Source organism: Hypomesus transpacificus, chromosome 5 (assembly GCF_021917145.1).
Source record: "Hypomesus transpacificus isolate Combined female chromosome 5, fHypTra1, whole genome shotgun sequence".
NCBI lineage: Eukaryota > Metazoa > Chordata > Actinopteri > Osmeriformes > Osmeridae > Hypomesus > Hypomesus transpacificus.
Window position 1 is genome coordinate 1329485 of NC_061064.1, and position 226534 is coordinate 1556018.

Below are 226534 nucleotides of genomic sequence, written 5' to 3' on the forward strand. Positions count from 1 at the left end.
TCTGTGTGTGTCTGTGTGTGTGTGTAGGTGTGTGTGTGTGTGTGTGTGTGTGTGTGCGCCTGCTCACAGACTGCCAGTGCTTGTCAGATGTCTCGACTCACCCGTATGTCATTAAAGGATTACTAGACTCACAATACCTAATTCTTTCATTTGTCTCAGGTCACAACCTGCCAACACTGCCTCTATTGTTTTCTTTTTGTCCGCATGCAAATATCAAGGATCCACGTAAACACCTCAAAACAAAACACACATCAAGCTGAAAACTGAACTGTCAGTCAGAGTTCAGGAGCTAATCAGCTTTATGGCCCCCTGAGATTCACCCCCTTTCTTCTGGAAGACAAAGCAAGCGAGCCGGCGGATGATGGAGAGATAGGATGATGGAGAGATAGGATGATGGGGGTTTAATGGTAAATATGAGCAGAATATAAGTCAGCAGATAAAACAAGTCACTCAAAGTCATTTCCTCTCCATTTCACACACAGAGATCCAGTTCCATCTGGAGCTGTCCGTCAGGCTGACTGGCAGCTAGGCCCTCTTCACTGATAACGCTGGAAAGCCTGAGCGTTCAATAAGTTATATCCTGTTTTCTATGATAATTACACACACACCATGTGACTTTACTATTTTTGGAAAGTACCTCACATTGTGATGTGATGAATTCGAAAGAAAATATATAAACGACATATATAAACTGATTCCTGTACATTGTGGTTCCTATAGGCTCGCGTAAAGCTGGACTTGGTGTGACCAGAGACTAAAAATGTGAGAGAAGGAAAGAGAGAAAGCGAGAGAGAGACAGAGAGTAAGCACTGGGAGGAACAGCAGTGACTGCAAAGTGAGATAAACAGCCTGAACCCTGTAGCTATGCGGCAGCTTCCCTGCTTCCAGAGGGTTCTCTGAGACCGTGCCCATACATCAGTCGTTCCACGGTCGCTGTACTGATACCTCAGTAATGGGCCAGCCCCTCATTGGCTGAGAAGCCTCCTCATTGATCACGATTGGAGGGCGGGATGACGGCAGGGGCAGGACTAGTGGGCGGTCCTCGTCGTCATCTACAGGTGACACGTTTCCTCCGACAGGTGGGTTTGGCTCGCTGTGTCACTTACGATATTAATGGGCCTGTTTGGCACCTCCTTCGCCTGGCTCCGTCTCTTCATCTGGCGCGCCAGACGCCAGTCTGCATTCATTGCACACAAGTCCACGCTTGGAGCCACACAGCTGATGGCTGCAGTGTTTGCAGCAGCCGACTCAAACACGTGACCATACACGTCCCTCTCCATTCAAACAGCACGTGGACACTGGCATTTGTGCATTTGATGTTGGGTTAACCAATGATATCGTTTTAAAGTGGCAGGAAGTCTCCCGGTCATTGCTACATGTTGGATGCATTCTAGGAACTGCTCAGGGTACAGTTTACTAATCACAATAGACACCAATCCTAGACTCCATTTATTTTCCTTCACTGTAAAGCCGGTGAAAGGCTTCTGTTTCCCCGATCACTTGAGCTTTAAAAGTCTTTGAGATTGAGATTGTCTGTTGAGCCATGCTCTCATTGTTCATGGTCTCTCAGGATTCACAGCACACATAGGCTAGATGTATGTCTCTGTATTTTACTCTTTCAGATCTATCATTTTCATTGCAGTGTTTATAAGCTATCTCCACACCAAAGGCCCCTCTTGCAGCCAGGATTGCTTTCCAGTCGATTGTGCCTGGACAATCACTGGTTCTATTATCATGAAGGCATTTCTTCATTTCTTCAGGTACAACAGGGTGAGACAGCAGCAGGAGATCTTTATTTATTTTCCAGGAAAAAAAAAAAAAGGTTAATAAGAAGAGACATTGCCAAGGTCATTGCTTTCAAATTACAGTTAGCCTGATCTCAAATATCTCTTTTGTCAGCTGCAAGGGCAGGATAAATAGAGGCAGAGAGAATACCGGGCTTTCGTGAGGCCAAACACCACAAAAGATCCTTTCATTGAACCCTGCAGTCTTCTGTCACTGCGTGCTTCCTGAATGGAGCTTGGCTGCTGAGCCTTCACTAAACAGCATCTTCATTCTGCTGGAAGAACTCAGAGAGCCGACCTGTTATCATGACCAGGACCAAGTCACAAAGGCCTCTATGTAAACCATGCTTGTGTCCAATGCATTTGTAAGTGACCTGTATGTCCGGTCGTTTTGATTTGAGTTTCTTTATCGTACAGCGGCACGCTACTGATGTATTACCTGAGCAAGATCACACAGGGCAGGACCACAGGCTGTTTACAGTGGAAAGAAGTACCGCTGAGAGAGACAGAGACACAGAGAGAGACAGAGAGGGGGAGAGAGAGAGGGGGGGGGGAGAGAGAGAGAGACAGAGAGAGAGAGGGGGGAAGAAAAAGGGAAAGAGGAATGGGGGGAGAGTGAAAGAGAAAGACAGATCGCAGCAGTAAAACCACACTTCCTGTATTTGTGTTGTCCGTGTTCAGAGAGATCCATCAGCAGAGTGAACCCAGCCCTCTCTCCCTCCACAACGCAATCACCCGAGGCTCTGTCAGCCACAAGGACACTCGCTGAGACAAAGCCTCCGTCCATCCATCCTGCCTCCATGCCAAGGGTAATCTTGTTCCCTGTTTGTCATATCGGAGACCACAATGAGAGGCGTCATCACTCTCTCCTGGGCCGACAAAGGCAGACAGTGATGGTGGACCGCAAGGGCCCGTCTGGGAATACAGATATGCTCATCTGCCCATCACCCAGTCCGGTTAAAGGGCTGGGCGGACAGGAACACAGTCCTGTTATCACTTTAATCCAGAGAGAAGAGAATGACCGTGTTTATCAGCGATGCCTGACACCATCACGATCTCTGAAACAGCCCACTGGTTCCCCTGGACGGAACTTTCTGACCCTCTCTGCAACACTACATCATCTTTAACGTCCTAGCTCTTCAGCTCCAACCTGACCTCACACAAGGTGCCATGTTTACTCTGATACGTACTGCCCTCTGCTGGTTGATCACAGAACGTCAGAACAGTTTGCAACGTTTAAGGTCACTTTGAAACTTTAGCGCCTCGTAAGTTCGGTCCTCACACCAAATGAATAAACTGCAAATTATCAGTAGCAAAGAGCGGCCGTTCGAGGCGAACTATCTGTGACGTAAGATACATATTTATGAACCTGCTCAGCAGGCTCTAAGGCAAAGTTATATCCACCAAAAATGATCTCCCGACGCCATCTAGAGGGTGGTTTGCCCAAGTAAAAGTAAGTTACTGTACATAGTGGGAGTGAAAGCTGGCCTCACACGCGGGGGAGAGGCGTCTTTCTATGACAACACAGAAGTATAACACATAGATTGCCAAAGTAGCAGAAAGTCGCTAGATTTGTGAAAAATCGCTAGATAAAATTTTGGGGTTGCTAGGGAATGTAAAAAATCAAAATCGCCTCATGGAGGAGTAGGATTATGTGAGAGTCTTAACATGAGAGGCCATCTTGGATGATTTGGGTTTTGACAATTGAAAAGAATAGTGTGGGGTCTGAGAAGGGTATGGTGTGCGGGCCTACAGGAGCCACTGTAGCATAGAATGTCTAATAATATATCCTTAAACAGGCTCTGACTGTAGTGCTCTGCGCAAAACCGGAAGTTGAAAGATGGCGCGGTCCGTTTCGCGCCATCGTACACTTTCCATAGAAATGAACGGGGATGCCATCTTTAAGGAGTCTACGGTAAAGGCAGGAGTGCTGCTACAAATGTAGGTGAAACGTTTGAAATGCCACCATCTAGTGTCCGAAAGCTGACACTGCAATTACATATCTATAGCTAGTTAAAATAAAAACGTACAAACACAAGACAAGCAAGACCAGCCAGGATTTTTAAAGAAAATTGAACATTTTAATGGAAACTGAAATCGTGAACACAAGTTTTTTTAATTAAATGTATTACATTGGTTTTGAATTTGGAGGGTTATCATGCTTAAAAAAAAAACAAAAAAAAACATTTAGGTATTTGTAATGAGATGCATTGGTTAAATTCAGAAAAAAAAGAAAAAAAATCATGCTGCTGCCTTGGAAAATTCTGAGGGTGTCAACTGACCAGGAGCAGACTAGTAACGGCAGGCACAACAGCCACGAGAAACGAAGATGTGCTTCATCTGTGATTCTCAAACACACCTCTCAGCTTTAGCACATAACCTCTCAGACACAAGCAAGACTCACATTTCCCTTGTCCCTATCACAGAGAGAGGTGTGAGTTCACAGATCACTTTTCGATGCCATAAACCGTAAAGGCTACCCCCCCATACACACAATATGCTTTTTACAACAAACATGGGCAACAAGAAATAAGAGAAAAGTCCAAATGGAACACAAACATACAGTCCAGCTTTTCCCCGTTACAGTTGAAAACTGCGTGAAGAAGCAGCACTTTCGGTATTTGTTATGTCTATTATATATTGTTTTTCTTTTAGTATTTGTCTACACTCATACCATCATACACCCATAGTGACATTCAGCTGCTACAGTTGAGACAACACTCACAGGAACACACGCCTGGCTTAACCCCATTAGGTACTCCCTCTGGTTGGCTCTCTCTCCCCCCCCCCCCCCCCCCCCCCCCCCCCCCCCCCCCCCCCCCCCCCCCTCCTAGGGGAGCGACAGTCACCGTACCCCAACATCTAGTGTACCTTTTGGCGAATGTGTAATAAGAGTTATTATACTGGACTTCAACACGCTCGCCCAACTTTAACACCAAAAAACCAAGAGCCTCGCCAACACAAAACCAGGGTCCGACTGGCGCACGCACGCACGCACGCACGCACGCACACACACACCACAACTGTTGGAGGAAATGCTTCAAAAACTCATTCACAAGAACTTAAGGAGGGTGTTGGGGGGGGGGGGGGGGGGGGGGGGGGGGGGGGGGTAACTAAGGGGTACTATTGCCATTGGCCACAAGATATAAACATTGAGGCTCTAAAATGAAAGTTATAATTCAGCCACAATAATAACTAAGTAGTCTAACAGGTTTTTCAAACGGTATGACATCTTAATTCTCCCTATAATTTTCTTTTGAAGCAAAGTAGTTTCGTTCTAATTGTGCATCTATGAATAAATTAAGTGACAATTCAAAAATAAACTCAGCTTCCCCCCCCCTTTTCTTTTTTTTTCTTTCTTTTTTTTTTTTTTTTAAACAAAGACATAAAAGTTAATACATTAATGCGTTAGAACAAATCAAACAAATAAATTGAAAGATGTGCTACTTTACACCTTGGACAAATAGCTGAGTATCCCAGCTAACAGTTTTCATTAACATGAAGACAACTTGAAGAATGATTGCAGGTAAATGATTTTCAAGCCATGACATTTGCATTAATAACTCCTAAATACAATAAGTCTTTCAGTTTCTTCCATTCCAGTGAAAGGAAGCAAAATTATAGCAGTCAGGAAATTTGAAGAGCAACTGTCTTAGAAATGTTTAAAAAAAGGAGCGAAGAGACACATGGCACAGATACAATTTGGAAGCAATTTAAAAAATTAACATTATCAAAAATCACTGGTATAAGTATACTTTTCTCACAGGCACCTGAACATGAATCATAAGAGGGGAACCTTGCATATTATTTGAAGAACACATTTTAGCGTGCATACTCCCAAACATCCTGGCCACAAGGCTCCACTCATCTCGAACCCTTGGTGGCCTTCAGCAACATCCTTAAAGGGTTGGGGGGGGGGGGGGCAGGGGTAAAAGAGGTGAAAATACAGCCAGAATCCTCATGTTAATGCTTTTCTGTACCCACATGAAGTAAGCTAACACACTCACTCACATAATAAGTACTCCACTATCAAGAACCTGCTTTTGGTTTACAGATTGCAAGACTAAAGTAATAGGCAAAGCTATTATATTTAGATGCATATTCAAAAATACCCATTTTGATTTGCTAAGTGCTTTAAAATATGGGGGCCGAAGTGGGCCACATTTGTGATACTCCATGTGCAGAACAAGAATCTGCTCAAATGCAATTGTTTATAACAGAAGAGAACACTTCTTATAAAATCAATACACACAACTCTGTCAGGACTGTCCATAACACACACCAACACTTAACCGCTGACAGGTCACCTGTTGTACAGTAAGAGGCAAAAACATGGATCCACTCAGGAGCAGAGGATCCACTCAGGAGCAGAGGATCCACTCAGAAACAGAGGAGACAAAAGGGTTTGGGCTTACTGATTCCCCCCCATGGGGGTTTATGAATGTTGAACATTTCAAGGGAACTTGGTCAAGTTCTTTCATGAACTGCGCATGGACAGAGACCATTTAAGAGACAGAGACATAACCTCTGGTTATATAATCATAACCTCTGGTTGTATAAACTATGTCCAAACTGTTGAACTACGCAAAGCAGACCCAGTAGTAACATTTCCCACACAGCGGATAAGACAAATAAAAACACGCATACACTACTGCATGTGTGACTTCCACTGGCTTACTCTGCAGCCGTAAGACATTTGACAGTTTGAGCTAAACCACTTGGACACACACAGCGTACGATGAATGTAAACCAAGCCTTTTGAATCCCACAGGTCTACCCTCTGCAGGTGATCTCAGAGAAACCTGTGTGTAGCACGTAGCCAGTGTGTGTGTGTGTGTGTGTGTGTAGCAGTGGTGTGTGAGACTTCTTTGACGTTCCTCATCACTCTGCACGCTGTGATGTGAAAACACAAGAGGACACAACAAGGAAGTGCAGATGAACTCCTGCCATTGCATATTAACAGGCCTGACTCTTAGCTACTGTAAACCGAGGAGAAGCGTTTCAACCCATGACTGACAGGTCATCTGAACCGAACAAGGACCACATTTTTCATTTAAGGGTTGACACCAGAGCACAACAGAATACTTAACTAAGGGAATCTGTGTGGACAAACAGCTTCAGAGCTTCGTCGCTCCAAAGCTTAGCGTTAAGGCCAGCTGCTTGCATGATGCGCCCCTCAGCAAGCTTAACATTTTGGTTTTTAGTCACAGCTCATTCGAGTATTCCTAAGTCTCATTCTGGGTGTGAGCTGGTCAAACGTTGGGCATCCCACTAGACCGGCGGAAAACAACATGGCTTCACCGACACTACCTGACTGACATTTTATATTTCTGTATTTATCTTTGTTTTTCTGAAAAATATCAACAGCCTATAGCCATTCTCGAAAGGAGTATTTCATGTCCTCACATATCGGTTTGTAATTAAAAGATAAAAACAATTAGTTTACATAAAGTGCTATTAATCCACACATCTAAATCACTGAATACCATGGAAGAGGAACTTGTGAGTCAGACTTCCTCCCATGGCTAAAACCACCCCAGTGAAACATGGTGGTTCCACACCCACAGGTCTCCGTCCACAACACAACGTGCAGCTCGAGGTCAGCCAGCACCAGCTCAGGTAGTGTGGAAACTCATCTTACAAGTGTGGAGAAAAGCATGTCAGCAAAACTCAAAACCATCACCTTAATCTCCTAAACGTTCATGACCGCCCAAAAGAGAGAACTAGGGACATTTTTACACACTGCCCAAGATTGGAAGTAGAAGTTACCTGCGAGTAACTGGTATCACAACTGTTGTCATGGTCAGGGTCATCGGACAGTATTGCTTTTTGTCTGTAATCTTTGCTTCGCGTTATAACAGTACTGTCAATTATCATCAACAACTCGTTTATCTACACCAGTAAAAGACGTGCAACAAAATCGTAATACCTACAAAAAGATTAAAGACCAACGTAGAGATGGCATGAAATATTAACATAACAGGTACATTAGAAAAATGAAAAATAAGTCTCCGTGCTAAGATAACAAGCAACAAAAAGTGGTGTATGCAAATGTAGCCAAAATAATAGCATAGGACTCAGGCCTCTCTACAGACTAAACACAGCAAATCCTCCCCCTGAAAGAGAACACGTAGCCCTTGCTCCATAACAAGTCATTTTATGGTTCTTCCAGAACTAGTCTCATGAAAGTTCTTTGAAACTAATCTCAAGTTGAAGAGGAAATCAACCACTATAGTAAAATAACTGATGCCACCAAATATGTGGATTGATTAAATCATAAGGGCTTAAGAAAAAGAAAGAAAAAGATACATAGGTTAATTTCCCCAAATAAGGACTAGTTCTACCAATGTCCTGGTGTCAGGTTGCTCCGCACACATATCACCAGATGCCGACCTGGCTGAGTGTTAGTGCCCTGACCCTCCCAGCCCTGACCCTCCCAGCCCTGACCCTCCCAGCCCTGACCCTCCCAGCCCTGACGCTCTCCCAGGCCTGATGCTTGTCTGCACGTGGGAGCATCACACGGTGGTTCACATCTCATCGTACAGGACAAACAAAAATAGTGTCAAAACAAAAACACACCCCAGAGTCAATATTCTGGACGCACGCTAAAGAAATGAAGACCAATGCTTTCAGTTGTCGTTCAACCCTAAACCTTGTCAAGCTTCCTGCCTGGTAGCACCAGCTCACACTCCAGGCGTTCTTCACCGATTCACTTCTCTCACAATGGATTCACAATTGTACATATTGATGTGTATGCATAAACTAGGATATACCCAGGATGTACGTTTGAACGCATAGAGAAATAAAATGATTGAGGCATCCTACAGTGAGACAAGAGTCACCACAGTTCGACAGGTTCAAGGCTGGAGGGGGGCTCTGTTCCTTTCACGCCCAGAGAAGGAACACACACCAAGGTCTGTCACAGCTGAAAGTGTCAAGAGTCTGTTCAAGTTGGAGGCAACAGCCCTCTCACAGCAAGGGTACTGGTCCTTTCGTAGTTCCAAACTCCGGCACACAATTTTCTTCCCAATACCTTGATTTATTTCACAATGTCTTCAACCTCCCTCCTCGTCTTCAATTTGTTTTTCGATCAGATGACCCCCCATCAACCCCCAAAAATGTGAGTCCATTATCCCACAGAAAGTCTGTCACACACGTACACACACACACACACACTCGACCATCGTTCTCAGTTCTCTCTCACTCTGTTTTGTTTTTGAAAGCAATCCCAACTGCCGTGCTTGTGACCGTAGCACTGAGCCAGTCGCTGGCTTCGTGTCCACATTCTCCCTCACTGGTCTGGTGCACGCTGGGGCTCATCGTAAAGCACGACTCGATTTGGATCTGGGGATGGAAAAAGAAAAACACAGGGTTGATAAGTCAGTGAGTTGATACTTTTTGTTGTTTGGTTTGTTAGCATAACATACAACAACATAAATACATATAAAATAAGTAAATGGGTCAGAGTCCCATACCTTGTTTTTGCAAACTTAAGATGTATCCCATTTCTGTAGGACAAAGACACAAACATGGATTATGATAACTGACATGTCAAACTGTTTTACATCCAAGACCAGACCAATAAAAGTAGGTTGAAAGAGAGCTAGAAGGAAATATGAACATTTCAGAGATTCATCAAATTTCACTTATAATCAAACAAAGACAACTAGACACTCATTTCAATTTCAAGCGAGTAGATTACAAATTACCTTTAGTGTGATAATTAACAGCAGCTTTAAGATCAAACGACCCCCAGCTACACCTTCGATCCAGGCTCCTGAGCCGGGCCTGCACCTTGGAAAGCCCCGACTCCAGGGTGGTCAACGACGACTGGACCGTCTCAGCAGTCGGTTTACAGGAAGCAGCCTGCGATGCAGCCAGACTCTTAGCCTCGCCCTTTGACTTGTCGAGGCCAGCATGATGAAGGCCGGCTCCTTCTTCCCTCGCCCCTGAAGCAGGGCAGGAAACAGTGGACACACCACCGGGGGTACTAGTCCGTCTGTCCAGGTCTACAGTAACGCTGGCAGGCTCGGGGCTAGGGGAGCTTGCGTCAGGACATGGCTGGTCTGCAGCGACAGTACACTCCCCTTGAAAAGTGACCGGCAGGGCCTTCCCCTCCCCACGCTGCTGGCCGCCTCCTCCCTCAGCTCCCATGTTGGGCTCGTTGATGAAAGAGAGACCCCACTGATTGTGGAAGATTTCTCCCAGGCCCTTCTGATGTGTCTGAGACGCTGGGTTGTCCACTTGACGTGCACTGGGGAGCACAGGTTGCATATTTAAAGGGTTTAAGGGAATGAAAAGAGTACACTTCCTCGTTTCAAAAGCTGCTGCGGGATTGATTGAGGAGCTACAGTTACTGTCCGAAGAAGATGCTACGTTCTCGCCGCAGGGGAGAGAGTGGGCTGGTGGGATACTACTAGCAGCAGAAGCAAAGAAGGTACCACCAGACGGGACGCCGTTTCCATCTCCAGAAATGGGTCCGTTAGTAAAGCTAGCTGAGGTGATGGTTTTCATAGCAGACATGGGGACCTGTGACAGTCTGATAGGTGCCTGAGGAGCCAGCGACTCTCCTCCAGCTTGCGCTGGCTTGTTTAGGTTTTCCTTCACTTTACTTGCATAACTGATCTTGGGCACGATTTTAGCACTGCTATTGTCCACAGGAAACACTGGAGGAGGCTTAAACAAAGTCCAAGAATCCTCTTTAGTTGAGGAAGAGAGCTTGGCTTTGGTCCGGTCCTCAAACCTTTTACCAGAAGCGCCTGCTGTCTTACTGTCAGAGTCTTTCCTCTGCAGGTCTCCCCTCGCGTCCTCAGGAACCGCTGTCCGTCTGGGTAGTGTGTGGACGTCTGCTTTATGGGCTGACTTGGTGCCGTAGGGTCTGGGGCCGGCCCCGGGGTCGCACGCCTCAGGGTCGCACGCCTCAGGGCTGGACGCCTCAGATTCGGCCGAGGCGCAGCCGTGCTGCATGTCTCTGTTCCCGTCTCTCGTCACATTCTCACAGGTCTTGATGCCGTTCCTTCCACCCCTGCGTCTCTTAGGAGTGGTGTATCCACCTTCAGACCCGCTGCCGTCGTGGTCAGGGGCGGGGTCGCCGGAGAAACCGTTGGTGATATAAACAGAGTTCACCTCCCCGTTCTGTAGCGAAGCCGAGTCGTTCTTTTCCGATTCCTGACCCTCACAGTGGTGGACGTCCAAGGCCCGGGCCTTGTCATCACTAGTCATCGTCTTAGTCTGGACCAAGCCGCTCGCGGGTGGAGCAGAGGAGTAAACCTTTTGTGTCGACTTCTGTCTCGCGTTGGCATTTGTCAAATGTCTGTTACCATTGTTTGTGGTGGCGTGTGCGGTACCAGCTGTGTGATCTGCAGACTGGATCCTTTCCCCCCCAACATCACTGGGGTTTAATTTGCCATTTCCTAAGAATACAAAATATTACAAACAAATTAGTTGAAATGACCCAACCCTCATCTGTTAGTCTGTACATTTCTCAGTAGTATAGACTCATTGTCCAGGTCAGGAAAAGTCCACCATGTTAGAGTTGTCAAAGTACAAACTATATTACATTGATTGAAAAGTTTAGTTGATTAAGTAATGTAATTAAGATGATCAATTCTAAATTAATGTTAGCCAACAAGTCCCAATGGGAATTAAGTCATTATTGTTAAGCTACATTTGGTAACTGGTAAGGTGGTTGCCGTTTTAAGTCGTTTATTGTAATAAACTAATTTATACTAATAAACTTGTTCAGATGTGCAAAACAAAAAATATCCTTCGTGACATGGGGGCATGCATTTACAAAGTGTTCTTAGCAAACGTTGAATTGCTAGCTGACTCCTTGTTTCGTAAGCTTCATGCACATTCATGTTAACTATTTGTGTAAGATCGAAATGTTTGCGTGGCTTCAAGGTTGGTGGCCAGCCAAGATAGGACTAGGAGATGCAACAGGCCTACTGTGCCTAACCTCAGCTAGCGAGGAAGCTACTGGTTGCAGGCAGCTAGCGCTGGCTAGTTCATATTCGCTAGTCGGTCTACCGTTTATCACAAATAAAACTCGCATAATAATGAATATTTAATGAAAACATGTAGCTGAGGATAAAGAATAGGCCGTTAAATAGATGCATTCCGACTTGAATCTTATAGACACAGTGCACACTGTCAGCTAGCCAGCTAAATAACTGGGATTGGTAGTGAGCTAGCTAGCTAGCATTCATGTTGTAACATGGCCGACAGGAAAAGGCAGCAGAACATTCCAGTGGAGCCGGCTTGTTAGCCAGCCGAACACGAATCCGTTTTAAAAGTAGTTCAATGCATCTTTACATTCTTAGGACAGCCATATATAAACACGTGTAACAATTGTAAGCATATATATGGACAAATTAATTTGTTGATGGAATTGTTAACGGGGTAAAATGGCAAAAACTGGGTGGCGAATACTCGGTGCACAAGGTCAATCCCCCATCTGTCAAATCACCAGTGACAGCTGTCACGCTATGTTCACCCCAACCACAACTAGCAGCATCATGTCAGGTTTACTTTTGTCTAACCACTTAAAAAAACTACGTGGTGTTATTTTACGCTAACAGCCATTACACTTTAACGTTTGTTACAACGATGACAGCTAGCTGGCAGGTCATTTCGACTGGCTTAGTCATTGACGCTAGCCACTAGCTAAGTGTTAGCTAGCTAGCCACAGCTAGCTGATCAGCCTGCTGACTGGCTGGCTAACTTTTCCGGATGGCCCAACCTGTTTTCTTCGTCTGCGTTTCCTGATCCTGGAAGTGGATCTGCTCATTTTTTATAGACGTTTTCAATTGAATGGGACTTCTTTCTTCTCCATGGGGGTGATATCGTCTCTCTTGTGCCCGGACTTTGGGCTGTTCCTCCATTGAAGTGTAATAGAATATCCGACTGCTTCCACCAGCAGTGTCTGCAGAGTAGAAGACTGCCGATGGGAAACTAGAGTCGGCTGTAGAATCACCCAATCAACGACAGTGTAAAACGGAAGCTATTTGAGGCCCATGAATACGTCAGCAGAATGTCTAAAAAGTATCAAAGCTACTATTTTGGGTGGACCCCACCCCTCTCTCGAAATCCAATGAGTTGGGACGTGTTTGGTTGTTCTCAGAAAACAGGCATGTTATAGAGTAGACAACCGAATTCTGTAATCTGGGCGCAGTGTCGTGTTTCCACCAGTGTGAGTCAGAATGGTCTGGACTCTAAGAAGCTTGTTGAATAGTTTAAGTCCAAAGTCTATTAAAGTCATCCTTTTGGTCGCACCCTGCTGAAAGGTGATTTGATGATTTGGTACAGATCTCTACGCGTTAGTTGGATAAAAGCGAATGGTTGTTTTGCTCTGAAGTCACTAGATGGTGCCCTAGTTATGAGTCTTCAATCCCCCTACTTGGTGTGTAGTCACATTCGCAGCGCCTCACATCTAAATAAAGCCGCCAACATGCACATCTCAGACGGGGGTGGGTCTCGCATTGCTAAAATAGAAATAAGAGTAAGCAAACAACTTTAGTCTAAAAACATACATCTGGATTTATTTGCATAATTTGCAACACACATTATCGGTTGTGACTCAGTAAATATATTGCACGTAACCTACAATACACCTACCCATAGAAGTGATAATAGCTGATGATACAAGTTTAGACATATTAGCATAGAAATTCGAATCACCCACTCCTATTTCATCTCCTCTCCTCAGAATCAGCTTTATTCACCAAGTGAGTTTACACACCCAAGGAATTTACTGTGGCAGGAAGATGCATATGATAAACCTATAAGAATATAAAATATAAAAATTAGAAAATGTACTAGTCGAAATAATCCTCTTCTCTTCTCCCATATATAGATATAGATATAAAGGAACAATTTTCTTGAGACCATGTTCTCGGTCTGTCTCGTCCTCTCTAAACAGACGACATTGGGGGAGAAGATGCGTGACTTTGCCATAACACTGAAGAACAAGTTCAGGTCAAAGCAGTACTTCAGCCAGCACCCTCAGAGGGGCCACCTGGCTGTGCAGGTTGTCCTGGGAGCAGGACGCGTGGACAGGCAGGCCCACACACCCTGGTGCTCCCACACAGCTCAGCAAGCCACCTCCTCTTTCTCCACCTCTTCCTGTCTCCTCCTATCCATCCTACAGCTCTTCCTGTTTCCTCCTCTTCCCTCCTACACCTCTTTCTGTCTCCTCCTCTTCCCTCCTTCTCTTTTGACCAAGGCCAAGACCACAGAGGGCCGGGCTGGAGGCCTGTCTGGAGATCCTGGAGGAGCACAACAGACCCAGCTGGGCCGCCTCAGGGAGCTGGTACTGCAGGGGGAGGCAGGGCAGAGGGAGGCAGGGGGAGGCAAGGCAGAGGGAGGCAGGGCAGAGGGAGGCAGGGGGAGGCAGGGGCTGGGGAAAAAGGGGTGTGGGTTGGGGCAGAAGCAGGGTAGGGGTGATTGGAGGCTTGGTTGGTGAGGTCTTACTCATGGTACATCTTTGTTGTTCCTGAAGGCAATTAGTGAGACTAGTGTGTTGTGGAGAGTGTGATGCAGATGAACATGTCTTTATTGAGAGCAAACACATCTCCAGTTTGAAAGAACATCTTCAAGATTTGTACATCTTCTCTTCTTTACAATATCTGTAAAATGTTTTCCCACAGCCTGAAGACGGTTCAGAGGACATCAAGTTGCTCGGAGCCTCCTCGGCTGACAAGACAGCAGAGCACAGCCATGTCTGACGCAGAACACACAGGTAACACTGCACAGGTAACACGTGCAGAAATGGTGTTTCTCTGATGTTCCTCCCACTGTTAACAGAAGCCTTGCAGGGGCGGAGACACAGACACACAGCCTATCACCTGCAGTGGGTCAGAGAGCAGTTGAGGAACGGTGAAGTGAGTACTGGGTTCACAGCCGTTCTAGAACTTTCTCTTTCAAGAATGTTCAGCGCCAGAGCTTCCCTGGGTGGGACAGATATGCAATTTTCTAACGTTTGTATAATGTCTGCATGTATAATGAAACGTATACATGTATTGCATGTATAATGAAACCTGGTTCCTGCTTCCAGCTCATCTTTTGTTGTTGGGTGTTCCTCATCTCTGCTTCTCCCAGATGCAGGTCCTCTGCTTGGACACGAGGTGGTGCTGTTGTTTCAGAAGGCAGAGCTGATATCAGCGCACATTAGAAGAAGTCCCGTCCTCCACACAGGGATCTGGACAGCTCGTAGTCGATCGGTCCCTCAGTCGATCGAGGACTGATCGCTGTTCACCGGATGGCACTAATCCCTGAGATTATTCCTTGCACGTCGCCTTGGATGCAGTTGTACCAATTTGCACCGACTGTACATTTTGAAATCCTGCAAATATAAATGCATTCTCACTCAGGTATACAGCACCTGTCACGTGCGAACGATGATATTCTTTACTATTGTTTAAAACTTTGTGGCAGGAATACCTTGCATTCAGTTATGCACTTGTTATATTTTACTTTGAATGAAAAGCAGTGCAGATAACACCAATAGTGTTATTGTCGTGAACGTTCAGTCAGAACCCTTATCAAACACACAGATCCATCCATATTTAGGATGAATTATGAAATAGGCCTACTTATTAGAGAGAAGCCTGGAGGTAACTTTATGACAAACCGACTAGTTGTTACAGTAAGTACAACTGAAGGAAAACAAACGTGATAATGGTAATGCAATATTAACAGTTTCTAATGGAACAGCAGATTTCACACACCCCTGACTCCTAGAGAATTGGAGAAGTGCTCACAGATGGAACATGAACGTACATTACAGTTCAGTATGTGTTCACTCACTGACTCCTAAATTAACAATCAAACAAGGCGCAAGCTCACAAACATCAATCTTTAACTTTATTGTCAGTCCCAACAACAATTTAGATAACATGAACAAGTTAGTTCTCCTATATGTAACCGTCCACTGTGATAAGCGGATAATTCCAGCATCATTTTGTCACCTTTTTTCCTTTGACCTGAAGTATAAATAGTCTCTTCCCATCAACACAGTTCTCTAACATGTTGGGTATTATCTGGTGTTTTGCCTTTTTGAATCTAGTGGCCACCTAGTCAATGAGTGCTACCAGTCCACAGGAGAAAAAGGTTGTGAAAGAGCCTACTTTAAAGATTTAGCATGCATTCCTGACTCAACTCCTGGCCTTGTGCCCTAACAGTTGTGACAGTAAAATGAGCTACAGCACAGAAATGACAGTGTAAATCTGCAGTTTCACTGAAGTGTAAATCAATAAATAACATTAATTGATTTATAGCTTCCATGGGCACATGTGATTTGACCAAGAGTTCTACAGAGTTCACCGTCGTCAGTTTAGCTGTGTCTTCTGGTGGTTGTCCGTAAATGCTAAATGTTTGTTCTTGAAAACTAGTCAAATGTCTTCGTGTCGCAGAACCTTGTACGTGAGCCAGTAGAAGACGTTGAAGATCAGGAACGTGAGAGGGAACACCGCCCTGGAGATGGTGTCGATCCGCTTGGCCCGGTCCACAAAGCGCCGGCGGATCTGGTAGAAGGAGAAGCCGGGAGGGAAGTCAGCGAAGACAGGCGCCGCGTCCATCTCCGCTCCGTCCGACGACATCCCATAACCAGGGAAGTAGAAGTTTTGGTTCTGTTGGGCCAGCTCCTCCTCCTGCAGGTAAACACGACTCCTACCGTCATTCAGACGCAACCTTAAGCTTAAGTGTAGGAGACGGTTTTCAAGGTGTACAGACTAATGATGAATGCTCAGGTCTACTAGTAAACAAACACATGCAAACCTGTTGAGAGGACATGTTTACACACTATGTTCACATTAAACACACTCCATGACATCTGACACGAGGAATTCTCCAGCTAGCGTTAAAGAGGCTGTTTTACCCTGGCGCACACGCTGCACGGCATGGGCGTGTTCCCCTGGGGAGCGCTGTTGCCTGGGTGGTGGTTCCCCTTGCTTTTGTTGTCACAGCCACCCTGTGTGGTCAACAGCCAAGACACAAACAAACAAGTTCAGCCGGCAAATACAGACATGCTGTGATTTAAATAGCCTTGAATTATGTTGTTGTAGTTTCTTTTCTATCTCTCGAGATTAAATGAATTATTTAGTAAGAAGCATCGGAATTATACCCAGTGAGTGAGTACTCAAAATACAGCGAGATCTGGGACTAAAGGTAAATTACAGAACGTTCTTGAAGCATTATTCCATTGCAAATTCACATAGATTTGCATTTAAGGCACTCTCCCCTTCAGTGCAAACACCCTTCTGAAGATAGCCTATATCTTCATGAACGTTTTCAGGTCTTTTTCTTCCTCAGTTATATTCTTATTTTTTTCCTTTTCTATTTTTTTTCCTTTCAGTGAAGCAGAAAGCGAAGTTTCTAACCGGAGGAGGAGGGAGGAGACGGGTTGAATTTAGAACAGGTCAGTGCTCCTTGCATCCCGAGGCATGGATGCGACAAGCAGCTGAACTCTTTATCTCCTGCACAACTGGGCATGTGTAGCGGTAGGTGCCAGCAGGCCCTGGGGGTGTGGCCTCGCGGGGGGTGTGGCCTCGCGGGGGCTCGTACTCACTGATCCCTGCCGCTGTTGTTCTTTCAGCTTTCTCTTCAGTCTGAAGAACTCTTTGTGTTGCCGTGAGACAAAATTAACAGCTGCGTACTCGAGCAGCGCGGCGAAGACGAACAGGAGACAGACGGCCATCCAGATGTCTATGGCCTTCACATACGACACCTGCACATAAACACACACAGGCTCACCATTGAAACGGTTGTTTCAGTGGAACAGAAACATTACGTCGGTTAATTCCCATGTCTGATCGGTTCTGAAAATCAACTTTGGGGTGCACAATTACGTCATTATTTTCTTAAGAGGGGGGTGGACACACACACAACAAAAGTTGTGCTGTAACACATTGCCTATGTTAAACTTGATGTCTCTGACCTTGGGAAGCGAAGCCCTTGACCCAGAGCTCTGGGTCGTCATGGTGAGCACAGTGGTGATCCCCAGCCCCACCCTGGCGGGTGCGGCGTCCATGTTGATCCAGAAAGAGACCCAGGATAGGATGACTGTGAGCAGCGAAGGGATGTACATCTGGATCAGGTAATATCCCATCTGCCGCTCCAGGTGGAACTTGACCTCGATGCAGGTGAATTTACCTGACAGTGGGAGACAGATTCATCAATCTTCCGTGCACTCGTTCGGTGGTGAGCTGTTAGCCGGCAGAATAACACTTGATGTCATGCTACCTGTGTTGTAGTACTTGGTGCAGTAACCCATATCCTTGTCCTCTTTCAGTACAAACTGAGGTAGCATCAGGTCGTCAGCCACTTGTACAGCACCCACGTCCAGCCACTGGAATATCAGGTCATTCATTGTGTAGCCAACTGTGAACGACAGGGAGAGGGGTTGGAGAGGGAGCGCAGAGAGAGATGTTTCTGTCACATCGACAACAGAAGGCTGGACCGTGGGCCAGATTAGATTTGTGAAACCGACGACAGCGGCAGCAAGCTGAGGCAGAGGACAGGCAACAGAATTAGACTCACAGCTCTCCAGCTGCATGGTGCAGAGCTGACTGTCCATAGGGAAGTTCTTCAGATCCATGGGGCAGGACAGGATCAGCGTGAGCCTGGGAACATGGGCAGACAGTGAGACGGGGAATCTGTGGAGATGGATGACACACTCCCGCTAGATTTCTTCTGTGTGACCGCGTTCCCGCCTTCGTGTCGTGGTGTTCCCCCGCACCTCGTCAGGTTAGGGTGAGTGGAGTTGGCAGAGCCGTCTGTGTGTTTCAGATCTGAGGCCGAGGGTGGACGGCAAAAGCCGAGGCTGGAGGTTTGGACCCCAATTACCAAGAGCACAAGGCACTGTAGGTCATCACCATCCATATGACCCTAATCTTCATCATCATCATCACTACCATCACCAACGTCAACATCATCATAACCTTATACCATCACCACCGTCAACATCATCATAACCTTATACCATCACCACCGTCAACATCATCATAACCTAATACCATCAATATAACTCTAATCCTCATCACCATCATTACCGTAATCCTAATCATCATCTCCATCACCACCATCATCATCTCCATCACCACTATAGCTACTCTGGAGGGCCGGACCACCCTGTCAGCCTACATCAGACGAGCGATGCAGGACACAGGAGCACTGGGTGTTCCCTGGCTGTTCCCTGGCTGTTCCCTGGGTGTTCCCTGGCTGTTCCCTGGCTGTTCCCTGGCTGTTCCCTGGGTGTTCCCTGGCTGTTCCCTGGCTGTTCCCTGGCTGTTCCCTGGGTGTTCCCTGGCTGTTCCCTTGCTGTTCCCTGGGTGTTCCCTGGCTGTTCCCTGGGTGTTCCCTGGCTGTTCCCCGGGGTGTTCCCTGGGTGTTCCCTGGCTGTTCCCAGGGTGTTCCCTGGCTGTTCCCCGGGGTGTTCCCTGGGTGTTCCCTGGCTGTTCCCTGGGTGTTCCCTGGCTGTTCCCTGGCTGTTCCCTGGGTGTTCCCTGGCTGTTCCCCGGGGTGTTCCCTGGCTGTTCCCTGGGTGTTCCCTGGCTGTTCCCTGGCTGTTCCCTGGCTGTTCCCTGGGTGTTCCCTGGCTGTTCCCTGGGTGTTCCCTGGCTGTTCCCTTGCTGTTCCCTGGGTGTTCCCTGGCTGTTCCCCGGGGTGTTCCCTGGCTGTTCCCCGGGGTGTTCCCTGGCTGTTCCCTGGGTGTTCCCTGGCTGTTCCCCAGCACCTGACCATCCTTCCCAGTCACCTGATACTGTAGAGGACGTTTCCGTTATGGAAGATGCGCAGCAGTTTGTTGTCCGTGGTGACCTCGTGGAAGTTGGCTCCCTTCTCGTTAGCGAAGAACAGGTCAGGCTTCCAGATGGAGTCCAGCATGGAGGGGTCCAGGTCCAGGGAGTCGTCGGGGTACTCCTTGTAGGCCAGGCGGGGGTCGTTCCACTGCTGCCGGAGAAACACGTTCAGGCGATAGTCCTGCAGGGATCCACAGGGAATGTTTAGGGATGTTCAGAGGAAACTGGATTCAAGGTCCAGATGTGTGGGGATGATGATGGTGGGGATGAAGGTGATGCTGAAGATAATGGTGATGATGATGATGGTGGTGATGGTGATGATGAAGGTGATGATGCTGAAGATAATGGTGATGATGATGATGGTGGTGATGGTGATGATGAAGGTGATGATGCTGAAGATAATGGTGATGATGATGATGGTGGTGATGGTGATGATGAAGGTGATGATGATGAAGGTGATGATGATGGCGGTGATGATGATGATGAATGTGGTGATGATGAAGGTGATGATGGTGATGAAGGTGATGGTGATGATGAAGGTGAGGATGATTCCTTACCATGGTGGTTTCAGTGATGGATCCAAAGCTGTTAATGAAGATGTTGCAGGTGACATTCACAGGAGGTCCTGAAAAAAATACATAATTCATCAAGTGAAAAGACCATGACATAGGGACTGTCTTGTTTGTGCTGAAGAATCGCTCGCTCTCTTATTCAGACATGGCAAGCTGCCCAGGACTGGATTCAGTTGTCCTTATACAGACAGATGAAAATGGTTCTGTCATTTTCATTACATTCCTGTTATTATAGTGCTCCAACCAACACTCTAAATATTTCAGCGCCTCATTTTCTAAAAGGGTATGATTTATTGATTCTACTTAAGTCACATAAGGGTATTTATAGATGATCAGATGGGATTTACCCAGTTTGCCTTGATACATTGCGGGGATGTAGAGCAAGTATGAAATATAAATGAAACTTGACCCCCGAGAAATAAGGAAGAACCATGTCAGAAGGAATCTTCTGGAATCTGCTGCCGCGCAAGCTGGTTTAAATAGGTCTCTGGGTTAACATGAAAGCCGAATGATGCTTCTCTAACTCAAAACGAACACATGGGGGAATTTCTGTGTGAAGCAAAAAACAATCACAGGCAATAAGTATCACGCTGCCAAGTCCAACATCCTTTGATTAATGCTAAATGTCTCAGCTGAGATTTGCTCTGCAGAGGCACCTGTTCCAAGGGGGTGAGGGTTCTGACCCAAATCCAACCCTTTATCGTACCTTTGAAGTTGGGTCTGATGCGGGCGTCGTACCCTGACGTCCGACCCATGAGTTTGTCCAGGAAGTCCGAGGGGGACGGAGGCCTCACTGCTCTGCTCGGAAGCTTCGTCTCTTTACAGAACCCCAACCTGGCAGAGGAGGAGGCTGTTAGTCTGCTGGTACCACAGGACATGCAGTTAGTCTGCCGGTACCACAGGACATGCAGTTAGTCTGCTGGTACCACAGGACATGCAGTTAGTCTGCCGGTACCACAGGACAGGCAGTTAGTCTGCCGGTACCACAGGACATGCAGTTAGTCTGCTGGTACCACAGGACATGCAGTTAGTCTGCCGGTACCACAGGACATGCAGTTAGTCAGCCGGTACCACAGGACATGCAGTCAGTCTGCTGGTACCACAGGACATGCAGTTAGTCTGCTGGTACCACAGGACATGCAGTTAGTCTGCCGGTACCACAGGACATGCAGTTAGTCTGCTGGTACCACAGGACATGCAGTTAGTCTGCCGGTACCACAGGACATGCAGTTAGTCAGCTGGTACCACAGGACATGCAGTCAGTCTGCTGGTACCACAGGACATGCAGTTAGTCTGCTGGTACCACAGGACATGCAGTTAGTCTGCCGGTACCGCAGGACATGCAGTTAGTCAGCTGGTACCACAGGACATGCAGTCAGTCTGCTGGTACCACAGGACATGCAGTTAGTCTGCTGGTACCACAGGACATGCAGCGTGTGCAGGTGACAGCAATACTGTCAGTGCATACTCAATGGTTTTAACTAGAGGTTTGGAGGTTTGGGTTGTGAACTTATGAGAAGACATCATGACTGGATGATGTGTTGGATAACTGCTTGTTACTACGTGTATTAGTAGTATCATCCATAGTTATGTGGGCACAGTTCTAAATTCTGTTTGTGAAATATCTAATCCGTGGGAGTAAAAAGTCTGTTGTCTTTCTTCTGAATGCTCAAGATCTCTCCAGCCCAGATCCAGCTCTGACCACGGCTCTCAAACTACATTTACATTTAGTCATTTAGTAAACGCTCTTATCCAGAGCGACTTACAGTAAGTACTGGGAAATTCCCACTGAGGCAAGTAGGGTGAAGTGCCTTGCCCAAGGACACAACATAATATGGCACAGCCAGGAATCGAACTGGCAACCTTCTGATTACTAGCCCGATTCCTTAACCGCTCAGCCACCTGACTCCCCCTCAACTAACGTCATAATCGTTTCGAAACGTTGAGCTAAATTGAGATTTGTTGTATGATTTAAATATTTAATGCGATGTAAAAGACGGAAAACATTTAGACCAATAACTACATCAGAGTGATATCTCAGAAAGCCACACTAACCAAAACACTGACCATTTATTCCTAAATAAATTATATTTAAATAACTTTGGCATGGAAAATACAGATTAATTATATTTTTTTCTTGCAATGGGAATTAATTAAATGATAACTTATGGAGACATAGAAATACATGAGATATATCACAAACTATCTTGCCTCAGTAAAAACTCTTAGTTCTCAGTTGTTATAAGTTATAAGTGAGGAGAAAATTTAATTATTTTTTTTACCTTCCCCCCTTCACTAAAATTCAATGTCAGTTAAACAATAATAAGTACAGCAATATATATGCATCTTGTCGTCGTATCGCCTCTTACCTGCCTTGGAGGAAGCAGAAAGACGGGACCCAGACCGCCCACAGCACATGCGAGAGCATTCTCCACAGACAAACTCTTTACAAAAACTAGATGAACAATGTTGTTTAAAAGTCAGTGAGTGGCCAGTGACCCTGGACAGATGAGCATGGCGCTGGTGCCGTAACCTGGCAGTCCTGTGAACCTCGCTCTCCGCAGGTGGATGCTCCAGGACACAGCCTCTCTATAATTCAGTCGCGAGGGAAGTTTGGCTGTTTCAGTGTTTGTGAAGAGGGCTACAAGATGTGTCTCTCATGGCCACATGCTTCAGGAATTCCAGCAGGAATATTTAAAGAGACAGCTACCATTTTTAGACCTTGTTTTTTCTCAAGGCTCAAGCTCTCATGCTTATGACAGCTTTTGATTTTGATGAGCGGTTTAGATTCATAGCCAAAGCTGTGGTTGGCAGTGAAATACATTATTTTAATTTTATATAAAAGTAGAAAAATAGCCAAGTAAATTTAAATTATTAGCTAAATTATACACTTTACTTTCTTAATTATATTACAATATATAACTAGATTAAAACAAAGGTTACATTTGAAAAGTAGTCCATCAAAAAAAAAGTATTGTGAATCATGGTCATTTGATTTAAAATTGAAAAGAAACCAGTCACACACACTTAAGTCTTAGGCCAAGGACAGAGAGAAGATAAGGTGAAAGATATTTTGAACTTGCTGAAACAGAGACTGAATATGTTTAATCTTGCATTATCAATGTTTAATTCAGTACATTAAATTGACCCTCCCCTACTCTTTGCACTAATTGCATCAGGCTTGTTGAACAAGGCTAATATCTATGGAGCAACTTTCAGTAAAGTAATCCATTTATGCATATATGAAGAAAGCATTTCATGGCGTTTTCCTTCTACAGTAAATCGTCATGCGGACCACATTGTGAACCGTTACTGTACCGGGAACTCTGAAGACAAACGTGAGACCACTCCTTACTCCCATGTGGGGTCTTTCTGAAAGGGAAAGTGTGTCCACGGACCAGAATATTGTAAAAACCTCTGCATGTGAAAGTGTTTCCAGAAAGGATAAGTAGGCCAGCCTTAATTTTAATGTGGGAGTTCTCTTCAGAAACAAACTCGAGTCCTACTTGCTGAGTGCTTGTGATGGCGGCAGCAAGCACAGGTCAGGCGCCCTTTCTCCACGAAGCCACCTCCATCTCCTCTCAGAACCACCGACCCAGATGAAACCTAACGTTTCCCCGCAAGACACACTGGCCTCTCACCCCACCCTCCCACGCCAGGATGAGGCTGGAGATGTGAAGTCACATGAAGGGAGGAACCAGATATTTAATTCAACCAAACAGTGTCTCTTCCACTCCAGTAAACTCTAGCAGAAATACTAACCATCTCATCAGGATAGGGGAGTCACTGCAGAGATGACAGGCCTGCAGGGTGCTTCAGATCACAACACATCCAGCTACCAGGAACATCATACGCCTGAGTCATTCAATCCATCATTCAAATGATTTCACTTTAAAAATATCTTTATTGCGGCCGTTTCCATGATGAGCCGCTTTGATCACACTGAGGGTAAACACCCATCTCCGAGGACACTGTCCCACGAGCAAAACTATTTAGAGGAGGGGCAGTCTGCTGAATCACAGGACGCGACATGAAGGTTTTGGAGGCAGGGCAGCATTCTTGTGAGACGGATTGAATATCTATATCATGAATAGAAAACAAAACGAAAAACAGCTATACCTGAAACAAATGAACAAATTACGCAAAGAACCCCCCCCCCCAAGCGGTGAAATGTACAAATAGCAGATGTCCATAAAGATTCTTCTTTTTCTGAATGCATCTTTGCAGATGTGTGTGCGGGAGCCAGGCGATGACTGAGACAGTTCAAAGCCTTCATGAGCAGAGACGGCGTCCTCTCATTGGCTCAGTGGCTGTCTCCACTGAGCGCGCTCAGTCATCGTGAATGTTGAAGAGCTTGGCCACCTCGTTCAGATCCGTGTGCTCCTCGCCATCCTTGATTATCTGAGGAGACAAAACAGGCTTTCAGAAGACGACAAACAACTTGAAATACTAATAAAAAAAATAAAAGAAAAAACTAAAGCACACAGAACTCATCTGAGATGTTCTCTTTCCCTTAGCAACATCGACATCCCTCCCTCCCCCCTCCCTCTGGCATTCTCCCTCACCTTCCTGGCGATGGGCATCCTGTTGAAGACGTTCCACAGGATGATGCCGACCACCACCTTGTCCCGCAAGTAGAAGATCACCCCCTTCCCATAGTCGTCCTTCTGCTGCAGGGGGGCGGGGGGCGGGGTGGAGGACGCCACAGGGCTGCTGGCCACCGCCTCCGTCTCACTCTCAGACCTGATCCCAGTTCCTACACAACCACACACACAACCACACACACGTCCACACACACGTCCACACAATGTTCCTCCCAAAACAGACATGGTTCCTCCGTACCTCATGTGAGGGCCTCTAAGAGCAGGGCTAAGTAACACAGGGCTAGTGAGGGCCTCTGAGAGCAGGGCTAAGTAACACAGGGCTAGTGAGGGCCTCTGAGAGCAGGGCTAAGTAACACAAGGCTAGTGAGGGCCTCTGAGAGCAGGGCTAAGTAACACAGGGCTAGTGAGGGCCTCTGAGAGCAGGGCTAAGTAACACAGGGCTAGTGAGGGCCTCTGAGAGCAGGGCTAAGTAACACAGGGCTAGTGAGGGCCTCTGAGAGCAGGGCTAAGTAACACAGGGCTAGTGAGGGCCTCTGAGAGCAGGGCTAAGTAACACAGGGCTAGCCAATACAAGACAACATTCCCCAAGTTCCTACCTGACATCTCGGCGGCAGCCCTGGGCGTGTCCTTGGCGGTAGCCTTGGCAAACACGCCCACGGTGGGCAAGCTGCTGTCCACGATGCCGATGGCCTCGTAGCCCACGTCCGGCCCCAGGTCGCTCCTGCAGGACATCACACTCTTACAGCTGGGTACCGGTGGGCGCTGCGCTAAAGCCTACTGTGCCTAGTGCACACACGTGTTTCACGTAGCACCAGGATCCAGGAGGAAGGTAGTACAGTCTGTGTGTCCTGGTTTAGCTGTGTGTGAAATGACATAGAGCCCTCTACCTAGGGACCCCGAGAGAGCAGCTCCTACCAGAACATGGACTGGTGCCAATAAGGCTTGTTAGCGCCGGTCATGTTCTCCCCGGCCAGCCGGCCGCTGACCACCGCGTGGTCGTGGTGCTCCACCCGCCTGCGGCCCAGCCTGATGTCGTAGAAGCACGCCGCGTCGCCCGCCTGGAGACACACAGCACAGCATTGCAGCTCCACCGGCCACAACAGCACACATAGGGGACCCTGAGGTGTCTACCCTCCTACCCCTACCAGGAGGGCCAGCTGTTGCATTGCTCCTAAGATGTGGAACTCTTGTTTCCATTAGGAAATGCTCTGCTGTCCTGTCCTGTCCTGTCCTGTACTTACCACCCAGATGTTGGACCTGGCCTGCAGCTCTGCGTTGACCCTGTAGCCCCCGAAGTCTGAGTCGACTTCCAGTCCTGCTGACTTGGCCAGCTCCGTGCTGGGCTCCAGCCCCACAGCCGCCACCAGGTGGTCCGTCTTCACCTACACGCCCCGCCCACGCGCCACACACGCCCCGCCCCGCAGACACCCCCGCACACGCCCCGCACACGCGCCCCGCACACACGCCCCGCACACGCGCCACACACGCCCCGCCCCGCAGACACCCCCGCACACGCCCCGCAGACACGCCCCGCACACACGCCCCGCCCCGCAGACACGCCCCGCACACACGCCACACACACATGCACAGAGAGGTCATTATAGTGGGAATAACAGGCTTGTTTGAGTTGTGTTTTTCAGGGTTTGCGACGTACCACACGGCCATCTTTCAGTTTGATTTGGACCTTCCCATCATCAAAGCTCACTTTCTTCACCAGCGCCTCCGTGATCACTCTCACCCCCTCTGAGGAACAGAACCCAGTGCCAGTCAAGCAGCCTCCAGACACGCCGTCAAACAGTCCCCCCCCCCCCCCAGCAGGAGAACAGCAGCACGTGTTTACCACTCTTGACTTTCTCCGTGGTCCAGTTGCTCAGGTATTCTGGCAGCACCTTGCCCATGTTGCCCTTCTCAGGATACATCTGGACCACCTCCAGACCGTCTTCACTGGCTGTGGGATACATCAACAACATGAGAGACACGCCAACACGCTCTGGTTAGAACACGGGCAGCCAGCACGGGCTGCGGTCAGAGGCTCATTTGCTGCTTGCTACCTCTGGAGCAATGACTTGAAATTGTGCACCGTTACTGCGAAAATACACCACAAAAGTATTTCGCCTTAGGTCTTACATCTCCTGCCCAGGGCACAGGCCAGCTCACTTCCCAGGAACCCTCCTCCAATGATGGTTATGGATTTGATCTCTCTGGAAACCTTCTCCAGAGCCTTAAAGTCATCCACCTAGACATGGGCAAAAGTCCAGAACTGCTCAGTGGGGGAAAGACCACTTTGTGATTTATTACAAGATTTTCTAGTGTAACTTTCTTGTATTGTTGTCTCTACTGTTAAGAATGGTGAATTGGGAACATGTGAACTGCGCCAGTTTTCCCTAGTCTAAGACGGAACATTGTGGTTCATGCCAGCGTTCACAAACAACAGCTCCCCCTGCTGGTAGAAAGGAGAAATAAACCCCCAAGTTGAACGATTACCTTTCTGAAAAGTGTGGTCCTCTTATTCACTTCCTCTCCAGCTCTCTCTATTACCTGCAGGTTCCTGGGCACACCACCTGGAGGACAGACCACCAGCGGCTCATTCACAACCCACCTGGGCTTATTACTAATTACACCTGAAACTTCAGCCTTGCCATTGTAACTTAAGCCGCTGGCTAGCAGGTGTGTTCATGTCTTACCTGTTGCAATCAGACACTTGTCGTAGGAGATCTCCGAGTTATCACTGAGTCTCACTTTGTTTCCTCTCACATCCATGTGCACCACCTAGGAGAGAGAGAGAACGAGAGAGAGAACAAAATAGAATCTTTTTAACTTTGAAAATAAACTGTCTGTGGAGATGTACAGAAAGGGCTAGTTTGACAGGAGATGTGATGACATGTTGTGATGAGACTTTGACAGGAGATGTGATGACATGTTGTGATGAGAGTAAGCGACCTTCTTCCCCGTCATCACGGCCACCCCTCCATTCTCCGCCTTGTCCAGCTCTTCAGGGCTGACGTAGAATGAGGGCGGCTGGAAGTAAATACTGACCACACACACACACAATCAGGTTGTTGTTCTTCAAGGCAGTCCTTCTCAGAACACAGCAGACATTCACTCTCTGAACAACCTCTGAACACCACACATAAACCCCTGTGACCTGGGAGTTACAGGGTGACCATGTGTGGTCTTCAGCCCTGGTCCTCAGGGCCCACTGTCCTGCATGTCCCAGATGCTTCCCTGCTCAGACACACCTGCTTCCAATCAGGCTTCAGCAGAGCTTCTCAACAGCCCATTCACCTGAATCAGGTGTGTTGAAAGAGTGAAACATCTACAACGTAAAGGACAGTGGGCCCTGAGGACCAGGGTTGAAGACCACTGGTGTAAACTACCGGGCTCCGTTCAAACGAGGAGGGATCCCAGCAGCCCTGCGTGAACCCACCTCCTCTCCTTCCCGTTCCACTGTTTGAAGCGCAGGGTGTCGGTCACCCCCGGGTCGTCAGAGAACCACAGCTCCTTGGACAGCGGGGGCCTCATGTATGGGAGATCCCCCTCTTCAGTTACTATCAACACCTGGACACACACACACATACGGTACAAGTCATTAGGACCTTCGAATGTTAACGATAAAGGGAACAATCGATTCCTTTTACAAGGTATTCATCTAATTGAGCTGGAGCCTGGTTCTTGACAGGGGCCCTGGCAGGAGAGCTCACTGACCCTGGCTCCTGGGTCCCTGGCACGGATCGACCTGGCGGCTGCGAAGGAGGCAGTGCCCCCTCCAATCAGGAGGTAGGGGGCGTGAGGGGGGACCGGGAGGGGGGCGGGTGCAGGGGGCTCAGAGACAGGGGTGGCGCTGGGTTCTTCTGCTGGAGCTGGGGGAGCAGAGAAGAGAGATCACCACACAACCTCCTCCTGGGATACGGACAGAGGCAGCCACAGACAGACCGCCTCACAGGACAGACAGACGGACGGACTGAACCATGTGTCTGGGATTATCGGTAGCCGTATGGATGAAATGTTTCAGCACGTATGAAGCCAGTAACCTTAAGAGGGATAAAAGGAAAGTGAAATGGGGTCAAAATGGTAAATAGGTTCATGTGAGAGCTTTTAGCATTACCAAGAAACACAACACACAGAGCGATAACCTTAAACTTGGGAGGAGAAATTAAGACAAAACCATGACGGGCGTCAGCGAAACGAAGGAGAGATGTGTTGGAAGTAATGTTATCGTGTTCTGTCTGCCCATTCCCACTCCAGCCGATCTGGAATCAGGTCTTACCACTCTCTGTCTCAGCTGCAGACTGAGGTTCAGAGCTCTCTGCAGGGGGGCTGTCAGCTGCAGACTGAGGTTCAGAGCTCTCTGCAGGGGGGCTGTCAGCTGCAGACTGAGGTTCAGAGCTCTCTGCAGGGGGGCTGTCAGCTGCAGACTGAGGTTCAGAGCTCTCTGCAGGGGGGCTGTCAGCTGCAGACTGAGGTTCAGAGCTCTCTGCAGGGGGGCTGTCAGCTGCAGACTGAGGTTCTGTCAGCACAACCGGAGCATTAGGCAGGGTAGAGAAAACTCAACGTGCTTGACGAAAAACGCAACGTGCTTAACGAAAACAAAGACCATCTTCATGCACCTGTCCGAGCGCTTACCGCTGTCCACTACAGGAGACTGTTCTGTGGGCTCCGAGGAGGGCGGTTCTGCGGCCGTGTCTGGTTCTGGTTCTGGAGCACAACAGCAGAACTGAGAAACAGCTGGTTCCCTAACTGCTGAATTACACGTGAACTCTTCATCAGAGTAGTCTTACCACTCTGCACTGGGACAACCAGCGGCTCAGACTGCCTTAGCGCCCTCTGTCTTAGCGCCCTCTGTCTTGGCGCCCTCTGTCTTGGCGCCCTCTGTCTTGGCGCCCTCTGTCTTAACACCCTCTGTCTTGGCGCCCTCTGTCTTGGCGCCCTCTGTCTTGGCGCCCTCTGTCTTGGCGCCCTCTGTCTTGGCGCCCTCTGTCTTGGCGCCCTCTGTCTTGGCGCCCTCTGTCTTAACGCCCTCTGTCTTAGCGCCCTCTGTCTTAGCGCCCTCTGTCTTAGCGCCCTCTGTCTTAGCGCCCTCTGTCTTAGCGCCCTCTGTCTTGGCGCCCTCTGTCTTGGCGCCCTCTGTCTTGGCGCCCTGTCTTGGCGCCCTCTGTCTTAACGCCCTCTGTCTTAGCGCCCTCTGTCTTAGCGCCCTCTGTCTTAGCGCCCTCTGTCTTGGCGCCCTCTGTCTTAGCGCTCTCTGTCTTAGCGCTCTCTGTCTTAGCGCTCTCTGTCTTAGCGCTCTGTCTTACCGCCCTCTGTCTTGGCGCCCTCTGTCTTGGCGCCCTCTGTGTTAGCGCTCTCTGTCTTAGCGCTCTGTCTTAGCGCTCTGTCTTAGCGCTCTGTCTTAGCGCCCTCTGTCTTAGCGCCCTCTGTCTTAGCGCTCTGTCTTAGCGCTCTGTCTTAGCGCTCTGTCTTAGCGTGCTCTGTCTTAGCGCTCTGTCTTAGCGCTCTGTCTTAGCGCTCTCTGTCTTAGCGCTCTCTGTCTTAGCGCTCTGTCTTAGCGCGCTCTTGTCGGGTTTCAATCATCTTCAGCTGCAGGGATGTGCAGCCAGGAGGTGGTGCTGCAGACAAAACGTGCATCCTGCTAAACAGAAGACGTTTTCTTCTCCATCAGTGCGTCACGCTCACCTTCAGGGGAAACTGCAGGAGTTTCTACAGCAGCAGCTTCAACATCAGGAGGGGTGTCTGTCCCAAAACGGTTCAAGAAAAAGGGAGAAAAGCTCAACGCTCCAGAAAAGCGTGTTTGAGGAACGAGTGACAACCTGCCGTCCTCTCGTAGCGAACAGCTACATCACGGCACAACAGAATCCACCAAGTCACAAGGTGAGTTTGGAGAAGCATGCATTTTAAAAAGTACATTGTTGAAAATATGTTTGTTCAATGGAAAGAATGGTGATAGTTGAGAACTAAGAAGGAAAACGTGTTGTCGAAGATGGAGAGAGAGGCAGACGTGCAACTAAAAGACCACAGACAGAAGTCCACAAACTCCACAGACATCGCCACCACCATCCTGTGTTTTAAAGGTTTCTTTGAGTCCTGTTCAATCTCTTTTCCGTAATCCTTCAGCATTCATTCCCAACCGACTATTTGGACATTTGCAGGCCAGGTTATGGTGGGGTGAGAACCGTAAGAGGAGTTTCAGAGATGCTTGAGAGCAAAGTAGACCTAGGAACCTCTCATCAGTTCATGCAAGTTTGACAGGAAACAAACTTGCAGAAAAGGGATATGTGAAAGTGTCCTCGAGGATGAGGATGCATGCCAGGGGGAAGAGCAGAGGGTGGAAGACTCAACCACCAGAAGGAGCATGACACATGCAGAGCTCAGGACAACATGTTAATAAATGCTATATTTAAATATTATTAGATGTTAACTTGTGCCACGGACGCTATTCCCAGCAAATGCAGTGAGGACAGAAACAGCTACAGCACTGTGCAAGAGTATTGGACGCAAATGAAGAATTGACTAAAGTAAAGCTAAATTGCTTTAAGATAATGAAATGAACTAAAAAATACATATTACAGAAAATATTCATGTTGGAAATCTTTGGGGTGCCTAAAACTTTTGCACAGTACTGAAATTCAGCCTGCATACTGACACATCGTGAGGGTTAGAATGGATTAGGAATATATGGCTGCCAGGAATCTATCCATACACATATACATCTATTGTCTATGTGCATGTCTGTACAGCTTATATATGTATCTATCGTTAGAACCTGAGGCCTGTTCCGTGGTTTCACTGGGGGGGTGTTCCTCTGGGGCGGGGGAAGGGAGGGTCTCCTCCTCGACGGGGAGGGGGGACTCGCTCTCAGGGTGTTCCTCAGGGGCAGGGGGGGACTCGCTCGCACCGGCTGGAGGTTCAGAGCCCAACACGAGGGGCTCTTGTCAGTGGAAGATCACACGCACATCATGTGTTAGCTTAGCACACACAGGCATACTGGGGAGCACAAATAGGTCCCTTCGGACAGGACAGCCAGACTTAGCAAAAGCCAAGGCAGGGAGACTAGAGTATGAAGCTAATTAAAGGCCACGATGGAGCAGTGCAAGCCAAATGTTTGTAAGTGTGGATGTATCTACCTGTCAAGCTGTACTCAGGAATCTCATGTACAGATGTGTATGTGTAGGTTAACTGAGTCATTCTACAGCATCATTGCAACACTAGTGAACCCTGCAATGAATGCGGTTAGGTTCACTTCGAGATTGTGGAACCATTGGCGTTTTAGTCTATACGTTAATATCTGAACATTCTTTTAGTGTATTGTGTAACTCTAACTGTTGTAGTCAATTCTTATTGTATGTGTTTTATATTGTATTTGTTTGTCTTTTGCCATGTTTTGTATTGTGCTATGTTTTTTGTGTGTCCGGAATAAAGAAATAATAATAATAATAATAAGGCGTTAATAAAGCAAAACCACACTAAATATTGACTTCTTGAGATTCACTTAGTAGTACATGTTATGATCACTAAATGGGTCTTTATTAATACATGGTTAACAGAGATTGCACTAGCAACTCTTTGAAGCAGGTGTCCCTGCATCGACCTCAGGAGATATTTGGGGGGTTTGGTGAACTTGTACGTCTCCACTAACCACTGGTGTAATCTGTCCTCATGGGAGGCCTTTTAGAGCTGCAACATCTCAGGATTCATCCAACGTCATAAAAAAGATTATCAACTGTGGTTTAAGATAGCTATATATTGAATTATTTGACATTGTTAAAAAGAGGACCGGTATTAATTTTTTATAAATCAATAAAAACTCACCTTCAGTAGTGTCAGCAGCTGGTTCCGCTGTAAGACATCAAATTTAAACAAGGATCATCCTCAAAAACATTCTTGTCTGACAGTACAATCTCCAACATGACAGGTTGGGAAAAGTGCAACAGATCAGGCTCTTCTGTCACATAAGTGCAGATAAGAACGGATTACCTGGTGACTCCGTTGACAGGTATGTTTCTGGCTGATCTGGGGCAGACTTATTTGGTCTGGAAGCTATTTCTTCAAGTCGATCATTATATCTATCTTTGTCTCCTTTGATGGTACGGTATGCCTGTGAAAACATGTTCATGACTTTGCATTAAACTTTTGACAGCTTGGTTTATGGTATTTTGTCAGGGTAAATGTAGCATTGAATTAAAACATAATTATTACGATAAACATAAAACAAAACCGCCGACTTCCCTTGACAATCCAGATGTGTCTATTAAATTTGGCTCTTAGAGCTCGTCTGCACCGTCAACAACAAAACATACTCAAACCAACAACTACGCCATTATTACTCAAACCTACAACTACAGCAAATACGCCATTATTGACATATATTTCTTGTCGGGGTACTTACATATATTCCTCCCCCGAGGCAGGCTGCTCCTACCAGGAGGAAATAGATTTTGTTTTCGTTGCCACCTGCTGGAGCTTCTGATGACATGCGTGCCAGAGGAAGCAACACCGGACTTCTCTCGTTGTTCAACACTAATTCAAAACATTATTTTAGGTTAGAATGGAGCATTAATTACGAAGCAAGTGTATGATGATGTATTTAACGTGCAAAATTTGTGAGCACATTCTGAATACGAAATAAACTAATCTGTCCGTTGACCTAACATTGCCTTAAAATCAGTCATAACGCAACCGCTGGCCAAGTTATGCATGTTACAGTTGTCAAAATGCATTCAAAGCTAGCTAGCCCCCAGTTCAATCACAGATTTACCTTTAGCGTTAGTTAGCAAGTTGGCATTTATTTAATTTTAATACATCGTAATACCATACTGACAACTAATTTCAGACTATACAGTGAGCCCGCGACGCTTAACCAGCACCACGTAGCTAACTTTGCCTTTGGTGGTGGTCAGTGTGCACACATGACGAGAAACGACCTTGGGCTTGAAGGAAAGCCTGCAATATGACAGCGCCACGTTTATCTTACTATCTGAAAGTGAAAAGTGTGTCAATCTTGCAGTTAACTGAAATTTTTGCTTATTCATTCATTGCTCAAGCTGATAAAGCCGGTGTTTTATAATGGCCATGTGGATTGGTGGGTATAGAGTCCCTAGATATCTAGCTCCAACAAGCTAGCTAATAATTATCTAAACTACGTTATTTATTTAGCTAGCTATTTAGCAAGTCGCCATAGACCAGCAAGCCAGCCCATGTCCAACTTTGTCATGTCTTAAAATCAAATATCCCATTGACATTCTCTGTTAAATTGTTTCCTATATCCAGAGCAGTGACATTAGCTAGAGCTAGCTAGGGTATCAGTGTTTCGTTAGCCAGGACTCGGAACAAGCTGTCGAGTGCAGACAGTACTTGCCTGCTCTCCTTGTGTTTTGCCGGCACAAAGTGGAGGAGGCTCTGGTGAGCGGGGCCAGCTTTCTCCACATCGTTCTACACTTCAGCATTATACTAGTGGACTGGGGCTCTTTTTGGTAGAAACTTCGCTACCTAGCCAGCTACAACACTGCCTGCTCACTAGCTTTTCTATGACCACAGAAGAGCGCCACGATAGCTGCCAGGCTAACTACCAGGCCAGAGACAGCAGGTCAAGTCAGCGACAACGGATTCAAGGACCCTCGGATTGGGTTACGAGGTGAGCACGTAGGAGGGGCTTCCGTTTTTGTGTCACCTCATTGGTTCACAAGAGCAGTCATCGCGCTGGTGTTAGCCGCTAGCCTAAAACGAGCATACTCTGTCAACCACAAGTTCCCGCCCTTCTCACAATGTAATTGGTGATTCCGTTTACACATGCGTATTAGCTCAACTCCTATTGGCTATTTTGCAAAATTGATTATTCGTTCTTCTGGGGGCAAATTTCCTGCAGAGATTGCTCTTTATTGCCTAGTAGTCGATGTCCTAGTCAAGTAAAAACATGGCCCAGTTTCCCAGACATGGATCAGCCTAGTCTTAAACTAAAAAACATTTTTTCAACAGATCTCTATTGAATTGTTATCTTACTTTAAGACTAGGCATAATCCATGTCTGGGAAACTGGACTTGATGAATACAGTTTGGATTGTGGAATAAACCTATTTCTTCTGAAAAAATGCATTGAACCCATTAAATGACTTTTAGATTTTATTCAAAGTTCAGAAAGACTGACAATTAAAAAAAAAAAAAGAACGTTCACTATTTCTATATAAAAGTACATTGTTTTGAGGGATAGAAAAGTAAAGCCTGTACAGAAGCAATTTCCATTAGAAAATGCAACAACAACAAAAATCTAAAGAAACTCACAAAAATAAAAAATGAGCAATGACAATGATATTCCCTACATTAAAACAAAAAAGTCTCCAAAAATCCTGACAATTTCCATAGTTAATAAAAAGACACCTTTAATGCATGACCTTTAAAATGCAGCCAGGTACATGAAAACTGTATGATAAAGCGGACCCTTAGAACCTGCGTCGCTTGTTAAGACCAAAATCAGCCGGGCCTGGTGGGCCCCTTGGGAAGCCAGGCTGGACCCCCCCAGGCATGTTGCTGTTCCCCGGCCCCCCCGGCCCCTGGCCCTGAGAGAGGGAGAGAGAGAGAGAGAGAGAGAAGGCACATCTCATCATTACTTTGCTTGGTCAGTCACAGTCTCTCTAAGCTCAATGCTGCTGACTAAACAGGATGTTAATAGTTGAATGAAAACTGGTTGTGGTAATATGTGGTAATGTGAGAACTAAGAACAATGCTCAGTAGTGCATGCCGCAAGGTGACCTTTTAAAAGCCAGGGTAGGTAAGTTCTGCGAACCAGCAATTCTGGCTGAATTCATTGATTGCTATCAGGATGTGAAGTTAACTTCAGCAAATATGACCACCAAAAAAGTGCATCTCAACATTACCAACTCTGCCTTTAATATGCTGCAATATATATTGCAACATCTATCTATATCTATATATTATTCAAAAACACATTTTATTTGACAATACCATCAGTGGGGCGTTCTCGGCCGGCAGGTTAGGAGCTCCTGCAGGAACGGGGTTCCCGCCCAGTGAGTTTCTGTTTGGCATTCCCTGTCCTGCATCAGAAGACAGTGTGTCAGACCAGGGACATCCAAACTACACCACAACCCAAACAGCCCCACATGAAACACTGAGCCCTTACCAGTCATGTGCATCCTCATCTCCTGCTCCCTCTAGGTTCAACAGAAAACACAAGACATGAGACAGTGTTCCAGACGAAGATTCAGGACATAGGTATAAAAGCTGCAAATTTGTCCCCCTCAAACTTTACTAAGAAACTTGTATTTGTAATGTCAGTATATAGCCACACCCTCAGTTAATAGGAAAAGCTGTCCCACCCACACATGGGAAGAAAAAAAACGATCCCCCTGTCGGGAAGAACCTAGAACGTAGGGAATGGTATTCCCTCTGACTCACGTTTTCTGGAAAGTTCCCCTTGAAGCCCTCTTGCCTGCGCCGGACTTCCTCTCCATGGAGCCTCATGTCCTCCTCCCTCCGGCGCCGCTCCTCCTCCTGACGGATCTCCATCTGCTTCCTCTTCTGCAGCTCCTGGTTGTGCTGCTCCTCCATCCTCCTCAGCTCCTCCTGGCGCCTCAGCAGGTCTGACGGACGGCGGGAAAAACATACGTTAGGGTTTTTTAATTAACTAACAGTTTAAACAAAGATTTTTTGCGAAATTTCACTTTTATAATACCGCACAAAAGAAGACATAGATATAATAAATTAATATATAACGCATTTAATAAATTAATATATCAGGCATTTGTGGAAAAAAACTTGGGTACGTAAGACTTATTATGCCAACACCAAAACATATTTCATAGGCCAGAGTCTGGCCTGGTGTGGCCCCATACGCACCCTGCCTCATCAGCATGACCTGGTGTGGCCCCATACGCACCCTGCCTCATCAGTATGACCTGGTGTGGCCCCATACGCACCCTGCCTCGTCAGCATGACCTGGTGTGGCCCCATACGCACCCTGCCTCATCAGTATGACCTGGTGTGGCCCCATACGCACCCTGCCTCATCAGTATGACCTGGTGTGGCCCCATACACACCCTGCCTCATCAGCATGACCTGGTGTGGCCCCATACGCACCCTGCCTCATCAGCATGACCTGGTGTTCATGCCTGGCGGCTTCCATTTCTGCCTCCAGCTTCTCCTGGGCCTCCTTGATGTTGCGGTCCACCTGCTCATACTGCTGCTTCTCCATCTCCATCAGGGCCTTCCAGCGCATGGCGTACTCAAACTCAAATGACCCCGGCTGGGCAAAACGCGGAGGTTGCTCTCTCTCCCTGGGAGTAAAGATTGAACTCAAGGTTAACACTGGGTTGCTTTCAAGATAAAACACACATCATAATTCACGTTTTTTATTTATAAAAATATGTGTTTATATATATAGATATATATCACAGCTGAGAAACATGGGTTGACAAATAGTGGTGACGTACTTGTGAAACTGCTGGTTTTTGCTCACAAGCTTCTCTGGCAAGCCCTCATCCTCATCAAACTGATCCATTGGCTCCACTGTCACCGGTCTAGGAAATCTGCCAGGGGAACGTTTTACTGTTAAAATCGACTTACTTCAGACAGTCAATTCAGCTGAAGGAACGTCATTAAATGCTACCATTCTAAACCCCATCCCAATACTCACGCAGTCAGGAGAAATGCCCCATCGGCACAGCGGTCCAGAGCCTTCCTTGCACCTGGCTTCCCAGTAAATTCCACAATCCCTTTTCCTGTGGGTCTTCCTCTATCGTCTACTATTACTATGGCCCTCTCCACCTGGCCGAAGACGGAGAACGCTTCTTCCAGGAGCTCGTTGGATACAAACTGTGGCAGGTTTTTCACAGTGAGAGCCGCTCCGTGCGTCGCAAATCTCACTCGCAGCTGCCTACCTCTGAATTGGGTGTCATCAAGCTCGGCTTTGGCGATATCTGCCACCGTTTTGGTCTCCTGTTGGTAAGAAGATTGTCATTAACCTATGTATAAAATGTCTGAAAATGAAACCAAGACTTTAGCCTACCGTTGAGCAGTTAAATATTATTGTGCTATAAAATGGATGTTAGGCCATAAAACAAAATTGATATTGATGATCTTAGACATGATTACTCACCAGTCTAATAAACCCGAAGCCCCTGTCTTTATTGATGAAAATTTCAGAGGCCTTTCCGTACTTGGAAAACAACTTCTCCACCTCTTGTTCCGTAACCCCAGTCGGTAAATTCCCAACGAACAAACGACTGCGCTGAGTATAAGCCTTCTCCCCAGGTTTCCTGAAGTTCTGTAGATCTATAGTCAAACCAGCATCTAGGAAGAAGCAAAATGAAATCACATACGTAGTTCCAAGGCTTAAAGCTGTGGTACTAGTAGTGTCTTAATATCCGTACAAACTTACTATGACTTCGCTCCTCGTTGGATAGCTCTGCATGCTGTCCATTGCTGTTAGAAGGTCCGGGTTTTTTCTGGTCTATAGGGCCAGACTGATCACCGCGCGGACCCCTGTTCCCTTGCATCTAGCAGGATTGAAAAGAAAAATCGTAATTGGCATTTGAAAGCAAATGCATTCATAGTACTTTCAACCAACAGGGCCTTATGCTTTTGAAATTTATGTAGCTCCTTATCTTACTGAAATTACATTAGATGTATCTTATGAAAATAAATACGTATAATATATATTCTTAAACTATTTTCGGACGTTTTGCAGAAAAACGTTTTTGATTAGGTGAGTTAGCTACAGTACCTAGCTTCGTCGGTACACATGCAATGATCCATGGCCTAAAACTGTAGATAGTGCTAGCAAGCTAGTTTATCTAGATGACCATCATCAGTCTTCTCATACAACACCAACAACAAAATTAAAGACAACTTACGTTAACTATTTAGGGTTGGGGACCAAGTAACGTTACTCGATATCTGACGAGAAGCAAATTTAGCCTAGCTAGCTAATAAACCTACTTTGTTCTCAATTTTCCGTCTTAGCTAGTGTGACTACTGCTAATGTTGGCTAGGCTAGCTACTTGTGCATCACCACATCTTACGTAATACATTCAATAACGCGCCTTCGATTTTTCAGATTGACTACCTAGCTTGAAAGGTTTAAAATACAAACGTACCTTTGCAAAATCAAATTTGTTCAACAAGCTAGCAAGATCACCGAGGTTCTAAAACCGTCGCAGGTCCTTACAAAGGACTAGCAGTAGCAAGTAATTTCAGTCCGTACCACACACCCCCAGTCCACCAAGTGGTGTGTTCGTTTTTGCAAAAGTACTCGATGTGTCACCGGCGGTGGTTGGCGAGGGATAATATTGCTCCCTAATAATATGTAGGCTACATTACCTCGGACCAGAATTACCTCGGACCAGAATATGATTGACCCTAAAACCAGTTTCTTGACACATACGCTGATTACATTTATTTTGAAAAAGCAGTTACATCGAGATCACTGACGTAAAAACATGTCGAAGGAATGTCCAGCTGGAAATTTAACACGTCATATCTTTATTTGATGAATGTAAGTAGACTATGCATGAAAAGCAGAATCATTTAAATGCACTTCTCAATATGGCTTTTATTCTAAACTTATGTTGTAGCCTAAGATACATTAGTTAACCTGCAACCAAACTAAAATATGTGCATGTTGATATGTCGATGCGAAACTGCTTCACATGCGTTCTCGATATACAATCTGGTTCGCCAACCGCGAAGACCGGGCGCCAAAAACGAAGTACAGTCAGCGATTTCAAAACCTAGCCAATAGCAGGAGGAGAAATACGAATGCGTTTTAAACCTTATCAGAGCCTGTTTTACTTTGTTTTCGTTCACCACACTAGAGGGTGGTCGAGTCGTATTTTTTGATGAAGCCAGTCTTGAAAATGCTAGAACATAACCAATCTAGGTCTAATGTCTTGGATTTAGCCCCCACCAGACCACATACGTAATAGCTCGTGGTGGTCATAGTGTACATGCAAAAATAAACATTTTGTAGTCAAATGCTTAAAATGTGTTTATTGTTTTCTCAAGTAAAAACAGACCACCACCCCATGAAAGATGCGAACATATCTCAAAACTCATAGCTACAGTTGGTACATAGGAGTTACGAGCACTGAAGTTATCAGGATTTTACTCGCTTTGCCCCCTCCACATAGTCTTCCTTCGTCAGCCGGTAGCCCCAGTGTTGTAATGTCTGTCTGACCACTGGAGAGACTGCTAAATTGTCAAAGCCACAGCCCGACCGGACTATTTTAGTGATGAGATTATTCTTCCATCTGCCTCTCAGTCCCGTACATTTAGCCCATCGTCCCACCTGCCGCTCATCATCCTGGGTACGTCTGCCCTGGTAGAACCTGTCACAAATCAGCATCAAAACTGGATTTTGATCGTGTTTCAGTCACCACATTATGGATATCATAGCTGCACGTTTCTTAAACAATTATTTGGCATCCTGCCTTTGGGCACCCTTACCCTTGATATTATTTTACATAGATTATTTGAAATAAAATAAGTCTTGGATGTTATTCCTGAGCTGTTGCTTTCACACCTGCAGTACCACTGAAACCATCCATAGGGATCCTGGGTAACGATCCAGCCACTGCTCTCCCACATCTCCAGACTGCCGCCGCACTTCACTTTGTACGTGTTTACATCTTCCCTGTATGCAGAGGAGGCCACCTGTACAAGACAAACAATTACACTTCAATACAAAACATTTTAGGACATAAATACATTTAAGTACCTTCTTAATTCCAAAGCAATGTATAATTAAATTGGCATGGACACCAGTAACCAGTTGTTCAATATGTATCTGCAGGAAGTTTGATTCACAGAGAAAATGTCATTATATTTATTAGTAAAATTTTTTTTTGGAGAAATCACCTGTTTGGGAATGTCTAAACTTTTCAGCCAGTCTTCAGGGAGCTCTTTCCAAACATCTTGGTAGTTTTGCTCTTAAAAACATTGGAAAACCAGACATTAGTTTGTAGTTCAATTAAAATCTCACTCATCTAAGTTTACAATGAAGTAAAGGACTCACTTGTGACGCTGGAGTGTATTGGTCTAAAGTATGTTCCTCCAAAGCTTCCAGCTTGGAGCACTTCCTTTGGAGTCATATTAGGCCGGAACATTGGGAACCCTAAAAGGATTTACAGGTAATATGAGTATACAGAATAGGTATTAAATAAATATGTCAGTACATCAAGCAATATGACATTACATAGGTTATAAATATAGGCATAGGCTAGACTTCTAAGACCTTATGTTTTTCGTTCACCCCCACCAACTATACCTGTGAACACAAGTTCTCCTTTCCCATTTCTTTCGACCTCTGGGCCACCATCCTGAGTTTTTTTCTTGCTCGACTCTATGGAGCTCTGTGAAACTGAGGTGTCCAAACGTTTTCGTTTCTTCTGAAGTGAGTCATCCTTAACTTTCTTGTCTGTAGGTAGTTTTGTCACAAATATGTAAGCTCGTAGCGTGAACTTCACATTTTCTGAAATATTCAAGAGCAACTCTCTGTTGTTTTTGTATCCTACCTTTGACAATAGTTTTCTTTGCACATTCAGTTGAGAGTACATTGCTTGACGTGGGAATCTTGTCATGGTTCGTTTTACCTGCATTTAAACAAGAATGCAGTTTCAGAGTTACCCATTTTCGGAACACTACAAACCATTTGAAAACAACAATTAAAAATGTCCGGTTATTTCACTTGCCATCATCCTTTGTTTTGAACTTCTTCCCTGCAACACTTTCATCAACAGAAGAGGGTGCCTTTCTTTTAGCTCGTTCAGTGATCTTTTTGTTTTTCCCTTTCTCCATTTTCCGTTAGAATCCAAAAGATGAATTTAAATACTTTAAGCAAACAGCCAAAGCGGCCTTTGAAATCTTTCAGTCGAATCCAAACGATTACAATAAGTGCGTATGGTTTATGCAGTAAATCTGTAGTTAACTAGCGTTAGGCAAAGAAACCATTGGAGAAATATATTGGTTTTGTAACAGCAAAATGCCACTTCCTGTGTGTAAAATAGTAACCAATCAGATCTCTGATCGCCGCACAGACAAGCACACAACATCAGCCAATGAAAAATAACTTTCTCACCACAGTAGAACCAACGCCTCATTAGTTTTGTTGACCCTGTTGTCGACCTTAACGTCACAAAATTATTTAAACCTACCCGCTAACAAATGTTTAACACAAACATTTACATATCTATAATTATAATCTACATTTGTATGCCATTTAATGCTTGTGGTATTACATCTTATTGTGGACAATACAGCCAAAAAATCCAACTTATTTACATTATTATCTTGTCGAATGTAGGAAATCTTTTGAACATCTTTGTTTTCTTTAACCCAGTCTGTCAGTGGCGGGTATGGCTAGCAGTGCGTCCACTACCCCCTGGATCTTCTGGACAAAATCCACAATAGTTGGCCAGTTGGATATATGCATTGCCAGCTGCTTTCTATCATAGTGGATCTAAGACTAATTGCCTCTTATTTTCATGCTACTAGAGAAAAGATGGCTTGCTATAACCCTAACCCTATAAAACAATTTGATTTCATGTCAATTACCTTCTCGGTGATTTTACAGGCAAACACTCATTAGTCTAATGTCATACATGACTATTATCTACATTTAAGAGGCCATTAATTCACCTTGATCAGCAATCAAGACCGTATATTTAACTTGGCTATTTTTATTTCGTTGTTTGTGTCCTTTCCTTTTAAATATCTCCGCCACTATCACGTGGTACAAACCCGGAAACGTCCGTTTATTTACAACGCCACATAGCATGACCTAACCATCGTCATCTGTCAGTAAGATATATTTATTAGCCATTCAAACACTTTCTCGAAATTAAAATGGAAAACTACGACAAACAGTCATTGAACGCAATGCCTGGTCCTGTTCCTGATTTCAGGGGGTAAGTAGCTGCAGTGTTGGCTGGCTAGCTAGCTAGATTAGATATAGCTACCTACTGTGCAGTGTTGGCAGTCTAGGAGAAAGACCCTGACTTAATTGCAATAGTCAAAACAAGTCTCGATAGCCAAACCGCTGTTTTCAAAGTAAATAATGCTGGATGTGGTCCAATATGGATGGTCACGCATGTCTTTCCGATTTGTTTTCTTCCAGAAATGATGGGTCGTTGGTGTCAGTACTGAGGACGTTGCTGATCTTTACTATTATGATGATTACCTTGCCAATAGGTTTATACTTTGCCACAAAAGCTTATTTGTTTGAAGGTAAAATCTATTATTTCAAAGTGTTTCCTAACCCTTTGATCGTTTGAATCAGGAAAATAAAATAACATGCATACTATATACCATTAAAAGAAGCTCCTAACTAATGATCCACTAATAGATTTATGAAAAATTAAGAACTGTATGATGTGACTATGATTTTGTCTGATTTCCAGCCTCCATGGGATATTCCAGCAATGACAGCTATTTCTATGCTGCCATAGTGGCAGTTGTGGCCGTCCATGTGATCTTGGGTCTCTTTGTGTACGTCGCCTGGAATGAAGGCTCCCGCCAAACCAGAGAGGGCAAGCAAGACTAGACGAGTCAAATATTTGTGTAACTGTGGTTCAGCAGAAGAGCACAGAAGACACAGGGCCTCTCAGAGGCCTGGAGCCCACAGACCACAAATGCATTGACCTGGTTGAAATGAAATGGTTGATATTTGCAGGGTTGTCTGTTGAGTCATGGAGATGTCAGTGTCTGAAGTGGCAGTAACTGGCCAGAGAGAAGAGCAACTGCAGAATCTGCTTGTCCAGTTATGGAAATTGGGGACAGAAATTGTTAATAAATCAGTCCCTATTGCAGCCATTATTTGTTTTGTTGGTTAATCAGATACAGCCCCTTGCTTATGTAGTCATCAGGTCAGTAGATGAGAGGCACAACAAACATTGTATAATGTATGCTAATGGTCACTTTATATATCATAACATGATCTTATTTTTTCCATGGTCATGATCCAGTCTTTAGTAAATTACAGCATTGTCTCTTGTAAAAATATTTTCCTACAAACCTCATAGCCACACACATTTCAGCTCTTTTGTTACTTGATTTGATATATTCTGAATTAAAACATGTTCCCAACAGGTTTATTCCCATTTTTTCTTATGTAGAAGCTCGTATGTAAAATGTTTGTCCTCCAAATGTGAAGTGTCAGTATCTCAACCCCTGAAAATACAAAAACATTTTCCAAGTCAGGCCCCCCAAAAAACAAGTAATGTATTCTAGTGCCAGTATTACTACCAAACTTCATTAACTGTGAAGAAAGGCCCTACTGTATTTTCCATCCATCTTATATCACAACCATGTAAGGATCATCACTGTGCTGAGGAGGATGCCAGAAATGGCACATAAAGAAAATATGAAGCAGATGCGTTCACAGCAGGAAAGTGGCAGCCATGTGTCTGAGGTCAGGACTTCAGGATTGTATAACTGTCCCAGTGGATTGACAGAAATATGGGAATATTTTTACACCGGCAAGATGGTCTGTTACATTAGCACTACTTGTGGGTTGAATATAATTATTACCCTTGAATATAAGTTTAGACATTTATGTGTTAACTAGCTGATAGTTGACACTCATCGGACTTAGCATTTATAGAGTTTCAACTGCACCTTGTTTGCTCATGCAGAAAATCATGCAGGTTGTTTCAAACATGTCTTTTAGGGCATGGTCATGTGTGTGTGTGTTATCCCTTAACTAACTCGGATGATATAGATTGTTCGGTGTGTTTTTCACAAGGTTAATTTCCATTAGCCCGTATTTATCCCTGAATCACTGATTATATGTTCTGTACGATAATGACTTAAGAAGGAAGTGCATCAAAGTTTTTATTTTTTCATACATTTTTTAAGATCTTTATCGAACATAATTAACACATCATACATGTATTATGGCATTTGCAATGTCAAATCAACAAGTATCATCGCAAGGCCCATGGTGGCTTCTGCTTGGTGTTAATATCCATCTTATCTTGAAACCTAGTGTATTTCCATTGTGTACAGAGAACAATCTTAATTGACAGTTTGACAATGCTTCAACCACAAAAAAAGAAAAAAACAAAATTGTTCATCAAAATCTTTTATTTTACAAATCACCCACAGGCTTTCCATTTGTTTACAAATCCCAGATCTAATAAAACAACGAATCATAAGAGTTAGTCAATGAGTAATCTGCATGGTATGATTGTGCTGACAAGCCTTTAATTATTACATCCAAGCATGTCGGTGAGGATTAAATAATATTAAGGATAGCGTTTCTGTCTTCCAAAATATAAATATTTCCCCAGTCGCCATGGACACATATGCACTCATATCCTGTGGGCATATTTATTGTGCAATAGTAACACAGGATGAATCACCAAGTACCCACCCATTTGTAGCCTTTATTTTTTCTCCCGTTTTTTATTTTCACTTTATTTACCGATAAACCCATGAATTTGGCAATTACAATCAATCGCCAATCATCAGTTTTCCTGTTTATTAGCCTTCTGAAATTTTCACAATGCTCGCAGTGTCACTCATCAGAAGGGAAGTCCGCCCGCTGTGTTCTCCCAGATAGCCAAGTCATGTTAATTAGAAGTAGCCTATTGAACCAAACATACATCTATGCAATCTTACATCCACATTCAAACATTTAGATGTTAAGGCAGCAATAGCTTTTCACCGACACTTTTTTAACCATATATGTTTACCTGATTTTCTAAAATGACATGCCACATTTCGACTTGGCCACTTAAGTTTACAATTCAATTTGTCATGTAGACATTTGGTTGAGAATTACCATATTATTGTGACATAGGCTAGCCCTACAGTAACTACCTATATTATGCCCCAATCTGCCAACTGCACGAACCTATTTTTACTTATTATAAATTATGAATTATAAAACGGCAAGTGTAGCCTTAAGGAGGTTATGTCAATGAAGTTAGTTATTCCGGTTACCACTCTGCTTTACTTTGGTCACTCCCTTTAACTCCTTTTATGGTATGACGCAGACTGACGCTGTTCACTGTGAGCGTGTGGGTTGGAAAATGATCATCATAGCAGAAAGAACTTCGTAGTTATTCATTGCAGACTGAAACGGAGCCAGTTGCATAACGCTTTTATGCGTGTCTAAGAACAGGACAGGACTCGGAAAAACTCTTATTTGCTGACTACTCTTAAGGTCCACTGATTCACGAATCTTTGACTAAGGTACGTCCATGCATTGTTGCTTTAACTTTAAGTTGTAGCCTACATTGACCCGGTTAGGCTAGATGACATAAGTAGCCTACCAACTGTTGGAATATTCTGACACAAAGCTTACTTGTCTACTGGACATAGAATATGCGTAAGATACAACAAGGTGGAACTTGTTGCGTGGTGACTTGTGATAACAATTCGCGATTTATTTTCCGCGATTATCTTATTTTGGTTCTGGTCGGAACACCTGAATGAAAGCTTGTTGTGCAGCTACGTTACGCATCTTGCAGATGCGTTTTATGACAGAAATCATAAATAGCACACAGTCTCAAGGCTACAAGGAAAGTAAGCTGGTTGGTTATCCATGATTGAACCGTTAATGTTTTTTGAGGGACGAATCTTGTGAAATGGCACCTTCGCCAATTTGTCTGAAATAAATAAATAATCAAAGTAGTGTAGTGGACATACATGTATTGTTACGTAATATAGTGATTCAAGACGAATAATGAGCCGGTATGTGACGTCAGGGCATGGAATATACTGTTCGGACTGTACCATGAAGAATTTTGGCGTGAGCTTCTGACGTAGGCTACATCCTTGCATATTGCATCATAGAAAAGTATGTATTGTTGAGGTAAAGGTTTTCACTAGGCCTATGTGAGTTTGTCAAATTTGGCCTCCACTTCCGCTCCTTAAATTGGAAGTAACTCAGGGAATAGCCTACAATTGACTAATCTATCCGTCCACTCACCTGAAAACATATAGGCCTATCTGTCAGTCCCAGGTTAAGGCATAGTGACAGTGTATCTTGTCTCGTGCAGCACATTTTTATTCATGCACAGTTTCTGTTTTGTGTTGGAAATATTTTTTAAATAATGTTTTGCTTTATGGCTCATGGACATATTAATTTGTAGCCTCTTTGTGTGGAGCAAAGTGTCTAGTTCCACGAGTTCAGACGTCTAATTCTGAGTGAAGGGTGAAGGGATGATCAAGTGAGATAAGTACTAGGTCAAGTGCCAAGATCTCTGTAGAAATTAGGTCTTATGTTTAAACACTGACTGCCCTCTACTGGGAATATTATTTTTTGCTCTTTAAGTCACATTCAGAATCTGTCACTACACTCACGAATACCTGCACAGTTTCATTCTCTCATCAAGTCTAGTATAAACAATCTATTTTTTTGTGATTCAAAAGGAAATTAGGTCCTTGCCCCACTTCAGAGTGGAAAGGGTTTTTGCTTCTCTTTGCCTGAAAAGATGCTGTGTTAACGTTAGGTAACTGATGACACGCAGCCTAGTCTCTGATGTCGAGCCTGCTGGAGGGAAAGTAGGTCAGTAGGCCATGTCCTGCATGCGGAACGCTAGTCAGAATAACACTGGAGCTGCTTAGTGTGACTGGTCATGCACAAATGGTGCAGGTCTGCGCGAGTCAAAGGCATTTCAAACGTGCGCTGTCCCTTTAAAACAGAATGAGCCTCTCCGCAAAGCTATGATGAATTTTCAATCCTTGTTGATTCAATTCAGCCACATAAGAAACGGCAGGTTTATTTGGCATATAAAATGAGCTGTGTCACCCTTTTCATACCTGAAGCATCATCTTTAATAATCCTTTATGCCTTCTCAGTGGAATCAACCTAGTGGGATAAAAATATAGGCAGATATCTGATTTGTTTACTTCTAATGTATTTGTTTAGCATTTATATATGCAATTATTCTAACAGTAGCATACTTCTGGGATGTGAAATTGTTCGAGTCTTGAACATGAACCCATAGGATTTTGACACCCAGGTGGACTTTTCTATCAATTAAGGCATTCTGGGAAATCTGTAAGAATTTAGTGTGCGTGTGAATACAAAGAAGTCTTCTGCCTCTCTCTTCCTAGGATCTCTCGCTCTCTCTCTCTCTCTCTCTCTCTCTCTCTCTCTCTCTCTCTCTCTCTCTCTCTCTCTCTCTCTCTCTCTCTCTCTCTCTCTCTCGCCTGCTTTCAAGGTGCTCTTTTTATCTCTTTCCCTGAAATTCAAATGTTACTTCTAAAAGTGTTGACAATTTACTCATTAAGTGATCTCTTAAACCAGCCAGGGCCTGCTTGAACCCTCCCTTTGGTTTATACTACATAATAGATTTATTTAAAAGCACTTATTACTGAGACCACTTGAAAATAATGTAGAAATTAAATTACTCTGGCAGTGCACAAAAGTTATATTTATATATATATAATATATATATATATTATATATATAGAAGAGATTCCTCTATTCAGCTCCATCCCTCTGTTCAGATGTGCAACGTCATATGTGTGTCAGCTGTGCTTAGCTTGCCTCATCACTGACACCATGCAGCATGGCTAATGTCCTGCCTTGGGCATGGCCAGCGCCAACATCATTCACAAAACTGCTTTCTGTGGCACTGATTCCTGGGCGTTTATTTTCAAGATGTGTTCATGGCTTTTGTGTTTTGGAGACAGGTTATCAAGAGGAAGCTAATCTCATGATGTGAGGTTTAACCTAACTTGGGTTAGGGTTAGATTGCGGTGCTTGAATTAAACATGAAAAACAAGGTCCATTTCTCCATTCATTGATTCTAATTCCCTTATGCAACACTGATTTCACCACCAGTCAATCTTGAGTGGAATGTCAATCAGTTTTACATTGTTGGTGTGATGGATTATGTCACGGTTCCTGACCTTCATGACCTACAGACCTAAAATGGTGCTGTTGTTACCTAGGAGACAACAGAGCATCTGATCTAATACACGAGAGACACTGGAGAAATCTAACCAAAAGCCAGAGCCAGAATTTCAGAACATGATTGGCTGATACGTCAGACAGCTTGTAGTTTAGCTAGAAGTTTTTCGTCATAAAAAAAGAGACTTTACAGTATCTGGAACTACATTCCTTGTGCTTGGCAAGTGGTTCCTCTGCCCATTGGAACCATGTTGCACATGACTCTTTAGAGTATGTCTGGTATTCATGTCACCCGCTTTAACCTTCTAACTGTGACAGACCAAATGTTCAGCTCCGGTTATATAACTGCCGGTACAGACGTCATTGGCCTCTGCTGATGTCGCTCATCTCCTGCTCCACAGCAAACACTCTTTGTATTCAGTAGCTACGGGCGCAGACCTACTAGAGCATGATTAAGACACTTAATTGCTTTTTCCTTTTATGTTTCTTCCTGTGTTTACTGGGATTCATGTTACGTGAACTGGCACGCAACTTCAGAGTCAAAATGTCAAATACCATCATGCGTCCGGTACAGTGAGTAGTGATGTCTGTGGGACATTCTTGAAACACATTACCACTGTGTACTCCAGTTTTTCCACCTCGCTGAGAGACAAGTGTTTAACCTGAGAGACTTGAAGAGTGGTTTCGTTTATGGCTTTTTATTCACTAGGTAGATCATCCCTCCCACACAAATGAGTACTGTTAGCAGAGAGGTGAAAATACACCAGACAGGGCTTGCTCCGTACCCCAGGCAGGGCTTGCTCCGTACTCCAGACAGGGCTTGCTCCGTACTCCAGACAGGGCTTGCTCCGTACCCCAGACAGGGCTTGCTCCGTACCCCAGACAGGGCTTGCTCCGTACACCAGACAGGGCTTGCTCCGTACCCCAGACAGGGCTTGCTCCGTACCCCAGACAGGGCTTGCTCCGTACCCCAGACAGGGCTTGTTCCGTACCCCAGACAGGGCTTGCTCCGTACCCCAGACAGGGCTTGCTCCATACCCTAGACAGGGCTTGCTCCATACCCCATGCAGGGTTTCCCTCAATGCATGAGCTATTCCCGCTCTCTGTCTTTATGAACCTGGCTTTCGTTTGGCTGCCAGTTCATACTGGCGGTTGACGCGTTATCAGCACCTCCCAAGGCAAAAGGTCACAGTCAAGGATTGGGTGTGGTCACTCTAGTTGTTTCCTATGAAGGAAGACTATCTGGGCTGGCCCTGCCCTTGTGTGTGAATGACCTAGATGTTGGACTCAGGGTGTCATCTGTGTGTTAGTGAGGCAGTCACTGGATTTGTGTTGTGAAACGGCTTTCTGAAGCTGCCTCCAAAGTCAGAACGTCCGTCTGCCAAAGAAATAGATTGAGTAGTAGAAAGGGATATTTTTTTACGAAAGCATATTTAATTTGACCACTTCTTGAGTTCAATTGTTTCTACAAACATTGTCATGGACAGTCATTGTGAACAAAATTACTTAATAATATTTAATTAACATGTGCCTTCAGAACCCAAGACACTAAAGTAGTTCATGCCCATGCCCATGTGTTACCACCAGCTAACCTCGGCTGGAGTTAGTCATGCCGATTTGCTCGTGTCCCTTGACCTCCTCTACATGTTTGTATGAGTTTTTCCATTTGAACAGTATCTCCAGCACACACTCACACTGAGTCCCGCCTCTGTGTACACATGTCAAGAGGGAGACACAGGGATATGAGTTTCAAGCAGTCAACACTTTCGTGGCTTTTCCCAGATGACACAGAGGGCAGGAGATGGTTTTAATCTTGAACAATGAGAGCAAAATGAGGTTGTAATTGAGGGGGAATGAGACATAGGATCATATTTTCCAGAGCGGTGTGCTTCACTTGAGGGCAGAGTAGACTTACGCTTCAGTGCAGGCTTAAATACTTATGTTATGATCATGATCATGTTTTTTCAGCCCAATATGTTCCTTCAGGGTAACATAACAGAATCGTGAGCGTTCTTCAGCCAATAATTCAATTAAAGATGGAGTCTTCTCTGATCCTGTGCACAGAGAGCGCTGAATGGGCCTTTCCACTCCTGCCCTAGAATCCTGACCCATATAGCTGCTCACACACTGCTTTAGGTAACTGTCATCATGCAGGAAGCAAGGATTTGGTCTTTTACTCTGGTGCACACACCATGATGGTTCATGAAGTCATCTGTGCTTTTCATGTTTTTTGTTGTTTTTCTACACTTCTGTAGTCCATTATTAAACTCTTAAGATTTAGATTCACAAAGAAAAACGTACCCATGAAATATCCTCCTTGTTAAAGTAATGGTCCAAGTCAAGGAGCTATTTCATGATTTGTCAAGGGAAATCCCAGACATATTATCTTACTGTAGTATGTACTTAGGACTTTCATTTAACTGAATTATTCAATAAGTTACCAGTCACCTCCACATTATTTTGTCAATGCCTTCATATAGCAAACTCCATCAGTCAAGGTATTCAAAGTCTATTACATGTTGAAATACATTATTTACACTGTTTATGCCTCTGGTACAGTAGTTTTGGACCCATGTGTAATTGATCATTTATCAAAGTCAGACACTCGCTTCATGGCAGGTGGATTTCTAACACAGCCTCTATGATTAGATGATTAACCTGGTGTGTATTACCACAGTCATTGGCAAAGTAATTTGATGGGAGTTTGTGTTAAAGCTCTCTGATTGATAAATTCATAGGAACTGTGTATTAATCACGTCTGTATAAATCTGAACAAATCATGAATCAGTAATACTAATGAATAAAATACATTTTCTACAGACTAATGAAATAACTTTTTTAGATCCTCAAAAGATGAAAAACTTCATGATTCAGTTTGCATGTTGCTTGCTTACAGAAAGGTCCATTGATTTGACATGAATAATTTCTTATATAATCTATTTGTTGAAGCTATTCTGTCTGCATGTGACACCAACTCAACAGCATCAGATATTAGCACCTGGAATGTTTGTGAGTGCATGACAATGTCAGCCTACTCCCTGTCATGGCATGAAATGAATTCAGAGAGAGCCTGCAGTCAAATAATGATCATTTGATATGGACTTGTCAGCTGCTCCCAACTCACATGATGTCTCCTGTGCGTGTTGTGGAAGGTGTCACTTCTCAGAAGCTGATGCTTGTGCCCCCATTGTTGCTGTGATTTGGGAATGCTTTTTACACATGCTATCTTTATAGCATCAGCGCAGGTATGTTCACATGTTGAAGCAGACTGGTGATGGTTGGAAGATGGGATGTTGATTTAAACTGTTACATCTGAAAATTTTTTTTCTTTACGGATATCTCCATCAAGATGTTTTAGGTGATGGGTTGGTCAGGTGAATAAGTCTGAAATAAGTCTGGCATGCTGTATGTTGCAATTGCCAATGATAGCCAATTTTGATATTTGTTTCCAAAAAGAGAAGTCATTCTGAAAAGAGATCATACTTCTGGACATAATATTTTAATATTTGTTTGGATGTACCTTTCTCATACACAGATTTAGCAGTTTAGAATCCGAACTGTAATCTGAAAAGTACACAAAAGCAAATTCTTGTCACGGCTCCTAACATTCCTCAGCAGATTACCTTGTGAATTATTCCAGAATTGACACTGTTTACTTTCCACTCACTGTTCGATGAGGTGAGAAGTAGAACTGTCTTGGGTGATGGAAAACAGAAGACCATTATGAATCTCTACCACATAACGTTTCCATGGGAACACAGAGCGAACAGCATCACCCACAGTCTGATTAATGACAGTCAGTTGCTTCAGAGGCGGACGGTGATGACATCACAGACATCAGCATCACAGATGCCAGCGAGAGGCAGTATGCCGCAGCATGTTCTTAGTATTAACGTTTTCTATTCTATTTATTTATTTATTTAGGCTTCTAATTTCTCTGTATTCTAGAACCAAGATATCCCTGTTGGGAGGGGGGCATTAAACAAGACACAGTCCATCCATTTGTTATGTCAAGTAGACCATTTATGAACTCTCACTGTCATCCCATTATCCAGTTGCCTGACCTACATAACAGAAAGGAACTAATCTGTACGTAGGCGGATGGTGAATAATACAGTGAAATGTGGGAGATCTTTATGAATCATATATATGGCTCAGACCTCCTGGCATGAGTACAGTTCTGTTTGCATGATGCAGCATCCTTCTCGTAGAATAGTTCAGTTTGTCATTACCGTCTTAATATTCTCATGTTTGATCAGCTTTCTAGCTAAAGCAGTATTTTCCATCAGTGACACCGTATTTAGTACAGATCTCCATGTTTAGTTTTCTATGCCCACCAGTGAGATGGGTTTTGATTTAAGGTCAGATTTAATTAAACGCTTCCATCATGCATATTGTAGGAGCACTTAGGTAACATAATTATGAACAAAACATTGCTTATTAACAACTCACATGCCTTAGAGAAGGGTGACACTTAACGTACAACCTGCATGACTAGGGGAACAATATTCAACACTTAGATTATCTGAGTGGTTCCAGAAAAGGTTTTTCCAAATCATCCCAATATCGTCATGCTTTAAGGTGCTTAATGACTGCAATGCTGAGAACAGACCCATTGGTCCTGTAGTCCTCGACTGAAAAGTTTTTGTAGTTTTGTTTATTCTTAACCACAAGTACTAAACACATTCATAAAGGAGCAGTAAAGTACTAAACACATTCATAAAGGAGCAGTAAAGTACTAAACACATTCATAAAGGAGCAGTAAAGTACTAAACACATTCATAAAGGAGCAGTAAAGTACTAAACACATTCATAAAGGAGCAGTAAAGTACTAAACACATTCATAAAGGAGCAGTAAAGTACTAAACACATTCATAAAGGAGCAGTAAAGTCTAAACACATTCATAAAGGAGCAGTAAAGTACTAAACACATTCATAAAGGAGCAGTAAAGTACTAAACACATTCATAAAGGAGCAGTAAAGTACTAAACACATTCATAAAGGAGCAGTAAAGTACTAAACACATTCATAAAGGAGCAGTAAAGTCTAAACACATTCATAAAGGAGCAGTAAAGTACTAAACACATTCATAAAGGAGCAGTAAAGTACTAAACACATTCATAAAGGAGCAGTAAAGTACTAAACACATTCATAAAGGAGCAGTAAAGTCTAAACACATTCATAAAGGAGCAGTAAAGTACTAAACACATTCATAAAGGAGCAGTAAAGTACTAAACACATTCATAAAGGAGCAGTAAAGTACTAAACACATTCATAAAGGAGCAGTAAAGTACTAAACACATTCATAAAGGAGCAGGAAAGTACTAAACACATTCATAAAGGAGCAGTAAAGTCTAAACACATTCATAAAGGAGCAGTAAAGTACTAAACACATTCATAAAGGAGCAGTAAAGTACTAAACACATTCATAAAGGAGCAGTAAAGTCTAAACACATTCATAAAGGAGCAGTAAAGTACTAAACACATTCATAAAGGAGCAGTAAAGTCTAAACACATTCATAAAGGAGCAGTAAAGTACTAAACACATTCATAAAGGAGCAGTAAAGTACTAAACACATTCATAAAGGAGCAGTAAAGTCTAAACACATTCATAAAGGAGCAGTAAAGTCTAAACACATTCATAAAGGAGCAGTAAAGTCTAAACACATTCATAAAGGAGCAGTAAAGTACTAAACACATTCATAAAGGAGCAGTAAAGTACTAAACACATTCATAAAGGAGCAGTAAAGTACTAAACACATTCATAAAGGAGCAGTAAAGTACTAAACACATTCATAAAGGAGCAGTAAAGTCTAAACACATTCATAAAGGAGCAGTAAAGTCTAAACACATTCATAAAGGAGCAGTAAAGTCTAAACACATTCATAAAGGAGCAGTAAAGTACTAAACACATTCATAAAGGAGCAGTAAAGTCTAAACACATTCATAAAGGAGCAGTAAAGTCTAAACACATTCATAAAGGAGCAGTAAAGTACTAAACACATTCATAAAGGAGCAGTAAAGTACTAAACACATTCATAAAGGAGCAGTAAAGTACTAAACACATTCATAAAGGAGCAGTAAAGTACTAAACACATTCATAAAGGAGCAGTAAAGTCTAAACACATTCATAAAGGAGCAGTAAAGTCTAAACACATTCATAAAGGAGCAGTAAAGTCTAAACACATTCATAAAGGAGCAGTAAAGTACTAAACACATTCATAAAGGAGCAGTAAAGTGAATTAACAAACATTTTGTATAATGTTTCATCGGTTGAAATGATGGCTGTACTTCTAATGTTGTTGTGGGAGCAATTACTTTTGTAAAGCACAAGGCCTATAGGTAAATAATTGATTCTGTTTCCTGAAATTGAAGTCAACTTTTAATTCCCATTAGAGGAAGTTTCTGTCCATAAATGGGATATTTATTAACTCACAAGGTTTAAAGTTGAAACGTGCACAAGGCATGTGTCAGCAATTTAGACTCTCATGTAAACAGAGTAATAATATTTTATTGCCTTGGATATCCACCACACTGAAATCTTTTCCTTGTAGCAGTTGAAAGTTGTGTTGTGGACTAGCTGACATCGGAGTGTGGTGACAAATGCAACTTGTAAGTTAAAGACATAGCATACACTTACTGTGAAGATCCATTTTCACAGACATGACATTTGCCTTTTGCTCTTTTTAATTAATTTCAACTAATCAAGTACATGTCGAAGATGTGTCAATGAAATACTGTATGATATAATGTGGATGACAAGGTTGTTTGCGTTAGTGTTCTCAAGGAACTAAAGTGTGCTGCTCAGTGAAAATATGTAACAAAGCATAAACATGAGGTTGAGATCGGTGACTAAAAAACTAAGAAGAATAGTCAGATAAGAGTACGTGTGTTTTCATACAGGTTTATGATTCACTGTGTTCAACTGAGCACAGATTCACTGTGTTCAACTGAGCACATATTCTTGGCTTTCTGTCATTGGCGTGGACAGCCTAGCATAATGGTAGAGCTAGGGGTTTTGGGTCTCCAGTCAAAATGCCATTGAGGGGTCCTCTACGGTGGCCCGGAAGTGCAAATTACACCCCCTAATATGAGTACATCCCCCAAATGAAAATACTCCCCCCCCAATACGAGTCAACTCCCCCCAAATCGGATGAATTCTTCTATAGCCAAACACATGTTCTGGTGCACGTAAATCTGCCAGGCTATTGCATTTTGTACTTCTGTCGATCAATTTCTTATTTATTGTTAGTTAGCCTACTGCATCCAATCAGCGCTAAAGTGTAGTACCTACCCTTTCCGTTCAGAGTTAATGTAATGTGTTTTTGAGTTAATGTAATGTCGTTTTCCATTTGGGGGAGCGCGTTTTTGTATTGGGGGGAGGTGAACAAATCATCCGATTTGGGGGGAGTTGACTCGTATTGGGGGGGAGCGCGTTTTTGTATTGGGGGGAGGTGAACAAGTCATCCGATTTGGGGGGAGTTGACTCTATTGGGGGGAGCAGGTTTTTGTATTGGGGGGAGGTGAACAAGTCATCCGTTTTGGGGGGAGTTGACTCGTATTGGGGGGGAGTATTTTCATTTGGGGGATGTACTCATATTAGGGGGTGTGGTTTGCACTTCAGGGCCACCGTAGTCCTCCTAGCTGTTAACCCCAAACAACAAATCCTGTAGGTTCCTTGTAAGCAGGTGGGGTCCCCTGCTGGACATGTGGCCCATAGCAAACTTGTGACACAGCTAAATCTGAGTCTGTCTAGCCCAGGGGTGTCAAACTCATTTCGCATCGTGGGCCACATACGGCCTAGGGAGATGTCAAGTGGGCCGGACCATTAAAATTATACCATACTCTGCTATAAATAACCAAAATATCATGTCTTTCTTCTGTGTTATCTAGTTTAATTGATACAAAGACCATATCGTATAAAGTCCGTCCAACCGCTTTAACAAGTAATGATCTCTTCGGTGGTGTAGTTGGTTAAAGCGTTGTACGATTACATATTGTTAATGCGAATCTGGGATCCCAAGTTCGCGCCCCAGTCCAGTGAATCTCGTACGATATTCTTTAACTTTTACTGTGAGAAAATGACATAATTCTAAAGGCCTACGGATGTATCACAACATTTTAATGTGTGAGCACTAATATCAGATCAAAATGAACACATGTAGCCTTAATTAAATATTGAATAACGTAGGGTAGTCTACCGTCGGAGACAACCACTACGCCTCATTCAGCCAGTTTAAACGGCTGCTAGATGACGCTGTTCATTTTCAAAGCGCCGATAGTTCGGCTCTTTGGGCCGGCACAATCCGGAAGAAACCATCAAAGCTTCACAAGGCATCGTTCGCCCATCCCTAGTAGAGACCAAGGTATTAATTGATACCGTCTGCTGTTTTCAGTCTGTCTCAGTGATGCGGCTTGTCTTCTACTCTGATGGAAAGAGTGCGCCCCCAAGTATTCGAATGGCGGTATACTGCAAGAGTGAATTAAAAATATTAATTCCATGTCTTTTATGCATTTTTTCCACTTTCAAATTATCCTGCGGGCCTGATCGAACCTCCTTGGGGGCCGGTTCCGGCCCGCGGGCCGTATGTTTGACACCCCTGGTCTAGCCTGTGTGACAGGATTCAAACCTAAGTCTGTACAAACTATCCCCTGAATCTTAAGTCCGACTTTAGTTGTTTGGAGACTTAACTCTAGCCCCGGGTGACTTAAGAATGTTCTCATACACAACCTCTCACCTACTGCATACGCACTCTGTAGGCTACAGTCCCTGCTAAATAGATGGGTCAGTCTTAACTCAAGTTATCATCAGGGTCAACAATGGAAGTAAGGTCAATAAATAATGAAAGAGGATTGCTAATTGCCTGACACCTTGAATGTTGTCAATCTGGTGTGGTAAAACACCTATAAAAAATGCATTTGGTTAAGGATTTTTAATGATACGCCTACAGTGTTTGTGTTTTCTACTCCAAAATGTTATAACGATCAAACAAACTGCGACTGATCAATGCGCCTTGCTTTGGGTGAACCATCCGCTACAAACCGGAGTTTAGATATCTCAATATGACTTAAATTGTGCCGTACGCCTGTAGTATCGTCTTCGCGTTATCTTTTTTTCTGACTGAGTATACTTCAGTGGTGTTGCACAGCCGGTTGCTAATGATGTCGTTTGCCAAGTATTGAGCTACCGACTGACCTACTTTCCCCTGTTCTCAGCGACTCAGTGCTGTTTATAAGAGACTGCCAACGGAGTATGTTGAGTGTGACAGAAGGACTGAGGAAAAAGCCAACAAGCACAACTCATGGAATTGTTTAGTGATAGTCTTTTATAATAAGTATTTCGGGCTATTTCGAATTTGTATTTATAATAGACCCTCGCACAGCTAGGTTATCTCTTCGTAATTATTTGCGGTGAGCTGGCTAACCTACTTGGCTCTGAGCGAATTACATCGGCAATGTTGTAAAACGAGTAGGCAACCTTTCAAAGTAAAGTATGTATCTGTAAGTCAAAGAAAGTCCAGTCTTCAAGGTATGTAATGTACTCTGTCGATTTATTACATTTAAACGTGATGTTATAGTTATTTCAATTGCATGCGTGTTGAAATGTCATACTCGGAATTGTCGCAATTTAGGTGTCAAAACATGACATTTTCCTTTTAAAAGCGTTCGGTTTTCGCAACCAAACTAGAGAAGCGCTCGTTTCTATTAGCATATTCCGGATATAGGTTAATAATTGCCTTAAAGGCCAAACGTAAGCTCACTGTGAGCAAAGCAACCATGGTGTGAAATATTTCTCGTAATGTTGATCATTAGCCTACAAGGTTTTCACTTGACATAAATTGAGCATTATAACCAAATAAACTGGAGATATCTAGTTCCAATTAACGCTACTCCTGTGTGTGCAATATTGAATATTGTAATCAATTATCTGACTGTCACAAACGGTGCACCCTGAATGCCGAGGTTTTTGGTCCTGGCATGGTTGTGAATCATAGTGCGAATACATGTCCAGTTTATCTGACTTGACTGTATTTGATGTTTTATCCTCAACGATCTAGCATACAATTGGTTTGTTTTCTAGTATGGTTGGATATGGAATTGTGAAACTGTGAAAGGCAAACTGACGAGTTACTTCTTGATGTAGCCTACAGGAGAAAAGATTTGCCATCTCACTGAATCATGGTTCGGGAAGGTTGTTGAGTGTGTAAATATCCCTCCACAATGTGATGCCCCAAGGAATCGTTGAAGGTGTAGCTGGGGTTAGAGGTCACTTCCTATTCACTGCAGTTTGACACTGAGGACCAACGACTCGCTGTTCCGTTTCCATTGCAGTAAGACAGGTTTCATTACCTATCTTACACTCCAAATGTGAGGTGCTATTATGGGTTATTCCTGCTATCACACGCCCCCATGATAGAGCTGGTTTGTTTAATCATCCGCAATCCGCATTAATATAGCCCTCATTCACCCATGTCTTGTGCTTCAGCGCCTCAGAAAACCCTGGGAGGAGCAGCTGCTGGGGTAAGGATTGAATTTTGATGTAGAAAATGTTCTAGTTATGATCATAAAAAAAAGAATATTGTTATTTCTACCTGCAACCAAAACAGTTATGTTTCCACAAGGTTCCTGCAGGTTAGGACAGTTTAGTTTCTCAAAGAGAGTAGTTCACGTTGCACTCAAATGATTGCACAGAGCCACCTGTGTGTAATTTTAGTTATTTTATCCTCGTTCTGTATCCAGGGTCAACCAGAGAAAGAAGTTGGGCAGATCATTCAATACAGTGCATAAAATACAAACAAATCGTTGATTTGGTCCAATGAAATTTGTGCACATTATCAATCTCAAGGGGAAGATATTTACATTGACTTTATTGACAGTAGTCTATTCAACACTGCTGAATATCCATCTTTTTTGTCCCAGTGTACAGCTCCTTACTGTCCATCCCAGTAGCACATATGACTTTCATTTAGAGGAAGAAGACTGAAATGTAATATCTCAACATGTTCCATCAAAGGCCACGTGTGTGTTTCTGTATATTAGTCATGTGGAATAAACCCTGTGTTCCAGCCCTGTGGAAATGGGCACAGGTTTGCCGTTCTCAGACGCACAGAAAAACTAGGAACAATAAACAACCACCTACTGTCCCAGCAACGTAAACATTACACTCTTCAAAACATGTCCATCCTTTGAAGCATGAGTATTTAATTTAACTGGATCCTAAAGATTTAAGTGTGTATGTGGTGCAAGAAAAAGGGGATGGTTGTCTCAATATCTGGGTAGAATGACGTCATCAGCTATGACAAAGAACTGGCAGGCTGTAACTTTGCTGTAGATTCAATTTGTTTTGATTTAGAGTTTGTGTTAAATACTATTTGAAACTCACCGTACACAATCTTGCGATGTGGATATGGAATATGGATGTTCATCCATTATGGATGTTCATCCATATTCCCCTCTGGAGTGCAGGACATGGATTCACATGATCTCATCTGCTGCAAGACCCCGTTGGGGTTTTTGTTAGTTAAGACACCTAAGGAGGAGGATCTGATGTTGGTGAAGGCTGTTCCTCTCCCCAGAGTTGATGCCCTGTGTTCAGATGCTGCCTTTGTGTTTGGGTCCTGTGGGAAGGAGCTGAATGAGGTGGCTCTCTCACTGCCTGTTATTACTGGTTATCAGACGAGGTGTCAGCCTCTCACAGTTTTCTAGGTCAGATCACCTCCTTATGCTGGAACCAGGTGGTAACTGAAGATGTTAAACACACTTTCCTTACTGTCATTACGAGTGATATGCCAGACTACAAGATTACAAAGCAGTAACATGCTGTTTAGTCAGACTGCCATACGCTCATCATTGCTAATGATGTTTCTGTATTCATATTTATGATAGGATGTACTCTGTAGAAAAATACAAGCGTTCTTTGAATTCCTGTCTGCCCGACAACAGAGACGGTAGATCTGTTATCATTATATAAAATATGTTGGTGTGAATCATGAGTATGATAGGTTAGTGGAACTGTTCACCCCCCCCCCCCCACACACACACACACACATACACACCAACCAACCACACTTCTTCTAACATCTGTCAGATCATTATAATCTCACGCCCAGTGTGCAGTGTATGGTGTACTGTGTTTGAGATACAGATTGCCTACAGGAATCTATGCTATACCTTAAATATCTTACTCTTCTTTTTTCACAGATCTGGGTGTTTTTGCGTGCGACTCCAGGCTAGAGCAGGGGATCAGTCGTTTATTCAGAGGTGTTTCAGTGCAACCGACGCGGATGGGCTACGCCAGATGCCAGAGAGGGCCTGGATGGGAGAGGGAGTGAGAATGGACAACCTGTTAGACTTTGGAGGCCTCTGTCCGTCCAGCCGGAGAGAATGGGAGTGAGTGTCCACTCTCGTGAATTAACTGTTTTTTATTTATTTATTATAACTGTGTAATTGTGTTTTGTGAACCACTGTAGTACCACTGCACCTGTAAGGAAACACTGTCAATGATGATATGGGTGGGGTGTGTGTTAGTGTGGTGTGTTTACTGTAGTGTGTTAGTGTGGTGTGTTAGTGTGGTGTGTTAGTGTGGTGTGTTTACTGTAGTGTGTTAGTGTAGTGTGTTTACTATGCTGTGTTTAGTGTAGTGTGTTAGTGTGGTGTGTTAGTGTGGTGGTGACGCTGGTAGTCAGTAGAGCAACATTCCAACCTGTCTCCCTCCTTCTGACCTGCAGCACGAGCAGCTGTGTGGACGAGCTGATGGATGAAGATGAGAAAGACAGGGCAAAGAGGTATTTCAGTGTGTGTGTGTGTGTGTGTGAGAGGGAGGGGGGGTCGGAGAGAGAGAGAGAGAGAGAGATGGGGAGAGGGAACAGAGGATGGGTCAGGGGAGTGGAAAGTAGGGAGTAGCTTACATTGCTTATAACACTGAGGTATGAGCTAAGTCGTCAACATGATAGGAATCATAGCCAGAAGTTCCATGAACCTCCAAGGGCAAGTAGCCTATGATTGGAGGAAGGGAGAGGGGGAGAGGGAAGATAGGGTATAGAGACAGAGATTGTTCCCCTTGTTCAGCATGAGTATAGAGTATTTGGTATGGCACTCTTATTGGACATAAAAGCTTTTACACTGTCGGCCATGACACTGTTGCCATGCCAATGTCAAGCCTTCCCCAAGTTGTCAGTGTCCAGAAATCTCTTTTCACCTGGCCACATCTAGCACAATGACAAGTGTTTAGTAAAGCTATTCTTTGCCAGACAGCTTACAGAAATGTCTCGGGAACGCGTGAAGAGCCTGTTCATCTAGGTCAAGACACTTTGGACTCGTCAGTAATGATGTACATAAGTCAACGAAAGTAGACTTTTGAATCCCAAATGACCTCATGTTTTCACAGGAAAGTCGAGTGCACATTTATGAGGCTTGTGTGGGGTAAATGATCTAGCACTACAGAACTGAATTTACAGGGGGGAAAAAAGGTTACAAGATGTATCGTAACGTGTGCAATTGCCCATAGGTTTATAAATGTGATCTGATTACTGATCTGTTGACAACATGCTTACTAGTGACAATGCTGGGGTGTCAATGATCATCCATATTTTTAAATATGCCCCCTGTATTGTGTGAACATTCATTAACATTTGTGTTATTGACTGTCCTACCACCTTAAGCAACATGCAGGATGTCGTAGTGTGGGAGGAATTAACACATCCAGATAACGATGAGACTGTCGGCTGCGTTGCTTGACAGGCTAGCTGTTAGCGGTCTGTCTATAGTCACACTGGCTAGCTGTTAGCGGTCTGTCCATGGTCACGCTGGCTAGCTGTTAGCGGTCTGTCCATAGTCACGCTGTCTAGCTGTTAGCGGTCTGTCCATGGTCACGCTGGTTGGTAGTCGTGGGTTGAGAGGAGAGGATTGGCCGGGCTTTGAGACCAGTCATGTTGACCTGTCTTCTTCGTTGGCTCCTCTATTTTAAGGGCTTCACGTAACAAATCAGAGAAGAAGAGAAGAGACCAATTCAATGTGCTCATCAAGGAGTTGTGTACCATGCTCCAGGGCCAGGGTCACCCTCGCAAGATGGACAAGTCCACCATCCTGCAGAGAACCATCGATTTCCTGCAGAAACAAAAAGGTAGGAGGTTATTGTGACTGGACGGTTGTGGATTATTACAGAGAAAACCCCTCAACTGACCTGTTGTGTGCACAGTGTGTGTGTGTGTGCATGGTGTGTGTGTTTGTGCATGGTGTGTGTGTGTGTGCACGGTGTGTGTGTGTGTGCACAGTGTGTGTGCGTGTGCACAGTGTGTGTGTGTGTGCATGGTGTGTGTCTGAGCGTAGGGTGTAAGGATTGTGAAAAGAGAGAGTGCTCACTGTCCTAGTAAAAGCCCCAAGAAAGCGTGGGATGCAGGGGCAGAACCTGAGAGGGTAGATGGTGAGCTGGTAGCTGCGCTCGCCGGACAGAGAGATAAACGAGAGGAGTAGTTTACCACTGGAGCGGACTCAAGAGCCTCAGCACTGTCAGAATCAAGGGCACAGCTGTCAGTGTTTACCAGATGGCAGTCAGACTGAAACATTCCTGATCTTTCATGTTCCATCAACTCTCTTCCTCCTCCGTTCCCTCCGTGGCTGCAGTGAGAGAGGCTGGTCTGAGGTGTTGCTCGCCCACCTTTGGCAGCCTCCTGGAGGCGTGGCCTAAGCTGATTCTCTTTCTGTCCTCTCTTCCAGAAATCACGGCCCAGACAGAGATGTGTGAGATCAGGCAGGACTGGAAGCCTTCCTTCCTCAGTAATGAGGAGTTCACCCAGTTGATGCTCGAGGTAAAAACCCTGGGGGGTCAGATGGCTGAGCGGTTAGGGAATCAGGCTATTAATCAGAAGATTGCCTGTTTGATTCCCGGCCGTGCAAATGTAAAAACCCTGGCACCCCGTTGACCCTGGATTTCCCAAGTAAGGTGGGGGGATTTGAACCAAGGAGTTCTTGTTCCACAGGCAAACGCTCTAACCGCTGATATATACCCATGACCAATATGGAATTATGTAAGACGGTTTCTCAGTGTTGACTAAGTCAAGCTACAGAACTTTCTAGCTGAAACCAATTAATTTATTATATTAATTATACCTGAGTGACAACAAGTGTTTGGTTCTAGGCTCTCGATGGGTTCCTCATCGCGCTGACGACAGATGGCAACATCATCTACGTGTCTGACAGCGTGTCCTCGCTCATCGGACATTTACCGGTAAGTGACGGAGCTGATCCAGCACTTGTGATCAAGCGTTTTTTTTCTTTGTAAAAATAGACATTTTATTAGGTGTGCTTGCCTTTGGTAACACAACCTATTTTTCTCTCTCATATATATTTATTATTATTTATTTTCCCATCTCTAAGGCTCCGTAAATATTTGCACTGCAAAGACAACGTCGGTGTCAAAATGTTCGTCTTGGTCACGATTGTGTTGCTTGTATTGGGATTTATGTTCTGTTTCACGGTTTAGGAGAATACGTTTTTGTTTCAAAAAGTGCCTTGAATACTAGGTAGTTTGCTAGCCACTTCACTGCTAGCCTAATGTCACAACAACAGCACACGTTAGCAACGACCCGTAGGAACGACAGCAATATCAGCGAGCCCTCAGCATTAGTACCATATCTAAAAGTCTAGGAAAGACTCTGCTACACAAGTGGGTTCCCCTTCGTTCTTTTGGTGAGCAGTCTCACGAGCCCGGCATCATGGAGCCGACCAGCTAAACAGTTATCTGGCACTAGTGTTGCTACCTGCATATACCTACAGCTGGCAGCTGTGCTCCGTTTTGCTCCTAGATTCAGACCTAGCCCCGGTAAATTGTAGAGCTAACTAACTACTACAGTTCTGTTGTGTGGGAATTGCAGGAGCTAACCAGTCGAAGGGTGTTCAAAAATACAGGAGCACACACCACAATATCCCCAGAAATTGTGGTGTGTTCCCCAGAAATTGTACCCTCTCTAGTTGAATTTGCCACGGTTATGTAATTGATATAATGAATTATGTTTATAGTGTCCTGTGATTGTCATTATTTCCTCATACTGAAGGCTACACTGTTGAGATATAATAAGTAGGCTACTGTTGCTTGGAAACATGAGCAAACTATGACAGTATCTCCTAGGTTCAACAGCTGTTTTGTAAAACATGATGAATTAATGACTGACTGTCTCCATGTTCTTGTATCAGTCAGATATGGTGGACCAGAATATCTTGAACTTCCTTCCCGAGCGCGAGCACGGGGAGGTTTATAAGCTGCTGTCGTCTCACATGCTGATGACGGGTCCCCTGGCTGCAGACTTCCTAGACGGTGAGTCTCTGTTTGTCTGCGTCTTCGCTGGGTCGGGGTGTACGTCTAGGGTGTGATCGCCATTCTTATCGACACAAGACTGTTTAATGTATCAATAGGTTACAGGGTACTGAGGCTGAGGAAACGCAACCGTAAAATCCAAATATTTAGCACTTTACTTTGTGATTGTGTCAACACCAAGAATAATGAATTCTATTGTGTGTACTGCGATGGTGACGATGCGTTTTCTGTTGTACTTGATAACACGGCTCCGAGCAATTCTAAGGTGACCTTTCCTGTTTCTTCTGAAGTTTGACGTTTGTCTTCTTTTGTGAATTATACATCAAACAGACCAATGACCCAGTTGCATCCTGTATTCTGACATGCAAGCCAGCATTTGATTCCAGCATTTGATTCCAGCATTGAGCATGAACACAAGTGTGCAGGGGTAAATACTGAAAAGGCTGTGGTTGAACTGAGTCCTCTGGTCTGTATGCATCAGAACACCCTGGTCTGTATGCATCAGAACACCCTGGTCTGTATGCATCAGAACACTCTGGTCTGTATGCATCAGAACACCCTGGTCTGTATGCATCAGAACACCCTGGTGTATCGCTGACGTTATTCTGAGAGTTGACATTTAACCTTCCACAATCTGTTCTCCTGTCGTCCAGAGCTGACCTTAAATATAGAGCAGGCTGCTGGGTCTGGCATGGTACTTTATTGGATTTCTGGATGGTTTGGTCCTATGATTAGACCTTCACAGCTAATAATAGCAGCTACCCTGCTAGCATGGTTCAGAGTTTTAAGCACTGTTATGGTTGCTTGGGTAATCCAGAGGCAGCACTGTGCAGTATCTAGGACTCGAGACACTGACCTTAATCCCATCATACAATCGTGTTCTGAGAAAGAGAGCGCAGTTGCAACTGTATCAGTCTATGTATAGATCTCCTAATACAATGCAAACTGCTGCCAGAGAGATGGGCCTGGGGAACATCACCATCACTCACAAAGACATGTCCTCCATCTAGCTTTCATCTCCTTTCTTTTATGTGAAAAGGCTCTAACCAAACTCACGGAGGTAATTTTCTCCTATCGTTCTGCTAATGCGTCCCCTGCTTCCATGTTTGATGGGTAGTTATACCTTCTAACATGCACTGCTGTGTGATGGATCGTCAAGTAATGTATCACAGTCAGAGGAGACCAGGAGTACATCTGAGGACTTGACTGGAAGTTAACCTTTTGGAAAATCCTCTTCTGACCGCTTTGGATATTACTGTTTTGGCTTGCTAGAGAACAGACTTTTTTCTATTTCCCTTAAATGAAAAAACTCTTATTATCTGTTACGATATCACTGTGTCTAATCTTTCTAAATGGCAGTCGGCTATCCAGACTCCTACTTTCATCCTATTGAAGACACACGGACACACGTTTGTTTCATACAAAATGACTCATCACTCATTTCAGTAAGAACACTAACTGCAGATCCTTTCGTTCTCTTTAGCAAAGGTTACATGACAATAAAAAACAAAGGTAATGGTTCCATACCCTGAAACAGGCCTCTGTTCTCACACATCTCCAGCCATCCACAGTGTTTTAAGACCCCTATGTGGAGCACAGCGATCCCAACGTCAGTGCGCAGTTTGTGAGAGTGTGTGGCTGGCACGGTGACACAGTCCCCCTGGTCCTCCCTCTGGTCGCAGGCTGGTGCCAAGTAGAGTCTCATCTGCAGAACTAGCACTGCAGATCCACCCTGGGATCATCCTGACCATCCGTTGGTTCCCTTGCCAGTCGCGCCGTTTTCCAACAGTGGACTGCAGGCCAAGCTGTGTCTGCAGAGGTTGTCTGTAGTGAAGGGAGGACTTGTAACAGACATATAATTACCGCCATCATTCTTTTTCCTTTAGATTTAGTGTTGCTGTCAGATTCTGATCCAAAAGACATTCACAAATTATGTCAGACGTGTCTGAAAGTGTGGTTATGTGATTCAGCCAGACGATCTCAGCATGCTGCGTTTCAGAACGTGTGTAATACGAGCCATGCAACGTTTTCTTAGGTGTGTTTCATCTGGCAGGAGTTCTTTTTAACAAATGTGTGTTGGGGGTGGGTAAGGCTAAGAGTTGAGTACGCGTCAGCTGACACCCGTGTGGTGTGTTGCTAGGTGAGAGCCATGTGGAGTTCTGCTGTCATCTCGCCCGAGGAAACATCGACCCCAAAGAACCCTCTACATATGAGTATGTGAAATTTGTCGGAGATTTCAAGTTTCACAACAATGGTAAGTGTTGTGTTGTCGTCATGTATGGTGTCTCACTTGTTGTGTTAAAGCTAATGTTGCCCAATAGATTTTACTGGTGAAGTTATTTTCTATTTGTCTTTGTTCACAATCGAACCAACCACTGTGCGATACCTGTTAGGATTGTTGTTGATAATACATTTTCAGAAAAACTTGCATTATCTGTTACAAAAACATACATAAGAGAGATACAGCCAAACAAGTTGTTCATTTCCATAACTGCTTATCCGATTTGTGAATGGCTATTTAAATGTCAGGTTAATTGCTTGAGACACGAATGAGGAAATACCTCCCTTCTCCTCTGTCTGTCAGATATTTCCATAGTTTTCAGCGCCAGGGACTTCCAGTCATTTGAATAAGACCATAATGTCACAGGCTGGTCAGAGAGTTCAGCTGAAAGTGTTATTTCAGGTTCTGTGATACTACTGTCAACCCCATCCCTGAGTTAAAACAGAACAAAATTAAGTTACACAACTCCTGTTTCCCCATCTTCTAACCCTAGAGGAAAGAACTGAGACTCAACAGTGTTAGTACGACACCTGGTCCCTTTGTAATGCCGTGTTCATGGCCGTGTTCCTGATTGTGGGAGCATTGACTGGGTTGAATGAGGGGATGTGGGGGAGGTTATTGAGAGTGATTGTTGTGTCTTCCTCAGTGCCTACATCCTCTTGTAATGGGTTTGAACTGGCGTTACCACGAACCCTGCAGTCATCTCTTGAGGAGCAGGCCTGCCTTGTTGCCACCGTACGATTAGTCACTCCGCAGTTTTTAAAGGTATGGCAATCTTTACTGACTTTTGTGCATGTAAACATAATAATTTCTTAAATATTTTACATGTAAATGTTCTTTTTTTTAAATGAAAGAACCATTTTATTTTATGTTTAAATATATATTTTATTCGTGTTTCTGCAAGAACACATTCCTCTGGACACTTAACGATTTTCTTTTTTGTTTTGTTTGAAACAGGACTTATGTAATGTGGAGGATCCCTGTGATGAATTCACATCCAGACACAGTCTGGAGTGGAAGTTCTTATTTTTAGATCACAGGTACAACAACTGAAAAATAACATGACAAGTTAATACAGAACTGTTGTTCTATCAGCTGTTAGATCGAGCACAGCTTCTCCTAAGTGGAATGTCAAACCATAGAAGACAAAAGGCAATTGTGTAACTGCGAATAGACTGAAGACAAAAGGCAATTGTGTAACTGCGAATAGACTGAAATATAGATAAATTGGCAAGGAGCTCAGAACAGCAAAGGAAACAGTGCGTCCCGACCTTGCAGAGCTATAATTGGACTCTAACAACTCCTCGCCAAACTGGCCTGTGGTTGGTCTCAAGCATGGCTCCCTCCATAATGTGACCTGCATGCCGTTCTGAATACAGCTTATGGGGGCCCAGGCTAAGTGGATTTAGCACACCATTGCTGGATTAAATGCATCGAGCCAAATGCATGTCATAATCATAGTTGTAATTATACCACAAGCAGCCCTTTCATGGCAGTGTTTAGAAATTTAGAAAGGATGAATAACTTGTTTTAATTGCGGAGCCGTAGCCAAAGTTGTTAGGCGAATGTTTAAGTTAACTATTTTGTTTTGTCTGAATGGAAATGGTATGACCCTTTATTCAGCTGTCAGCTAGAACAATAGAGTTTATTACATCTTGTAAAAAGTGTGTCATCTATTGACTGTGTTTGTTTCAGCAGTGTGTTTTATTGTACCTTCTGATTTTGTTTTTACAGAGCGTCACCAATCATAGGCTACTTGCCCTTTGAGGTGCTTGGAACTTCTGGCTATGATTACTATCATGTGGATGACTTGGAGCTCATAGCTCAGTGTCATAAGCAATGTAAGCTACTCCCTACTTTCCACTCCCCTGACCCATCCTCTGTTCCCTCTCCCTCTCTCTTTCTGCCCCACCCTCACCCTCTCTCTCTCTTGCCCTCGCTTGCTCTTTGTTTCTCCCCCCCTCTCCCCCTCCCTACCACAGGATCCAAGCAGCCATTTCAGAAAAATAGGTCATCCCACTGTAGTTACATTTCTATTTCCACTTCACCAGGGTGCTTAAAACGTCTCGAGCTCTGAGGCTGGCCCTCGCTTCTTGTTTTTGGTCGCTGAAAACATCTCGTACCACGTTTAGAAACTAGGCCAGCGTTATGTTGTTCATAGTTCTTGAAACCTTTCCCTCCCTCTGTTTGTCCTGTTAGTGATGCAGTTTGGAAAGGGCAAATCCTGCTACTATCGTTTCCTGACCAAGGGCCAGCAGTGGATCTGGCTGCAGACTCACTACTACATCACCTACCACCAGTGGAACTCCAAGCCTGAGTTCATCGTGTGCACACACACGGTGGTGAGGTAAGCCCTCTCACTCCAGCCCCTGGGCTCCTCAGTGCCCCTGAGGGTCCGCCTGAAAGCATCCATCCATCGACTCGTGTTATTTAAAACATGTATTTTGTTGCCCGATGACCCTGTAGTTACGCTGAGGTGCGAGCGGAGAGGAGAAGGGAGTTTGGGCTGGAAGAGACATCACCTCCTGAGATCGCTGCCTCTGTTAAGGTAAGAGGATGAGACCCGCCCCTAGGAGGAGGAGGAGACCTGCTCCTAGGAGGAGGAGGAGGAGACCTGCTCCTGGGGGGAGGAGGAGGAGGAGACCTGCTCCTGGGGGGAGGAGGAGGAGGAGACCTGCTCCTGGGGGGAGGAGGAGGAGGAGGAGACCTGCTCCTGGGGGGAGGGGGGGGAGACCTGCTCCTGGGGGGAGGGGGGGGAGACCTGCTCCTAGGAGGAGGAGGAGGAGGAGACCTGCTCCTGGGGGGAGGAGGAGGAGGAGACCTGCTCCTGGGGGGAGGGGGAGGAGCAGGAGACCTGCTCCTGGGGGGAGGAGGAGAAGGAGGAGACCTGCTCCTAGGAGGAGGAGGAGGAGGAGACCTGCTCCTGGGGGGAGGAGGAGAAGGAGGAGACCTGCTCCTAGGAGGAGGAGGAGGAGGAGACCTGCTCCTGGGGGGAGGAGGAGAAGGAGGAGACCTGCTCCTAGGAGGAGGAGGAGACCTGCTCCTGGGGGGAGGAGGAGGAGGAGACCTGCTCCTGGGGGGAGGAGGAGGAGGAGACCTGCTCCTAGGAGGAGGAGGAGACCTGCTCCTGGGGGGAGGAGGAGGAGGAGGAGACCTGCTCCTGGGGGGAGGAGGAGGAGGAGACCTGCTCCTGGGGGGAGGAGGAGGAGACCTGCTCCTAGGAGGAGGAGGAGACTTGCTCCTGGGGGGAGGGGGGGGGAGGAGGCACGGGGAAAAGGAGGCAATACAAGTAAAACAATTATGTATCTAATTATATTTTGAGGCAGTATTATTAACATGTCTGTACTGAGGCAGTGTACTGAGGCAGTGTACTGAGGCAGTGTACTGAGGCAGTGTACCGAGGCAGTGTACTGAGGCAGTGTACTGAGGCAGTGTACTGAAGCAGTACACTGAGGCAGTGTACTGAGGCAGTGTACTGAGGCAGTGTACCGAGGCAGTGTACCGAGGCAGTGTACCGAGGCAGTGTACCGAAGCAGTACACTGAGGCAGGGTACTGAGGCAGTGTACTGAGGCAGTGTACTGAGGCAGTGTACCGAGGCAGTGTGCCGAGGCAGTGTACCGAGGCAGTGTACCGAAGAAGTGTACCGAGGCAGTGTACTGAGGCAGTGTGGTGTCATCCCAGGGTCAGGAGGTGTATCTGGACGTGTGCCCCACCCTGGAGCCTCCGAGGGACAGGACCAGTGGAGCATGCTCAGTGTCGTCCCACAGTTCCAGGAAGTCCTCCCACACTGCCCTATCAGACTCTGCCTGTGAGTCCCATCAACACCCCCTCATCGCCCTCCTCCACACCTAGCCCACCGCACCCACCTGCCCCCACAACACCCAGATCAACTCAACACTGAACTCGTAGAATGTAAAGATTGTAAATATTGTTGTCCTTCTTGTGTTCAGCCAACTCCTCGGTCAGGTACTCTGAGGCCTGCACACCATCCAGGCAGTCTGCGTCCGTCGGCACAGAGAAGACCTCCACTAGAAGACTCCAACCTAGCAGTACCAAGGTCAGTACACACTTTAACGATCCGTCTCCAGAAATCCCAAAACACACGGAACACCCTTAGCTTGACTGGGATGTCCCCCCTCCCCCCCTCGCTAAACTCCCCGATTTGTGTTCTGTTGTTCCTCTCCTTGTAGACGTTGGTTCAGAGACAAAACTCTTTTGATGTTCCCCAGCTGAGCTTCCCTCTGTCTCCCGCCTGCAGTCAGCACTCCGCAATGGTGGGTGTCTCCTGGTCCTCCCCTGGCTGCTTGTCCCCCTCTGCCCTCGTAGGCATGGGGTTAGGTCTCCCAGCTCCTCTTGTGATCTGTGTCGTTACCTTCCAGGTTTAGTTGTTGTTTACAAGAGCCCTCTACTCCCATCTGAAATTAGATCCACTCTTTTGTTGATGCAAATACTTCGTCATTTAACTGGTTCTAATTGGACTGCAAAAACGAAGGGGAGCATTAAATATTTCTTCGCGGAAAACAGAAATCTTCTTAGAATCATTAATAATAAAATCTGTTGTGCAAGCATTTTTTGCATGAGTGCCGATCTGGCTACAATCACGATGTCAGCTGTGGTCCATCAAACGTTGTATTTTTCTCACAGCTTAAGTGCCTCTCTCAGTTGTTGAATAATAACTGAAGTATAGTCCTCTAGTGTCTGCCCTGCTCAGTAGACGCTGTGAAGCAGACCTGGTTCTGTGAAGCAGACCTGGTTCTGTATAGCAGACCTGGTTCTGTGAAACAGACCTGGTTCTGTGAAGCAGACCTGTTTCTATGAAGCAGCTGTCTGTTGCTCGTTGCCTGTACCAGGTGTTGTCGCTTTGCTCACTTTCCTCCCTGATCTTGCCCGCGTTCAAACTCGAGACCTCTGACTTGCCAACGCGACATAAACATCTCTTTAACCAGCTACGCTTTTCGATGGAGTGGGTGGGTGGTATTTATTCAGAGGAGTGATTTTAACCAGGTCAACTGGGTTCCACTTGCAGCAGCAGCAGCAGCAGCCGCAGCCCCTCTGCCAGCTGCAGCCGCAGCCCCAGCCAGGGGTGATGCACCAGCTGAAGGAGCCCCAGCCAGGGGTGATGCACCAGCTGAAGGAGCCCCAGCTAGGGGTGATGCACCAGCTGAAGGAGCAGCTGGAGGAGAGGACTCGCGTGCTGCAGGCCGACATCAAGACCCAGCAACAGGAGCTTCACGACATCAAGGAGAAGCTGCAGCTGGCCAACCTGCAGGTAACCCCCTGGGCCCCCCCAGGAGAGACACTCACAGGATCAACTGGAAGTTTGATGACGTAGATATGTTTGTTTGCTCTCTCCACTCACTGCGTCTCTTGGTGTGATTGTGTCTAGATGTTCTTACAGCAGCCCGTCGACACTGACTTTAGCCAGGTCCAGCAGCCTCAGCAGCAAGGCCCAGGAAGGCCAACCCAGCAGCCCCAGAGTCAGACACAGAGTCAGACACAGAGTCAGACACAGAACCAGAGCAAGTCTGGGGTCATCCGACAGGCCTCAGGTCACTCCAAACAGCCCATCTGTGGAGGCCACAGTTCCTCACCGCAATCCCTGCTGAGAGAGCACAGCTCTCCATCCCCTCAGGTACCTCTCCTCCTCCTCCCCTCTCCTCCTCCTTCCCCCCTCTCCTCCTCCTCCCCTCTCCTCCTCCCCCCCTCTCCTCCTCCTCCTCCCCTCTCCTCCTCCTTCCCCCCTCTCCTCCTCCTCCTCCCCCCCTCTCCTCCTCCTTCCCCCCTCTCCTCCTCCTCCCCTCTCCTCCTCCTTCCCCCCTCTCCTCCCCATCACCAAACAGTCTTAGAGTTCATTTCTGAGGAACAGTAGCTCTAACATGCTGGTCTGTATGGAGCTTGACCGTTTGATGTGTGTGACTGTAGGTGCAGCAGAGGCAGGTGTCCAGGGGCCAGGTCCAGACGGTCAGCCTGCCGGTCCAGACTCACACCAGCCTGACCCTGCCCTTCTACAGCAACCCCATGATGTTCTCCCAGACCAACGCACGGACGCTGCAGGACACTAACCAAAGACACTCAGACAACGAGTTCAGCCAAGACGGACAGATACGGTGAGGAGCACCAGGAAACGCCTCTCATCTTAGGGACACGGTGGGGGGTGATGGTGTAGGGGTGGGGGGTGGATGGGGTACATTCTGTCTCCGTCTGAAGAGAATGAGGAAGTAGTCCACTAGGTATTTTGATTAGAATGCAAGTTTGGTCAAATTTCATGGGCGGTGAAAAAGGGTCAACCAGGAAAAGAGTCCGAGCGACTTTGGTGTCTCTTGCTAGGATGAACACCTGACTTTACTGAAATCCAATCTGGAATTTAGAATCGGACAAACATTTCAAAGGTGGAGGAAACATTACGCTGTGGACTCCATGGCCTGTGCTCTCTGTCGATAGACCAAGACAACCCCATCTCACATACCTGTTGTTGTGTCTCTGGCAGGATGCTGCTGAACCAGCAGATGCAGACCCTGCTTCCTGACAGCACTGTAAACTCACAAGCGTCCCACTGCACTTCAGGCATCCAACAAACCAAGTGAGTGTTATTCACAATCGCACACAAACTTTTCATGTTTCTTCTTATTGCTAAAATATCTCCTTGTCTCACCCAGATACACCTTGGAACAGCAGATGATGACCCCCTCGTTCCCCATGCAGCAGGTCAACTGCAATGCTGTCCTGGTTCCCTCTCCTGTCTTCACCTCCCCCATCATGATCCCCCACAACGGCTTCATCACCCACCAGGCCCAGCCTGCCTACCATGCCCAGGCCCAAGGCTCCCAACACTCCCTGCAGCTGCAACAACCACAGCAGTTCTTTCAGGTACCCTCAACACCCTCCCCTAGGCACCCTCCCTAAGACAACGTTCTTGGTCAAAAACAGACCGTTCCTAGACTCCAACCACCGAAATACTGATCGAACAATGCACTTCTGATCCTTGGTTTTGCTGCTGTACTTTTTACGTATCCTGTGTCAATTTGTTTGAAAGCATCTGCTAAGTGAAGGGAGTGTAAACGTAAAGGAATCCCTCACCCTCTTCTGTCATCCTGGTCCTAGATGCAGCCTCAAGGACTCTTACACAGCGGGGGCCCCCAGACTTTCTTCCACACCACCAACGTCCAGCAGCAAAGCACTGTGGGATACATCCAACAACAACAGCAGCAACAGCAACCACAACAACAACCGCGTCACCATTCCCAAAACCAGACTGGCAGCCTTTCAGACTTCCGGAACATGCTGACCCGGTAGCCCTCCAGTCCCACAGAGAGAGAGAGCAGTGTAATCAGTGTCATGTTGCTGGTACAGATTCAGTAACACTAATAAAGGTATTAAAAGAGACGGAGCGGCATATATGAGGCCCACAGATTCTGCCATGTTCTTTGCTGTGAGCCAAATTGGCTTTGTCTCCACAGCAAAACTAAAAACAAAAAAATCTTTGAAGAGAAAGATAATATGCCTCTGGTGACCTTACTTTTTATAAGGAGCCATCTTTACAGACAAAGCTGTTTTTTTACGAGGACACGCCACACACTAAGGCTGCTTGGACTAGGGGCCTCTGGGAAATTGAGTTTTCTAAGACACCAGGCCTCAATGTACTGGGCCACAATCACTGCTGCACCACGGACACCATCACACGAATCAACAAGAAAACAGTGCTTTTCACAGGATGCGTTTACATGCAGACATATTTCAGCAGACGAGGTCAGTGCTGTTCACGTCTGCATCGTGTTCTCCACCAGCTGTCTGGTGTTCTCCACCAGCTGCCTGGTGTTCTCCACCAGCTGTCTGGTGTTCTCCACCAGCTGTCTAGTGTTCTGCACCAGCTGCCTGGTGTTCTCCACCAGCTGTCTGGTGTTCTCCACCAGCTGTCTGGTGTTCTCCACCAGCTGCCTGGTGTTCTCCACTAGCTGCCTGGTGTTCTGCACCAGCTGCCTGGTGTTCTCCACCAGCTGCCTGGTGTTCTCCACCAGCTGTCTGGTGTTCTCCACCAGCTGTCTGGTGTTCTCCACCAGCTGTCTGGTGTTCTTCTTCTCTAGACAAACATGCAGGGTGACTTGACTGCTTTGAAGCTGGAATTTCTATTAACTTTTAATTTCACAAAATCCGTAAGCATGATCATGAATCCCATTGTTATACATAGGAATGCTTTTATTCGACACTAGCTCTATCAACCTTTAAACCAAAAATATTCCCTACTGATAGTCATTTCAATAAAGAGCTTCTGTTTAAGTCCATTGTAATCTAGAGCACTTGACGTCAACACAACCAACTTCATTAAATACAGTCGAATATTTCTCAGGTCATTTCTGGAAAACAAAAATATTTCACTCAGTATGACATTAACAACTTTTTATTTTATTTTTTACCATAACCAGTTTTATTAATACAGTATATTTGCTGACCAGCAGAATGATTTATATTGGTAATGAACGGACTGAATGAATTGGTGTGTATGAACAAACTATCATAAGTGAACAAAACTATAGTCTCATGGAAATGACAATCAAACTGTCAACTTGTACTCAGTGTAAATTCCCCTGATGCCCCTGACACAGTAGCACTGCCTGACTACCCTGCCATCTTACCCTGCCTGACTACCCTGCCATCTTACCCTGCCTGACTACCCTGCCATCTTACCCTGCCTGACTACCCTGCCATCTTACCCTGCCTGACTACCCTGCCATCTTACCCTGCCTGACTACCCTGCCATCTTACCCTGCCATCTTACCCTGCCTGACTACCCTGCCATCTTACCCTGCCTGACTACCCTGCCATCTTACCCTGCCTGACTACCCTGCCATCTTACCCTGCCTGACTACCCTGCCTGACTACCCTGCCATCTTACCCTGCCTGACTACCCTGCCATCTTACCCTGCCTGACTACCCTGCCATCTTACCCTGCCTGACTACCCTGCCATCTTACCCCACAATCATTTGCGGAGCTTCAGAGACTTTCAATTTTAAATGAGAAGTTGCTACTGTGAAAACTATGTTATCCTACAAAACCCTTTTACACAGCTTTGCCCAATAACCAAAATTAATTTATGTTTAAACATGTTTCAAATCCAACAAAAATCCAGACTTTTTGTAATGTAGTGGCTGCTAAAGGGATTTGGGGATTATCTGAAATTGAAGACGGTCTATGGAGGAAGATGTTTTTGTTTGATGTCATGCAGTGTTGTGGTCAGATGCTGTTCCGACTCAGTCACTCTAAGAATGGTGCTGTTATACTGGTTCAAAAGATGCTCTAATTCAGTTATGGACTCTCAGTATGTGCCCTTCACCCCTTTAACTATGTGCAATGTCAATTTTGAAAATGAGAATGTTAATTTATACTGTTTTAATTGTCTATATAAAACCTATATATACTGTGTACACAGTATATACATAAACGGTATTTATATACAAGATATAGAGAAATAGCTGTATAAGCCAATGTACCATGTGAATTAAATGGAATTATTTTTGTATGAATCTATCTTTAACATTCCTTCAACCATGAATATCAACAGTATCTTTCCTTGGGTTCATCTTGTAACAGTTAAAGACTTTATTAACGTGACTAATCTCCACTAAAGACTCAGGCTGGTCTGATGCGTTGGTATTCTGACATTTGGAAAAAGGGGTCAGTTCTGTCTTGTGCTGGGCTCATGCTTGGTCAACTCAGTGTAACATATTTCAAAAGAATCTTAGATGCTAAATCTTTGAACAACACACGTGTTTGTTTTTGATTCTTATTGCAGTAAAAACACAACAATGACCTCTTTCAAGATCCCTCGTACAATTTCATTCTCATCATTGTATGTTTTTCAAAATATTTTTTGATGTCAGCAAAATGGCAGTTCAGTTTGGCCCTCCATTACAATGTGTCATTTACAAAAATGATTCTTTGTCCATGTCTCAATGCGCACAATGGATACATATGGTTAACTGCCTTGTGAAGCTGGTTGAAGGAACATGTTTTTGTCTTTGAATAACAGAAACTTCAAATTCTCCGTTTGTTCTGTGCTCTCTGAGGTGGTCCTGTTTGATATAAAACATTACTTACGACAAACAAGAAATCGACTTAATTGTTCTTGAGGAGCAGATGTTGTTCTTTTTCTTTTTAAAGTTTGAATTGCTGAGTCACTTTGTGTAGCTGTGTTTTGCTCCAGTTTATACAAATGTTTATTTGTAAACTGTGTTTTGGTTGTACTTGCTACACTAGCTCAAACGGTACTGTTTCTCTGTTGAAATTGTCAAAAGGAGCTGATGTTTTAAAGTTTTAAACAGTTTTAAACAGTTTTATTTTGTTGTTCTCATGGATTTCCCATCCTTTGCTTTTCTTTCTGAAGATATCCTCGACTTAAACATTTACGATCTTTAAAGTTGACTGTGCATCCCGGGTGAAAGAGGGCCAGTCAGTGCATTCTGGATGTCAGATCCAACAGAACTACCTGGGGCACGAATTTATAAAAATCTGATACACAACAGCCATTTCTGCTATTGCATTAAAGATAATGCATACTGTATTATAGAATGTACAAAGACATTTAGATAATATAGTTGTTTATTTTATATGTAAAATAGATTGAATATATTGTAACATACATATATATATATATATATATATATATATGCTACATGATTTAAAAAGTTAAACAAACAGAAGTATTTTGTAACAGATTATTGAAGTGTCTTATTGGGGAGGTGAAGCTTTATCTGAGTTCTGCCAGTTGGTGTTGCACAGTCAGTTATATAGTACGGCTTGTTTTCTTTCTGTATATACCATCAAAATAAGCTTTAACATATTGTTGATATTGTTTAAAAAAGAAATTAATAAAAAAGTTTACATTCTGAAACAGCTTGGATATTAATTATATGATAGTGATATTTAATTATTTATAAATCAATATGGATAATGTGATATTTTAAAATAAATATTTCCAAAAATGATACATGGACGTTGACTTTTTTTCATGCTGCGTATCCCTATATTGAAATGTTGCAATACATTCTATTTTCTGCTTTATTTTTTATGGTACCAAGATAATGTGTTAATTAACAGATACTGTTCAGTCCAAATGTTTGTCTACAATATTTTGATCTGTTATCAATAACAGAGTTACTCTTTCAGTTCATGGGATACGAACCTGCTTCTTTAATCTGGTTCACTGATTTCTTTACAAAATAAAAACGAGATTAGGACGCTTGTATGATTTTACGGCCCTTGCAGAGCAGCTGGGCCATAGAGTATGGAAGCAAATCAGTGACAATGTTTTAAATTTTAAAAGGCATTTCATACTTAATACTTAATATTTGAATTTAAACACCACTGAATTTGTTGGTTTTGAATTCCACATTCGAGGCGAATAATATTTTGTTCAAATATTTTGCATTTGAATTTCACCATTTGAATTTGAGCAGCCTGAGTTCTATTTGAAATTCTGAAACTTTAATTTTTTCAGGTTTTTTTTTTCAGGTTATCAGGTTTTTTTTTTACATTGAAAAAAACAATATTTCTAAAGAGGTTAATTCAAAACCAACAAATTCGGTGGTATTTTATCATAATATTAAGTCTTCAATGCCTTTTCAAATTTTCAAAATACAGTACATAGACGTGTATTGAAGATGGTTGACGAGATTCTCTTGGCAGATGGGATCTAAAAACCTTTGCGATGTGACTTCCTGTCAGGAAGTTCCGGAGTTCAAATCCCGACCGCGTAAAAAAGAAAAGCTAGTTTGTGGACTAGTTAGCGAGCTGTCTAGTTTTGTTACGTGACTGGCTACTGAGAACAGCCATTTATATTTAAATTTATGTATTTGATTCCTAATACTCCAATCACAAACGCTACGCTTATCGTTTCTCACTCTGTGAGACAAGCTATGTAGCTACTACTTGCTAACAATGTTAGCTAGCTAGCCATAGTAGAAATACGATAGCCGAATGCCAGCTGTGCTTTCCGAGAACTTTAAAGTGAACAGATATTTTTGGGATTGGGGTCCAGTTGGCTTGCTCAATAAGTTAGTTCCCGGGTAATATGTAAAATAAGTTAGCTAAATGATAGACCTTCTAGTTATATAGGCTAGCAGTAGCAGCCAACATTTGGACTTTTAAAATGAGCGTTTGCAGTCATACTATTACTAACGCTAAGATCAACCATGGCATGTAGTGGGGTTTTAGAGTCACTAACTGAAGACCCTCGGGTGTCTCTCTTACATTCGACGTTGGAACCGTTTTTTGCTGGTAAAACGCTGACACTAAAATGTCATGCCCCTGTGGCTGTCATAGCACTCCAGAGACATTTGTCTGCGCAGCAAAATACTGGATCTCAGCAGGCACCTGATAGTTACAACTTTGACATAATTGTAACAGACGGGGTCTGCCAGACGAAATGCCTCCTTGATCAAGGGTTAAATCATTTGGTCCACAAAAACGTCCTTCGGAGTGGAATCGATATCCATATAAACCACTGCTCTTTTATTCACAACGAGAGGAGACTGGGTCAAAGTTTTGTTTGCATCAACAGGATCGAATGTGGTTCACCGTTACGGGAGTCTAATATTTTACTTAAGATAAACGACCTTGATTCTATCCCTATGCTGTCTAAGAACGGCTTGGGTGACATTTCACTTCAGAACGATGCACCCCTTCAAATTGGTCGCAAGCATTACCTGGCCCTGTGGAACAACGAGGATCCCGAGGGCGCGGTGTGGCTCCCAAATATCAATCCGCCAGATGTAGTCCTGGATGGTGAGAGGAGTTTCCTGCTTATGAGTACGGAGATCCATAAATCCATATCACGTGACAGTTATAATGTATATCTACGGTTCCTCGACAGTTTCCAATATTCTGTTCCTCCGGGATCTGGAGTCGTCACTTGGAAACGCGCCGCGACCCATCCCCATCATAGCGAGGGTCATTCACAAGGCCAGGCTACGGTATTATGGAAAATATGGACTCAAGATTGACTATCCATTCCAGGTGAAAATGTTCATGTCATCGACAGAACCAATGCTGTATTTTGCTGTAGTAGAAAGTGTAGCCTTGCGCTTTATCTTGTCTCTAACACTGACCCTAATGATGATTGTTTGCAGGCATACTTTGAGGTTGCTGACCAGAGTGGAACGATGTCTGTTGTCCTCTGGAATGAGCTGTGTCTTGAGTGGTACCAGAGATTGCACGTAGGAACTGTGCTCTACCTCCAGAACTACACCCTCAAGCCAGGCTATCCCAACAGGTCACGTCCCCACATCAACAGCACAATGAAGTCCTTCCACTCCGTAGGTGGGAACAGTATCAGTAACTCTACTTTGATAATCATGGATTTCTGTCGTAATGTGAGTACTTGAAAGTTTTTTTGCATGTCGATGTGTTACAGAAATCTGTCTGAATGCTCGTAATCCAACTGCCAGTGTAACTGTTGTCCCACCCAAAAGTGTGTCCTTCCAGTGGGGTCTGCCAGAGGTGGTCTATAGCTTCACTCCCAGGTAGGCTACGATGTTTGAAGGGATGTTCCCTGGTAAAAGCTGTATTGTAGTCATCTCACAGTCCTCTGCCTATGTTTCTTACCTAAACCAAGTGCTAATTTACAAGGCAAAAATCAGCAACACATCAGGTCAAATGGTAGTTTTCTCTTTTGGCAGTAAGATGAATAGTTTGTCTGTATTCACGGGGAGCTAAACACAGTTGGAGGGATTAATCTTGTTATAAAATTTCATTTCTGCAGCTTCAAGCTGCACGGAAACAGTTTCTTCTTTATTCTCTACATCTCTTAGATCCGAGTTGGATAATTTGTCTGACAATTCTGCCTGTGATGTCATTGGCCTGGTAACTTTCGTTGGTCGAGCAGAGAGAGTGAAGCATTCTGGGACCACTGGTGAGAAGGCTGAGTGTCTCTGTGCACCTGGCATTCATCAGCACTGATGAGCACTGTCATTGGAATGTCACTTGTCTGTAGTCGAGGTATTATTATTATTATTATTTGACCTCTAAGAGACATTAAACTGCTTGTCCATGTTTTAGGCCCGGAGAAATACTGGACTTACCGCTGGGTACATGCAGTCGATGGAACGTCAAACCTCCCGTTCATTTTGGAGATATTTGCTTCTTCGCAACCAGAAATGTTCAATGGAATATGTCCAAGTAAACCCACTTTCCTTTATTCAACACCTGTTGTGATATGAAGTTGACTGAACATCATGGGCTGGTAGTGTTATTGTATGCTTGGACACTGCCTCAAATCTTCCTCCTCTCATCCTGCCCTGCCTCATCCTGCCCTGCCTCTCGCAGTGACGTACTTGGTTTGTACTCAGATGAGAATGTGCCGTGTGGAAGACTGTCTTCCCTACCTCACCAGCAGCTGTGAGACTCAGATCTTCATCACAGGTGGGTGCACATGTCTTGTTCTCTACATACCAGAAACTCAAACCTGTTCTTTGCCAATAAACTTGTGCAACGGGAAGTAAACTGTCATGTTGTTTTGTGTTTTTTTTGCGGGGGGTCCTTAGGGTTTCACAGAGGCCAGCCTTACGTGGGTGACCCCTGTGTCCGGAGCTTCATCCAGTGGACCAAGACACAGAGGGACAGCGTCATTCTGAGAAGAACTGCTGTGGGCGGACATTACTGCTACCCTCCCGCCCCCCGCATCTTCACTCAGTCTGTCACAGACGGCTCTGGTGAGGATGGTCTCGAGCAGTATGTCTTTAATGCATACAGTGTTCAATAAGTGTTCACTTATTTAAAAGTGGGGTTTGTGAAAATCTGTTTGTGTTTCTCAGCTGAAGTACCTCTGGTAGCTGCTGATGAGCTGAAGAGAGAGTTGGAGTCACTTCAGTATCGGGAGCACAAAAGACTGGCAATTCAAGGCCGGATCATGGCTGTGCAGTACCGTAACCTGCCAGTGGAGGCACAGACGGACCAGGGACAGGTGAGCATTCAGCCCACACAACATCAAAAGTGTACCTTTTAAGATATGGATGTCATAATGTCTCACGCTCTCCACTGCAGACAGTCCAGTGTGTTGGTGTGTGCGAGGCAGCTGAAGCTGAGCCAGAAACACAGATGAACAGGGAAACACTGCCCTCTTGTGGCAAGAACTGGAACATCGGGCAGAAAAGAAAACTACCCAGGAGGCAAGTCCTCCAGTCAGTCTGATCCAATATTTTTTTCTGCATATTTGATATCTTGATGTTATTTTACCTGTCTTAGAGATGGGAGGAGATTCTACACCACTCGTTCACGGACGAAAGCAGGAAGGTAAAACTGAGTTTGACTGAAAGTTTTAACCATCATTTTCTCGTAAGGATTGGGAATAGTTTTCCCCTCTGCTTTAACATTTTGGAATCAAATTTAGCCAAACCTACTAATGATGATCTTGAACGTGACTAGTTAGCCAGTAGCTCAGATAGCTTGTGATGAGCTCTATGCTGTAAATATGTTCATAGTGAGACTGGACATGGTTCTGCAGTGGATGAGCCAATGGATCATGAGGGAAGGGAGGAGGAGGAGGAAGAGGAAGAGGTTCTGGCAGAGGGTGGCACCGACCCCACCAGTCATCTGGTCTCAACTGGTAACCATGGCAACCTTCCAGTAATAATAAACATCGACACACACCAACATTACAAGCGTCTCAAAGTCCCCGGTCTCTCTCCAGAGGGGGGCGTGCCCTCATGGGAGAGCCCTTCCTGGCCAGCACTGAAGAGAGACGTGGCCGTGCACCTGCACCCTGCTGGACTGGACGCTGAAAACTTCAGTCACAAGTTCAGAGTTCACGACCAGCAGCTCCTCCTGCAGCTGGTCAACCTCCACCCTGCCCGATGGAGACGGGAGCAGACCCCAGAGACACGGGCCCCGCTGAGTCACCATGGGTACTACCATCTCACCATACTAGGTAAGGATGGTTTCATTGTTATCATCAGCATCTCCTCTCGCTGACGGGTCAATCAGGAGCTTGTGACCCTCCCTGTAAGCGTGTTTCTGTGGTGTTGTGCAGGTATAAACCAGCAGGTTGCCATGGACGCAGCCTTCCTCCCTGTGATGTCTTCGGAGGATCCCAGGGCTGTGGGTTTACCTCAGGATCCCCATGACAACAGCTTGTTGTCCTGTCTGAGCGCGGGCTTCCTCTGCCCGCTGGGTGACCCCCAAAGCCTGAGCGAGACCACCACGCATGACCCAGGTAGCCACGACGACAGGGATGCAGGGTAGCCATAACGACAGGGATGCAGTGGAGTCACACCCCTGGGGAAGCAGTTGCCAGGCACTGTTATTCAGCTGAGGCGCAAGAGCCAGATGATGGGTCGTCATGGGGATGGGAGGGTGGGGGCCTCTGGAATGGGGTTTGGGGTTTCGATCGGTTGTCTCGCCAAAGTTTTCTCCAGAGTTGGGACTCGAGAGTCTACTAGAGATGCACTTAATTGAACTAACAAATTACATGAAATACTTGTTGTCTTTGTGTTCTTACAGAGGAGATTTTATCAACTGCAGATGAGCTACAGGAGACCCCTGTGGTGTGCATCCTGGACCTCTGCCATCTAGGAGGAGACAGGATGGAAGTGGTCATCAACAAGGTGTACAGGACCAAAGATGTGGCTCTGATCTAGGAAGTGGTGTTCAGATGACAAATGATCACCTGTGTGTGTATGATCACCTGTGTGTATATGCAAAATACCGTTTTTTAGTATTTAAGGCTCATTTTACAACTAATAAAAGTTGTATTTTTAAGGAATATTCCTAAATTAAATGGTAGGAGATTGTCTTTTTTTCTATTGGTTCACTAGGATGGAAACTACCTAAACTCTTGCTCTCTTACTACTTCAAGTGATTACATGATTACATTATTACTTGTGATACAAACAAACTGTGAGGGGGGAAACAAAAGGTGGGTGTTCTAGTAGTAAAATAGCATTTACATAACCAATATCTGCTTTCACAGCCTTTTATAACTCTTCCTCAAACATCCTGAAAATAATACCTGACTGAGGATGACAGAGCCCAATCCTATTACAGTACCTGCATGCACATGACTTTTCAAGCTTACTCATGCAAACGTGTGGTAAATACATCTACAGGCCAATGAGCAAGGTTCACAGAGATAACAGTGGTGTGATGCGTGCTTGGATACGGTTACAGGGAGGTGGTGTCGGTTTCCCCCCTGAGGCACATCCCTCTTAACCAGGAAGACAAGGATTGTCTGAGCCACAGCAACCACACGGAGCGCTTCAGAAACAAGGACAAAATGAATCCCCTCCGAAGCTTCCTCCCAGCTCTCCTCTGTCTTGCGGCTGCTCAACATGCAGCGGCGATCATGTTGTTTTGGACTACCACGATCACGATCGTCTACTGGGACTCGAGTGCAAATCGAACCGTCCTGCAGAGTTGTTCAGACTGTGGGCTGTATGGGCTCCAGTCGCCCGTCACCTCGGTGAAGGGGAAGCTGACGGTGCCTGAGTCCCACCCCCAGGCCTGTGACCCCCACACCAGCTTTAACCGCACGTCCAGGTCCTGGATAGCCCTGATCGAGAGGGGGAACTGCACCTTCTCAGAGAAGATCAGGGCAGCTTCTGCTCAGGGGGCTTCGGGGGTGGTGATTTACAACCTCCCCGGCACAGGCGATGAGGTGACTCCTATGGTCCACCACGGTAAATTGTGGCTTTATTCTTTAGATTATCATCTTTGTTTTCTCTCTCTCTTGGAGGGGACATGCTGGAAAATCTGTATGGAAATCTTATTTTGTTCATATTTCCATGTAATGTAAAGTGGTCATGTGATATTGACTGACAAAACAATACAACACTTTGTTCATAGAGCATCATAAAAGAAGTCATTTAGCGCTACCAATATCTCTCCCTGTGTTACAAAATTCGATAACATTTGACATTATGTTGTTTTGGACTGATATATAACTACCCAGGCAACAGCTGGCCTAATGGATGCATTCAGTCCTGTTTGCTGGGAATAAAAGTTGCGTCGGTATCTTTTATAAAAAAGTAGGCGGAATGAGATTGCCCCCAAACTTTCCAGTCAATGTGTTCATACACGTTTCTGTTACTGTGATCCACCCATATCGTCCCTGGCCCGATTCATTCTTAGTATAAGTTTGTACACGTCTTCCCTTTGATATTAAATGAAACCTTGACGTGTGAAGAAACGGGATGATCATCATTCAAATTAATCGAGTATTTTGGACGTTGTGTTTCACATTCAGACGGCATTCATTTGGATTATGTAAAGCAGTAGGCAGACCTGTGTTTTATGTTTTTAGTATCAAGCAGATTGTGCTATTAATGATGTACGTCTCCTTTAAGAAGTAGGTGGGCGTGTACTATACAATTTGACCCCATTGAAAAGAGGACTGTGTCGCTGAACTGGTTCACCTGTCAACACTAAGCAGCACTTCAGCTCAACGTGAATTGAACAAAAGGCATCAACTATCGTTTTCCTGATTTGTTTTGATCCCTTAATACGTCGAGAAGCGATAGCAAACTGTGGTAACCCGGATTATGGAACGGTTAGCAAAACGGTATTTTTTTTCATGGCTGTTTGTGGCTTCAAGTATCCAGGTATCGAGTTTACATTTTGCGCAGGCGACTTACATATGCACAGCTTACCTTAATGTCTCTTCTGTTGATGTTGAAAGCAACGAAACTGTTTGGCGGTATGAAGAAAGCGGACTTTATGGACTAGATTCTCCCAAAATGACAGTGACGGGGGAAGTCTATGTACCTCGTCCGATGTACGGCTGCCAGTCTGATGATGCATTTTATGATGTACCAAATGAGTCAAAGGGATGGATCGCGTTAATTCAGCGAGGTCATGGATGCAGTTTTTCCGAGAAGATCAATGTCGCGGTCAGCGAGGGGGCAATTGCTGTCGTGATTTTTAACGATCTTGGTACAGATAGAGTAATCCAAATGTCGCACCCAGGTATGTAGTTTATTGCTCTCGGAAAGTCACTGTTGCAGCAGTCCAGGACATTTGTCTAGGTCGTTGAGGAAATGCAGCGTAGGTTACTTTGACCCTCTACCACAGTGAGGGAGACATTGTCTCAAATTATGTTACGACTGAAAGTGTAGCCCCTCCATATGTCCTCTGCCAAAACTGCCGGAACGTTGTCACTGTTAATAATACATGTTCTCTAGTTAGTTTTAAATCATTTTGAGATCTCATTAAGGCCTATTGCTTTCCCTGACCGTTTCAGTTGGTTTTTAAGACACAAATCCAACAAAAGTTAGTTGATTAGATTACCAACTGACAATATTGTAATGTCTTTATTAAACAAAATGGTAATGATTGTTTAAACACGATCAAACCAATGACCTGAAAATTACAACAAATAAACAGTTTCTTCTCTTGAATTTTATTGAATACATGCATTTTGCATGGCACATTAGCTTTTCACATCTATATAATTATCTTCTTTAGAAAACTGTATCAAACATTACTTTGTGTATTTGTCCTCACCAATGGCTGTATTCCTTAACAACAATAACATTTCATTTCTGTCCTTCTTCACAGGGACTGGAGACACTGTCTCCATCATGATCGGCCACATCAGAGGCCTGGAGATCGTGAACCTGGTCCAGAAGGGTTTCCCCGTCAACATGACGATCGAGGTGGGCAAGCAGCACGGACCCTGGATGAGTCACTACTCTGTGTTCTTCGTGTCCATCTCCTTCTTCGTGGTGACCGCTGCCACGGTGGGGTACTTCATCTTCTACTCAGCACGTCGCCTCAACAGCCTCCGTCAGCAGAACAACAAACAGGTAAAACCGCACCACGCTAAATAATTAGGAACAGGAATTATTCGGTTTCTTTTTTTCTTTTTGTGAAGGAACTGTATTTGGGTATAATACAGTCCTGTATGTCTTTTACTTTAGGTGGGGGTGGGGTGTGATGTCAGGAAGTTAAGGGAGGGGAAAAGGGTCAAATGACAACTGTTTACTCTTAAGACGATACTTGTCAAACCAGTCTAACTCCTTCTGTACCAAATGTTTAGTTTGGCCCATTGAGAGTGGCTGACAAAGACTTGACCTTGATTGGAGTTTGGGATTCTTCAAAGTTACATTATCGATAAAACCTGATACAGAACTCTGTTGCCAAGTAGCTTTGGCAAAATCGGAACTCCAGTGACGATTGTTCTTTTGAACAAAAGTTAGAGAATGCTGTGCCGTATCTCTTTGTCTGTGGAACAGCAGGTCTGGCTTGATCTGCCACCCAACACCACAGACTGACACTTCTATTCCCCTCAGACTACAGCATTAAACCTGTGTTTACGTGTCCAGATTCATGTGTTATAGTTGGTTTGAATGGAGTCATTTGAAACCTTCTCACTAGTTCATATGGTGTGTTATTGCATAGCAGGCTGGATGATACTAACCATACAGAAACAACCTCTCTCTGCCTGTGTACTTCACATTAAATTACTTGGTCACATAATTTGTTGGGGGAAGTTATAATTTATTCAGGTAGCAGGTGTTTTTAATCAAATACCAATTGTGCCTATGGAAAGTACAGCAGGAAATCAGGGATCAGAACTGCATAGTTTGAACAGTATTTCGATGGTCAGTGAGGGTTCTATGTTTACCATGCATGGTGTGCAGTACCAATGTTTTCTATTATTAATCTGTCCATTAAAGACACAATGTGTTACAGTACAGTACTGGCATGTTGGTCTAGTTGGCGTGAGTAATGATGCGAGTTCTTTAAATGGCGGACAGACACCCTGACAGTGGAAGTGTTTCTGTCACTGGGACAGTGTTTCTGTCACTGGGACAGTGTTTCTGTGTTTCTGTCACTGGGACAGTGTTTCTGTCACTGGGACAGTGTTTCAGTGTTTCTGTCACTGGGACAGTGTTTCTCTCACTGGGACAGTGTTTCTGTGTTTCTGTCACTGGGACAGTGTTTCTGTCACTGGGACAGTGTTTCTGTGTTTCTGTCACTGGGACAGTTTCTGTCACTGGGACAGGGTTTCTGTGTTTCTGTCACTGGGACAGTGTTTCTGTCACTGGGACAGAGTTTTCCATTGTATGCATTCCAAAGGTGTTTGTCCCCTGAACTGTTAAGTCAACTTGATGTGTTTATTCTAGAAGTTTCTGAATAGGATTTGAAGGTTGGTAAACACTGTCAAGCAGACACACACTTCACCATAAAGGGTTGGGCTAAACGGTAAAAGAATGTTAGTTATGTAGTATTATCATTTTCAAAGATTAAAGCAAGCCTCTTTGTGAAACCTTTGAATCTTTTGCTGTGGTACCAGAATTTCCTCTTCAGCTGATTGTATCTCTGGTATGTTACGCAAGACTAATCCACTGTCACATGGAGAGATCCACAGTTTCAAGCTCAGTCGTTTTCAACTTGCTGTCATTTGTGGCTGTGTGAGAGGTAACCTTGATGAGTGTGTTCTCTGTAAACATGTGTACAGAATACTCTTCTCTTAACTTCAGACCTCTTCACGGTATCTTTTGGTGTGGGGGCACACACAACAGCTCACTGCACAAGCACACACACAACAGCTCACTGCACAAGCAGACACACAACAGCTCACTGCACAAGCAGACACACAACAGCTCACTGCACAAGCACACACAACAGCTCACTGCACAATCAGACACACAACAGCTTCCAGCCAGGCAGACTCTCTGAGTGGGCAGCTGGACAGTGCGAGCAGCACTAAGTGCGCCCGCAGTGGGTTGACATTGCGCTCAGGGTTACAGGGGCTCCATTGTTTAGCCTGTAATCTTATGCAAAACTCCACAGCTCTGCTCCTCCTGTCAGATAGCATGATGACAGTATTCTGCTGCCAGTAAGAATCTCCCACCGTATCGAAACAGACCTACACATGTGGATCTGAATCTGAACCCTTTCAGGACATAGGGAAAGCCCTTGTTCAAGCCAGCAAGTCGATTAAACGTTGGTTTATCTTTCTAGTATATACGTGTGTTGTGTTAGACTGTGTGTGTCCTGTTCTCGGAAAACATTATCCTTCTTTCATTTATTCATTTTCATATCATTATTTTCTGAGAATCACCAAAGTAAATGTTATCTACCTCCGAGGCCTCATTGTGTGCATCCTTAACACGTTATGTACCTTGTCTTCCTGTGTGCCTTTGTGCATATTATTTAGCACTGTTGCCATGGGGAGAGTTGAACTAGGAAGTCCAGGCCATCACCTTACCCAAACACAATGGTTATATTCCAAATTGTAGCTTCTGTGTGGAATCTCCAAGGAGAATGTTCCATACCAAAGGCCCCAATGTAAATCTTCTGTTTTGACATAATGTAAGCTGATGCAATGTTTCCAGTGTATACCCTCCGAGGGCAGGCTTAATGACAAACAGTAGGGTGTCGTTAATGAAGGCTGTCCCGGATCGCAAGTGTCCATGTGGGGAATACTAGTCTCCAACATGACATCAGTGCATGAGCTTTTCCTGCTCCCTGTGATGTAAAGACATGAGGTCATTGAAGGTGTTTTCTTTTACGAAAGATCTTCATCCGTGCTTTCTGGTGTTAAGGGTGTTCTGCCCTGAACCCTGGTGTGCTGGGGTGGAAAAGCAGGTCGCTCGGTCCTGTCTGATCTTCTTCTCTCTCCTCTCTTCCTCTCCTCTCCTCTCTTCCTCTCCTCTCCTCTCTCTCTCCTCCCAACAGAAACATCTCAAGACTGAAGCAAAAAAAGCCATTGGTCAGCTTCAGGTGCGGACCCTAAAACAGGGAGATGAGGTAAATAAAAATTAGCCTAACCTTTCACTTGTCTGACTAGACGAGAGTCCACCTTGCTTGGTCTCTGTTTTGTTTTCAGGCACATCCTGTATGGATTTAGCTCAGATAATTCAGTTGACTTTTGGGTTGGAGTATTTTCTAAATCTAATTTCCAAAATCTGGCCAGATACCCTTAAACTGCATAGGGAATACATTCAAAGAGGGTTTTGGTACTGGATGGCCCTTTTTGAATCAATTTGAAAGATAACAAGATAAGGGAGTCAGATGGTTACGCGGTTAGGGAATAAGACTAGTAATCTGAAGGTTGCCAAATCGATTCCCGGCTGTGCCAAATGACGTTGTGTCCTTGGGCAAGGCACTTCACCCTACTTGCCTCGGGGGAATTGCCCTGTACTTACTGTAAGTCGCTCTGGATAAGAGCGTCTGCTAAATGTAAATAACATTTTTAGGGGCTTCATGGTGGCTCACCAGTTAAGGACGCGTAGGAAACTTCACAAATATTCTTGTGATCCTGTTGTTTTGCATGCGAAAATGCATGACTGCCTAGCGATGATTGCCACAAGAATACATTGTCAGTTGGCTTCATGTGTTTCTCCTGCAGGAGACCGGCCCAGATGCTGACACCTGTGCTGTGTGCATCGACGCTTACAAACCCGGAGATGTGCTTTCCATTCTCACATGCAAGTAAGCAGTGTTCACACCAGTACAACAACTTGTTTCCCTTTTTACCCTCAGTTAAACTTCCTCATATCGACCTGACGCTGATCTTGTTTGGGTTTCTGTCTCCTGCCAGTCACTTGTTTCATAAGAGCTGTATCGAGCCCTGGCTGCTGGAACACAGGACGTGTCCCATGTGTAAATGTGACATCCTGAAGACTCTGGGGGTGGCGGTAGGCGCTCACAGCACTTGCAGTATATTGCACAGCACCCATATCCACACAATTGTTGATATGTTTGGATAGATGACCTGGACGTGTGTACAGGTGAGTGAAGCAGTGACTCACCTGTGTGTGTGCTTGTCATTAGCACCCTGATGACGAGGAGTCCAGCCGGCAGACGTCCGTCCCTCCAGACTTCCAGTCCTTCCCCAGCGCCCCTGAAGATGCCCAGAGCGAGACGGCGTCTTCAGGGTACGCCTCCGTCCAGGGGGGTGAGGAACAGGGCAGCCCGCCTCAGGGAACCCCTATATTTGAAGGTAAGACTCGTGTCTCGTAGCTTGGCCTGGTCTGTTTTTACTTATTGCGGAGATCGAACCGTGAGGCTTTTCTTTATGGCCCCTGCCTGCCGTAGAGGTTGTTGGGAGTGCCTAAGCATATTCCTTCAGTATGTGCAGAGATAGATGGCTGAGCGGTTAGGGAATCGGGCTAGTAATCTGAAGGTTGCAAGTTCGATTCCCGGCCGTGCCGAAGGACGTTGTGCACTTCACCCTACTTGCTTCGGGGGAATGTCCCTGTTCTTGCTCTCAGTCACTCAGGATAAGAGAGTCTGCTGAATGTAATAATGCAGGTCTAAAGATTATTTCCTTTACATGAACTTGATAATATGAACTGAAGCCATAGCTGCACCACGTAGCACCACATCAGTTTTGTCAGTCCAGTTCAAAATCTTACAATTTGATATTCCCATTACTACTTTGTCTTATTCTGGTTGTCTTGGTTAATACTCTTTCTGTAAATGTAAGGTCGGACAGTAGGACATCTGCCTCAAAGCTAAATCATATTTTGTCTGGCTCTTTATTTTTCATTTTTGAAGTTAAGGACCAGCCTGATCCTGTTTCGGTCCACATTGAGATCCAGCCCCAGTACGACAACCTGGCATTTGAGGGCGACCTCCAAAACCAACAGGCGCCCAGGATATGAACAGCATGCTTAGCACTGCACTGGACCCTGGCTAATGGGACTCGCGCCACAGTCGATTACATTCAAAGATGTTGTTCCTGGTGGTTGTGAAACAAGCAGAACCTGTAAAGTGAGTTTGAGGTTGTTTTAGGAAAAGAGAATGTAGCCTATGCATATCATTGGAATCGATGCAATAATAATGTCTGAACTGGTACTATCTCACATGTTTTAATGATCATTTTACATGTCGATTTCATTTTTGTGTTTGTTTACTGCGTACAAAAAGTCATTAGATCACCTAATGTTTTTGATGTCTGTGCATTACTAGAACAGGACTGATCTCTTTTTAAGAGACTTAATGCAGTAATATATCAGCAGAAATGATGCCTTCTATGATCGTATTTGCGATCTTTCAATCAATATGAGATTTGATGATATTGTATAAGTACATTTGGTAGAAGTGTGCGCTGCATGGCAAGCTGAGCACATGCTGCTTGCTCAGTTTAATCTCAGTATATATCATTATTATGGTTTCTACTTCTCTTATCACATAGGGTGTCAGTGACTGTGGACAGTCACTTTGTTCTCTCTTTTCTCAGTTGTAAGGCACAACAAAAATATTGTAAATGTTCTTGTTGTCTTCAAATTCTATGTCACTTTCATGCCATGTCTACAGTGGTTTTTTCCTTCTATGGACTAAGAGATGCAAGTTAGAAGTTGGACTTTCACTTAGGGAAGACTCAGATTTTGAAAGTATGCAAGTTAACATATCCTTTTGCCTCTACATCTTGTAACATTTTCTGGTATTTTTGGTTGCCTCGTGAAAATGATTTAACAGAATAGTTTGTTTAGGACACATCGTGCATGCACTTTAAGATGAATACTATTTTAAAACGTTTTTTTTAAATATAGCGCGCAGCCTTTCCAATGTAAAAGATTTATAAAATATTTTGATTAAATGGGGGACAAAAGGTATTCTTTATTTTCTCTTTTGACAGTAATGTAAGGGAATTGATGTATGAAAGAAGTTGAAATGTAAATAAATTTGTTTTATCAAACAATTGTTTTGTCATGCATGCTTATTTACAGAGTTCAGAGTGGATTTTCAGACGTTTTGGGTTTTCTACACTTAGCGTATCTTATTTAATGGGATAATGAATTGCGCCAGTGCAAACTAAGGATTAAATCACTGGAGCAAGGATACACCATACGTTTAGTGTATGATCAGGGTCAAATAATGTTATCATTTATTTATATTAATTTGTTAAAGAAGTTGGGTGTAACTTAAAATGTATTGTAGCTGTGGAGTGACTAGGCTATGTATTAATTATTTACACTGATATAACATCTGTCTGTTAAAGATCAGTCACATTTTTTGTAATCGGAACCTATTTCCTGGCCTCAACGTCCTGTCTGTTCTAATATTTTCTTTGATACATACAGCACATCGATTGTAAAGCACTATGGTACATCAAGTGCGCATACTGAAGGATACCCGTTCTCTTCGTAACGTTTCCAAGGTAGAAAAACTACAATCCCACAAGCCCTTGCGACATTGTCTTTGGCAACATTTAACTTGTCGACGTGGGCAAGGGTGCTTGCCTCGCTTCATGCAAACAAATGTTGATGGGTGTAGTGCACGATGGAATGAGCATCGTGTCATGTTTTGGATTTAATAGATACATGTACACATATATGACTTGAAATATGTGGCTTAAACCTGAAGAGGTACTGCTGAAAAATGCATTCAAGCTATGGGTGACGGAAAAGAGCAATGATTATTTCGTTTTACAGAGGAGACGAGGATATGGAGAAGGTGGGGGCGGGTTGACAGGTAGGCTATGTGAACAATACTTTGCTTCCAAGTCTAAACTATAACCGTAGTTCGTATAAAACCAAAATAATACACCCATTTTTACATCTTATGTTTGTGTGTCGGTTCTTTCCGGGATTCTGTGTCAAAAAATATGAGCATGGGTGGGGTGTAGACAGCTGTGTTGGTCAAAACAGCTGACCCAATGACAACATTACATTGCAACAGGTATACAGTTTAACAGCTTAACAGCTGCTGTATGCCTGCACCAGTGTTGTTACCATCTCTGTGCTTGTTACTTTTAACCAGTGGCGTGGGCTGTCTGCTACAATTCCCCCTAACGGCATGGTATTAAATTGCTTGCTGCCTTGGTTTGCATCATAACACACGGCTGCGCATTCTTTCTGTTATTCCGTTAAATTATAGTGCTACTGCGGCTTGTGATTATATTATTTAGCTTGCGGGTAAAGAGATGAGTTCACAAGTGTGACAACGCAGTAGGCTATGATCTCAACATTGTCAGTGGTCGGTTTTTCTACGATACCAATCAAACATTTTACCTCGACACACAAGATTCACTGTAAACACTGGTGCCAGATGTCGCCTCTTGGAAACACGTTTCGAAAAAATGACAAGAACACCAATAGAGGCGATCCATTTACATTTTTTGAAGTTGCATTATTAATCAGTTGGCCTGGAGATTCAACAGTGTAATCCGTTGTATTAATACCCTCATCGGATGACTCAAAGTCGGTAAAGTCTAATGGTCCCACTGATTCATCTAAATATAAACAAAAGAGAACTCAGTGAAACGGAACTTCCAAGCAGTGGCTTAATTGATGTTAATGAAAGGGTGCCTAGATGAGGTGGAACACAATGGCTGTCTCGTCTGAGTGGTCTAATGATGGTGGAAGTCCAACGCGTTTAGCGACCCTGTTAAATGTGGCCCCTTTAAACCCTCTTCAACTCAAGGACCTTTATATTCTGAAGTATCTCTTTAAACACTAGTCAGAGTTCAGGGTATTTGATCATTACCTGCGTGATTACTTTTTCCAGAATCCCAGATTGTTTTCAGTCTATTGGACTATTTACTACGACACCTTCTTAAGTAGTCACTGTTATGTTCGGTCAGCAACGCCTGTAGTGATGCAATCTCTGAAAGCAGTATGGCCCTCAAACCTTGTTAATTATTAATGAAGGGCAATTCACTGATAGGTAATGTTACACAGCTAGTTTTAGCCAGGGGCAAGTTACTTGTGCATGTCCGTATTAAGGACATTTGACTGTATCTAAGAGCCTTTTTCTAATTAAAGAACACACTGAAATCTGCTTCTTTGTGGTGTGTGTATGTGCAGATACATGGCATGTTTCTACTTGTGAATTAATCAGTGGCAAAAATCTGCTATAAAGGTTTTTTTGGGGGGCAATTACATGACATTTTCTCAAGAGCAATTCCTGAGGGGGACACCAAAATTACTGCTGTAACACATAACCTACATTGTAATATGTTAAATGTATATTATTAATATTATTTAAATGTCCTTATGTTCACAGTGATTTATTGGGGGGGACAAATCCTATTTTCCCCAGGATCGGGGGGGTCGTGTCCCCTATCCCCCCCGGGATTTCCACCTATGGAATTAATACATCCAGTTATATAATTTGTTTATATAAATTGCACGATATCTTAATTGTTTTAACAGTCAGGCTGTTGGGCAAAATGTTTTACAACTGTGTGGATGTGTGTGCAGGCCTTCTGGTAGGAACCTTGGACACAGTGTTGGACTCCACGTCCAAGGTTGCCCCCTTCCGCATCTTGCACCAGACACCAGACTCACAAGTCTACTGGTCTGTAGCATGTGGCAAGTACATTCCTTCCCCACTTAAAATCCTATTTGGACAAAGACTGTTTTGGTTGGCAGTGAAAGTGCTTTCAGCACAGTTCCCATTTAGTCTGGTGGTTTTCCATTGTTTGTGACTGTCTTTTGTCTGGCTTAGGTGCCACCAAAGAGGAGATCAGTCGCCACTGGGAGTGGCTGCAGCAGAACATCATGAGGACCCTGTCTGTGTTCGACTCCAGCGATGACATCACTAGCTTTGTCCAAGGAAAAATAAGAGTACGAAATCAAAGCCAAATCACACCGGCGGGGTTATATACAGTCCCCAGTATCACTGTCCATCTCTCAGACTGTGAGAGGCACAGAGAGTGAATGGTTTCGTCAGCTTGAATGATTCATTAAGCTCTCGGTGAAAACTGTGGCTGTTCACATGACTCATTCTGAATACTTGCTTTATGATGATATGGAAAAGTATAACACGCAACCAACATCATCTGAAGTGATTCACTCAGAGGAACAAATTAAATATAAAATAATATACAGTACTTAAACTCTGAATCCAGAATACAGTATGTTTGGATAACTCAACCTGTACAAAATATACATGATCGCTCTCCCTTGCTCTCTCCTGCTCTCCCTTGCTCTCTCCTGCTCTCCCTTGCTCTCTCCTGCTCTCCCTTGCTCTCTCCTGCTCTCCCTTGCTCTCTCCTGCTCTCCCTTGCTCTCTCCTGCTCTCCCTTGCTCTCTCCTGCTCTCCCTTGCTCTCTCCTGCTCTCCCTTGCTCTCTCCTGCTCTCCCTTGCTCTCTCCTGCTCTCCTTCCTCAGGGCCTGATTGCGGAGGAGGGGAAAGTGTCTCATGTGCAGGAGGATGACCCGGAGAAGTTCCGCGAGGCGCTGCTGAGGTTTGAGAAGTGGTTTGAGCTGCCTCAGAAGGAGAAGCTGGTGACCTACTACTCCTGCAGCTACTGGAAGGGCCGAGTGCCCTGCCAGGGCTGGCTGTACCTCAGCACCAACTTCCTGAGTTTCTACTCCTACCTCCTGGGAGCAGAGGGTGAGCAGAACGCAGCCAGCGCCCCGGCCAGCCACCCTCACGGCTCGAGATATGTTTTCTGTATTTTTGTCTAAGGGTTCAGGTTGGTTGTTTGTGTGCTCTGTGGGAGACCCCGGAGCCCTTTGTCATTGCTTGCCAAAAACGGGCGACGCAAATCAATTTGAATTTGATTACGTACCATAGTTGTAAACCTGACCTTCCTTTCCATGTTAGATACGTAACATAAACAATCATCTCCACAGTGAAGCTGGTGATCTCCTGGGACGAGGTGTGGAGGCTGGAGAAGACGTCCAACGTGATCCTCACGGAGAGCATCCATGTGCTGGCCCACGGAGACCATCACTACTTCTCCATGTTCATGCACCTCAGCGAGACCTTCCTCATCATGGAGCAGCTGGCTGACTACTCCATCAAACGCCTGTTTGATAAGGAGACCTTTCAGGGAGAGCCTGCCCTGTGTGACCCTTTGCAAATCACCAAGAGGTACCACCTGTCTGTCTTGTGTTTGCTCTCTGTCACGTGACTCGTCAGTCGTTGTTATTGGAAACGCAGCATCAGGCTACTGACTGTGGAGCTACGGAGGCTATTACAGTATTTAGGTTATTTCCTGTGTGCTCTAAAACTGTCTTTGCTCAGTTGCACTGCTCCTTTCCAGAGGCCTGGAAACTCATGCCAGGAACGAGCAGTTCAGGGCGTTCTTCCGGCTACCCAGGGAGGAGAACCTGCTGGAGGTGTATGAGAGTTTCCTGTGGGTGCCCTTCAGCCACTTCAATACTCTTGGCAAGATCTGTTTGTCTGAGGGCTACCTGTGCTTTGCCAGCCAAGATGGCAGCCAGTGCCATGTTATTGTCCCCATCCGAGAGGCAAGGAAGACACAAAGATTCTCCCAACAACAAATATTTGCTGTTTGATCCTGTCCCCGGCTGATAGCTGGTGTTTGTTTTAAAAACGGTCGATCCTGGCAGGTGATTGGTGTGGAGAACCCAGACAGGAGCAGCAGAGCGTTGACGGTGTGTGTGCGAGGCAAGAAGGCTCTTCGCTTCTCAGAGGTCCGGGACTACGAACGGCTCGCCAGCGCGATCCGCAGGAGGTGTGGGATGACAGGCAGCCCTCTGCACTCCACCCCACCTGAGGTGAGCTTCTGTTTAAAGCACCACACACAGCACCACACACACACACAGCACCACACACACACACAGCACCACACACACACACAGCACCACACACACACACACACACACACACCCCTCCCCACACACGCCCATCCCCTCACTCACACACACCAGATCCCAGCTCAGAGGCACTGCACCACTATACAGGACAGTGCACTCGTATGTTCTGGGCTTAAAACAGCCGATTGTCTGCACCTCTCTGTCACTGACCATCTCTGTCACCAACTGTCTCTGTCAGCCACGAGCCCTCACTGATCTGCTCCTCCCAAGGTTTCTTCCACTTTTCTCTCTGAGTTTTCCTGGGAGTTTATCCTTGTTTTCTTTGAAGGTTGGTTAAAGTGCAGTTCTACGGGCGTGCGTGAAGCCCTTGCTTGTAAAAAGGAATTTGATTTGGAAAACATAAAACCACTGTCCTCCCCTTGCAGGTCACACGAGGGGAATGTCAGTCACTGATCAACCACTTTGAGGACAACCCAGAGGACGTGACTCTGATGGTGGGGCAGAAGGACACCAGCAAAGCCGTGAGCACCGAAGCTCTCATGACCGTGTTCCACCCACAAGACACCGAGAACCTCGACCCCAAAATGGTAGGCATCCCTCTCCTCGCTTCAGGCCCCTCTGGGTCAGGATGAGGAAACGAAGCGCTTCAGAGACGAGAGGAAACTACAGCGCTGACACACAGGAAGCTGTCATAGCTCTATGACCAGGGTCTTTTTCTTTTCCTGCTCGACAGCTGAAGGAGAAGATGAAGGAGCAGTCGTGGAACATCCACTTCTCAGAGTACGGCCGCGGCACCAGCATGTTCTGCACCAAGAAGACCCGCGACCTGATAGTTCGTGGAGTTCCTGAGTCCTTAAGAGGAGAACTGTGGATGCTGTTTTCAGGTTCTCATCTATATATGTGTCTCAACATTTCTTTTTAGCAGAACTTATGAGTTTTAATTAACCTCATTATCTATTTGTAACTTATATTGATGTTCTTACCTTGTTTTTACAATCTTAACTGTAGCACTTTGAGATTTGTTTTAAAGGTGAAGTGCGTTACAAATAAAATCTATTATTATTATTATTAACTAGGGCTGGAAATCGGGTGTTGTAAATAAGCATTAACCGACTGTTATTTAGAGATTGTCCAGTGCTTTGGGTTAGAACATGGGGATGTGGTGTTCCGTGTTTTGACCATGCGGGGGTTGGGTCTTGGCAGGTGCAGTGAACGACATGGCCACTCACCCTGGCTACTACACCCAGCTGGTGGAGCAGTCGCTGGGAACGAGCACCCTGGCCACCGACGAGATAGAGCGGGACCTCCACCGCTCGCTTCCGGAGCACCCTGCCTTCCAGAGCGAGACGGGGATCTCCGCCCTGCGACGCGTCCTCACCGCCTACGCTTACAGGAACCCCAAGATCGGCTACTGCCAGGTAGGAGGCTAACCCTAATCAGGTAGGAGGCTAACCCTAACCAGGTAGGAGGTTGACGGACGTCCTGTTACCGGCCCTGAATGGCTTCACCCGTTAACGGGATCTAAGCCCGCCTCTGCCCTCCCTCTCTCCTGTTAAGGCCATGAACATCCTGACGTCGGTCCTCCTCCTTTACGCCAAAGAGGAGGAGGCCTTCTGGCTGCTGGTGGCCGTGTGTGAGAGGATGCTGCCTGACTACTTCAACCGCAGGATAATTGGTAAGAAATTCTGCTGCTTTACCCTTCACTTAGAACGTTTGAAGATTTCCTTCTAAAGGATCAAGCACAGTTCGCCATTTTAGGTGAACCCAGGTGAACTTTTGGTCAACTGACCTTTTGGCCACAAAGGAAAATGGATTGCGTTCGAAATCCGACATTTAGATCTGATTAGCTCAGTTTAAGCTTATTGACAACAGTCAAAGGTCAAATTAGACGTGCAGTTTTAAACATAACTAGAAGGTAATGGTTATACTAACTGGACAGTTAAGGTTAAGTGAGCCAGATCAAGGCTCAAGATGAAATGGCTCCTTCCTCCTCTAGTTCACTGTGATGTAAGTGGCATGGGGCATCTCACTATGTAACACAGTCTATGTTGCTGTTACCGGGGTGATAGAGCATGTTACCAGGGTGATAGAGCATGTTACCGGGGGAGATAGACCATGTTACCGGGAGTGATAGACCATGTTACCGGGGGTGATAGACCATGTTACCGGGGTGATAGACCATGTTACCGGGGGTGATAGACCATGTTAACGGGGTGATAGACCATGTTACCGGGGGTGATAGAGCATGTAACCGGGGGTGACTGAGACATGCGTCCCCAGGAGCTCTGGTGGACCAGGCGGTGTTTGAGGAGCTCATCAGGGAGCAGCAGTCTCAGCTGACGGAGCACATGACAGACCTCAGCTTCTTCTCCTCCGTGTCCCTGTCCTGGTTCCTCACTCTGTTCATCAGCGTCCTGCCCATCGAGAGCGCCGTCAACGTGGTGGACTGCTTCTTCTACGACGGCATCAAAGCCATCCTGCAGCTGGGTCTGGCTGTCCTCAACTGCAACATGGAGGCTCTTATTAGCTGCCATGACGACGCAGAGGCAGTCACCATCCTCAACAAGTCAGTGCTGTCAGTCGGAACTCGGGTCAACGGAACTAAACCAAAACGCAGAACAACGTTCAGTGTATGTTGGGAGAAAAGGGGGGTGAATATCACGAGACTGAAACACGTGTTCCTCTGTAGGTTTTTCGACAGCGTGACAAACAAGGACAGCCCCTTGCCCCCCACCGTGCAACAGGCGTCGCTCGGCAACAACGACAAGTCCTCCCACTCCAGGATGGACATCAGTGACCTCATCAAAGACGCCTATGAGGTATGGCAGGTTGCTAATGGATACTAGCGTCACCTCCTAGCACTGTGAGTGACAGGAACCCAGGCTGAATCTAACAGATCTTTTTTGTCCTGATCTAAAGTGCTCCTTTTCTTTCAGAAATTCGGAGACATTCGATCAGAGGAAGTGGAGAGCATGCGTAAACGAAACAAACTCTATGTCATCCAAACCTTGGAAGATACGACAAAGCAAAACGTTGTGAGTGGGGGATCGAGTTAAGAGATTTGTCATCGCTTTTTAAATGTAAGATTGCGCTGTTTAGGATGAATTGACACGGTTTTTGTTCCAGCTTCGGGTCGTGTCTCAGGAGGTGAAGCTCAGTGCTCCTCAGCTGGATGATCTGTATGCACTGTTCAAGGTAGGTCCAGTTGTCAGTGTCGGCTTTATAATTAATCATCAATCATCTCCAGCTTGAAATAGCTTTCCTCTGCAGAGTACTTGATGTGTTTTAAATAGCTCAGAGGATAATCTCTCAGCGGTCACAATTCTTCTCGTCGTTCCAGAGGCAACATTTCCTCAGTTGCTACTGGACGATGAACAGCCCAGCCCTGCTCCACCACGACCCCAGCCTGGCCTACCTGGAGCAGTACCAGCTTGGCCTCCAGCAGTTCCGCCTGCTCTTCTCCCTCCTGGAGCCCTGGTCCCTCAGCAGTAGCACAGACACGCTGGCCCTCTGGGCCTTCCGCCTCATAGACGAGAACCAGGACGGCCTTGTCAACTTTAAGGAGTTCTGCTTGGCCCTGGGTGAGATCTGCGCTCTCGCATTCGCACTACTCTGTTGACACCCATCTTACCTGGTCAGTGTTCTACTCTGATATGGGCACACTGGCGTAGACCTTGTGTTAACCTCCCTCCCATCCTCCCTCCCATCCTCCCTCCCATCCTCCCTCCCATCCTCCCTCCCACCCTCCCTCCCTCCTTCATAGACATCCTGTACAGTGGCTCTTTCACCAATAAACTGAAGTTCCTGTTTAAGCTTCATCTGCCTCCAGGTAAAGACAGACCCTTTCTCACTGACCAAGTTGTATGATGTACATCGTCTTTGACCATGTTGTACCGTTTGTCAGTCATAATTCTTCTGTTGATGTACTTTCTTGAGAGAAAATCTTATTCCTTTTCACTCCATGAAAACTTTGCCCCTTACTAAGCTTTGCTACTTAAGCTTTGTGTTTCCATCTCTTTCGATTTGTTTTCTTTTTACTAATTTCCTCAAGCCTTTGTTTACTGCGCTATAAGACCTGCTTGTATGTACTTACACAGCATATCTTCCAGCTTTCACAGGCAGTCCTTTCCACTCAAAGGGTCAACAGTTTCCTCACTTTGTTCCAGTGACTGAAGACATCTCTCATCTCAGTAGACTGACTGGTCAGCTTGCTCTTTCCTCTCTCGACACCTTCACTTCCTGTTGTACCTCACTTCCTGCTCCTCTCTTTAAACAAGGCCTTATCATTGTTTTCTCTTCTGTGTGCAATACTCTCACCTGCACCTTAGTATGCTAACCTTTGGCACTTATAAACTGTTTGGTGTTAGTTATGTTGTATTTCCTCTTTTATAAGTGTTACACTTGCTCATATTGCAGTGTCAGATCTTCCAGAGGATGGTGTAATACGAAAGAGCCCAGAAAGAGGTGAAGTCGTTTTCTTTTTGGTGTCTTTTGACTGCCATGTTCACTCGAGGTAATCCAGTTAGCAAGTTGCTGGTTAATGTTTTCATTTCCACAGGCAGAGGAAAGGTAGATCTACAAGCCTACCTGAAGCAATGGCAAGATGAGATCCTTAAGAAAGAGGAGAGCATTAAGGATCTTCCCAGAATCAACCAGGTAACAAGCACTGTCCAGGTCATAGTTTCCTTTGTGGTTAATGAATTGGTCTATTAAATAAGTACCTTTTTTCCTAATTCTATTGCCACAAACATTTATCAGTGTATCATAATAATTCTACATGATCAACGTCTGGCTTTGTTTCCTTCCTTGGTGGGTATTGGCACTAGGCTCAGTTCATCCAGTTCTCCAAGACCATGTACAGTCTGTTCCACGGCGACCCAGAGGAGGAGCCTCTGTACCGGGCAGTGGCCAGAGTGACCAGCCTGCTGCTGAGGATGGAGGAGGCGGGACGCCGGCTGCAGGAGACCAGCAGCCCTCGGGAAACTCCCAGCCCTCTGGAGACCCCTAGCCTCCCTCCAGCTCCTGCGGAGGGGGAGAGCTCCCCTCCTGTGGAGAGCTCCCAGCCCCCCAGCCCCCCTCAGGCCTCCCCTCCCGTGGATAGCTCCCAGCCCCCCAGCCCCCCTGGCTCCCTGGTGGATACGGCTGCCAGCCCTCAGGAGATGGAGTGGTCCTTTTCCTTCGAGCAGGTGCTTGCGTCCCTCCTTAACGAGCCTGTTGTCGTGCGCTTCTTTGAAAAGCCTGTGGACATTCAAGCTCGCCTGGACAATGCCAAGACCGCCCAGGTGAAGGCCAAAGCAAACAAGTAGAACGACACGTTACGGGTCGAGACGACTTTTCAAAGCCATCAAGTCATCGTGACTCTGCCTCACTGCTGTCCTCTTTTTGTGTCATTGCTTGGTCTGGTAGCACAGACAGGGTGAGTCAACACCATGGACATAAAGTACACTTTGCAGAGAAAGCAGTGACGTCCTATGAAGTCAGTCTGTTCTGTAGTGTTGTACTGTACGTCCTATCTTAGACTCGTAATTTGCACACCAGCGAAACTCATCTGGCATTTTGCTTTTACTGTATGTAACAGTGATTTTTCCTCATGCAGCCTTAAGTCATATTATTTTTTCAGAAACACCAGCTTTTCAAAGTGATGTTGGCAGGAATGATGTGGAATGACAAAGCGCTCCAGTGGAGTCAGAAGTAGCCATAGTATCCAGTCCCAGTCACACCTTATACCATACAGTGGCTAAAGCCAGAGGACGTGCAGTTGACTGAGTAAAAAACTATTTAACTTCTACTTTAAACCAAAAAAGAGAAGATTGGATTTTCTTGGTTTGAGTTCAGTTTATTTGTTTTGTGACACAATGAAGGTACATAATCAGGTTCAGGTTGGTTATTGTTTGTGGAGATTCTTCTTCATGCAAGTGAAAACACAAAGGGAACATAGAAAGAGTTCCTAGCTAATTATACATTTAGTTGACTTCCCTAAAACATTTCTTACATACTGAAATGCAATGGTTTTGTTAAGAATATCATGACTGAAATAACAAAAGCCTTTTGTCGTTGCCAAGTTTAAGGCCTTTCAGGGCAAAAGAAACTAGCTAAATGTAAAGGTAGTTGGTAGCAGATGAATCAGGTTCAAACTCCAGAACTGGTGAACTGAGTATTTTAATGTAAATCAACAAATCAAACATATGCAGAACAGAGAGACTTTGACATGTATTTGCTTCACCAACACTTTAAATGTAACTTGGTATTTGCTCAAATAGACAAAGAAAAAATATGTAGCACCTTAAACTCTGGTCTTTCTTTAGGCACTGCTTAGTGAGTACAATATTTCTACTGAAAGTAATGTTACAATCTGAAAGGGACGTGTTTATTCTAGTAATTAGGTTCAAAAGTAGAAGAAAGTAATGAGATATTTAAGATTAGGTTATCCTTTGTTAGATATTCTATAATTTCATTCAGTTATAAAGGGAATACTGTGTATCATGTAATTCATGATAACTATCATCAAGGTATATAAATAATTGTGGTATATTTTGATATTTGAATTCTTGAGACTGCAAGTTAAATACGTTGATAGTTTCTAACTTATACATTCCCTTTATTATTTTATTTGATGTTTTTTGAATTGCAGTTAAGCATGAAGTGGGTGCATGGGCATGGATACATGATGGAAACAGAACTCAAATGCAATGGATAATTTGTTCTGTTCGACGTACTGTTCTGTACAAAATCGTCCTTTTTTTGTTTTTTCAATTTACGTAATTCAAAGATGTGTATGTAGGATGGATATGTCTATTTTACACGACCAGTGATAAATGTTTATTTTCAAAGCCTGCGTCAAAGGCAAGAGATGTGGTATGTGCAGTTGTATATGGTCTGTATTTTCCTTGTTTGAATGGCCTGACTTGGTGCCAACTGTGTAAAATCTAACTGCAGTTTGATACAGTAGTCTCAAGTTCATAAAGCCCTTATCACACATCAAGTCTTAGCTGCTAGGGCCTTTTAAAATTAGTTACTAAACTAGCCTCACTTAACGCAATAGCACAATATCATGAAGCAGTTATGACGAACTGGCTGTTTTTTGTGTTATAGTTAATTGATATGGAGTTAATATTTGTCGAGTTCATTAATATGCTAAGTTTATTTCGAAAGTAAATGTATTCCATATATTGCAAAACTTGTCAGTCTAGAGGCAAAACTTGAAGATTTGACCTGTAGTTAGCAATGTATGTATGTACCTGTCACGGTTGTTAATGTGGCTGGCTTACATTACAACCTCATACAGCAGACATTTCAAGATCGTATCTAAGTTGAGGATATATAAGCTGAATATGCTAACTGTCTTTATTGTCTCATGATAAGACCAAACCTGCAAGAGACATGGTTCAAATGTTTAAATTGCACTGTAGGCCTATATGCACTATAAACATGCAGAGTCAGATTAATTTGGCTGCGATACCATATTATCATTAGTGAAATGGAGTACTGTATTGTGACATATGTATTACACTTTAGATAAGACAAATCTCATAGCACAAATAGTACTAGAAATCTGTCGATTTTTATCCATGACCCTAGTTATTCAAGTTGGCCTACCCATCAAAACGTATATGAATGGTTTCCTAAATTGATGAGTCTACTTGTGTAACCTAATGTACTGCCTCTATTGAGTTTCTGTTATTGAGGGGTTGTGGTTATGTTTGAATACAGAACATGAATATGGAACAGGCTTGCAGAGGAAGTCATTGTGCCTGTGCCTATCACACGTGACACTTTATGTGAATGTCAGATGTCTTCAAAATAAATGATAATGTTTTCATAGAAATATGTCAACTTCGGAGCCTTCATTTTATGTGGTTAAATATGATCTTTTAATAATAGATAACAGCCGTTCTGCAGACAACACAACGTGCTGAATGTTCGTTCGTTCCCCGCAGGACTCGCGAGACTTGGAGTGATGTTGCTTCTGCAGATAGCTATCCAGCTAGTAGCCGAGTTAGCTGCATGAAACCCCAGACCTTTCCACTCAGGTAATCGCACAATGCTTCACAGAAGGTTACGATATTGATCACCGATCATTTTAGCATGCATTTTGTAAGGCTTGCAATTCCCCAAGCTAAACTTAGCTAGCGAAATGCCTAACCTAGCAACTTAGCAGCTATCTGGCTAGTTAGCAGTTGTCTTGATATAGCTTTTAGCTAGCTACAAGGTAAATCAAATAACGTTAGCCACGTTTTCGTCTGTGTTGTCCACACTTGAAAGCGAAATGAAAGCATAATTTGTGTTCAAAGCGCTATCATTACAGGTTAGCTTGGCAGTGCTTTCATCTGACATTTCAACTCATGGAACTGAAACCTTGTTTGTTCTATTGTTTACCTTGAAGTGCCCAATAGTATGGATCCCTCGAGGCTGACAGGATCGCTGAACTCTTTTCAGATGGCAAATGACGAGGATTTATGCCTAGACCTGCTATCTACGGACGCAGTTGTTGGGGACCCTCTGTCTATGGAATCCGGGATTAATTTGCTGTCTGCACAGGTCGCTATGGTGCCTCTGCCTGTAGAACCTGGTACGGGCCTTCTCTCTACACACGCCGGGGTGAACTCCTTGTCTACCGACGCTGAGATGGACCAACTGTCCTCGCACGCGGACTTGGACCCTCTTTCTACTGAAGCGGGAATGGGCCTTTTATCGTTACAGGCAGGTGTTAGCATTCTGACCGCTCACGCCGATATGGACCTCCTGAGTTCGCATTCTAATATGGAACCTCTAACGGATCTGGGTGCACCCGCTAGTGTCGGTGGTCTGCCGGAGACTAACTCGGCGGGAACCGGGGACTATTGTATGGAGCGTGAGGCCCGTGGTGGGCCGGTCCTGACCCAGTCGGAGAGGGAGAGGCTGAAAACGCAGGATAGCTTGAGCATCTTGGGAGATCCAGACTCCCTGGAGCTTTCCAAGGCGCAGGTGGAGGAGTTCTACAGCCACAAGCATCCAGAGCCTTCAGGTCCATCCACCAGCTTCAGTGAGGATAAGTGCCAGTGGTTTTCTGAGGCTATGTCAGACAAGGTAGACCCTGATAGAGATAGACTACAGGGGTCTCAGGAAGCCAGAGTCGGTGCTGTCCGTGGGAAAGAGACCGGCGAGGCGCTGAAGCAGAGCGATTCTGTTTCCCAAACTTCAACTTTAAACACGCCATGTGGAACGTCCCAGTTTGAAAACGGCACAGGGAAGGAACACGCTTTTTCAGAACTTGAAATGGAGGTGGACGGGGTCAGAAGAGTGTCCAGCCCAGACGAGCCCATCGTAATCACGGATGTGAGAGCCCTGCCGGTGAGCGAGCTGTACGGCCAGGAAGACGTGAACATGGCGAGCGGTGGGGAGCTACCAGGTGAGGGCAGCCTGTCCTCACAAACCTTCACCACCGAACCACACACAGCCAACGGTATGTCTGCTCATGATACCTTCAGGTTATTGGTTCTGAAAGAAAAAGCTTTATTTTCATTTTGTTTCAGTTGATTAAAACATTTTGGGCTGTGTTGACCTCCTTGCTTTCAATGGCATACATGTTGATTCTGATGCTGCAGAAACAGTAAATTAGTTATGTCAATATCATAGTTATTGGAGAGAGGGGGGCTTTTACCTTCATTCTACATCCCTCTGGTAATTCTTCATTTATCCAGCCTGTCAGATCACTCATCATCTTGTGTGTCTTACTAGAGGGCCATGCTGGTGCTAATGACACAACAGTCATTGAAGATTCTCCAACCCTGCATAAGAGGCCTGGAGTGGCAAGCCAGGACTCGTCTAACGATGGTAAATAATGATCCCCTTCTCTATAAAGCAACAAACATGACACGCTTATGGTACCCCGTCTGTGTGCTATAAAACATCCAGTTGTGGAGATGGTACTCTGGTTTAAACATCGTTGTGTTTCTCCCCCCACAGCAGTGCAGCTGGTGGAAGACGATGCTCCAGGGGACGTAGTGGAAGTCTCGAAGGACGTGACCTCCGACCGGCCCACTGGCCTCCGTCGTTCCTCCAGGACGGTGAAGCCCGTCCTGCCCAGCGCCCCCCCAGCCCCCGCCCGCCCCCTCGCCAGCCAGCCCCCCGGCTCCGCCCGAATGCTGCCACACAAGCCTCCGACAGAGCAGTCTGAGCTGTCTTCCTTCACCTGTGCCAACTGCTCCGAGTCTCTGAAGAGCGGCCAGACAGCCTACCAGCGGCGGGGTCTGCCCCAGCTCTTCTGCAGCTCTGTGTGCCTGTCCTCCTTTGGCAGGAAACCCCCTCGGAAAAACCCCTGTGCTCACTGTCGAAGGTCAGCCTTTCCGCCAGAGCACTGCACACTGCAAAACTGGAATCGGGTCGTTTGATTTAATCAATGTTGACGCCTGACGTCTTTTTCCTTTTGTGATTTGTTTCAGCGATATGACGAATAACAAGAACTCCACGATAGCGCAGATCGGCCAGTCCTTCCATGAGTTCTGCAGTGGCGCGTGCCTGGCCCAGTACGAGGCGCGGGCGCAGGAGACGCCCCCCCACGACCCTGCGCCCCTCTCCAGGAGGTGCAGCGTGTGTAGCCGGGCCCGGGAGGTACGCAGCGCGCCCCTCACACACACGGGACGGGCACAGCTCAGCACAGATTACAGTCTCAGATTACAGTCTCAGATTACAATCTCAGATTACAGTCTCAGATCAGGGAGATGATAGAATAGATATATAATAGGAACCTAGAATAGGTAGAGAGCGTTTAACTGCACACATCCCCTTTAGGGATTCGTGAAGGTATTGACAGGGAGTTTGAAAAGTCTTACTTTGGAAAGATGATTTGTAATATGGCAACATGTGGATCAATGATTTCATTTTGGCACTCACAGTGTTTCCCACAGATTAGAAAGCTATATGTGGCGGGGGGGGGGGGGGGGGGGGGGGGGGGGGGTGTTGTTTCATGTCAGACCGGGGGGGGGGGTCGAAATAATTCACAAAATCAATCAACAACAACAAACAAATAATTTCTGCATATGCAGGTAGCGACGCTGCATACAGGGTGCTAAATAACTATTTAACTGGTCGGCTCCATGACGCCGGGTAAGTAGCTAGCTCTTGAAACTTCTCACCAAAACAACGAAGGGGAACCTTCGATTAAGACATGTCCGTCGGTACCTAGCGAAAAGTAGCCTCAACTTTCCTAGACCTTTAGCTACGGCACTAATGCTGAAGGCTCGCTGATGTAGCTGTCGGTCTCACTAGAACGGCGTATGCATCGTTGCTAACGTGTGCTGACGTAGTGACTGTGTGTGTATGTGAGAAAGACGCGTGCGTGAAAGAGACGGAGGGAGAGCAGGGAAAGGAAATGCAGCTGAACGAATACGCTGCGTGTTTTTACCTAAATAGCGATAAAAAAAAATGTTTACGAAACGCAATGTGTGGCGGCCGGTGTTGATTCTGTGGCGCACCGCCACAAATTAGTCTATGTGTGGGAAACACTGACTCATGAAATGCATCATGTGAATATCAGAATCTGGGTTGGTTGTTAGAAGTGAGTCCTGTGGTCCACCTCCAGTGTTTCATCAGTCAATGCTCTGCAGGTCGACAGGCTTTCACTCCTGCAACAATGCAATTGCAAACATTTTATGTTTACCTCTCAAAGCTGGCACCAGCTCGACCTATTGTGGTTTGAGTTTCCCTCGCCATCTGGAAGTCATTTGTAAATGAGTACAATAAAATTTATTAAAAATAAGTAAGCACTTTTTTTATGCCAAGTCCAGCAAAACCACACAATGATGTGATTATGGTATACATTCTTTAAAGTTGCTGGAAATGCAACTCCAAAATCTGGTAGTCAGCGCGCTCCTCTCCCTTCTCCGTTTTCCTACAAACAGACTCCAAACACCTGCAATTAGTCACGTCTCCGAAGGGTCAATGTAAAACCTCACAGCACAGTGCTGTTTTTAGGGCGTATAGACTAACTGTGAGGGTCTGCTCATCAGAGAGTGATAAGGTGGATCATTCTGCTGATGTCTCTCCCTCGGGTAGATCATCCACGAGGTTAGCACCGGGAACGTGGTGCATCATCTGTGCAGCAACGCCTGTTTCAACACCTTCCGGGCGTCCAAGGGGCTGAAGACCAACTGCTGCGATGCCTGTGGCACCTACATCAACATGTCGGCCTGCAGACCAGAGTACCTGCTCCACGACGGCGTACAGAGGAGGTTCTGCAACTCCTCCTGTGTCAAGCTCTACAAGATGGTGGGTGTGCTCCTTTGTTAAATTGGTCAATTCAAGGTTTGTGACGGTTCTGCGGTTGGTGTTTGATAATCATGGGGGGGGGGTAAGAACTTTGTGAAGGGGGAGACGTTGAATGGACAAGTTGATTTGAAAACGTTTGCTTTTCCTGTGCTTGTTTTTGTCTTTTTTAGAAGAACACCAAGGTGTTGTCGTGCCAGTGGTGTAAGACTCTTGGTCAGAAGTTTGAAATGCTGTCGAACGTGGACGCCGGTGGGAATATCCAACACTTCTGTTCCACCTGCTGTATCACGTCATACAAAGTGAAAACGTCTGTCAACGCAGGTACTGGGAGAACGCTCTTGTTGCACGGACGTTGTTGTTATTTTTATGACCTTGTGTTCGAGGAAGCTAATGATGCGTCTTCTCTGCTAGTTCCTCAGTATCCTTGCGTCTTCTGCAAAAGATCTCTCCGTGAACCTGCGTACTTCTGCAAGGAAAACAAGACAGTATACGCATTCTGCAGCCCGGGGTGTTGGATCAAATTTCAGGTAAGGCAACCCCGGCATACACCCAGAACAACAGCAGGGGGAACATAGGCTCAGCTAAATGTTGCTTTTTTATTTAAACATACGTTCCAGAAGCTTATATAACAGTCTGTCTTTACGTGGATTTGTTTTAAACATGCGTTATTGATGCCCGAGTTCAAAGGCACTTGAATTAGTTTTTGGGGTGAGGGTTTCTGAAAGCGATAAAAAAACCTGTTAATATTTACAGTGAGATGTACATGCTTGGCTGTGGGTGCCAGTAAAGCAGAAGAATGCTTGTTAAACTGTCCCTAAACTGCTGCATTGAGGAGCCCAACCTCACCTCTGGAGGCATACAAAGCCTAGCTTGTCATAAAGAGCCTTGGTATGGATAGGGTCACTGCTTGAACACCTTCTCTTTCTTTCTCTATGAGATACATGAACCACGGCTTGTTTTGATCATGCAAAACTCTTGTAATTTGAAGCTCTTGTCTGTGAAAGTTACCTTTTTGATATAAACATTTTGAGATGCCCTGTATAATGGATAGATAATGTGTAGATGATCATGTTTGAAATGTGTGCTGCATCTTTTCAGAGCCACAATCCAGATGGTGTCATCCATTTAAACTGCCAATCCTGCCACGACATGTTCACATGGAAACCAGAAGTCTTAGAATGGCAGGTAATCAAACGATTTTGAATAATCAAAATCACCATGTCTAGTATTTATATAAAAAGCCTCAAAATAAACATTTTAGCAGTGGCTTTGTTTCGAGGGAGATATATTCACTCCTGGAGAATAACTCCTTGCTTGTCATCACGTTTCAGAACTCCATGTATCAGTTCTGCAGCAAAGACTGCAGTAGGGCCTACAAGGGCCTGCACGGGGTGATCACGTCATGTGCGCAGTGCAAGCAGGAGAAAGTCCTACACAAGAAGATGATGTTTTCAGGGGTGGAGAAGGCTTTCTGCAGTAACGGTTAGCACCGGGCTTGGGTTCCTGCCATTCATGTGTCTGCCTTTACAAAGCAGATGAAGGTGATCCATGTTGCGTGCTCACAGTGAAACGGTTTGTTCCCCCAGCCTGCGGCGTGCTGTACAAACAGGACGTCACCAGACGTCTGGGAGCTATGTCTGTGGACTGCTCCTACTGCTCCCAGACCTGTGTCCCCACGGTCACAGACGAACAAGGGGACAAGAAGTGGGCCTTCTGTGCCCTGGACTGCAAGAGGAAATACCTCCGCCTACACCTGAACGTACGTCACAAACAGAATATACATGCTCTGGATTTGTTCACAGAGCACACGCCGACCTTGGGCTGTTCCGGATGCTTCTCCGTACTTGGCCTGGGTTCAGAGCACGCATGTCCATCCACTGTAAATCTGGGTTGACATGTCCAGCGTAGCACGGTATACGTTTACATTACTGGGCACGTCCTGAATGTGTCGCGTGAGACCGGGTGGATTCATATCTGTTTATATTTGTATGCAATGTTTTGTGTGCTGGACGTTTGACGGTGTCTCCTTCACCTGTCCAGATGTCGTTCTGCCACTTGTGTCAACGCCAAGGGAAACTCCATGAGAATCTGCTGTGGAAGGGCGACCTTAAACACTTCTGCAACCACCAGTGCCTGCTCTACTTCTGCAGCCAGCACAACCAGCCCAACCCTCAAGGTCCTGATAAACCGACAACATGTCCAAATAACTGTCCGATTTTGCCTTACACTTTGGGTCCCAATCAGCTGCTTCAGATGAAACACTGCAATCCAATGCATCTACCTGAAACATTTGAATGATATGTCACTCAGGGTTTGGTCGTTTTGAGTTGCAGAGTTTTGACGTTGTCTCTGTTTGTCAGGTTACTGGGAGGACTGCTCATCTCCCACAGACCTGGAAAGTGGAAACATATGTTAGGCTCCCTCACTAATTGGCTGTTAAATGTCTATATGTTTACTGGCCCTACAGGACTTTCCCAAGGGCCCAAGTCCCCCCCTGCTGCTACCAGGAAAAGTGAAGTGAGTCTTTTTTTATTATTTTATTTAGTTCCTGTTCCACAACACCAACAATGAACAGCACTGTTAGCACGGATCATGATTCCTCAACATACGCCACATACACGGTCCTTTACCCTATGGTGTTTTCTTGGGAATGTTTCAGTCGCAGGCTCCTGCAAAGCTGAGGTCTACGTCCAGGCCTGAATCTGCAGCTGTTTCTTCCCTCGCTCCTTCCCCCACGTCCCAGAAGAACAAGTCGTCCATGTGCAAGCCCATGGTGGAAACCATCGCCATCACCTGTAAACCTGAGACCAAGACCCAGAGCTGCCAGACAGGTGACCAGGATGCTCAGTGTTTCTCTGTCAGCCTGTTTCAGTCAGTCTTGTACTGACAGTGGGTTTCCAGACCGTGCTGAAACTCAATTGATTGTATCCGTTGTTCTCTATGTTTCAGATGACTACCTGCTGGCTCCGCCCCTAGTGTTGCCCATCCCAGTGCCTGTGTATGTTCCCCTGCCTCTGCAGATGTACTGTCAGTCCACTCCCATCACCCTGGCCTGGCCCCTGCCCGTGAGTTTCCTTCATATAGATGGAAGGTGTTACTCTGACCTCCTAAAGCCGCTTGTATGTCCTGAGTGTGTGTGGTCTGCTCCTCCAGCTCCCGGTGCCTGTGTTCCTACCCAGCACGCTGGACCAGATCATGGAGACCATCAAGGAACTCAAGCTCAGCCTGCCCTACCAGCCGCCTGGGGCTGACGTCACCGCTGAGGGCGAGGCTGAGGCTCAGGGAGAGGCTAAGGGCGAGGCTGACATCACCAGCGAGGCTGAGGATGAGGCTGATATCACCAGCGAGGCTGAAGACAAGGCTGAAGGCAAGGCTGAAGGCAAGGCTGAAGGCAAGGCTGAAGGCAAGGCTGAAGGCAAGGCTGAAGGCAAGGCTGACATCACCAGTGAGGCTGAGGACGAGGCTGAGGACGAGGCTGATATAACCAGCGAGGCTGAGGACGAGGCTGAAGGCAAGGCTGACATCACCAGCGAGGCTGAAGGCAAGGCTGACATCACCAGTGAGGCTGAGGACGAGGCTGAGGACAAGGCTGACATCACCAGCGAGGCTGAGGACGAGGGAGAGGATGAGGCTCAGGGAGAGGCTGAGGGTGAGGCCGGGCCCTGTCTCAACCCCAGTGGTGAGTCTGTCTCTCCTCATAGGGGCATTTCCAGGCAAGCTAGGCTCACCTGTGGCAACCACTACAGGACTGTTGATCTTGTGGTGTTTGTGTTCCTAGGTGGGAGCCGTGATGCGGAGCAGGAAGAGGAGCCTGTGCCGGCCCCCCAGGCCCTCCTGACCTCTGACCTGGACGTGGAGGACATGGTGTCTGAGCCAGGCTCTGCTGACCCGCTCCTCACAGGCATGTTCCTGCAGCTGTTCACCACCAGGAATGGGAGATGCATACACGTCGGGTCGCCAAGTGCCAAACGGGCCTCGACCCCGATGCCAGGGATGTGGTGAGGTGGCGGTGATGTCTATTCTTACCTCTCTCTCTCTCTGTGGCTCCCAGGCCCTCAGGGGGGGCATGCTGGCTCTGACGGTGGAGCAGTAGAGCTTCCATCAGGCACACCAGAGGAGAGCCCTACTGTCGTGGCCCTCAAGGTATTCACTCTGACCACCAGTGTGTTCTGGTGTCTAACTTCATCCTCCAGTGTTAAATGAGCTTCCCTTTCTCTACAGTGTGTGAAAAGGGACTGTTTAGACCTGTGGTGTTCCTCAGGGCCTCAGGGTCGCCTGTCCTGCATGTTTGACATGTTCTCCTGCTTCAACACACCCCATTCAGATGAATGGGTGGTCTTCACGCTCACCTAACCACAGCTTCTCTGTGTGACAGGGTTCGAAGAGGCAGGCGATGTCGGGCGTGGTTGTCCGGGACCCCCTGGACAGCCAGGCTCCAGGCCCTGGGCTGGACAGCTCCTGTGGGGTCCAGGCCTGGAGGGCCTGGGTGGAGACCCAGCGCTCTGGAGGTGGGCACAGAAAAGGTCAGATTACGTGTCACTGGTTTTTAGTACAGGCCCAACAGGCCTTGGAAAAAAATAACATAAATATTTTTTTTTTTTTGGGGGGGGGGGGGGGGGACAGGCCCAAACAGGCCTTGGAGGAAGAAAAAAAAAAGCAGGGCAATTTTTTTTAAACATTTATATTTTTATTCTTGCACAGGTCCAACAGGCCTTTAATAAAAGTCCTGATCTTTGTACATATTAGATATAAAAATGACCATGTTGTTATTTGTCTGTTCAGAGAACCCTGTAGATCTGCAGGAGGATCTTTTGTCCTGCTCTCCGTCGGAGCTCAACCAAGGCCTGTCCCAGTTTGTCCAGGACGTGGTGAGCCCCAGAGGACCCTGCTTCCAGCCTCCCAGCGTCTTCTATCTGTGTCTGGGCATCCAGCAGGTACCACCAGCCAGACAGCCAGACACCAGGCCCATGTCAAGATACACACTAAAACGTAGCACAGATCAAGCTGCTTGTATTATATGTTTGTTTGTTTTTGAGTCAACTTTTCAGTCGTGTGTTAAGGTATACGTTTATTTTCAACCCAAACCTTTGAGTCAATGGTTTTTGCATGTTTTGCAGTTCCTCCTTGAAAACAGCCGCATGGTCAACATCTTCACGGACCAGGTGTACAGCAGCTTTGCCAGGCAGCTGGATGGAGTCCTCAGTGGCTGGGTTCCTCTGCTCAACACAGACGGTATCATGACACCTTCCCACATGTACAGATCTTCCTTCATGTACTGTACCTTGCACAACTGTTAGGCACCTGACATTCTTTTACATGAAAATTCTCAACAACGACAAAAAAGTATTTCTTTAAGTAATTTTGCGTAATTTTTATTCTTATTTTTGGAGCCTAAGACTTTTGCACAGTACTGTATTTCAGGCTCATAAAATAAGATACCTATATGTGTTTCAGTCATAAGTCTGCCTGCCTGCCTGTCTGTGTCTCTGCCTATCTTACCTGTCTTGTCTGTCTGTCTGCCTGTCTCACCTGTGTGCTGCATGTTGCCTCCAGGTGATCCCGTGTCTCACCTGTCTCACCTGTGTGTCTGCCTGCCTGTCTCCAGGTGATCCTGTGTCTCGTGTTGTGGAGGAGCACCTGTGGGAGTGTAAGCAGCTGGGAGTGTACTCTCCCTTTGTGCTGCTCAACACGCTCATGTTCTTCAACACCAAGTTCTTCCACCTGCGCACCGTGGAGCAGCACCTGCAGCTGTCCTTCGACAACGTCGTCCGCCGGACCAAGAAGGGCCCCACCGCCAAGCTGGCCAGCGTGTGTTACCGCCCCCGCACACGCTACAAGAAACACACCAGCAGAGGTGAGAGGGGGGAAAGGGGGTGTGAGGGGGGAAAGGGGGTGTGAGGGGGGAAAGGGGGTGTGTGAGGGGAGGGGGGGGGGGGGGGGGGTGATGGGGGAGGGGAGGGGGAGGGGGGGGGTAAGGCTGAGCCCCTTCACTCTCTCTCCTCCTGTTTTCCAACTCTCTCCAACTGTCCTATCGATAAAACAAAATATTAAAAGCTAGAAAATAAATCAAACGTAATCCTTCAGACGGTTTGCCTCAGATGTGGAGAGCCCTCCAGCCAGTTGGATCCTGATCCGTTTTAACCCCTGCTAGCTGAGTAGAAGTATCTCTCCCCGACCTCTGACCCGGGCTTGGGGGGTTATGACCCCCGACCCCGCCCAGCGGGACACCTGTCCTCTCTCATGTGTGTACCAGGAAGGGACGATGGCACACGGCTGGTGTCACAGCAGTTATTGGATCATAACTGCGGCCCCAACAACCCTGAACATAAATGGCTTAGAGCAACCGTTTAGCTGTTAACAGCACAAGTTCCTCTGTAGATGAGGAACCCTAACCCTAACGTGGTGCTAATGAGCTGTGCAGCATAGTGGACAGGGCTGCAGCGCTTGGGAAATGTTCAGGGTGCCAGACGTTTATTTAAAACCTATACGTTGGAATCCCTGAAATGTCTGGATGTTTTCGGACAGGCTCCTACTGAAGGTCTATTCTGGAGTCAGGCTGAGTCAGGCTGGCCCTGACTGGATAGCAGTGTCTCTACTAGATAGTTTGGTGTGTTTTTCCAGGTCAGGTTGAAACAGTTGGAGAAGGGATATGGCTGGACTGGGGTGTAGTGTCTGCTAGGTGTTTGGGGGGGGGGGGGGGGGGGGGGTGTGAGAGAGGCCTTGGGCCTGCCATCTGGAAACCTCTTCCTCTCTCGTGTTGGTGTCTGTGTTGCTGCTGGTCTGACCCTTACAAACACGACCTGGAGCTGTTGATGCAGGAGATGGAAGTTTTGGTTGCCTTCCCCCTGGTTTAGTCACCGCTCTATTCTGAGCATGTCTGAGAGCTATTAATACACCAGCAGGGAGAGGCTGTGTGAAGGGCTGCCCTAAGCCAGGGAGATGCAGGGAGGGGCTGTGTGAGGGGCTGCCCTCAGACAGGGAGATGCAGGGAGGGGCTGCCCTCAGACAGGGAGATGCAGGGAGGGGCTGCCCTCAGACAGGGAGATGCAGGGAGGGGCTGCCCTCAGACAGGGAGATGCAGGGAGGGGCTGCCCTCAGACAGGGAGATGCAGGGAGGGGCTGCCCTCAGACAGGGAGATGCAGGGAGGGGCTGCCCTCAGACAGGGAGATGCAGGGAGGGGCTGCCCTCAGACAGGGAGATGCAGGGAGGGGCTGCCCTCAGACAGGGAGATGCAGGGAGGGGCTGCCCTCAGACAGGGAGATGCAGGGAGGGGCTGCCCTCAGACAGGGAGATGCGTGGCGGTGCGTCTCCCCTCCCTGCACTCTCACACCCCGACCTCGTGCTGCCGGCTGGGAGAGACCGCGGAAGGAAACAGTCACTTTCACCGGGCCCCCCATCTCCACGGGAACGCACCGACTTAACTATCAGTGTGTTCTGGTATGCAACAAGCGCTGTTTGCTTAGCACTCACAGATCTGTGTCCTGCCTCAGTCTTCCACCAGCCCCATTTACAGCCTAATTAGAACCTCCATCTGGAGGAAAAAGGAAGAATTGTCTTGGAACGTCTTATAAGTCTACAAATGTGTTTGTGTTTTTCTTGAATAGAGTACACCCTGGGTAAAAGGAAACGAGAAGACGAGGAGGAACTGGAGCAGGAGGAGAACCGCATGAACCCCCTCAGATGCCCCGTCAAGTTCTTTGAATTCTACCTCTCCAAATGGTGAGAACCAGCCAGCCCTGCAGACAGGAAGAACACACTCATACAGGAACCCCTAGGTGTTGCTTGTTGTGTACTTCAATGCCGACTCAAGTCCCCGTGTGTGTTCTGTTCCCTTAGCCCCAACGGCGTGCTCAGCAGTTCCACCTCCATCTACCTGCTTCCGGAGAGAACCTGCACCATCGACAGCGACCTGTGGTACTCCGAGACGCCCATGTCCAGGGGAATGCTCGGAGTCCTGCTCAACCGCATCCTGGCTGTGAGGGACATTTCTGGGGAGCCCTCGGGACAGCACAACACGGACTGAACCAGCACACAGCAGCACCGGGGATACGCTTGTGGTACAAAAGGTGCCAGACTTCTTTTTCCGTTTCCTTGGCAAGATACAGTACTAACACCATTTGTAGTAACTTGATAAATGTAATGACACCGTGTTATGGTTTAGTCACTTCAGTTTATTGTAATCAGGGCAATGAGGAGGGAAGTGTTTCCCGGGACAAGTGGATGGTAGTTTGGTCATTAGTGGCATCTTGTGTTGCCCCTGTAGGCCACATGCCTACCTGAGAAGATCCCTGATCCTCCTGTAGGTTATCACTAGTGAATAATGTCACACTAAGGTAGTTGAACCACATTTTATGTTTTTACAAGAAAACTGTACTTTATACTTTGTACATGTCAAATGCCACCATGTTCTACTGGAATAACAACCAGACAAGTTGTTTTGGTGAGTTTGGAACAGCGCGTGTTGTGTGTGCCATGGTTTGGAAGAGAAGGAATGCAGACGTTCTGGAATGGATCATTTGTTTATATTGTATTGGAGATCTATTTTTATTACACATTTTTATAGAGAACTGCATTTTACTTAAAATTCATTTATTTAAAATGAAAATGTAATGCAATACTGGTCTCCTTTTCATTCCGAAGCAGATTTGTAACTATATAATTGATGGCACTGTATATTATCAAACAGTTGAGTTTCAAATCTGCACTGAAAAAGGACAGTCTATGGAAATGAATACCTGTACAGTAATAACAACCTCTCACCTACATTAGTTGTTGTTGGGTTATTTAATCATAAAACAGATGTTGCCATTCATTAAACCACATCAACCTTGAATAGCCTTTTAAACATGTTTTATTGTTCATTGTCATGTTTTTCAAATGTGTTAACCAAAGGTTTAACGTCTTTACAACTATGAGTTTATATTGTTTTGTGAAGTGAGAGGATTCAGAAATCCATATATTTTATAGTTTTGTTTATAACAATCCACAAAGCTTTTATTAAATCAGTCCAATCTGTACTGTTGCATACAAGCAAATGTAAAAATGTTGTTATGCAGACTTGATTCCAGACAAAGTATTAACCTATACACAGATACAAATCTGATTTCATGTGATTCATTGGATGTTGAACCAATCACGTTGGACAGTTAGGACAACAGAAGCGCTTTCGGTCAAAATGTGTCATTTCCCTTCAATACTTTTTCTGAAACATTCAGACTTTCAGCTGTAAAGGGACAGTTGAATTTAGTTTCCACTTCTGTCATTGTGGGATTTATGTAAAAAAAACTGCTGCTGATTAAAACAGCTAGCAGATTCTGTTCCGTATTCAAGAAATAAGGACATTATGGACTACCTAATCAAGTAAACAATATAAAACCAGGCAGTTCTAGACAAGCCTGTGTTGACAACTGATTCTAGCTACTTTTCCAGGTTAATTCCTCAAACATTTGGTTTAGAATGCTTCAATTCAAGTACATTATGTACAAAATGAAACTAATCTTGAAACAGGTCTACATCATGCATCCTAATCTGGGTAAGATTTTCATGAGAAAAATTAAGGCACAAACAATTTAAACATGTCACTCTTTGAGGAAACTTAGACCTTAAGGTCATCAAGTCTGGTCTTGTTGTTGCTGTGCTTGCTTGATCGACTCGTTCGTCGTTGATTCTCTTCGGGTACTCCCAGAACAGGGCTGGACCTGGCCTCCTTCATGTCACCCCCTTCCGGTTTACTGTTCATCTCCACGGCCAGGTTATCTCTGTTCTGCTTGTAAGCCACCTTGCTGTTGTAGGGGTGGTAGGTAGAGTCGGGTTCAGTCAGGCTGTATTTGTCAGCGTGGTACGGCTCAGGAGCCTGGTGATGACTGGGGAAGTAATTATATCTGGGAACAAATGGTGCAACAGTCTCGCTAGCGATCTTGGATGCCGCTTCCGAGGCGGCCTGAGACCGTTTGTAGCGAAGGCCCTGGCGGCACTTGGTGAAACCCAGATGGTAAATCTCCACTAGATTAAGCAGCAGTGAGACGCAGGCCACCGCTAACATGAAGATGATGAAAATGGTCTTTTCCGTCGGACGGGAGATGTAACAGTTGACCACGTTAGGGCAGGGGGAGCGGTTACATGTGTACAGAGGCTTCAGCTCAAAGCCGTACAGTAAGTACTGAGCTACGATAAAGCCCACCTCAAACAGAGTCTTGAAGATGATGTTGAAGACGTAGGTGCGGAGCAGGACTCCCTGCAGACGGATCCGGCCCTGCTCGTCCCTAACAGGAGCCTTCTTGGCCTTGGTCCCCAGCAGCAGTGGATGCTTGTCGTTACTAATCGTCAGATGGGGTTGTTCCTTCTGCTTGTGCTTCTCTTCCATGCGCACGAGGTGCAGTATGTGTCCCAGGTAGATGAGCGTGGGCGTAGATACGAAGATGATCTGCAGCACCCAGAAGCGAATGTGAGAGATGGGAAAAGTTTTGTCGTAGCAGACGTTCTGACAACCGGGCTGCTTGGTGTCGCAGGTGAATCCGGACTGTTCGTCACCCCACACCTTCTCCGCCGCGGTCCCGAGAACCAGGATGCGGAAGATGAACAGCACGGTCAGCCAGACTTTGCCCACGACTGTGGAGTGTTCCTGTGCACTCTCCAGCAACTTCCCCAGCAAGTTCCAGTCCCCCATGGTGACGCACACATAAGCTCAGTCTTCCAGAGAGATCCACCACAGGAACCTACAACCAGAGAGATGAAGTTCACTGTAAACTATGTAAACAGAAACTAGGTAGGCTACGTTTTTTGGATTGAAAACCAGATGGCAGAGAAAAAAAGGATTCGGTCTCGAACATTAATGGATGGCAGTTTGGAGGGCTTGTTCACAGTTTCTCAGTCATTAAACCTGGGGTGGTATATATCGCTCAGCTTCGGACATGATGATTTTCCTTTAGAACAAATTTTGTTGCACACTTCAGCACGCGGAGATGAAAGCCAACATTTTTTACTGACCTCTTCAGAGCCTTCATTTGTTTTGTCGTTTTTGGCACGTAAATGCAAGAGTTTTTATTTGCTGCAGTGTTTTTCTTTGATTAACCAGATTCCTTCATAGGGATGCTTCGCTCCAAGTTTCTCTTGTTAGGTTTCTTTTTGTTCGAAAACATTTTGTTTCATGCAGAGACGAACATTAAGGTATTTTCTTTTACCCACAGAAAATCCTGAACATGGCCTTTTGCCATGTTCCTATTTCCTAGATAGTTTCAATATGCTTGAAACCATTTGAGAAAAAAAACTAGTTTGTAATTGAAGGACATTTTATTGAAGCCTGTGCTTCATAGAAGCACCGTAGACAACAACAGGATGTCCAGTCCATTCTTCAACTAACACATATTCCTCAATGAGAAAAGTCATATCAAACAGAACTATTACTCTGCTATGATATATAACACTATGTGTGAACATCAGCACATTTATAGGTTTATTCTTTGGTTTCAGTCCTTGACTCGTAATTCACATTATTTATTGTGCTGACCAAACCAAGACTTGGATGGATTTTTCAAATTAGGGCTGGGCGATATATCGAAAATTAGCGTTAATATAGCAATAATTTTGATGACAATGTAAAATGTGAAAACATTGTGAATATCGAATATTATTATTTATTTTTTTTGCTGGTCCTTGTGTTACTTGTGTTTTAAGATCACCGTCTGGCTCCTCTGTGTTCACACTAATGGGCGCAAATGTTTTTTTAATTTATTTTATTTTTTCAATGCAAATGCAAGCATATCAAGATATATAGGCTATTGAATATTTTCAACATTTTGACAATATTGAGATATCGCAGTTTTTGTATATATCGCCCACCCCTATTTCATATTCATGGTTTTATCTGTCAACACGGGGGCTGAATATTTAGCTATTTCCATCAAAACATTTTTTTTTATCCATTGCCTAGATAAAACATCCAGTCATTGGTTAATGTCTGTAAATTGTTTTCTGATTCATTTGATTGCAATTTATCATCACAGTTTGACAACTACTTGAGGTAATCTAGACTTCTGCATTTCTCCTTACTGCTGTCTTCATAATCAATCACACGGCACCATGTCATGAAATCATCACAGCTGTAGTTATGCTTTGATTCACGGTGACTTAAACCAGAGGCTACTGAGACTCATGCTGTTGGATGTCATTACAGGGAGCAACAGTAAGTTTAAAAAAAGAACTTGACTCCTCTCTCTCAGTTTTCCATTTTGAAACATAATCTAATGGAAATGAGTCAGTGACATCTAAGAAAGACTTGATCTGATGACTCGTACAGTGGAACGGGTTCTTCTAGCAGAGCTTCTCCTACAGGAGCAAACCCTAGCCTTGTCAACAGGTCTGGCTAACACCAGACTTATTTGTGTGTACTTACAACAATCTATATCACTCATATAAATAAAAAACATTTCTAACACCAGTATATTTCTTGAAATCTTCACAGAAACGTGTGACAGGACCCACCTTATTGTGTTGTTATTTCATTCGAGTTGGGAGACAGATGCAGTGTGCTGGCTGTGTCTCTCCTCCCCCACAGAGAGAGACATGTCCTCTGGCCGTGTCACACCACTCAGCTGATCTGCAGCTCTCTCTGGATTCCAGCCTCTATGTTCAGCTCTCTCTTCTTGAATCCCAGTTGTATAGACCACATACGACTCTCGTATAAGAAGTAAACTGAAGTTGGGCCCCTGCTTGCGCCCCCTTTCCCCTTGCCAGCGGAGGAGGAAAACTCCCTCCCCAAAGAGAATTATCAAGCTCACTGCTTAAGTGGTGTTTCTGTACATCTGACTGATGGTTAAATAGTCCATGGGGGGTGGGTTTTAGCCTGCGTTGCTCTAAATATACTTCAAGTAAAAAGGGAGTGGTTTGGTTATCTCCCTCCGGGGGTTGGTGAGATGGGAGCTGGAAGGTGGAGGGTCAGGCAGCCTGTGACTGCGTGGGAGAACGTGTGAGATGGGAAAGGCGAGACCTCCCCTCATTGTCATGTTGTGACTGACTGGCACGTACGAGTAATTGTTTAATGGGCTGGTGGGAAACTCAAAGTTTGTGGTGGTTATAAACTCAACAGAGGACATCCGTCTGAAGAACACTGCTGTATTTGTTTAACCTGAGGAAGGAGACAAACGATCCTGAACAGTCAAAATGACCTTGCTGTAAACTTTCATTTGAGAGACAGTCTGATTCATTAACGCGGAGCAAAACAACTGTGATAGCTCTGAAAGCAGGGAGGGTTTATTAGTAAACAAATAGGCTATTGTTAAATGTCCAAAACTTGAATCAAGCTATCAAAAATGAGTTTTTAAAATATCACTGAGTGGCTCCACCAGATTCCTAGCTTTAAATGTGGTGTTACTGTACGTACAGTCTCACAGACAGAAGAAGTTCATTGTTAGTAACTATCTCCTGGCATAGCTGACCTCACACCTGATATAGCGTCCATATATGGGTTGTCCTGACAGGATCCAGAAAAAGAGAAGTGCCCTCAGGGCCAGCAGCCTGCAGGGGAAATACTTAGTACTTTGAGTCTGACCTCTCGCTAGACTATGCTATTGATAACCTGGTAGCACGCCCTCTGCCCTCCTGTGTGAGTCTTGGCTCATGGGGACTTAGATGAGCTGTCACAGGTGCTTAAACAGCTTGCAGGACCTCCTTGGATGTTAGAAGAGAGACAACACAGTTTGTGATTAGGATTTTATTTATTACAGTTTATTCAGTTTGATCCCATTCTGAGATGATATGTCGAGGAACCATAAAATGGTCATGCTCCCTGTATGCTAAGTTTCTAGTGCCACCATGTGGTATGTTAAGGTATTACATGGATGGACATTACTTGACACTGTGACAACAATGTGGCGGGATTATTGTTTAGATTCATTAAATCATCTTCTCTTTTTTTTTTTACATTAATAACAATTGCATTGAAACCATACCTTGTATCAACTACAAGTGTGTCATAGTGTAAATGACAATTTATTTGGCATGAAACAATTAATTTACTAGCTATTTTCAGTACACAACAAGGTACTGTTCTGCTTTTTGCACGTTTTAATTTTGACATATATATATATGACAAACTTGTTCAAGCCTTTTCTTCTTACAGTATCTTAAAATACACAGCATTAACATAAACTACCTAAAACTAAAATGCCACAAACATTATGAAGTATGCACTTACAGTGCCACAATGTATTTAGTGCTACATACTTTCCCATACAGCCATTCTTGACAAATAGAGTCAAAGGGAGGATATTCTGTAGTGAACTGAGAGGGAGCAGCCAAGGTAATGAGGAGCTGTGAAAACTGCTGTTTGGGATAATTTAAGAAAACTGAGAAAAAAGTTTCAAAGAGTATTCTGTTCTATCATCAGTCATTAGCAGGTCAACTTGATAGAAAATCCCTTCAAATATGACCTGGGAGGATCCATGTTTATTAGTGTCTAACGCTCTGGTTGTTAATTATAATCAGAAGACTAGAAACGTTGAAATCTCTGTAGAAATATACCACTCTCACTCTCTCAACGGAACAAGCTTGTTCCATGTGAACGAAAATAGTCCTTACAGTACGTTTTGGGGAATAAATTCAACACAAATACAAAACATAAGTCTGTGTATTTCCTGCTTGGAGGCTTAATGACTGGAAAGCCGTGGTACTTCAACGAACAGGTCTCAAAACAAAGCAGAGAGCAGAACCGTCAGTGTTATTATCTAAAGCTTCCCTTTGTCACCGCTAACTCGCATGGCTCATCCTGGCTGGGCAGTTCTCTGTTCTGTTTGCTCTAGTAGGAACAGAGCTTCTGTGTGATCCACGCTCCCATGGAAGAGTCTCCAGCGTTGCTTATCAAGTGGCGTCCACAGGCCTTCCCCACCAGGAAGATCACCTCGGCGATGTTGAGCAGAATACAGATCCCCGACACCGCCAGCATGAACACCGTGAACACCGTCTTCTCCGTGGGCCGGGACACAAAACAGTCCACGATGTTGGGGCACGGGTACGAGTCACACTTCACCAGCCGGATCATCTTGTAGCCTGGGTAGATCATGTAGAAGATGTACATGAAGGCTGACTCGAAGACGATCCTGAAGAACAGGCTGATGATGTAGGTCCACCACAGAGCCCCTGTGATCTTCATCTTCTGGGTCTTGATCTGCTCCAGCTCCTTGGGACTGACCCGGCCAGACAGCTTGTAGAGCTTCTTGTCGATGTGGCGGCGGTGGGCCACGTGCATGGCCACCAGCAGGGCCGGGGTGGACACCAGGATGAGCTGCAGTGCCCACAGGCGGATGTGCGAGATGGGGAAGAAGTGGTCGTAGCAGACGCTGTTGCAGCCAGGCTGCTGGGTGTTGCAGGTGAAGCCGGACTTCTCGTCGCCCCAAACGCTCTCGGCTGCCACCACCAGGACCAGGATACGGAAGATAAACAGCACGGACAGCCAGATGCGACCGATTCCAGTGGAGTGTCTGTTTACACCGCTGACGACGGCATAAAAGGACGCCCAGTTCATTTTCGGTTCCGGGTCTGAAAAAAAATTGAAAGCTAGTTAGGAATAATCTTACACATTTTGACCATTTTTACTTTCTTCAGCTTTTCCTTAAGTCCATTGGGAGTTAACCTGCAAACAAAAAAACGTTTTTATTCCCAAAGAAAACCTCATAATCCACTTTCCAGCTTCAATAGACAGTTCTACCCTACCATAGTTCAGTGATCAGGGCAATAAAACACAAAGCCTTTAAAGACCAGGTGACATGAGACTCTCCAGACACAAAGATGGAAAAGAAAAAAGAATAGAAATAGCTTTCAAACTGTTCCTTTCTTAAACGTCCTTTTGTTTCTGCTGGACAGGGAGCATCGCTAGTTACCAGGCTCAGCTGGAGGGGTTAAAGGCATATGCGGCTCCAAGGGTTAAGCACAGCGACGACCCGCCGGTGAAGAGAGGACATGGATGTGTGTCCAGAGGAAGAGAGCCTCTCTACCCAGCTCCAGGCTGGCAGGCCTCTTAAGAGGGCATGGCTACGTTCTGGCACTACGCGTCACATGACCTGCTTTCCCCAAATCCACCAGCATTGCTGGGTGGAGCGTTTGACCTCTGTGCCGAGGTGATAGTGCCACCAAACTGGCCGGTAAACCACTCACTTACTTTTGTGTTTGAATCATGTTACGAATCGCATATAGATATTAAGTCTTAGTGCTGTTCTGGCTACAGTTTGCATGTGTCAGTGTTGTCTATGGGTCACAGATCAGACTGATGCAGGATAATAATAATAATAATTTATATTTATATTGCACTCTGTATTTAAGCAATTTCTGATTGCTACAAAGTATGTAGTAATACAAATGAAAAATAATCAAAGTTTAATAATTACAATATAAAAAAAGATCAAGGTCAATAAATAATTAAAAGCAAAACCTATAAAACACATTTAGTGAAAAGCTTTAAAAAATATATGTTTTTCGTTTTTTGGGGGGAATGGCCATACTTTGTAACCAGTATTGGTTAATACCTAAACAACTAACACATTTCATAATATAACAAATACTGAAGTGGAAGCAATGTCGAATTCAAATGCCTAACCTACTGTGTGTACATGTAACATGTAACATCAAGTTGAAATATGTCAAACTTTACATGGATCGGCACATTCTCTATGTAATCCATTACAACTCTTATTATGTAGGGTCCATTTTATATAAGCAGAAAGTTAACAGGACAAATTATTCCATAATTCATACAAATGAATAGTAAATCAACTAAGGAGGAACATATATAAATGTCCCTTTCTTTACTGTTGCTTAATAACCCAAACCTTTCCTTACTGAAACATGAAAAAATATCTATTTACCTTTAGATGAAATAGTGCACGAACACGCCCATCAACTATTGAATTAGTTTCGCAATTTTTTCCCCCCCATTGGTGAGTCTGTGAACAAGACCACCATGAGTTTGCATTGCTAATGATTCCTCACACTAGCCACGGCCCTGCACAGTAGAAGTCATATGCCCTTGTGTGAATAATTTACATACAATAGATGCTTTTACCAGCCCCAACAAGCCCCTTTAGAATTCAGATCAAACGCCTCAATTTCCGCCTACCCTGACAGGGAAAGAATCTGTGTGGACAGCAAGTCTGGCCTCATTCTCCATTGTGCTGTGTACTGGCAGGGAAGTGGAGGCCGATTTTGACGCAGTACAGAGTAAAAAAATACACCAGCACAAAGAAAGTCTTACCAGAGGCCGAGGATGTGGATCTTAAAGATAACAGACAGCAGCTTAGATGACTGCCTGAACTTTGAAGAATGACGTCTGTGGTTGTAATCTACTTCTATAGCTAGCAAAATATAAAATATACTTAAAACATTCCATTGGGCTTTTCTGTAATTGTAGTTGAATATACTGTGTGAAATGGAGACAACTGTCAGAAAGCCTTTTCTTAACCATTACTCTTGTTTATTCAGGAAGTAAGCAAATAGGGAGAAATGGGGGGGGGGGGGGGGGGCATGTCATTACAAAGCAGCAACAAAAAGTTACAGTTTGGGGCCGTGCAGTTCACTGGCGGTTTAAAGTATACCAACCCCAAATCTGAATCTGAGAAAGTGCTTTTTAAAACAGCAACTGTGAGGAAATGGGAAACGTGTTTCTTTAATACATGTTGAAAAGTCAAATACATAAAAAAAATACATAGTATGAAATGCATCATACTAACAAATGAATCACTACTCTGTAACCCAAAGAACATCTACACCAATAGGAACGCACATTTTGAAATGTGGCTTTGTTTTACAAATGGGATATCATGTAACTGTCATCATATTCCAAACCAGCTCATCTTTAAGTCATCCTTTTGATTAAATGAATTCCAAAGTGATTTTCCATTTGCTTACACACAGTCAACGCCATTCCATGACAACAGTCAACATAGGTCTTGAATTTTGACTTTCAGAAAAAATGACAGAATTAAATTACCGATGCACTTCATATTAGACCCAGCTAAACCAATGACTCATGGTCTTTGGGTTAAATCTTGCTTCCAATGCAGGTGAGATCATACCAACGGACACAAATAAATAAAGATGTACCACTGATACTACTACACTGGAAGAAATCCAGGGTTTGCAGACTCATAACCAAAAGACAGATAGTGATAAACCTGTCCTCGTCTCGTGTTGTGGAAACCAACCCTTTAAGGCCATCCTTTCACACACAGCTGTTGTGTCAACGTTCCTTTAATATTGGGCTAACAGAGATGTGGGGACTACTGTGGGCCGGGCATGGCACTGTGGCTGGGACGAGGCCGGCGTGTCAGCCCATGTTCTTGCGGTTCCCGTAGCCTCTGCGATGCGTGTCCTTCCAGTTGTCCCAGTCCTTGGCCTTCTGCAAAGCCTCTTCATCATCATTCTCCACCAGCATTTCCTTCTCTTCTCTGGCCCGCTCCTCGGCATCGAAGTCGGCTACAAACAAACACAAACGACAGAATATTTTAACGAGACGTAAAATAAAACACCATCTTTCGAAGGGCATCGTGTACATTAGTGCCCACTACAGTAGGTTGGAGAACAGCTGAACATCTTACCAGTGCTGCGGGGGATGCCTTGGTCAGGAAGAGCCCCCTTCTTTCTGTGCTGCTCGTACCAGTCATCCACCGTCATGGTGGGGAGGCTGGGGTAACCCGCCCCAAACACTCTGCACACCAAGTAGAGACAAGGGACAGGACACAGGGTTACTAAATGCTGCATGCCAATTCATGTTAGTTGATTAATAGTACATTTAGGGGGAAACTTCAGTGGCCAACACATCGTAGGATCACTTTGTTGACGCGTACCGGGCTTGTGCAGCATCTTTGGTGAGGATGAAAGGTTTCATGGGTGGCCTGTGTTTGGTTTGTGAGGGCTCTGTTGAAGTCTACACAACAGATCAGGCGTTAGGTTCTCAATGATACACCTGCTTGTTAATTTAACATTCTGTACACAACCGGTGTAAATATCAAACTAGGCCTACCTGTTTCAGAAAATCCATCCTTTTCAGAATCTCCATTTCTTGGTCAATACTCTCGATTTCCTCCAGAGATATAGAAATCCATTTCCTGACATTGAGAAGGTAGAAGTCTCTTACAATCTCATCGTCTGCCGTTCCACTGTCAACAGCTGCCTTGATCTCCGATAGCTTTGCTTCTGTGTCCTTCTTCTGCTTGTATCTAAACAGTTTCAAAAGATGGAAGGTTACTCAAGGTTCAGTTCTAACACCAGTTATAAACTGTACTGACATTATTTAAATTAATTCATATATATAAATGGGTGACTAAAGAAGCAGTTCATAGTTCACATAAGTGACATGAGTGTCCATATCGGACAACAAACACTGTCTGTGTCAACATAGAACATAAAGGCCGTACTAGCTAAATGTAAACAGTTATTTTTGTGACCTTTCGATCTTTGCTTGTCTCTGAGTTGCCATTGCAACTAGGTCTGGCGGTTTGGGGGAGGTGGCGGGCCCGTGTTCTGAATCTTCCAATGTGCCTGGCAAGTCTTCGCTTGCCTTGGGTAGTTCAAATTTTGAGAGGTCATACTCCTTACACCTTCTCAAAAAGTCTAAGAAGTACACCCTGGCAATCTGAACTTGCTCCAGTCGTTTGGCCAAGTTCACTTGCTTCATAGTAAGCGCTCCTAGAAACGCAGGTAACAGCAAGTACTTCAAATCAGCAGTTGCCATCTCCTCCAACTCTTCATTGCGACTGAAACATACATCCAAATGATTAGTACAAGGAACAATAGAGAGAAGCTAAGTGGTCCTTTAGCAATGGCTGCTAGCTGTCCAAAACGCAGTAACGTTAAAGCTAGCAAGCAAATTAGCCTGCAAAGGCAAGCTATCATCATGAACATGCTAAAGTTTGGTGAACTGTCATGAGCTAACTTCCTAGCCTAGCCTATTGCGACGCGTTAGCTTGTCTACAAATTAGTTTCATATCTAACTAGTTATGTGTTGGAAATGTGTTGATGTGTGACACTACGTTTAATATCGACAGCTGTAACAATCAATATTGATAGCAATATAGTACCATCACTAGCTAACGACGTTGGACAACAGGGCTAGCGTTGCGTACCATAGCAAGGCTAGCTAGCTTTAGCTTTGTAGCTTTGTACACTACCTGAACAAATCGAGCTGGGCAACCATTCGCGACGCCTCTTCAAGTTGCGTTATTCCGCGCTTTATTTTAACTTGTATGTGGGTCGCTGCAATGGGTTCATTGGTACAATCGACTTCCTCAAATAATTTCCACCCGTGATCTAATAATTCTGATAATTTAAGGGGTTCATCTGACACACCAGTGATTTCGGCGGCTGCCATCTTTGCAGCAATGTTTTCCTTGATGAAGACCTATCGGCTTCCGTAAACATTCGTCCTTGTCCAAACGCAAAACAGAAACAAATCTACTGTGATTTGGAGAGAGATAAAACTGATGCCAGAGACGGCAAAGGTACACGCATCCTTCACTCGAGTAGAAGTACAGTAACTCATGTTTAAAAAGACTTAATGACTAAAAGTTGAACGACTGACAACACTTTTTCACTCAGGTAAAAGTTTTTAAAAAGCATATTTTTTTTTTTCAGTACTAATACCAGAAAAAATGCTATATCCTTCACCCCAAAATGTTCCCATATCTGCAACAAAGTGACAACAGTGTAATCACAGTGTAACAACAGTGTAACAACAGTGTAACAACAGCATGATAACAGTGTAACAACAGTGCAGAGACGGCTACACACAGGAGAGAAAGTAAAAATGTTTCCGAAAAATGTATATTATAGTACTGATACCAGAGAAATCTACTTGACTTAACATTTTGTACTTTGTTACTTCCCATCTTTGTCTGATACTGTGAACAGTGCTGGTCACAGATATCAAGCAAACCTCTCACCACTCGTCTTTGTGTAGTTGTGGCAATCTGGACTGTTTCGTTTCTACACCTTTCAACACTGCGTGGCACTCTGATTGTAGCACCCACAACGTGTTCTTCCCAGTGCTTACAGACACCACAGTCGGTCTTTCTCAGAGCAACCACAAGATGGCCTTCGTACTGGTCTTACTCCCGGGGGTGTTTAATAAGTGATATACACGTGAATCATGTTATCATGTGACCTCCTGAAGCTTTTCTCCCAATGAGGAGATTGATGACTGCGCAGTTCCAATACAATTCAAAAAGAAAACAGAGTTTTTTATTTTGGAACCAAGAATTTCGTCACCTGTCCCCTTTTTTAATTAGTCTCAAGATAGATTTGCAAACACGTCCAAGACAAATTGTTTAGAACAGTTGTTCAACCAAAATAAGTGGACGGTCCATGGGCTTGTAGGCATCAATCATACCCCTTAACCCCCCATGCACGCCTATTCCTGTGCCCTGAAGCTGAACTTATCAAATACACTTTGTGTTGGTGATGTAGCTTCTGGTCATTTAGAATGAGCACTTATAGAGCCGTGCCTCCTGCTGAGTGGGATAACCGGCATTCCGAGCATAGTCTCACCAAGTCCTGAGTCAACAGGAGGGCTCTTTACAGCTGGGTGTCATATCTGTGGTCATCTTTGGCTCTGCAGTGTGGAGTCTCACACACATTGAGAAAACACTGAGTTTGAGGGTCCTTAATTAAGCGGCGTCAGATGGTGTGTCTTCAAAATGGGTTCATGGAAATGTCATGTTAGAAAAGGACATATTTGACTCATGTTAGCTGTACGTTTTGTAATACGTGATCTACATTTTATTGTTAAAATGTACCTACAGTTTTATATAAATTGTGTTGTGTATAGGATATTTATCAGTTAAATTGTGTCAGCTTCCTGTCCCAAGCCTTAATAAATATTTAAATAACTTTCCAAAATATTAGGAAAATATTAGCCATTTCCAATAGCAACTATTTTCATGCAAAAGAAATGTACAAAACTCAAAAGTATTTTGTACCTTTTTAATATAATAAATATACCCTTTAATAGCCCTTGATGTCCAGAAAATAAAAATTCATTAAACTTGTCTTTTGCAGGCCAATATACATGAAGTGAGATGTTCCATTCAGATCAAGCATTGTCTGTCTAAGGTAAATTAGATAGTTAAATGAGACATTCTTACGTTTTTTTAAATTCGGTACAATAGCACACGAGGCAGGTTTTCTTTTGAAAAGTCTTTTTTCTCTGAGCCTTGTCCATTATGTTCTTCTCCAGTTATCCACTGTGGAATTCTTCACTAATCAAACATTTAATACTCCCAATCACGTTTACTCATCAGATATCAGTCGTCTTTCCTGTGACCTCACATCCTGTTCTCGGGCCTTGGAGCAGCATGACTGTCCTTACAGTGTCTCTTGCCGTTCTCCGACACTTCGTTTCCCAGAGTCTGGAGGGAGTCTGGAGTCCTCTGGGTTGGCGAACTTATCGAGATGTGATGAAAATAGTGCTTCGTGTCAGCAGCTCAAATGTCTATGAAGAGTTCACTTACATACATATCTCTCCACCGTATGTTCACATTTCTTGCAGGTGACGTAGCAGCACCAGTGGTATTTGCACTGACACCTTTCCACAATCCTTTCTGAGTAGGCATTGTAGCCACGGCCACAGCACATCAGATTGCAACTCCCGCTGTCATTGGATGTCTTGTTGCACTGTCTGGAGACAACAATAAAAACATGTTGAAGATCCAGCACATGTCAGGTAATCAACACTTAATAGTAAAAATGCGTTATTGTGTTTCAAGTGAGGTGTTTAGGTATATCAGAAACTACCTGTCCTGTGTGCCAGGAGATCCATGCTTGTCGTTGTGTGTGCAGTAATCTGGAGAACTGATCAGGTAGACCAGCTCGCTCTCTCTCACTGGTCTCACGTCCAGCTCTCTTGGCACAAGCAGTTTCCTCTGCCCCACATAGCGATGCATCACTTTAGTGGCAGCCAGGTACTTGGATTTGAGCTCAGTGGCGATGTAGCCGATATCACGGAGGCCTTTCCAACATGTTTTGACGGAACATGATCCAGACACCCCATGGCACTTGCATTTGGTATCCTGGGATTCAATCAGTGCCTTAGAAGTAGAGCACAAAACATATTTTGTAGATTACAAGAACAGTACAGATAAGCATCCCAATCCAATTGTTTTTGTAATGCAAGGACAGTTTGGGATGGGTTTAATGAGTGTGGACGCCTGTGGGCTGATATGGAAGCCATGCTGAAAGACTAAATGACGAACATGTGGGTTTGTACAAAGAAAACAGCCTTACCTGTCTGCCAACAGCGTTGTTGTGCAAGTGCATCAGCCTGAACGCCTGTGAGCCGGATCTGCTGTTTCTCATCGGTGCATCCGAGAAAGCGGAACCCATTTGAAGACCGTAGCGAAGATTATCGCCACATCCTCCCCATCTGAAGTCGGGCCCTGCCTGTTCCGCAGGTGCCGGGGCGCACGAGCAACTGGGAAGCTCTCCAGATGAGCAGGCTCTGGAGATAGAGTGACTAACTACGGCTGCGGCGAGCGAGAACACAAACGCAGATTCTCTGGTACCTGCAAATATACAGACCGAATAAACATACCGAGAGAATCTTACATAAAAACTAACACTGAAGCCATGATACTTTAGGGTCATTATTCAACACTGAAATATATATTTACCTTTAGCTAAATCTGGCGTAAAACGAGGTGCATTTTCAATGGACGAGCAATTCCATCGCATGTCAGTTAAGGTGTTCTGACAGGTCGTTTTGGTCAACTTCGCTGCGTGGACAATACTGTGCATGAGCTCGAGGTTCCTCCGGCATAGTTGCAGCTGATCGGGTGCAAGTCCGTCTAACAGCTTGCAGTGGTGAGTTTGATTCCAACCAACAGAGCTACCATTAACAGTAAGGCCCCTGCAAAAACAAATCTTCCATTAGGTCACCAGACAGCCCTAGACTACCAAATGGTTACTCCATGTAAATATTATTAAACATTTATAGGATTTTAAAGTGGTATTGTAGTTGTACAAAGACATTAAACGACAAAATCGCGTCTGTATACTTACAGCCAGATTATGCCAGCACAGCAATGCGTGTTCATCATAAAGGTCAATAGAAATAAGTCCACGTGGTATTTCATTTTGAAAATGAAATAAATCTCGTTAACTCTTCCAGAGTCGTTATAGTTCCAGCCTGAAATAGTTTCTTCTGGTACTCCAAACGGTAAAATCCGATTCACGTAGCCTACTGCCCCTTGTCCTGCCAAGTGGTAGGTCATCTGTGTGACCGCCCCAACACTTCTTATGTGACTTTACCTTAACCACGCCCCTTTCAATTGGCTACTCGACTATGAACCCAAAGGGGCCTTAGGGATTTATTTGGGGTAAAATTACTTTTAGTAATTTCAACAGTTTCAACTACTTAACCCTTGTGTTATCTTCGGGTCATTGTGACCCTTCAGTCATTGTGACCCCCCCCCCCCCCCCCACACACACACACACACACACACACACACACAGACACACACACACATACACACATGTTGTGACAACTTTACCTCATACAAAAATAAAGTGAAGCATTTTCTTTTAACCGTCAGGCATATAGCGTATAGGGGAAAGTTGTCGCAGCACAACGATGGGTCGTTGTGAACCTTTGGGTCATTGTGACCCGAAGGCAGCACAAGTTTTAAATGCAGTGATCTACTTTTTAGGTCACCAACTTCTGATTGACAAACATAGCATATTCCAATATGAGTGTAGTATTGCGAGAAGTATAACGCTGTCATGTAGGCTACTGTATTTCCCATGTTTCCACCATTTTCGCTTTTTAATAGGCTTACTCCGTCCCATTCAGCAGTGTGCGTCATTAATCATCACAGATGAGACGTCGCCAATGTGCGAGACACAGTGACGCACTATCGAAACCACAGATCCTTAATCTTTGAAGATTTCCTTTGAGGATTTGCAACACTCTAGAAAATTCAAGCAATACAGACTACTGAATAACCAACACTTTAACAATTGATCTCTAAATACTAACTTAGTCCTACTCAAAGCAAGGAAGCATCAATGTGTATTTATTTAAGATAAGATAAGACCCTTATTGATTTAGGATTATTAAAACCTACTAAACATTGATCCCACTACTGGATAGAAGCTCTGCTTTTAACCTGTTCAATAAATGTTTTGGTTTTGACCAACAAATGTAGTTTTCCTCAGAATTGTCCTTTATTTCAACACTCCTTCCTCACACTATGTGTGTGTTGTGTGTGCTGGCATCATTTGTGTCCTGATGAATTCGTTCTGGGTCACCTCATAATGCCGTCAAATCTTAATCTACAAAGAAAACAGGGAGCCAGAAACGGGCCTTTCAGTAGCATGGCCAAAAGGGAGTAGAAATGGTTAATTATCTCCAGGCGGTTGGAGCAGAAGATTAGCGATTGAAAGAGAAGCTTCCAGGGGACATCAGTATGTCTTAGTGAGAGGATTATTCAAACTTGTGTTTATCCAACCCTTATTATATTCCCACCATGAGAGAGGCTAGTCTTTCCCTCAGAAGTCATCTTAAGACAAGGTTTTGGAGGAACACCTTATTAGTGTCTTTATTTCTAACAATAGTTACCCGGAAGGTGGTAATGTTAAACCATGATTTAGAGCTGATAAAGTGATCTTCCCACAGTATTAAACCCTCACTAAAGTGACTATTACAGAGCTCATTCCACAGGAGCACATTGGGTGAGCCAGTCTCTTCATTAGGTTAGACGACATATCTTGGTGTTGAGAATATATATTACAGCATACTGCTCCATGAGCAATGTAGCAGGCTGTCAACAGTGAGTTATTCTGAAAAGAAAGGAACTTCCCTAAGCCTAGTCTCCTCACCTTGCTCCGCCTCCTCCCCCCAGAACATGCTCTCTGTTGTGGAAGACACTTTACCCCAAGCAAATCCTTCCTTTTGTTGAGATCTCTGCTTGAAGATTCTGGTGTTAAGAGCCTCCAGAGGTGAGGAAATATTCATGTAAATGAAAGGTCAGGGTGTGAGCTCGCATGCAAAGATTCGCCTTTCCTGTTTTGCCTTTCAGTTCTATGAGAATGCTTATTAGTGGAATCTACACTGAAGGTATTCCCTCAAAGGAATGGAAGTATACATGTGACATTGCAAATAATGTGTATTGAATGTTGGAGATGCAGACGTTTAAAGTCTGTGCTGTAAGGGTATTCTCACAGCACAACCCTCTAAGGTCACCTAGGCTACCGTGAAGAAGGTAAGAAAAAGGTAACAAATTCTTTCACAACTGAAAGGTAAGGATGTATCTCTTAAGAAAACTGAATAATGCTATTCATGTTGCCATAACAACAGTTTTTAATTTTATTTACCAGAGCTGAGTCTAAAATGTGTTCATCATGGCACTAAATATAAAAAGATTCCTTCAGTGCGATTTTCCCTCAGAGATCAATAAAGTACTAACTTATATATGTCATCGATAAGTATTGTAGCTCATATAGGCTAGACTCATTTCTTATAGGTTTAGGTTATTTACTATAGTTTGAGATAGGCTGCAGGGGACGACCAAGAGGAGCAGAGCAGCACTGAAGACTTCTAAAGTACCTGTGCTTGTTACAAATGGGAAGAAACTTGAAACGTACTACTCCGAAAAGAAGCCTGCTACTACTCTCCTATGCTCTACTCAACTTTTGCTTTGCTGGCCTGAGTGGTTGTCATCCGACCACTAGGGGTCACTGTATATCAACTCAACAGACAGCAGATGCCTCACATCTGGCCTCAAACTGGAGTCAATCTGCTCCTCTGTCTCAGAGCCAACAGACAGCACAGCTCCAAATCTGAATAAAACAGCATGATCATCAGGCTGGATTAATGAGTACGTTTTTTTCATCTTAAAGTAAATGGGAAAGCAGTTAATCTTTTTCCAGGGATTCATGTTTGGAAAAAATGGCTTGGATTGGACACCATCTTGAGTAGTAGAAAGTAATATCTACAATAAACTTAAAAACGTGTCCCATAGCATAGATGTGCTAGTGTTAAAACAGTTTAATATTATAAATCAATAAAATTTACAAAAACGAAAATTCTATTTTATATACATATGTACAATCACAACAGAGTATACAAATGTACATTATATTCAACAAAGTCAGGGAAAATACACCCTATTTACCTAGAAACAATCAGAATAATGAGTTGCACAATGTATTCCTACTCATCATCTGAACAGGTTTCGATTCTGAGAAACAACAATTTTGGGTGGAGTTCAAATTCATTATTAAATTTCATCGTTTTCATCTTGTCTCGTCTTTAGTAAGCTACTCTAAGAGCTTAACTTCATGAGGCAGACATCCCATAATAATTCTACATGAACAACGGGACACATCAACCACATCAGTAAAACACATGGCAACAATTCAAGGTATTATGGCAAGGACTCGGATCTTACAGAATCTAAACAGCCAGATTTTGTATTCTCATTGACGGATTGCTAACTTGCTTTTGACTGAGAGGGAGGGGGCCTGTGAGGGGGGAGGGAAGTATTGCTTGAATATGGCCGGGAAAAGAAAATGTTTCGAATGTTATAATTCTAATGTTGATTCCTTTCTTAACTTTGTTTCACGGAATGAAATCATTCAAAACAACTGGACTAGATTCTGACACTGTAATACCCACATTCTAGAGGGATGATTGCATTGAGATGGACCTGACCCTGTAACACTTACAGTATATGCACAGTGCAGAGAATATTCATAAAGAACCATAAACTGTAGCCCAAATTAGGCACTCTGCTACATACTTAGAAGCATAATATGTGCCCATAAATGCTATTTTAAAGACTATTGTGTCCTTTCACATAGAAACATGATCATGAGACAGAGTATGGTAAGAAACATTCTGACTGTGTGATATTTACACAAGCTTCAAGCTGCCTATGTATGCAAAAAAATGACTGTTTTGAGAAACGCGTTGAAAAAATAGAAACACATTCTACCTTTCAGGAAACAAGACATGGCTGGTTTGGCTCAAACAGAATGACAAGTAAATTAGTCATTTCAAACAATCCGAAGAACTACAGCAAGAAAAATACTAAATTCAGAGAGAAACTGGGTGAAAACAGTAACACACAAATTGCATTGTTTGTGTTATTTAGAGCAGACAAAGAAATGCTATCATGGAATTCAGGAGATTCAGTCTTGGCAAGCAACTTCATTTCAATTATCAAACACTAAAACATTCATACTGACCTTACAAGAAAGATTGAGAGAGAGAGAGAAAAATCCATAATTTGCTTCAATCAGTGCACATATTATCTGTGAATTTCTTGTCTTTGAACATAGTGTGTGAATTTAATCACAGAAAAGCACAATCTTTATTGTATTTGCCTCAATAAATTCAAAAGCTAATAATTATGTGCGCATGTTTTCATAATGGCATACGTGACCAATCACATTCAGGACCACAAATACAGTTTTGTGTGAAAATACAAGCATTCTACACTCACAGACACAAAAAAAGAAGAACTTGGAATGGAAACATGACATGAGGTTTTTATCAACCTTGCTTTCCATGTCCTCGCTCACCTAAAAGTCGAGACAAACAGACACATTTTATTAAAAACATCAAGACCAAGGATGCCTCTCATCGTGGATGTATAAGGTACGTTTGCGGTCCACCATCACCACAGCCAGACTCCAACTGTAGGAAGCGTTCCCCCCCAAAGAGAACAAAGTAATGGTTTACTCCAGGGTGGGTGTAGCCTGAAGGCGTGTGTGACTTCCTGCTCACGAGTGATTGGCTGGAGGGGCCTCTCCTAGGCGGATGCTTCCCAGGAAGGTGGTGTGATTGGTCATGCTGATGGAGGTGTCCTCATACACCATCCGGATGGAGATCTTCTGGCGCGCGCGCAGTAGACACACCCCCGCCGTGTAGCAGGTGTTGAACTTACGTTGTCCCGTCTCAATGCTTCTGGTGCAGCGCAGGAACGGAGTCTTATCCACCATCACCTCGTAGCTCGCGATGTCGGTGAAGTTAAGGTAGTAAACCTGACGAAAAAGGTGGGTTTAGAAAACAGCTGTGAAAAAGAATCAAGCATGCAGGGCATATCCGTCAAAAACATAGCAACACTAGAAGACCAGATCCATCATTTTTACTCATGCTTCTCGAGATCTGGTAAAAATCTATTTACAAAATGTAAATGAAATGCTGTACATTCCCTTCACTCATTCAGACATTTGCCTCTGCAGTTAAGAGATCTGCCATTAGTAAACCCTGCTTCCACATTCATATATTTGAACAGCTTGAAACGGATACTATGACTAAATAGTTAGAGTCCTGTTGAGATGTTTAGGCCATACATATATAACAGTGAAAATCTAAAGTTCTGCGCATAAAATTGTATAAATAGGGTATTCATTAAATCCGTACTCTACAGTATTCTACAAATCAGAGCCACTACCTCAACGATACTCCTCTGACCCTGCTGGCAGTGGGTAAAGGCATTGTGACCTCTAGGACTGCAGAGTAAAGGCATTGTGACCTCTAGGACCGCAGAGTAAAGGTATTGTGACCTCTAGGACTGCAGAGTAAAGGCATTGTGACCTCTAGGACTGCAGAATAAAAGGCATTGTGACCTCTAGGACCACAGAGTAAAGGCATTGTGACCTCTAGGACTGCAGAGTAAAGGCATTGTGACCTCTAGGACTGCAGAGTAAAGGCATTGTGACCTCTAGGACTGCAGAGTAAAGGCATGAGTGGCTTGCAGGCTACAGGAAAAGTTAGGCCCGAGGACGTACTCACTTCTACCTGACTATAGATGAAGTAGGTGCCATCAACCAGAACCTCCAGCTCTCCTGAACGGGAGTGCATCTTGAACACCTTGTGGTGAATGGAGATCATTTTCCAGTTTCTTAACACGCCTTCTGAAAGATCTCAGCGTGAGAAAAGGGCAACCACTCAAAATCCGTAATTACCACAAAACAACACGTGGTTAAACAACATCAAGCACTGACAAAAACATCTTTGAAGGCCAAATCCCCCCCTCCCCCCAAAATATACATGATTGCATCATATCACTCTAGCAGAGTGTCTACAGCAGTCTATTAGAGCGTTTGTTTTCCCTGATCACTCTTCTACTGAAGTTCCATACTGTGTTCAGCCTGTCAGGGCTTTGTGTCCGGTAGAGAAGAGACGCTTACCTTCCTTGACCTGTATGGTCGTCTCCTGGCCTTGAAGATGAACCACGGCCGGCTGGAACACAATCACACCGAATTTACAGTCTTTTTCACAGAGGAATGTCGACTTTAACGTGGTGTCGTAAACTTTGTGATGTATTCAGGAATTGTGGCGTTTTGTTTCATGAAACCACCGTGAGCTGACAAGAACAAGACAATCTCAAAACGCTCATACCTGACTGTCTCTCAGTCTGACCTTGTCCACACCTCCTGCACAAGTTATAAAACAAATCACATGTTAGTTCGACAACCTCACACAGCGCTTAACATCATTTGCAGTATATGAAAACACAACATCCTACAGTGTGACATAATCCAACTAACATCAGTTTGTGTTAAGAAACACAAAAAGATTAAACACCAAAGTACATCTACGTCCTTTAAAAGGTTTTTCTAGGTCGTTCAGCCAAAGATAAGCAAACTTTAGGGGCACCTGCAGGTCCTTGATGGCCAGGGGGGCCCTGTGGCCCCGGGGGGCCAGCCGGGCCAGGGGGTCCTGGGGGGCCGGAGGGGCCCATGGCGTTGCTCCCAGGGATGCCGGGGATCCCAGGGATACCAGGGGGGCCTTGGGGCCCTGGGGGCCCCGGGGGGCCCGGAGCACCAGGAGGGCCCTTCTTACCTGGAGATGATAACCATGGAAACCAGCCTTTGAGACACACCAACATCAGCCAAAAGCAAACAGATAAATGTTGAATTGGGCGAATGCCCACTTAACCTGGTAGGGGTAAACCTGCATAATCTCACAAGCTTGTGTTCTGCTTTACTTTAAACATTCAGTGTCAGAGATTTTGTGTATGTTTCAATGAATGTGACAGATTAACGTGCAGCGATATGAGATGGGGTTGGGCCAGAACATTGACAACAGTTGCAAGGAGACATGTCATTGTTTTTGTTTTGTGCTGATCAGATCGATTGGAGGTCAATCCCATGATCCAATCGTCCTTGATAACTTTCGGGCTACACCTTTTGACGACCCCTTCAATCACAGAGGGCGTGTCCACATTCACAAGGAGAACTCTACCTTTTTTCTTCTCTTTCCGTCTTCCATTTGACTCTGAGAAAGAGAAAACACAATCAGATAAACGGTGTTGGTGACACATTCATATTCTGCTGTATTGTTCAAGCTGAGCCGTTTGACAGTTAGAATTACACGATCCATCTGCCATTGCACCAGATTCCAGTTGGCATCTCCATCACTGACCCGCTGAAAGCACCGTTCCCTTCAAGACCCTGGAAGCTCAGGGAAATGACTAACACACAAATCATCTGACAGAAGGTGTGGTTTCCAATCAGACACCTGGGAGAAACACAAGTATAGGTGGGTATGCGGGTAAGGTGGCCAATACGCAGGTTAGAACACAGAGATACCTGCCTCTCCCACCACAGAGCGGATCAGAATGTCTGTATCTTTACAACATCCAGGCTGGCTTCTCCTTGTCTCTAATTGCTAATGTTAAGATAAGCCATGAGTCATACAGTAAGGATTCAGAGGGGGAGCATGTGGAGCCAACGATCGGATTTAGCTTCAGGGTCCCTGCCCTGAAACAAAGAAAGATTTCGCCTTGAATTAAACTAAATTGAACAGTGCGCTTCAAGAACAGACTGTCCGTGAAATAAGATGGTTCAGTTGGTGATGACATCTCTCTTGTAGATGGATCTAGATTGTTCTCCCAGATAAAGTTTCTCCCTGTACACATTAGTGGATGCACTTAAATAGTTTTTTCTTAATGAGTGAAATAAAATCTGGAAAATGTTAGTGAAAGATGTGAAATGCCAAGTCCTGAGTGATTATAGACACAGAGTGTGTGTCTGTATCATGGGTAGGCATGAGGTGGTCTGGGAGTAATTAGCATTTAAAAGACTCAGGAATTTGACAGATTTGAGGAAAATCTCTCTAAAGCTGGTTCGCGTTCTTTACAGGCTGTGTGTTGCAGTAGCTTTTTCTAGGTTTAAAAGCAGCCAGGAAGACAGTTATTTGAAAAGGTATTTGGTAATGGAATCACACCAACATGCCACAAGCAGTATTTCAAGAGCAAGCAAGACTATAAATTATGACAACCTTCCATCTCTCCCTCCCTAAATGTTTGAAGCACCCCACATTCCAAAAATTGCAAGAATGTTTCGGAGGCCAACTAGAAAATCCCGAAAGTTGTGGCTGTGAAGTCATCAAGCTGAAACACTAAGTGATGAATTAATACTGAGAGATGGTGTGCACGTCTGTGCTCTGTGGCGGAGTGGTCTCTTCACATAGAGAGTTGGGAGTTCCGGAAAACAACTTCCTTTACAACAGCTCTCTCTGCTGCCAGGTATAGCACGAAACTGGCTGAACGATACGTCATTAACGCTGGGATTCAAACACAACAAGACATCTGTGTTACTAGACCCAAAGAGCAGATGGACGTTGAAAGGAAAATTGCCAGCTAGCATCGTTTCTTGTTGTGACGGTGGATGGCTGTAACAGTCACTGCTGGAAAGATAATATGCTCATTGACTCATTGAGCAATATGTGTTTGTTAACTGGTTGTGTGTGGAAGTGTGTGATGAGCCAAGGATACCTTTTAATGAAAAACCTGTCACATCTTCTGGCTACTCCCTCATCTGCTCCTGTTTGGGCTGGCTGAAAAGTTGTTTTTTGTTTTCATTTCTTTTAATAATAATGTAATTTTTCTTTATTAAAGTTGTTTCTCAATGTTGTTTTGCATGTCATCTCACGCAATAATTCATTTTCTCTCTCTCTCTCTCTCTCTCTCTCTCTCTCTCTCTCTCTCTCTCTCTCTCTCTCTCTCTCTCTCTCTCTCTCAAAAACAGAACATCAAAAGCAAATAGAACAATCAGCCAAAAGCTTTAGCTTAAAAATTGTATATTTTCCAGATGACTTTCATTCAAAATGAATTCAACAGTTTCTCTGATGTAAAACATTGCTTGGCTAGCTAAGCTGCAGCTCAGTGAACAACGCTACAGTCAGGAACACACACGCTTCCACAGGAAACAGTCATCCAATTTGTTGATTCGTTTTCACTTGGTTTGAATTTCATGGTCTGTTCCTGAAGGTCTAACACTTCAGAGATGAAAACAGCCGTGTAAACCAAATGGACTCTGTCCACCTCGAGTCTGCCCTCTGGCCTGATTTCCCGGGGAACTGCCTCGTGGCAGGATGAATTGAGAGCTAAGGGGAGTTTAACTCATTAAACAATCTACTTATCTGTTGAATCAATGATCATTCTTCATTTGTTTTCATTGGCTGAAGTCTGATGAAATGTGTTTTTACTGGAAACAGGACTACAGCAGTGCACAACTGTAGGAAAGATAAATAACTAAAACCTCCAGCGAAGCCATGACTCTGCGGATCAGATATGTCCTTGTTTTTTCGGAAACTTGCGTTCACATATTACACATCCATACTTAAGTAAGAAAGCTTGTTGTTAGCTGACAGTATGATGAGGATGTCCTCTCTAAGACATTGTGCAGTCAGGAGGAATGATCACTCCTGTGGGTTCTCTGGCTATAAATCTGCTGTAATTGGACAGTATTGGACAGCTATGGGGAAGGCCTCTCTGGTCTGAATTTGGCTGAATAAACACTTGTCCATGATTGTTATGACGAAAAGGCACCTTGAACAAATCTAGCCTGACAGGAGATTTAAATAGATATAACAAACACTTTAAACACAATTTCCACTTCATGACAGCAATTCTGCTTTCTCTCATTGTCACACTAAGATATCACCTAACGAGGACAAATTGTTCAACTGGACAAGCTCTTCTACAGTTCAAACAGTATAGACACTGTAGTAGTAGTGCAGATAGGAGGGTTTCATGTTCTGCATCTCAATCTCATAAAAAAATCCTCCAGTCCCCAATACTCTAAATCATTGGACAAACATCTTAAGAATGGGATGTCTATATTTCGACATAAGGCTTCTGAAGTGTCTTCAGAAAACGAAAGAGAATGTTTCATTAAACCAAGCCAGAAAGAAAGTGCCCCACACTGGGACAGATGGGTGGTGCGTTCAGATAAGCTTCCCTGCAGAAACAAGAGCTCAGAATCAGCTGTTCCACTGCAGGTGTCCCCCAGCGCTCCAGAGAGACAGCACAGCCTCCAGGCGTTCATGATCTGAACCAGGATTGATCTGAACCAGGGTCATAAATACTGGTCAATGTGTTATGGTGCGAGCAGTTTGACAACAAAGGGAGAGATTCTTCTGCATGTGACACGGCCCTAATGGACGCACACTTGCAAGGATCGGTTTCTTGAAAGAATACCCATAATGCATCTGTAAACAGATTGTGACAAAAAGTGGTAAAACGCTTTAATGAATGGAACAAATTAGCATCAAAGAAGGGCAACATTGAAAGCACATTTTCACAACACATCCTACAAAAACACATCTGCTACGAAATGGCTTGTGAAGGCAAACTGCATATTTATGAAGGCAAAGTGCATCTGACATGAAAGAGAAATTATTATTTTGGCAACGGCTTCAGTACCAGCCCCCTTTGGTCTGATAACACAGAGGGTTCTTTTAAGTGTTCTCCCAGGGTCGGCTGATCGACTTCCATCATGAACACATCCGTGAACCAAACACTGGGGCCAGGAAGCGAACACTGGGGCCAGGAAACGAACACTGGGGCCAGGAAGCGAACACTGGGGCCAGGAAGCGAACACTGGGGCCAGGAAGCGAACACTGGGGCCAGGAAGCGAACACTGGGGCCAGGAAGCGAACACTGGGGCCAGGAAGCGAACACTGGGGCCAGGAAGCGAACATTGGGGCCAATCTAACAGTTGCAGGTTAACTGGTGACTCTTGGAAGATACAGATGGTAGGTATACCATTTGGAATCGATACAGCATCGTTGCACTGGGCTAACTGCCGCTGTGGTAAAGGCATGATACAAACATGACTGATGGCTTTGCATGGCTTGTCACATCTCAGGTATCGCACTACCAGCGTTTTATAATGCTCACATGCGATAATATCATTATTGATAATAGAGTTGACTGATTTCAGCGTTAGTAGAGGGGGAATCAAAGGCACACTTGTGTAACGAGACACACTTTCACAGAGAACATATCTTCTTAGTGTCTATCCAGATGTGAAAGTAAAGCATTATTTAATATGCACTTTGCAAATTCAGTGAACAACGTGAAGGGTGATCCTAAAAATAGTGTTGGTGAGAACTGAAAGAGAAATCCAGGTTTTGATCTCCACCAGCAAGCCCAAAACAGGGTTGTACCCGTAATCTCATTTTTTAAGGATATAATCTTCAGACATATTTCAGTTTCACATTTCCTCTAATTCATACTACCACATGGCAACATGCCTTTCCCTACCAAAAAAAATAAAATGAAAAGGCACAAAGTAAATCTTGGCATGGCACAAAAATCTCTGCGACTGCCAAAAAACTCTCACCAGTTGTCGAAAAGGAATGGGATATTCTTTTGTGAAACCTCATCCTGTACCGGGCTCTAAAAGTGCTGTTTCAAGCTTAAGGTTTGTGATTCATGGCAGTGTGTTCCAATACAGCATTTCTTCCTTTTAATCCATATACAAAGGTGCACAGACCTGACAGGAACCAGGTGGGAAACACTGTCCACATGCATTCCGTACCTTTTAAAAATGGGTTCTTATTGTTTTGTCAGATCAATCATACTCAACCTTGTTGCCTTGAATTAAACATAAATCATATTTCACAATCCACCAGTACAGATATTCTAAGCATGTCCTCTTACATCTGTCTGGGTTAATCAACTGGATTGACTTTTAGATTGGGGCTGCTGTTTTTTAGAAAAGCATGTCAAAGAAATAAAATGGATATTAAGTTAAAATTCAATTGAATTGTGAAACGAAATGGCTGTTATTCAAGGCATTGAGTCAGCCAATGGTCATATCTAGGAATTAAGTGTGCTATCCCATGCTCCACACAAGGGGAGAAACAGCATTATCTAATACTCTGTGATAGCGCTCGCAGCCCTGTCAAGGTCCTTGTCAAGAAACAATTTCTGTTTAAGTGGCCGGCCTTGGGGATTGTAACACAAGCAGAGGAGCGAAGGCAAAAGGGAGGTTAGCCAACTGGCCGATCTGTCATCTTCTTCCCTAATTAGATTTAAAAAGAGCTGCGTTAGCCAGCAACTTCATTGCTGCAAATTGGAAATGTTTCTCAGCAGGAAACTTGATTGCCCGTGGATCATTACACACACGTATTCAAATTCTTAAGTATGTTTATTGTTTTTTCGAGCCTGCCTTAGTTGTTGAAACATTGACAAAACATCCTTGTATTTCACCTTGCCGTAAATATTCTTCAGGCGATATATGCTTTCCAAGTGTTCACGAGTCACATGTTACAGGTGTAAGCTGAGCAAGAGGGGAGCTATGCTGAAGACTGAGTAAAATTATGACAGAAGACTAGTGGCAAAACAGCATGAGATTTATGTGACGGCCTTTGATTTAGTAATCCTGCTGACCATACCTTCAGATCCATGAGTACCTGAGGGAGTTTAGAGACACGCCCTCTAAAATGGACCTCTCCACTCAGCAGTGAGCGATGGCTTCAAGAGGAGCACAGAACTCAACAGGAAGCAGAGAACCCCTCTGGTTGCCATGGTCCTGATCCAGAGTCTCTGATTACGCCAGGGTCACATGAGTACACCAGGGCATCAGCTCCATTTCAAACCACATATTTACACTACAGCATGCCGAGGAAGCATAATTAACGTTCCTTTTCCATTCAGACCTTGATTGCAGATTCACTTCTCCATTGAGAAGGAGGACCAAAGACAGATGGGTTTTTGGAGGTTTCAACACGTCTTTTAATGTGAGTTCACTGACGCATGCAGGTGAAGATGAGTAGAGGAACTACATGACAGGTGAACATTAAACCCTTCTTCTGACAGCCAGAGACACCTGTCAGGGCTTGTCTCAAGGTGCTTGTCTCTCTAGCTGCTTCTCATAACTGTGACCCCCAGCCTTTGACGAACAAGTGAAAGTCACCACCATTTTGAACACGGAGAGAATCCTACCTTTAATACAGGTGTCAATCTATTTTGGGAGGGAACACAGAACAGGTTTTGGTTTCCTCCCTCCGCCTATGTTGTCTTTTCAACCAACCATCAAAACAGATCCGTAGTCGCTGAAGGTTTGTATACACACAAGCTTCTCATTTGTGGAAGTGGACTGAACAGTGATCCCACACAAGCTGGTGGTGTGTCGTTTTTCCAGCTATATCTAGATGGTTTATTGTTCTTGTATACATACTGTCTAGTTTCATGAATTGTATAAATACCGTCCGTGACCAAAACAATGCTGGCTATTACAAGTTTTTAACAATTCTTTTGTTTTTGTTGTCGTTGGCTCTCCCTATCTTTCTACATTCTTTTTCCTTTTAGTACATCTTTCTCTCTTTCTCTATCCTTCCCCCTCCTCTTTCTGTCTCTCTCTTTCTCTCTTTCTCTATCCCTCCCCCTCATCTTTCTGTCTCTCTCTTTCTCTATCTCCCCCCTCTTTATCGTTCTCTTTATCTCCACCCCCACCTCTCTCCATCTCCCCCCTCTCTCTTTCTATCATTCTCCCTCCACTCTCCCCCTCTCAAAAGCATGTCTATGGCTGTCTGTGGAGGAGCCATTTCTCCAGGATCTTGAGAATGTGAGCATTTCCAGGCCAGACAGTCATCACAGCCAAACCCCTGGAAGGCCCAGGCCCCTGGCCCCTGGAAGGCCCTGCAAGGCCCTGGCCCCTGGAAGGCCCTAGCCCCTGGAAGGCCCTAGCCCCTGGAAGGCCCTAGCCCCTGGAAGGCCCTGGCCCCTGGCCCCTGGAAGGCCCTAGCCCCTGGAAGGCCCTGGCCCCTGGCCCCTGGAAGGCCCTGGCCCCTGGCCCCTGGAAGGCCCTAGCCCCTGGAAGGCCCTAGCCCCTGGAAGGCCCTGGCAGGCCCTGGGCCCCTGGCCCCTGGAAGGCCCTAGCCCCTGGAAGGCCCTGGCAAGCTCTGGGCCACTGCCAACACGTCTCTGGCTTGGTTTGTCCTCTGGGAGCTTCCGATTGCAGTACCACTCTCTGAGTACTTAGGGCTTGTGGATACCTTGCACCTTTTACGACTTGATCCTATTCTCTAAACACACTTTGTGACTGACACATCGTTACTAAATCTATCGATCTATATTTCACGGAGGATTTTCAGCGTTGGCAGGGACAGTAACCATCTGCTCCCGTATGGAGACCACCATAGAAAGAATCAGACCTGCATGTTTATGTGTAAATCAATCCTCCAGGAAGCAAAGACATTCAAAACTTGGAGGTAATCAGAGAAACAATACGTTGTACAACTGACAGGAACATTCCACCGTGTTGTTAAAGAACCTGTGGTATGTGCACTCCCTTCAACTGATACCTAAGCAGAGGCCCACAATGGAATGAAAGAGAGAGAGACGGAGAGTTAAGGAGAGAGAGAAAAAGAGAGACAAAGAAAAAGTGAGTGAGAGAGAGACAAAGAGAGAGCGAGAGAGAGAGAGAGAGAGAGAGATCGAGAGATCGAGAGAGATCGAGAGATAGAGAGAGAAAGAGAGAGAGAGAGAGTGAGAGATATAGAGAGAGTGCAGGCTAATGATAGAGAGCCCAAACAAATTACTGTGTTGTAAATGTACACATGCAATGCATCTCCAGCTTTAAATCAAACCCCACATCAAAACGTTCTGTGTTCACCCCTGTCAAACCAGAAAACTGTGAGGATGGCCTCAAAAATGTAATTACTAACGTTTTGGTTTCTTACCAAGTGAATAGGACAGGGAAACATTCTCAACAGCACAGACTCAACCTCTGTAAACATGGGTCAGCTCAGCTAGCTAGCTTTACCAAACACATTCCCATCAACACACACATCCCGGTTCACTGGATTTCTGCTGTTTGAGGTCATTAATGTTTTCAAGGACAACATCTATCCACGACCAAATGACAGCAGAGTTAACGACACTCCCTGAACGAGTAGAAATTCAGACATACCAGATTCAGGTCGCTTTTGACTTCTTTTGGAGCGAAGGACGACATGTTCGCTGTCCTGTTTCAGGTGAGAGTTTTCCTCCTCCGCCCTAAGGGACAAGGCCTGTTATGAAGAGAGGGAGAGAGTGGGAGGGGAAGAGTTGGCATGAACATGTTAGCAATTTTGATTAGTTTAGGTAATCTCTGCAACAACTCTAAATGGCTGTTATGACAATTTCAAAAACAAATCTACAGTAAATTCAGAGTTCAGAGTAAATAAGAGTTTCTGAGTATTTTCTGAAATAGGGAGGTGAGAGAGAACATCTTGATGTTCTTTCAAGGCTAAGACAGGGAAAAAAAGACTGATATTTCATCCAGAGATTGAAACCCTTCTGGAATGGATTAGATGGTCTCTGTGTTTTGGCCTTTGTTGACACAGGATTGAATTACTTGGCTGTAGTAATTTTTTGTATTTATGAGACCTGCACTTGTGGAACATAAATTAAGGCAAACTGCAATGCCATTGTCAGAGTTCCTCTCCTCAGATACCATGAAGAGAGCTGGCAAACCGGGAGACGGAGGGAGGCTGGAGGAGAGTGAGGGAGGCTGGGGGAGGCTGAGGGAGGCTGGAGGAGAGTGAGGGAGGCTGGAGGAGAGTGAGGGAGGCTGGAGGAGGGTGAGGGAGGCTGGAGGAGAGTGAGGGAGGCTGGAGGAGAGTGAGGGAGGCTGGAGGAGAGTGAGGGAGGCTGGAGGAGAGTGAGGGAGGCTGGGGGAGAGTGAGGGAGGCTGGGAAGGCTGGAGGAGAGTGAGGGAGGCTGGGGGAGAGTGAGGGAGGCTGGGAAGGCTGGAGGAGAGTGAGGGAGGCTGGGGGAGAGTGAGGGAGGCTGGGAAGGCTGGGGGAGAGTGAGGGAGGCTGGGGGAGAGTGAGGGAGGCTGGGAAGGCTGGAGGAGAGTGAGGGAGGCTGAGGGAGGCTGGAGGAGAGTGAGGGAGGCTGGGGGAGGCTGGAGGAGAGTGAGGGAGGCTGGGGCAGGCTGAGGGAGGCTGAGGGAGGCTGGAGCAGGGTGAAGGCCGGGCCGGGCCATCTAGCCGGCCCAGATCCAGGAGGAAAAACTTGAAAACACACTTCCAGGGCTGGAAGCATCAGACATCTGTGAATCTGAAGGCATCAGACCTGTGTGACTCCTACAAGACACAGCAAACCAACCCCAGGCAGACAGCAAGGAGGCTAAGGGAGGCTGGGGGAGGCTGGAGGAGGCTGGAGGAGGCTGGGGGAGACTGGGGGAGGCTGGGGGAGGCTGGGGGAGACTGGGGGAGGCTGGGGGAGGCTGGGGGAGACTGGGGGAGGCTGGGGGAGACTGGTGGAGGCTGGGGGAGGCTGGGGGAGACTGGGGGAGGCTGGGGGAGACTGGGGGAGGCTGGGGGAGACTGGGGGAGGCTGGGGGAGGCTGAGGGGGGCTGGAGGAGGCTGGACTGATAGTCGAAGGACTCTCAGCACTGCTCCTGGCAAAGCTGGTCGATGTTTTAACTGGAGCGGTGCTCTTGATAAATCGCCACAAACTATACTCCTCCTGACAACAGTAAGCAGAAGCCGAAAATAGTTTGTCCTTGATGCCAGAGGATGAATACAGGTCTATCGCTCAACTGAAAATGCTTTGACACATAATGTAATTTTTTATGGCTAGGAGTATGATACCGGTAAGTATGATTTGAAAAGCAAGCATAAGTATGAGAAAGCCCACTCTGTACTTCCTTTGACCTGCCTGTAAAGCACCTCTTCTAAGATCCAGAAGGAAAGCTGATGGATGCAAAACCGTACCTGTAAAATGTGAACATTGGCAAGGAAGGCTGGGCTTGCCAAACATGAACAATGAACATTACCTCATATGACTCCCAGCCAAAAGATTCATTTTATGGCCCCTCTGCATTCCTGTGGAGTGATTGTCCACTTCCACCAACTGTGATTATACAGCGCTGAAGTTATTCTGAGAAACTGATATATTTACAGCATTTAAAATGCTGTAAATATCAGTTTCTCAGAATCACTTCTTTTACTAATGTAACTAATGTCAATTTTACAGGATAGTCTCGGCTCACCACGATTCCCTAACAGGGATACCTTGTCTTGCTTCACGGATGTGGCATTAACTACTTACTCTCTCTACGCTTTGCTCCGGTGTTGAAGCAGAAGGGTTTGTTCATTGGGGGGTTGCGAACAAAAGAGTGATGGTGCCTTCCTGTAGAAGAGACTCTCTTTCTCTACCAGGGTTAGGGTTATCTCTCTCTCTCTATCAGGGTTAGGGTTATCTCTCTCTCTCAGGGTTAGGGTTATCTCTATCTCTATATCAGGGTTAGGTTTATCTCTCTCTCTCTATCAGGGTTAGGGTTATCTCTCTCTCTCAGGGTTAGGGTTATCACTCTCTCTATCAGGGTTAGGGTTATCTCTCTCTCTCAGGGTTAGGGTTATCTCTCTCTCTCAGGGTTAGGGTTATCTCTCTCTATCAGTCTGGGGAAACCAACAGGCCTGGCTCCTGTGGACGCTGCTGCTTTGAAACATGCCAGAGTTTGTGCTTAACTCCGCACCTGGCCGACATTAAAACCGGGCAGGACAATAAAGGGTGAAAGCAGCGCTGGGAGTTTATTTTGTTTATCAGCGGCTCCTTTGATATCCCAGCCAGCCTGAGAAGACGGAGGACGGCCAAGACTCCAGCAGACCTGACAGGCGCTCATTACAGAGACCGCTGAAACTCAGCTCCATGGAAAGCTGATTCTCGGCATGTACGTTTCCACTGAAAGGGGATGCTGCTCAGCTATGAGCAGGAATGTCAATCATCACGACAGGCACTCTATACATCACAGACTTCTGATAGGCCTGGGAGTTCTACTGTCTTCACATAAGAGGGTTTTTATTTATCAGACTTGTGACCCGTGTGCTATGTACTCAGCTAACGTCAATCCAATATGTGGTTTACATTCATGACTGGAGGGGGAGATATGTCAACATAAAAGATACACAAAGTTAAGTGTGGGATGACAAGCACAATGATGTCATCTTAAATGATTCTTTCCAACAGACAGCTGATCATTACGTGCTGTCAATCACTGAGCGTTATCGTAACGTCACCCAGACACACACACAGAATCACACCTCAGAAAAACAATACCAGCTAAGGCAGCCAATGGCAGGGGGAGGAGAGAGGGGGGGGAATAGAGTTGTACAAGATTATTAATGAAAAGATATTTGAGGTCTTTGAGCAATCATACCAACAGTGTTCTTAAAAGTATAGTGTTTCACACTTACTGGATTAAGAATTAGGTTTTCAGGATTAGACAGGAACATGTTTTATGTGGGCAGATATTATCTTTCAGTGGAATGGGTAGAAAACACTCTAGTCAGGTAACCTGTGTTCGTACAACACTGGTCGGTAGCGGTTGTCAAAAACTTGCACAATAAATTAACAAACACAACGTAATACATCTCTAAAACAACTCTACACCTGATGGCCCAAGGCATAGATATATTTACAAATTTGAAAATGAAGACTGCGAGACTGAGAGATAGAGTAACTATGCACGGCACTAAATTATACCACTGTCTTTCTTTTCTCACCAAACTGAAATGAGTCCAGTGAATAAATGAACCCATCTAAAAAGCCCAGATGAGACAGGTGCATAGGAAGGTAACATTCTGAACCAAGAGGTTAGAGGAACAGGAGAAGCTGTCAGACAAGAACCAAGAGTAGAACACATGGAGGAGGGAGAGAGAGGGAGAGAGAGAGAGAGAGAGAGAGAGAGAGAGAGAGAGAGAGAGAGAGAGAGAGAGAGAGAGAGAGAGAGAAGGAGAGAGAGAGAGAGAGAGAGAGAGGGAGAGAACGAAAGAGGGAGAGAAAGAGAGAGAGAGAGAGATACAGAGGGAGAGAGGGACAGAAGGAAAGAGAGAGATACAGAGGGAGAGAGGGAGGGAGGGAGAGAGGGAGAGAGAGGGAGAGAGAAAGAGAGGGAGAGAGAAAGAGAGGGAGAGAGAAGAAGAGAAAGACGGAGAGAGAGAGGGAGAGAAGGAAAGAGAGAGAGAATGACAGAGAGAGCAAGAGAGAGAGGGAGAGAGAGAATGACAGAGAGAGCAAGAGAGAGAGGGAGAGAGAGAGAGAGAGAGAGAGAGAGAGAGAGAGAGAGAGAGAGAGAGAGGGAGAGAGAGAGAGAGAGAGAGAGAGAGAGGAGAGAGAGAGAGAGAGAGAGAGAGAGAGAGAGAGAGAGAGAGAGAGAGAGAAAGAGCAAGTGCCCCTGGGGAAAGGAGAACATATTAGAGGAGCCCAGCGTTGGGGGTTATCACTGGAACAGACGCTGACCTGCCAAATCCTAACCTAATGCGCCGGGGCTCTGAAAGCCTGAACAGACGTGTTGTCTAGACTGTGCAACATGACTCTGCAAGGAGACCATGAGCATTTCTATTCAGGTGGCGTTTCCAGGTGCGTTTTAAATTGCACCTTTTCTTCCGATGGCGGACATGGCCGTCTCATTCATCACGCTGAAACATAGGAGACCCGAGAACAACTCTTTCACCCCGTCTGCGAGGGTTCATTCTGCAGCCGGGAGTTGGGCCGGGGTTGGGCCAGGGCTGGGCGGGGCTGGGGCCGGGGTTGGGCCAGGGCTGGGCGGGGCTGGGCGGGGGCTGACGCCGTGACCTCCACGGATCCCAGGTCACCAGGCCGGCGTGGCCAGGAACGGGGTCGACTCCTCGGGTTGGAGTGGGATTTGAAGGCTCAATTGGAGAGCTGAGGGCTGGGCAGGGAGTCGGCCAGACTAGCGTGACTCAGGGGGTGATGGAGAGAGACCAGCGTGACTCAGGGGGTGATGGAGAGAGACCAGCGTGACTCAGGGGGTGATGGAGAGAGACCAGCGTGACTCAGGGGTGATGGAGAGAGACCAGCGTGACTCAGGGGTGATGGAGAGAGACCAGCGTGACTTATTCCAGACCACCACAAACAGACCACCCAGAGTTTATTCTCCCTTAACCAAGGCCAACAGGGCTGTGTGTGTACGTGCGTGTGCGAATATGAGAAATTGTCTTCTCTCTCTGTCTAAACAGAATGTGATGTTGTCGGGGGGTCAGACTGAATGATATGACATGCACAATTTACTTCCTGGAAATGTAGAACTGGTAAAGAAAGACAAGAAAAGAAGAAAAAAGTGCACGACTGATTGCTAAATCATTGAATTCAGTCCTGCAGTGACATGTAGAGCAGTTTTGGCACATGCAGCGTGGTGGTTCTTTTCTTATGGGAATGTGCCTTGGAAAGACAAGCCACAGGGAGGAACTCAATAGCCTGCAGCTACTGGTTTATTGATTTGTTTTGTGGGTCACGCTGGTCCAAAAGATCTTGAATGAGTTATCAAATGTTTCTTGGATGGCAGGCCCCATTCATAACACATAGAAACTTAAGACAGAGATATTTTGGCTCATTTTACCCATATCTACACCGTGCTGTTTAGCGATCCTCTACCTCAAGAACCTATCAGCCTAGGCTTCACACACCTCCCTCAGCCCACACAGGGAACGTCCTGACAGAGAACACGGTGCCTTCTCCACAAACACATCTTCAATCAACTACCACACAGAAAAGTTCTCTTTTGGTGTCGGGTCAATTACGTTTGATTCAATCACAGGTGGCTGTCCTCACCCCCTGGTGGTCAGAGACCCCAGCTGGTCTGGGTTAGGCCGTGTGTCAGGTGTTGACCCAGGTGGTCAGGGTCAGAGAGCTGGTCTGGGTCAGGCCGTGTGTCAGGTGTTGACCCAGGGGACAGCACCACACCTCAACAGACTCAAACTGGAAAAGGTTTGATGTGAAATGCACCTGATGGCCTCTGGAAACACAGCTTTAGCTGCTCTACAGAGATTCTGAGGTTCAGAAAAACTGCTTCTCTTTTAGTGACAAGCCATGTAAACAAGTTCTGCTTGTAGTGGGGGGCCTCCTCTCAGCAAGGTAGCGTCTAATCTACTACAAAATATCTTGCTTCAGTCTCCAAGTCAGTTATAATTAGGCAAGCTGTAGTGAACTGAACTGAGCACTGAGGTGGAGATGAAGAGTAAAGACTGTGAATGTGGTGGATGTGTTTCACAGTAGCTTCCTCTCCTTTCCTGTTTATTTTCACTTGTCACAGAAACCTACTCGTGCTTGCATGAGCACTGTTTTTATTTCATGAAAGATATAGCTGGTCATTACGTCGTAAACAGACCATAAGAAATTGCATCCTGCAATGGATGTGTGGAACATGTTTATGCCCTTCCCCATGAATCACTTAAAGAATAAACACCAGTTACTGTTTATACAGGCCCAAATGTATTGTATATATACAAAATGTGGAGAAGTAAATGGCTGTGACTGTTCAATGGGTATCAAATGTGTCCCATCCTTGCTCAGTGTTTGCTAGGAAACAGCCAGCACACTGTGAAGCTGGTATATTCGTCCTTGAAAGTTGAAGTGTGGACAACTCATTTCAACGACCAAGCCCACTCATGTAAACTGTCAATCAAAAAATGTCCTTGCTAAAACTCTGACAGTTATAAATGAATGGTGGTTGGGTGTTGAACTTCTAACCAAATCTTTGATATGTCTGGTTAATAGTTTCCATCCAAATAAGCCATGCAGACAAGTATTAGATGAACTACGAACCAGCCAAGACTTGTTATATATACACAACATGTTTATAATGTTATACTGTTTATATGCTGTGTGTATATACATGACATATGTGTATAGGACAGGCATGAACCTTGGCCACCAGCTTCAGGACATGTTTCCATGTTTTTAGGGGCACTCGCTCTATGTATTCCATGTTTTTATCCAAATTTATTTGGATAAAAGCGTCTGCTAAATGAATAAATGTAAATGTAATGTTGTGAACATTAGTCTGTAATCCATTCCAAGCAAACTCCAGTTCCATTTACCACTGACATTGATCACTAGTACGGTGTCACGGACGATGTGTGTAAACGATCTGTAAAAGATCTGTAGCCAAGCGTGCCTTATGACGGGCCTTGACCTGGGACCTTAAAAGCATGACAAGCACCACATCAGCAGGGATGTTACAAGAGAGGCTGACCAGGTCAACTCCAGCTAGGGACTGTTCCCTAAGAGAGGCTGACCAGGTCAACCTCTCCACAACTCCAGCTAGGGACTGTTCCCTAAGAGAGGCTGACCAGGTCAACTCCAGCTAGAGACTGTTCTCTAGGAGACGCTGACCAGGTCAACTCCAGCTAGAGACTGTTCTCTTAGAGAGGCTGACCAGGTCAACTCCAGCAAGGGACTGTTCCCTTCACAGCAGTTGGAAAGAGTTGGAGCAATATTTAAAGTACAGTTTATTAATAAGACGCCATCCCTCAACATCCAGTCTATTATCAGAGGATTGCATCACTTTGGGGTCATGATGATCTTGAGTCGAGTCAAGTTTTACCCCAAAATATTCACATAGAAAACAACAATTCAAAGGTTTGGATGGGAACTACTTTTTTCCTCCTCCAGGACATCAACTGACTCCAGTCACTTTTAATCGTATGCAGATTTCTGTTCAGCCTCGCAGCCAAGCTGAGTAAATTGAAACTCTCCACAGAGCTGAGATTATCGTGAAGACAGCTAAGTCACTGATACTGGAGATGCACACAGTGATTCAATTTCCTTTATTTGATATAATCGTTTGAGCATTTTTTTTGGCTAATCTTTATTTGTCTATATAAAGAAACTGACAACCTCATCAGCCAGGATCAAGATAGCGGCGCTTGTCACTCCAATGTCTACCCCAAAACATAAATATACCAATAGATTGTTTGTAGCAATGAAATATCCCTCGTGTGTATACCATGTCTGTACAGTATGTTTTCATTGTGTCCATTCCCACTGTTCACACAAAACCAAGTATCTGTAACGAACAGTTGGATAGATATGCTGCCCAACCATGAGTAGCACGCTCCCTACCAAGCTCCGACCACATCCCTCACCCAGCCAGCCTCCACACAACCCCTCCCCACAGACCCAGACGAGACCCAGAGGTCATGTCCTGACCGCCTCCATGACAGTCCTGCCACACGCCCTGCTCACGGCGTCTGCGGAGGGCCAGGACCCAGACGTGAGCGTGTTCTCACCTCGTCAGGCTTCCCTCCAGGAGGGTCCGGTGGAGGGATAGAGGCCTGCCGGTCCACAGGCCTCCACATGGGATGCAGCTGTCGCCTCTCAGTCACACAGCACAGACCTGACAAACCATCCGGCCTTCATTACTCCTAGAAACACACCCAGCGCACTGGGCTCATCAGGCTGTGGCTGCTGCCTGTTCACCCGCCGGAACACATCTGTAGGAGATGCACGCTAAGGACACTGACAGAAGCTGACTGTCCACAGTCACCCAAAAACATAACTGATCTGAGAAACTTCATCTCAGGACATTGCTTTTGAACTCAAGAGGGAGGGGCCAGCTGAGCACCAGTAATCAACGGTGTTTGACATCGCCATCTGTGCTGAAAAACTTCTGCACGTGACACTTTCAAGAACTGCCATTCTCCACAAAGCACACCAATGCTTGATCAGTATTTTCCTACGGACAAACTGAAAATGAGATCATTTGTCATTACCCATGTCATTAATAGTCCAGAACATTAACAGTGCATCAATGCCTGTGTCAGTGTATACGGTGCAGCTCATTACTCCTTCAACACATCCGCTCGATCTGAACGGTAAACTGTTCAGTATTACAACTCCACTGAGGCCACACAGAGTCAGTTTAAATCACAGACATGAAAACATGTGACAGCACTGGGGTGCTGTTTCTGACCTAGGGTTCTGGTGACAGAAGCCAGCATCAGCCCCGCACGGCAGCCCCGCATGGCAGGCAAACTCTGGAGCACAGCGACGACGTCTCAATAATGTCTGAGGAGAGAGAGAATCCCTGCACGAGGACAGACAGGTCTCCTGACCGTGGCAGCGCCAGGGGGAAACACTGTTTCACGTCTCGTCCTTTCAGATTCACACAAGAGACATGAAGAAGAGGAGTTTCCTCTTCTCACGGTAGCGAAGCCGCAGCTTTTGAATGTGTTTGTGAGTCATGTGGATTTGCCCCCCCTTTGTATTCTTTCTGTCCACATACAGGACTCGTTACACACTTAGTAAACAAGGTTGGTGTTGTGCCGTGAAAAGTTAAGAGTTGTTTTTCGTCATTGAAAATGAATAGGATGTGATTGAAACCATGTGGTGTTTCAGCAGAACTTGGCTAAGCCACGCCAGCTGTGAGGGGAACTAGCTTTACATGACAAATACTCTCAATAAATAAACTCACAATGAGAGGATGGTGGACGAGTCAGAACTACAGTTGTTGCACCTGGTGCTCCCTATACTGATAACATCTCTGATCACCAGGTGCTCCCTATACTGATAACATCTCTGATCACCAGGTGCTCCCTATACTGATAACATCTCTGATCACCAGGTGCTCCCTATACTGATAACATCTCTGATCACCAGGTGCTCCCTATACTGATAACATCTCTGATCACTTGGTGCTCCCTATACTGATAACATCTCTGATCACCAGGTGCTCCCTACACTGATAACATCTCTGATCACCTGGTGCTCCCTATACTGATAACATCTCTGATCACCATGATAAGGTTTTTGACAGATTACTTCAAAATGTTAAATATTTGAAACACACAGCCTAACTGTTTCCCCTCTGCAGATAAGAACTGAAGCATGATAAAGCTGTGTGTGTGAGTGTATGTGTGTGTATGCATGTGTGCCTGTGTTTGTCTGTGTGTTGGGGGGGGGGAGTCCACTAGAGGTTAGGAAGTGTTCCCCTAGAGATGCCATCTGACAACAGTGTCACAGAATACATTCACATCCCAGATTGTTCAAAAGCAGTCAGATGGAGTGGGAACATTTAGGACAACCGAGGGAATCAGCGTTTGTCAACACAGAGCACACTGCATGTAGACTTCAAACAAACACTGGGTACTTTCAACAATAGTTATGAGAAGAAAAGTTCTAAAGTGCAGGGTTTTCCTTAGTTTGAACACAACAAACACTATCGAGCTTCTTTATACAACAGCCAAGACATGCCTGGTGAATGACTCACTGGTCTCTTTCTCTAAACTATGAAAATGAATATGGCAAAAATGTTATTCTAACTGCTCCCAAGCTAAAACTGTTCCCACAAAAGGCTAGAAAACAGATTTTCCTTATTAACAAAGCAATTGGGTGAACCTATAATAACTTTAGTACTCGCAATCAACCTTCCTTTTTCTGGAGATGGTTTGATAACGGTGTTCAGACTTAGGCCACAGGACACAGGCACACATGGGAGAGGTTCAGACAGTCTCTGAGTGAGTTGGATAAGGGATAAATCTAATCAAATAGACACTCAATGCTCTCGTAATGTAGCCAGACGTTCCATGTCTTACACACAAAAAAATCAAACAAAAATTATTGCTTAAGGCTAGGAATAACAAACTACGATTATGTGTCATCCACTTTAAGAGCCTATTAATATATCAGGGGAACACTGCATTGAAACATGTTCAGATGTTTCCCACAGATTTTACCTCTGGGCTCCAAACATTTTCAGCTGAATTTCCTTCTCATCAAATTGAAAAACTCTCCAGTGAAACGATAACACTAGTCTGATTCCCAAAGCTGTAATATGTTCTTAAGTAATACCAGATCATTTGGTTATCTTCCTAAATTTGCAAGTACGTAAATGTGTTGAATGATCACAGCACTTACGGTTTGTGGTTGCCTTATAGCTCACACAAAAGAGAAATAGTTGACCCTCTCTTTTGAATTGAAATATCAGTTGAAATAATACGGAATCTGTTTCTGCTATATTTTCTTCAGATGACGTGCTACGTCATCCGCAACATCTGCACATAATCAAGTGTTCAATAACACTGTCGAAGTAGTTAATTGGGTCGACATCAATTAGGAACTCAAGAAATAAACGATTCATAACTCTTGACAAGTCAGATTATCTGCCATCTCGTAAATCCGAGCCACAGACTTCAGTGATGTCACATTTGACAATGTGTGGTCCGCGAGAATACTACTTCTTCATGGCAATCTCAACACACACTACCCAAACTGTGTTTGTATCATTATGAGTGCAAACCACAGTTCCAGTGCACTCTGTACCAACAACTGCATACAACGGTTGGTCATGTTGAGTACATTTGTAAAAGGAATTAAATCAAATGAAAGACATTTGAGGCAAGTGTACAAGGTATGCTAGCGCCTATGGCCTCTGGAATACAGTGCTAGGCGTCACTCCTCGCTGAAACAGCCCGGTACATCATCGTTCCTCAGCTCCCCCAATCTCCAGAAGAATGATGATCTGTACATCTGTGGATGTTACAAACGAGAGAAGGATCCCCCGACCCCTTTAATTGAGTTTTATAGCTCTCTGGAATTGGTCTAAATTACAACGAAAGACAAACGGGGATGCGTTCACCGCGTAAGGCTTTCCGACATGACAAATGAGTTTTTGTTTTTTTTCATAAACCAAACTGCACCGAAACTGACATCAAACACTTTGCATATCAACAAAAAGCCTGGGACGTCTCCGACACGCCTTATCTCATCTAGCCTCAGTAATGCCCCACAGCTGCTCTCAGTAAGGCAGTCACGAAGGCCTTTGGACGTCGCTCTGCTCCAAATGAACATCCTGGCTCATCACAAATGGCACCGTCTTTTGAATCTGCTAATCCCCTGGGTTCTAAGCAAGGCATTCACAACATTGGAGCCATTTACTTTATTCTTAGGAACTTAACACCAAAGATGAATTCAAGTTTAATTAATATTAATTTACTATAATTATTCCATGCACAGGATATTATGTTTTTGACGCAATTTTGCGGCCCCTTGTTGAAGACTTGAAAGTCCTTACAAGACCTTGAACGTTCAGGAATTCAAGTACCTTTCTCCAGAGAGTCCTTGTTTGGCACGATTGCCCAGGTTTCAGGAGATAAAGTAGGGATACACACACTACTTGGATTAATAGAATCATTCAGTTTAGTAGACAAGAAAACATCACAGTCGGTTTTCAGTGAAGATGACACTAAAATAATATTACGAAACCAAGCTTTACAAGAACAGCACTATGCAGACCTGTTCGCTGATCCTTCCATCATTACTTCTTTTGGCATTAAACGGAGCTCATTGACTTACAATATTTTCATATTTCTGACAATTACGCGCCAGAAATAATGCATGATATCCTTGAGGGCGTTGGACAATATGAGATAAAGTTACTTCTTGAATATCTCTCTGGCATTATATCGAGACAAGAGATTTGTAACACAATTTATTCTTTCAATTATGGCTACTTGGAAAGACAAAAACGTCCTACTAGATTAAATCTAGAGCAGGTAATAGTATTGGACTGAATACAATTTCAGACATTCTGTTTAATTCTTAATATTCCTCTGATATTTGGAGACATTGTTGATGAGGGAAATTTACTACTTTTGTTATTGCAGATCATTAACATAGTGTTTTCTCCTGTAGTATGGTATGACTTACTATCTAAAACATCTTATTGTGGATCATCATAGTCTCTTTAAAGAGTTATATCCACACAAGAAAAAATGAGGACTAACTATACTAAGGGTACATAACTAGCAATACTTAGTGGAATTAGAATAAAAATAAACTATACAATAAAATGTAAAATAGAATATAAGTTGCAGTAATATATAAGTTGCAGTAATTTACAATATATTTAAAGAAAAATACAAATATTACAAAAAATACAAATGGTACAAGTTTGTGCAGTGCAAAAAGCAGTCTGTTTTAAGGACATTAAGTCATGAAGTCAGTGTGAACCATTGGCCTTGTTGAAGAGGCCAACAGCGGATGGGAATTTTTTTGTGGCGTATGGTATTGGTCCTGATGGACCGCTGCCTTCTGCTGGAGTAGAGTGACTTAAACAGGGAGTGACCAGGGTGGGAGGAGTCAGCCACAATCTTCCTCGCTCGCCAATATATTACATATATTTTGCCATATATTAAGACTGGTAGGGAAGATAAGACTTGGAATGGTTATAAATACACTGCTGTTGGGTGTATGATTAAACACTCCGTGTTCACATGTACTCTGTGAGGGATGTACATATTTGACACATTCAAAAGTGTTATTTTAACTCCAAAATGGAGGTAGTTACACATACATTTTAGGAGTGTTAAATTAGACTCAAATATTTGCTGTGTAGGGTCATGATCCACCGCTATCATTGGGACATTGATGGAAGAAAATACAGTTCCGAAGGACTAATTCAGAGGAAAATAAGAGCTGTTCTGAGAGGAGATCAGTTTTGTTAGTTTACTTTTGGGACGACATGTCCTAACTCTGATCTGGAGACACGCTGCTCATAATAAAGAGTGTTATGCTCTTTAGATAAAAAGATTTCTTTTTTGGCATGACATTCTTTCAAAACAAATGAGTTTACAAGGCCGTTAGACTAAGACGGAACTTCAACGGAGAGCCCGGCCATAGCAGACCTTGCCATGTCACTGTTTCCCACCGGTCTCACCTCACACGGACCTGCCTGAAGATATGCAATCTTGGAAACACTGTGAGAAACTTCCCCTCCCATCCACATCGTAAGAGGCAGTCTAACTGCATATGATCAGTTGGTTATTTCAAAGAAAAGACCTGGAATGTTTTCAACATTTTTGCTAAGGATCACACTTTGTTGCCCCATCTCTTTTAGTTTAAGCATTTAATACCAGATTTAATACCAGATTTTTATAGGTTCAATAAAGTATCCCTTCCCTCAGACAAAAAAAAAGAAGCGATCTGGTCGTTTGAAGGCTCAGGCTTTTAACGTTTGGTACAGTCTGTACGTGTGAGGCCCACAGACTTATGGCCACATACCAATAATGGATAACAGAGAATACAAATGAATGGGGGTGATTATCATCAAAACTGGAATCCATTTGAAACTACAATCAAATGTAAAAGTTGACTATGAGATAGCACATTTGAACCCCAATGAAAGGGATGTTGAATTGATTTGTGTTGGAACAGTGATGCACACGAGTCGTGTGAGTCAGTGAAGATTAGAAGCAGTGAGGCAGGAAAGTCTTCAACAACGTGCAGTTCAGTCTATGGACATCTAAGTCGAATACCCTGTAGTGTCTGACTCTAGGAAAAGGTCTCCCTAGAGCTGAAACAGTAGTTCCCAACACACCAAATCCAAGTGATCTCAGTTGGTTCAAATTAAACTAAGTAAATCCCAACGTAAGTCTAAACAACACACTCGGTGCTAGGTAGCCACAAATGACATCTTGCTTTGAGTGGCTCAACGCCAAATTCTCTCAGCCTGTTCTGTTCCACACACGGGCTTTTCTATTTGAACCTCAAACCTGGGCTGTGGCGCACCTGTCAGCAATTTGGCAAATATGTTTTTCCACCTGCTACCTCGTTTTCCCTCCTTTGTTCCTCTGAGTGTTCCCCTGCCCCCCTCCCCCCCTGCCCCCCTGCCCCCCCCCCCCGGCTCCGTAGCTGTGTGTTGTGGCTTTAAAACAATTCCAATTTGGGACAACCAGAAAACCACATGAAACATGTTTCGTCAATGTGGCCTCCACATCTGTTCTGCAGCAAGGTTGACAACTTGCTTTCACCACTCCACTATTTTTCATGGTCTCTTCTCCCTCCCAACGATAACCACTACAACAATCTGTACTGGAGACTCAAGTGAAGGAGTAGAAGGATAGAAGTGTTGAATGTACAGAGATTCATTTCTTTCATTACAATTGTATATACAATTCTCTTGTCTCATTCTCAAGTTTCCGTAATTGAAATCTCCCAAAGATTTGTGGGCGCATTACTCTTTAACTACATGTTAACGTCATTACAGGTCGTTAATAAAACAGACTTTAAGAGGTTCTGTGATGAAAAGGTTACAGGTTATGATAATTACCATGTTGGCACACTTGATGGTCAGCATCAAAATACTTCTGGTCATATTATAAAGATGTACGTTCTGATTCTCTACTCATTCCTCTGTGCTGTGTTACACAGGCCTTTATTATAGTAGTATGGGCCTAATGTCGGATGGTTGAAGCACAACCTTCATGTCTCCATCATCTTTGCCCCACACCAGTTCTCATGGTCTGAAAATATATTGTGACATACATATACACAATCTATCCAGAATGTCAACTGGAATATTACTCAACAAAGTATAAAAGGGTCAGAAAGAAATATGGTGTAAGAAACTGTTTTCATTTTGACACATCATTCTTTTTGCATATGCTTTTAACCAAAGCGACTTACAAACAATGCATGGAGATCTAGAAGGAAACTGTACAGTATTTCTGTGTCTTCAGGGGCACTCTTTGTACAGTATTTCTGTGTCTTCAGGGGCACTCTTTGTACAGTATTTCTGTATTAAGAAGGGATTCCTTTGTGTTCTCCGTGCAGTACACAGACCACTAGCCACCAAACAGAGTGTCTGGTTTGCTTCACACAAGAAAGTCAGAACATCTGTCTAGCCACTTGACTGTAACCCCAAGTTCATCTAAACAAAAGCAGGTGCACACAAAGGCAAACATCATCCACAATTAAGGACGTACATTCTTTCCAAACTCTCGCAAGGAAACCAAAAGTAAGGAAAACAACAGTTTTGACACCTGTCCTCTTGTTCCAAACATGGCCCAAGGCCGACGTTTCCTTTGATAGGACTCCAGATAGTTCAATTAAAAACCTAGAGCTAAAATAAACATCATTACTAATCACATGTTCACAGTTCATCATCAGCGAATGATCTAATCTTGAATCGGGGGTGGAGCAAGGACTAGTTGGGGAGGGCGTTGGACAGGACTGGAAATCTTTTCCTGGGCCTCCTCGAAGATCACAGCTCACAAAAAAGCTAGTTAGCCATTAATCAACTTCACATGTCAGTGATCACAAAACCATACTTCGACATCAACCAATGTATCCTACAGTGTCTCAACTGACTCCTAAAGACCCTTGCACAGATAGGGCACACAGGCTAACATTTCCAACCGCATCCACTTAGTGCATTCTCTTTTAACAATAAGTAATTGAGTGGATGTAATTTACTTGCGTGCACAATGTTGCTATTAAAAGGGAACATCCTGTAAGAGATCCCATACTACACCGGGTGCTTGGTCTGGTTTAATGGCAGCGTTGAGCGTTTGCTCCGGATCTCTGTGTGGAGCAAACTGTGCTAGTCAAAGATTTCACACTGAGCTCTGGAGGAAAGCCACAATGCCTCGGGAGGGCAATCAAAGGAAGCAAGGGCTGGTTTACCTGTTTTGGTTGGTTCAAAATCTCATTTAGGCTTTTTGAAGCATTTTATTCTTCACATGAACCCCTGAAAGCAAACCATTCCTACAACAAAAATGACTTTACAAAATAGTAACTGCCGTGGCTCTAAAATTCAGAGGATTACACAGCTGCAAATGCTGTGTAATTCCATGCTCTTTTCAACGGGCGTAGACAATGCAAACCAGAATTCTGGGTAAAATCTATCAAGTGCTTGAAAGGAGTCCAATGCTGTGTTACGTGTCCCATCTTCCTGAGCACCTCTGTCCTTAACATGGTTGGCCAGCTCATGAGATTAGACTGTTCAAAAGAGTACATTTGGCAAAGAATTGCCCGAGCCTCTCAAGGATGTGTCAGCAATGTCCGCTGCAGGCCGTCAGACCACAAGCTGACAAGAAACCGGCAACATAACGATTCCAGTCTCCCTCGTGCCAACGCGGTTAAGTGTCGGCAGTTATACTTGGCCGGGATGGGTGGAATTTTACAGCCCACATGCAGAACCCTCAGTAGAGCGCGCGTCTGCCCGCCTCAACACGCATCACCAAGTCTAACAACCCCACACTCACACAGCCTTGCTGCCGTTCATTCAGTCACCAAAAGAAGTTGCGGAACATTGAACTCCCACTACATCATTGTGCAAAAGTCAGAGGAACAAGAGTCTAGGCTCTGTTATGAATACAGTATGAAATGTGGTAACATAAAACATCACTACACGTGTTCGATCTTGCGTTTAAAAGGAAAGGTCATGGCATGTGGTTAAATGGTATCAAGATCACAAAATATTTACAACACATTGTCAAACGAAGATTCTTCATGTTCAAGTTGGGATTTAAAGCAAAACATACTTTAGACCTTGTAAGATTCTAAGTACAGGAGCTTGATGGCAGAATGTATCAGGCCAAGGTCCTCTATGACTATTTTAGCCGGTCCTGCTTTAAGTTATTAAATCACATCAGTAAAACAATTACCCCAAACAATAGCCGCACGGTGGAACTCATACAATTAGGGAATTCCAATTTAAGCCACACCTACACACACACACACACACATACACACACACACTCTCCCTCTCTCACACACACAGGCACACCCGAATATGTAATTTCACTGGACGACATTCATTAGGTACCTGAAGGTCAATTGGGTAACTGACTTCCAGCAGTTGGAAGCCAGGTTCGTGCTTCTCATTCATATCGCTGGTGCCGGCCGTCTGCGACTCGTCTCTGTTTTTCTGGAGAATCTCTCGTTGTACCTCGGATCTCAGGTCCAAATAACAGAACAGTGTGATGAAATGCAAGGAAAGGGATAAAACGAAAAATCCCAAAAATATCTTACAATTGTTGCACTGTCTTCTGCAAATGCAGGTAGACTCTTTCAAATCACTCTCCTCTAAGTTTGCCAACTTTACAGACAAAGATTTCGGTGCCATATCGAGAATCTGTTCCAGTCTATGCTATCTAAGCATACTCGGCTTCTGGCTGCTCTATGATCCTAACTTGAACTGTCGGCACGGAGTGTAGTACAACACCAGTTATCTTCGGCCACATCTAATAAGGGGGATGGGATCCACTTATGTTACCGTAACATTCAAAGATCCGCCCAGTTGTCTATGATTGGACTGCGCTCATTTTGCTCACTGCATTGAAAAAGGAGCGCTTCGTTGTTCGCTTCGTTCCCGGCAGTGTGGCACTGAAGTGGGACGTGTTCCTTTGTCTTTGTGGTAGTAAGAATAACGCAGTCATACCTGTCCATCATTTTACCTGCGATCGTTTTTACGGCTGGAAATTATTATTACACGTCTGTCATTTATTCAAGACCTGTTATCTCCAAAAAACAGATATAATTCATATCGTTTCTGTCGTCCAGTTCTGTTTTTAAACTTCACTATTTACGGGCGACTTCATGGCCTGCTGTTACGTGCTATTCACACACTTTACATGTATGTGCAACTTCTATAAGTACTGAATAAGCTAAACATGTAATGCAAACAAGACCGCGGGCTATGCAAGTTTTAGTCACTGCATATCTCTCTCTTTCTTCTCCCTCTCTTTTTTGGCTACATATCTGCTTGTTCAGTGATCTTATCTGTGGTCTGCCCCAGTTCAACATCAACAGCTGAAGCAACATGAGCAGCTCTGGTGAGCAGGGGGAACTAACATCTTTAAAGTGTTATAATAAAAGGCATTATAGCGTAATACTAACATATGTAGGGTCATATATTTTCATCCCCTAAGTCTGTCACTAAAAAGGCAAGCCCTGTGGAATTCATAAGTCAACTGAATAATAAACACACACACACTAGAGTTGTGTGTCTACCAAGGCATGTTGCCATTCTTTAACAATGACTGATGGCCCTCAAGTGAATCCCATCCTGTCAGGTAGAAGTTATGGGACTTCATTTCTCAGTTGGAAATGGAGATAGGGGATAACTTCCTGAGTATTTCCACTTCCCTGCTTCGTGGTGGGAGCTTGTCAATCAGTGGTTCTGTGCTCCGACTTAGTGGGTGTTCACATACAGTAAGGATAAGACATAAGGAGAGAGATGTAGTACTAGAAAAAGAAGTACGAATTGGAAATGAAGGGGTTGGGGGTCATAGAGCTGCAGAAAACTGATATCACCTGAAAATGATTCTGATGAGAATGAATCTTTGATGAAAATAAAAATTCTGCTGGGAAAAATCCTTTGGATTTACCCTTCTACTTTGACTTGTTAACATATTTGTGTTAAGAAGAGTGATCAGATGTGTATAATCATGTCACGATGTAGCTGAATTTACCAACCTCGTCCTTTTAAGTAATCTCTCTCAAGTTCACAGCTGTTCCGCTATGACTGCACAACAGAAAACATACTGTACACACTCTGTCTCCATCCTAGTGTCTTTACATCTCTCACTCATGCCACATACTGTACGCAGGCTTCTCAAGAATAAAACAGCGTCTTTTACAGTCTGGTAATGGAGGAGATGCTGAACTGGTTTCACTCCTGACTCGTCTCAGAGTTGAGACCTGCCACACCAGAGAAAACCCTAATCCTCAAAGTGTTAGTCTTCTCTGAAACTGCAGGATCCATCCGTTTTGTTGGCAGGAGGGGAGAGAGAGTGTGCTGCCTGACTCACTGACGCTGGGGCATCTGTCACACAACACCAGCCAGAGACGCTTACATATCCTGGAATGTGTTTGGTCATAAAATTGGTAAAATATGATTTAAATAGGAGTGTAATAATTTCCTCATGCCCATGAAAATAAGGTACGTGTAGATGGTGGCTCCACATAGTCCAACATCTAATGAATTTGCAGTTCAATTCATTAGCGCTAACAATCACAGACCTGCTGTAACAGGGGCCCACATTTTCACCAGACACACTCCTAACTGCACACTCGATACAGCACAGCTTGTTTCTTGTCGAGGCCAGACACAAAGCATGGCTGTGACCTGTGCTCCAATGTTAATAATCCTGTCGAGTTATATCATTACTGAATTTACGTTTGATATCCAGGCAGGAGGTGAGGGGGGTGTGGAGGTGAGGCAGGAGGTGAGGGGGGTGTGGTGAGGCAGGGGGTGAGGGAAAAGGTGAGGGGGGTGTGGAGGTGAGGCAGGAGGTGAGGAGGGTGTGGAGGTGAGGCAGGAGGTGAGGAGGGTGCTGGTAGGAGGTGAAGGGGGTGTGGAGGTGAGGCAGGAGGTGAGGGGGGTGTGGTGAGGCAGGGGGTGAGGGAGGAGGTGAGGGGGGTGTGGAGGTGAGGCAGGAGGTGAGGAGAGTGTGGAGGTGAGGCAGGAGGTGAGGGGGCTGTGAAGGTGAGGCAGGAGGTGAGGGGGGTGCTGGTATGAGGTGAAGGGGGTGTGGAGGTGAGGCAGGAGGTGTGGAGGTGAGGCAGGAGGTGTGGAGGTGAGGCAGGAGGTGAGGGGGGTGCTGGCAGGAGGTGAGGGGGGTGTGGAGGTGAGGCAGGAGGTGAGGCAGGAGGTGAGGCAGGAGGTGAGGGGGGTGCTGGCAGGAGGTGAGGGGGGTGTGGAGGTGAGGCAGGAGGTGAGGCAGGAGGTGAGGCAGGAAGTGAGGCAGGAGGTGAGGGGGGTGCTGGCAGGTCACAGACCGGCCAGTCAGGCCAGCTTGAGAAGCCAGAGGCTCGGCGGGTTCCCCTGGTTTCTGTTTTGTCATTGTTGCAGCACAAAAGGGATTAAGTGACTCCATCTGGTTTTCCGAGTCTAGATCTGTTGCTAATTCATCTGGAACCACAGGAGGCTGCACAGCACCCGACACTCTGCACTTTCAGAAAAGAGCAAAGCTGAGATTTCTTTTCGCTCCCTCTTACAAATTCACACAGGGTGAAATCCCATCTGGTAAAAGCATGACCTGTAACGATACCGTGGTGAAGAGTTTGTTGATCTGAGATGACGGGGAGGTTGCATGGAGTACGTGTACTCTTAAACCATGCCTGGTATCACAGGGTCCTTCTCCATCCTTCTCAACAAGAAGCTGTCCCGCAGATGTAGGTCGTTCCTATACTGTATTATTCAGAGCCCATGCCTGCTCCTTTAAGTATTAATTTAAGAGAATACTCTCTGTAGAAACAGCATTCCAAGAGCAATAAAAATGAGCTTAATATAAATATGCGTTTTATCACTTTCCAGCATTGGGAATGGATTAGTCTCTCAGAGAGAGTTTTATATAGGGCTTGTAGTTCAGAACGAGATATAAACATCAATACAACACAGCACTGGGGAGCTGCCCTGGTCTGTTGTTCAAACTAGCTGTGATCCATGACATCGCTCAACATCTGACAGATGTCAACAAAGCTCTGGTCGTGGAGAACAGGGAAACACTGTGCTGTTTGAAGAAAAAGGGGGACGGTATTATTACTGAATCAATTTAACTGTTGGAAGAATTGAAATATACCATTCAATAACGTCTGAGACTACTTCAGCAGACAGGGCACAGACCAAGACAGAAGGAAATCATTTTCCCGTCATTACAAATACAGTGCCGTTTATGAGATACTGGCATTTTAATGCTGCAGTCTATCTCCCAGGACAAACCAATACCATAAAAACGTCTGGTTGTTAATGACATCAGTCATCTTCAAATGCATGCAATAAGGGATCAACTCTCTTGGCAACAGACATTATAGTAAAGAAATCATCACTTTTCCTAGATCTAAAATTGAATTGAGGTTGTTCAGATCATTTCCCACTACTTACTTAACAATGGCGCCATCTACTGGTGAGAGAGAGTAGCACCTATTTATTTCTGGAAGAACAGTTAAAAATATGTCCCTGTTTTGCTGGTGTTCACTGTTGAAAGGTACTTGTTATTTTGGCCCTCCACCAGTTTACGTAAATTTCTTCTCATTTGTTTCTGAATAAATCAATAAAAATAACATCTTTAGACAGGACAGCTTTGATGAACGATTGTATTACTTTATTGGGTTGGAACAGTGAGCAGTCACTGGTCCGCCCAAAATACAACAGAAACATAAAAACAGATTACATACAGGTTAACCAGAAACACAGATATGGGATCATATTTTTTTATTCAGAACATAATATAGCACAGTTTCAAAACAATCTCAGAAAAAAAATAATGTTATTAGAACTAGTGCAAAAAGGTCTAAACATGAAAGCACAGTGTATAAAATGGCATAAGAAGTAGTGTCCTCGCAGAACAGAGGCCAGGGAGGAAGGTGAACACACATCCTCTGAGCCTTGTCAAACAGAGGTACGTATTCCTTTACATTCTACTGTAGGATGAGCCAGTGGCATGGGGATGGGCAGGGTACAGGTGGTCTTCTGAGGAACGGGGAGATCATGAACACTGATCACACATGGCACTGCCTGACACGAGGCAGCGGCTCTCTGTCGGATCCTGACGCTGAGAGTTGATGGTAGAAATACCACGTTTACCTTCGTACAGCTGTGCTGGTTTGGGATCTTGATCTTATTTTCTTTTGGGGGGGATATCAATGCTTTTATTGTGAAAAAGCTTCACTCTGTAAGAGGACAAGGCTTTGTGACTGATGTACAGAATAACTCCAAAGAAAAACGAAGTATGCAAAGAACACCAGAATAGGTCAGAGGATTTCAAACCTAGCAATCAGACACACATGAGAACGATTTATGTAATCATACTCTGTTTAACTGTGTTGCAAATACCAATTCCACGTTTTGTCCACAGATGGATTTCATGAATAAATTAAGGTGGAAATGTTGTTGTAAACTCTGATATTTAGAGCATCTTCCCAATGCTCGGTTACATTCCTGAACATGCAGAGAAACTTAAGAGAATGGAAACTATGTCTCCATCGTGCCCTTTGTTTGTGTCACGTCACGTGACGCATTCGTATCTTGGAAACATATTTTTTAACCGTTTACTGGTAAACACCCCCCCCCCCCCTCCTCCAGCCAGCCTCACCGGAGGCTCAGTGAAATGTAATTAGTGGTAAATGATCTGTTTTATGAGTAAGAGATGATTGGTGCAGTTGTGATGCAGACAGGGTCTAGGGTGAGGCTGGCAAGGTACAATCATGTGCCTTCTTGAAACCATTAGACACACAGGAGGGGTTCAACTCATTCATATCAACTTTGCATCAACACACGGTGCCCCACTGCAGTTCAGTACCTCTGACATTCTCACATCATTTCGCCCCAATTATAATCTGCTATTTTATCTTTGCATTAATCTATTCCTCCGGTAATAAAGGTGATGGAGATGATGGTAATTAAAATGATTATGACCATATTATTATAACCGTTAGATATCTAATAGTCACTGGGAAAACCCTGTAACTACACCGCAAAAGTATTCATAAACATGGTTATTCTTTGCAAATTGAGAAGTTTCATTTTTCTATAACAGCGTAGATTTCGGGAGACGTAATTATCACCCAATTACACAGCTTTGAAAGATCTGTTATCAGACATATTTCATCTGATCTTGCACCAGAAATCAAATATCTGTCCTGCTTTGGCTAATTGATTGATGACGTTGATTGCTCTATTCATTTATTAACCTGGAACTCACTCTCATAACACACACGTGCACACACACACACACACATTCAGAAAAGCCTCTCACATCCAGCACTATACACAGTACTCTCTATGTTATGCAGTCCACTTCCCCCTTTACAGAACAGACTTATGGTTGCGATCACACAGTCTGTTGATGTGACGATGTAATAGTAAAAAAAGACCATATGTACCCGATCCCTTACCAGAATCAACAGGCTTGTTTCTGGGGGAACACCTCAGCTGTCCAGCCGTGTGAAGGGGCTCTCACCCTGGGCCCAGGAGAGCCTCCCACCTGCATGGTGAGGGGAAGCCTCATGTTCTCCTCCTCGTCCTGCCACCGTGGGGAGAAGAGCACAGGAGCAGAAACACCTCTCCTACCCTCCGTCGCTCTCCCCTCCTCCTCCTCCTCGTCACCTCCCAGCTCTTTCCTCCCACCCCTCCTCCTCCCTCGTCTCTGTAGACTAGACTGAAGGTTCTATCTAGACTGAAGGTTCTAGACTGAAGGTTCTAGAAGCCGTGTTCATCAGGCAACAGCTTCTCCTCTCTTGTAGACTGGAGGCAGAAGGAGGCAGGGGAGGGAGACCGAGGCAGGGAGGCTAGGGAGGGAGGGCAGGTGGAGGGGAGGGAGGATGGGAAGAAGTGAGAGAAGGAGAGAGGCAGTAGGAGGAGGCAGGGCAGGGGGGAGTCAGTAAGAAGTCATCACTCTTCCCGGGCAGAGCTTTCCTCCAGAGGCAGCATGGCCTCCAGCCCCAGGGCCCCTCCGCTCTGCACGCTGGAGAACGACACCACGGTGTGCAGCAGGAAGAGGACCAGCACGCACAGACGCATCCGGCTGCTGCTGCCGCCGCCGCACACCCTCCGCCCGGACGACACTGGCAGGGAGCTGGGCTGCTGCCCCGGCAAGGAGCCGGGGAACTGGCTGAGGGCGCAGGCCTCGCCCGCTGAAGAGTCGCAGCCAGCCCACCGCACGTCACAGCACTCCGGCTCTGCAGCGGACAGCTGCTGCTCAAGTAGCCCTGCAGGGGACGGGGACGAGAGACATTTAGTAGGCGTGAAACGATACACTCAGCTCACAATATTAATCTTAACATATTACAATATGTATCGTACAGTTACACCCCTAACATTTTGTGATTGAAAGAGGGAGTGAGAGAGGAGAGAGAGAAAGTGATTGAAAGAGGAAGAGAGGGGTGAGAGACAAAGGGGAGGGAGAGAGGAGAGAGAAAGAGAAGAGAGAGAGACAGAGAGAGAGAGACAGAGAGAGAGAGAGAGAGAGAAAGAGAGAGAGTGAGAAAGAAAAAGAGAGAGACAGAGAGAGACAGAGAGAGAGAGAGAGAGAGAGAGAGAGAGAGAGAGAGAGAGAGAGAGAGAGAGAGAGAGAGAGAGAAAAAAAAAAGAGAGAGACAGAGAGAGACAGAGGGAGAGAGAGTGAGAAAGAAAAAGAGAGTGATAGAGAGAGAGAGTGGTTTCAGCGGGCCTCTCGTCCCGTCTGATGACTCATCCAGCAGGTGAGCTCCTACCTGTACAGATGAAGCTGGAGAGTCCACCGTAGACCAGGTCGTCGTTGTCCGGTAACACAAACGGACACTTAGTCTGCACCTCCAGACAGTATTGCTTGCAGGGAATCCTGTGGTGACACTGACTCTGGGTCGCGTTGAAGTATTCTGAGCATAACCAGGCTTTGTAGACTGACTGCAACACAGGAGAAACACATCAGTCAGGGTTCAGACTGAGGCAGGGCGAGAGCATCCTGACTGAACATGGGTCTGGACAAGCACGTTATGCATAGTGTTTTCTGATGAAGTGTGTCCTTGTGTAGTTTCATATCTGTCGATTAACTATGTTGGGATGTGTGAGTAAAACAGGTGTGGCTCACTGGCTCTGACGCCAAGACTGGAACACAGCCTTGATGCTATTCCTGTGCAGCCGTTTGCACTGTGCCACTTCACACACAGAAAGACAGGTGCTTCTGTCTCAAGGCTAGTTACACAAAACCTCATGTGAATCCTACTGAAAGAGCTATTTAAAAAGTAAACGCTGTAGCATGTCTATACAGCAAACAGCATTGGGCCAACAGAAAAGATACCCTCTCTCTGTGAGCAAGACATCATCTGAGAGAGAAACAAGAGTGAGAAAACGAGTGAGTTAGACAGAGAGAAAGGAGAGAGCGATAGAGCTCTAGAGAGAGTGAGGGAGAGAAAGAGAGAGTGAGGGAGAGAAAGAGAGAGGGGGGAGAGAAAGAGAGAGGGGGAGAGACAGAAAGCGAGAGGGGGAGAGAAGAAGGGAGAGAAATAAAGAGCTTGAGAGAGAACAGATACAGAGGAAGACAGTCTTAGAGACTGTGTTAAGGGAAGAACTAGAAAAGAGAACTAGAAAGAGCGATCAAGTAGAGATAGAGAGAAATTGTGCATCGAATTGATCTGAGAGAGAGAGAGCTAGAGAGAGAGGGAGAGGTAGAGAAGGAGAGAGCTAGAGTGAGAGAAGGAGAGAGCTAGAGAGAGAGGGAGAGAGAGAGAAGGAGAGAGCTAAAGGGAGAGGGGGAGAGAGGGAGAGAGAGAGCTAGAGAGGGAGGGAGAGCTAGAGAGGGAGGGAGAAAGAGCTAGAGAGAGAGGGGGGGGGAGAGAGAGGGAGGGAGAGAGAGAGAGGGGAGAGAGAGATCTCCATACACATGAACCTGCAGTATGTTGCCCACAGATGGAGATGAAACACTAGGCTTCCAGAATAACAAAGACCGCCAGCAGTGATCTTGTGTCTTTAGAAAGCCGACTCCAATAATGCATCCTATAAATCATAAATACTATTTAGCTAAGGACTTTTTAACGTGATGCACAAGATGTATTCAAATCTAACTACAATCTGCAATCAATGAGCCTTCATTAAAACATGAAATACCTATATACATATATATAGATAAAATAATCAAATAGAAATGTGTTAATATTGTAATCTCTATTGTTATATGTAATAGTATGTAACAGTAATACTATTATAGTTTAGAGTTTGGTTGACATCAGTTTATCAGGATATCACACGCTTCCAGTACGGTTGAGGATATTGTTACCATGGTAGCACAGGAGAAATGTCTTAAGCATGGGATGTAGAGCGATCCAGAGATCTCCCAGGCCTGTTCACGAGCTAGAGAAGAGCAGGGGATGAAGGACACTTCAGGATCATCACTGCAGACGAGCGTGTTCTGGGTCACAGCTCCTTTTAATCTTGGATTAAGTTCAAAGGTTCCTTGTTCCTTTCTTTCAGTGTGGTTGCGTCAGGGTCGCTCTCTGCTTTTCACGCGGTCCAAACCACGACCGTTCTCAGATTGTTAATGTGCTGGGTGTGCTAGCGGGGAACTCGGCAACATAATGATCGACTACACAAACTGTGACACGGTCAGTCATGCACAGTGTAGTATGGCTAACGCTTCTTTCCTAACCCCAAACCACAAACAAACGTACGCTCATATACATTCACCTCTGAGTGTGTATTGTGCAGGAAGGAGGGGTGTGTCTAAGAAGCCTTATTAAGACTGTGGCTATCATATCCTGGATGCTGGAGACCAGAGAACTGACTGGCTCTGACAAGCCCTCCACAGTGCGTCTCATGACCTCATAGCTCAGTCTGCAGTTTACGAGCGGATGTAAAACATTTTGCCCTCAGCATCTCCAGTCAGTCAGTAAAAAGTTTAGCTTCAATCTTCAGACTGGAACCCTGGCAGCAGCCTCCTCTCTGTGGCTATGGGAGGTCCTGAAAACTGCTGTTTGGATTGGATTCCCCTGTGTTTGGCTTTGGTGCTGGGTCTACAAGATTTCCCAATGTAATTTTTCAAGCAAACCCCCCCCTCCCATCTAAACACCCCCGCCCCCCCTCCCGGTCTCTCCTCCCCACCTCCCTCCCCCATCCAGACCTCCCTCCATCTCCCTGCCTCTCTCGGAGCTCCCTCCTCACCAGCAGAGGTCCTCAGTGTTACGCCTAAATGAACCACAGCAGAACGCCAACAAGTCATGTCTGGTCACCGTCTAAACAAACCAGAACATGGAAAATCTCAAAATGTGACACAAAAACAAGGCTTCTGTATCATCTGCCATGCCTTAGCTTCACATCACCTTTCATAAAACATGAAGTAACAAGCTTCAGAGCTGTCTTGCGGAGCTGCTGAACACATCTGAGGTTACCCAGTCATGATGCAGTATACGGCCCTGGGGGTGACTAGTCTGTGGAGCAGGGCAGGGCTGGGTCAGGCATGCTAACGCTGGCATGAATGTGCTTCTGTAAAGCGCTCCTGGATGGGTGCTCTGCAACCTAGCTTCGTCTCAGCACAGCAGTTTAAATTCTCCTGCTGGCCTTGACAGCAGACTGGCTTGACAGCATGGCTACCCTGGCTGTCGTTCCACACACAGCAGAGAGAGAGAGCTGGCTGTCGTTCCACACACAGCCCTGCTACCCTGGCTGTCGTTCCACACACAGCAGAGAGAGGGAGCTGGCTGTCGTTCCAACCACAGCCCTGCTACCCTGGCTGTCGTTCCACACACAGCATAGAGAGAGAGCTGGCTGTCGTTCCACACACAGCAGAGAGAGAGAGCTGGCTGTCGTTCCACACACAGCAGAGAGAGAGAGCTGGCTGTCGTTCCATACACAGCAGAGAGAGAGAGCCAGCTGTCGTTCCACACACAACAGAGAGAGAGAGCTGGCTGTCGTTCCACCCACAGCAGAGAGAGAGAGCTGGCTGTCGTTCCACCCACAGCAGAGAGAGAGAGCTGGCTGTCGTTCCACACAGCCCTGCTACCCTGGCTGTTGTTCCACCCACAGCTCTGCTACCCTGGCTGTCGTTCCACCCACAGCCCTGCTACCCTGGCTGTCGTTCCACACAGCCCAGCGATCTGGCCGAGGGCCCAGCACAGTCCAGCTCTGCTGTGACAGGCTGCAGAGCGCCATGGGTGAGGAGAACGCAGACCTCAGTGGCACATGCTTCAGTGGGTTGGCGGAAAACAACAAGAGACAGAGTAGAGGCAGGTTCGTTCTACTCACCTTCTACCCGCAGGAAGCCCCCACATAATGGAGCTCTGCAGCCAGTAATACCTGCCCCTCGCTGATCAATCACAACATTTACGCTGGGCTCCTTCAGCAGGTGTAAATCTGAGTGAGTCACGAGGATGGATTGAGTGGGGTGTTTTGAGGGAGTGAGTTCTGAGTTACAATCAACACCTCCTCACTGACATCCCTGGTGTTGCTGTACAGAGCACTGTCTAAGGAGGCTCTGGTGTAGGAGACGGACTGTCTGAGGAGGTCCTGGTGTAGGAGACGGACTGTCTGAGGAGGCCCTGGTGTAGGAGACGGACTGTCTGAGGAGGCCCTGGTGTAGGAGACGGACTGTCTGAGGAGGAGGCCCTGGTGTAGGAGACGGACTGTCTGAGGAGGCTCTGGTGTAGGAGACGGACTGTCTAAGGAGGCCCTGGTGTAGGAGACGGACTGTCTAAGGAGGTCCTGGTGTAGGAGACGGACTGTCTGATGAGGCCCTGGTGTAGGAGACGGACTGTCTGAGGAGGCCCTGGTGTAGGAGACGGACTGTCTGATGAGGCCCTGGTGTAGGAGACGGACTGTCTGAGGAGGCCCTGGTGTAGGAGACGGACTGTCTAAGGAGGCCCTGGTGTAGGAGACGGACTGTCTGATGAGGCCCTGGTGTAGGAGACGGACTGTCTGAGGAGGCCCTGGTGTAGGAGACGGACTGAAGCAGGTGTGCACTCACCCCACAACACTGCCACGTTTAGACTTTTGACACGCGCACCACGGCGTGTCTCCCGCCCAATCACAAGAGAGTTTGATGATCAAGCAACACATTTGTTACAAATTATTAACAGGTGAGAGATTGTGATTCCTCAGCAGATATCGAAGTTCAGGTCACAGAAATAAATAAAACACACACAAACACACACGAGTTGTTTGCAGTGACTATAAAACTATAAAACTGACCTATAAAACTGTGAGAAACATCCCTCATCTCTCAAACGGCCCATCAGTATGAAGGCCTCTCGGTATCTGACATAATACACTCCAGAACAAAAAACGGTGATCATGACGATGAGAGCTAGGTAACAACGTGAAAAGGTTTGCACTGTGTTGCAAAACACAACTTGAATTTCCCAGGCTTACAGTTCGAGTGCATACACAGACATTTTCAAGCTTATTATTCCGCCACTCAGACCACTGTTTTACCTTTCCTTTCTTGTTAGATGGTCGAGATATGTAGATAAAATAACACTTGTCTCAGGTACATAAGTATCAATGGCTAATCAATAGCTTGTTGCTAAGGGGAAGTTACTTATCTGAACCACACAACTACAAATCAAATGTTCCAGCAGAACCCCCAGTATAGGCTCCTTGGAACGAGACCACTGATGAAACCGCTGACACCAATATCGTCAAGATTTTCATGACATCGTTGTAGAACGTATGAGAATATTAAGAATATAAGAGTTAACGGATGTACGATGTCTATATGATGTATACAATATGTTGCCACATGGTTCAGTTAAAGAAGAAGAAAGAGAGTCCAAGTTCATGAAAGACTAACGGTGTGACCAGCGAGCCTGTCTCTCTCCCTGCCCTGCCCTCTCCCCCTCCCTGCCCTGTCCTTCTCCCTGTCCCTGCCCTCTCCCTGCCCCTCTCCCTGCCCTCTCCCTCTCCCTGCCCTCCCCCTGCCCTGTCCCTGTCCTTGTCCCTCTCCCTGCCCTCTCCCTCTCCCTGCCCTCTCCCTCTCCCTGCCCTCTCCCTCTTCCTGCCCTGTCTCTCTCCCTGCCCTCTCCCTCTCCCTGCCCTGTCTCTCTCCCTGCCCTCTCCCTCTCCCTCTCCCTGCCCTGTCGCTCTCCCTGCCCTCTCCCTCTCCCTCTCCCTCTCCCTCTCCCTGCCCTCTCCCTTTCCCTGCCCTCTCCCTGCCCTCTCCCTCTCCCTCTCCCTGCCCTCTCCCTCTCCCTGCCCTCTCCCTCTCCCTCTCCCTGCCCTCTCCCTCTCCCTGCCCTGTCGCTCTCCCTGCCCTCTCCCTCTCCCTCTCCCTCTCCCTCTCCCTCTCCCTCTCCCTCTCCCTCTCCCTCTCCCTCTCCCTGCCCTGTCCCTGTCCCTCTCCCTCTCCCTGCCCTCTCCCTGCCCTCTCCCTCTCCCTGCCCTGTCCCTCTCCCTGCCCTGTCCCTCTCCCTGTCCCTGCCCTGTCCCTGGCCTCTCCCTCCCCTCTCCCTCTCCCTGCCCTCTCCCTTTCCCTGCCCTCTCCCTGCCCTCTCCCTCTCCCTGCCCTCTCCCTCTCCCTGGCCTCTCCCTCCCCTCTCCCTCTCCCTGCCCTCTCCCTCTCCCTGCCCTCTCCCTGCCCTCTCCCGGCCCTCTCCCTCTCCCTGCCCTCTCCCTGCCCTCTCCCTCCCCTCTCCCTCTCCCTCTCCCTCTCCCTCTCCCTCTCCCTCTCCCTCTCCCTCTCCCTCTCCCTCTCCCTCTCCCTCTCCCTCTCCCTCTCCCTGCCCTGTCCCTCTCCCTGCCCAGGCTGCTTATCACAGACTGTGTGCTCAGCTGCTTGGATTCCCAAGAGTCACCTGCGTGTAACTGAAGCGAACGAGGACTGGGATGCACCTCACACTACGATGGCTCTCTTCTGCAGTACTGTACTCCTGAAAGGACCTGTAGTCAGTCTGGTATGACATCGCAAAATTCTGAACATATCTTAACATAATATCACTTATCCTAGTTTTATGCAGTCTTCAAGTTTAACGCCTGTTAATATTTGTAAAAAAAATAAGGATATGTTTCAAATAACTAATAATTACATACAAGATACAAACTCAGGACCAAGGGATGAGGATAGTATTTTATCAAACTGAACCCAAAGAAAATACACAGTTTAATGACTAACTACAAAAGCAATATGTGCCAACAACACTGTACATAAGTTCTACTTAAGTTGATAAAAAATTGAGTTATCAGGATGAAAGAAAGTTTTGCGTGAGCTCTGCACTTACAGATTGAGGGGTTTCCAGTAAACTGCAAGACCAGAGAGATTTAAAGCAACAGCAAGCTCTAAAAGATGGCCTAGTTTTGCCCTGTCTTCAATTTATTTGTCTGCTCACCAATGGTGACTCATTTGGAGTCTTTAGTCAATGCTAAGAGGGCTAGCATTAGTGCTAGCCCTCCCTATCGTTTACATGGAGTGGGTTGCAGAAAACAATTGCCTTCAATTCTGATTACAGGCATGATAATCAGCTCAATCAGATCAAGATCTCGACACTAGAACTGTAACATTTTGTGTTTTTGTTTTTTTACATTGGTTGATTTGAACATTTCCTTACCTATAAATAATTGGTTGTCTATCATTTTTGTGTTACACATTTATATCCATCTACATATTGTCACATAAATGAGTTTGAGCGTCATGTCTGGTATTTTATATACGTTGCACTTTTTCACACAACACAAAGTCACACCAGTACAGTTGACTGACAGATATATGACTGGAGCAGGTGTTTTAAAAATACAGATCTGGGATTTCTATTAGAACTAAAGTGTCCATAGCACCTGGAGAGAGAGGATTTAGCTTCCTCTCTGGAAAAGCCGAACTGATAGAAACATATTCAGATGAGGTAAGGTGACAGAAAAGCCTTACCAAGCACTAAACCCTGCATGATGAAACCATCATCAAGGAAATCCTCCACTTGAACAGCTCAATGTGACAATCCGAATTGCGTATTTCTGTTAACGTGATAATTTGACAGTACATTAACATATCATTTGACTTTTAAATTCTAGCTAGCACACTTCATAAGATATCATCAGTGTAAGGGCTTGAAATATCTCAATTAGCCAAAGAAGCACATTAGGGGTAAACCCCTTTACAGTCTGTTCTAAATTGAAACAAATCCTTTCTAATTGTGATTATTATTCTCATTGCCATACAGAGAGAGGTTGCTAGGCACAGACTCTGGTATCTATGGTAACTGCAGGCTCCCCTGTATGGGAGTCCCAGGGGGAAGCTGGGAGCTCCTGAACCTTTTCTGCTACGGACACAAGTCAGGCGCCAGGGCAGCTAAATAAAGACAGAGGAAATCGGCCATGCAAACAGGGGGTTTCCAAGTCCACCTCCCAGAATAAGAGACAAACCTCCAGGCCGTCTTGCAGGGCCTGCCCGCCGACATCCCTGCCCGCCGACATCCCTGCCCGCCGACAACCCTGCCCGCCGACATCCCTGCCCGCCGACATCCCTGCCCGCCGACATCCCTGCCCGCCGACATCCCTGCCCGCCATCAGAGAACCTCGACGGTTTGACCACGGCTAGATGGAATTAATTTGCATAACAATATACTCAAAAGCTTTTACCACTCAAACAGATCCAGCTGGGGGAGATGGTTGTGTCTGGCGATGGCTGTTGCTAAGTGTTTTCAGCAGTTAAGCAACACAACCAAATGGTGATGAGAAAATGTGAGATCAATGTTCTCAATGTGGTTTTGAGTAACCCCCCCAATCACTGTCATTAGAATGCTTTTAAGCAAGAAATCGTTTAGCAGTTTAATCCATTAATTGTCTGATATTGAACTGCTAAATGTGCCACTGTCGATACAGCTGTATTTAAGGATGAGGATCACATGCACATTCCCTGCATTGACACATCGCTGCATCCTAATCAGTGTTTGCAAGTCGTGGCACAGACCTCTAATTCTGTCCTTCGTACAGCTTCACTGGACAGACGGAACAGAGAGACAGGAAATGCATGGGAGAAGGGGGAAGACGAGCAGGAAAGGCCCTGTGTCAGAACCGAACCCAGGTCAGTGTGTTGGAGCCTTAGTTCATAAGATACTCGCTCAACCTGGTGAAACACTAACCTAGCCTAGCACATTACACCTCTAAGTCTAAACTTTAGTTTTGCTTTAAGAGTCTGTTAGCATCAAACAGGTAGCGTCAACTGGTTAATTGTTCAATAACTCCATCTCATTGGCATCAGTCAAGTTTCAGATCGCTGAAATTGGCTATATGCACACGACTGCCATACGTATTTCAGGGAAAGGAATAGGCCAGGTCTATAACTAGGTTAGAAACGTGACTTTTAACCAGAACAGGTTGTTAACCCTTAGATATTGCTAACCCTAACTCTATTGATACAAAAATTCAAAGTTTAGAGTCATACAGAGTTACACCAAGGACAAATGTGTATCTCAACCAAGGATTATTTAACCTTATGGGGTCAAAAAGTCAGTCCAGATCATTGGTTTTGCCTGAACACAATTTTTGATTGGTTTAGGAAATAGGACTAACCTTTAAGCATACAATTAACCATATGGCTTATGTTAATATTTAACAGCAGAGATTAATCCTCATATATTGACATAATTACTAGGTCTACTTACTAATTTGTATAATTAGCAGGTCTCATAATGAATTCCTCTAATAGGTATCTAGTATTTGACTACCTAAATGTTTTGATAAACACACAACAGAACAATAAACCATATTAAACAAAAGCAACACTTTGTCTCAGTCCCGAGCCTTCTGAGGACTAGCAGCCAAATCTACTGCATCCACAAAGTGGTTTTGAACCACTCTGTAATAAGTTTGTTACGATGAACTAAAAGAAGTAGTCTGGTCAGTACTGTACTGTAGCGGTCAAAGTAGGCCGTGGCAGAGATTTGACAGAGTGGATTCTCCAGTCTGCCTCAAAAGCTGAAGGGGAGAGTAGGACGGAACACGATATGGCAGGTGGCTATCTATTTCATAGATGGATCAGCCTGTTAGCTGATGTAGATACTGCTGGTCTCTCTGGGCTAAAGGAAGTAAACTGTGATTGTGTGCTTAGAACGGTATGACTGTGTGTAATTGTGTGTTCAAACAAAAAAGGCATAAAATGAAAGTTCACGTGAAATAGATCTGTCGAAACCTCTGCCACGACACTGTACACAGAGATAAGCTTTAATCAAATCTACATGCTAAACACTTGCAGGTGTCTGACATAGGAAGGGTGTTCAGCTGTGAGCGCTCATAATGGATGTGTCAGTTCTGGAGCAAGGATGATGGTTAGCTAAGTGAGTCATTATCCCTTAAAATCTTGCGCAGGCCAAGCCTGCTGAAAAAGAACGCAGACCAACAGAGAGTCTTCCATCTCTCCTGCTGAGTGGAGCCAACAGCAGAGTCCCCCTCTAATTAGCATACAATACAGAGACAGAGTTTTGATTACAGGAAATTCCCCCTAGTTAGCAAACAACAACCTTCATATTTACAAGAACAACCAAATACTTCTCTGGATTGTGTTTATTTACAGTTCAGCATTTATACACAGCAATGTAGTATCAATGAGTTTTGGTTCAAGTGTTTTGATGTTGCTTTGTGTGTGATCTGATTCAATGACAGTCATCATAAGCAAAAACTCACAAGAGTAAATACATGTTATTTTTCATCCTAAAACTATTTAAGACACTATCCTATCTAATTATTGAAACTGGTTCATGTCAAGGTTTTGCTTCTGAAAATAAAACCGATGGCCCAATTCCATAGTCAAAATCATTTTTTCATTATTTAACATTTATGACACACAGAACAAAGTTTATTCTGTCCCTGTGTACAAATATTATATGTACCAATAGTACATATAATTTTGAAAAAAGTTTAAGATTCCGTAACGCAATTGACAGGACCACCTGATTAGAGATCAAATACTGTCACGGGCAAAGTACATAACACAAAACGACAAAAACAGGCAAGTCGTGAAAACAAATCATAACATGAAGGATATCAACACAAAAAAGGAAAACCGAAGATGATTACACAAAGAGCACATTGTGTTGTTTCACTCTTATTTTCAGTAGAGGAAACCTGTTCCCATTGGGGCCTTTATCTTTGGCTATTTTCAAATCCTGCCATTCAGGACTACAGAGGCCATTCCTCTGGTGAGGAAGCTTATTCACCTGGGTGATGTACACTGACGTCTCATGGCTGTCCATCAGGAGAAGCACATAATCACTATCTAGCAGTTAGGCCCAGGACCATCATAGCTCACGAAAACCCCAACGAAACAAAGAGAAACGGCTGCAGTGTTTAACTCTGAATATTTAGAAAACATACCAGACGGACAGTCCAAGGGTTCCGTTTCACAGTTACCAGAAAGCAACAAGTTTTCAGTCCTCCCAACACCGTAAAAAAGGTCTTACATTTTCTACAGAATCGATATGGAGAACTGAAGAAGCATTTCTGTCAACCAGGGAAGGACAATGCTGAACCCTCCCTTGGCAGATGGACAGGCCCGTAGTTGGAAGAGGTGCAGATGGTATGGATATGTGACACTTCCTGCCATAAATCCTTCAGGAACCTCCAGCTTGCCTCATTGCTATTCCAGTAGGCTGAGTCAGCCACTTCCTGTTCTGACACCAGCAGCCATGTCTGCTCCAAGACACCACCCTCTCCGCTTCACGACCCACCTCTGTGTCCCTCTGCAACACCCCATGTGACTACCTCAACAACAGCACGCAGAGTCACTTACACCAGTGTACTCGAATTTAGGTCCCTTTATTTGGGCACTGACATCTTTTCTTTTTCTTGCTCATATTCTAATGCAATATCGCTTGAAACGTGTTTGAAATTGCGTTTTGTGAAATCGCCATCTGAGTCCATCTGTAAACGTGAAGGTTTCTGTGCATTCTGCTAATTCTTTAATTATACACTGCTACCGCTACTATGATTTTTACAGGAAATGTGAAGTCACATAAGATTACCAGTGATTAAACATTGATTCTGATTGGACACACTTCTCAGTGCTAGGGTGCACTTGCGGGCTGAGTTTTAGCAGCAGCTGCAGAAGATCATCAATAATTGACCATATAATGCTTTAAATGGAGAGCGCGAGTCGCAGGCATTTAAATCACAGCCAGTTAATATTTAAACATTCCCAAGAACTCAAAAATATGCATAGATCAAGGTGACATCGGTATTTATAGACCTACACAGCACATTACATTCTATTTCACAATGCAGTGTGACAGGGCTGTAAGTGACGTTCCAGCCGCTGCACTCATCCATTGTTTCCGGCAGTATATTAAGAGGAGATCCGAGCTTCGGCACTTCAAACGCATGCCAGAAAAGCAGAGAAAGATATCTGCAGAAGCCTGAGCCAAGATGTTGACACCGTCAAAACAATTATGCCTGGAAGGGTGTCTTTTCGTGCCGTCACCCAAGACGCTTCATCTGTGAGGTCACTCAGTGAGGACGGTGTTCGTCCTTGGAAGGAGCAGTCATTCAGTCATGTAAGGGGGCTGGCTTTCAGTCATGTAAGGGGGCTGGCTTTCAGTCATGTAAGGGGGCTGGCTTTCAGTCATGTAAGGGGGCTGGCTTTCAGGAGTTCTGGACAAGGGCCTGGAGAGGTTTGCTTTCGAAATAACACACCCTCACCCCACACAAGAGAACAGATGAGAAATGTAGCCTGTGTGGCCTGTCACCTCGTATTTATCTCTGTACTGTAAACACTGTTCCCAGCAGGAGCCCCAAAGGATCATGGGTATCTACACGTAATGAGATGAGACCTGCTAGGGATTAATTGATGGCATTGCTATAGTAACCTTGTCACAACAACAACAACCTTCCCACTTCATAAATCTCCTTTCTCTGAAACTGTGATTAAGATGAGGACGTGTATGGCGACAAAGGAACACCTGTCCACATAAATTAGCTTGAGCAGTGAAACATTTCTTTAAAATGCATTTCAACGTCTTACAAATGAGCATTATAGTCCATAAAACAGCTTCTTTGGTATAAAAAGTGTGATACAAACACACACGGATCGAACAATCTTGTGCCGTGCAAAATAAACTGCTGTCAGGGACAATCTTACGACATTGGTAAAAAAAATCATAGGAAGCTAGAAGCCTTCTTAAACCCTTCGGCCAATCTGCCATCCTGTCAGAAAACATGCGTTCCACAATCCCATGCTGCTCAGATTTTAAATCTGCTATAAAACAGGATATCAATAGGGACTACAGTGAAGGCAATCCAGAGAACTCATGTTTGGCAGCCCGGCACAACAGACAGACAGGGTGGGAATTATTTAGGATGGGTCTCAATGACAGGAGCTAGTACAAGAAACTCATGAAATATAGATATGGCAAACATTCTCAAAGGGACCGATTTGGATTGAGGCTGATGTTCTCTACGTCAGCGGTTCTCAATCCTGGTCCTCGGGACTCCCTGCCCTGCATGTTTTGGATATTTCCCTGCTCCAACACACCTGATTCAAATAAATGGACCAGGATTGAGAAGCACTGCTCTACGCCACAACAGGTGACCTTGATTTATAAAACTAAAAACGAAAGTATCTCATGCCATGGATACGTTAAACTTCTTGTCTCTGAAGAAGTAAAAAGAGAAAAGAGCTTTCAAGGGGATTTCCATGTTAGATGATCATTTATGGAGGAACACTCAGCTGCCTAGGAACAGAAAGAGTGGTGACACTCAAACAACAACGTTGTTTTTATAGTTTGTGGTTTCAGAGGGTGGACTGTCCTAAAAACTGAAAGCCTGTTTCAGAGGCCACGCGAGACAGTTACATACCATAACCTCTGAAAAGTTATGTAACACCTGGGAACCAATTAGTGGCCTGAGGAAAGCTAGCTGTTTCCCTCGGGCCTTATTTTACAACACACTCAAGCACTGCTACGGTACAAGGTGAGGTGTGTGCCACCAATTACTCTCACAACAGCAGGGTAAGTGACACAACAGGGACAACTACAAGACATGTATTCTATTGTTGCCTTTATGCATTTTGCGACCACAAGGTATCCAGATTGCTATGTTCTGCTTCAACCAGCTAGAGCCATCTTTTGTCAGTGTAATATGATTTGGCCGGTTCTGTTCCAATAGTGGGTGGACAAAGACCGTCATTTGATCTTTGATTGGTGAATCAAAAGGTCTAATCTAATCAGGTAACTGAAGGCATATAGGGCGGGCTTGAACATTCATTGCTACCTCAACACTTTGCATGTGGACACAAAAATGAATATCAGATTTCATTAATCTAATAACGGAGGGATTGAGGACGCAGACCATGCACATGTTTATGAATTATAGAAATGGGAGATAATGACAGTTGTAGGCCTCTGGTACACGAATTCCACTTTCAGTGGGCGTGCCGCAACTACTGACTTTAAATCTCAGGACAAATGAACATTTTGAAGAACAAAACATCTAGAATTGAACACCGTTCCAATCCAATCATGACAAGGGCAAGGGTAGGTCTAAGCATGTAGCTTAAATCTGTTTTAGAGATCAACTGTATTGTACACAACCCCCATTGCACACTCTCCCTCCATCTGTTCCCTCCAACTTAGTGTAACCAGTCCTGTCTGCATGTGACACCTTACTTGGGAACTCTGGGGGTGTCACCCAGCCTGGGTAGCACCCAATGTGTTGTGAACTGAGAGACACCAAGCACAGAGAAGACAGACTGTGCTTCTGATTAGGCCTCTGGTTCCTAATGAGTCATAAACATCTCCGGTACAGACCAGGCTGCAAGACGAGGAAACACCAAGTATTTGTCAGACTACTCGGGCTGCACAGTGAGGTCACTGACATCCTTAACTGTAAACAGCAAGACTATCCTTCAAGGTTGAGTAAGACGTTTCACGTGAACCCTTTAGTACTTTTCACGCACACTTTTGTTATATCGTCGTTTCTTGGATATTGAGCCAAGGCATTCAGCAATGTTACCTAGACTGTAAGTAAACTGTGGCACACCTGGCGACCAGGTAGATGAATGCAGCATGAGATTGGCGGGAAGCGCGAGGCATTTGACTTACCCTACAGTCCTCTGTACGTGATCGGACGGAATAATCCTCCGATAAATACTTGAGAAAGAAGAGGTCAAACTCCTCATATTTTTCCTGAGCATGTTGGTCCAACCTCATGTACGCCTGGATACAGATGCTGCAGACATCCTCATCGTCTCCGCCACCGTTTAACAAATCCCAAACCATGTTCTGAAGACTGCAATTCAAACTGTCTGGTCGAGACATCCCCAACAATAAGTCGGAAATCGTGTAAGAATCACAAAAAGAGAGGCTAAAATTCCTAAAATAATCAAGTATTATCTGCGAGGAGAACGCTGATGGAGTGGGAGATGAAGGCTCCGAGACGGTTTTTTGCCGATAGAGTGCGGTGCAGGCTGTTTCCAGGTGTGTGTGGCTTTGAGCAGCAGTGCAATGAGGGCTTGGAGCAGATTTGGTCAAATTGCTTAGAAAAATACCACATTTCTCCTCGTTAAGACCCGGGTCGATCCCATCAGTCGCGTTGCTCCAGATTTTGCGGTTGCTCCTATCCTTGGACCTCAGTTTAACTCCAGCACACAACCAGAGGTGATCAGAGAGAAGGACAGTGAAAAATAATAGGGATGCCAAAGACATTCGCCATTTCTGTACCCTCTCGGAGTCCGCACAGGGTTTGTCGTTTTGTTTGGGTGCACAGCAAATTTTTAACACGGCGTCATCTTCCTTTCGAAACATCCAAGCACCCCTGATCATATTTTAGGGGGGGAGACAAAAGCGATCTCAGATAGGGTTTTCACCGCTGCAATATATCCCCCAAACAATGTCACCTATCTCGTTTGCAACATGGTGAAGGGAAGCATATTTTCCAAGTTGTGACAAGAAATCAATCCACTTCAACTCCCCGGCGTCTAATTTTCACAATAATCCATTGCAAATAAATAACGCCCGGCATAATATTCCCCATACACCCATATTTTTAACATGTTGCAAAACCTCTCTGACACCTCCACCACCGGTGCAGCATCACACAAGAAACGCATAGCACGTACTGAACTAAAATCTTACTCTATATCTGCCATCCTAATGACAGACCTTATTTTTTCTTCCGTTTCTGATGCAAAAAGCGGAATATGCTTCTCATCTTCTCTCTCCTCTATAGAGTCTCATTTAGTCTGTCGCCATCTTCGATTTAGCACAAAAAACCTTGAGATGTTTTAATTGAAGGGGGGTGGGGCGCCTGCGCTCTAGCTCTCGCCTGTGGTGGTTCCACATCTCTCCTCTCGCGCCCCCCCGCCATTCATTCCCAACTTTCATTCATCCCTTTACACTAGCGTCCGTCCTCATTGGGATACATTCGGGATCACATCTGCCATATTTACTAGACAGAAATGTTAATAGTGACAAATGTAAAACAAATTGTCAGCAAAAATACGGCATGATAGATGAATCGTAAAATAGGCCACGATTCTTTCGACTGTGGCGCACGCAGGCATCGTGAATACAGCCTGTTTAAACGTTTCAGTTATGTTTTCAGTTTGTTTTCTCTCTGCATTTTATAGAATTGATGTGTGCTTGCCATGCCCACGGTAACCTTCATGCACAATGCTGATGACTAATTAATATTTTTAACATTAAAATGATGATCCTACAAAAAATGGTCGTCATCACATCTTATTCCTGTAATGTGACTCTCCTGTGCTTTATGGTCATCAAGTTTACCTCCTGGCACTGAGTAGCTATCTCTGGGAGGGAAGTTTATGTCGCTTTGTATAAAAACGTCTACTAAATGAATACATGTACATTAAAACGTATTTTGTATTTATGCCAAAATAAACTAGGAATCCTTTTCTCAGAAAAAAGGTAGCCTAGGCGTTCACATTTGTGATCAGTTAATCTGCAATGTCTGCAAATGTCTCTTCCGTTGACCAGATCAATGGAGAAAATAAGATTACGTGCAATCAGTGTCTATAATTGAGTCTGCTTCATGTCTCAAAGGTATCAAGTACCTGTTGGAGTGAAGATGCTCATCTTGAGACAGGCACTGCTACTTTGTCACGAGTCACATCATACGGTGCGGAGTACGTTTGTGGTAAAGAAATAGCCGAGATTCTACTTAAACTGATACCTAAAACTTTTATGTAGGCTATGGAAATGTCTGGAAAAAGCACCGCATGAACATGCAATCAAGACACGGTTGTTTTCAGCATTCTGCCTCTTCTGGTTTACAAAATCATCAAGTCATCATCATAATGCAGTTCTGTGGAGCATCAGTCCATGTCGAAGTCGGTAGACCGTGACTGAGTCGAAATTGTAATCATACTGGATTACCAATTGAGACTTTGTGCAACAGCCACCTCTTTTTGCAGGATTGTGACATCTAGTGGAAGAAAGATGTCAGTGTTTTATTTATTCATTATGTGTCCAAAGTTTGTGTAGCCTACGTGTTTTAATATTTGTCTTAATTACATCGTTTGCGGCAATAGCCTATATAACAAACTATAACACTGGCATAAATTACAACAGTGTCACGACCAATTTTTAACGCTTTCACGTGATAATTTTTGTAACCATTGTTACTTACACTCGATTTAAACCAATCAGTAGGCTATTAGGTCTCCACTAACACTAAAGCTGGAAAACAGCACATGTGAGAACCGCAGCGTGCTGACGAGTGATGGAGGCTCTGACGTAGGGGTAATCATGTAACGCACATAAACATGTGGCCCACCTCTCTTCATCAGACGGGCCTTCAAGCAGAGTCCACTGGCAGATGGGGGTACAGGCTTCTCTTTAAGACAGCCCTTGGCACCATGATCAAAGGTTCAATTAGAACCATCTGCGCTGATAACCTGCCAACTTTAGACCCTAGTCTTTTTTAGCATGGCGTGCAGCTGCAAACACTACCCATGCTTTATTAAATTTCTTTGGGGCGTTAACCTGGATTTCATCAAACATCATTATTTTCCCCCCTCTTCTGCAGCCTAGTGAGAGTCATTAATCATCACAAATCCCACAATCGTTTTTTGGGGGGCCATGGAGAGAGCGGGAGAACTGCGCCGTAGCAGCGTATTATTACGTATCTGTAGTAAAAGGAGTCTTTTCACAGGAGACAACTCCCCTACGCAGGCTTTTTCACACTTGAGATTTCTAAATAAATTATCTGCCTCTGGACTCTTGTACGGCGGACAGTATAGGCCTACGTCCCTGTCTGAAGACTTTGGGGTCATGTGACCGGATATCCAGATATTGTCTTCTCCACTCCATGGTTCGGATATTGAATGGCATTGACTGCTCTACAGGATTTATACTCATCATTTGATACCCCTTTCGTGTTTATTGCTTTAATCATTGGCTATATTAGTCCCACTACAATAGCCTTCTAGCTCAACAGCGCAAATACACAGACAACAAAGCTGAGTAAGTATTAGCTAACTGGTTGGTTGCATGGAGGCCTACTGTGTAGCTAGCTACCAGTTGTATCCAGTGCTCAATTATCATATACAGAGGACCACATCCTAGTAGGGCTGGGCGATATATTGAAAACTAGCGATAATTTTGACGACAATGTAAAATGTGAAAATATCGAATATAAAAAACAAACAAATGCTGTTCCTTGTGTTTCAAGATCACTGTCTGGATCCTCTGTGTTCACACAGACATACACACACAGCGTTTGTTCAAGTTTTTTATTTGTCAGGTGCACAGAACAACACAAGGTCAGACTGGGCACGGAAATTCTTAAGACAAGACAACGCAAGCAAATAATTTACATCTATGCTGAGCTTAAATAAGTGAAACTTTGTAAATATATATACAGATAAATGAATAATAAATTATCGACTAAACCAACCCAAATACTAAAACGTCCTAAATATACAGACTTCCGTTTGTGCACTCTCGTTTGCTCTCTTTTTGTCCTGTCACATAAGGACCTCTGCATTAATTGTTCCATGTGTGATCCATTTTGTAAGTGCAAGTACCATGTTATGGCAACTGCTTACATTTGCACTACACATTTTGTACTTTGTAACAATAGCTTTTCTATCTAAATTATTCTTGTTGTTTTCTAATAGGGGTAAAATCTAATCTATTTTTTTTATTATTTAAATGCAAATGCAAACATATCGCGATATATATCAAATATCGTAAAAATGTTGACAATATCGAGATATAAATTATTTTATATATATCGCCCAGCCCTACATCCTAGCAGGCAGAATGTACCGTGTCGCTTACCTGGAGAAGCTGTCTGTGCTCCGTTTTTCTCCAAGCTCCAACCAAGCTCTTCTGATCTGACCCACGGACCAGTAAGTAACTTCTACACCTTTGCTACGATTGTGAATTGCTAAAGCTAACCAGTATGAAGGGCGAAAATACAGGGTGTTGATATCACAGCCTGGGAACGTCGCTAGTTACATAAGATGTTATCACACTGGCCTGTTCCTGTTGGGTTTATGCAGCTTTCAGAAGTTCTAGCTATCTCCCAAAAGCTAACCTGCAGCTGAACTGATGTTCTACTGTAACTGCAACGCGACCAGGTTTGTGACATAGTGCCAAAGGGAAGCACAACCAAGACATTTAGAAAAAAACTTTCTGTACACCCAGGCTAAATATTCCGAATAAACCATTGCCCTTGTGTTTCCAAAGTGTGTACACGTGCCTGAACCGGCAGGCCATGTGGCTATCGAGTTAAGCAATCTGTAGGCTATATACATTTATTTCTATGTTTAGGCCACAATGATTCTTCATCTAATCGATTATGATCCCTAAAATTAAATTAAATTCGATATTGCTAAATGGCCTAAAAGATCATTGAAACAACTAAGCATGTTGGAGAGCCGGTGATTGGGTTCGTTCATTCTAAACATGGATTAACAGCTCCCCCTGCTGGTAAGACATTTTAAACAAACATTTCAACACAAATAGCTTTGAGAATCATTATAACGGTTACTGTAAGGTTAGATTGTGATTTTATGATTGTGTCATTCAGTGTATTTTATGTTCAACTATCTCAATCAGTCAGACACATTAACTATTAAATTATATGAAAACACAATGCGTTGGTGTAGTCCAGTAGAGGGCGATAGAGACCACCTCGATGGCAAGAGCCTCACAACTCCGTCATATCACGTCTTCACATAGCAGGCTCCTTTATCCAAATCGGGGGAATTAGAACACAAAAGCTGTAGATCTGAATTTATCTAGAAACACACAAATTACTTTACAAAAACTCTGAAATCCCTCTCTCTCTCTGGATGCGGTACACCCCCCAAACGTAGCCCACTTTATCTCACCTTTTTTTTTAACACCAACTCAACCAGAATAATGTTATTTGTGTGTATGTGTGCATGAGTGAATGTATGAGTGTGTGGAGAGGAAGTGGGGGTGCACTGGTCTGTGTGTGCACATGTGTGTCAGTGTCGGGGGTGTGTGGGGGGGCAGGTGGGCGGGCGCGTTGCGCAGGAAGTCCTCTTTTGATATGGTCATTCCTCTTTCCCTGTCTCGGGTCACATACCTCAGTCTGTTTGAAGCTGAAAACACAAAACAAATGTCTGCTGTGCTCTGCGCTCGTGTCCTCCTCACCCTCCTTGCATCTCTGTGGTGTCAGCTGTCCGGACGACCAGGGCCCGGGAACATGGCTGCACATCTACCTGAGAGCTTGGGGGCCAGCTGGGGCTTGGTGTGCGGGCCATGCGCCCAGACCGTAGAGCCTCTGTTGGGGCTTGTTTGAAGCTTGGACCCAGTGTCGTAAATCACAGGCAGGTTAAGAACCAGGGCTGCTGGAGGAACACAGAGAGGAAGAGGCTTTAGAGAGGCCTTCTCCTGGCTGCAGGGCTAAACCCTTACATCATCAGGCAGCTAATCAGTCACCATTGCTGTGCCTCTCAATGTCTCAGTCTGGAGACAGGGGAATAATTAGACGGCTGATTATCAGTCTCCCGCTGCAGCGATGATGAGACCCCTCAGAGCACTGTGTAGCTGGGCAGCTCACCCTCTGATGAGACCCCTCACAGCACTGTGTAGCTGGGCAGCTGACCCTCTGATGAGACCCCTCACAGCACTGTGTAGCTGGGCAGCTCACCCTCTGATGAGACCCCTCACAGCACTGTGTAGCTGGGCAGCTCACCCTCTGATGAGACCCCTCACAGCACTGTGTAGCTGGGCAGCTCACCCTCTGATGAGACCCCTCACAGCACTGTGTAGCTGGGCAGCTCACCCTCTGTGCATGACATCAGAAGTGGTAGGACCTGAACATGTTGGTAAACAAAACGACAAACTGTCTTGATGATGTTTTCAAATAGAAGTGTACAATAATACTGGATAACACATTATATACACAGTACATACACATCTATTGATTTATGTAAACAACCTTTCCTAAGATTTGATTTGACCACTGTTGTTTTCTGTTGCCGTGGCTCTGGCTCTGTGGTCAAAGGGTGGTAATCACTGTTGGAGCACTCTGTCATCAGATCGACAATTTACTTAAAAGGGTCTAATCCACAAGCACTAACACCACATACGCCTACACTGTACAGCACGTCTTTAAGTCTGTTTGTTATTGATGCAAAGCTTTGAAGCATTACAGCTCTGGTTTAGAGGCAGCTCAAACGTTCTGGTTTAGAAGCAGCACTAAGGTTCTTCTGAGCATGTAACACACCGACAGACAGTACCTTGTTAGGTTGACAATACTGTACGTACACACTGTGACAAAAATTGAACTGGCCCATGGCAGTGGGTCAGGAAACGGTTCTGTCATGACAAACACGATACTCTACTTTACCGTCTACACTTCCAAGCCACACAGTGTTTGTAGATAGGTGTTGGGTTACAGCCGAGGTACAGAAGGAGGATGAGGGGGAGAGGGGGTCATGTATTGGCTATTTGCCCTCTACCGCCAATGGGACAAGGTTTGAGTGAAATGGAGCTGGGAGCTGAAGGGGTAATCCATCTCTGAAAGAAAAAAACTAAACATGGGCTTCCACTGTGGGTGCCGATCAACAGTATACAGTCTCACAATTAGAAAGCTACTGTTTCTCCTCCGAAGAACAATCATTAGTCTCCTAGTTGAAGGTCAGGGGTCACTGGTTGTGCTGGGCGTGAGGCTAGAATCAGTCTCAGCCCTGATTACTGTCTAATCTGCTGGGAGGGCTTGTGTTTCCAGTGGTCACTTAGAAACTGATCCTGATTCAGTGCTTCAGGCTGCTGAAGGCTGATGAGGGAGGGGGTGGGATCGGTGCTGTAGATGTGGGGGAGTCCAAACCTGCTCAACTGGGAGATAAGATAACGTGCCCTCCCTCGGCAGAGCTGGATGGCCTGGTATGTTCACACACACACACACACACACACACACACCAAGGAGCTGGCGTAACGTGATAGGCCAGACTCAGAGATCCTCCAGGCTGACCTGGTGTGGAGGGAATCTCCTCAGGCTACATCTCTGGAGCACTGAAACCCACAGCGACACACACACACACACCCAGAGCCCTGATGTGCACACACACACACACACCCAGAGCCCTGATGTGCACACACACACACACACCCAGAGCACTTGGCTCTCTGGGTATCTCCGACAGGCTGATCTGTGGAGCCCTCAGGGCTTGGTCAGGTGATAAGGCAGCACCTGTGAAGACCGCTGGAATTATCCACCTAAACCTTCCCTTTGAAACATCGCTGGTGAAAGAGCCCCTCAGAAGGGAACGGTCTCCTTGGGATCTGATATCCATTTATCAACCCCAAGATGTAGGCCAATGTGTCATTAATATTCCATGCACTGCACTCTCTGATCACCTGATGGTGTATACCAGTGACTTATGTCTTTACTGTTGGGGGAAATCAATTAGGTTGCTAAACCAACAACCATATCGGGAAATAGAAAATCACCTCAGTAATGAATTATGGCCATGGACAATTATGGAATTACAGAAACATAGAACGTGTGTTTCATAGACTTGAACAAATGATGGCAAACAAGCTGTGATGTGCCCAGCTAAGCCAGCCTGCCTGTGCTGTATCAGTGAGAGCAGCCAGCCTGCCTGTGCTGTATCAGTGAGAGCAGCCAGCCTGCCTGTGCTGTATCAGAGAGAGCAGCCAGCCTGCCTGTGCTGTATCAGAGAGAGCAGCCAGCCTGCCTGTGCTGTATCAGTGAGAGCAGCCAGCCTGCCTGTGCTGTATCAGAGAGAGCAGCCAGCCTGCCTGTGCTGTATCAGAGAGAGCAGCCAGCCTGCCTGTGCTGTATCAGTGAGAGCAGCCAGCCTGCCTGTGCTGTATCAGTGAGAGCAGCCAGCCTGCCTGTGCTGTATCAGAGAGAGCAGCCAGCCTGCCTGTGCTGTATCAGTGAGAGCAGCCAGCCTGCCTGTGCTGTATCAGAGAGAGCAGCCAGCCTGCCTGTGCTGTATCAGTGAGAGCAGCCAGCCTGCCTGTGCTGTATCAGAGAGAGCAGCCAGCCTGCCTGTGCTGTATCAGTGAGAGCAGCCAGCCTGCCTGTGCTGTATCAGTGAGAGCAGCCAGCCTGCCTGTGCTGTATCAGAGAGAGCAGCCAGCCTGCCTGTGCTGTATCAGTGAGAGCAGCCAGCCTGCCTGTGCTGTTTCAGTGAGAGCAGCCAGCCTGCCTGTGCTGTATCAGTGAGAGCAGCCAGCCTGCCTGTGCTGTTTCAGTGAGAGCAGCCAGCCTGCCTGTGCTGTATCAGAGAGAGCAGCCAGCCTGCCTGTGCTGTATCAGAGAGAGCAGCCAGCCTGCCTGTGCTGTATCAGTGAGAGCAGCCAGCCTGCCTGTGCTGTATCAGTGAGAGCAGCCAGCCTGCCTGTGCTGTATCAGTGAGAGCAGCCAGCCTGCCTGTGCTGTATCAGAGAGAGCAGCTGGCAGTATGACAGCATGACAGGGTCTATCTTAAAAAAGAAAAAAGAAGTGGTCCGCTTGGTAAACACGCCGAAGCGACAGTTTAACTGCCACTGGTCATCACATCTCAGCGCCTGACTTAAGGTCCTCTTTGTTTTGCGCCTCCTAAGTCTTTATTAATGAGAGCTTTTATCACACATTCCATGTTGTCTGGTGGTGGGTGGAAGTAGCATAATGATTTGATAATGATAGTGGTCTTCCTGCCAACCACAGCGTTGGCAAGCATTGTGAGGTCGTATTTGCAGTGCTGCCCCTCCCAGTACCACATTGTTAGAGGGAAATTACACTAAGACAACAGAGCCACCCTCTTTCATGGCTGTGGTAGAAGACCGGGAAAAATACACACATATGCGCTTACAACAATATATATATATAGATATACACAGTATATCTATGTATATATATATATACACACACACATTATATAAATATTTGTCATCATGTTTTGGACAATTGAAATGCCCTTTGGAACTTTTAAAGTACTTATTGTATCATGTTTTCTGCTGTTCATGTACACCATGTCCTGGCTGGTGGTAACATGTTGACCTGTCCTGGACACAGGCCACAACTCAACACATTCCCCATGACAGGACCCAGGATAAGAAAGGTGAAGGGTGAAGGGGTAACAATGACTAATGCGCTTCAGCTTCGGGGAGTTTTGGTGAATTACATCACAGGAGAAACCATTCCTCTGGCCCTGACTGTAATTCATGCCCCCCTTCTCCTAAGTGCTATCAGCCCCCAGAGTCTGGGTAGGACTGGCGACTTCAGACAGAAGAACGAACGATTCCTCTGCCTTCAAACGCCCTCAGATAACCCCTCTAACCCCCCCCCTCACTCCTATCTCTCTAAACCTCTTCAGCAGTGGAATTCCATGATCTGCACTCTGATAGTCTTCCACCGACAGCACTAGCACAGAGAGGGGTTTTGTTTTATTTTCAAGGAGTGGATCTTTTTACTGTGATCAATTCTCCATTTAGACCTCGGTAACTGAAAACCAAATCTTCTTCCTCCTGATTCAAAAAGATTAGAAGACAATTTGCAGATGTTAAATACCCACGTACAAGATTGGCACACCCAAACACTGAACATACTTTTTTTCACAACTGCCACAGAGCCAATTGTGGTGTTTTTTGTGCCATTAGATGGCAGTAACAATCTTCCTTAGCTGACCCTCTCCTTCTCTCTCTGACAGGGCAGTTTCCACGTCACGGTGGTTTGTGGGTTCTGGACAGGATGTCGGCATAAATCAATCTTTTTCTGAGCTCTGCTTCACTCTGTGAAAAAGCACGAACATGTGACACGTCAACAGAATATGAGCAACTGCATTTCCTGTCTCGAATGACCAATGTGCCAGCACAAAATGCAGTGTCTCACCACTGCTCTGCCAGCACGGAATAATGACACAGTGCTTCTTTGGATGAAAGAATACTGTGTTTAGCAGCGTAAGGCCGGGGTAAATGCCCAAATCAACCTAGAAAACAATGCTAACTAAAGTTTGAAAATACCCTTTTGCCTCTGTCACACAACAGTTACAGTACAGGAACATGAGTTCGATAATAGTAGGTACGGTTTGCTTCACCTGTTCACATACAACATCACATAAAACAAACCAAAACTAGACAATATCTCCTCTGTATGGTCAGAGTACAGTGTCTCTGTTAGCTGTCAGCTCCGTCTACATCCCTCTGCTGTGATCCACAGCTTCATGGCAAAGGGGCTGAACATGAAAACCTTCTGTCTCTGAGCTCTTTATAACTGATGGCTGTTAGACTGCGGCCTTCGCTCAGGGTCTTCATCAGCTGCACACGCTCACACCCTCTCCAAGCTGAGGGCCGGGAAGTGGGGGGGAAATGCTAACGAGGCACATACACAAGCCTGGCCAGTCAGACGCCACACACACGCACACACACACAGAGGCGTGTGCTTTGCCAGATCCTCTCTGGCATTGCTTCCTCTCATTGTGTTTAAGGAGGCTTGCTCAGAAGCACACTTTCAAATATTCATCCACATACGGCGTTTATGTGAGATGTAAAATATGATTTCACCCCTGTGACAAACTAGTTTCAGTTGTTTAAGGTCATGTAGTTAAAAGTATGATTGCCAAGGGACATGAGCATTTCAAATTAAACATCAAATATGTTTAAGGGTGAATTGTGTTGCTTTTCAATAAGAATATAAGTGAACTATCTTAACTGTTATTTTCTGCTGGAGGGCCAAGCTAAGCTCCCTTATTTTAAAAGCTGAGATTCAAGATCTGCCTAGAGGAACCTTGTGCATTATTCATTAACACTGTTTCCCAGGTGTTGTCATGAACAAGCACGTAAATGTCAGAGTAAGATTAAAGGCTAAATGATAAGACCAAACACCACCTTTCTTACAAATTGGCAATTCAGCCATCGTCCACGAGAAGGTAATGGAAATTTACAACCAAGGGTTTAGGTGCAAATGTGGAAAAAAACCACCACATGTTTAACTACTCTGAAAAGGATACAGTGAGGTTAAAAAACTGCTGCAGCTCAGCAGAATTCCCACAGGACATTTTCCAAATGGCTGATTTTTTCAGGTTGATATTATCCCTGATCTCAGAGCAACCACAAGGCCAACGAGGAACGCTCTCTGGTGACCGTTCTGATCTCAGACCTGCTTGCCTTCAGGAGTGCAGGTCTTTGCAAATGGCCGGGTCGGTGGCTGATTCCTTGGGATTTGGAGGCAGCGGTCTGTACTTCAGCCCTGTCTTTGTAATTACAGCAGCTCATGCAGAACTGGCTTGGTTGGACTCTACATCAGCCATTATGAGTCATTATGCTGCCAGCCTACATTTCATTAAGGCCTCATTATTGCTCAGGGTGCATGTTAGACATCACTGCATCTTGTTGATTTCAGCTTCCTCTCAAGGTACAATACAGTCTGGTGGAACATGACTCCATGATCCATGTTAGTTTACATCAATTGCCCACTATGGACAATCAACTAACAGAACAAAAAATATAGCTGTATTTCTAGTGAATAAGGTAAAAAAAAAAAAAAAAAAAGATTAAGTCAGTTGGTAAAAGAAACAGTTGGTAATTTTGTTTGGAGGGCACGAGTGGCCTCTAGTTCTTGGCAGAGTATTTGAAACACTGTTTCAACGTTTTCACACATTTCCACGGCCGTAGAGAGAACACCCCCCCTAAGGCTCTGACACCAACTCTGACAAAGCTCCTTTCCATCGTCCTTCTGTTTTCTGACATCCACGTTCGTGAATAGATCTGTCTTTAGACATTTTGTCAGCAGCCACGTCAGGCGGGCCCTGTGATGAGGGCCTGTGAGCAGTCAGAGCTGCAGCCATCCCTCATCTCCATCCCTGCTGGCCCCGGCGGCGTGTGTTCTGTGTTCAGGACCTCCAGGACTCGTCCTTTACCCCGGGTGCTGGTCTGGCTCCAGATGGAGACGTGCGGAGGTCAGGTTGTGGGGTGAGGGTTGTTCTGGCCTGCTCGCTGCTGCAGATGTTGCCGTGGGAGACAGCTCCCCCTCTCGCCCCCCTCCCTGACCATCGACAGCCGAGGACACACCTGCAGCATCATCACAGTCACCACCTGTCTCAGCCAATGGGGGGCCGGCTGAGGACAGTCTGATGTTGCTCCGCCCCTAAACGTCATCATGTCCTTCCGGTCACCTTCATGCTGGAACACAGTCAAACGCACACACATGCACACATACACGCACACACACACACACAGACAAGTATGCTTTCACACAAGCAAACACACACATAGGCACATGTGCACACACACAAGCACACACACACATCTCTTACCTCTGGTGCTGGAGTTGGATGACTTGAGCTGACCTCGGTTTGCACGGCTGGGAGGACTCTGGGACTCTGTCAGACTTCTCCTCAACTTCAGCCTCTTTGTCTGAAGACGATTGTAATCCCCTCTGGGCCGTCAAAGCGTGTGTGGTCGTGGCAGGTTTCAAGAGCTCTCAACAGTTACAGACAATTTGTTCCTGTTTGCCAGGTTCGATCTGTCCCAGTGGCAGCTTTGTGAACTCGACTCCCCTCATACTCCCAGTTAAAAAAACCAAGCACTCGGAAAATCAGGAGCTTTCAGCCTTGCCTAGACCGAACTCTGAACACGACCATACTGCCACAGCTAGCCTCACTGTGAAACCGCGGCACCTTGGAGACCTGTAACCCAACCCAACATGTTCAGTATGAGTGCATTTCACTTCAACAGGGCCTGTTAGCTTGTGTAAAAGAGAAGTCTGGGGGAATAGGTAATCTTCTGAAAGCCAGTCGAATATTTCATTTAAACCGATTCTGATGAGTGATTCATAGCAAGTGCTTCCTCCCCGAAATCTTTTAACACCTTTTGTTTTTACAGATGTGGACTGTGAAAACACGGGCAATTGATTGTCTATTTATATTTCTCTCGTATGAGCCATATCGATAGTAAAGTCAAAAAGAGGTTTGGAATTTTATGAAACGACGGTCCAAAATGAAACTTTCACGGTTCGTTTTCGGAGTTATGTGTGCACGTTGGCTCCAACGTCAAACCTCGTGACATATTGCCGGGACCATTAAATTCAGTGGAGCAGAGTCGGTATGGAGCCACCAGCTGGAATAGCGGCATCACCGAGGCCAATAAACACATATTGGCTTTCAGAGTGGGGACTCTTGATTTGCTTTGATTGTTGAGGCCAAACTAATAACTCTGTGTAATGTAAGCAGCGAAAAACCTGAGGATGTTTTCAAAACGTCTGCTTCTGCCGTTCAATTTCCAGCACGTTGCTTGAAGCGCTTTCTTAGTCTTAACGGTTACCTTCTACGTAGGCTATGTCCATAGAAGGATGGAATCGGCACTGTAGCGGTTCAGTCTGAATCTCCGAACTAACTTGATTTTATCATGAATGTTTGTTTAATTGCCTGAGGGGTGGTAACGTTGTTTATTTAAACTCAGGCTACAATTCTTGCCGTACTCTTGCACAATGAAACTCTCATCCGGCCAGGGGAGATGTGTGCATAGACATCCTTGCTGAGTGTTGGACGGAAAGCCAAAGGCACTCTGAGATACAAAGGCATCATTATGGTTAGGAGTGCTACATGGCCACCCAGTGCTAAGCACCTCGGTGTTTCTACTCAGCAACAGGCTTTGTACAGGAAGTTGTTTTAAAATCTGCCGAGGTCTCAACGCCAACATTCATACATGATTCACAGAACAACTCGCTGTCAATAACAAAACTGTTGCTTTATGACATTGTTGGTAAAAAATAAAACTTTACCCATGGAGTATATTTTATATCTAACCTTTCCAAGCATATTACCTCGAAAACCTCGAAAGCCTGATAGGCTACTTCAACACCGGAATTTTCCCAAGTTTTTTTTTTTTTATGAGAATGGAGATTGAAAAACCATGGTATGTTTGTCTTTTAATGTTGATCAGGAGAGTCATCCACAAAACGGTTAGGCGATGGTCTGATAAAATATTTTACTTTGATTATGATTGTGGGTCAACTGGGAGATTGAGGATGGAGCTCAACTGAAGATGGATGCTTCCTTGTTTTTAAAAGGTCATTTACTGATAAAATAAAAAGCTATTTTCCTTCTGGGAAGTACATTGAGAGAGATATGAGGGTGGCAAGGGGTGGCATACAAACCTACCCCGATGCAGCCTCTCTGACACAACCTTGATAAGATGAAGACCAATTTGAAGCAGACACTGTCTAGCGAAAGTGACACATTCCCGATTCCTGAAATAAAAATCATATTTAATGCAAGACACTCTCAAACACTCTTTCTTCGGGCCAAGCCCTGGTGCATTATTGCAGTTAAACATGAAAACACATTTAATGACTTTTTTGACAGGCTTTCTTTTGCCTCATCTTAAAATAATGATTTTAGCAGCTCTGCATGGCTAAACCGGCTCTCTGTGGGCCTGTGGTTGAGAGCAATTCAGCTGGATACGAGGTGACAGGACAGAGAGAGACTGGTGCTGGGAGCCTTCACTCCTGCTGCCCATCCCAAACATAAACATCCTCTAGTGTGAGACGGAAAACAGGAAAACATTTTTCCCCACTAGGATCTTGTATTTATTTCAATCCTGAGGTCAAAGCTAGACTGTTAGAATGTACAGACCTCTGCATGTACCTATAACGGGATCCTTTTTTTTTTTTACACAAACGTGCCCGTAACTAAGACACTGTAGCAGTTCTAAAACATGTTGACGATGCTTCTTTAAATCGAGAGGGTTTATTGATATCGAACACAGATATAAAAAGGTAGAACGTCCACTCAGACAGGCGTCGAGCAGAACAGTTAAAGTTACAATAAAACTGGTCATCACATTCAGGTTCCTCATTCCACAGTAAAGCTGTTTATAGGAGGCATTTACTCTTATGATCGTCAAAGTGGCCAATTATTTAGAAGGCTCATTTTAACAAGACATAAGGCACCAGCCAGTTGTTGTTGAAACGAGCACTTACTGTCGAATTTAAGCAATTACTTTGTTGTTTAAATGTGTTCAAATAGTCCTCACACAATCAGAAGTTTGTGTTTACTGATGAAAGACAAAGGAAATACCCACCAAGTAAAAAAAAAATCTAATATAGTCTACTGTACTCTATTGTGCTCTTCTTTAACATACACTGTTTTAGGCTTCTCGGTTCTCCTCTCCTTTCACTATGTGAAAAAGGTCTTGAAAATGTTTCTGAAAAAACGTTTCAAAAGGTTTTAAAAACATTTTGTGAAAAAATGAAACATGGTAATTTTTCACTATGGTAGTTTTTCTCCTCTCTTTAATTTGCTGTCTCACGAATTTATGAGAGACTGATGGAAACTTTCACAACAAAGATTGAGTGTGTTTATCCCTCAGTGTGCACAAGCCACACATTATAAAATAGTCCTATTGTATCTCTAAACCCCTCGTATTACCTCATCCAGGACATTATTTCCTCCTCCATGTATTCTTTGGCAATAAAAAGCAACTCAACATGATAACTTCAGTCTTGCATCCGCCTGCAAGAGGTGTGGTTGTTAGCACAGCTGACGTGTAATATCTTAAGCACCCCAGGTTTAGACCAAGCCAGGTTGCAGCTGGCTGGAGTTTAACAGGAGATAGTGAGTGGACTGTATATTTTTCTGGAGAGATCTTCAGCCACACTGCATCCATCACAAGCCGTCGTACTGTAGGGCCAGCATGTGAGGTGAGAGACCCTGTCCCACAGGTTAACTCTTGTTTACTCTGGAGAGAGTTTCAAAAGCATTCTCAGGAGAGGGGTAGAGATGGGCCTCTTTTCTCCTTCTGACGCCCCCCGCCCCCCTCACCACCCCCCCCTCACCCCCCCCCCCCCCCCCCCCCCCCCCCCCCCAAACACAGGAGGAGGGCCCGGGGCGCTGACGCAGCCACTGTTAGTGTCATGAGGAACCGCAGGAAACAGAGGTTTATCTGTGTGGACGATGAAATGTTAGTCTTCAGATATAGACACACATGCCTGTATTTACACCCATGTCCACTACAGGTCAAAACAAAGAGCTGTTTATACGAACGACCTCGGTCTCGCTGCTGGAGATTGACCAGCACGACTATGGCAGCGATGTTGGACAAGACATTGCTCAATATAAAGTCAACAAGCAGTGTTTGGCTCAGAAAAATAGATGATAAAATCAGGAGGTATGTCTACCGATGACAGACGGTAGACGGTTCAAGAATTGAAGACGTTGATTGATTGAATTAGGGTTGTGTTGTTACTGTACCTACAGATCGGTTCAGAGCAGGATATGGTTGAAGAGAGCTACGAGGAGGAACTTCAGCCTCCTTTAGTCTCTTAGACTAATCCCACTCCCAGGAGAGCTTGAGGAAACAGGCCGCATGGAGTGCCTTCGGGGTAAGGCCTTTGGGAACACATGGAGGTACAGGTATTTGGTAACACATACTTGAAACATGTGTTTTGCGACCGCAGAGTGGCTGTGGTTTTTTTCATAAGACATACACAGAAGCAATACACGACCATAAGACAATTAAAACCATTCCTATTTATTTTGTAAGTACCGAATGCTTCGTCCAAACAGTCACATGTGAACACTGCTGTAACAATGTTGTGGAGCCACTGCAAAAAGATGAAACTAGGTTCTCTCAACTAAGATTTAATGAAGAATCAATGAATTTTGAATATTCTAGCAATAAAAACTGCAGAGGTCTCAAATTCCAAAGGTGTTTATTTGCAGAACATCGAAGTTAGTTATTGAACTTACAGTTGGCTGATTGTAGAGTGTAACAGAAGATGCAGGTTCAGATGACCATCACAATGTTTACGCTGAGATTATGCTTGGGTTCTCTCTCACGATCCATAAAGATTAGAGCGAAATACCTTAATGACAAGCTTTCTGCTCTGTACGCATGTGGAAATACCCCAAGAACCTTTACATCAGTTACATGTGTCACAGATGGAGAGTGAATGTTGGAGCCCTTAATGATGAAAGTAATACTGGCCATAAAGAAACCTCAAAATTAAGAAAACATTCACAGGCTGTTTTCTTTCTAAATGAGCTATTTCAGCTCCATCCGTACGAACATTTGAGAGCAACAGGACAAAAAATCATTCCTCCCTTTGGTCATTTAAAACATGTACAGTACTTACAAATTGATTTATGTTAGAGGCAACTTAATACCAAAAGTCAGGTAATGTCAATACTTAATTAACTGGAATCTGAGCTGTAAACAAAACAAAATATCTTGATTAATATTCTTCATGTCCTTGAAAGTGAATATTCAACAGATTAATCTAAAAATAACAATATTTCCTTTGTAAAAACCCTTCACATCTTACCATATTTACCAAATGAAGTGTGAAAAGTCCCTTCAAGAGCAGAAAACCAAACTTTGATTCATTAATTCCTGAAGGGTTGCTCGGTTCAAAGCAATGGCCTCGCAATGCATCAATCTCAATACACCAAAGACATAATCTACGTCCAAAATGTCTTGTTTTCTTTTTAAGGGGCTAGTTTGAGGTCAGGGGAGTATTTAGACTCAATCACCGGGCCCTGATTATGAGTATAAAGGGGTGCTGATGACCCTGTGACCTGCAGCATTCCTGGGCCTAGCCTGGTCCTTCTGCCCTGGGACATCCGCCTCCGTGGACAGGGCTGGAGTGGACCACTCCTGGCCTCAGCCTGGCTGGAGAGTGGCAGGGCTAATCCTTTCCCCCAGCTCTGCAGTGTAAATCTGCTCAAGGCTTCACCCTGGGTCCTTATTTATATCCTCGACAAGACTTTGTTCTCCTTTTAGAGGCTGTGACTTAATATAAAGCAGATATTTAGAGAAATCCTGCTGTTTCAGGGCTGAGATAAGCAGAGATTTATGTCTGAGTGGAGCACAGGAGAGTGGATCTCCGGGTCTTTGATGACCTGGAGAGGTGAGCGTGGGCTGTGTTCCTTAGTCTGCTGTACACTAAAGTGTACTTACTACTTGTTGACAAGTCATTTACTGTAGGTGGTACGATAGATCACATGGCTGTCTGCCTGTGGAGACTGTTTCTAAACAATTCACTTCATAAAAGTCAAAGGACAGTCAACTTAACATTCAGTACAACCATGAAAGCTTCAACACAACTTTCATGTACTCCAAACATATATTTCATGTGTCCAATTACTCTAATACAAACTTGCATACTGACATGTAAACCTTGAGAAGGGGTTATTGAAGAAATTGCTTAGATGACTGAGATAGTTTGATGTAATCAGTTTCCACGAAAGTTACAAGTATTCAAAATGTATTTGCTTTACAGTGTGTATACTAACACACTAACAAAGCCTGTGGCAAAGGCATGCAATGTCTTTATTATGCACAATACATAGACAAAAGACAAACAGCATGCTAGTTAAAGGTTGTAGATGTTGAATCATTAACCACAGGAAATCCCAATGTGCAAGCGTGCGAAATGGCACAGTCAACACTAGGACACAGCATGGGGTCGTTTCCTATTAAAATCATCCATTGTTCCACAAACAGCGGTTGAAGTTGTCGTAGCGACGCCATCCTTGAGTTGTTGCTGGCCTCCATCCTTGAGCTCAGGTAAGATTGTAAATAAAACTGGTGATGTATCACAGCCTGGTCCTGTCCTTGTGGCTGTTTAACGGCTGTTACTTCACCACTTATAATTACCAGTGATATAGTGGTTTTCTAACCCTGTTTGCTCTCCAATTACACGCTCGGGGAATTTTGAAATGCTTACAGAAACGCTTACGTAAAACAGCTATACATCATGCTTGTTTGTCTTTATGTTTAGGTTGTGTATCCTGTTTGGAGAGAAGTTTTGTGGGAACATTCTGTGTGTCTACATATTTATGAACAACATGCTCCTTTCATTATTCGCAGATAGAGAGGAGGGGTTTAATCATTGAATAAATGGTCTGAGAGCCTGTCTGTTTGTCTAAGGGATGGCCTGAAGCAGCCAGGGGAGCCATGTTTTATGGAGTGTTGAGGGAAGTTGTATTTCCAGCGGCGTAGCAATTCTGTGGTATCCTTCATACTTTAACAACGGGATTTCTATAGGTGTCTTGGGATATCAAAAGCTATTACGCTGTAGAAACTGCACACATTTAAATGTTGGACGCTGCTCATACGATGCAATAATAACAACCCCCAAAAACTGATGTCAGTGTTGTTCATTATATTTATTAGATTTGCTTCCATAACAGACTTTTAAGTGAACCCCTGATGGTCCCAAAGGTTGAGAAGGCTAGTTTCCAGTCAACACAGACATAATCACTGTTAAGTCTCAGCTGAGAGAGTCCGTCAATAAATCCATCGTCAGCATTCCAGGCAAAATGGGTCGGTTCTCCCTGCTCATTCACAATACAGACTCTCTGTTGGTGGGTCCCGTCTCAGGAAACTAAACAGTTGGGTGCCTCGATTCACTACAAAATTAAATAAGGCGAAGATTAGTAGAACTGTTCGCAAAGTTAAACTTGAATTTCTGACACACAAAATATCCTTAAACTCCCTCGAGCCAAATAAATCTGCGCCTGTAAGCTTGTTCCAGTGACTCGTTCTTTGAAAGCAGGGATGAAAATGTATTACACATGAGTATTGTCATTTGTTGTTATGGGTTAGGGTTCATGAACTAAGGTTAAAGGATTATAAAGTCAAAATAAAGTCCAAGAAACACAACAACAATAATTCTCATCTAGTAAGTTTTTAAAATGCCTTAAGTCACAAGTCACACATCAGTTCTGACAGATGTAATGTGCAATAACCAACGTTTCCACAACACAGAAGTGCACCATTTTAGTGTCACCTCACACAACTAACCTATTCACAATCAGAGTAATCCGATTTGGGAGAGTCCAAAACGGCACTAGATCACAACCCAGTCACTGCTTTATTAAATACAATTAAATACAAATAGCAGTGTGACCAGAGCTATCACATGTAACAACCATCTTCTTTAAGAAGGAAAAAGCACATAAACGTCATGTAGGTCCTGATTTAATTACAAGTCCAGCTGCCATGTCCTGTGCTGAAAGGCGTCCGTGTTTTAGCTAGCTAAATGTGTGTAGTTTGTTCGAGCCACACCGAAAGGCTGCGTCTATTATTAGCGCGTGCTCTTGACGTACCGCTGCACAGCCAAGACGAGCTCCGGGTGAAACCGCCCAGCGGCACAGTCTGGGTAATACGATAGTACACGTTTACATTACAGCATGCTTTGTTTGTGCCACAGGGCACGCAAAGGCTTCCTGTCTTTCACAGTGAATCACTCATCAGCTGACCTGTAAACAACAACAGTTTTTAAAGATTTCTCCCGGAGTAAGAAGACACCTGTGTAAAGATCCATCATGTATTATACGCAGGACTAAACACTGTAAAGAGATGTGTTGAACTCGAAATACCTTGGACAGCTTCTGCTTTCCCCTTAGAAACTCCTTGGATGAAAACATAATGACGGGAAACGCTGTGAGACGTTGATCCAGAAAAGGTATTGAGGACGAGCATCACGAGTCCACAAGAGAACATATGTTATCATATGACATCATATCTGGTTCTGGTTTTGAATGATGACATCATATACTGAGCCATTCTGATATGAAATATATAGGTTTTTATCATCAATCATATTAACGGCAGGTGAGACGGAGGAGCAGGAACACTGACACGTCTGTTTTTACAGTGTTCACGAAGAAGAGATATGCGGCCTTGCCTAGCCATAAATACTGTGTTTTTTCTCTCTGGACAGACATTCTTATCTGTCAATTCTGTGGTGAGTTAAAGAGATGATGTTACAAACGGAAGTTAATTAACTGCAGTTGAGTATTTTAGTCATTTGTGTAATTCCAAAAGTTTAATGAGTTACATGGATTTAGTTTTAACTTTTATCTTTTATTTAGCTATGTATTTTGTTGTTTCCCTCATCAGGTGTAGAAAGTGAATTAGTCCTTGACTTGAGAGGTCGGCGTTCTAGAAAACAGACATTTGGTCATATGGTTTCTGTCATTCCAACAATGTACCAGCTATAGGACCGGTAATAGATATAGAAACCTCTCAATGTTAGCGATGTTTAAAAGCACTGTTCCCCGAGAACTGTCTGAAATACATTCATTGTATTTTTAGAGGGTGTCATTTGTTGAGGCATCTTCACAACTCGCTGTGCGTAGTTTATATCCTTGATCCTTGACTTTGCAAACAGCACTAGTCAAATTCACTTCTTCAGAAACAGACAGTTGAAAGCACTTGCAGTCCCTGAATTTTAAGTCTGAATTTAATTTGATGTCAAGCATCCTCTTCTGGCCTCTCAGATAACCACTTCCACAAAAAACAAGTTGTGTAAGCAGTCGGTCTACTTCAATACATATGAACATCAATTAATCTACCAGCACATCCCAGGTAGAGTCTAATGATGTTATTCATTCACATTTTCATTACCTCTCGTTGAGTACGATACATTTTCTAATTAAAATCTACAGATTTTAATTATAAATGATGACACTTACGGATCTACATTATTTGACGAGTGCTATGTCGTGTCAGTGAGCCAAGTGAGGCTTGAGTGACTGAATCTTTTATTCAATACAACACCTTATATCGTACCCTAATTATGCTACTGCAACAGGGCCGTGTGTAAACATACAGTCACATAGAATATAACCAAATAATGTTTCAAATGACTCCAACAGTCACAAAATCTATCCATCACAATATGTTGGCATTACAGAAAAAGACAACAGTGTTTGGATGTAGACGTGTATGAAGTCGTCTCCTAGGTGATAAAGATTCTATACGGCCTTGTCTCGGCCTCCGGGGCCTCGTTTCAGGGGGGATTTTCCTGCTTTCAAGAGTCATGGTGCTATTCTGGCTGGCACAGGAATATTGAGTCTTACAGCTTTTGACAGCCGGTCTCAGTTTAAAGATTTAAGGATCAGTCACATGTCCACCAAGGGAGAGGGGTGGCGGGAGGGAGGAATTTCGTCGGGGAAAAGCACATCTCTTTTGGCATTCCTGTCAGGAAGAGCAAAGACTTGGTTACCCTACCAAGGGTTTCGTTTAGCTTGAAATAATGAGAAAGGGATTCTCGCTAGCGGGAAACATGTGTGCCCAAGGGGGGGTGGGGGTTCAGGCGAGATTCAAGGAGGAATTGGCTGCAGCTTTTACAGAATATTTTTTTCCGGAGCTGTGGCTTGGTGGGGGATAGCTTCTGATTGATTGCATCTCTGTCCGGCTCTGTGAAATATGGTCTGGCACCAGGTGGTAGGGAGAGGAGACGGCACAGCAGCCAGGTATGGCAGAGGACACAGCATGTGCCGTAACATCTCGGTAAACAACCCTGGCAGGGGAGGAGGATGAGAGCTCTCACCAGAGATCTGGGAAGGAACGACACTTCCTTCAATTGATTCAACAGAAACAAAACGCTTATCGCATCTGTTTATATTCTCAAAGTTTAACCACAGATATCTGGGTGGGTAGAAGGTCACCCACGTTACTATTCAGCACTGATTGGGCCTCCACTGTGACCTCCACTATGACCACTATTTTGTTTAGGAGAATGCTGCCTTAAAGAACTAGAATAGTGAAGCTTCAGCAGGGGTACTCAACATTCTGCAGATGATCAGTTTGAGCCAAGCCCAATGTTTATGCAAAACAAACACTGTTTAGGTAGCACTCAACCCACACCTACAAGCCTGTAAGGACAGCTAGTGTTTCTACACCCATATCAGTGGATCCTCACCAGGAAGATGTCAGTAAACACGTTTAAACAAAGAAAGGTAGGTAGCCCACCTTTTAAAAACGTTTGACAGACAAAAAGTTGGGATTCCATGGTGCAAGCATGTGCAGACCTATCTAATGAGTAAGCAGGAGTATGAGACTTGAAAACACAAAAGATTGTCTGCAAATCATTCCTGCAAAGCCATTTCTTTTAGTTTAGACACGCTGTTTGAATTTCGCCTCCACAAAGACACATTCACATTCAGGGACTCCTTTCATCAGCATCCAAGTTTTCATTATGATTTTTATAACCTTATATAAATCAATACTGCTTCTCAGGAAGTTAATGATGCATGACCTCCATTGAAGAAGGAACTAGCCAGCGGTAGAATCAGAGAGGTAGGGTAAGGTAAACCCATCGAGGATTGGATGACAGTTGAGAGATGGGACACAGATGCAGACATAAGTAACCTGCACAGTAAAGAAAGGAAGGAGTGCGTTCCTAGAGTTGGAAGAAGTAACTAGCTATCTACTGAGATGAGGCCAGGCCAGAGGAATTTCCGCGTCCAGATGGAGATAGTCTTGGGTGGCGGGAGCCTGGCACAATTAGCCTGCCTGACTAATGCACTGAGGCTGTGTCAAGTGCCCATTCCTCTCTCTGCCCATTTGTTAACTGGTGAGCACCCTGCACACCCCTACTCCTCCCCCCCCCCCCCACACACGGCAAAGATGAGTCATAAATCTGCTGGGCTAAGAGAACTGTTTGGTTCTGCAGAGGAGAGCTGAGTGGAGATAGCCTGCTGATATATGAAAAGTCCCAACTCTGTTCTGCGGAGAGGCTCTCTCCACGGGAAGGTGATAAGCCCCAGATGTTTGTCCGCTCACATATCCCACAAAAGGAGGCAGTCTATTGACAACCCTCTACTTTATTAAAACGGTTGTGGCTTAAAAGGCTTTGGGGAGTGGGTCTTGGTCGGAGGTGGGGTGGAGAGAGCTGTTAGCGGTAGAGGGGAGTGTGTGGTGACTGATAAAGGGGAAAGCGAGGCATAAAGGTTGGGTGTCCGAGGGTTCACAACGTGGAATGCCAGTCAGGGAGTTTAATGATGGCGGGGAATATGCCCTCTCCCGCCCTGCCTCTCTCCTGCTCTGCCTCTCTCCCACCCTGCCTCTCTCCCGCCCTGCCTCTCTCCTGCTCTGCCTCTCTCCCACCCTGTCTCTCTCCTGCCCCGCCTCTCTCCTGCTCTGCCTCTCTCCCACCCTGCCTCTCTCCCACCCTGCCTCTCTCCCGCCCTGCCTCTCTCCTTCCCTGCCTCTCTCCTTCCCTGCCTCTCTCTTTCCCTGCCTCTCTCCTTCCCTGCCTCTCTCCCTCCCTGCCTCTCTCCCACCCTGCCTCTCTCCTGCCTCTCTCCAGATACCGCTATATGACGGGGTTGCCTGCTGAAACGGTGTCAGATTAGTTTCCCCCGGCTCTCTGTTCTCTCTCTAAACATTTTAGAGAAAGAATTTGAAAATAGCTTGATAATCTGGATCCATTTAGAGCGCTGTTACTTACTAAAAAAACAGACTTGTGCTTTTCACCTTTTAGGGATAGCCATTAACTACCACAGCATGCTTTACAGCTCATTATCACATATCGTACTGTGATGGTGAAACACAAGCTGACACAGACTCCGGCAGGACTGTGGATTAAAGAATATCAAATTTGGATTACAGGGTATGAAGGCTATGGACCTTGGCAGTCTTAGACCAAGTCAAAAATACTTTCCAACAAAATGCCAACCGTCATGACTTGACTGGCTTTTTTTGGATGAATAAAAACCTGTGTCCTCGACATCGTGTGACGTTCTAGAATCAGAATATAGAACCATAGAACCCTGAATAACATCAAGTGTTCTATGGATATTCCCTGATTTCTTTTACTTTGTGTGTTCCAGCAGTGTCTCTGAATCCCATTAAGCAGAGCTCTGATATTTCCACTGACCTCATGCCTTCGGGAGGCATGTCTGAGAGTTCATTAAAGCCAGTCTCTCTTTGTTACCCCTCAAGTAAAGATCAGTCAGCCACTCGGAACCCAGTCAGAGGAAGCGACCTCTGGTCAAGGCAGCTGACGACAGCCTCTCAGTCAGAGAAGGCCCACCATTCACACGCCCAGCGCCAGCTCCTCCCCAGCTCTACGGGGTGTGAAAAACGAGCAGGGGATGAAACCAGCCTGATGTACTACATGGGGGGAGAGGAGGAAGTCCAACTGAAGCCCTCAGACAGTGATGGATGTGGGGGTAGGCACCCAGGGACAGGTCTGTCCTCTACCCCTCCTCCACCCTCCTCTCTTCTCCCCTCCTCCTCTCACTCCACTCCTCCTCTTCCCTTCCACCCCTCCTCCACCCCCCTCTCTTCTCCCCTCCTCCTCTCACTCCACCCCTCCTCTCCCCTCCTTCTTCCCTTCCACCCCTCCTTTGCCCTCCTCCTCTGCCCTCCACCTCTCCTCTCCTTCCACCCCTCCTCTCCTTCCCCTCCTCCTCTCCTCATGGGGGGCTCTGGGAACAGGAGAACAGGAGCTGGCAGGTGGTCCTCCAGAACAACAGGTCATCCGAGTCTTCCTCCAAACAGAAGCGGTAAAGAACATCCCAGCTCACGTGAGTTCAGGACGCAACAACAACAAGAGCACAAACCTGCATCTCTCCCCAGTATGCTGCTAGTCCAGCCCCCCGTGAGGGGGTGAGGGCGACAGGGGGAGGTGACAGAGGCACTGATCTCCGTGGTGACGGATGGTTAGTCACTGGAGTGGAGCTGCTGACTGTCCTGAGCAGCAGCCTTGACCCTGCAGAAGGTGAACCAGCGCTGACCTCCACAGCAGGACAATGTATGGATCAGGTCAGGAATTGTACTTGACCTCTGTACAGTATGTCTGAGGGTTTGTCGTAAATACGTTTCATCGAAGAGGCGTTTCGCTTCCGTGAAGGAATCGCAGAGGTCGGGTTCATGTCGACAGGTGCGTCGACGAACATGGTGGTACCTGTTTCCCAACATTACTGAGAGTGTTTCTTTGACAATACACATTTGTGTTTGGTTGGTACTCGGTGGTGTGATTGATTTACATCCGTGTGGGAATGGGACATTCAGGGTATCAGGTTGTGGTACAAGGGGGATGCAGGGAGTAAGGGAGACCATACCCTAGAATGACATGGGCCCCAGTGTGGACAGCTGCTTGGTAAATAGAGTTCACTCTTGTCACACACTGTGTCCCCGGATCCAGCAGGGACTGTCAGTCACGGTGACATCAATGACCGCCGCCACGCTATAAGGTGCTAAAGATGTCAGAGCGGGATTAAGAAACCTACTTTCTGACACCTACCCTCTGGTTGTGAAAAGTCATCCACCTCTGCTGAATGTGCAGCTCAGCTCCTCAAGTGAACTTTGTGTGGTAGAACTTTACACCTGCTGTTTCTGTGGCCCACCTGAACCTCTGTCAGGAGGTAAGGAAACCAGGCAGCGCCAGCACGTCAGCCAAACATCTGTCGTCGGACAAAGGCCCTAAGAAGCTCTTTTTCCAAGTAGCAATAACTGAGACCAAAGGTTAGATTTGCTTATAGAAATATACAGGATTTTCCAAACTATCTCTGTGTTTTCAGTTGAATTTCTTGTCCGGAGCCAAAATATAAGTCCCCGTCTGATCATGGAGATAACGTCTGTGTATCCTGTAATTCACTGTCTGAGAGGCCTCAGTCCTCGCAGACGCAGGAAACTGGACCAGTCTTAAGACGGGTGCTCCGGGGATTGTTTTTTCCTGTGGATTGCTTTGAACTGCATTGTTTGGAGATAAAACTTCCAAGATAAATGGGAAAGGTTCTGAGCTAAGCCGGTTTCAGCTGTGTTTCTGAGAGGGCTCCCTCAGTCATAAATCAGCTCTGAACCAGGTGGAAGACACAACTGAGGGGCCGGACCAGAATCCCACTAATGAGGTCTTAAAAATAACACTGGGAGTCTGGTCTGTCACACCACATACAGGTCTATTGTTGAAGGGAAAAGAGCACAGCTGTTTTTTGGTGCTAAACAACCTTCATAACTGTCATCTGTACTTGACTGTCACGAACACACAAGATTGCTGACATCGTTCTGAGGAAACAAATGATTTAAAGCTTTTGTTAGGACATCAACAATTTTTTATTGTGTTATTGTCAGTAAAGTTGGCAATAACACTATTCTGGTCTATTCTGGTCTGGTCAACCAGAATAACATTCATATATCTCAGTAAGGGCTAAAGTTGTGGTTCTTTTCCTCTACCATTACTTATCTGTTATTACTGGAGCTGAATTTTTCATGTTGCTTTACAGAAACAGAACAATGAATGCTCTCCACCTTGGTGTGGCAGTCAAGACAAACACTTTAGCGGGAGGTTATTCCACATAAATTAGACCAGTCCGATCTGTACACAGAAAAATGTCAAGCCTGTCCAATATTTAGTCTATTCTATCATCAGCTATATAAATAAATATTAGAACAAATGAAGGATCTGCCACTGCAGATGGTAGACGTGATTAGACTGCCAACCCAAGCCAGCATAAACAGACTGGAAACAGTCATCACAGTTTGGATCAGGCCTTAGCACGATGACGCAATACATCCTTCACTCTGAAAGAAGCTAAGATTGTATCTTGCATTATATACAGTCTGCATCATCTGCTAACTTCCTGAGATGCTGCACAGCCATGGTGACTAAGGGGAGCTAGCATTAGCATCGTCACTGATGGCTTTTCCACAAGCAGGAAATGGGATGCTGAGAATCTAGCGTCATCACTTCCACCTTTTCATAGCCGGCCTTTTCATTGTTTTTGTGAAAAAGGTGGAGCTCTTAACAAGGAGCTCTTGTTATTTTTCAAACCAAATCCACTTGCACTCTGTTTAAGGAAGAGACTCACAATTTGTTATCATTTCATTTTTTTTTCAACCAAACACCCTCCGTCTCATTCCTTCCCATTTGCAATTGAACGTCCAAAACATTTTCACCTGGACCTGATAAATGTTTTCACCGGCTCATTGGTGACACAGCTAGTGAGTTTAGTCGTGGCCCCCCCTGCGGTGTTGGGGGAGGGAGGGAGGGGCTGGGGGGGTGGGGAGTTCCTCCCACCATATCCAGGAATGCTCTCAGTGGCTATTGAAGGCCATCGTTCACGACCCTCACCCTCCCCCCCCCCCCCTACACTTCACCCTGCCCCCTTCCCCTTTCTCACTCTCTCTCTCACACACACACACACACACGCACACACACACACTCTGGGACTGTACTTTACCCCTAAAGAAGTGTGAAGAAATTCTCTTCCTCTTCACCCTGGCGTTTTTGTGCTTTCAGCAGACACAGGAGGGCTTTTGCTCTTAAATGCAGCTCTAGTTAGCATTCACACAAAGGTCTGCTGAGTAGGCAGGAGAGGCTGTATTTGCATGGACCCTGTCAATCACCCATTAAACAAATGGACCTGTAATTAAACAGGATTAAGGGTTGAACTCCTGTTTGGTTTTAATCCCTCTTTTCAGATGGTCCTTGTCCGTGTTTGAAAGGCGAGGAGACCTGTTGCTTGTGGAGAGAGAGGACGATCGAACTGCACGTTTCACAGACACGCTGACCGCGTGTTGGACCGAGGAGTCGACCACACTTTTCATAGACAAGGTTGTGTGTCCTGCAAAACGTGAACAGCAGGTCATAGGAGTTGATGGGGCAGAACCTTTAGTAAGCTCAACAACAGACCTCCACACTCCTCACCCTACAATCATCACTGCTCCCTCTGGTAGCTTCACGTGCACTGTTACACTGTCCCACAGACACACTCCCAAGTGTTTCAGGTGAAAAACATATCTGCCTGAAGAAGCCAGACAAACAACTGAATACTGAGGTCCAGTTCGCCTTGCTCTCTGAGCACAGAGCCCTCCATAATAACACACCAGTGTGATGCGAGCTGGCAGCTGCAATGTGGGCTGGTAACAGAAGTTCTTAGCAGCTGCATCAGATCACAGCTTAACAAAGTTTATTTGGTTATAAATGTTTCCCCTTAAGTGATTCAGGACCTGAAGTCACAAGGGTGTACCCAAAGCAGGGTCAGTGTACCCTGGGCAATTCCAGCCATGCAGATCTGATTAAGTGAATTCACAGTGACTAGAAAGGGACATGGTGTCATTGTGCAGGAAGCTTCAGCTCTTCACACTGTCTCTTATTCATGTTCGACAGATGAAGTTCCCCTTCCACGTCTCAGCTGTCATCTGTGAGCTCAGACCGTCTCTTACCTGCGTGTCAGACGCTTGGCACCACAGAAAGTCATTTCAACAGGACGCTAGTGTTGGATTTCACAAAAGTACAAGCAACGTTTTCTGTTTACTTATCAGTGTACTAATCTTGAACACTCATAACTCACATATCTAGGGAGATGTACCATGGAACCAGCTGCTCATGGAGATTATTGCATACTATGACTCATTGTAAATAAGTTGTTAGTCAAAAGTTAATAAATGTCATGCAGCAAAATCAATGTAATTTATGTGTCTACTCCCTTAAAATTGAAAAAATTAGTTTCACAGTGTAAATTAATTGTTTATCCCTCTCACACACAGTAAAGTGTGTTTCACCACTTTCAGCTCAGATTCTTTCAGCAGTGATGCTTGTCATGTTATCAGTCATGGGACATACCAGAGAATCAAGTTTACCTCCAAACTGCAGGGGGACAATTTGAGATAGAGGAACAACAAATGCGATGATAATTATAAAAATTCCTTAATTTACTGAACTATTTCTAACTTCGGGTTAGGAATGATTACATTAAATGCCAGAGTGGCTGTAAAGCACTGACAGTTATTATACTTTATGCTTTACTTACATACTTTTAGTATTACCACAGTTACATTGCACCTGTTTCACAGTTGATTTGGTGATCATCCTTACACGATTTTATCTAAATTACAGGAACATTAAGTACTTTACAAGACAGTGTTGAAAGTCTACTACATCACTTACAAAGAACCAGGCAGTGAAAGCTTTGATTTCGAAGGTCACAAAATGTTCATTGCATGAAATTACTTTTGCTATCCTGAAGGCAATAATTTCTGCATGAGCACCCTGTCCTCCCCTCTCCTCGCCCCAGACCCACAGCACCAACACAGAGCCGTCCTTGGTGTGTTCTGAAGCATACCAATGTCACAGCCCTGCTGAGAAACACCATCTCCATTTCAAAAGTCAAGGACCGTTCACTCCCAAACATTCTCCAGCGTTTCCCCCTCAAAGACGGAACTGTTGTTGGACAATATTTTTGTGTTTGGAGAATTATGAGGTCAGCGCTTTAAGTTGTAAAAGTTGATACACCGCAGCACTGGGCAGCCTCAGAGAAGGGCTGTTTGGCTCGTGGGGCTGGTGTCAGAGATACAAGAGGGAGAGAGTGAAGTGGACTTGGTTCTCACTGAAGAGCTGGGTCTCTTCTACCCAGAAGGGTGTCACACTAATTGAACAGAGCAGCAGATCACTTATGCTGTCGTTGGCCGTATGCTGTTGCACTCCAGTGCACTCAAGTGTAGGGGAGGCCTGGGAAACCAGTCCCTGCATTGATGATGAAGGCAGGGTCATTACAGCGTCCTCAAAGAGGCCACGCGGGCCGTTCATCTCCATCCCCCAGAGCAGGAACACTCCTCCGCTGGGCTTTGTCCGTTTGTCAGGATAATGTCTCATCCATTTAGTATTTACCGAAAACAACATGGGTGTCGTTCGTCTGAGTATTCTGTCATGTCATTATGTCTTAACATGCTGCTGTTCATGTGTAGACAATGCTTCAGTTGTCTTTTTCAGAGACTCGTGTTTGTGAAGGCTGTACAGTGTAAAGTGAGGTGCGTCTCTTGAAAACGCTTGTGAGCCGATGAATATAACAGACCCAGGACATTAACCTGAAATGCAGGCTGAAGAACCCCGAAACAAATGTGTAGTCGTCTTATAAATTATGCAAAGGGCCCAGGGGAGAATGAACAGAACAGATATAGACATTTTGAAAACGTAGTGTAATGGCTCTGATACAAACTTTGCAGGGTCTGAATAATTGATCCCCTCCCTCCCCTCCCCTCCCCTCCCCTCCCCTCCCCTCCCCTCCCCTCCCCTCCCCTCCCCTCCCCTCCCCTCCCCTCCCCTCCCCTCCCCTCCCCTCCCCTGGACATGCTAGGCTAGATAAGAGTGTCTTTATCCGTACAATGGTCTAACTATGTCTAGGCAGTGATATTACAAGCACAGACAATGGAGGCTCCGCCTTCCCGTGTCACTTCCCCCTCTCCCGAGTGATTGATGGGCGCTCAGACGCTCCCTGGTCATTGATAACAGAGGCTGGGGGGGGGTTCGCTCCAGTCTACATATATGCCCTGCAGTAACTCTGAAGTAAGAGCAACGCGTCATCATTAGTGTTCATTCTATGGATTTCACTTAACATACCAGGCTAGGTTGAATTTTAGGGCACCCCCCCCCCCCTCTAACAACTCCCAGACGATGATTCACTAGGAATCTAGTGGGAGAATCTAGAATCCTAGTGGGAGAATTCTGTTACTCTGGTTATTCCAAAACACCACTATCGGCCAAGCTTCATCAATTAACTGCAACTATGATGCTATAAAAAAAATTGCATTAACATGTGGGTATGCAATTATGAAACCAGTCAAGTGCTATGCTTTTTGTGTTGAATAACATAACCCTAACCTTTGTGTTGCACACCTTACCTAACCCCTCTGCTACACACATTCACAATGTGATGTACAAAGAAACAAGAATAGTTCAAACATAAATGTACATTTTCATTCTTCACAGTTTAAAAACCTTATTTGGATACCTTCTAACACATCCTGGCATCTTTATTTAGGGTTAGGGTCTGTGCAACGTCGATGGTCACAACTAATCAGATCTTATTCCTGATCTTATGATGCCTTCAGCTTGGCCCAGGTGTCTGCTTGGAGACAGTGTGGTCTGTGTGTGTGTGGTGGTCAGAAGGCTGCTGTCAGTGGCAGACCTGACCTACCAGAGGAACACTCTGTCACCCAGGGGCTGTGAGAGGAGGGGGGACGGAGGGGGGACGGGGACGTTTTGGGGCATCTGATCACATCAACATCAATGGGAACTAGGTCAGCTCCTGGCAAATGCTCTGCGTATAACAGAGCCCACACTTTTATCAGAGTCTTTTAAAACATGAGTATCTGTACTTCTACTTGAATGAAGGGATGTGTGACTTTTGCCAGCTCTGGCTGTATATGTAAAAAAAAAAAAAACTAGGTCTGGATACTACTCCATAAATAAAAGCCACCAAATTCAAAGAATAAATAATTACTTGACAAATACTTTTTGTTCTGCTCTATTCACCCCTTAAAACCAAATAAAGAGTTGCTGAAATACAACTGTGTGTCTCGCAAAGGTGATGATGGAGATCTGGGTGAGGAATGCGACCATGCTTTTACAGGCTACGGTGACATTTATGCTGTCTTGTAAGTCACCAGTGTTTGGACAGTTGAAATAAGGGCTCGGAAGGCTGACAGCCTCCGTTACTCACCGAGGACTGCTGTGTTTGAATGACAGCTGCAGAAAAAGAGGGACAGTTGGTCAGTTCAGGTTACAGGCCAAGGCCATTTCAGAGGCCCATGCTCTGTATAAGTGATGATTCAGAGGTATGGCTGAGTTGAGGGAAGCAGGCTATACACATGGGGAAATGCTGCAGGTACATAGTCATCTTTCAGTTTCTTTTGTAATGTTTTTTCAGAAAGCTGCATAATGTTACATCATCAGCATGATAATAACTCGAGCTTTCATAATGTCAGTAAAACGCATGTCTAGGACATGGACAGTAAATGCACATGACTGAGATCATACGACAGAGAGAGAGACCACGGAGAAAACACAATATCACACGTGTAGCAAAATGTCACCATGTCATCTCTATGAACTTGTTGGTGATAAACATCATCATCCCAGACTGATCTTCTCATCTTTTCTTCCGAGAGAGAAGAGGTGTCCAGAGAGTTGCAGCCTCAGCCCAGACCTAGCCTCGCTGGAGGCTTTGGACTTCTCTGATTGGCTGCTGTTCAGACATGAGACAGTCAGTTGGGATTGTCTGGAAGGCCTCTACCTGATGGCTTTGTCCCAGCACTTTCACTGACATCAGCCCAGAGAGGATCATATGACCTGGACACTGTCTGTGGACAGTTCGTATCTCACAGAACTGAAAGAGCTTGTGTCTGGGAAACGCACAGTCGATCCTCACACAAGGAATCTGCAGCTACGTGGCCTTTAAAGCTGCAGTTTATTCTAAAATTAGTTCAGCATTTCCATAATGGATAGAAGGCAATTTAAAAAACAGTCAGAGTATGTTTCCACTAGCTATTGTTAAGGTGATGCTTTTCGTAAGTCCCTGCAACTGGGTCGGTATAACAAAGAGCAGAGCTGAACTTGCGATTCATAGAAATGCGTTGAACTACTCTGTTAGTGCATTTTTCATAGTCATTTTTTTCCCTGTTCTCAGCACAGGGAGAAACCAGTTTCCACACACTGAAATTATCACATTCCTTTCATTTTCTATGTTGTTTGTTTTGGTTTTGGCCCTATATTCATCAGACAATACAGTCTGTCAATGTTTTTATTCAAAATATTCCTTAACTGCTTCAAACAAATCTCTCTTGACTGCACTGAGACATAATGATGTACCCTTAGAATGTTTGAATCCACAGTCAATTAAAAATTATGAATAGCCCTAAGCTGTAATACAAATAAAGCACAAAAGGCATGTCTGTACTTCAAAAAAAATTACTTCTGTTTTTGGAGAGAGTTTTTTGTTGGTCCAAAAAATACACAGAAAGTCCAGTGATTGTAATTACAGCACACATGCTTTGTGTCCGTGCTAATGAACATTTTGCCCTGAGTCCAACTCTGATGCTGATCATGAACATGCAGTCCCTCTATTGTAGCTTCACAGCAATAAACATTATATGAGATATTAGAATATTGAGGTATTAGAAGAAGCTGAAGTATACCTGGACATTTACTGTACTAGTGAGGCCTAATCTTTCAGCATATGGGCTGGGCTCTGTCACGGTTTCTCCCTCCTAACTCCCTCCCTCTGTCCCTCCCCTCCATCCTCCTCCAGCTTCCACCCCTTGGGGTGAGAACAAAGATCCTAATCTCCATTGCATTCCTTCGTGCCCCCCTCCCCTCTCTTCCATTAGTGTCCCCAGTGGAAATGATGGATCTGTCACAGTCCTCTACAATTTCATGGCTTGTTTACCGAATCTCAAGGGTCCCCTTTTTCTCACTGGAAAAGCACGATTATCTTGTGCGGCCTTGCTGCCGTTGGTGACGGAGGAAGATGCGTGCGTGTCTTCGGAGAGGAGAGAAGATCCTGGGACACAAGCAGACGAACAGTTTGTCTGAGGAAGGAGACTTGTGGAGTGGAAAAGGGAGTCCCTCAGGCGTGAGTTGACGTGATTGATGCTTGAGCTGAACAAATTCTTTACATCAGAGTATAGCTCGGATCTTCATAGTGTGACAAAGATCCATGGGCCTATTAGTGGACATGGTTTCGATTATATTCAACGCTTTTTCATACTTGCTCTCTCGCACAGTTTCAACTGTGGAAAACCCAATCTGAGAATCCCCCAGGAGCAGTGGAAGCCTCCTCCGTAGAAGACAACGATGTGTCCATGTGTCTTCATGTGAAATAGGAGGGGGCTGAGAGAAGCAGAGGTGGAGGGAGTCCTTACTGGGGAGTGGAGCTGAGGAGCTGAGGAGCTCAGCACTTTGCTCTCAATGAGGCGTCTCCAGGCTTTCACAGCTGGGGCTTTGGGGATTCATATTCATGTTCCCGACAACAATAAAAAAAAACTCTCAGAGGAAAGAGGTTAAGCTCTAAATGGGTCTTAGAGGTGGAGGTGTGAAATTAGGCCATTAACCATGAATACCCCTGTGTCAGCCGCCATCCAAATGCTGTCCTCCTCGCGTCTTTTAAAAGAAAACTTTTTTATTAACTTCCTGTTAATACTAGAAGACTAGTTGTACTTTAAGCACAGTTTTCTCAAGGAGGCTTTGCATCATTAATTCAACAATGTTGAAGTACTCAAAGAGACGCTTTCAAGTCAATTAACCTTTTTTTTTTCTTTTTTTTTTTTAAGAGGACTGTTTAATCAGATTAAATAGTTTAAGATAACCTGGATATTCTGTAAAACCAGTTTGCTCCAGAAAACACACAAAAGCTTGCGTGCTTTGAAGTTTTTTTTCCACTTCACAAACTATGAATAAGTCATTCTTCATCAGCTCCATTTCCCTGACAATGCTCTGAATGAACTGCAAACTCCCAAGGATAATCACGGGGTAGCAAATCAAATAAACAACATCACAGAAGATAAACATGTAAATTTTACCATCTCTTAGAAGTTAAGAATCTTTTTGTTTTGTTTTTTTTGCTCAAAGTTTTTAGCCTCACTAAGAGTTCCCTGTTACACCACTTCCTTCACTAGTTTCCCACAATCTGCTATTTCAGGTTGGGATTGTTGGATAGCTTTGTGTCGATGTTGGAATGTACCCAACCTCCACAAGAACAGGGCAGCGAGTGATCATGAAGGAAGTCTTCACAGCAGCAAAGGGTCGTGGTCTCACAATTACAGTGAAGGAAGGCAACGTGACATGAGGGCCTGCAAGGTGAAGATAAATCAAAAAAGGCTTCCTTGTATTCTTATTTTTAAACTGGGAGCCAAAGAGAGTTATGACCTCACCCTCATTGGCTTCTCATATGCTCTGAGAGGCTGTCATCTGTTGCACCCTTATCTGATTTGACAAAAGGTTATGAACATGTGTAAAGAGTGGATAAAGGTATCAGACACATTTTTTTATTTATTTTTGTGTGCAACATAGCCATGCTCATGTCAACAGCTTATTCTGTGGAAGTGTTCTTGATGTTTGTAAAATTCTCTTGTTTTCCATTCTTAAATAATAATTTTTGAAATGGAAGTTCTGTGAATAAGAATGTATTTACAACGTCTGCGTTTCTGACGTTGCGGTGTGAAATAAACTCATGACAGATAAATATATGGGTTTACTGTGTTCCGTCATGTGACAGAAGAACAACTGTGCCATAATGGCTGAGATTTCCATGCCCTGTCAAACTCAATCTGTGAACGGCCCATACTGGAATATTCTCATAGCGGCAGACTATAACATAAAAATGTAGATAAAAAAACAAAACAAAAAAACTCTTTCTGAACTGTTTCTGGATGTGAAATCCCCCCCCTTTCAGATGGATGCTACAGGAGTGTTACTCCAATGTGTTGTGATACAATGCTCATGGGACTAGTTGACCCTGAGTAATGGTCTGTATCGCAGCTTAGCTTTGGAAATCACACTGTAAATACGACCTGGAGTCCTGTCATGTGAGCGGGACAAGAGGCAGCTGTACGGAGAGCAGCTGTATTTTATAGGACTTTTACAGCTCTGCTGCCTCTCCGCAGTCTGTCTGGTCCATCATGACATGAGAGGTGCTAATCACAGATTACATTTAGATCACACCGGAGAAACGAAAACAGGAAAAAATGCCCCAATTTAATGACATTCCTTCTGAAGCATTCATAACAAAGGCACACACACACAAACCCTTTTTTATATATGAATATATGTATAATATTCATTATACTGTGTATGCACAATAATGCACTCTTTTTTAATATATATAAAATAGCTAACGTTCAGTATACAGAAAGTGACTGTATTTCAGTTACCACAATGAACAGAAAAATATATTTTTTAATGAGCAATGGCTTTATTCTGTGTAGAGCGGTGTCTTGTGAGAAGCTGGTATTGGCCTCATATGACTAAAGCTGATTTATAATCCTCCAAGGCATGTTTCCTACTAATTTAAATGAAGCTTTTTAAAGTTAGAATTCCTTTACCCTCTGAAAGGAGAGAGAACTTGGCTCTTGCTGAGCACATTCAACCATAAGCTCTTTCCTTGTGAAAAGTCCTCATCCCAACGAGCAGAGCAGAAGAATACAAAAGCTACCGTAATCGTGTCTTCCGTTCTACAAAAACAATCCCATTAAACACACCATCATTGATTCCATAATGCTGTTATCGTGGTACTGATAAATATATTCTGAAACACACTATATAGGCACACAATGACTCTCTTTAAAGCAACTTTCTAAATATTGGACGACAAGCACATTTTTATACATAATTGATGACACATTTTAGACCCTATAATTACCCAGGCCCCAGGCTTGGGTCTGTGCTGCAGTAAAGGCCCCAGGCCCCAGGCTTGGGTCTGTGCTGCAGTAAAGGCCCCAGGCCCCAGGCTTGGGTCTGTGCTGCAGTAAAGGCCCCAGGCCCCAGGCTTGGGTCTGTGCTGCAGTAAAGGCGTTCAGTTTCGCCCTCTTCAACTCCCAGCAAAGGGGATGAAACACTGCAGTGTTGTGATCTCCAGTTGCTCTTTGGAATCCAGCGTTTTCTTCACACAAGACCCCTTGAGACAGACAAAACAATCACATTTTAGTCGTTCTCAAACCCCCTTTGAGGCGTGTACGAGTGTGTGCGTTCGCGCGTGTGCGTTTCTGCGTGTGTTTCGTGACTTAGGAATGCACGTATATTTTATAGATTTGTGTTTTGACCTTTTACTCTTGTTCAGACAAGAACAAATCAAGCGTTTCTCTAGTTAGTAACTCTTTCTGTGTTCCCTGGAACCGTTCATGTGTCTCTCAAGGACGTGGTAGCTGTCTCACTGCACCTGGGAGAGCACCCCCCAGCCCCTCAGGCTTCATGTTCTGTGTCCATTACCTCCACATTACTCCACCTCCCTCGGGACACTTTAGAATCTACCTAAATGCTTTTTCCAATGACCATCACATCTAAAGGAAGATTCTTGGGGGTTTGAAGTACACATGGCAGTGTTTGAAATGTTACGGAAAATTACAACACGTAAGATGAAATGTCAGGATGTAATTTGCAATATAAATGTATGTGTTTGACGTGGGTTACAAATCAAACATCAAGTTTAGAGCGATGAGCTATTTTTAGTGAGCCTTCTTGGATGAAACTACAGCAGTTTTCAAAAGGTCACACATAACTGACTGTCATTCTTGAGTTGTGCCCTATGATTACTAACATAGTTCTGTTTCAGAGTGTTACAGGTATGAGGTCACCACATTTTCTTTTTACAATTTAGATGACAAATAATGGCATTCATGTACCACAATCTTGATATTCAATCCAACAAGAAAATATAAGTGTGTTGATGCAGTGTTAATCTAATTG

The 226534-nt window shown here is 44.9% G+C and overlaps 17 protein-coding genes across 36 annotated transcripts; 6 read left to right on the forward strand and 11 right to left on the reverse strand.

Moving 5' to 3' along the window:
* Nucleotides 1–3841: 3841 nt before the first annotated feature.
* nufip2 (nuclear FMR1 interacting protein 2) lies at nucleotides 3842–13013 on the reverse strand. Its single transcript, XM_047020203.1, has 4 exons — nucleotides 12526–13013; nucleotides 9494–11197; nucleotides 9260–9292; nucleotides 3842–9128 (listed from the first exon to the last, which is right to left on the reverse strand). Exons 1-4 carry the CDS (start codon nucleotides 12665–12667, stop codon nucleotides 9076–9078), a joined length of 1932 nt encoding a protein of 643 aa, XP_046876159.1. The 5' UTR covers nucleotides 12668–13013; the 3' UTR covers nucleotides 3842–9075.
* Nucleotides 13014–15629: 2616 nt separating this feature from the next.
* On the reverse strand, nucleotides 15630–22763 carry glra4b (glycine receptor, alpha 4b). The gene is made up of 10 exons (XM_047020204.1): nucleotides 22521–22763; nucleotides 20858–20985; nucleotides 20137–20204; nucleotides 19537–19760; nucleotides 18321–18403; nucleotides 18024–18161; nucleotides 17719–17933; nucleotides 17350–17508; nucleotides 16660–16752; nucleotides 15630–16432 (listed from the first exon to the last, which is right to left on the reverse strand). Exons 1-10 carry the CDS (start codon nucleotides 22577–22579, stop codon nucleotides 16175–16177), a joined length of 1425 nt encoding a protein of 474 aa, XP_046876160.1. The 5' UTR covers nucleotides 22580–22763; the 3' UTR covers nucleotides 15630–16174.
* Nucleotides 22764–24032: 1269 nt separating this feature from the next.
* Nucleotides 24033–34349, reverse strand: aifm1 (apoptosis inducing factor mitochondrion associated 1). 4 transcript variants are annotated; one of them, XM_047020400.1, is made up of 21 exons: nucleotides 34108–34349; nucleotides 33139–33269; nucleotides 32727–32847; nucleotides 32562–32588; nucleotides 31516–31680; nucleotides 30429–30485; nucleotides 29379–29450; nucleotides 29023–29262; nucleotides 28461–28615; nucleotides 28183–28313; nucleotides 27696–27786; nucleotides 27440–27524; nucleotides 27240–27316; nucleotides 26883–26991; nucleotides 26596–26703; nucleotides 26410–26498; nucleotides 25997–26137; nucleotides 25671–25813; nucleotides 25352–25476; nucleotides 24717–24907; nucleotides 24033–24552 (listed from the first exon to the last, which is right to left on the reverse strand). In XM_047020400.1, the coding sequence occupies exons 1-21, from the start codon at nucleotides 34193–34195 to the stop codon at nucleotides 24481–24483; spliced, it is 2418 nt and encodes an 805-aa protein (XP_046876356.1). In that variant the 5' UTR covers nucleotides 34196–34349; the 3' UTR covers nucleotides 24033–24480. The 4 variants fall into 4 exon arrangements, with proteins under 4 accessions (XP_046876356.1, XP_046876357.1, XP_046876358.1 ...); XM_047020401.1 differs by lacking the exon at nucleotides 31516–31680 and having other exon boundaries at nucleotides 34108–34348; XM_047020402.1 differs by lacking the exons at nucleotides 30429–30485; nucleotides 31516–31680 and having other exon boundaries at nucleotides 34108–34348.
* Nucleotides 34350–34854: 505 nt separating this feature from the next.
* nono (non-POU domain containing, octamer-binding) lies at nucleotides 34855–38979 on the reverse strand. 2 transcript variants are annotated; one of them, XM_047020618.1, is made up of 10 exons: nucleotides 38857–38979; nucleotides 38139–38256; nucleotides 37857–38050; nucleotides 37395–37696; nucleotides 37192–37287; nucleotides 36839–37035; nucleotides 36158–36342; nucleotides 35883–35913; nucleotides 35708–35796; nucleotides 34855–35301 (listed from the first exon to the last, which is right to left on the reverse strand). In XM_047020618.1, the coding sequence occupies exons 2-10, from the start codon at nucleotides 38254–38256 to the stop codon at nucleotides 35185–35187; spliced, it is 1329 nt and encodes a 442-aa protein (XP_046876574.1). In that variant the 5' UTR covers nucleotides 38857–38979; the 3' UTR covers nucleotides 34855–35184. The 2 variants fall into 2 exon arrangements, with proteins under 2 accessions (XP_046876574.1, XP_046876575.1); XM_047020619.1 differs by lacking the exon at nucleotides 38857–38979 and adding an exon at nucleotides 38614–38638.
* Nucleotides 38980–39093: 114 nt separating this feature from the next.
* Nucleotides 39094–41768, reverse strand: zgc:113208 (uncharacterized protein LOC550591 homolog). The gene is made up of 7 exons (XM_047020620.1): nucleotides 41449–41768; nucleotides 41272–41349; nucleotides 41025–41174; nucleotides 40773–40871; nucleotides 40616–40686; nucleotides 40281–40411; nucleotides 39094–40086 (listed from the first exon to the last, which is right to left on the reverse strand). The coding sequence occupies exons 1-7, from the start codon at nucleotides 41552–41554 to the stop codon at nucleotides 39855–39857; spliced, it is 867 nt and encodes a 288-aa protein (XP_046876576.1). The 5' UTR covers nucleotides 41555–41768; the 3' UTR covers nucleotides 39094–39854.
* A 705-nt stretch (nucleotides 41769–42473) lies between these two features.
* Nucleotides 42474–43563, forward strand: vma21 (vacuolar ATPase assembly factor VMA21). Its single transcript, XM_047020621.1, has 3 exons — nucleotides 42474–42663; nucleotides 42873–42982; nucleotides 43156–43563. The coding sequence occupies exons 1-3, from the start codon at nucleotides 42602–42604 to the stop codon at nucleotides 43296–43298; spliced, it is 315 nt and encodes a 104-aa protein (XP_046876577.1). The 5' UTR covers nucleotides 42474–42601; the 3' UTR covers nucleotides 43299–43563.
* Nucleotides 43564–45780: 2217 nt separating this feature from the next.
* npas2 (neuronal PAS domain protein 2) lies at nucleotides 45781–78197 on the forward strand. Of its 6 annotated transcripts, XM_047020211.1 has the most exons (24): nucleotides 57829–58152; nucleotides 58768–58954; nucleotides 59110–59144; nucleotides 60825–61013; nucleotides 61352–61408; nucleotides 62591–62745; nucleotides 63339–63430; nucleotides 63760–63849; nucleotides 64815–64935; nucleotides 67076–67189; nucleotides 67863–67981; nucleotides 68174–68256; nucleotides 68951–69057; nucleotides 69416–69563; nucleotides 69683–69764; nucleotides 70899–71025; nucleotides 71168–71274; nucleotides 71408–71491; nucleotides 72244–72486; nucleotides 72604–72849; nucleotides 73140–73324; nucleotides 73705–73797; nucleotides 73874–74084; nucleotides 74319–78197. In XM_047020211.1, exons 4-24 carry the CDS (start codon nucleotides 60922–60924, stop codon nucleotides 74508–74510), a joined length of 2748 nt encoding a protein of 915 aa, XP_046876167.1. In that variant the 5' UTR covers nucleotides 57829–58152; nucleotides 58768–58954; nucleotides 59110–59144; nucleotides 60825–60921; the 3' UTR covers nucleotides 74511–78197. The 6 variants fall into 6 exon arrangements, with proteins under 6 accessions (XP_046876164.1, XP_046876169.1, XP_046876170.1 ...); XM_047020210.1 differs by lacking the exon at nucleotides 58768–58954; XM_047020208.1 differs by lacking the exons at nucleotides 57829–58152; nucleotides 58768–58954; nucleotides 59110–59144 and adding an exon at nucleotides 45781–45952.
* Nucleotides 78198–78927: 730 nt separating this feature from the next.
* Nucleotides 78928–83983, forward strand: radx (RPA1 related single stranded DNA binding protein). Its single transcript, XM_047020294.1, has 15 exons — nucleotides 78928–79995; nucleotides 80084–80226; nucleotides 80340–80529; nucleotides 80624–80732; nucleotides 81021–81121; nucleotides 81268–81387; nucleotides 81535–81630; nucleotides 81753–81920; nucleotides 82023–82171; nucleotides 82252–82376; nucleotides 82453–82500; nucleotides 82689–82813; nucleotides 82898–83134; nucleotides 83237–83419; nucleotides 83707–83983. The coding sequence occupies exons 1-15, from the start codon at nucleotides 79404–79406 to the stop codon at nucleotides 83841–83843; spliced, it is 2523 nt and encodes an 840-aa protein (XP_046876250.1). The 5' UTR covers nucleotides 78928–79403; the 3' UTR covers nucleotides 83844–83983.
* Nucleotides 83984–84363: 380 nt separating this feature from the next.
* On the forward strand, nucleotides 84364–92857 carry rnf128a (ring finger protein 128a). 2 transcript variants are annotated; one of them, XM_047020296.1, is made up of 7 exons: nucleotides 84364–84881; nucleotides 86758–87005; nucleotides 89887–89958; nucleotides 90560–90642; nucleotides 90752–90848; nucleotides 90985–91153; nucleotides 91711–92857. In XM_047020296.1, the coding sequence occupies exons 1-7, from the start codon at nucleotides 84479–84481 to the stop codon at nucleotides 91815–91817; spliced, it is 1179 nt and encodes a 392-aa protein (XP_046876252.1). In that variant the 5' UTR covers nucleotides 84364–84478; the 3' UTR covers nucleotides 91818–92857. The 2 variants fall into 2 exon arrangements, with proteins under 2 accessions (XP_046876252.1, XP_046876251.1); XM_047020295.1 differs by lacking the exon at nucleotides 84364–84881 and adding an exon at nucleotides 85580–86166.
* A 504-nt stretch (nucleotides 92858–93361) lies between these two features.
* Nucleotides 93362–104648, forward strand: tbc1d8b (TBC1 domain family member 8B). Of its 3 annotated transcripts, XM_047021002.1 has the most exons (21): nucleotides 93362–93630; nucleotides 95361–95471; nucleotides 95608–95726; nucleotides 96273–96498; nucleotides 96741–96981; nucleotides 97154–97361; nucleotides 97464–97631; nucleotides 98096–98257; nucleotides 98404–98554; nucleotides 98874–99088; nucleotides 99228–99345; nucleotides 99951–100236; nucleotides 100360–100489; nucleotides 100607–100705; nucleotides 100797–100865; nucleotides 101011–101251; nucleotides 101434–101499; nucleotides 101780–101872; nucleotides 102087–102134; nucleotides 102229–102326; nucleotides 102497–104648. In XM_047021002.1, exons 1-21 carry the CDS (start codon nucleotides 93504–93506, stop codon nucleotides 102974–102976), a joined length of 3456 nt encoding a protein of 1151 aa, XP_046876958.1. In that variant the 5' UTR covers nucleotides 93362–93503; the 3' UTR covers nucleotides 102977–104648. The 3 variants fall into 3 exon arrangements, with proteins under 3 accessions (XP_046876958.1, XP_046876956.1, XP_046876957.1); XM_047021000.1 differs by lacking the exon at nucleotides 101780–101872; XM_047021001.1 differs by lacking the exons at nucleotides 100607–100705; nucleotides 100797–100865; nucleotides 101011–101251; ... (3 more) ...; nucleotides 102229–102326; nucleotides 102497–104648 and having other exon boundaries at nucleotides 100081–100236; nucleotides 100360–100462.
* A 648-nt stretch (nucleotides 104649–105296) lies between these two features.
* Nucleotides 105297–118750, forward strand: LOC124468315 (zinc finger MYM-type protein 3-like). 4 transcript variants are annotated; one of them, XM_047020995.1, is made up of 24 exons: nucleotides 105297–105700; nucleotides 106054–107112; nucleotides 107388–107483; nucleotides 107616–107985; nucleotides 108092–108260; nucleotides 109704–109916; nucleotides 110087–110237; nucleotides 110328–110443; nucleotides 111015–111101; nucleotides 111248–111398; nucleotides 111503–111675; nucleotides 111957–112092; nucleotides 112384–112433; nucleotides 112576–112747; nucleotides 112866–112981; nucleotides 113070–113595; nucleotides 113695–113817; nucleotides 113968–114059; nucleotides 114292–114439; nucleotides 114699–114850; nucleotides 115034–115148; nucleotides 115522–115770; nucleotides 117522–117636; nucleotides 117754–118750. In XM_047020995.1, the coding sequence occupies exons 2-24, from the start codon at nucleotides 106065–106067 to the stop codon at nucleotides 117938–117940; spliced, it is 4755 nt and encodes a 1584-aa protein (XP_046876951.1). In that variant the 5' UTR covers nucleotides 105297–105700; nucleotides 106054–106064; the 3' UTR covers nucleotides 117941–118750. The 4 variants fall into 4 exon arrangements, with proteins under 4 accessions (XP_046876951.1, XP_046876952.1, XP_046876955.1 ...); XM_047020996.1 differs by having other exon boundaries at nucleotides 114292–114424; XM_047020999.1 differs by having other exon boundaries at nucleotides 106054–107058.
* Nucleotides 118701–122725, reverse strand: gja2 (gap junction protein, alpha 2). Its single transcript, XM_047021003.1, has 2 exons — nucleotides 122398–122725; nucleotides 118701–120632 (listed from the first exon to the last, which is right to left on the reverse strand). The coding sequence occupies exon 2, from the start codon at nucleotides 120581–120583 to the stop codon at nucleotides 119513–119515; it is 1071 nt and encodes a 356-aa protein (XP_046876959.1). The 5' UTR covers nucleotides 120584–120632; nucleotides 122398–122725; the 3' UTR covers nucleotides 118701–119512.
* Nucleotides 122726–123633: 908 nt separating this feature from the next.
* On the reverse strand, nucleotides 123634–127001 carry gjb1a (gap junction protein beta 1a). 2 transcript variants are annotated; one of them, XM_047020498.1, is made up of 2 exons: nucleotides 126771–127001; nucleotides 123634–125448 (listed from the first exon to the last, which is right to left on the reverse strand). In XM_047020498.1, the coding sequence occupies exon 2, from the start codon at nucleotides 125432–125434 to the stop codon at nucleotides 124709–124711; it is 726 nt and encodes a 241-aa protein (XP_046876454.1). In that variant the 5' UTR covers nucleotides 125435–125448; nucleotides 126771–127001; the 3' UTR covers nucleotides 123634–124708. The 2 variants fall into 2 exon arrangements, with proteins under 2 accessions (XP_046876454.1, XP_046876453.1); XM_047020497.1 differs by lacking the exon at nucleotides 126771–127001 and adding an exon at nucleotides 125790–125905.
* A 548-nt stretch (nucleotides 127002–127549) lies between these two features.
* On the reverse strand, nucleotides 127550–130309 carry igbp1 (immunoglobulin (CD79A) binding protein 1). Its single transcript, XM_047020330.1, has 6 exons — nucleotides 130071–130309; nucleotides 129348–129656; nucleotides 128924–129119; nucleotides 128748–128827; nucleotides 128499–128608; nucleotides 127550–128376 (listed from the first exon to the last, which is right to left on the reverse strand). Exons 1-6 carry the CDS (start codon nucleotides 130268–130270, stop codon nucleotides 128228–128230), a joined length of 1044 nt encoding a protein of 347 aa, XP_046876286.1. The 5' UTR covers nucleotides 130271–130309; the 3' UTR covers nucleotides 127550–128227.
* A 1648-nt stretch (nucleotides 130310–131957) lies between these two features.
* Nucleotides 131958–134145, reverse strand: wnt11f2 (wnt 11, family member 2). Its single transcript, XM_047020675.1, has 5 exons — nucleotides 133954–134145; nucleotides 133566–133801; nucleotides 133180–133457; nucleotides 132691–132983; nucleotides 131958–132574 (listed from the first exon to the last, which is right to left on the reverse strand). The coding sequence occupies exons 1-5, from the start codon at nucleotides 134025–134027 to the stop codon at nucleotides 132400–132402; spliced, it is 1056 nt and encodes a 351-aa protein (XP_046876631.1). The 5' UTR covers nucleotides 134028–134145; the 3' UTR covers nucleotides 131958–132399.
* Nucleotides 134146–136929: 2784 nt separating this feature from the next.
* On the reverse strand, nucleotides 136930–166970 carry eda (ectodysplasin A). Of its 4 annotated transcripts, none has more exons than XM_047020845.1 (8): nucleotides 166541–166970; nucleotides 149113–149212; nucleotides 141149–141181; nucleotides 140561–140746; nucleotides 140303–140337; nucleotides 140092–140143; nucleotides 139694–139812; nucleotides 136930–138939 (listed from the first exon to the last, which is right to left on the reverse strand). In XM_047020845.1, exons 1-8 carry the CDS (start codon nucleotides 166838–166840, stop codon nucleotides 138679–138681), a joined length of 1086 nt encoding a protein of 361 aa, XP_046876801.1. In that variant the 5' UTR covers nucleotides 166841–166970; the 3' UTR covers nucleotides 136930–138678. The 4 variants fall into 4 exon arrangements, with proteins under 4 accessions (XP_046876801.1, XP_046876800.1, XP_046876799.1 ...); XM_047020844.1 differs by having other exon boundaries at nucleotides 139694–139815; XM_047020843.1 differs by having other exon boundaries at nucleotides 139700–139824.
* A 6053-nt stretch (nucleotides 166971–173023) lies between these two features.
* On the reverse strand, nucleotides 173024–189341 carry nalf2 (NALCN channel auxiliary factor 2). Its single transcript, XM_047020567.1, has 3 exons — nucleotides 188203–189341; nucleotides 173932–174103; nucleotides 173024–173427 (listed from the first exon to the last, which is right to left on the reverse strand). The coding sequence occupies exons 1-3, from the start codon at nucleotides 188920–188922 to the stop codon at nucleotides 173111–173113; spliced, it is 1209 nt and encodes a 402-aa protein (XP_046876523.1). The 5' UTR covers nucleotides 188923–189341; the 3' UTR covers nucleotides 173024–173110.
* Nucleotides 189342–226534: the final 37193 nt, after the last annotated feature.

Bases quoted from the DNA above. Each gene is read 5' to 3' on its own strand.
- zgc:113208 (XM_047020620.1), bottom strand. From the start codon at position 41,554: ATGGAGAAAGGGAAAAACAAAAAGATCACTGAACGAGCTAAAAGAAAG. The intron at 41,175-41,271 runs GTAGGATACAAA...AACTACCTACAG, and splicing joins AAAGAAAACTATTGTCAAAG to ACAAGAAAGTTAAGGATGAC. The intron at 40,687-40,772 runs GTGAGTCCTTTA...AATGTTTTTAAG, and splicing joins AATACACTCCAGCGTCACAA to AGCAAAACTACCAAGATGTT.
- eda (XM_047020841.1), bottom strand. From the start codon at position 166,840: ATGGCACCGAAATCTTTGTCTGTAAAGTTGGCAAACTTAGAGGAGAGT. The intron at 140,338-140,560 runs GTGCCCCTAAAG...TAACTTGTGCAG, and splicing joins TGGCCATCAAGGACCTGCAG to GAGGTGTGGACAAGGTCAGA. The intron at 140,144-140,302 runs GTATGAGCGTTT...ATTGTGTTCCAG, and splicing joins TCAGACTGAGAGACAGTCAG to CCGGCCGTGGTTCATCTTCA.
- gjb1a (XM_047020497.1), bottom strand. From the start codon at position 125,817: ATGCCTTTAACCCCTCCAGCTGAGCCTG. The intron at 125,449-125,789 runs GTAACTAGCGAT...ATTTTTTTTCAG, and splicing joins AACCCCTCCAGCTGAGCCTG to ACCCGGAACCGAAAATGAAC.
- nalf2 (XM_047020567.1), bottom strand. From the start codon at position 188,922: ATGATCAGGGGTGCTTGGATGTTTCGAAAGGAAGATGACGCCGTGTTA. The intron at 174,104-188,202 runs GTAAGTCAAATG...CCTGTGTTGCAG, and splicing joins CACGTACAGAGGACTGTAGG to TCAGTCTACAAAGCCTGGTT. The intron at 173,428-173,931 runs GTAGGAGCTCAC...CGTCCCCTGCAG, and splicing joins CTCCAGCTTCATCTGTACAG to GGCTACTTGAGCAGCAGCTG.
- gja2 (XM_047021003.1), bottom strand. From the start codon at position 120,583: ATGGGGGACTGGAACTTGCTGGGGAAGTTGCTGGAGAGTGCACAGGAA.
- aifm1 (XM_047020400.1), bottom strand. From the start codon at position 34,195: ATGCTGAAGTGTAGAACGATGTGGAGAAAGCTGGCCCCGCTCACCAGA. The intron at 28,314-28,460 runs GTCAGTGAGCTC...GTGTGTGTCCAG, and splicing joins CCAGGGACCCAGGAGCCAGG to GTGTTGATAGTAACTGAAGA. The intron at 26,704-26,882 runs GTAAGACCTAAG...TGTATCCCACAG, and splicing joins CTGTGCCCTGGGCAGGAGAT to CCAGTGAAGACGGTCTGGAG.
- radx (XM_047020294.1), top strand. From the start codon at position 79,404: ATGGCATGTAGTGGGGTTTTAGAGTCACTAACTGAAGACCCTCGGGTG. The intron at 80,530-80,623 runs GTGGGAACAGTA...GATGTGTTACAG, and splicing joins GAAGTCCTTCCACTCCGTAG to AAATCTGTCTGAATGCTCGT. The intron at 81,122-81,267 runs GTGAGAAGGCTG...TCCATGTTTTAG, and splicing joins GAAGCATTCTGGGACCACTG to GCCCGGAGAAATACTGGACT.
- tbc1d8b (XM_047021002.1), top strand. From the start codon at position 93,504: ATGTGGCTTAAACCTGAAGAGGTACTGCTGAAAAATGCATTCAAGCTA. The intron at 95,727-96,272 runs GTACGAAATCAA...CTCCTTCCTCAG, and splicing joins TTGTCCAAGGAAAAATAAGA to GGCCTGATTGCGGAGGAGGG. The intron at 99,346-99,950 runs GTAAGAAATTCT...ATGCGTCCCCAG, and splicing joins CTTCAACCGCAGGATAATTG to GAGCTCTGGTGGACCAGGCG.
- igbp1 (XM_047020330.1), bottom strand. From the start codon at position 130,270: ATGGCAGCCGCCGAAATCACTGGTGTGTCAGATGAACCCCTTAAATTA. The intron at 129,657-130,070 runs GTAGTGTACAAA...TGTATGTTTCAG, and splicing joins GCCCAGCTCGATTTGTTCAG to TCGCAATGAAGAGTTGGAGG. The intron at 129,120-129,347 runs GTCACAAAAATA...GAAACTGTTTAG, and splicing joins AGACAAGCAAAGATCGAAAG to ATACAAGCAGAAGAAGGACA.
- LOC124468315 (XM_047020995.1), top strand. From the start codon at position 106,065: ATGGATCCCTCGAGGCTGACAGGATCGCTGAACTCTTTTCAGATGGCA. The intron at 112,093-112,383 runs GTCCTGATAAAC...CTGGCCCTACAG, and splicing joins CAACCAGCCCAACCCTCAAG to GACTTTCCCAAGGGCCCAAG. The intron at 114,851-115,033 runs GTACCACCAGCC...CATGTTTTGCAG, and splicing joins TGTGTCTGGGCATCCAGCAG to TTCCTCCTTGAAAACAGCCG.
- nufip2 (XM_047020203.1), bottom strand. From the start codon at position 12,667: ATGGAGGAACAGCCCAAAGTCCGGGCACAAGAGAGACGATATCACCCC. The intron at 11,198-12,525 runs GTTGGGCCATCC...TTGTATTCTTAG, and splicing joins AACGCAGACGAAGAAAACAG to GAAATGGCAAATTAAACCCC. The intron at 9,293-9,493 runs GTAATTTGTAAT...TTTGTCCTACAG, and splicing joins TGTTAATTATCACACTAAAG to AAATGGGATACATCTTAAGT.
- nono (XM_047020618.1), bottom strand. From the start codon at position 38,256: ATGCAAGGGAACAGGGGTCCGCGCGGTGATCAGTCTGGCCCTATAGAC. The intron at 37,036-37,191 runs GTACGTCACCAC...CTTTACTCCCAG, and splicing joins AAAAACCAGCAGTTTCACAA to GGAGAGAGAGCAACCTCCGC. The intron at 36,343-36,838 runs GTGCGTATGGGG...GCCGTCCGTCAG, and splicing joins GGTCATGCTGATGAGGCAGG to ACCTGCTGAGGCGCCAGGAG.
- wnt11f2 (XM_047020675.1), bottom strand. From the start codon at position 134,027: ATGAAATACCACGTGGACTTATTTCTATTGACCTTTATGATGAACACG. The intron at 133,802-133,953 runs GTAAGTATACAG...TTGTTTTTGCAG, and splicing joins TGTGCTGGCATAATCTGGCT to GGGCCTTACTGTTAATGGTA. The intron at 133,458-133,565 runs GTAAATATATAT...GTATATTTGCAG, and splicing joins TACGCCAGATTTAGCTAAAG to GTACCAGAGAATCTGCGTTT.
- npas2 (XM_047020208.1), top strand. From the start codon at position 60,922: ATGCCAGAGAGGGCCTGGATGGGAGAGGGAGTGAGAATGGACAACCTG. The intron at 68,257-68,950 runs GTACAACAACTG...TTGTTTTTACAG, and splicing joins TTCTTATTTTTAGATCACAG to AGCGTCACCAATCATAGGCT. The intron at 73,798-73,873 runs GTGAGTGTTATT...TGTCTCACCCAG, and splicing joins TCAGGCATCCAACAAACCAA to ATACACCTTGGAACAGCAGA.
- rnf128a (XM_047020295.1), top strand. From the start codon at position 85,743: ATGGAACGGTTAGCAAAACGGTATTTTTTTTCATGGCTGTTTGTGGCT. The intron at 87,006-89,886 runs GTAAAACCGCAC...TCCTCCCAACAG, and splicing joins GTCAGCAGAACAACAAACAG to AAACATCTCAAGACTGAAGC. The intron at 90,643-90,751 runs GTAAGCAGTGTT...GTCTCCTGCCAG, and splicing joins CTTTCCATTCTCACATGCAA to TCACTTGTTTCATAAGAGCT.
- glra4b (XM_047020204.1), bottom strand. From the start codon at position 22,579: ATGCTCTCGCATGTGCTGTGGGCGGTCTGGGTCCCGTCTTTCTGCTTC. The intron at 17,934-18,023 runs GTAGCATGACAT...TCCCACTGTCAG, and splicing joins CACCAAGTACTACAACACAG to GTAAATTCACCTGCATCGAG. The intron at 17,509-17,718 runs GTCAGAGACATC...GTTTATGTGCAG, and splicing joins CAAGGGCTTCGCTTCCCAAG to GTGTCGTATGTGAAGGCCAT.
- vma21 (XM_047020621.1), top strand. From the start codon at position 42,602: ATGGAAAACTACGACAAACAGTCATTGAACGCAATGCCTGGTCCTGTT. The intron at 42,664-42,872 runs GTAAGTAGCTGC...GTTTTCTTCCAG, and splicing joins CCTGTTCCTGATTTCAGGGG to AAATGATGGGTCGTTGGTGT. The intron at 42,983-43,155 runs GTAAAATCTATT...TCTGATTTCCAG, and splicing joins AAAAGCTTATTTGTTTGAAG to CCTCCATGGGATATTCCAGC.